General features: G+C 41.1%; 14 protein-coding genes, 1 long non-coding RNA gene, 1 other non-coding gene and 1 pseudogene across 20 annotated transcripts; 8 read left to right on the top strand and 9 right to left on the bottom strand.

Moving 5' to 3' along the window:
* Window positions 1-7373: 7373 nt before the first annotated feature.
* Window positions 7374-7537, bottom strand: LOC117446044 (U1 spliceosomal RNA). Its single transcript, XR_004552077.1, has one exon. It is a non-coding gene; the product is annotated as a U1 spliceosomal RNA (small nuclear RNA).
* Window positions 7538-13720: 6183 nt separating this feature from the next.
* LOC117444946 (leucine-rich repeat-containing protein 15-like) lies at window positions 13721-18557 on the bottom strand. Its single transcript, XM_034080330.2, is given in 5 exon segments — window positions 13721-13794; window positions 15388-15676; window positions 16239-16758; window positions 16760-16894; window positions 18232-18557. Coding segments are annotated over 5 exon segments (1272 nt in total). The 3' UTR covers window positions 13721-13792.
* Window positions 18558-19806: 1249 nt separating this feature from the next.
* LOC117445599 (platelet glycoprotein V-like) lies at window positions 19807-22703 on the top strand. The gene is made up of 3 exons (XM_034081349.2): window positions 19807-19915; window positions 20135-21587; window positions 21714-22703. The coding sequence occupies exons 1-3, from the start codon at window positions 19897-19899 to the stop codon at window positions 22168-22170; spliced, it is 1929 nt and encodes a 642-aa protein (XP_033937240.1). The 5' UTR covers window positions 19807-19896; the 3' UTR covers window positions 22171-22703.
* A 14794-nt stretch (window positions 22704-37497) lies between these two features.
* Window positions 37498-57735, bottom strand: LOC117445544 (leucine-rich repeat-containing protein 15-like; annotated as a pseudogene).
* Window positions 52686-57734, bottom strand: LOC139432882 (uncharacterized). Its single transcript, XM_071202988.1, has 2 exons — window positions 57664-57734; window positions 52686-55816 (listed from the first exon to the last, which is right to left on the bottom strand). The coding sequence occupies exon 2, from the start codon at window positions 55228-55230 to the stop codon at window positions 53245-53247; it is 1986 nt and encodes a 661-aa protein (XP_071059089.1). The 5' UTR covers window positions 55231-55816; window positions 57664-57734; the 3' UTR covers window positions 52686-53244.
* Window positions 57736-58672: 937 nt separating the features above from the next.
* On the bottom strand, window positions 58673-78062 carry LOC117445541 (slit homolog 2 protein-like). Its single transcript, XM_071202976.1, has 3 exons — window positions 77954-78062; window positions 75660-77727; window positions 58673-61008 (listed from the first exon to the last, which is right to left on the bottom strand). Exons 1-3 carry the CDS (start codon window positions 77970-77972, stop codon window positions 59283-59285), a joined length of 3813 nt encoding a protein of 1270 aa, XP_071059077.1. The 5' UTR covers window positions 77973-78062; the 3' UTR covers window positions 58673-59282.
* Window positions 78063-79418: 1356 nt separating this feature from the next.
* On the bottom strand, window positions 79419-81176 carry uts2d (urotensin 2 domain containing). 2 transcript variants are annotated; one of them, XM_071202986.1, is made up of 5 exons: window positions 80821-81176; window positions 80477-80581; window positions 80358-80395; window positions 80023-80110; window positions 79419-79899 (listed from the first exon to the last, which is right to left on the bottom strand). In XM_071202986.1, the coding sequence occupies exons 1-5, from the start codon at window positions 80918-80920 to the stop codon at window positions 79871-79873; spliced, it is 360 nt and encodes a 119-aa protein (XP_071059087.1). In that variant the 5' UTR covers window positions 80921-81176; the 3' UTR covers window positions 79419-79870. The 2 variants fall into 2 exon arrangements, with proteins under 2 accessions (XP_071059087.1, XP_071059088.1); XM_071202987.1 differs by having other exon boundaries at window positions 79419-79896; window positions 80821-81173.
* A 3065-nt stretch (window positions 81177-84241) lies between these two features.
* ccdc50a (coiled-coil domain containing 50a) lies at window positions 84242-108321 on the top strand. Of its 3 annotated transcripts, XR_004551969.2 has the most exons (13): window positions 84242-84552; window positions 88648-88710; window positions 91169-91298; window positions 97208-97298; window positions 98025-98127; window positions 101525-102340; window positions 103332-103480; window positions 104263-104307; window positions 104630-104779; window positions 104918-105000; window positions 105104-105210; window positions 106143-106297; window positions 106436-108321. XR_004551969.2 is itself a non-coding variant. In XM_034080942.2 (12 exons), the coding sequence occupies exons 1-12, from the start codon at window positions 84498-84500 to the stop codon at window positions 106160-106162; spliced, it is 1812 nt and encodes a 603-aa protein (XP_033936833.1). In that variant the 5' UTR covers window positions 84242-84497; the 3' UTR covers window positions 106163-108321. The 3 variants fall into 3 exon arrangements, 2 of the variants coding, with proteins under 2 accessions (XP_033936833.1, XP_033936834.1); XM_034080942.2 differs by having other exon boundaries at window positions 106143-108321; XM_034080943.2 differs by lacking the exon at window positions 101525-102340 and having other exon boundaries at window positions 84250-84552; window positions 106143-108321.
* A 19795-nt stretch (window positions 108322-128116) lies between these two features.
* LOC117445643 (claudin-1) lies at window positions 128117-131075 on the top strand. The gene is made up of 4 exons (XM_034081414.2): window positions 128117-128453; window positions 128874-129038; window positions 129515-129593; window positions 130007-131075. The coding sequence occupies exons 1-4, from the start codon at window positions 128252-128254 to the stop codon at window positions 130173-130175; spliced, it is 615 nt and encodes a 204-aa protein (XP_033937305.1). The 5' UTR covers window positions 128117-128251; the 3' UTR covers window positions 130176-131075.
* A 2539-nt stretch (window positions 131076-133614) lies between these two features.
* p3h2 (prolyl 3-hydroxylase 2) lies at window positions 133615-198314 on the top strand. The gene is made up of 15 exons (XM_034080602.2): window positions 133615-134225; window positions 182271-182423; window positions 183171-183360; window positions 190061-190192; window positions 191072-191199; window positions 193564-193653; window positions 194089-194129; window positions 194792-194883; window positions 195025-195152; window positions 195229-195324; window positions 195581-195731; window positions 195953-196070; window positions 196178-196253; window positions 196395-196535; window positions 197099-198314. Exons 1-15 carry the CDS (start codon window positions 133809-133811, stop codon window positions 197189-197191), a joined length of 2046 nt encoding a protein of 681 aa, XP_033936493.1. The 5' UTR covers window positions 133615-133808; the 3' UTR covers window positions 197192-198314.
* A 352-nt stretch (window positions 198315-198666) lies between these two features.
* On the bottom strand, window positions 198667-203679 carry ccdc181 (coiled-coil domain containing 181). The gene is made up of 6 exons (XM_034080603.1): window positions 203471-203679; window positions 201449-201558; window positions 200112-201077; window positions 199826-199972; window positions 199353-199510; window positions 198667-199053 (listed from the first exon to the last, which is right to left on the bottom strand). Exons 2-6 carry the CDS (start codon window positions 201548-201550, stop codon window positions 198882-198884), a joined length of 1545 nt encoding a protein of 514 aa, XP_033936494.1. The 5' UTR covers window positions 201551-201558; window positions 203471-203679; the 3' UTR covers window positions 198667-198881.
* Window positions 203680-204508: 829 nt separating this feature from the next.
* cpox (coproporphyrinogen oxidase) lies at window positions 204509-210297 on the top strand. Its single transcript, XM_034080605.2, has 7 exons — window positions 204509-205361; window positions 205865-206008; window positions 206088-206198; window positions 206346-206487; window positions 207253-207471; window positions 209318-209422; window positions 209499-210297. Exons 1-7 carry the CDS (start codon window positions 204803-204805, stop codon window positions 209581-209583), a joined length of 1365 nt encoding a protein of 454 aa, XP_033936496.1. The 5' UTR covers window positions 204509-204802; the 3' UTR covers window positions 209584-210297.
* A 402-nt stretch (window positions 210298-210699) lies between these two features.
* prrg1 (proline rich Gla (G-carboxyglutamic acid) 1) lies at window positions 210700-218136 on the bottom strand. The gene is made up of 4 exons (XM_034081504.2): window positions 218054-218136; window positions 216448-216486; window positions 215449-215609; window positions 210700-213714 (listed from the first exon to the last, which is right to left on the bottom strand). The coding sequence occupies exons 2-4, from the start codon at window positions 216455-216457 to the stop codon at window positions 213265-213267; spliced, it is 621 nt and encodes a 206-aa protein (XP_033937395.1). The 5' UTR covers window positions 216458-216486; window positions 218054-218136; the 3' UTR covers window positions 210700-213264.
* A 4289-nt stretch (window positions 218137-222425) lies between these two features.
* tmem47 (transmembrane protein 47) lies at window positions 222426-229214 on the top strand. The gene is made up of 3 exons (XM_034080706.2): window positions 222426-222881; window positions 227230-227370; window positions 227733-229214. The coding sequence occupies exons 1-3, from the start codon at window positions 222656-222658 to the stop codon at window positions 227909-227911; spliced, it is 546 nt and encodes a 181-aa protein (XP_033936597.1). The 5' UTR covers window positions 222426-222655; the 3' UTR covers window positions 227912-229214.
* Window positions 229215-229261: 47 nt separating this feature from the next.
* tab3 (TGF-beta activated kinase 1 (MAP3K7) binding protein 3) lies at window positions 229262-237986 on the bottom strand. The gene is made up of 7 exons (XM_034080705.2): window positions 237773-237986; window positions 236905-237074; window positions 235436-236726; window positions 234947-235107; window positions 234497-234590; window positions 230629-230712; window positions 229262-230166 (listed from the first exon to the last, which is right to left on the bottom strand). Exons 2-7 carry the CDS (start codon window positions 237004-237006, stop codon window positions 230018-230020), a joined length of 1881 nt encoding a protein of 626 aa, XP_033936596.1. The 5' UTR covers window positions 237007-237074; window positions 237773-237986; the 3' UTR covers window positions 229262-230017.
* A 3139-nt stretch (window positions 237987-241125) lies between these two features.
* Window positions 241126-243517, top strand: LOC139433749 (uncharacterized). The gene is made up of 2 exons (XR_011643137.1): window positions 241126-241269; window positions 241555-243517. It is a non-coding gene; the product is annotated as an uncharacterized lncRNA (long non-coding RNA).
* Window positions 243518-244557: 1040 nt separating this feature from the next.
* On the top strand, window positions 244558-255796 carry nexn (nexilin (F actin binding protein)). Of its 2 annotated transcripts, XM_034081865.2 has the most exons (14): window positions 244559-244792; window positions 246811-247347; window positions 247483-247680; window positions 248954-249038; window positions 249128-249276; window positions 251187-251387; window positions 251480-251653; window positions 251883-252071; window positions 252715-252906; window positions 253420-253614; window positions 253754-253975; window positions 254132-254320; window positions 254435-254798; window positions 254941-255796. In XM_034081865.2, exons 2-14 carry the CDS (start codon window positions 246856-246858, stop codon window positions 254952-254954), a joined length of 2664 nt encoding a protein of 887 aa, XP_033937756.1. In that variant the 5' UTR covers window positions 244559-244792; window positions 246811-246855; the 3' UTR covers window positions 254955-255796. The 2 variants fall into 2 exon arrangements, with proteins under 2 accessions (XP_033937755.1, XP_033937756.1); XM_034081864.2 differs by lacking the exon at window positions 254941-255796 and having other exon boundaries at window positions 244558-244792; window positions 254435-254818.
* Window positions 255797-288358: the final 32562 nt, after the last annotated feature.

The raw sequence follows: 288358 nt of genomic DNA, 5'->3' as shown, positions 1-288358 counted from the left end.
ATTGCGTTAAAATATTTAACGCATTTAACGCATGTGCAGAATGGCCCGCCCCATACGTGCCACCAGTGGCAGCGCCAGGGTATGGCTGGGGTAGGCGACACCCATACCAAGAAATGGCTTAGCCCCACCATGAAAAATGATGTTAAAGTAAGCAAAATAAAGTCTGCCAACTCGCACGGAGTAAATTGCACAGACAGCAGTTAGTAAGATTGATTTCAGTAGCCACGGTTTTGAAAACGTTTGTCACGTAGTGATCGTCTTCTCAATAGAACATCTTTGATAACGGCGTGGTGTTGTTGCAGGAAGTCCCGACGGAGAATACTCTTGCTGTAGTACAGGGCAGAGCCATATAATAGTAATAATATGGCTCTGGTACAGGGGTGCACATAACTAGTACGCAGGTTATGTGCGTAATCTGAAATGCGTACCGTCACTTGTGTCACAAAGCGCATTTGCGTACCGACGTACTTGTGAAGCTTTTCCAGAAGGCGGTTAGATCACCGGACGAGAGAGTCGGTCTCCGTGTGCACAGACAGGCTGCTGTTAACGTCGGTCTGACTGTACAACGGAACTGTGCTAAAACTACGCCAACCGGCTGCGGAGGGAGACTCCCCCCATCACTGGAGAACTGCGCTAAAACAGCTGATCACAACGTTCACACTGTGGTCACAAGTACTCCACTAGCCGCCGCCGCCGCCCCCCCCTGTCGACTTTCCTGAAGTACTCCCCCGTTGATAGAAATCAACACGTAATGAATTAAGACCCCACGGTTTGATGATTGATAGGTGTGTGGGTTGTCTTTCATTTTGACATGCAGAAAAATGTTATAATAAACATAGATACTGTATGTTAAATGGATATATCCGCCTGCTTTCATTTATCTTTCCATTCCCACAACAATATACATAAATAAATGGCATATTTTGGACATAGTTCGAATGGTGATTAATCATGATTAATTAATTTTTAAGCTGTGATTAATCTGATTAAAAATTGTAATCGTTTGACAGCCCTAATCTATATATTGTAGCGACAATATATAGATATATACGGACACCTTGTATTGTAGTTACTATCAGTACAGCCGCAGCGCCACTTTCCGAACAGGAAATGCACGCAAATACAAAATAAAATCGTACTGACACTTATTATATACATAAAGTATATATAGATATATAAAAATAGGGACATCTTGTATTGTTTACTCTCAGTACAGCACCACTTTCCGAACAGGAAATGCACGCTATAATACAACATAAAATAGCACTGACATTTATTATCTATATATATATCTATAGGCTATAGATATATATATTTATTTATATATATAAATACGACATCTTGTATTTCAGTTACACCCGCTAGACAACAGTGGAAGGTTCGAGAAACAACCGTGTTTGCCGGGTGCACCGCGGCGGAGGTGGGGAGGTTCCAGCTGGGAACCTCCACCCCGCTGCGGGACCCGTGGGACCCCTGGACGGTGCGCCTTGGTCACGCTTCATATCGGCCGGCGCGGAGGCCCTCCGACAGTGGGTCGCGTTTGCCATTCGATCAGTGAGAGGAGAGGAGATAAAATGCAACAAAAATTGTCAAAATCCGTTAATATATGGATGAGTGTGGGGGGCGGCTGGACACAGGCCGTGGGGGGAGACCGGGTAAAATAAATATAAAAATAATAAAACCGGGGAAAAGTGAAAAAAGTGTCCGAAAATAGGCACTCGTGAGGAGGGCAGAGTCCCCTGTCATTCCTCCATGGTGTCATTTGAACTAAAAACTTTTACGAGAACCAGGCTGGGGGGGTCAAAAGGGCTTGACCAAGGCCGACCCAAAGTGCACGGTGGTCGGACTCATCACTTCCGTGATGACGAGTCTCCATTGTGATTTGAAAACTTCCATCAAACGAGTCCTTCGGTGGGCGGGAAAAAAACGCGTCAGAATCGTCACTTCCTATACTGACAGTGGAGGTGTCCTGAGAGTGGAGGTCTGCACCGGAACTGTCCTGAGAGTGGAGGTCTGCAGGCAGGCTCCCATGGACAATTTAAAATCAGGACATTTTAGACATTTATCTTCTTTGGTCCTAAAGATCATGACAGCACTCTTATGGCGCGTTTCCACTGCAGCGGGTAGCTTGCTTTAAGCGTGCCGAGCCGTGCGGGGCCCGTTTTTGGTTGCGTTTGCACTTGGCCTAGTGTTGGCCCGGGGCTACTTTTTCACCTTTTTTCTGGCCCGACTAAATCGTGGTTCTATGGCCAGGAACAACCAGGCTGAGTAGGGCTGAGTATGCTAAACTAGAGAGAGAATCGCTGACAAGGGGGCTACAACTACAACAAGATGAACATATTTGACCGTGATTTAATTGTAATACACGTTTCAAAATGATGCCGAATTAACAACATACTGATACCGGTTAGTAAAAACCATGAATTAATGCTTTGACAAGTCTGCAGACAGACGGCAGGCGAAAAACCCTTTTAAAATGCGTGTTTTCTAAATGGAGCTTGGCTAAGCTAACGTTATATGCTCCGACTGTCCACACTCACAACAACGGCCTAAAAAGACATAAATAAACCAGCGACTGTATTCGCCATGACACAGGCAGTCTGTGGTTTGTACTTGTTTAACTTTTGTCTAGTTTCTGAACAGATATGAAGAGCTGTGAGCTCTGAGTGCTAAGAGCTAACGGCTGTGTTGTTTTTCTGGGGCTCTCATTGAAGATGACGTCACGGTTCCGCCTACACTGCGTTACTATAGTAACTACCCCAGTTCCTAGACTCTAATGGAAGCGCAGCATTAAAGTGAGCCGGGGCTAATAAGGCCTAACCAAACCGAGCATGTATTTGATGTCATGTTCCACACCATACACAGAACAAACAGCAAGAAGCTGCTGAAGACCAGCGCTAGATGGACTCAGCACAACAAGATCATCTGCATACATAATATGGTTCACTAGAGCAGTGGTTCTCAAATGGGGGTACGCGAACCCCTAGGGGTACGTTGGAGTACTGCAGGGTGTACGAGAGATTTATTTTATGATAATGAAAAAAAACACATAATAATTAATGCATTTACACAAACTACTAATAGTAGATTAACTACTTTATTCAAAAGTTTACAGTAATTCTGGATAATAAAATGGGAAATGTAAACGGGGTGCTCTCTTTTCTTCTCCCTCTCCTGACAGCCGGTCATTCTCATGCAGCTCACTGAACCTGTAATAAGTGACCCGACAATAAAGAATAAATATATTTATAACTACACTGAACAAAAATATAAATGCAACACTTTTGTTTTTGCTCCCATTTTTCATGAGATGAACTCAAAGATCTAAAACATTTTCTATATACACAAAATAACCATTTCTCTCAAATATTGTTCAAAAATCTGAAAAAATCTGTGATAGTGAGCACTTCTCCTTTGCCGAGATAATCCATCCCACCTCACAGGTGTGCCATATCAAGATGCTGATTAGACAGCATGATTATTGCACAGGTGTGCCCAGGGGCGGACTGGGACTACAAATCAGCCCGGGACTCTCAACCGGCCCACTTCGGTACCGCCGGCCCACCGCGGTGCTAGTGACTTACCGCAGAGGTAGACATTACGGGTAAAATGCCACTGGCATTATATTATCACTGGCCCCATCATTGTAACCACTGGCCCGGAGCCTTCGTCCAAAAAGAAATCGACTAATAATGAAGAAAATTAACACATGTTTCAATAGTAATGTATGCACAAACTACATTACTACTTGTACTACAACATTTGAATCATCAGTTCTTCCTCATTTTCCTCAATTGTTCATATTTGGTTTATTAAAATAATGATATTGTGGTCATTGTTAAAAAATGTCTGCTATTATTATGAATATTACTATTTGTATAATGCGCTTTCTGCCTTCCTGTCATTAGGAGTTAGACATGTAGAGTAGATTAGAACCTTCATTATCCTAAACTGCTGGGACATTTCCCCATAGCGAATATACCTTTATATTGTCTACTCTTCACTTACTTGTCAGCATAGGTCGGCATTGATGTACAGATCCGACAGAAGACCTTGTTTATATTGGCATCATATTGAGAGGTGCAGTGACGCGTCCTGAAACCAGGAAGTAAGCTGCTGGTTCCCTCGACAAAAAGCAATGGAATTTCTCCACAGGGTTTTGGAAAATAGCTGGAAATAAAGTCTGTGGAAAAGGAACCTGTTTGATAAATGCAGGTTTTGTTCAGCCGGATAATCTCCACATGTCTACCCTACTTTTATAATTGTCGAATCATAAATCTAATCGATATATTATAAAAGGGTTTTAGGACGCGTGACCGCACCACTAGAAGCCAACTCCATCCATCAAGCTGGCTGAAACTTTCTCTCCCTCTTCTTCGCATGCTCCCTGTCACTCTCCTTTAACTCCTCCGGTGACTTTCTTTTATTTGAAGATTGTTTTTTGCACGGCGCTTGGCCGGTTACCGCTGGTATTAAAAACATTTTGGCGAATGGTTAGGTGGCGCGATAGTCTGTGGTGAAGCAGCGCTCCGCAGCAAACAGCTGTTTGCTTTTCACCCAACAACGACAACCGACTCACGGAACGCTATGTTGTCGCGTTAATAAACGAAACAATCTAACTAAATTGCTAGTCAAAATACCAATACCACAGGACAATGATTTTAAAGCAATATTTTTAGTGGCCCGAGCGGGCAAGTGGAAAGTACGATATGCTGTTTACGGTTACCAGCCGGCCCACATCGTCCAACCGGCCCACTTCAGTACCGGCCCATCGGGATTCGTCCCGATGGCCAGTCCGCCCCTGGGTGTGCCTTAGGCTGGCCACAATAAAAGACCACTCTGAAACGTGCAGTTTTGCTTTATTGGGGGGGTCTGGGGGGGTCCGAAAACCAGTCAGTATCTGGTGTGACCACCATTTGCCTCACGCAGTGCAACACATCTCCTTCGCATAGAGATGATCAGGTTGTTGATTGTGGCCTGTGGAATGTTGGTCCACCCCTCTTCAATGGCTGTGCGAAGTTGCTGGATATTGGCAGGAACTGGAACACGCTGTCGTATACGCCGATCCAGAGCATCCCAAAAATGCTCAATGGGTGACATGTCCGGTGAGTATGCTGGCCATGCAAGAACTGGGATGTTTTCAGCCTCCAGGAATTGTGTACAGATCCTTGCAACATCGGGCCGTGCATTATCACGAGGTGATGGTTGTGGATGAATGGCACAACAATGGGCCTCAGGATCTCGTCACGGTATCTCTGTGCATTCACAATGCCATCAATAAAATGCACCTGTGTTCGTCATCCATAACATACGCCTGCCCATACCATAACCCCACCACCACCATGGGCCACTCGATTCACAACATTGACATCAGAAAACCGCTCACCCACACGACGCCACACACGCTGTCTGCCATCTGCCCTGAACAGTGAAAACCGGGATTCATCCGTGAAGAGAACACCTCTCCAACGTGCCAGACGCCATCGAATGTGAGCATTTGCCCACTCAAGTCGGCTACGACGACGAACCGGAGTCAGGTCGAGACCCCGATGAGGACGACGAGCATGCAGATGAGCTTCCCTGAGACGGTTTCTGACAGTTTGTGCAGAAATTCTTTGGTTATGCAAACCGATTGTTGCAGCAGCTGTCTGAGTGGCTGGTCTCAGACGATCTTGGAGGTGAACATGCTGGATGTGGAGGTCCTGGGCTGGTGTGGTTACACGTGGTCTGCGGTTGTGAGGCCAGTTGGATGTACTGCCAAATTCTCTGAAACGCCTTTGGAGACGGCTTATGGTAGAGAAATGAACATTCAATTCACGGGCAACAGCTCTGGTGGACATTCCTGCTGTCAGCATGCCAATTGCACGCTCCCTCAAAACTTGCGACATCTGTGGCATTGTGCTGTGTGATAAAACTGAACATTTTAGAGGGGCCTTTTATTGTGGCCAGCCTAAGGCACACCTGTGCAATAATCATGCTGTCTAATCAGCATCTTGATATGCCACACCTGTGAGGTGGGATGGATTATCTCAGCAAAGGAGAAGTGCTCACTATCACAGATTTTTTCAGATTTGTGAACAATATTTGAGAGAAATGGTTATTTTGTGTATATAGAAAATGTTTTAGATCTTTGAGTTCATCTCATGAAAAATGGGAGCAAAAACAAAAGTGTTGCATTTATATTTTTGTTCAGTGTATTAATGCTGCCTATTTTGGGCACAAGCAATTTTCACCCATTTATTAATTATATGTTTTAAATGTGAGTGTTTCCTATCCCCTAAACCTCCAGGGATGTACACAGTTTAATACTGGCAACTTCTTAATATGGGAAATATGAAAACGTCTTTTAAAACTACAATTCCCAGCAGATACGTGCCATAGAGAACATGTTGCGAAACACACAATAGCCAACATGTGTAGTTCTGGGGACGGGGGACGGGGGGACGGGGACGGTGGACCCGTTCAAATCCAGTTTTGGACAGTCTGCCGTGGTTCCATCCCATTTCAAAGTGCTGTTCGACGCTCGGCGTAACCCTCGGCACGCACTCAAACATCCAATCACAAAGCTTGAGGACTATCACGGGGTTTGTCAAGCGAAGCGGAGAGAATACTTACTTCCGGGTGTAAAATTCTCTAAAGCAACTACTATGAGCTGCTCCGACCCTCGGTCCTGACGGACTCCAACTTGTGTTTATTAATCAAACAAATAAATAAATACAAGGATAATTATGTGTTATTGTTGAGTAAATAACAGTGTGTGGTTTAGAAAAGAATACAAAATGAGAAGGAAAAAACAATGAAACAATACAGATTTCAGTATTTTGAGCCCCTACTCTCCCCATAACTGACTGCAACAAAAGTCCTACATTATTCAATTAAAATAAAGAAGTAAAAACAATAAGTGTGGCTTGATATTGAGTAAGAAAAAGGTTGATAAACGCTGTGAGAATGGATCTGCGGAGAGCATTTCGCCGCGATCCCAACTCGTCTATTACCAACGTTCAGGGAGCTCTATGCAAGTCAATGGGACACCCTGCCCGTTGAAAACTGACTCTCAAGGGGTACCCTGTCCGTAATAGAGTGACGGGGAGGGGCCCTGACCGACCGTCAACATGTGACGTGTTGGGAGTGAGAACGTGTTGCAAATTAACAACAGACACACAGAGTTAGATGATTACAGCAGGATTCTCTGGATGTAAATGTGTTTTTATCAAAATGAATGTGAGGATATATAAGTAATATTGTCACAGATACTTCCTCTGCTTGTTATTAAATGGTTGCACACAAGTTAGTCAGGTCGAATACATTCCCGCTGCCATTAAAAGTCATCAACATCTCAGAGAGTTTTTCCATTGTTAATTTTTACAATTAATCAGAGGAGAGCACGAAAGCATTCCCCCACTACCACAAATTATGCAGTCGAGATTCCTATATTTGAGGGATTCGTACAGGTCAGCGCAGCCGTCAGTGTAATGGTCGCACCTCGCCGTCGGGGATCCACCTTAGTGATCAAGGAGACCCCCTGCCAGGTAAGTATAAGTTGTACTGGTTCGAGATGGGAGAGCGTTTCACAGACAAACCATGCTAACTGATGGTGCCAAAAACGTAAATGTCTTCTATCAAGGCGAAATACATCATTTATTTTGTAAAACCTGGCTTTAATATAAAGGACACACTTGTGTATTAGGGCTGACTATTATTATTTGAGTTTTGCCTGATGTTTTCAATAATATCTTGTATCCACGTCCAACAGGAGGAACAGGCTTCTTTAATCAAATGGTTACCAACATGTTACTTTCTATTATTGAGTAAACTGACGACCCCAAACTAATGTAAAGACCATTTTCAATTTCAACTCTTGGGGCAGTATGCCTTTGGAAACAAACTAAAACAGCTCCTTTGAGCCACCATGGAGTTACCCAGTGCATTTGTATGTATTCATTTTCTGTCTCTGGAAAATGGCAAAGGTTAATAAATTATTTTCAGATTATTAAGTGATGGACAGTTTACTTCCATAGCAGGTTTTTTTAACAACAGAGACACAGTTTCTGTGATTGTTAGTTAATTACAGCAGGATTATCTTAATGTTTATTTGTTTTATCAAAATGAATGTGAGGATATATAAGTAATATTGTCACAGGTAGCCTACTTCCTCTGTTTGTTACAAGTTAGGTCACATAAATTCCTACTGCCACTAAAAGTCATCAACTTCTCAGAACTATATTGATGAACCACTTGATATTCAGAGGCATACAACATGTTTGCATTAGATGCATCTTCCATTGTTAATGTTCAATATATCAGGGGAGAGCGCGAACGCAATCCCCCACTACCACAAATGATGCAGTCGAGATTCCTACATTTGAAGTTTGTGCAAAGTCTACATCACTCAGTCTACCCCAGGTAATCAGATGTACGATTCCTTCTGAAAATCCGCCTGGTTACTGCAAGCTATTTTCCAGTTGAAATGCCTTAGTTTGGCTATAATGGGTTCCCCTTTATTTGATGGCCTCTTATGTTCATCAGCACATTGCCCTTTTCACACACAATTACCTCCTCAGCTCCATTGCAGGCTCATTAGCAGGACTTGCTGGCTTATCCCTCCCTAAACAGAGGTTTCAAATTATATTACAAGTTATTTTTGCTTCTGTAAAAATATCGTTTAGCACATTGAAAACTGTAGAAGTTAAAATTAGCTGAATTGAGCATGTCTTATAATAGAAAGGATTCCGCATGTTGCCTATACTGATCCATCAGCAAGGCTTTTAGAAACAGTGAAAGAGGTTTAATCTAAACAACATCCCTGTGACCTTTCACAGTGTTTTCAAGAATCTTATCCTTTGCCCTCTATCTCATTGTATGTTTCTGTGGACAAAAGAGGGGCAACTGCTTATTCTCAAATCTAAACCCATGTAGAGGCTCAGTCGCAATACTTTGGAAACATTTAAACCAAGATAAACTTCAGAGCAGAGCATTTAACTCCGTACTGAGCAAATACATAGCTCCAACTCATGATAGTCACATTACATCGTGGCGAGGTCATATGTTAGCTTGTTAGATATAACTGACCTTGATTTCAGGTGTTGTTTTGCGCCAGATACATTTGAACGTCTGAAAAGGTTGTATTTCTAATTATGAATATAATTTTGTATCATGAGAAAATCTGCTCCAGTATTACAAGGTAGGATTGAGAGTGGGTACTCATTTTCAATTAGACTATCTTTCGGCCAACACATATATCAGTAAAGCACAACTTCATTATAATCGTCTGGATGATTTTAACAACATCCCCTTTTTTCCTTTTACAGACAATTGCAAAGTCTCAGAAACTGCTTTATCGGAAATCACAGAGACACAGAAACATGTAGAGTGGACTTAAATGCACCAGTCACTCAAATCTGGATAAATAATGAAGACAAAAGACTGCTTATTCCATTTCAAGACAAGAATAGCTTTGTGATGCCACATCCCAGGAGAGGTCTTAACAATAGCAAACTGTGCATTACACTCAGCTGCAATTCAGAGCGGCATGAAACTCTTTAGTTGAGTTATGCAGCACGTTGTTCTTCATCAGTGCCGGACATCTGTTAGATTGTGTACTATCAGTGACTGATTGGTCAAGAAGACATGTAAATATGATTAAGAATTTGATATAACAGGTGGCAACACACTGTTCCCTTTATTTATCATTTATCACTTACAGCATCAGCCATATCTAATGTAATATGAGTCATCCCTCTAAATCTGTGTGTGGCGCTCTTCAAATAGCCTCGAGGTACATCTGATAAAGCATTTGTTAGCTTCATTCAGACTCTTCATTCACAAGCCTTACTTTCTGGCACAACCTCATACAATGTTTTTCCTTCTCAGAACACTCCTCTGAAGTAGTAGTCTAAGATTTTTGAACCACATTTTTGTCACATGATGTAACTTAGCTTTGTACTTTAATATGAGGTTTTACTGGGGGGAGAAACACAACAGGTGACATTTTTAAATGTGAAACAGTTACATATTTTTCTGTAGTCTTCGTGTTTTTTAGGTGCTGTTGTATCCACCAGAGAAATGCCCTCTAGTGGAAGACATTCACATCTATGCATCTAAACATTATCAAGTTTCTTTTTTGTTTAGGTTTAAGTTTTTCCTTGTAGCTACCTTTTAGTTTTTATACAAAGTAGATCTTTTTCAGTTTGAAGTTTATGACATACACACAATTTAGTGAAAGTTGACCCTTAACCTCATAGATACTTAATTAATTATTAGCCCAATTGTATAAGAGCAAACAGAAAGCAGACATTTAAGATGAATTTTTGATTTTAATTCTGTTATTACAGTACCACTTACACACGTGCACAAACGCACAGACATGTTCACACAGACAGGTTAATAAATCTGCCCTTCTGTTCTCTTTCTATGCTACTATCTAATAAAAGGCCTAATTAATGTATTTCACCTTTAGTTATCAGGTAGACAACCGTAAACACACACCCAGAGCCTGCACACTGTCTTTCACTCTGCCACATAATGAGTTAACCTCTTGGATTAATTTGTTTAGCTGTAAAGATCCTTTGTGCAATAAATAAAAAAATAAAGCTTTATTGCTTAACTCTAAAAGAAACAACTATACATTTCATTCCAATTTATTACAATGTCATCTAACTTGCAGACACATAGATTGTCTGAGATCAAATCAAATCAAGTTTTATTTATATAGCACATTTATAAACGATTTTTGGTCGAGCCAAAGTGCTGTACATATAATAAAAATAGCCTACAGTAGAGACACTTTACAGCAAATACAACAGCACAGATTGTTCAGAATATCAGTGTGAGAAAAACGACACCCTCTATCCTTAGACCCTCACATCGTACAAGGAAAAACTTCCAGAGAAAACAGTTTAAGGGGAAAAAAATGGGAGAAACCTCAGGGAGAGCAACAGAGGAGGGATCCCTCTCCCAGGACGGACAGACGTGCAATAGATGCCGTGTGTAAATCGAAGAGATAATACATTTTACAGCATATAGACCGAATGTTAGGAAATGCATGTGTCTGTAATAAGAAGATGAATCCACGAGGATGTCAGCTACAATCCTGTGGAAGCCATCAGGGAAGCAGCATGACGAGACTCAAGGCAGGACCGCAGAGACAGGTTCAGCCACGACCCGAAGTCCACGACTTAATCCAGAACTCAGGATAGAGGATCCAAGACACAGGACTACAGCAAGAGGATCAGCCTCGACTCCGGATCCCGGCGTAGATATAGATACAAAACAAGAAAAAAGATTTGGCTGGGTTAATCGGAACAAGAGAATACACAGACACAGACAGAGAGGGAAAAGGTCATTGGATAAAAGTTATTCTTGATAACCCTCTAGAAAGATCTCATGAAATTCCCCACTCAATCTATCAAGACCCGAGCAGTTATATTAGATATAGGATAAGAAACAGAGATAGGGAGCACAACAACCTATCTCTTCGTCAGATGCACTCCCCCGCTTATCTAAGCGACTCTGTACCCCGTTACCCTCTACAAGGCCATAGTTTGTATTTTGTTGGTCGAACGCACTTATTGTAAGTCACTTTGGATAAAAGCGTCAGCTAAATGCAATGTAATGTAATGTAATGCCATAGACCAGCAGAGGGAAAATGGGGGTGGGTAAGGGTAAGGGTTTTTAAGAATAAACCGCAAGGGTCTAAAGAGAAAAAATATGTAATATAAGGTACTATATTTTAAGGCAGTGTTTCCCGACCGGGGGTACGCGTACCCCTAGTGGTACGTGGGTGGTCCCCAGGGGGTACATGAAAATATTTTGAAAAGTAAAAAAAAAAAAAATGTGATTTTAGATTTTTTTTTTATTAAAATGTTTACAGGAAAACTGTACCCAAATAATGAATAATGCATAATCTGTAATAATGTAACCAAAATTGGGGGCATTCAAATTATGTAATCATTTGCTGGCTATATATTATTATTGGCGCGGCGTTCAGCTTCCCGCCGGACTGTCAGGTGTTACATCATCATCATCATCATTGTAGTGGCGCGCTGGTTTTCTTGCTAGCTAGCAAAATATCAACATCCTATCAAGTGAATGCGCTGGTGTTTATTGAGATCAACATTTCTGTTAACATAATCATTATGGATCAATGGCTGAGTCGAGCTGGTTCATCCAGAAACAACAGCACAGGTGATACTGCTGAATCAGGAGAACCCGTTCTCAAGAAAATGAAAACGGAGAAGGTGAAGAATCGTCAGTTTGGTGAACATTATGTGCTCTCCGGGTTTACGGTCACAACTACAGAGCCACCGCAGCCAATGTGTTTCATCTGTGGCGACGTGCTTTCTAATAATAGCATGAAACCATCCCATTTTCATCGGCACCTTAGTACTAGACATCCCGCCTGTGTGGGTAAGCCTGCAGAGTTTTTCCACCAAAAGCTGGCTGAATTTAAGGGAAGCCAAGAAAAACTAAAGAAAGCGACATCGGTCTCAATCAAGGCCTTGGAGGCATCTTATGCCGTATCGCTACTCGTTGCTAAATCGAAAAAGCCATTTACCATAGCCGAAGAGCTAATCTTGCCTGCTGCTATAATTCTCGCAGAAACTATGCTCGATAAGAAAGCAGCTGATGTCCTGAAGAAAGTGCCGTTGTCAAATAATACTCTGTGCCATCGGATCGACGACATGGGAATTGACATTATTGACCAAGTGGTGGAAAAATGTAAAGCGTCTGGTACGTTTGCTTTGCAGTTGGACGAATCAACGGATGTCAGTGGGGAAGCACAACTGATTGCGTTTGTGCGTTACAAAGACACTTTGGAGATGAACGAGCACATTCTGTTTTGCAAGAAACTCACGGGGAGAAATACCGGACAGGACGTTTTTAACGTTATTGACAATTTTTTCTCTCAACACAAGCTGGATTGGAAATCCTGCTCTCATGTGTGCACAGACGGCGCTGCGGCGATGACCGGCAGAGTAAATTGATTAATGGCCCACATAAAAAAGGTAAACCCTGACGCACTGCATGATTCACCGAGAAGCATTAGCTAGCAAGAGAATGAGTCCAGAGTTGAACGATGTTTTGAATGATGCCGTAAAAGGGATCAACTTCATACAGTCCAGGCCTTTGAATCATAGACTGTTTCAGTCACTTTGTGAAGACGGTGGGTCAGAACATAAACAGCTCCTGCTTCACACTGACGTCCGCTGGTTATCCCGAGGGAAGACGTTATAGCGGCTGTTCGAGCTACGCAATGAAGTGAGGGCATTTCTGTCGGAGCACACACACCCACTTGTGGCTATGTTCGACGACGCTGACTGGGTAGCTCGGCTGGGTTACCTCTCTGATATTTTCAGCAAACTCAACCAGCTGAATCTCTCTTCAAGGTAAAGACACAAATGTTCTTAGCTTGTATGACAAAGTGTGTGGATTCATGGAGAAGATCAAGCTCTGGCAGAGCAAATGTGAAAAAGGGGATACAAGTTGTTTCCTGCAGCTGAACGCATACATTGCTACTGGTGAATGTGACAGAGCTCCAATTGTGAAAATAGTACACACACATTTGTCCAAGCTCAAGAATGAGTTCAACTCCTACTTCCCTGATATTGACAACAAGTCGTCCACACTGGACTGGGTGCGTAATCCATTTGTGACGTGCATTAACAGCAGCATTCCCGCCAGACTGCAAGAAGACCTCATAGATGTGTCCTCAGATAGGAGCCTGAAGATGAGCTACTCAAGCACACCACTGACACAGTTCTGGTGTGGTGTGGTGTGGTGTGGAGAAGGAGTATCCTGAATTGGGGAAACATGCCCTGAATGAACTGTTGCCTTTTGGGTCCACATACCTGTGTGAGGTGACACTTATCAAATTTAAAGGCGCTGTTGAAGGTCACTCCAAGGTTCATGACAGAGGGGAGAATATTTGTATTGAGGGAGCCCAGAATATCAACTGGGGAGACTGTTGGTTGGGGTCCAAAAAAGATGACCTCGGTCTTGCTCTCATTGAGGGTGAGGAAGTTTTGACTCAGATCAAGTTTCCTAAACTTCTGTTATCTGTGAATGGAACATCATTGCATGGATCTCTGTCTCCCCCTGCTGTAAGAGGGTATTTTTTTTGTACTCGAGTGCAGTAAAACAAATTTCCCGGAAGATTTTTTCTTTTGACAACTTTACTATTTATTAACCATATAACATGTTTTTATGAATTGTTTTTTTCTCTCAAAAATCCTTTACAATCAAAGACTTTCATGATGATACATTTCCTTGTTTCATCCTGCTAAAGCATGTGATCAATAGGTTAACATTGGGAATGTATGGCATAACTTTTAGTTATATTTGTATTTAATATTGTATTGATGTTAATACATTATATAAACAGGTAGAGGGTTCATTTTATTACCTAAGAATGCCTTGGCAGATCATATGGTTCCACATGTGCTCATTTACCATATTTTGCACCACACAAGTGAGCTTTCTCTCAAGGGGCAGTTGTTGTTTACATTCATCTCTGTAGAGGCCTGAGGATGACCTCCCTCCTGCAGGAGAACCGGGTTAGTTCAACCCTCTGGTTTTTTCTCTCCCTGCGCTGCAGCAGTCGGTAGAGGGACAGGGTAAACCTTGCCAGCACCAGTGTGCAAGTGATCACCACCACCAGCAGTCTGGTGTAGATCATCATCTGAGATTTGGACATAGTTGTTGTTGTGGTGGTGGGTGGAAAAGTGATTGTCGTAATGGTGGTTGTGGGTGTGGTTGTTGTCGTGGTAGTAGATACAGTTGTCGATAAAGTGGTTGTGGTCATAGGTAGAGTTGTCAAAATAGCTGTCATAATAGTGGTTGTGAGTGTGGTTGTCTTGGGTAGGGTTGTTGTTATAGTGGTTGTGGGTGTGGTTGCTGTTGTGGTGGTTAATACAGTCATCATTATGGTGGGTGTGGTTGTTGTCGTCGTGGGTAGAGTTGTCATAATAGTGGGTGTGGTTGTTGTAGGTAGGGTTGTCATTATGGTGGTTGTGTGGTTGTTGTCATAGTTGTGGGTATTGTTGTCGTAATAGTGGTTGTGGTAGTTGTTGTGTTTGTGGGTGTAGTTGTTTGCAGAATCGTAGTTGTTGGTATTGTTGTGGTTAAGACGGGGGTTGTTGTTATAGTTGTGGTTGGAAAGGTGGTTGTTGGTGTTGTGCTAGTTAGTTCTGTAGTTGGGAGTGTAGTGGTGGGAGTGGTGGTTGGTAAAGTGGTGGTAGGTGTTGTTAGAAGTGGTGTTGTGGCAGTAACGATGGTTGTTGGTTCTGTAGTGGGAAATGTTGTGGTAGTGGGGGGAAGGGTGGGGCAAATAAATTGATCCCTCTGTTAATGATTTAATATTCTGCCCTTTTAGATGTTCTGGATACTCACAGACAGCAGCAGACACAATCTTGTCAGAGTTTGCTTTTATCCAGAGGTGAAGAGGAATCAGATTACAGTCACATCGCCATGGGTTGTCACTGAGGTAAAGTTTCTTCAGTTTTAATAAAGGCTCAAAAATATCCTCTGGAAGAGTATGGAGGTCATTGTGAGCCAGCCTGAGTGTGACCACCGATTGTAGCTTTTCAAACAGATCTGCATCCAGTGACTTTATCTTGTTGTTTTGTAGATTCAGATCTACCAGCTTCTCAGGGCCTTCAAAGTACTCAGCATAAAGGCCCTGACACACCAACCCGATTTTGGGAGTCAGAGGCCGTCAGAGGCTGTCGGGCATTCGCGGCGCCGTAGTCAGGTTGGTGTGTCCCGCACCGTCGACCGTGAGATGCCTTATTTGGACTGCCAGACCAAATAATCACTCTGATTGGCTGTTCAGCTAGCAAATCAGTGCATGAGAAGTGAAGCGGAAGTGAGGGACGTAAACAAACGATTTAAGAAGGCACACACAGACTGCTATTCATTTTCATCTCATCATGGCGATCTGGAATGATGCAAACGAAGACCTGCTCATCACCTTGATCCAGGAGAGGCCAGCTCTGTATGATATTACGGAGAAAAGATACTCTTCTTCTTCTCTGTCTTCCGGTTGTTGCCTCTTTTGAATGACGAATACACACTACCGCCGCCTGCTGGTAAGGAGAGTTATTGCCACTCATGCACTGAAGTCGGTGCGGTGTGTTCCCGTGCGACACATGGCCAAAACGCAGGAGAACACGGCCAGGCAACAGCCGACTTCAGCGTCGGCTAGTCCTCTGGTGACTGCTTGGTGTGTCAGGGCCTTAAACCTTTACAAACTGATTTTTAGACAGATCTAACTTCTTGAGTTTCTTCAGAGGGCTACATACTCCTTTAGGAATGGTGCTAAGACTGTTTTGACTGAGGCTCAAATCTGTCAATTTAGGCATTTCTCCAAAAAGCACAGGTGGTAGACTTGTCCGTTTATTTTTCTGTAAGGTCAGCGTTTTAAGCTGAGGGAAGCCAACGAAGAATCCTTCAGGCAAACCTGTAAGAAGATTATTCTCCAGAAGAAGTTTATTGAGTTTGTCTTTATGTGGAAATAGATTAGGTGACAATTCTGCTATTTTGTTTCCATGCAAGCCAATTTCCTTCAAGTTTGGCAAATTCTGGAAAATGTCTTCAGAAACGGAGGTCAGCTGATTCTTGTAAAGTCGTAGTATCTGCAGTTTATTCAAATTTGAAAACCAGTGGGTTGATACAGCAGAGAGATTGTTTTTAGCCAAATGAAGCACCAAGAGGTTCTCCAGGCCATCAAATGTCCCATCTTCAATCGATCCGATCTCGTTCCCATAACTGGAGCTCTGTTAATTTGTCAAGGCCATCAAACAAGCCTTTTCCCAGACTATGGAGCTTGTTAAACTTTAGGATAATCTTCTCTAGGTTGCTGAGGTCTTTAAAGACTCCCACTGGGATCCACGTTACAGTTTTTCTTGATTGCTAACAAACATTTTTTTTTAAATTGCTCAGTTTCTCAGAACACTAAACACAATTCACAAAACCACACACCAAGTGCAAAACACCTAATTTCTCCTGCTAAATTAATAACTGCCCTCAAAACTACATAAACACTTACCAAATGCAAACTTTTGCACCAAATATAACACACTTCATTCTTAATACTAGATGGTTTGACCACCCAACTACACACTGCTGAGCATAATCTAAAGCACTTTCACCTTGTATGGGCTATGCTCTGTCCATAGAGGTTTCTGCAGAGAAAGATTGCTTGAGTTTACAGAAATACAGTAAATGAAGAAATACAAATGAGTTGTTGAACAAAATCACATTTTATTCAAAAATAACATTGTGCAACATGCATCTCAGCACATAGTTACTATGCTTCGGATCTCTCTAAGTGTGATGCATTGTTTGCCAAAACCAAGTTTGTAACTGCTGCTTCCTGTGCCTCATTGGAAATCCTTAGCCTTCCACCTGCACCTCTTTGTTTCTCAGTCCTTCAGATAAACAACAAAGATATAGTGGTTGGTCAGTGTGTGTTACCACAGTAAATTGTGCAGGATTTGTGTACAGTTATAGTATGCAACATGCTAACAATTCAATTACAGTAATGAAGTAAATATGTTTCACACAACAGATATAAGCACTGATATATAATGATTATGCAGGGCGAAAAACTGGTAACTAACCTGTTTTCAAGTCTAAGTGTCCGGATTACAGAGGCAACAGTAAATCGGCTTAGATTAGGCTGAACCCTCTGTCCAGCCTCTCTCATCGTCAAACCATGGTTGATAACATTTCATTTCATTAGACAGTATTCTTCTTTGTCCACGTCCTCTCCCTCCAGCTCTACCTCAACCTCTCATTCCTCCTCCTCTCACTCTCAGCTCTTCCTCTTCCTCTTGCTTCCATGTTGGCTTCCATTGTTGCTGTAAGAAAGTACTCGCCTGTGGTCTTTTCATAGTGCTAACATCCTGATTGATGAGCCAACAATTATGCTACCAGGTGTTTGGTCAGGTGGAACGTGTTTCTTGATCATTGGTCCATGTGTGAGGCATTTTGAATATCAGTGTTTTAAACCTGCTAACACGTGACTTTATGTCAGATTCCTGTGTCTTACGTGGAGAAACGTGTGCAGTGGTTTGCAAAAAGTGCCATGTTGATTTGCAAATTGTGTGAAAAGCTGAAAACGTGTTTAGAGTTTTGGAGATTTGAGCCGATGTTTTGCTCTTTGAGTGTCAGTTAAAATAATTGTGCTTTATGTAGAATGTTAGTGTGTTAGCAATCGAGAAAAACTGTAATGGAGTGCTTGATATCTCGATATGCTTGAGATCTACCAAACCTTCAAAAGCTCCCGGTTCAATAGATGTCGTGGTGGTGGACAGTAACTCCACCTTTTCAAGCTGCAGGTTTTTAACAAAGGTTCCTTTGGGGATTGTTGCAATCGGGCTTGACAAAAAAAAAAACTCACTGACACCTAGTCTCAGGAGGCTTGGGATTTCTGTTGTAGATGAACTGAAAACATCCTGGTTTTCTTTGGGACAGTCTGTCTCCCTTTCACATAGTTGGTTCAGTGAAGCCTCAAACAGCAAAGACAAAATAAGAACGATGATTTCTCCTCTTGACATGCTTATTCACTATAAAAAGAAAAAAATGAAAAACCTTTTACTTTTTATGAAATGTTGTAGATTCAACTCTAACCTTATATACCTTAGATAGTTACATTTATTGTTTCTCTTTCCTATGAAAGTTAATGATCAAGTTTATCATAAACATTTGTTACAATCGAATGCCAAAACCTACCTTATTATTTTCTGACGCAGTTTGAAATAGGTTGTTACAGTAGTGAGGAGACACAAACACGTCCAGTTTCATTAGTTATCTACTGTATCGATGTTAGCCAACAGGCCTGGAGTTGGTTGCATCCCATGAGCAGCTTGAGACTCCAGGTTTGAAATAGATGAGTCAGTTAAAGAAGGTTTTGACTTTGCTCTGAGCCAGTGATATATCTACGGTATAGGGATTATAACACAAAAAGAGTTTGATTTTTTCTTCAAATACATTTCTATTGACAGGAAATAAATGAAAAACATAATCTCAGTGAGAGAACAATGATTCCCAAAATCAAACAGAATACCTTCTATCTGTCTCTAAACACATACACGCTGAGAGGTGACACATTTAAAAAGTGCTTCTATAGTTTTGAAATGTATACAAATCTGAAACTAAGTGAAAGTGTTCATACAGCTACCCCGTCACACTACATGCATCACATGACACATAACACCATGACTGACCCCATACAGGGAAGGGTGTTATCAGTTTCAGTTCCACCATAAACTCAAGTGCTGGCACAGTGGGATCAGGCAATCCTGTTGAGATAAGTCCACAGGAAATGAGCCAGCATCCTCTATGTCACTCATAAGTTAGCAGTAAATAATAATACGTGCCAAAAGTTTAACATTTCCAGGCAGCCCAAGAATAGAAATAAAAACTCCCGCAAAAAGTTAGCACATAAGGTTAAGGAGAGTCAAACTGTCCAAAGTCAAAACAAAACTCACCCTCGTCAAGCAGCAGTACGAAACTGGCTTTTACAGATGCTGTCAGTAAAACAACAATTAAAAACGTAATAATTGTAAATATACAAAAATGGTTACAATGGGTCCAAAATGTTTGTAGAATTCTCAACGCTGACTTGTCAAGTAAAACATGGGCACAATGATAGAAGCCTAATGAAATGGGTCATGGCCTACAGCAAATATTGTTATTATTTTCCATGTCTATGGCACCGGGTTCATTTGAGGTTCGGGCAGTATAAAGGATGTGTGCTGAGATGGGTGACTTGGGCGGTTATTTTGGTGGGCTGACCTTGATCTTGACAGACAGGATGCTCAGCTCTATAAGACGGCCCTGCAGAGAGGAGCAGCACACATCACAGCAACATCATCACACTGTCAACAGGCAATCATGGATTCTCTCTTCAGAGGTTGGTGGAATATTTTAACTGGCTTTTGACCGTCCTTTAAGAGTAATACATATACTTATAAATGTTTTCCTTAATATTTTTATATTTATTTGTCAGGGATTGCATTTTTTGCAATAAACTTCATCGAAATGTAAAAATCGTTACTGCTGAGGTAATGACACATATTTCATTTCAGATTGAATCTCATGCACCAAATGTGTCTTTATTTCAACGTTGCAGGCACCCTGTGGACCATACTCATCCTCTTCACACTGCCACACCTCACCTGCAACATGCTGTGCCCCGGCAGCTGCCTGTGTAACAGTATGGGTGCCGTCAAGTGTGTTGGCGACGCCATCACAGATATACCACATAATCTGCCCGTCTACACGTACCTGCTGCAGCTTAATGGCACTCAAATGAACATCATCAATGAGCGGAGCTTGGCTGACCAGGACCTGCTGTTGCGTTTTAGTCTGACATACAGCCACTTACATGCTATCCATCCCAATGCCTTCCACGTTGCTCCACAGCTCAAGTCTGTCAAGCTGTCGTCCAACGATCTCTCTACCATCTCTGCTCGGGTCTTCAGTCCGTTGGCGACACTGGAGCAACTGTATTTAGATGGGAACCAGTTGGAGACCATAGCTCCGGATATGTTTGAAGGACTAGTTAGTTTGCTGTATCTGGACCTGAGCCGGAACAAACTGACCAGTCCTGCTTCAGATGTTTTCGATGGACTGACCAAACTCACCTTCCTGAACATTGGCAGGAACTCCATAAATAAGCTTCCACCAACCATCTTCCACTCCTTGACTAATCTTCTCCAGCTCATGATCTATAACAACGACTTGGAGGAGCTAGAAGCTGGGATTTTTGATAAACTTGTCAACCTTGTGGAGCTAAAGATCCACCAAAACCAGATTACCATCCTTCCCCCTCAGGTATTTTGGTCACTGAAGAACCTTAAGACCCTCACCCTCTCCTCCAACCGACTTCAGGCTATCCCAGAAAAGACCTTCTACAACATGCCAAAGCTGACGAAGCTCACCATTTACAACAACCCGCTATTATCTTTACCAGACCAGCTAATGGGTCACATGCCTGATATGACAGACTTGTATCTGTATGCTACTAATCTCACCACTGTTCCTGGAAATGTGTTCGCAAACATGTCAGGACTTTTGAGGCTTAACTTCCATTTAAACGACAAGCTGAGGGAGTTGCCTTCGGACCTCTTCTGCTGCCTTCCCAAGCTCGAGAAGCTGTCATTGAAATCCAACGACCTCCTTTATCTACATCCCCAGCTGTTCTCCGGACTAACCACACTTGGCATACTGCTTCTCAATGACAATAAGTTGAAGAGTCTCCCAGATAACATCTTTCAGGGCCTTGGAGGGGTTTTGACAGTTGATTTGAAGAATAACCATCTCGAGACTCTTTCAGGAGATACTTTCTTGTCAAATTCAGTTTTGAAGGCTCTTCATCTGGGTGGCAACCCCTGGGACTGTACTTGTAGTATTAGAGGTATTGCAAAATGGATAAGAAAACATGAGCATGTTGTTCTTGACGGACAGGATGTGATATGTCATAGTCCTGTGTACCAACTGCTCCGTACCATTGGCTCTCTGCAGGATGAGGAATTCAACTTTTGCGATGCTAAGATACTCAAATCAAGTTATTTGTTCACCACATAAACACCAGTTGTTGCTTCAACCACCACAATGCCCACCACAATGCCCACCACAATGCCCACCACAATGCCTACCACAATGCCTACCACAATGCCCACCACAATGCCCACCACAATGCCTACCACAATGCCTACCACAATGCCCACCACAATGCCCACGACAACATCAGCGACCACTGAATGCACTACCCAACAAGTCACCATCCTTACAACCACTCCAACTACAAAACCACCACCCTCCACCATCTTATCCACAATGCTCCAAACTCCCACCACCAACGAGCCTAACGAGGAGTTTCTTCCCAACACTGAGAAGCCCTCGTCTCATTACAAGTTGGCTAATTTCTATGAAACACTGGTGATTGAAGAGGGGCCGGAGTTTGTTTACCACAATCTTCACAAGGGATGGGTGTACGTGTGGTTTCTGCCCTCGAATGCGGCCTTGACCGGGCTACTCATGTTCTGCTATATCCTTCTTGTGGCTGCAGGCTTGTTTCTCATTTTTGCTGCCGTGTTTTGCATGTATCGCCTCAACAACAGCATGGATAAGCTCAAGGCTCAGTGTGCACATCCTCCAGAGTAACAACACAACCGAGATAAGATGTCCTTTTTCAGAGGACGCAGTCTATGAAAAACACTCTTGGGGATAGGTTTTGTTGATACTGTGTTAAGTTCACAAGCTCATGTGTAACCTTAATATAGTATGAATCTAAATAATGTGACAAATCATAAGATGAAGGGATTTTTACATATCGAAGAATTAGACTTAGATGATACAGTTTTTTATATATACAATTCAGTATGTAAGCTTATATAAGGGATGTTAACTTATAAATGTTACCACTCGTTTTTGTAATAATTGTTTACAATTATTTAGACCTCTAAAGATTGGTCAAGCAATTCGTCAGGCAAAAAAGAAAAGAAGCAATTTATAATATAAAAGCAATTATTTAAACAATTAAAGAGTAGGTTTTAGTTATTTCTCTATGAGCTTGTCCAAACGTGTTTGGTATTTCTTTTTGGTGTCTTAAATGACAGTAAATCAAATACAGTATATGGTTTTTGTATTGTTGTTCTAACAAATCAAGCTATTAATAAATAGAACTTTTGAAGGTTGCCACAAGCATTTTATTTACCATATTTCTTGTTTTATAGACTAAAGAACTAATCAGGAAAATATGGAGAAAATGAATCATTAGAAATAAAATGAGTGGAACTAAATGAAAGTCAAGCCTTTTTCTTTGCTATTCATGTGTATTCATTTTCCTGGCTAAGGTCTGTAATAAATCCAATCCAATCAATTTTATTACTATAGCACATTTAAAAACAACAGAGTTGAACAAAGTGCTGTACATCAACAACTGTATAAAAACATAGCATAAATAAATACATAAAAACAGACAGGACATGAAACAAATGTAATACACGAGACAATGAAACCAGATCAGAAGCCACTGACTGAAAAACTCTCCTCCATACTGTAACGTAAAAACAATACAAAACACTAGTAAGATAAAAACCCAAATTTAAAAGCACAAGTGTCACACCTGGCCTGCAAATTCCAGGGAAAAGAAGTGGGTTTTTAAACGAAATTTAAAAACAGGCATAGTTGGAGCAAGTCTAACCTGGAGGGGTAATTTGTTCCATAACTTTGGAGCTGGAACAGCAAAGGCTCTATCTCCCCGCTGCTTTAGCCTCGATTTTGGGACTACCAGAAGGAGTCGATCAGCCGACCTCAGTGACTGTGTGGGTGTGTATGGTTTTAAAAGATCTGCCAGGTACGGTGGGGCTAAACCGTTTAGGGCCTTGTATGCGAACAGTAACATTTTAAATTGTATTCTAAAATTGACTGGTAGCCAGTGTAAAGAGGTGAGTACAGGTGTAATATGTTCACGCCTGCCTGTCCTTGTAAGGAGGCGCGCAGCAGCATTCTGGACCAGCTGTAGGCATGACAGGGAAGCCTTGGTCACTCCAATATACAGAGCATTGCAGTAATCCAGTTTAGTGGATATAAAACAATGTATTACTTTCTCAAAGTCATTAAAAGAAAGGAAAGGCTTGACCTTTGCTAAAAGTCTTAGCTGAAAGAAACTGGATTTTACCACAGAGTTAATCTGTTTGTCTAGTTTAAAATCACGATAAATCCGTACACCCAGGTTTGTGACAATGGGTTTCACATATGGGACAAGAGAATCCAGCACAGGCGGGGCATTAGGGCCACCACTGGGTCCAAATATTATGACCTCTGTCTTTTTTTCATTGAAATTTAAAAAGTTCAAGGCCATCCAGGCTCTGATGTCCCGCAGACAGTCAGGCAGACGTTGCTGAGGGTTTGGGTCATTTATTTTCAGGGCCATGTAGATTTACGAGTCATCTGCATAAAAATGAAATGAGACACCATATTTCTTAATGATAGCGCCCAGGGGGAGCAGGTACAGGGGAAATAAAATCGGCCCAATAATTGAGCCTTGGTGTACCCCGTATGGGAAAGGAGCAGAGGAGGAAGTAAATTCATTAAGATTTACATTAAAACTTCTTTCAGACAGATACGACTTAAACCAGTCTAGAGCAGTACCACTGATTCCCACAAAATGTTGCAGGCGAGAAATGAGAATACTGTGATCTACAGTGTCAAAGGCAGCTGTCAGGTCTAAAAGTATAAGAACAGCACTGTTCCCAGAGTCAGTAGCTAAAAACAGGTCATTAAAAACTTTTAAAAGAGCAGATTCAGTGCTGTGGAGGGGTTCAAACCCAGACTGGAATACCTCAAGAATGCCATGCACATTTAAGAAGGACTGCAACTGCTTCAGTACCACTTTTTCTAAAATTATGGACATAAAAGGAAGTTTAGAGATAGGTCGAAAATTGTCAAAAACAGAGGTGTCCAGGTTTGTTAACATTACTAACATTAAAAAATATGTGTTAAGTCTTACATTTTTTCAACAAGTAATTTGTTTCCCTCTAGTGGTAAAAGCATCAAACTGCATGGAGAGATATCACAACATTGTTAATATAACTTTTAAGTAATCAATTTGATTAAATAGTCATATTTTCCAATGTCTTTCTTTGAAACCCGGTCCATTTTCTGGCTGTAATATGAGTTAGCTGAACATCTGGGCCAATAAATCATATCTACATGCTGTTGTGTGGTATTGCTTCATAAACTTGTGCCAGGGCACGAGTCGTATTGGAGAGAGCTGCTTCTGTAAACATCTCTCTGATTTAGTCCTGTTTCTCCACAGACTCAGCGAGCAAAATATCCGCTAAGATGACTTTCCCTGTCATTTCACAAGTCTCCATGATGAAACAAAACCACAACAATGTGCACACAGTGTTCATTCTCTTTTTTAGACCAGTCCAATATCACTCTTAATACGATGTACTCATAGAAGTTAGGAAAAAGATTGAAAGAAAAAGTGCGGTTGATTTTTATAGACCTACTAAGTTTTCATACAAATGTTTTTAAAGATGACCTTATTAAATCTCACTTTGTAGGCTGACGAAGAAAATGTTTGACTGTGGTTCAAAATTGCTTTGAAAACCCGTACAAAATGACAGCGGATGCCACAAATTCCACAAGGAGTGATTGGACTTTAAAATAAACGGCAAACAAAAGAGGATGAATAACTGAACAGCACCCAAGTTCATTGCTATGGCAACGGGTGATTAGGCCTTCCGGTATGCTGAGCTCACACAACAGTGGGCACACACACACACACACACACACACACACACACACACACACACACACACACACACACACACACACACACGCACGCACGCACGCACACACACACACACACACACACACACACATTCACATTCACGCATGCTCCACCTCAGGTTCACATGTGTGAACCTGAGGTGGAGCATGCGTGGAAGTTGTGTGTGAAGTCTGAGAGCGTGTAGCTCCCGTACCAAACTTTTTGAGAAATCAGGTTATGATCAGATGAGCAAGTTGATCACTCAAAGTTTATAGCGAAATACGATGTGGGGAATGTAATGCCACCGAAGAAACCAAACAAAAAGGCTAAAGTGCCATTGAATGAGAGCAGCGGTCTTTCGGGAGTGATTGACACACAAGCAGCAGAGGAGAACGCCATGGAGAGCGGGGCCTCGCAGGTGAACCACTCGGAGCTGGCGGTACTAATACGCTCCATAATAAGAGAGGAGATAGGGGCTGCTTTCGAGAAATTCCAGCCGCAGCTTGATGCTTTAAAGGGAGAACTTGACTCATGTTGTCAGAAGCTCGGTGATATGGAGGAGGGGATAACCGACATGGATTGTAGGGTTGCTATACTCGAAACCGCAAATGGCAATCTAATGAAGGAAAGCAAAGAGTTCAAAGACAAAATAGAGAGGATGGAGATTCAAAGCAGAAAGTTTAATCTACGTGTGATTGGACTGAAAACGGACATTGAGAAGAGCGATCCCATTGCCTTTGTGACAAACTTTTTAAAGGAGGTGTTCGGAAGTGAGCTCTCATGTGAACCGGCAGTCGAGATTGCATACAGGATTGGGCAGGGGACTGATTTGAGACCCAGACCTATGATTGTCACTATGCAGAGATATCAAGCTAAGGAAGCTATCTTGAAGCTGGCAAGAAGCAAGGGAGAGATTCTTTTCCGTGACATGCGAGTGAAGATATTTCCTGATATTACTCCGGATGTTGCCAGGAAGAGAGCCCTATTCAATGACGTCAGGATGAAGCTGCGCAAGGCTGAGGTGAGGCATGGGCTATTGTTCCCCGCAACGCTCATCGTAACCTTCAATGGACAAACCAAACTTTATCGGGACTGTAGTGAAGCTGAGCATTTCTATAAAACAGTGATAAGCCCGGTTTCAGTTCAAACCAGAAATGAAGGTGGGAAATGACTGATTGACATCACCAGATAGATGGTATGATTATACATATAGGAGAAGAAATTAATTGTATTATGAAAATGGAAATTGTTGCAGTTTTGGTGATCTCCACAATTGTTTTATTTTCTTGTGGGCCAATATTCACTGGTCTATGAGTTATCTACTCATTTATTTGAAGTTATTTACTTCATCATCTGCGAGTATGAATTTATGTTTATTAGATTTTGAATAGAGACAAATTTCAACTTGTCTCTATTGTTGTTTATTCTTCCTAAAATGTAATTGTGATGTATTGATTAGATCTAGTGTTGCGAGACATTACCATGAATATATTTCATACTATTATTTAAAATGTTCGGGAGCTACCGTGAAGCTCGTCTAATTGAGCGAGTGAGTATGCACATTTATAGCAATCTATGTGCAGATAAATGTTGGGTTATGTATGTGATGGTGTGTGTGGTTGAAATTGTGTTACATGTATGTTTTAGTTCAGCTCTCATTTTGATAGGAAGTGAAAAAGAGATAACATTTAAATTGCCATCTTAATGTTGAATAAGTTACCAAGTAAAGGGTTTAAATTGGCTCACATCAATATATGTAGTTTAAGAAATAAAGTGTCTGAGATAGAGGAAATATTATCATGTGGTATTCATTTGTTAGCAATATCTGAAACTCACTTAGATGACACATTTAATGACGCTGCTGTGGATATTGATGGATATAGAATATTTAGAAAGGACAGGAATGCAGATGGAGGTGGGGTGGCAGTATACATTCAAAAGCAAATACCAGCTAAAGTGAGATATGATTTGATGTCTGCTGATATTGAAGTACTTTGGTTGCAAATTAATTTACCTCACTTGAAACCTTTGTTGGTAGGATGTTGTTACAGACCTCCAAATGCAAACTTAATTTATTTAGACAAATTATGTGAAATGTTAGACAAAGTTTGTGATCTTGACAGAGAGATTTATTTTATCGGAGATTTAAATATTGACTGGAATATGTTGCACTGTGCCCTTAAAAACAAGCTGCAGACAATAATTAATACATGTAACTTGGTACAAATGGTGACTAAACCTACTAGGATATGCATCAAGAAAGATGGGTCAAAAAGTGCAACTTGTATTGATCATATATTTACTAATTTTAGCCATGTATGTTCTCAGGCAATATCAATTCCAGTAGGGTGTTCTGATCATAATTTAATAATTATCGTGAGAAAGACAAAGGTGCCAAAAGCTGGACCAAAAGTCATTGTGAGGAGATCAATGAAATATTTTAGTGAAGAGTCATTTATCCAGGATGTTCAAATGATATGTTGGAAACATGTTTTTGAGAAAGTCGATCCAGATGATGCTCTTGATGTCTTCAATTTGTTATTCATGCAGGTGATTGATAAACATGCTCCACTTAGAAAACAGACTGTAAGGAACTTTAGAGCACCCTGGTTAGATGAGGAATTAAGGGATCTAATGAAACAAAGAGATGATGCAAAAAATGTAGCTCTCTCATCAAGTTATGAGTCAGACGGGCACATTTATAGAAGGTTAAGGAATTATGTTACAGCATTAAATAAAAAGAAAAAACAGTTGTATTATGGAAATAAAATTAAAGAGATAAAGGATGACAAGAAAAAACTGTGGAGCTTAGTGAATGGCATGATGGGCCGTAAGCCGAAATCCACCTCAACATATCTTGAGGTGGATGGGACATTTTTGACGAAACCAGTACAAATTGCTAATCATCTGAATGATTATTTTCTTGATAAAGTAAAACATTTGAGGATAAATATGAATCAAACTATAAATAGTAACTCCACATTTCTAATACAGGATTTAATTATGAAAAATAAGAAGTGTACATTTAAAATAGAAAAAGTGACAATTACAGATGTTGAATGTCTACTAGGTAAATGTAATGATAAACCACCAGGAGTGGATAATTTAGTTGGTACATTTCTTAGATATGTTGCTAATTTTGTTGCAGAGCCCATCTGTCATATTATAAATTTGAGTATTGATAAATGTATTTGCCCACAGGCATGGAAAATAGCAAAAATTATTCCACTTGCAAAAAATCCAGCTGGACCATTTTCTGGTACAAATAGCCGTCCAATAAGTTTATTACCAGCATTAGCAAAGATAATGGAGAGAATAATTTTCAATCAAATACAAAAATACTTTGAAGGTAACAAACTTAATACTGTGTATCAACATGCTTATAGACCTGGCCATTCCACATGCACCGCTTTAACACAAATGACAGATGACTGGAAGGGCGAACTAGATAATAGGAAGTTAGTGGGTGCAGTACTACTCGATTTTAGTTCTGCTTTTGATGTCATTGACCATTCTTTGTTGTTACACAAGCTGGAACAATATGGTTTTCATTTGGAAACGCTGAAGTGGTTAGAAAGTTACCTGACAAATCGAAGTCAAACTGTTTTTTTTAATGGAAGTCTCTCAAAGATGAAAAAAGTCACCTGTGGAGTACCTCAGGGTAGTTGTTTGGGACCACTTTTATTTTCTATTTTTACAAATGACCTACCATTAGTGTTAGAAAAAGCTAAAATTGTAATGTATGCAGATGACTCAACAATATATTATGCAGCATCAACTACAAGAGAGTTGACAAATGTTATGAATAAAGATCTACTACTGATATCAGAGTGGGTCATAAATAATAAGTTGGTACTTAATGCGGGAAAAACAAAATCGTTATTAATAGGATCAAATCATCAGTTAAAAGGTGAACCAAAATTGCAACTACATTTAAACCATATTGAAATTGAACAGGTCAAGGAGACAAAATTGCTAGGTATAACCCTGGATCATAAATTATCTTGGTCTAAACAAATTGATAATGTTGTATGTAAAATGGGAAGGGGTGTGTCACTTGTAAAAAGAATTGTAAAATATTTGCCTATGGATGTCAGTAGACAAGTTTTGGATGCTTTGGTTCTGTCGCAGCTTGATTATTGTTTGGTTATATGGTCTAGTGCTGCTGAAAAAGATTTAAACAAACTACAAGTAGCACAAAATAAGGCAGCACGATGTGCACTGCAGTGCTCCTACAGAACCAGAGTCACTGAAATGCTGGAGACACTGAAATGGTTAACTGTCAGACAGAGGTCAACTTATATTTTATTGAATTTTGTCAGAAATATTACAGTGACTCACTCACCAGATATATTATCACAAAGATTTATAGCGCAATATGCACAACATAACTATCAAACACGACATACAATAGAAGGAAGGTTTGTATTACCTAAATCTAAATCAAATATGGGACAGAAAACAGTCATGTACAGAGCCATGATCAGCTGGAACTCTTTACCGGTTCACATCATTCAGGAAAATTCTCAAGTACATTTCAAATGGTTGCTAAAAAATTATTTAAGTATTACAAAGTAAATTTGAACTGTGCCTGTGGCTATGTATGCATATATTATTATGTACACTTATTTGTATTTACTTTTGTTTGGCCTTAGGATGGCGATAATTGAATGACCATTTTAGTTTCACTTCATTTCACTGTAAATAGCATGAAATTATGAGCTGTTTTGTTTTGTTTTAATTTTGTTGTATGTTTATGTATGTTTTGAGTGTGTGAGGACCCCAGGAAGAATAGCCAATGCTCATGCTAGTGCTAATGGGGATCCTAATAAAGACATAAAGACATAAAGACACACACACACACACACACACACACACACACACACGCACACACACACACACACACACACACAGTGAGAGAGAAAGTGTGCATGGGGAGAGGAAATCATACTGCAAGGGTCAAAGGAAGACACCGGAAGGGGATTTAAAGGTTGAAAGTTGTGTTACTGTATGGCATAAAGTAAACCTTTTATACAAATGAAACCCCCTATGGATCATATTGTTTAACATCAGTGAGGTAATAATCTAAAATATGTTATGGATTAACGTTTATTGGACGATAAAATTATAAACATTCTTTGCGGCTCATATCCTGACCTTTATGTTATGTTTTTATCTTATCCCATTTGCTCTCGTTTGGCTTAAAAGCAAAAAAACTCCAACCCTGAATTAATTGTTTTTCTGTGTGTCTGTTGACATTTGTATGTGTGTGTTCAGCAGGTTGCAGTTGCACCATAAGGAGGCTACTGGAGGCTGGAGGGCAGCTGAAGGACTGAGTCCACTGAGCCAAGAAAAGAGGCCTGTCGGTGTGTGTGTCAGCAACACTGTTTTTAAACTGTGGGTTTTTCCTCTGGAAGTTTTTCCTTGTACGATGTGAGGGTCGAAGGACAGAGGGTGTCGTATTGTCATACTGATATTCTGTACAAACTGTGAAGTCCACTGAGACAAATGTAACATTTGTGATATTGGGCTATATAAATAAACATTGATTGAAAAACATTGATTGATTGACTGTTCCTAAAAGCTTAAGGCACAAATAATAGCATAATGAATCTGAAACTAACGTTTTGATTGCAAAATAATAAAGAAAGCATGTCTTGTTAGCAAAGCAGACGCACGTCTCATGGGTTTTGCAGCTTTGAAGTAACTATTGTATTTTCGTTATGCCCACAGATGATGAATGTGAATATTATTGGATTGCAAGACTTCATGGCAACAGAGTCGTAACAAGAGTTTGAGGTAAATTCACAAACATTCCTTTTTTTCACTTAACAATCTCAAAGAATGACATTCCTTGACAACAATCACAAAGGTTGCTGTGAAGTTGTTCCTTTTCATTACATTACATTACATTACATTGCATTGCATTTAGCTAACGCTTTTATCCAAAGCGACTTACAATAAGTACATTCGACCAGGAAGACACCACCTTGAAGAAAACAGAATCATATAAGTACATCAGGTTTCATAGAGCCAAGCATTTCAAGTGCTACTCAACTGGCTATAGATAAGCCAGTCCTTTATTAGTATATAAGTGCTCTGTTAGCAGTTCTTTGTTAGTAATTCTATCGCTCGAGGTGGAGTCGAAAGAGATGAGTTTTCAGTCTGCGCCGGAAGATGTGCAGGCTATCTGCCGTCCTGATGTCAATGGGGAGCTCATTCCACCATTTTGGAGCCAGGATAGCAAACCCACGTGTTTTTGCTGATGGGAACTTGGGTCCCCTTCGCAGCGAGGGTGCAGCGAGTCGTTTGGCTGATGCAGAGCGTAGAGCACGTGCTGGGGTGTACAGTTTAACCATGTCCTGGATGTAGGAAGGGCCAGATCCATTCGCAGCATGGCACGCAAGTACCAGTGTCTTGAAGTGAATTCTAGCAATTACCGGAAGCCAATGAAGGGAGCGGAGGAGCGGCGTGGTGTGGGAGAATTTAGGAAGGTTGAAGACCAGGCGAGCCGCTGCATTCTGGATGAGCTGCAGAGGTCGGATGGCACATGCAGGTAGACCAGCCAGGAGGGAGTTGCAGTAGTCTAGGCGTGAGGTGACGAGAGCCTGGACCAGAACCTGCGTCGCTTTCTGGGTCAGCTGGGGACGTATCTTCCTGATGTTGTAAAGCGTGTATCTGCAACAACGGGTTGTAGCAGCGATGTTTCAGTGAAGGACAGGTTGTTATCTAGGATCACACCCAGATTCCTTGCAGACTGAGTCGGGGAAACAACAGAGGTGCCGATGTTGATTGTTAGGTCAAGAGTGGGACAATCTTTTCCCGGAAGGAAAAGCAGTTCAGTCTAGTGTTGCACGGTGTACCGATACTTGAAAGGTACCGCGATACCCTGCCGTTAAAAACGGTACGATTCCTCCGTTTCATTAGTATCGGTACTTTAAGAATGACGGGGAAAAGTACTCCCGTGAAAAAGCGCCGTTTTTCCGTATAATAATAATAATAATCACCATCTGCCCCTTATATAGACCACCCTCGGAAGCCAGCCTCTTCGACCTAGGACCAGAGATGCGGGAATGGCTACACGACACCGAGTTGGACATCTAACGTTATACGAAAGAAGAAGCGCCGTTTTTAATAAGAGCCGTGTGTGTTCAGCGCTCTGCTTCCACTCCCTGCACTGCAGCCGTGCCTGCAGTCCCGCTCCTCTCAAGCAAGCTCTAAGTCCCTCCCCTCTCTCGTGCACGTGGCCACGTGCGAGCTGCCAGAGCATGTGAGAAAACGAGAAGCATGGCTGCAAAGTGGGAGTGCAACTGCCGCTGCGCCTCGGCTTGTTGACAAAAAAGACGCCAGAAGTCTGTGAACGGGCCGTTCAGAGCAGAGCTCCCTGTCGGAGCGGCAGAGCGTGATGTGCACTGAAAAGTTTTTCTGTCGCAATATTATCGTTGAGCAAACTTAACTAGCAAACTAGCATCACTATCTGCTAACGTTAGCTTTAGCCTTCGTTTTCTATTAGTTTTTTTTTCATAGGCTATAAACGGAGGTGGTATAAGTATATATCTTGTACTTGAGTAAAAGTATAAGTACCCAGGTCTTGTACTTGAGTTAAAGTAGAAGTACCAGAATGTAGGAATAATCCTGAAATCAAAATGTTCCTCAAATAAAAGTACAAAAGTATTCTCATCAAAATATAGTTAAAGTAGCGACAGTAAAAGTAGAAGTACTCAGGTCTTGTACTAGAAGCACCAGAGTGTAGGAATACTCTGTTACAGTAAAAGTACTGCATTCAAAATGTTCCTCAAGTAAAAGTATTAAAGTAGCGACAGTAAAAGTAGTCATGGTGCAGATTAGTCCATTTCAGAATAATATATATGATATGTTTTATAATGATTGATCATGAAAGTGTTCTCAAAGCTGGTAAAGGTGCAGCTAGTTTGAAGTACTTTGTAGACTGCAGGGTAGCTGGTGGATTTACTCCAGGTGGAACTAAAGTCTGATTCAACACTTGGTTAGATTTCACATCATTCATCCAGATCTGTGAAGTAACTAAAGGGATTCAATACATGTAGTGGAGTTGAAGTACACCATGTACCTCTGAACTGTAGTGGATTAGAAGTACACCATGTACCTCTGAACTGTAGTGGAGTAAAAGTACACCATGTACCTCTGAACTGTAGTGGAGTAAAAGTACACCATGTACCTCTGAACTGTAGTGGATTAGAAGTACAAAGTAGCAAAAGAAACATTGAAATACTTAAATAAAGTACAAGTATCTCAAAATTGTACCTTGAGTTTATGAATTTAGTTACTTTACACCAGTGGCTATAAAGATAGAAAGACTAAGCCTTGCACAGAGGCATGAAAATACATTTTCAAAATGCTCAACAGTGCTGCCAAAATGTTAAACTGACTGCTACACAATTAAAATAAATGCTTTTATATATATTTATATTAGATGTGACTCTTTGGCGTTTCTGTTCTTAGTAACACTGCTGCTTTAGTTGTTCTGACTGCTAAAATCATCTGTTATTCCTAATTTTAAAGCCGATATTCCATATTTCCATTTTTTTAAGAAAAGTATCGAAAAAGAATCGCAATTCTTGACTTGGTATCGGTATCGAAACCAAAATGTTGGTATCGTGACAACACTAGTTCAGTCTTGTCAAGGTTGAGCTTGAGATGATGAGCGGACATCCACTGAGAGATGTCAGATAAACAAGCAGAGATGCGTACGACGACCTGGGTCTCTGAGGAGAAAGGACAGAATTAATTGGGTTAATTGGGTGTCGTCGGCGTAGCAGTGGTATGAAAAACCATGCGGGCTAATGACAGATCCGAGCGAGTTTGTGTACTGGGAGAAGAGGAGGGGACCAAGAACAGAGCCCTTAGGTATTTTCTATTAGAAATGTTTTTGCTTTAGCTTTTGAGTGCTTAAATGCTGGTTATAGAAATTCTGAAGAAATGCCCATCCGCATTGAAGATTTCTTTTATTGAGTTTTGCCTTGAGATTTTTATTCTGAGGACAAAGAAGTGAACCTCCCCCAAAGGGGTTCTCTGAGTTTTCTTATCATTTCACAGAGAAAGAATATACTATGAAGAATGGGAAGATGAGTGCTAAAAGATAGGCCATAACTCTATCGTATGTTCCGCATATTCTCGATAATAGGCCTCTGTTGGTCATTAATCCCAGGTAATCAGATGTACAATTCCTTCTGAAAATCCGACTGGTTACTGCAAGCTATTTTCTAGTTGAAATGCCTTAGTTTGGCTATAATGGGTTCCCCTTTATTTGATGGCCTCATCGGCACATTGCCCTTTTCACACACAATTACCTCCTCAGCTCCATTTCAGGCTCATTAGCAGGACTTGCTGGTTTATCCCTCCCTAAACAGAGATTTCAAAGGATATGGCAAGTTATTTTTGCTTCAGTACGAAGATTGTTTAGCCCATTGAAAACTGTAGAACTATACAACCAAAGAAGTATAAAATGAGAAGTTAAAATTAACTGAATTGAGCATGTCTTATAATAGAAAGGATCTGTTACAGCTACAGATTCAGCATGTTGCCTATTCTGATACAGTATTGTATCAACGCTAAGGATTTTGTGCTTATTTTAAATCACCCAGGTCAAATCCATCAGGAAGGCTATTAGAAACAGTGAAAGAGGTTTAATCTAAACAACAACCCTGTGACCTTTCATAGTGTTTATCAATAATCTTATCCTTTGCCCTCTATCTTATTGTATCAATGTTATTCTCAAATGTAAACCCATGTAGAGGCTCAGTCGCATTGCTTTGGAAACATTTAAACCAAGATAACCTTCAGAGCAGGGCATTTAATATAACTCCGTATTCAGCAAATACTGAGTACGAATACTCCAGCTAGTCATTATAGTCACATTACATCGTGGCGAGGTCATATGTTAGCTTGTTAGATATAACTGACCTTGATTTCAGGTGTTGTTTTGCGCCAGATACATTTGAACGTCTGAAAAGGTTGTATTTCTAATTATGAATATCATTTAGTATCATGAGAAAATCTGCTCCAGTATTACAAGGTAGGATTGAGAGTGGATACTCATTTTCAATTAGACTATCTTTCGGCCAACACATATATCAGTAAAGCACAACTTCATTATAATCGTCTGGATGATTTTAACAGCATCCCTTTTTTCCCTTTATAGACAATTGCAAAGTCTCAGAAACTGCTTTATCTGAAATCACAGAGACACAGAAACATGTAGAGTGGACTGAAATGCACCAGTCACTCAAATCTGGATAAATAATGAAGACAACAGACTGCTTATTCCATTTCAAGACAAGAATAGCTTTGTGATGCCACATCCCAGGAGAGGTCTTAACAATAGCAAACTGTGCATTACACTCAGCTGCAATTCAGAGCGGCATGAAACTCTTTAGTTGAGTTATGCAGCACGTTGTTCTTCATCAGTGCCGGACATCTGTTAGATTGTGTACTATCAGTGACTGATTGGTCAAGAAGACATGTAAATATGATTACGAATTTGATATAACAGGTGGCAACACACTGTTCCCTTTATTTATCATTTATCACTTACAGCATCAGCCATATCTAATGTAATATGAGTCATCCCTCTAAATCTGTGTGTGGCGCTCTTCAAATAGCCTCGAGGTGAATCTGATAAAGCATTTGTTAGCTTCATTCAGACTCTTCATTCACAAGCCTTACTTTCTGGCACAACCTCATACAATGTTTTTCCTTCTCAGAACACTCCTCTGAAGTAGTAGTCTAAGATTGGATCCCATCTGATTAAATATTAACGAATTTGTTTTACTTGAACCACATTTTCTTGTCTATGTCACATGATGTAACTTAGCTTTGTACTTTAATATGAGGTTTTACTGGGGGGAGAAACACAACAGGTGACATTTTTAAATGTGAAACAGTTACATATATTTCTGTAGTCTTCGTGTTTTTTAGGTGCTGTTGTATCCACCAGAGAAATGCCCTCTCGTGGAAGACATTCACATCTATGCATCTAAACATTATCAAGTTTCTTTTTTGCTGAGGTTTAAGTTTTTCCTTGTAGCTACCTTTTAGTTTTCATACAAAGTAGATATTTTACAGTTTGAAGTTTATGACATATACACAATTAAGTGAAAGTTGACCCTTAACCTCATAAATACATAAGTAATTATTAGCTCAATTATAAGAGCAAACAGAAAGCAGACATTTAAGATGAATTTTAGTTTTTATTCTGTTATTACCACTTACACACGTGCACAAACGCACAGACATGTTCACACAGACAGGTTAATGAATCTGCCCTACTGTTCTCTTTCTGTGCTACTATCTAATAAAAGGCCTAATTAATGTATTTCACCTTTAGTTATCAGGTAGACAACCGTACCAACGCACACCCAGAGCTTGCACAGTGTCTTTCACTCTGCCACATAATGAGTTAACCTCTGGGATTAATTTGTTTAGCTGTAAAGATCCTTTGTGCAATACAGTTTGCAGCAATCAAAATGTCTACTGTAACAAACAATAAAGCTTTATTACTGAACTCTAAAAGAAACAACTATATATTTCATCCAATGTATTACAATGTCATCTAACTTGCAGAGACATAGATTGTCTGAGATCAAGTTTCCTAAACTCCTTCTATTATCTGTGAATGGGACATCATTTCATAGATCTCTGTCTCCCTCTGCTGTAAAACAGATTTCCAGGAAGATTTTTCCTTTTTTTTTTACAACTTTACTATTTATTATCCATAAATCGATTTTATATATGAATTATTATTTTTTTCCTTCTCAAAAATCCTTTACAATCAAAGACTTTCATGTATTTGTTTCATTGATAAACAGCCTGCTAAATAATGTGATCAATAGGTTAACATTGGGAATGTATGGCATTACTTTTAGTTATATTTGTATTTCATATTGTATTGATGTTAATGTGTTATACATAAAAAACATTATATAAACAAGTAAAGGGTTAATTGTATTACCTAAGAATGCCTTGGCAGATCATATGGTTGCAAATATTCTCATTTACCATATTTTACACCAAACAAGTGAGCTTTCTCTAAAGGGGCAGTTGTCGTTTACATTCATCTCTGTAGAGGCCTGAGGATGACCTCGCTCCTGTAGGAGAACCGGGTTAGTTCAACCATCTGGTTCTTACTCTCCCTGCGCTGCAGCAGTTGATAGAGGGACAGAGTAAACCTAGCCAGCACAAGTGTGCAAGTGATCTCCAACACCAGCAGTGTGGTGTAGATCATCATCTGAGATTTGCACCCCTGAACTTTGTTTCTGTACTGATGTGTAAAGGAAGGCGATGTCTCCTGACTGGTTGGCTCCATGGGACAGGTGAAGATCACTGGAGTGGTTTGAGGAAAAGGCGTTGTTATTTGGAAGGTGGTAGGTTGGGTAGTGGTAAGGGCGGTTGTGGACATAGTTGTTGTGGTGGTGGTGGTGGTGGTGGTGGTGGATGGAAAAGTGGTTGCGGTTATCGTGGTTGAAGGTACAGTTGTCGTTAAAGTGGTTGTGTGTGTGGTTGTCAAAATAGTTGTCATAATAGTGGGTGTGGTTGTCTTGGGTAGGGTTGTTGTTGTTATAGTGGTTGTGGGTGTGGTTTCTGACTGTTGTGGTGGTTAATGTGGCGAAGCCTGCGAGCTAGTTCAGGCAGTCAACTCGAGCACTTATGCTGCATTCATACATAATGCCCCCTTGCCACTCTACAACCAACCAAACAGAGTCTCCTTAATATGCCGCTCTATTTAACCTGCCAGATCTCTCTCCATGCATTGCTTGCTGCGGCTATTGCTGCAGCTACCTCTACGTCGCTGCTGGTTGCCTGCTGCCACGTTCACTTGCTATTGCTGCGTTCATTTGCTATTGCTGCGTGATGTTCCGGCTGCTGTGTTTCATGTTGCTGCTGCTTGCAGGCCGGTGCTGTCCTTGCAAATGTCTATTGCAATCTCCGACTCTGGAACCAAATCATCACACGCAAGAAGCCGTAAGAAATGCCTCATTCCCGAAACACAGGCTAGCTCAGAGCATGGTTCAGACGCCGCTGGAACGAGCCACAGCTAGCGCACGACACACATTCAGGTGTCCCTTCCATCCTCATCTGGAGTAGCTTTTAATATCCTTTGGGCCAGAGGGAGTGCCGAGTTCTACGCTAGCTCCGGTGTTGTATTATAACTTGAGTCATGACAACTGGCGACATTCTATTATTTTCGTCATAGGAATCCGGGGCGTGTATATTGAGGACCCATTGTTGACTTACCATGTCGATCGCCTCGTTTGTCGTTTCCGTTCATCTTTTGCTATATCTGCCTTCCTAAGATCACTTTGATGCACATTCAGTACTCATATGTGAGGTTGTGGGTGAGAGGTGGATATCGTGACGCTTACAGGGAGGTATCGAACATTACAAAGTAGGTGACTGTGTGGATGCCTGTTCAAAATATTGCAAACTTGAATAAATCATTTAAATTATATATTTGTGTCCGACTTTCATTTGTACATCGTTCTTAATGTGATGTATAGTAGCTTTGATAGCTGTCCATACCTTCATACAGCCTAAAAGTAAAACACAAGTTGTTTATTCACAGTCTGAACGCTCATCGACATGACTAGATCACTCATGACAAGTTGTGATCAGCTCCGATTAAATTGTGATATCAATTCTGTACCTATTCTCCAGGGAGCATGTTTGTTTTATGAAATACCTGTATCCCTCTCATCACAACAAGACTCTACACTGTGCAGGAAAAACAATTACATACATGAAAATAACCTTGATGCATGGGAATGAAACACACAAACTATCTTCCGTGGCTATACTGATATGTCACAGTACGGTAAACTACAGAAAAGTAAGTCCAGCGGGGCACACGTTGAATACATATAATACAGTAGTTATATTATGCCTTTAAGCCTATACGTTTAACCCATAAGAACCCGGACCCATTTCTACTTTTGGGGAAATTAATGGGAACGTCATTTAGACTAAATAGACCACCTAGAACACATTTCTGACAAGTAACCCCCCCTAGTGTCAAATATCTGAAATGTGACATATATGTCACATTGGGCTTTAATGGTAAAGTAACTCTTATTTATAACTTCATTAATGAGGATGATTTTTTGGTTTACATTTGTTTGAACATACTTTGAATTGAATAATAAAGAATAGTTAACTAAATATAATTGAATCAGCTAAATTAACTGAGCAGATCATAATCATATTTGTAATTGTGCAATGAACTTGTGCCCCGCTGGACTTACGTTTCTGTGGTTGACCGTTAAGATAGTTTGTGTGATTCATTCCCATGCATCAAGGTTTCATGTAGCCTATGTAATTGTTTTCCCTGCACAGTGTAGAGTCTTGTTGTGATGAGAGGGATACAGGTATTTCATAAAAAAACGTGCTCCCTGGAGAATAGCTACAGCATTTATATCACAATTTAATCGGAGCTGATCACAACTTGTCATGAGTGAACCAGTCATCTCCATGAGCGTTCGGGCTGTGAATAAACAACTTGTGTTTTACTTTTGGGCTGTCTGAAGGTATGGACAGCTATCAAAGCTACTATAAATCACATTAAGAACGATGTACAAATGAAAGTCGGACACAAATATATAATTTAAATGATTTATTCAAATTTGCAATATTTTGAACAGGCATCCACACAGTCACCTACTTTGTAATGTTCGATACCTCCCTGTAAGCGTCACGATATCCACCTCTCACCCACAACCTCACATACGAGTACTGAATGTGCATCAAAGTGATCTTAGGAAGGCAGATATAGCAAAAGATGAACGTAAACGACAAACGAGGCGATCGACATGGTAAATCAACAATGGGTCCTCAATGTACACGCCCCGGATTCCTATGACGAAAATAATAGAATGTCGCCAGTTGTCATGACTCAAGGGCCCTTTCTCATTTCATCAAATCCCCCTCCTCGACTCCTCGATCCCTCTGTCCTCTGGTAGTGACCCGGAAATGAATTTCAGCGCGCCATGTTGAAGGACATCTCATTTCTCTAAATGCACTTCGAGGACCGAGGATCGAGAGTCGAGGAGGCTCTCTGGAGGAGCTATAACCGAGGATACACTGATGGGTCCTCCACGGCTCCTTCGTGGATGCATTTCCGGGAACAGAGATGTGACGCACGGCCGGACTTATCTCAGCCAATGACAGCTCTGCATGCATCCCCTGGATATTATTTTATTAACTGCTTTCATCGCGACGCGATGTTTACAGTGAGAACAGCTGTGAGGTCCGTGCAGAAAGCAGAGCAGTGTGTATAATATATATCACTCAGTATAACAGGCATACTCTTTTTATTTGCTTTAGTTTAGTAGATATCTACAAAGAGTCGATATTTAAAAAAATTCTAAAACCATTTAGTGCTTCACATAATAAAATACACAACGGCTGTAGCCTGTTTTAGGAACTGTATATGCGTGTGTGTGGTGTGTGTGTGTGTGTGTGGTACAGTGTGTAGGTGTGTGTTGTACAGTGCGTGGATGCAGTGGACAGACAGGTCTTAGTTGGTTTGGTGTCCTCTGCTTACTTTTAATACTTTTGGCCCGTAATTTATTTTCCTCATTGTAGCGACCAGAGAGGTGGGGGGGGGGGGTATATCCAGTCTCCGATAGTGTTACGTTATTATGAGAGTGCTCTGTTTGATTCTGAAATTGTATATATTTATATAAATATATGTGTGTGCGTGTGTGTCCGCATCTGTAGCCTGTTATTGTCTCATTATACCGCACTGTGAATGAATCAAAGTAAATATAGAAGTGGTCATGAACACATCTGTCCATCAGACAGAGGGCTGCTGTGCCTCTTGTCATCATTAATGGACGTCTCTTTAAAATGACCGCTCAGAGGAGAGGAGTTCTCATTTCTCTAACCGCCTGGTGCTTCCCCTCCTCTCTCCTCGGTTCCCCTCCTCGGCTCCTCCGCTCGCATCTCCTGTGGGCGGGACTAAGTATCGAGGATAGGAGTCGAGGAGGGGAGTTAGAGAAATGAGAAAGGGCCAAGTTATACTGCAACACCGGTAACAACCCCTCTCTTGTGTGTCAGATAAGAGTCGCACTTGGCTTGTTTGAGACAAGCAAGACCTGCGCAGACCTGCGCAGTTGCGATCAACATCTTGCTAGTGCGTTGCATGATGGTTATTCATTTTGTCCGACTTGCTCTGGAGGCTCCCCCACATGAGACTTTAAAATCTCGCGGGACAAAGACGCCCGCAGCCTTGAGAGCGAGGCGAGTTGGCGCAGTTGCTCTCCACGAGCTGCGGAAGCGAAATGCTTGATGGGAAACGGGCTCGCTGGTATCTCGAGCTGAGCGCTCATTGGTGGTTTTTACCACGTGCTGCTGATGAAACTCTCCAATTGGCTGGCAAAAGTTTGTTGTTGTTTTGTGTCAGTTTTACGTCGCCACATCCATTCCCATTTTTCATCATTGTTCCACAATGTTTATCATCATGAAATTAATATCTATATATTTTATACTATACTGCTTACCGTTTTCATACTTTATATATCTTAGTATATTCATACACACTGTTCATACTGCTCACAGGCTGACATCTAGTGTAATCATACCCCACTGTTTATTCATCATTCAATTCATTCTATATGTTATTCTGTAGATTGTGTACATTACTTTCCACTTCACTGCTTGTTGCACCTGGTTAGAAGCTAAACTGCATTTCGTTGTCTCAGTACCTGTAATATGTGCAATAACAATAAAGTTTCTCTTTAAGTTAAACCGAATCATTAAAATAAAATCTATTGTAATGTAATGATTTGGTTTAACCTTATTTATTGAATACATCATTTAAAATGGCAAGATTAAATCAAATTACATCCATGTTGTACACATCATAAAGCTTAAAGTGGCAGCTAAAGAATTAACACAGCAGCAGGTCTATTCAATTCATGCTCATTAAGCTTCATGTGTGCGGATCTGAAGGACTGATCATTTGTAGCCTGTCCACCTATCAGTTTTGCAAACATTAAGAGGGAGGAGCATTTCTAATTATGGAACCCAGTCACTGGTGTGGTTCATCATCATGACTGAATTAACAAACCTATATAAAGCAATGGAGATCACCTTTGTCTACAGTGGGTCAAATGGAATTTCCGCCATTGCAAACCCAGCCAGTCAAACCGACTCCGAGCTGTCCGATTTAAGACGAGCTTTTTGACACCTCCCCCGGCTGCGATCGGCTACTCTCGTCTACGTTCGAGGCGAGCCGCAATGTGTCTCAAACAAGCCTACTGTCTCTCGGTCGGTGGGTATTTAAACAACAAAAAAGGCAGGAGCAAGCTGACTCCGGCATTCCCAAAGTACCTGCCATCCTGTCCTACCTTCTCGAAGTAAAATCAGCGCTTGAAGCCTTTAATTGCACGATATATTCCAGTGAACAAACTCGATTTCCTCTACCTGCAATGTAAACAATGTTTCTACTTCCGTGTTCAACCACGTTGTGCCGCTGACGTCACACTCCCGAGGATTCTGGGAATTGGAGTCCCAGATCGAGCCACGAGGTCTAGCTTCCTGCCCCCTGCAGCAGCAATTCCTTAGGAATCGCATCTTGGCAGGTATATAATACTATTCTGCATAAGTAATGTTTTATTATGGAAATATTTGGCCTGCAGTTAGTCATATTTGAGGCAATTATACATACATTGTATGTGTATAAGTATTTATACTACTATAAATCAATTAAATTAAAAATGGAAATAAATTAATAATTTCCATCACGTGAATATGAAGGGAAGCTCGATGCATTTTTGACCATCATTTTAGACTTCAATCTCCTACAGTGTCTTTTCTGTGAATACCATGAATCATTCTCTGCCAAGCGGCCATGTACATTTAATTCCGAGTTTTTCCTCACAGGAATTAAGCTCTACCTGCAATATTCTGCCCCTCGCTGGGTGTGTTTTAGGAGGCTCCATGCTGCAAATCGTTTCCAAGCTCTTTCTAATCACAGGTGTTCGTCAAATGACCTTATCACAGGCTTAAATCAAGGTTTCTTAGCAGGTTATGCTGGCTCCCAGTGACCCAGATCTGTTGAAACCCGCACTCAAGACTGAAGTTTGCACTGAAGGAGCCAGGAGTATGTGCTGCTATTTAAACGTTTACACGACGGCCCCCTAGCCTAGTGCTAGGAGGAATTATTCTAGCAACGTTTCTTTATTGAGCCGTTAGTTCCTCACGATTATTCTGTCAAGAGTATTATTAACTACTAAAGATTGTTCCCGTTTCTTTGCTCTGTAGATGACATGGCAGGGAAAGCAGACATCCCATATGCCTTCTGTGGCATATATATTTTAAGGTTTTACAAATCAAATGTGCATTTGGTTTCCATAGTAGCCCACGTTTCTTTGACACCTCATCAGAAGCATTATGCTGGATTCTCTGCAACACCTGTAAGCACTCATTGGTGTCCATCTTTTAACCATTTCCTAGTTGTTAACTTTCCCAGATAAAACTTTTCAACAGCTAGGCCTACCTCTTTCATAACAGGAACTGGAAGCCCTTCCACACGTCTAGAATTATCGGTATCATTCTCGATAGTGTGCTGATGCAAGCTTTACTGCCACCAGACAAGCTGTCCCGCATCAGAACAGCCATAATTACAATTCATGTTATTTATTTAGCGCCTTTCCAAATGTTCAAAGTGCTCTACGTCATACTACATATTAGACTTGTAATACAATCAATACTGATTACTGCCTTCAATTATGGTCTCCCACGGGTAGTCTCTCTAAAAGAGATGTTTTATATTTATAAGGAACATGCGCTAGCCTTTCTGTTCAAACCTTAAGGCACCATAGTCTTGGGTCATGTTCACACCTGCTTGGTTAGAACTATTGAATCGGTCCCTGTAGCGTTAACCCCTTGATGCGGTTTGCTGGATTGGTGTGGAAGCAGTCCGATACCTCTGCTCCGCCCAAAAGAGGTGGTCTCGGGTCGCTCGCTAGTAAACTCTGGAGAGGTTCATTGCTGGTGTGACGTAGTCTGCATCAAAACATGGGAAACAACTATTTGCGTTTCATCGCTTGTTTTGCTATCTATGCTGTGTGCAACATCCAGTGACCTATAGGGTCATGCATTCATTCTGGTGACTGCTTACCTCACTGGTCCCCTGTGTACAGAGAAAAGGCAGTGGTACAATCTCATCAGAGCCACCTGTCATCGGTGAAACCTCCTCACTGCATAATGTCTCATTATGTGTTATAATGTTTTTAATGCACGTTGTCTGATTTATAATCCTATGCGCCGGCCGCAGAGTCTGTTGATGCACTCTCCAGATTAACAGCAGCATGAAAATAACCTGCCAATGCTCCATGATGCAGGCTACTGTAGAAATAGCTGGGATCTGCATTTTATCCACTAATGTCCCGCCAATTGTTGAAAAAGCATCTCCGTACAATGACTTTAGTTTACAGTTCATAGTCTGTTTGAGGTTGCCTGGGTGAACGCAAACCCAACCTTCTGCAAATGAAATGATGTAATACACTTGCGTCTGGTGTAAAGACGCGGACTATTCGGCATGCATGCAATCTTAGAGATGGCTATTGCTCAGATCCTTGGTCCTTAGCCCCTCTGCGACGAGTGGAAGGTTATGTTCATTCTTTTATAATGACCTTGCGGTGTCCTCAGATCCTCTCTAGTTACTTACAGATGCTGCGCCTTCTGCTGGTTCGGCGGATTTCACAATGAGTGGTTGCCCCACCAGCTTGCCATGCCGTTCGTTCAACCAAATGACTCTGGTTCTACACGTCAAGCCCCTCAAGGATTTCCCATATTCTGCCTCCAACCAAGAGCATGATTCAAAGCATACAATTCAGCTTGGTACTTTATCTTCTTCTGTCCCAACCTCCTCTGTGTACTTATGCAATATATATAATAGTTGTTCATGCATTAATTGTATTTTCATTCGAATCCTGCAATCTTCAAGTGCTAAGTATTACGCCACGCTAGAGTTAATTAATTTGCTCCTCAAGGGCCTTAAGAAGGCACGTCCTCCACGCAATGATAAAGACTGCCTCTTAACTTTGCACTCGTGCAAAGGTTAATGTATAAGTTCAGGCAAAGGGGTTTCACTATACATTGATAAACGTCAGATGCAGTTGTTACAGCGTTCTATTGGTTTCTGTGGTGAATATACACAGACCTCTCACCTTTTAATCCTCAGCATAATCTTTCCCTTACTGAATTAACTTTGGAGATCAAATATACACCCTTTTTTTGAAACATTCAATGTCTGACAGTTCTGTTTTGGGAGTCAAGGAACCCCGAATAATCATTGCTAAAACTAACACTGTTTTCTTTGTCCTTTATCTTCCATGCTGAACTTCTCGCATCATTGCCCTCTGACACATGGGTCGGCACCCATGTTTATTCGATGGCTGCAAACCCAACAACGAGGGTTCTCCTCCAAGCTGCGTGATCTCTGCCTAAGCTGCGACCTACCCCCAGATCGCTATTCCCACTGTTTAAGAATCTGCACAGCCACAACCGCAGCTCTATATCCGCCTACCTCAACCCTGAGTATCCTAGGCCGTCGGTCATCTTCTGCCCTCCAGCGCTATATCATGCCTCACATGAATGAGATCCTTTCAGCACAAACAACCATGAGCTCTTGCACTACTCGATGATGAGTAACGTTCAAAGATGTATATCTGTAGAATTCTGTTTTTGCATACCAGGTGGTTGCTGGGTTAGATTATATTTATATCATTATAGTATATTCCCCTCATAGCTGCATGCTTGGGGGGGAAAGCTCACATAGCCTACACATAGCAGTCTCTCTAAGTAGTATATTCCCCTCAAAGCCGCGGTGCTTAAGGGGGATGGCTTTTTGGGCTGTTCCCGGGCCTTCACATAGCAGTCACTAGGTAGTATATTCCCCTCAAAGCCGTGGTGCTTAAGGGGGATGGCTTTTCGGGCTGTTCCCGGGCCTTCACATAGCAGTCACTAGGTAGTATATTCCCCTCAAAGCCGTGGTGCTTAAGGGGGATGGCTTTTCGGGCGTTCCCGGGCCTTCACATATCAGTTTCATTAGGTAGCATATATAGGTAGTATATTCCTCTCAAAGCCGCTGTGCTCAGGGAAGAATCGGCTCTGGGCTATTCCTCAGGCCTACACATAGCAGTCTCACTTAGTAGTATATTCCCCTTAAAGCCGCTGTGCTTAGGGGGAATGGCCACATGGCAGCTCGCCAGGCCCTCTACTTATCAGTCTTACATCACCAGCGTCAGGCTCGGACTACGCAGTTTTGGGGGATAGTATCTAATCTCCACGCAGTTTTGGGGGTTAGTTATTTAATCATCACTCATCGTGCTATGTATATCTATGGAGTGATGATGTCCGAGCCTAGTCGCCAAACTCAACTATATGCTGCTTCTAATAAACATGTTAAAGGAACACGTGAGTTGTCTGACTGAAATTTGGCGAAGCCTGCGAGCTAGTTCAGGCAGTCAACTCGAGCACTTATGCTGCATTCATACATAACGCCCCCTTGCCACTCTACAACCAACCAAACAGAGTCTCCTTAATATGCCGCTCTATTTGACCTGCCAAATCTCTCTCCATGCATTGCTTGCTGCGGCTATTGCTGCAGCTACCTCTACGTCGCTGCTGCTTGCCTGCCCCACCACCGAGCTTCCACCTGTAGGCTCGGGGGTTAGTTATTTAATCATCACTCATCGTGCTATGTATATCTATGGAGTATATATATATATATATATATATATATGCTGCTTCTAATAAACATGTTAACGGAACACGTGAGTTGTCTGACTGAAATACAGTTGTCATTATGTTTGTGGGTGTTGTTGTCGTAGCAAGGGTTGTCATAATACTGGTTGTCGGTGTGGTTGTTGTCGTCGTAGGTAGAAATGTCGTAATAGTGGTTGTGGGTGTGGTTGTTGTCATAGTTGGGAGTATTGTTGTGGGTGTGTTTGTTGTTGTGGTTGTGGGTGTAGTTGTTTGCAGAATCTTAGTTGTTGGTATTGTTGTGGCTAGTGTTGTGGTTAAGACAGGGGTTGTTGTTATAGTTGTGGTTGGAAAGGTGGTTGTTGGTGTTGTGCTAGTTTTTTCTGTAGTTGGGAGTGTAGTGGTGGGAGTGGTGGTTGGTAAAGTGGTGGTAGGTGTTGTTAGAAGTGGTGTTGTGGCAGTAACGATGGTTGTTCAGGGCTCGACATTAAGGATGGCCCGATGGCCCGGGGCCATCTAGCATTTAGCTCGGGCAATGAAGCCTCACCTGGGGGGTATACTGCGAAGCAGGATTTTCGCTTAGCCGGCTAAATTCAGGGAAAACTCCGGCTTTCCGGTCATCCGAAGCTGGTTCTCTTTTTAGCAGGCTAGATCTCCATGGTAATATATGCTAAGCAGCTAACCTGGTCGGGACCACGTTAGGTTGCAGGCTAAGAGCTCAACTCAGTGAAAGCACCGCCTGCTGACCAATCAGAGCTCAGTGTGCGGAGTTTAAAGCGATCAAGTCATATTACAGGAGAAAGGAAATACAGAAAAACTGCCGTCGCAGGAAAGACGGCCGGCAAAAATCACCGACTGTGTGAACGTGAACATGAATAGAATATCACCTCCATCTTCAGAGCAATCTGACTATTATAACATTAGCGTTAAGAAAGCTTACTTAAATATCGGCCACAACATAAGTAACCGGATCAGAGTACATTAAGTACAGTCCGCGGCATATCACTTCATAATGTATCATATATCTCCTTATCTGAGTCAGCTGAGCCGTATCTGGCCGTGCAACACTCACTGTGTCACATACTGTATGCAGAAGTATTATTTTAAGCAACACATAAGTTGACGAAACACTCGAGACAAATGTAATTGAAGTCAGATCGTGTTTTAGACGGGGCAGTGATATCATAAACCTGTTAATGTACGCATTCAAACACTTTTTCTTTTGCCAGCTGTATTCACCTTGCAGGTGCAACTATGTGGCTTTGATCCTGGATAAAGTGTTTAAGTCATGGATGTTTAAAGTTTAACTTCTTCATTTTTGACTAGTATTAAAGTTCACTTTTCATTCAGGAAGTATGACGCTGCGCTGTCAGTACGCTTCTCCATGTTTGTGATTGGTCGAATGCTCCAAATACCACCCATTTCATGTGAACGCGCACCTAACTAGATAGGACACGGCTGGCTTGAGCGATCCACTTGATAACCAGCGTCGTAGTACAGTTTAGCGAGAGCGCGTATGTTTTGGATTAGGCCAACCGGCTAACTCAAACATATCCAGGTTAGGTTGAACCAGCTTCGTAGCATAGGCCCCTGCTGGTGGCCCGATCGGGCAATCTATTATGCCAGTATCATGCAGCTCGCGGATCCAGTAATGAGTGACCCGACAGTAAAACTAAACACCGTGGTAAATTTGGTTTTATATTGGACGTTGGATATTCGACACATTCGAAAAATCTATTTAACACTGGCTTCGATGGATGATTTTTTGTCAAACCAACTTCGATGTGTTAATACAAGGCCCGCCTATATAACACAAAGCTTTTTTTTTCAAAAAACCCACCTTTTGATTTTATACTATTTTTTTTGTGTTAAACAATCCTATAAATCTATTATGCGGCTTGACCTTTTCACCTACCCATGTCAAAACACATCTGATGAACTCAGCTAACTGCCCTACACTTAACACAAAGCTTTTTTTTTCAAAAAACCCACCTTTTGATTTTATACTATTTTTTTTTAATGTTAAAAAATGCTATAAATCTATTATGCGTCTTGGCCTTTTCACCTACCCATGTCAAAACACATCTGATGAACTCAGCTAACTGCCCTACACTTAACACAAAGCTTTTTTTTTTCAAAAAACCCACCTTTTGATTTTATACTATTTTTTTAATGTTAAAAAATGCTATAAATCTATTATGTGGCTTGGCCTTTTCATCTTAACATTTTTTAAGGTGATTAGGCTACATGGAATTCTTTAAATGACTTACAATAGCTAAATATACATCTTCACATAAAACAACCAAAGGTTGACACAGGCAATAGTAATGAAAGTTACTTTTTTTAATTATTATTTAAGCATTTTCAAGGATATGCCAACAGAAAGGCACCTCAGGACGACAATAATTCGGATATTACTAAATCGCTTCCATATAATATAAGGACTTCAGAAATAGTAGGCAAGAGGATATTTTTAACTGACAGTTGAAAACACTGTATATGTCCTATATTGCAACATGGTCAAAAAGACAAAAACAAAGAACTGTTATCAATTTTGATGATGAGGAACATTTTTAACAGAGTGTTTGCTTTTTCTCATGCAGAGGGTACTTGTCTTTGTTCATCGGATGTGTTATGACATGTGTAGGTGAAAAGGCCAAGCCGCATAATAGATTTATAGCATTTTTTAACATTAAAAAAATAGTATAAAATCAAAAGGTGGGTTTTTTTGAAAAAAAAGAAGCTTTGTGTTAAGTGTAGGGCAGTTAGCTGAGTTCATCAGATGTGTTATGACATGTGTAGGTGAAAAGGCCAAGCCGCATAATAGATTTATAGCATTTTTTAACATTAAAAAAATTATATAAAATCAAAAAGTGGGTTTTTTGAAAAAAAAAGCTTTGTGTTAAGTGTAGGGCAGTTAGCTGAGTTCATCAGATGTGTTTTGACATGGGTAGGTGAAAAGGTCAAGCCGCATAATAGATTTATAGGATTTTTTAACACAAAAAAAATAGTATAAAATCAAAAGGTGGGTTTTTTGAAAAAAAAAGCTTTGTGTTATATAGGCGGGCCTTGTATTGACACATCGAAGTTGGTTTGACAAAAAATCGCCTATCGAAGCCAGTGTTAAATAGATTTTTCGAATGTGTCGAATATCCAACGTCCAATATAAAACCAAATTTACCACGGTAAACTAAACACATCTATAACTAGTTTAGGTAGTTTGAGAGGTAATTAAAATAGCTACGTGTGATATTCTAACCTGAAGTGTGTGTTTTGTCCGCTCACCGCTGCATGTGGTCATGCAGAGCTGGGTGTCGAGTCGTCAGCAGCAGCTGATCTCTCTCTCCCGTCAGATTAGACTTCACTCGCGTTTATGTCCATATCGATCAGATCCAGCTAGTTCTAGCTAATGATATGACTACCTGCTTATTAAAAGACACCTAAACAATAAGTGTCGCTATGCAACTGGGTGAGGCCACAAAGTATAGCGCAGCATTATGCATTTGTTTACATGCCCACCGGAACCCCGAGGCATTACCAACAGATCAACGCACAATCAACCCATACAGGACATCTCTTTCTCCACATTAAGTGTTAGACATTAGAGTTGACTATTCTTGTCTGTCACATAAGTGGCGCAACTGAATACTACCCGGACAATGAATCGAATGCAACCACATTTTCGCGGGAATTTCAGTTTGTTACGGATTCTGATGCTGAATACATAATGATCAAATAATTTAAAGTCAGAGTGTATTACAATGTTTCTTAGTCCACCAAAGCAAGGTGAACAACCTGGAAAGAAGAGAAAGACTGAGCTGCAGCCCCCCCCCCCCCGAAAAAAGAGAATCAAAATGATAGGTATGTGCCCAATAATATTTTCTTCAAAGTAAATATTCAATATTTTTTCTTCAAAAGTACATATTTTTTTCATAAGTAAATATGGGCATAACATGTTTTAATAGATAATTTTTTTATGGTGGTCCAGAGACAGGAATATAATTTCACATTTGTTATGATATAAATGATTTTTTTATGGTGGTCCAGAGACAGGGATTATAATTTGCAGATGTGCTCATCAAGCACCTGGAGAAAAGATTCCAAGATCTCCAGAAAGGGAGTGTCCCTTCAAAATGTTCCATCTTCAACCCCAGTCAGTGGCCCTCTGACAGACAGAGGGCCATTGAGTCGTTGAATCAGCAAACACAAACAAGAAGAAGTGAAATTAAGAATACAATTGCAATTGTATAATATTGTGGTGGTTCATTTTATAATTCTAGAGAATGCACCAGACAGCATCTAAGACCTGCAGGTCCCCCAAACCTTTCGTGAGTCATTTCGTCTGCGCGCATTTTTCAGGGCCATCTAGTGGACTCAGGGCCATCTGTAAATTAGCTTAGATGGCCCACAGGGCCATCTCCCAAAATCCTTAATGTCCTGCCCTGTTGTTGGTTCTGTAGTGGGAAATGTTGTGGTAGTGGGGGGAAGGGTGGGGCAAATCAATTGATCCTCTGTTAATGATTTAATATTCTGCCCTTTTAGATGTTCTGGATACTCACAGACAGCAGCAGACACAATCTTGTCAGAGTTTGCTTTTATCCAGAGGTGAAGAGGAATCAGATTACAGTCACATCGCCACGTGTTGTCACTGAGGTAAAGTTTCTTCAGTTTTAATAAAGGCTCAAAAATATCCTCTGGAAGAGTATGGAGGTCATTGTGAGCCAGCCTGAGTGTGACCACCGATTGTAGCTTTTCAAACAGATCTGCATCCAGTGACTTTATCTTGTTGTTTTGTAGATTCAGATCTACCAGCTTCTCAGGGTCTTCAAAGTACTCAGCATAAACCTTTACAAACTGATTTTTAGACGGATCTAACTTCTTGAGTTTCTTCAGAGGGCTACATACTCCTTTAGGAATGATGCTAAGACTGTTTTGACTGAGGCTCAAATCTGTCAATTTAGGCATTTCTCCAAAAAGCACAGGTGGTAGACTTGTCAGTTTATTTTTCTGTAATGTCAGCGTTTTAAGCTGAGGGAAGCCAATGAAGAATCCTTCAGGCAAACCTGTAAGAAGATTATTCTCCAGAAGAAGTTTATTGAGTTTGTCTTTATGTGGAAATAGATTAGGTGACAATTCTGCTATTTTGTTTCCATGCAAGCCAATTTCCTTCAAGTTTGGCAAATTCTGGAAAATGTCTTCAGAAACCGAGGTCAGCTGATTCTCGTAAAGTCGTAGTGTCTGCAGTTTATTCAAATTTTAAAACCAGTGGGTTGATACAGCAGAGAGATTGTTTTTAGCCAAATGAAGCATCAAGAGGTTCTCCAGGCCATCAAACGTCCCATCTTCAATCGATCCGATCTCGTTCCCATAACTGGAGCTCTGTTAATTTGTCAAGGCCATCAAACAAGCCTTTTCCCAGACTATGGAGCTTGTTAAACTTTAGGATAATCTTCTCTAGGTTGCTGAGGTCTTTAAAGACTCCCACTGGGATCCACGTTAATGGAGTGCTTGAGATCTCAATATGCTTGAGGTCTACCAAACCTTCAAAAGCTCCCGGTTCAATCGATGTCGTGGTGGTTGTTACGACCCGCCTGCCTACTCAATAGTAGTGGCTCGTGAGGCAGTCCGCAACATAAAACAAAAGTACACAACACATAGGCACTAAACGGTGATCATACATTTATTGCCACAATCATAAAAACATACACTGGAGGACAGGTAAACAAACAAAAAGACGGAGGGGACTTGGGCCAACGACACCACGGGCCGTAGGATCCAGAGCCTTCCTCCGCTACCCAAAATCACACATAACCTAACGGGAGAAATAAAGCCGCGAAAACCTAACGCTAACACGTCCTCCAGAAAACACAACAAAAAGGCAAAAGAGCTCTGACACAGCAGTGATATCCGGAGTAGTGATCGGCCTCCTCCTTCTCCTTCAGTCTCCTCTTTTATGTTCGGCTGATTGGCAACTGGGAACACCTGCGCCAAGCTCGGCTGAGTGACAACTGGGAACACCTGGGGAAGGCGGAGCCAGCTGTACCTGCACAGCAGAGAGAGCAAAGAGGACAACAAAAGGGGGGGGAGTACGTAACACCCCCACCATGAGTTAGTGATTTTTTTCTTTTTTTTAAAAAACAAAACAATCACAACAATCAACCTTAGTTGACAGACGTGCTCACCACCACTCATTCCACACACCCGACAGGTTAACAACACACAATACTACCATACCATAGCCAGTGCCTCCTTTTCGATGGTGGAATACACCCGCTGGTGTCGATCAAATCTCCCGGAGCGGTACGACACAGAGCGCTCCACCTCACGATCAGCTCCAGTACATCTGCCCGCTGCGCGTCAGGCAAGTGTGCCAAATGAGACTCAACCTTCACCAGAGTCTCCGCAGCGATCGGGGCCTCCGAGGTGACAGGGGGGTCACTTTCAGCACTGGACCGCGCCACCACACCGGCAGCGACAGATTTACGAACAGCCCCGGGGCTTATCGTACCCGTTGTCCCACCCTGACGACATAATGGCGGGTCCCTGATCGGTCCGTCCAACTCCGTAGCCGTAAAACTGTCAGACAGATCACCATCACTAACGTCAACTCCACTCTTTGCGCGGGTGACTGCAACCGTATTCACCCCCGGTTTAACGAGCACTCTGCCACCGGCTAAATCATTCCCCAAGACCAAATCAACCCCTTCAATGGGAAAACATGGCCGAACCCCGACAGTTACCGGACCTGTGACTAGATCTGACTCAAGATGAATATTATGCAATGGCGAACCCACACACTGCATACCAAACCCCCTCACAAGAACACCCGAACCCACAGCAGACTCCTTAGAGAGGGGCAACACACCCCTCATCATAAAGGATTGCGAAGCTGCTGTATCCCTCAAAATGGTCACAGGCACCCTGTTGTTCTTCCCCGGTAAAGACACCATTCCCTTCATGAGAAACGGAGCAAAAACTTTCAGTTCTGATTTGAGAGACCCTGGCTTTGAAGTACTCATCAAAGCGACCGTCTTTACATGCTTATTTTCATACCGCAAAACATAGCAATTCGCAACAATATGACCTCTTTTCTTGCAGTAATGACACACTGGCCTATCCGTAGATCCCGAATTCACCTCTCCCGGTTTTTCCTCAGCAACTCTTGGCCTGCTGGACTGCCATGGCACTTTAGTGAAGACTGGGGTTTCTCTGATATTATTGTCCACAAACCCGGCCTGTGCCCTAGTCCTCTCACTGTAGACAGTCTTGTGAGTAAGCGCATATTCGTCAGCCAAAACCGCAGCATCAAACAGTTTCACCGGTTTTTGCTCATTGAGGTATGTGGCTACTGTGTAAGGCAAACGGTATTTAAATTCTTCCATGAGCACTAATGTTTTTAGGTCCTCTAGAGACTTTGTCCCCGTCGATGAGCACCATCGCCCAAACAGAACCTCTTTCTCACGGGCGAATTCCACATACGCTTGACAATCTTGTCTTTTCAAACCACGAAACTTTTGACGGTATGCCTCAGGCACCAGCTCATAAGCGCGCAGAATTGCAGCTTTCACCTGTTCATAATCCCGGCTAACCTCCTCAGATAACGCAGTATACACCTCCTGCGCTTTACCCGCGAGAACGCACTGCAGCATAACAGTCCACATGTTCCCAGGCCATTTAAACGTTGTTGCTACACGCTCAAACAGGACAAAATAGCTATCAACGTCTTTTTCATTAAACACTGGGATAAACCGAGTATACTTGCCTACGTCAAAATCATGAGGTTGCGCAGACCCCAACTGCTGAGTCTGGTGAGACGTCAGCTCCAGCTCCCTCAAACGTAACTCCGCCTCATACTTCCTCAATTCGAGATTACAGGCGATCTCCTTCTCTCTCAGTCTGTTGTCACTCTCCTTCTCTCTAACCATCAGCTTGCGCAGCTCTAGCTGAAGTTGAAGGTCGCTCACTTTCTGAGAGACCTCTGTCCCGTCGTCCATGGGAACGTCTACTTCCTCCTCTGACAATACCTCCTGCTCTATAAGCGCAGCCAACAGCTGTCCCTTAATGATTTGTTTCTTGTTCTGTTTATTGACTACAACGTCAAATCTGCCTGCGATCAGACCAAGCTGCTGTTTGCTACATGCATCCAACTTCCCCCGAGTCGGATCACCCACAAACCCCTCCAAGTCGAAATCCATCACTGCCACTCTACGCTATACAGCCAAACAAACAACAAAATGCTGTCAAGGGCCTTTTAGAAAGTAATACTGCTCACCACACCGGCACCTGCCCGAGACAGCCTTTGGACGAGCCCCCATATGTTACGACCCGCCTCCCTCCTCAATAGTAGTGGCTCGTGAGGCAGTCCGCAACATAAAACAAAAGTACACAACACATAGGCACTAAACGGTGATCATACATTTATTGCCACAATCATAAAAACATACACTGGAGGACAGGTAAACAAACAAAAAGACGGAGGGGACTTGGGCCAACGACACCACGGGCCGTAGGATCCAGAGCCTTCCGCCGCTACCCAAAATCACACATAACCTAACGGGAGAAATAAAGCCGCGAAAACCTAACGCTAACACGTCCTCCAGAAAACACAACAAAAAGGCAAAAGAGCTCTGACACAGCAGAGATATCCGGAGTAGTGATCGGCCTCCTCCTTCTCCTTCAGTCTCCTCTTTTATGTTCGGCTGATTGGCAACTGGGAACACCTGCGCCAAGCTCGGCTGAGTGACAACTGGGAACACCTGGGGAAGGCGGAGCCAGCTGTACCTGCACAGCAGAGAGAGCAAAGAGGACAACAAAAGGGGGGGAGTACGTAACAGTGGTGGACAGTAACTCCACCTTTTCAAGCTGCGGGTTTTTAACAAAGGGGATTGTTGCAATCGGGCTTGACAAAAAAAAAAAACTCGGTGCCACCTGGGGGGTATACTGCGAAGCAGGATTTTCGCTTAGCCGGCTAAATTCAGGGAAAACTCTGGCTTTCCGGTCATCCGAAGCTGGTTCTCTTTTTAGCAGGCTAGATCTCCATGGTAATATATGCTAAGCAGCTAACCTGGGGGGTATACTGCGAAGCAGGATTTTCGCTTAGCCGGCTAAATTCAGGGAAAACTCCGGCTTTCCGGTCATCCGAAGCTGGTTCTCTTTTTAGCAAGCTAGATCTCCATGGTAATATATGCTAAGCAGCTAACCTGGTCGGGACCAGGTTAGGTTGCAGGCTAAGAGCTTCTTTCATGTGAACGCGCACCTAACTAGATAGGACACGGCTGGCTTGAGCGATCCACTTGATAACCAGCGTCGTAGGACAGTTTAGCGAGAGCGCGTATGTTTTGGATTAAGCCAACCGGCTAACTCAAACATATCCAGGTTAGGTTGAACCAGGTTCGCAGTATAGGCCCCTGGTCGGGACCAGGTTAGGTTGCAGGCTAAGAGTTCAACTCAGTGAAAGCACCGCCTGCTGACCAATCAGAGCTCAGTGTGTGGAGTTTAAAGCGATCAAGTCATATTACAGGAGAAAGGAAATACAGAAAAACTGCCGTCGCAGGAAAGACGGCCGGCAAAAATCACCGACTGTGTGAACGTGAACATGAATAGAATATCACCTCCATCTTCAGAGCAGTCTGACTATTATAACATTAGCGTTAAGAAAGCGTACTTAAATATCGGCCACAACATAAGTAACCGGATCAGAGTACATTAAGTACAGTCCGCGGCATATCACTTCATAATGTATCATATCTCTCCTTATCTGAGTCAGCTGAGCCGTATCTGGCCGTGCAACACTCACAGTGTCACATACTGTATGCAGAAGTATTATTTTAAGCAACACATAAGTTGACGAAACACTCGAGACAAATGTAATTGAAGTCAGATCGTGTTTTAGACGGGGCAGTGATATCATAAACCTGTTAATGTACGCATTCAAACACTTTTTCTTTTTCCAGCTGTATTCACCTTGCAGGTGCAGCTCTGTGGCTTTGATCCTGGATAAAGTGTTTAAGTCATGGATGTTTAAAGTTTAACTTCTTCATTTTTGACTAGTATTAAAGTTCACTTTTCATTCAGGAAGTATGACGCTGCGCTGTCAGTGCGCTTCTCCATGTTTGTGATTGGTCGAATGCTCCAGATACCACCCCTTTCATGTGAACGCGCACCTAACTAGATAGGACACGGCTGGCTTGAGCGATCCACTTGATAACCAGCGTCGTAGTACCGTTTAGCGAGAGCGCGTATGTTTTGGATTAGGCCAACCGGCTAACTCAAACATATCCAGGTTAGGTTGAACCAGGTTCGTAGTATAGGCCCCTGGTCTCAGGAGGCTTGGGATTTCTGTTGTAGATGAACTGAAAACATCCTGGTTTTCTTTGGGACAGTCTGTCTCCCTTTCACATAGTTGGTTCAGTGAAGCCTCAAACAGCAAAGACAAAATAAGAACGATGATTTCTCCTCTTGACATGCTTATTCACTATAAAAAAAACCTTTTACTCTTTATGAAATGTTGTAGATTCAACTCTAACCTTATATACCTTAGGTAGTTAAATGTATTGTTTCTCTTTCCTATGAAAGTTAATGATCAAGTTTATCATAAACATTTGTTACAATTGAATGCCAAAACCTACCTTATTATTTCCTGACGCAGGTTGAAATAGGTTGTTACAGCAGTGAGGAGACACAAACACGTCCAGTTTCATTAGTTATCTACTGTATCGATGTTAGCCAACAGGCCTGGAGTTGGTTGCATCCCATGAGAGGCGTGGTGTCAAACACTTCTGCAGTTTGAGATAAGAGCAAGCTGTTCTGCAGCATGGTTATAATTGTTTTCTAATGTTATTGATTGAAAAATACAATATAGTAATAGATGGTAACTACGTATCTATAATTCATGTGCACACTCTAAACATAGACTACAATATATATATATATATAAACATTTTCTAATTTTCTAAAATATATCTTTTCCCACATCAGGAAAGTTTCACTTCACATGCCTTAATCTCCAGTTTTTTTATTATGTTTTGTTTGAACTTCCTTCCTTTTTAATGTTAATATCAGGCAACAATTAGATATAATGTACATTACAGTATTTATGTTTCACTTGTTTTGTCTTGGGCAAAACAAAGGATGGAATTTTAGTTTGTTATGTAAATGATTCAACCATTTTTATGACTGCCTTGAATAAGTGTGTCAGTCTTTTTTGTAAACTTAATTTAATGAAGAGATGAGTAGACATGAATAAGATCGGTGGATAGTTTACAAGTAATACATGTACATCATCACTACATTACAAAACATACATATTGCGGTAAATGCAACAAGGGTTTATGGTGCAATATCATGCTGTGCCTCCTTCCCTTTACGATGACCACTTTTAAATCTGCTCAGTCTGAAGTTTATTTTGTTCAGTTTGAATTACTACTCAACTTAATCAACATCATTACAGACATACCAATGATTATAAATTGTGTGTATGATATTTTCTTTTTCATATAATGTATAAAAGAATATGTCGGTGTAATTGAAATTATATTGAATCCTGAATAATGTGTAAATAAAAGATAACTTGTTCTCAGATTCAATGAGGTTAAGCTTGAGTGTAATACAAAATAGCAGTAAATAATAAACACAATATAAGATTGCTCCCACTAAAAGTAGTGCATTTATTCAACGTATAGTAACATTTTGCATTTTAAGTGTGAAACCATAGTATGAGTTGAGTTACAGTCGAGTCAAAATATTTTTTAACGATTGCCGTTTTGCAAAAAGTAAACCTGTCTCCTAAAAGTATTGTTAGCACAAAGAGTCATTGTCAAACTGCAACTATTGGAATTGATTTCACAAAGTACTGAATGCAGCATTAAGTCTGCAATAAGAAATACACTGTTTCAGAGCATCTGAGCTTACATTCCCCGAAATGTCCATGTTGCCCACAAGATGGCAATGTGGTGTTTTCATCATTAGTCAATACTATATCAGTTGTCTTTTTACAGCACACATGAGAGAAAACTGGCTGGTAAATTCATTACAAATAAAATCATTTAAATTGAAAGCTGATTAATTTTAAAAGTGTACTTGTTTGTTTTAGCTGGTACATCTGAATTGAAATGAAGTGGTGAATTCTGTTGCTTTTGAAGCTTAAACCAACTCCGGGCTCCACATTTTCCAACTTAGCCACAATAACCAGTTAGCATTTTCCCTTGGCTTTAATAGTTCTTGGGTTGCTAAAATTGGGTGGTCTCATCTACAGCACAGAGTTCTTGTTTCTGCGGCCAATATTTCCCCTGCCTCTCTTGTTCTTCCTCCAGCACACAAAGCCGATGATGACAGTGCTGATGATGACAGTAGCTACTACTGCGATGAGGATGAGGATGATTGAGTTATCATTAGAAACAGTATCCTTCTCCCCTTGCCCACCACTGGTGACCTCCTCACTGCCACTCTCTGAGGCAGCGGTGGTCTTGGCTACAGGTGAGGAAGTGCTTAGTCTCGCTGGTGGAGTCTGTGGTTTCCTCCTCTTCTCCGTGGAGGTCAACACAGGGGCCTCTGTAGAGCCGAAGGACAGGAAGTTCTTATCCTCCAGCAGAGCAATTACCTCGCCATTCAGATTTAAAGGTGCTTCACACACCACAAGCGTTTGGTTGGCCTTGGATGGGTGCTGTTTCAGCCAGTTTCTAAGTGGTAGAATATCCCTGTCACACCTCCAGGGGTTCTGCTGCAAGAGAACCTCCTTTGCTGAACTGAGCCCATCTAGACTCTCTTGTGGCAGATTGAGAAGGGAGTTATTTTGCAGGTCTATCTGTCCCAGGTTACTCACGCCCTGGAGAAATCCCAAAGGTAGGGTGCTGATGAGGTTATGCTCCAAAGAAATGTTGACCAGACTCGGCAGATCTTGGAAAGTCCCAGCTTGCAGTGTTGTGAGCAGATTAGTGTGAAGTGATACCTCTCCAAGCTGCTCCAACCCTCCGAAGGCCCTGGTGGATACAGAGCTGATCTGGTTGCGACTGAGGACCAGGAGACGCAACTGTGTCAGGTTTCTGAATGTGTCATCCTCCACATGACTCAGTTTGTTGTCATACAGCCACAACTCCTGCAGGGCCATGGGCCCAAACACTCCTGGCTCCAGACTCTCCAGCTGGTTTTCATACAAGGAGATCTGGGAAAGAATGGGCAGGTTTAAGAAGATCCCTTGTGGAAGAGATCTGAGCCTGTTGTTGGAGAGGTACAGCTTCTGGAGTTTCAAAGTCTTGGAGAACAGATCCTGATGGAGATGAGTGATTAGATTGTCATGTAGGGATAGTTCCTCCAGTTCTCCAAGGTCATCCAAACTTCCAAGGGGTATTTCCTGTAGAGAGTTTTTGTTAAGCCGTAAGGTTTTCAGCTTTGAAAGACCCTTGAATGTGTCTCTAGGTAGATGACTGATATTGTTTCCAGAAAAAAGAAGGATCTGCAGCTCAGCAAGAGGGTGAAAAGTTTCTACAGGTACAGAAGTGAAAAGATTTTTGCTGAGGTCAAGGAGTTGTAGCTCTGCCAACGTGGAAAACCAGTTAGGGCGGAGTACCATGAGCTTGTTGCTCTTCAGATTCAGAGACTTGAGTTTCGGAAGATTTTGGAACAAGGCTTCAGGGAGATCTTGTAATTCAGTTGTAGTAAACCCTAAGACACCCACATTCGGAGATAAATCAAAGGTGCCAGTGCGTACTTCCCTTAAAACTGTGTCTTTCATAAAAAATATCTCAAGTGCATCAGAAAAATCAGTCAGGTCCTCTGGTTTCAGGGAGTAGATACTGCAATTGGAGAGGTAGGTGGCTGTGGTTCCTGAGGGCACACTCGTGGGGAAGCCTGAGAGCCCGCTGCAGTAGATTTGGGTTCCTTGACACAAGCATCCATCTGGGCACGCCCAAACAACAGTGTGGAAAGAGCAGAGAAGAAGGAGCACTTCAAGCTTCAGGGGCAGGTCCATTTTCTTTTACCTAGAACAGAGAAAACAGCTATGTTAGAGTCAAGGTTGGTTATGAATCTTGAATCAGTTTTACATAGATGGCAAAGTATATTTGAAGATGTCATGGACGTTATGTACTAACATCTTTAACATGTCAAATTCAGTTAACCACCAGTCACTTGGATTAGTTCCACCTATTTAAACATTGTAATATGTCCTCTGTAGCTCTGGAGGACTGGTGTGAAGAAAGATACAATATATTTAATTTTTATAAGAATGCCAGTGTTACAAATGGTGGTATGGAAAGTGGTGTTTAAAAGACATTTGCATTTAGAAAGGGGCGTAACTGTCCGCTTTAAGTGGAAATGAGAGCTTGACCCATACTAGCAACTATTGTCAGCCCATGGTTTAGCAATGTGTCTTTTATATGCACCCCAAACTTATGGATGTGCATTACTACATGTATTTGACTAATGCTGAGCACAAGTTCATGCCAGTATGTGAGTTATCCGAACTTTCAATCATCACTATAATTGCATGAAGGGTGTTAGGAACTCTTATTAGTAACCTGCCTACATGTTGAATGCCTCATCATTCTTGTTTAATCCAAAAAAGAGACATTTCCAGTGTTGTACTTTGTTGCCTGTGGCTTGGAGCATCGCCCACCAAGATGGCCAATGGAACTGGCTGGTAAATCACCATGACTAGTAGCATTTGGCATTAAAACCAAATTGGTTTCAAACAGCATTTTTCTAGCTCAAATAAAAGGTGTGCTGCCAAATGTTGTCAAGTATTACATTCTCAAACTGCAGAGTATACAATTATAGAATATGGAAATGGGGTTTGTTTTTCTGCCACGAGCAAAAGGATCTCTGTGTCTCTGGTGCATCACATGTTTGAGGCTGTGGCGGGGGCTGGGCTTTCTGTTTGTTATGGCACAGGAGGCTCCAAAGGCAAAGCTCTGCCAACGTAATGACCTGCTTCTCCATACAAATCCTTTTAAAGTTCTGCAACTTACGGTTGGCAATAATGAGTTGTTTCTCAGTGGTTTAGATGTATTAGGGTGCAGAAAGTGTCTTTCCAAGGAAGTAACTTTCTAAAGAGACCAGTATGCCCCTCAAATGAGCTCTGCAAAAAACGATTTCTTTCTGTCTTTCCCTCTTTTCCCTTTCCCTCTTCACAGCAAAGATATGGTTATAAAATACATCCTGTTGCGTCACAGCTGTTTCCAATTTCAACACATTCGTACTTGTATCTGTTTTCATTTAAGAGCTGGGTGATGGGTCTCTGCTGTGAGAGGTAAAATGTTCTCATTGTTAGTAAAACAGCATATGCTATTTTGAAACCCGTTATTCTGTATTCCCAACCCTACCGACACTCCTACTTTACCATTATCCTTACTGCTACTTTTAATAACCTTAACCCTAAACATTTGGTATAGCATTCCTTCTCATTTGTTCAAATTAGGTTGTATGGGGCAACACCCAATGTTTTCATCACTATCACCATTTCCCTTTTTCTTGTGTGAAAGAGAATAATCAAAGTTAACATTTAAAACAGGGATGTGAATCTGAATACACTAGCTGTGAATTGAGTAATTACTAATGTGTTATCTTTATATAGTTCCCCTTCCCCAGTTTATGTTAAGGTGGGAAACATTAGGAACAATGGATTTAAGCAACTTAAGTAACTTTTCAGACACATGACACATTCTAGCATCACTGCTTGTAGACACAACATCAACACACTCATAAACCATGTTTCCTCATGAGTTTGTAGTATAACATCCCAGTCCAACAGAACCCTCTGTCTGCTCCCAACTTAGACAACCTGGAATGCTCTGCAGCACTGTGTAATGGCTTAAGCATTTCCAGTTCACCATTAATTGCTTTATTTCCCCCCCCCCTGAGCCATAGCTGAAGGATCAGGACTTTGTTTGTCATGAAAAAAACTGAACTAGCAAAGTGGGGCACAGTTCTGCCAGAGAATCTCACTCAAGCCACATAACTTGATTACAAGTTTATTTAAAAGGTTTATGATTACTACTTTATGAAACATAGTGTTAAGTCTAAAGGTATCCAAAAATAAAAATAAAATTTAACACAAAGAATGTCACTAAATTCAAGCAAACTTATCCTATTGGCAGTACTGTACTTTACACAACAATACAGACAGGTTAAATTGTGTACAGAAGCTTGTATTGTAGAAGTCCAATAGATTACTCTAGCGTAATGCTGTTATAACTTACTGATTGCTATCCTTCTCTTAGTAAGGTTCAGATCATTTTCTATCTCAGTACAGTTCGTCACCCTGTTTTAGAGAACTTACCTCCGGTAGTGGCAGACGATTGAGTGAAGACTGACAGTGAGTTGGTGTGGTTATCTTTTATGGACGTCCTCCCTTCCTCCTCAGTTTCACAAATCGTCGGATGAAAGTTTCCAGCACCGTCTGAACTCACACACCATCACATTTTCCTGCTCTTCGTCATCACTCGATTCCCCTCACCAACTAGTTTTCAGTTTTTTGCCCTAACCTCATGAAATCTGCAGGTCCTCTTACTCAGGCTTTCATTGCACTGCTCAGCGTCCCAGCTGTAACCCCCTGCCCCCTCTGTTCCTCTCACACACTCACGTTTTTTTTGCTAAATGTGGTGGTGGGGGATCAAGCACGCAAAGGGAAGCCCCACCCTCTGGTGATTTGCGTTTATACTATACAGCTGTCTGTGTTCGTTTGAATACATGTAAGAAGATAAGTGATCTTTGCTTAGGTGATTCATATGTTTTCAATCATTTCATAACATTGTATTCCTTCAATAATAAGAACTATATTTATATTATGGGTTAGGATTATAAGGAGAGTAATACTTGGTTTGGTTGATAGAGCTGGTGTCTTTTTGTGTGACATTGTTTTGTATGTACGTGCCTTTTTGTCTGGGTGTGCAACTGTAATTGTCAGCTTCGCATAGTTTTGATGTGACGTCCCCAGTATCATGGTAAGCCAATGATTCCATTTTGGATGTTTACAGTTTTGTAATGATATGAGTGAAGGGTGATTCAGAGAAAGACAAAACCTTCAAAGAACTTTTTAGTCACATAAGTTTAAAAAAACAGCTTTTTAGTATTGTTCAATTCTGGGTTTATGAGAATGACAGAATTAAAATTAAAAACTAGATTGTTTACCAAATCATTCTAGTGATCAAGCAAGATGACAGAAAACACTGTATTGCCTCTGAATGTTCCCGTACAGGCAAGCCCGCCTTAACCTGCCATCAGGCCCTGGGGCTGTTTTTCCTCTCCCGCTACTCCATCGCTATCAGAACCAGACGGCCTACATGGCTCCGAGGCCCCACGGCCGGCACCGCTGCCGCTCGGTACAGAATTCATCTGTCCTTCCTCTAACCTGTAAGCTTCTACATGTTTTGTAATAGCTGCTTGTCTCGAAACTATAGGTTACTTACGTAACCCCAGGACTCAGAGTAACATGAAGTGAGATGTCTCACTATGGGATGCGCCTCATTGTGGAACAAACAGAAGCATCAATCTCATTACGCCAATCCTGATTGGCTGGTGATCTTTCACCCCCTATAAGTAGCTTGCGCCACGACGCATACGTCATTCAAAATAAGCACCTCTTCTCGCTTCACCATAGCAAGGAGGGCCGTCTGGTGAGACATCTCACTTCATGTTACTCTTAGGCCTGGGGTTACGTAAGCAACCTATAGTTCTCATTCATAACACTCCGTTCGATGTCTCACTATGGGAAATTGTAGCTCACGTATTGTCAGACGAGCTTATCTCGAAAATCACCAAACCAACCAGAACTTAACAGGTAGAGCTCTGACTCAACCAGGTGCCCAGCACTGCTTGAGTCACACTGGGAGCAGAACGTCCAGCCTGTTAAGAGGCGGTCAAAAGTGAGCGGCGAGGACCAGCTCGCCGCCGCACCAATGTCTTGGATGGGAGACATCCTGGACAGAGCCCAGAATGCAGCCAGACCCTGAGTCGAAAGAGCTCGCGGACCCGAGGGTGCCTGCGAACTCTGACTCGTATGGGCCCCAAAGCAATTGCTTCCACAAACCAGTGGGAGAGCCGTTGCTTAGTAACAGGCTTGCCCTTATAAGGGTTAGCCCAGGACACAAGGGGTTGGTCATTATGACGAAGCACCCTTGATCTGTCTCTGTACGTGCGTAAAGCACGGGCTAGACACGACAAATCCGGCCGCTGTTCCCCGGAGGAATACAGTGGCGGGGAGGATGCCTCAATGTCAAATGTGGTACCTGAACCAACCGCCTTAAGATAAAGGCAGGGTTGGGCTTCAACCACACTCTGTTTGCCCTGGGTGCATGAAGACTGTACAGATAACGCATGAGTGCCACTGGCTCGCTTGGCAGCTGCCAGGGTCAGCTTCATGTCACACTGTATTCAGATTGTACCACTCACGGGCCAGGCCCATAGAGCCAAGCGCTCTGGGTGTGGGTGAAAGATTGCCCCCCCCGCTTGGGACAGTATGTCCCTGCGTAGTGGGAGCTGCCATGGCTGCCCGCACAGCAGCTGATATATCTCCGCTAGCCAGTAGCTGGCCAGTGCAGAGCTATCAGGATAAGTGTGTGACGTTGCTCTCTCACTCTGGCCAGAGTTGGGGGTATCAGAGTACAGAAGGCCCGGGGGCCAATCATGCGCGAGTGCATCCACGCCTAACGGTGCATTTAGATCGTGCATCGAAAAGAACAGCTGACACTGAGCGTTGTCTTTTGATGCGAACAGATCCACCGCGGCTCTGCCGTAACGCACCCACAGCTGGCTCACAATCCTTGGATGTAGAGTCCAGTCTGCATAAAGTGGTGTAAGTTCATCACTCCCGGTACGTGCGTCGCTCTCAGAGAGAGGAGACGTCTAGCGCTCCATAGGATCAGTTTGCGCGCCAGTGTGTGTAACTGGAGAGAACGCAAACCCCCTTGGCGGTTAATATACGATATTGTGGTCGTATTGTCTGTCCTCACGAGGACGTGATGTCCTCTGAGGAAAGGCAGAAAGCGTTTTAGGGTGAGAAACACCTCTAAAAGCTCCAGGTAATTTATGTGCGCCCGCTGGAGGTCTCTGCTCCAGAGACCCCTCACCGGACGACCTTCATAAATACCTCCCCAACCTGTCAGACATGCGTCCGTGGTGACCACTTTCCGTGAAAGGACAGCACCCATAGGCACACCTCGTACTAGAAAAGTCGGGTGCAGCCAGTGGCGCAGTGCCATTACGCATTTCACAGTAACAATGGCGCGCGGGGTTTAGTTTTAGGGCGGCCACCCAGCGCTGAAACTCCCTCATGTGTAAGCGTCCCAGTCATACGACCAGGATGGCTGACGCCATGAGCCCCAGCAATCGCAGGCATGATCTGAAGAGAACATGTTTGCGCAGCTGGAAAAGAGCCAAGCTCTGAAAGCTTTCACTCTTTCCGCTGACAAGCAAGCTGAAAAGGGCACCGAGTTCAGGCGTAAACCCAGGAAGAGTATAGTCTGCGCGGGGCACAACATGCTCTTCTCTGTGTTTATTATGAAACCCAGGTTGAGCAGGTGCTTTACGAGGACATGTGTCTGCGTAACAGCCTCCTGCTCCGACTGTGCGAGAAGCAGCCAGTCGTCCAGGTAGGTCGCCAGGCGAATACCCTGTTGTCTTAATGGGGCTATCGCGGCTTCCGTACATCGTACAAACACCCTTGGACTGAGAGACAGACCGAAGGGGAGTACTCTGTATTCATTCAACCCCAGCCGGCACTGCGCATGCGCGTGGCGGTGGTGCCTTCACAGACCCGCCTGTAATCAGCCTTTTTTTGAGCTGCGCCTTCGGCTTGAAGCATGGATGCGTTAGCGGCAAATGTTTCATGACAGAAAAATCAACAAATGTGTGACATATGTTTGTGCGGACTTGAGGATGGTGTTGAGGCATCTCTCGAGGCGGCGGGAACACATTTAGAGCTGAGGAACCGTGGACTTCCAGCTCTGTTACAGAGGGGAGAAGGAGGGGCTGTCATGCCGCTCGCTTCTTCTTCCTCGACTGCTGGCCGAAATTCTGGGTTGGCTGCGCCTGAGCTGCAGCCGGAACCGGAGATTTTCTAGGCCAGCTCGCCCTCGTCTCCAGCCTGGGCTGGGGACTCGGGTGAGCTGCGACCTCTGCGTCTTCGGTGTTTTAAACCGAGCAGGGTTCGAGGCATCTTGGGCGAAGGACTGCTGCTGCGAAGGACTGCTGCTGCGAAGGACTGCTGCTGCGAAGGCAGCGGCTGGACCCTTCGAGGGAGGCAGAGGTGGAGTGCCTCGTCCTCCTTCTTTTTCGACTCACACCTCCTTTGCATGGAGGCGAGAGCGGAGCCGAAAATTCCCTCGGGAACGATGGGCATATCCAGCACATCCTCCTTTTCACGGTCTGGGAGGTTGGTGAGGTTGAGCCATCTCGCTCTTTCCTGCACCACCATGATCCCCATTGCCTTGCCCGTGGCCTGGACGGCGCAGCGTTGGACACAGAGACAAATGTCCGTGACCGCTGCCATCTCATCCAGAGTGGCTGCCCCCGGGTTACCCGACAGGTCCTTGCAGAGCTCCGCTTGGTAAGCGGTTAGCAGTGAGGACACATTCAGGGCTCTGGCGGACAACGCTGCGGGTTTGTAGGACCGTTCAGTCATTGTCGACTGAAATCGGTCCGACTTTGGTGGCAGCGTGCGGTTCCTGCTTGGTGACGGGCCCATCCTCAGTAGGAGGTGAGCCGCTACCAGCGGTTCCATGGGCGGTATGCGGAGCAGACCGACACCTCATCGACGAGACCGACACCTCATCCAACATCTCCGGGAAGACCGGAAGGAGTTGCCTCTTCGTCCGCGCTGCTTGGGGAAAATGTTTCCCTTCGTAGCGGGACCTGGAGGTCTCCTTGGCTATTTCAGGCCATGGGATGTCGAGTCTGGCCGCGGCGTGTTTACACACGGCCTGCAGGTCAATGCTCAGACAGGGCGAAGCTGGTGTGCTATCGCCCGGGAGAGCAGCCCTCGCTCCAGGCTTTGCAGCCTGAGCCGATGACATGAAGATGTCCTCTTCATGTTCATCCGACTCGGACAGGAGGAACACCGAGGCGTCCTCTTCGTCCTCATCGTAGTCCAGCTCGAGGACATCCTCCGCGGGTGAGACCATGGTGAGGTATAACCGGGAGCCCCAGCTCGGTAAAGCGTGGGGTCCCGTTCCCGCGTGTCTTGCCGTCACCGGGTCCCGGCCTGCCAGGGCGCGGGATTCCGGTTCTGCAGCCATCGCAGACAATAAGCCCCAGACCGACACGGAGAGGGGTTCACTCTCTGCGGCGGACGCCCCCGCGTCTTGACTGCCGGCCGGCAGGTCAGTGGATATGGGGGGGTCCTGCTCCGACAGGCTAGCTTGGCATGCTAGCCGTCGGCGGAGGCTCTTCACGGTGAAGCGGACACAATGTCCGCACGAGCCGGGGTTGTTGATAGCGCTTTGGGCGTGTTCCAGCCCGAGGCAGGACGAGCAGACCTGGTGTGTGCCTGTGCCCGAGATCTTCAACCCGCATCCGCAGAGTCGAGCCACCGAGTCCCTGACTCCTCTGGTGTGAGGGAGAGAGGCGTCCATCTTGTTCGCCTCGTGGCGTGGAGAGGACCCGCTCTCAACAGGTAAATTGGGAGAAAAAGGTGTTACCACCCTGTCCTTAATCCGGAGAAAAGGACGGTGTGGGTCTTTTATTCCCGGAGAATACTGACTGGTGTGACTGTATGCTCCTTTAATCCTTTCCTCCTCCGTGGGGAAGAGAAAATAAAAAACGTCCTCGCTACCGTGGTGTCGATAGTGAGGGAGCGAGCTAGCAACAGGTGTGTTGCTAGCTTGAAAAAATCAGACCTACCTTACTTTCTGCGGAAGAGAAGGGCGAGGTCGATTTCAATACTAACTGGCGTTAGTATTACCGTCTTTCTGCAAAGCAGAAGGAGTAGCCGGCGAGCGCCCGTCGACCGAAATGGATATTTGGGTTCAGTCTGTGGACCGTTAAGCTTGTCCGGCTACTATAGAGATGTGCTCTGAAGCTAGAAGAGGTGTTTGAATGACGCACGCGTCGTGGCGTAAGCTACTTATAGGGGGTGAATTCCCTGACGCTGACGTCAAGATCACCAGCCAATCGGGATTGGCGTAATGCGATTGATGCTTCTGTTTGCTCCGCGATGAGGCGCATCCCATAGTGAGACATCGAACGGAGTGTTATGAATGAAAACTCCTTTTTCCTCAACAATTTCCTTTTCCGAGCGCCACTCTCAAACTTTTTCTTCTCCGACATTTTCTCCTAAACAACCTTCATCTGTCACTCAATCACTCGCAATTTGAATAAGTCACATGTGAAACATATTCTCATTCTGATTGGCTGTTAAGTGGTGCCCACTGACTGTTACGGAATCATTTTTGAGAAAAATCTCTGGAATCCATCGATCTGATTGATTAGTGAAGCAAATGATCAAAATAGTATGGAGGGAAGATATTTTTGTTTGGATTACTGGTCTTGGGGAAGCTCGTGTGTGTGTGTGTGTGTGTGTGTGTGTGTGTGTGTGTGTGTGTGTGTGTGTGTGTGTGTGTGTGTGTGTGTGTGTGTGTGTGTGTGTGTGTGTGTGTGTGTGTGTGTGTGTGTGTGTGTGTGTGTGTGTGTGTGTGTGTGTGTGTGTGTGTGTGTGTGTGTGTGTGTGTGTGTGTGTGTGTGTGTGTGTGTGTGTGTGTGTGTGTGTGTGTGTGTGTGTGTGTGTGTGTGTGTGTGTGTGTGTGTGTGTGTGTGTGTGTGTGTGTGTGTGTGTGTGTATTGTGTTTGTTTCCCGGGGAAACACCGGCTGTGCCTGCTGTGACGTCAAGTTACTCCATTCTCCGCTTGTAATTATGCCGTTACAAGCTACAAAGCTGTATTTATCATCTGAATTTGCCGAAACAAGTTTAATATTCTGAAAGCCAAGACTTTGTTTATTTGTTTTATTATTTGAAACCAGATGAAAACAAACTGTAACGGACCCATGCCGTGTTATCTATGACTACTATACGCCTTACATTCATAATTTCAGCGGAGGGAGGGGAATATGGGATTAGTTTTGTATCATAAAGATAAAGCAACATTTTCTCAGAATAAAGCAAAACTATGAGTTTAAAAGAGAAAAAAAACGAAGTCAAGCAAAATAAAATACATTTCAAAAATAAACTATAAGTTGCGAACAAATCATTTGTGTAAACTATAAGTATTTTTTCTTTGTTTTAACATAGGTTTTTGTTTGCAGTTCTTGTTTCTTCTTTCTCAATGATCAGACTTTTGCTCTCGCTGCAGCTCTCTCGTTTCCGCTCCCTAATTTTTTGTGGGAGATTTTGACACAAACATCCCAGGTGGGCGGGACTTTCAGGGGTGTGTCCCCATTGGCTAATCCGCTTTTGAGTGACAGCCCACTATACCACAGATCATACAGTGCAACCTATGAGTGCAACTCATGCAGCAAACTCTGGAGTCCACTCGGCCACGTTAGTGTCGGTGTCTCCTGGGGAGCTTTCATGAACATATCGGACTTATTTTATGGATTGCAGTGCATTATACTTGTGATGTGTAGTTCATACTTTATTCCAACTTTAAATATTTTAATACCTGAACACACTGCTGCTGTTAAATTATTTCCCAATTTGGGATTGATAAAGTGTCTGTCTATTTATTTTATAGATTAAAAAAACACATCTATGTATTTTTAAGCTAAAAGTGATACACAATATAAACGGTATACTATTATTTTTCAAAGACATGTTACATTTCAAAAGCATATATTGCTATGTTTAGGACAAACAATTAAAGACTGCTTTAATTGAACAAATTCTGCAATATAAAAGTGGCAGATTTGCTTTATTAAACAGACCAGACCTAGGTTGCATACCAACACAATTAGGAACATGCTCACATCTTACTATGTTGGTCTGAAGAGCTGAAGCATTCATACACAATGGATAAAACCGGTGTTGTTTCATTCTATATCCTGTGAGAAAAATGAAAAAATTCGACATACTATTCCTAGCCTGAGGAAGATATGAATAATCAACAGATTTGAATGGAATCTCTAACATTTTCGTGTAGAATAAAGACAAAAGAGTGATTATACAAATTACATTTATTGAAATTTGAACCAGAAGATGAAGTCTCAAAGAATGCTTTAAATAAAAGGACATAAAACAAAAAGGTGGATAATAATAAATATATGTAAAGACATTTGGTCAAATGAAATGACACTGAGCCAGTGATAACAGTAACGCCAGCGTGGATGAAGCTGGTGCAGTTCTTTCTTCATGCCCCGCCTCCGTGCTGTCCCCTCAGAGGAAGTGGGAAAACGGGATAAGACTCTGGACGCCACGCTGTCTCAATGATCCACACTGTTAATATGAGAGGAAATTAAATGTTTTAGGAAATGTAAAAATATGAAGTTAACAAATAAAACACAGCTCATGGACGGTAGGTTTTCCTACAAAGTTAACTCAGCCTCCATTGATTTTCATATCAAATTAGCGTGTTAATAAAATAAGTGGTTTATGGTTGCATAAGTAGTTTATAATTGCATATCTAAACAGAATCATGAAAACCTGTTGGTAGAGTCAGGCACACGAGTCGGTTTGAGTGTGTGCGCCGGTGTCTGAACGCTTACTCACTGCTAGCTATGTAGCTAACTGTTAGGCTACTTAGCTTGCATTGTTATGGATCTAAAGGTAGCACAAGCTAACTTTCATAGCACAGCTTTACTTCTCACTTAATAAAGAAACAGAATGTATAGCACAAACAACACAAATTATCAATACTTACATATATTTTCACTTGTAGTATTATAATAATTGAAATGCTGGTTCTTCTGGGGGTCTTCTGTCCACGCTCAGCTAGCTACCGCACCGCAGCTGCCTGCACTGTACAATCACTGGAGGACTGGGCTGTCACTCAAAATGGGGACGAACCCCTGAAAGTCCCGCCCACCTGGGAGGTTTGTGTCAGAATCTCAAACAAAAAATGAGGGAGCGCAAAAGAGAAAGCTGCAGCGAGAGCAAAGGTCTGATCATTGAGAAAGAAGAAACAAGAACTGCAAACAAAAACCTATGTTAAAACAAAGAAAAAAGACTTATAGTTTACATGATTACACAAATGATTTGTTCGCAACTTATAGTTTTATTTTTGAAATTTATTTTATTTTGCTTGACTCAGTTTTTTTCTTCTTTTAAACTCATAGTTTTGCTTTATTCTGAAAAAGTGTTGCTTTATCTTTATGATACAAAACTAAATTTGTTTTAAAACATCCGAAATAAAAAATAAATAATTGCATTTTATTTTTCAGCCGTGCAAGTCCCTGCGTACAGGACTTAAATGTTGTTATTTTCCCAACCCGTTCATGTACATTTATTAGGATTTAGCTTTGATGCTAAAATGAGTTGTATGTTCCTCTATAAATCAGCAGGAGGGACTAGGGAGGCTGAGCAGCAAGTGTTCTGCATGTTTAACATTCCTCAGTTGCAGTAAATTACTCCATCTGTTACAGCAACTTGACAAACAAAATCCCCTCCGCAATAGACAGATAGTGAGGGTGGAGTTTTAACGTATTGTCAGTTACTGCAGCACACAATACTTATACTGTAAACATGCAGGTCTCCCTTGAAAAAGAGATCTATGATCTCAATGGGACCAATCTGGTTAAATAAAGGTTTGAAATGAAATGAAATGAATACTGTAAACAGGGTGATTTTCTGTTAGTAGCCTACTGTAAATATACGAAAATAAAGTAACTTTCCTTGATCTATAATACTGTATTATATTTTGTATTTAAACACGTTGGGCAACAGAATACAAATGTGATGTTTAATCTAGGAAAATCTAAACTGTTTACTGTACATTTAATCTATCTTTTAAACTAAAGGTTAAAGTTTGGATCCACATGTTTTAAAAATGTAACCATGTTTTGATAATGTAAACACGTGCTCCTCTCTCAGAGAATTGGAGATAAAGTGGACTGTTTCAAGGCTGCTACTTTTTTACCAGTGGGTGAGCAAACAATCTGTCAGCTGCGAGGCAATATAAAGCCTGACAGTCATGTCAGCTGCCTCTAACACGTGAGTTATATAAAAAAGCCTTCCTGTCATTTGAGTCAGAAGAAATTGTTGCTATATGTTCTGCTATGGGGAGCAGGAGTTAGATCACATGACAGCGTCTGTTGTCTGTTACGGTCCACATAAGCCTGTACACTGTTAGAAAATCTAACTTGTCCATGAAACCAGGAATCGTCACGCAGTCTTACAGAAGTTCATGTTCAGTGTCTTTATCTGAGTCAAAAGGTCAGCAGTCAGCAGACTGATAAGGAAAGATGTAATATTGCAGTTTACTTTTTTTTTCTCTCCTTGTTTGAACTCTCATACTTCGATTTAACATCACATATAAGAAACTTTAAATTGGCTTAAATATAATTTGCTTTGCTCCAGTAGTTTTGCAGCAAGATAAGCAAGAGTTGAAGAATGAAGAGCGGACTGAAACAAGAGTAGGCCTACAGTAACCGCTTTATATGTCCAACATCCACATTTCTTTTTAAATTGATAATAACATAGCTAACTAGATCATGACTGTACTAAGAACTTCATGAGAGAACTGATCTACTAGATGAAAACAAGCTGGAAAAAAATAATGTTTTTTTACATGTAGCTGTAATGGGTAAAATGTTTGGCTTAAATTATACTTTGTAAATGTCAAAATGCTCTTTTACTGTCAAATATTGGACTTAAGTGGTTAATCGCTCTGCTGTAAAGCCAGCTATTTTGCCAGGAACAAGTTAAAGATGTGCTTTGGAAAATCCCTTAGAATAACAGGTTAAGATAATTCATCACAGACAATAAAAGGGTGGATTAAAAAAACTCCACTTGTTTTCCAATGTGTTAAAATATTCCCTTTGACCCTTGCAGTATGATTTCCTCTCTCTCTCTCTCTCTCTCTCTCACTGTGTGTGTATATGGAAGTGTGTATGTGTGTGTGTATGCCCACTGTTGTGTGAGCTCAGCGTACTGGAAGGCCTAATCACCCGTTGCCATGGCGATGAACTTGGGTGCTGTTCAGTTATTCATCCTCTTTTGTTTGCAGTTTGTTTTAAAGTCCAATCACTCCTTGTGGAATTTGTGGCATCCGCTGTCATTTTGTGCGGGTTTTCAAAGCAATTTTGTACCACAGTGAAGCATTTTCTTCGTCAGCCTATAGTGAGATTTAAAAAGGTCCTATTATCTTTAAAAACATTGGTATGAAAACTTGAAAACTATGAAAAGTTTTTTTCAATCTTGTTCCTAACTTCTATGAGTACATCGTGTTATGAGTGATCTTGGGCTGGTCTAAAAAAGGGAATGAACACTGTGTGCACATTGTTGTGGTTTTGTTTCATCATGGAGACTTGTGAAATTACAGGGAAAGTCATCTTAGCGGATATTTTGCTCGCTGAGTCTGTGGAGAAACAGGACTAAATCAGACCTTCCTGTTTTCTGTAATGCTTCCCAGTCCCCAAGACTTGATTCATTTGGGGAATGCACATTACTCCCTCATTCCCAACTAAGGATGAGAAACTCAGATAAGAGAGATGTTTACAGAAGCAGCTCTCTCCAATACGACTCGTGCACTGGCACAAGTTTATGAATGTTTTTACCACACAACAGCATGTAGTTATGATTTATTGGCCCAGAAGTTCAGCTAACTCATATTACAGCCAGGAAATGGACCGGGTTTCAAAGAAAGACATTGGAAAAAATGACTATTTAATCAAATTGATTACTTAAAAGTTATATTAACAATGTTGTGATATCTCTCCATGCAGTTTGATGCTTTCACCCCTAGAGGGAAACAAATCACTTGTTAACAACTTTGCCTGATTTAAATAAAAAAATGTAAGACTTAACACATATTTTTTAATGTTAGTATTTATTACAGACCTTAGCATGAAAAATGAATACACATGAATAGCAAAGAAAAGGCTTGACTTTCATTTAGTTCCACTCATTGTATTTCTAATGATTCATTTGCTCCATATTTTCCTGATTAGTTGACTGTTTTTAGTTGGTCTATAAAACAAGAAATATGGTAAATAAAATGCTTGTGGCAACCTTCAAAAGTTCTGTTTATTAATAGCTTGATTTGTTAGATCAACATTACAAAAGCCATATACTGTATTTGATTTACTGTCATTTAAGACACCAAAAATAAACACCAAGCACGTTTGGACAAGCTCATAGAGAAATAACTAAAACATACTCTTTAATTGTTTAAATAACTGTTTGTATATTATAAATGGCTTTTTTTTTGTATTGACTGATTAATTGCTTGACCAATCTTTAGAGGTCTAAATAATTGTATACAATTATTAAAAAAACGAGTGGTAACATTTATAAGTTAACATCCCTTATATTAGCTAACATACTGAATTGTATATATAAAAAAAACTGTATCATCTATGTCTAATTATTCGATATGTAAAAATCCCTTCATCTTATGATTTGTCACATTATTTAGATTCAGACTATATTAAGGTTACACATGAGCTTTTGAACTTAACACAGTATCAACAAAACCTATCCCCAAGAGTGTTTTTCATAGACTGCGTCCTCTGAAAAAGGACATCTTATCTCGGTTGTGTTGTTACTCTGGAGGATGTGCACACTGAGCCTTGAGCTTATCCATGATGTTGTTGAGGCGATACATGCAAAACACGGCAGCAAAAATGAGGAACAAGCCTGCAGCCACAAGAAGGATATAGCAGAACATGAGTAGCCCGGTCAAGGCCGCATTCGAGGGCAGAAACCACACGTACACCCAGCCCTTGTGAAGGTTGTGGTGAACAAACTCCGGCCCCTCTTCAATCAACAGTGTGTCATAGAAATTAGCCGACTTGTAATGAGACGAGGGCTTCTCGGTGTTGGGAAGAAACTCCTCGTTAGGCTCGTTGGTGGTGGGAGTTTGGAGCATTGTGGATAAGATGGTGGAGGGTGGTGGTTTTGTAGTTGGAGTGGTTGTAAGGATGGTGACTTGTTGGGTAGTGCATTCAGTGGTCGCTGATGTTGTGGTGGGCATTGTGGTAGGCATTGTGGTAGGCATTGTGGTGGGCATTGTGGTGGGCATTGTGGTAGGCATTGTGGTGGGCATTGTGGTAGGCATTGTGGTAGGCATTGTGGTGGGCATTGTGGTAGGCATTGTGGTGGGCATTGTGGTGGGCATTGTGGTGGGCATTGTGGTGGTTGAAGCAACAACTGGTGTTTGTGTGGTGAACAAATAACTTGATTTGAGTATCTTAGCATCGCAAAAGTTGAATTCCTCATCCTGCAGAGAGCCAATGCTACGGAGCATTTGGTACACAGGACTATGACACATCACATCCTGTCCGTCAAGAACAACATGCTGATGTTTTCTTATCCATTTTGCAATACCTCTAATACTACAAGTACAGTCCCAGGGGTTGCCACCCAGATGAAGAGCCTTCAAAACTGAATTTGACAAGAAAGTATCTCCTGAAAGAGTCTCGAGATGGTTATTCTTCAAATCAACTGTCAAAACCCCTCCAAGGCCCTGAAAGATGTTATCTGGGAGACTCTTCAACTTATTGTCATTGAGAAGCAGTATGCCAAGTGTGGTTAGTCCGGAGAACAGCTGGGGATGTAGATAAAGGAGGTCGTTGGATTTCAATGACAGCTTCTCGAGCTTGGGAAGGCAGCAGAAGAGGTCCGAAGGCAACTCCCTCAGCTTGTCGTTTAAATGGAAGTTAAGCCTCAAAAGTCCTGACATGTTTGCGAACACATTTCCAGGAACAGTGGTGAGATTAGTAGCATACAGATACAAGTCTGTCATATCAGGCATGTGACCCATTAGCTGGTCTGGTAAAGATAATAGCGGGTTGTTGTAAATGGTGAGCTTCGTCAGCTTTGGCATGTTGTAGAAGGTCTTTTCTGGGATAGCCTGAAGTCGGTTGGAGGAGAGGGTGAGGGTCTTAAGGTTCTTCAGTGACCAAAATACCTGAGGGGGAAGGATGGTAATCTGGTTTTGGTGGATCTTTAGCTCCACAAGGTTGACAAGTTTATCAAAAATCCCAGCTTCTAGCTCCTCCAAGTCGTTGTTATAGATCATGAGCTGGAGAAGATTAGTCAAGGAGTGGAAGATGGTTGGTGGAAGCTTATTTATGGAGTTCCTGCCAATGTTCAGGAAGGTGAGTTTGGTCAGTCCATCGAAAACATCTGAAGCAGGACTGGTCAGTTTGTTCCGGCTCAGGTCCAGATACAGCAAACTAACTAGTCCTTCAAACATATCCGGAGCTATGGTCTCCAACTGGTTCCCATCTAAATACAGTTGCTCCAGTGTCGCCAACGGACTGAAGACCCGAGCAGAGATGGTAGAGAGATTGTTGGACGACAGCTTGACAGACTTGAGCTGTGGAGCAACGTGGAAGGCATTGGGATGGATAGCATGTAAGTGGCTGTATGTCAGACTAAAACGCAACAGCAGGTCCTTGTCAGCCAAGCTCCGCTCATTGATGATGTTCATTTGAGTGCCATTAAGCTGCAGCAGGTACGTTTGGACGGGCAGATTATGTGGTATATCTGTGATGGCGTCGCCAACACACTTGACGGAACCCATACTGTTACACAGGCAGCTGCCGGGGCACAGCATGTTGCAGGTGAGGTGTGGCAGTGTGAAGAGGATGAGTATGGTCCACAGGGTGCCTGCAACGTTGAAATAAAGACACATTTGGTGCATGAGATTCAATCTGAAATGAAATATGTGTCATTACCTCAGCAGTAATGATTTTTACATTTCGATCAAGTTTATAGCAAAAAATGTAATCCCTGACAAATAAATATAAAAATATTGAGGAAAAACATTTATAAGTATATGTATTACTATTTCTCTTAAAGGACAGTCAAAAGCCAGTTCAAATAACCCACCAACCTCTGAAGAGAGAATCCATGATTGCCTGTTGACAGTGTGATGATGTTGCTGTGATGTGTGCTGCTCCTCTCTGCAGGGCCGTCTTATAGAGCTGAGCATCCTGTCTGTCAAGATCAAGGTCGACCCACCAAAATAACCGCCCAAGTCACCCATCTCAGCACACATCCTTTATACTGCCCGAACCTCAAATGAACCCGGTGCCATAGACATGGAAAATAATAACAATATTTGCTGTAGGCCATGACCCATTTCATTAGGCTTCTATCATTGTGCCCATGTTTTACTTGACAAGTCAGCGTTGAGAATTCTACAAACATTTTGGACCCATTGTAACCATTTTTGTATATTTACAATTATTCCGTTTTAAATTGTTGTTTTACTGACAGCATCTGTAAAAGACAGTTTCGTACTGCTGCTTGACGAGGGTGAGTTTTGTTTTGACTTTGGACAGTTTGACTCTCCTTAACCTTATGTGCTAACTTTTTGCGGGAGTTTTTATTTCTATTCTTGGGCTGCCTGGAAATGTTAAACATTTGGCACGTATTATTGTTTGCTGCTAACTTATGAGTGACATATTGGCTCATTTCCTGTAGACTTATCTTAACAGGATGGCCTGAGCCCACTGTGCCGGCACATATGGTGGAACTGAAACTGATAACACCCTTCCCTGTATCGGGTCAGTCATGGTGTTATGTGTCATGTGATGCATGTAGTGTGACGGGGCAGATGAACACTTTCACTTAGTTTCAGATTTGTGTAGATTTCACAACTATAGAAGCACTTTTTAAATCTGTCACCTCTCAGCGTGTATGTGTTAGTTTTAGAGACACATAGAAGGTATTCTGTTTGATTTTGGGAATAGTTGTTCTCTCACTGAGATGATGTATTTCTTTCCTGTCAATAGAAATTTACTTTTGAAGTGCTCAGGATTCAAACTGTTTTTGTGTTATAATCCCTATACCGTAGATATTGGTAAACATCACTGCATTGACTCACTGGCTCAGAGCAAAGTCAACACTTTCTTTAATGCAGCTGTAAATGCAGCTGAGCGTCATATTCAGTCTGGTTTCCCGGAAATCTCCTCTCCTCATTGTTTCGGTGCGATTCAGTTATTTTCACAGCAGCTCTCCTATTGTCAAGACTAAGCCTGTGACTCAGCTTTGTAACACCTCCCAACAAAAGACCCCGTTTAATTACTGTGCAGTAATCTGCCCCTCCCCACAGATGTGCAACATTTGCCACATCCCTTCACTGCATTTATATCCACTGTTTAACATTTTTGATATCTAAAGTAAATAAAGATTAATACTAGATTCAATAGTTAAAATGTTTTCTTAGTGGTTCAGTCGTATTTTTTTCGCTGGAAAGGTAATGCAAACAATTCTCAAACCTGAACAATTCCATTCTCCAACCCACTCATCTCCAATCATTTTCTCTTAAGACTTTCAAATAACAGATTCACAGATTCACATTATAATTGTATTTATTTTGTAAAATAAACAGCAGTGCATTTCTAAAAGCAGTGACAGATGTGATGTTTGTTGGCAGCAGTACAAAAGATGTTGTGCCAAATTCTGCCACAAGAGACCGACATAAACACGAGCAGTAAGCAAATCAAATCCCTACGAAAATATTACTATGTCTTTGCAGTCAAGTACATTTTGTCATATCTGACCCTCAAGTATTTCCAGTGAGTAGCTGATTATTTACAGGTTAAATATGAACAGCCTCAGTCCTTAGATCTCTCATGAGAGCACCTCGGTGCGGTGAAAATGTTTATTGATGACTTGATTATGGTACAAATCTATATTGCTAGAATAAATACAGTGTGATTATTTTACTGGTGATTTGAGTCTTAAGGCTATGTTGGGCTTTGCAGCAAGATTTCACAGTGATCCTCCTCCCCTTGCATCCGTGTCAGACGCAGTACTTCCAGAAGCAAGCTGCTGACGAAAGAAGATAAATTCATTTTACATGCTAAATATTAAAACTACAATGGTTAGAATTAACTTCAAATAGTAATGGAGTGGATGTTACGTTTTAACCCAGAAGTACTAAATGTAACTCACGTTCACCCCTCTTCTTAGAGGATTTTCCTTCTGCCAAATTGGCTGTGATCTCCCTCTCCAGCTCCAGATCCTCCCTCAGCGCCCGCAGCTACGAGCAGAGATGAGAGTGATTAAATGCACCACGGCAGGTAGACGTCACCGCAGTATCAATACACCCATCACTTGCAAGGAAGTAGTGTAACAGGTAGTCTCATATCTGCTCTGAGTTCACTTGTTTTTATATATCAATAACATACAGTTACAAAAAACTCAAGGTGTTTATACGGTTTAAATCCTGATTTCTTTCCACATTTTTCCAAAAGTTACTTCAAGGAAGAATCTGTAAATGTTCTTACCTCCTCTAATTCAGCTAATTTGTTGGTCAGCTCAAAGCCTGCAAATAGGAAAACCAGTTGTCATTATCAAAGCAAGGCATGCATTTGTATTAGTTTCACCAATTAATTGCATCTCTCACCTAAAGGGTCATCTTTCTCAACAGGAATTAAGCTCTTGTGTAGTAACAGTGCAAGGATCTTGCTCTGTGGATCTGTGTCTTCTTTTGGATTAAAAACATGGTTTCCTGTGCATACAAAGAGAAAAATACAACTTTAAGCAACCTTAATATGACACAAATATAGACAGGAAATGTCACATCCATCCCATATCATAGTCAGGCATCATCTCCTAACCTGTTGCACATTGGAAAAGCTAAACCATTACACCACCAATGGCACTCATCTAAGGTGTGCATGCAGCATCCTCTAGTATTTCAAATATATGCAGCAGAGACCTAAAACAATACCATTATTGTACACTTACCCGGGTTATAAATGCTCCGTCCTTGCACGTTTAGCACTCCCTGCAGTAGTACCAAGCCCAGGAGTCCTAAGCAGTAGTTGACAACTGTAACTCTATCCATAGTACTGATTGTAAGATCCCAAACTATTGCTGCACTCTGAGTACTTCTTTAAGCAATACAAGGAATCTACTGCCTTGGGTCCATCCCGTCAATATATTTATCCTCGGGGGCCAGGAGGAGTGGCCAGTCAGCCCCTTGCGTACTAAATCAATTCTTCGTCATCATGGGTTTCGTCAATAGGCCACCTTTTCATATGGACCATTGAGGGTCTGAGAGAAATACGGTGATGTGATATGACGTTGTAGGTGTGGCCCATAACCCTACATCACTCTGACATGTGCAAATCAAACCGAGAGAGGAAGGTATCAATCAGCCTCTTGGTTATGAGAGACCAGAATAGGATGTTCTTGGCACTTGCAAGTATTTTTCTTTTACTTGAATTGCTTCTTTAAATAGATACATGGGAGTGTGTTAGTCTGGGAAATGAAGGGGGCAAATAAATTGATTTAGTCCCTAAGTGTATCATAGCTGGAGATGAGCTCCTCAATCTTGGCTTCAGGACTGATTCGGAGTTGAAGGAACATCCATCACCGCGGCCAAGCCAACTACCCAACACCTCTTAAGTCACTCTAGTCTATTTTGCGCATCAAGGAAATCACATCTCATATCTGCCAGAGCAGCAGGCATTGTGCTTGCGTGGTGTGGCAACTAGTGTATTTGGCTTGTGAAAAGTGCTGTGCATCCCTTAAGACTTGACTTACATTACATTACATTTGTAGTTTGAGTCATATATAGTAAAATGAAATAGATTAATCAGGACATTTATTGTGTTATGATGAAAATACTATACTGTATATAGCAATGATAGCAATTGCAATCATCAAACAAAAATATTTAGCCATGTCAAATGTCACAATATCAGATTTTCACATGAATATTGTGTCCAAAAGAGTTAACAATAGAAAATTGATTGCAATATCTTTGAACCTTTGAAAAAAATAGATAACGCATTCAGTCAAATGTAATAGCTTGATTGTTTATTGTGTGTTATTGTCTTTTTGTGTCTAAATGTGTGTGTATGTGGGGTTGTTGGGAAAATCAGACAAAGCAAAGCAACAATAGTATATGTGTATTATTGAAATTATATTAATATTACTTTTTTGTTTATATATATCACAGTTATGTTTGCAATATCTTAGGACAACCCTATAATATCAAGTAATAAACACCTAAACGCATCAATGTGTCGCTCTTTCTCTAAATGATTAATCAGTTGAAAGGTTTTGCAAACGGTTCAACCAATTTGAGTTTCTATTTTTGTGTGAATGATGGGTGGGCTGAAGCCACGTCACCAATCCTGTCCCGCACTAAACCAGTCCACTAATAAATGAAAAAGGTCAGGGCCATGTTGACCTCATGATACGTCACTGAAAACAAACAGCAAGACATGGGCACTGTCACTGGGCGTTGTTATTGACAGGCCATGTAAATGGACCACTAATACCAGTTCATTATAATTGATGCAAACTACAGATAGTTAATTGGAAACAGACAAGTGCAGGTGTTATACACAACTGCAAACTGAGAAGCTGAACACTAGAGGGAGTAATTACATTAACATAACAGCTGCTGTCAGATCACATGACACTGTGTGTGTGAGTCTGTTCATATAATCGGTTGTGTATGTGAAAGAGCGAGAGAGCAGTGTGTGATCTCTTTACGTCTTTACTTATCTGTATACTGGGTGTTTGAATAAATATGTAATTTTAAGTTAAAATGTTCCTGCCTTTCTTTCTATAGTTTCTTACAATGTTGCAACGCTACAAAGCTCTGGTCACACCCTTCTTTATTCTGGTTGATATTTACTGAGGCTATTGTCAGTACATTTTCTATTTCTATCACACTGACTTTGGCAAAGTAATCACCTGCCAATTGTTTTAAAATAGAATATATTCAAGAAAATCTTGTGCAAAATGCAACTCATCACCAAAAACTGTTTAAAAATATCCATTCAATATTCCATATTCAATATTTTAAAAACGTGAACACCAGCAAGAGTCCAGCCCCTGGTATGACAGAGCTAGACTGACCTGACCTCCTCACATGATTGTATAAACAACTGTATAAAACTATATTGGGAAATCAATGGTTGCTTAGTTTTCTATCTAGTTACAAGGGACTTTCTTTTTGTCTTTGGCTGATTTGATTTTCATTTACATCATGAAATCAATGTCCAACATATAACCAGTAGACCTAACTGCAATCTACCCGAGGTTATGTATTCCCAAACAGTGAGACATAAAAATGATGTATACAATACTTTTACAAGGAAGAGAGAGGCAGAGAGAAAGAGAGCAGGAAGAGCCTACAGACAGCTTGCAATGCACAGATGTGCTTTATTCAGACAGACATAAGGTACCAACCTGTGTCGTCATTCTACTTCTATTACATTCTAGTTTTTTAACTAAAGCCACCTGCAGCACCCTCAAGGCATCATTATTCATTTTTGATCAGATATAGCCCAGGGAGGCGTGTTCCCCGTTGCTTTGTGCTGAAGATGACTTCTTGCAGCTGAACCTGCAGGCTGGAGCTGCATCAAACTAACCAGCTGTAGCTAGAATTCTACCGGAAGTATGATAATTTACTCTTCAAAACAAAAGAATTCATGACTGCTGATGAAAAGAGGTTTGGTGAGGATCCTTGGATTTTAATGTCTTGTAATAAATGGTATTTCAGCCATGTGTGATGTATACATTATTATTGTACAATGTTCTCATTTTGGATGGATTTTTGTGGCATAATTTCCCAATTAAAAAAATTATTTATAAACAGGACATTTTGTGATATTTTCTAGGTCCCTATAAGGTTTCAAATCGCAGCTCTGAGCATGATGTACGTTTGTGCAGTGTTTCAGTTTCTGTCACACCCACACTGTCCTAATGAAGCATATTAGCTAAATGTTGTGATTTTAATAAGTAATATCCAATATGTTTTTTTGTTTTGTATTCACTTAACTCAATTATTTAGTCATGAATGTTTATTTTTGAAAAATATTTACAACTTAAAAAACCCTGAAACTCTCATTGATTAACTGTAACAGAATGTCATTCAGTTAATGCTAACAACAATGTATTCTTCTACTCTGACCTACAACTTTAAGTTTGATGATAATACATTAAATATGTTTTAAATATCTGTAGTTATAAGTAATTATTTAGGCGGTTTTCTTGTTTTAGTCATGTTACATTTTGACTGTTTTGTGGGAGTTTTAGCCATTTCCATACAGGCCAGTTTCAAATAATAAAGTCCAAGTGTTTTATTTTGAAATGTCTTAAGCGGAAGTGGTGTGCTGAGTCACTGTGACTTGACCGACTTGACAGGCTGGTCGTGTGAGGGTTCAGGGAGGGAGGGACGCTCGTAGAAAACCCTACAACACGTTAGTAGCTGCTAGGCAATTACAGCAGCGACGAATCGGGAGAAGGTGGCCACCGAAACTAATCAAACGGGCCGTCCAGCACCTGAACCATCAATCGGGTTTATGAGTAAAGGCGATCAATCAGCCCGCGGTTAACCTTCGGTGAAACGCGGAAGTGTAATTCAACGTCAACGTTTTTTGTGACTTATTGTCGGTGACAACATGGCTGAAACTGACATTAGCATCGACAAGAATAAACTACCTGGAGTGAAAGAGGGTAACGTCTATAATATATTCGTGTGCAGTACGGTAGCTCTTTAGCATCACATCACTAGCTAGGTGATTCTAGCTAGGCTAACCGAGTGAACACAGGTGTATATGTTTGCTGTTGTGATTGTGATGGTTGGTAGCACAGCTTGCTAGTTGATGCTAAGGCTGTTAATTCTGGAGTCAGGTGTTAAATACTGATTCTACACTTCTTGGCCTGGGTGCAGATTTGTTTATCCCTTTCTAAATACGCTGTATATTAAGGCCACAATGCGACACATTATTAAAGCAAGGAGAAAACAGTTAGGCATATTATATCCCAAATCACATTAATGGTTTGGATTATGCTGCAATGGTTTGTGTGCAAATGAATACAGTCTACAATCTGTTACGACACCTGTGTGTGTAAATGCTTTGTTGGAGCCAAGTGGCATTGTACTGATCACATGGAGGTGTTTGCGTGTTGTAAGCTATGTGGAGGACTAGATGCTTTGTTTGTTATGATGAAAGCAGCATGAACAGTGGGCTCTTTATTTTGAATTTCTTATCTGACATACATTGGAAGAACTTGTGGCCTACATGGTAGAGATCCTGTGTTACAAGTAAAAGTCCTGAATTCGACATGTTACTGTACAAACGTACTTAAAAGACTCAGAAGTAAAATGACTCTCTATGAAATGAAAACTTTATTACAGACTCAGGGTCCAGATAAAAGACATTACATAGATAAATGTGCTTAACTGCCAATTTGCCAAATGTGCGTTAATATGCTTATCACTTTAATGTTGCAGTTGTTAGCTTACTCTATGGTGAGTATTATAGAAATAATTTAAATCTGTCACTAAATTTTTCAAATCATTGTACTGGAGCTTACACTTTAAACTTGCCTCTCAGATCTAGGTACTACAAAAATGAATTACTAGTAAATGCAGGTATCTTGAATTTGTACTTTAAGGACAGTACTTGGGTGACCTAGAACTTTCCACCACTGCTGACTGTTATGTTTTGCTTTTGGCTTAAAAATCTGTCACTGCTTTAACATATTTCCTGAAGACTTTGTCACCAGGAAGAAAGAACCACCACACCAGGCCCCTTCCCTAAAATGCTCTGTGCTACTGTAACTGATGTGAAGCTGGAGAGTGGGGCTTTTACACTGAGGCAGGGTTTGGATGTGAATCTGTGTTTGTGGGGAAGACTGTCCTGTCATTGTGAAGCAGCTGCTCAGCAGGATGCTTGGTATTCTGATCAGAGAGAAGGAACCATTGCTTGACTAGCCTGCAGAGGCACAGACTAAGAAAGCTGCTGGAAAAGTTTCAAATGTCATCCCCCATGTGTGAGGAATCGAGTAAATATTGTGAGCTGTCTAGTCGTGCTGTAACTCAGCACATGGGGGATGACATTTACTGAGCTTGTTTTTTGCCATTTCCCTCTGCGCATAAAGTGGTTCTTTGTACTTCAAAATCATCCTGACACCACAATGCACAAAGTGATCAAATGATTGCCGCTGTAATCCTTTGTCACTTGTTGCTTTTGAAAATAAGATCAAGTAAAATACTGCCTTTAACCAACATAAGCTTTCACTGTCACAAACATTGTTAGAGTAGTTAAAACGACTAGTGTTCACGCAGCTATATCGGGCAGAACAAATCTCAATCAAGGTTCTTGGCTAAGAAGATTAAGCATATGGTTGAAAATAGTCTGTGTTGTTCAAATCCCGTATTGGTCGGGGCTTCGTGGAGGTCTCGCCCTCCTCTTCTCAGCATCTGCTTGAATCCACCCAGTCACCTCCCATCGTATTAAACTGGACAATCTGGACCACTCATCAGGGTTTTGTTTGAATCCCAGGCGATGTGGTGCTTGGCTCTAATGCATGCTCACACATACTCATAGACTGTTGCCGGTTATTATTTTTTATACATATGAGGTCATCTGTGTGAGAGCAGATGATGGGCTGTGAGCCTGGCAGCCTGGGGTTACTGAGTGTGGGTTTGCTGTGCAATGAAAGCTGAGAGGAGGAGAACTGGAAATACAAGAGTAGTGTTACATAAAGGGTTGACTGAATATATATGATGTATTAATTATCAACCTATAACATAGTGTAGGTTGAAGAAATACTCGAGAGTAAGTAAAAGTATCTTTGGTCTTTGCTGAACAGAAGCCACTGCCAACAGCAGAGCTGAGTGTGGCTGCCTTTGAGATGAAATCATGACCTCTTTTTGTTCTTCTATATTTGATGCAGTGATGTTTACACAAGTTTTGCAGCTGAATAAACGTTTTCTTGACACAGTATTTTAAGATGTCTATGGCAACCCAAGTGTAGTTAAATGCATGCACTGAAGACTTCAAAGCAGATGCTTTGAGATACATGTGTCCTATGCTATAGGGTCCACATCCATAATTAGCTGAGGCTGTGAAAAAGGTCTTGAATATCCCTTTAGCTTTTACTTTTTCCTACACAGGAAACAGTCAGTATTTGAAGACTGGTGCATCCAGAATATTTTAAAATGAAAGGGTTCCTCATACGGAACAGTTCAGATGGATGTGTGATGTTTTTTTATCGAGTTTTTATAAGGAAACCCCCCTCCTTTAACCATTTTCACAATTGTTTTCAGAATGACTGTTTACAGCCTTCACTAGCCTTATTATTGGAAAATCGTAGATGGAAAGTGTGATGATATTTCTTCTGTAAAGTTGTAAGATGGAAATTAAAGTTCATGATATTAGTCATATGTGATCAGTTTGAGTCCTTGCAGCTGAGGAGACAATAGGCCAGCTAAAAATGATAAGCAGCTGTCAAAAACTCAGCTTCAGTACGTAGGTGTGACTCACTGGTGGTATACTGGCTGTACACTTAAAGTTAAAACTGTGTTATGGTTACATATATTTTTGGCTGATTTAAGGTTAAATCACTAAATCAGCCTTTAGGATATACGGCCTTTTTAAAATATATATGAATATCTGACCGAGAAGATGGACACACATATTGTTTATCGTAGTATTACTTGAGAACTGTCCACCAGTTTAGGGAATTTACCCGAAAGCTTGTGCATGGTAAGCACACTTCCCCCTTCTTACGTCCCTTTGCACCTCTGAAATAACTTTGAATAAGATGAAACTCAAAACTCACCACAATTATTTAGGCTTTTACAGTCTGAGGGTGAATAGTTGTTCCTCATTCAAATTTTCACTTTGTGTCTTCACACACAGAAATAACCTAACCACACTAATCAGACTGAGGAAAAACTGTTTGTTCCAGTTAAAAACTGGAACAAACAGTCTCTTTAAAAGGCAAATCCATAAATCATGTGGACTCATCGTGAGCATAAAATAAATCCATACATTTTAATATCTCAACCTGTTAAGCCCCAAAGACCCCCTCGGCGGGTCTTTTTTTTTCACGACACTGTGTCTCAGGGCATCTTAATATTTAAGAACCTATTAATGGGAAGAATCTCAACTAACTGACGATACAAACCATTTTTACCAAAACAAAACACAAGTCTCATAAGAAGCATCTAAATGACCCCTGAGCGAAAATCCACCCATATGACCCCAGAAGTGTTTTTTTTTGTGCTAAATCTCTCTAAAAAGGTCAAATTTCACTTGTTTTGCATCAATCTTGATACAGGATACTTATTATATGTTGTAGTGTGGATGCCTACAGCTTTTAGTCTACCATCCCATCATTCAAGGGTGGTTTTCACTATAAGTAACCTTGCTTTGAGAAAAAAGATTATTAATTTAACCCTTTTAGAAGGGAAGATATGGTCATTCGTTCTGGGAATGTCATTTTCGAGCCTGAGACCTGAAAAACAGGCTCGGGGCTTAACAGGATTGATGTAAAAGAAAACGGATGCGCTGCTTATGGATTCTGGTTAACCCATGAAACGTGACCCCCTGTACTGATTGTGAGACAGATTTGAAGTTTGTTGCTCTACATGCGTATGTGTGTACTGTGTAGTCAGTTAGGCCGGATGTGGAACACCTGAAATTAAATGTCAGATACAAATCTTAATATCTCATCTGCCTCAAGCTTTCCTTGTACCAGCTGCATAGCTTTGAGTCTGAATTTTTCCATTTCAATGTGTTTCCTTTTCTGTTTCAGTGTGCCGAGACTTTGCTGTGCTGGAGGACCACTGCCTGGCCTACAACCTCCAGGAGCAAGAAAGTAAGAAACTACAAATCAGCCATGTTTTTTCAATTTCATCTTCCCAGCCCCAATATTTCCCCTTTTTATCTCCCAATTATTTCAAACAGTGGACATCTGCTTTTAATGTCACTGATCTGTGTTCAACTTCAGTCTGAGAACAGCCTGACTGCTTTATTAATAAAGGAAATAAATGTTCATACGGGTATTGGAAGTCCATTTCCTGTCTATTAAAACACTTCAGGGGTCAATGTTTTCTGCATCAGACCCCTTACATCACTGAAGACTATATTTGTGGAGCTGACCTGCTGCATTCTACTTGTAGGTCACGCAATGCTTACTTTGCAAAAGAAAAAGCTATTTTTTTCATTTATGGAAAATTCTGGAAAAGTCTCCCAAACTGCAGCGTCAGTGGCTGCAGTCTGATTAAGCCAACATAAACCCTGCTTCAGCATCACAGTTACGTGTGTGTGTGTGTGTGTGTGTGTGTGTGTGTGTGTGTGTGTGTGTGTGTGTGTGTGTGTGTGTGTGTGTGTGTGTGTGTGTGTGTGTGTGTGTGTGTGTGTGTGTGTGTGTGTGTGTGTGTGTGTGTGTGTGTGTGTGTGTGTGTGTGTGTGTGTGTGTGTGTGTGTGTGAACCCTCTTAAGGCACTTTGGAGACTCCCTTAAGAGGGTTTGTTCCTTCGCTGCTGATTTTCTGTAAGTGAATTATTAGGAATTGCTGAAAATCTCAATCTGATGAGAACTTGTGAATACATTTTCTCTCATCAAAAGCTCATTTTGCTTTAGTGTTTCCTTTTTAAAATATTCTGTGTAGAACTGCTTGCCTTTGATTGTAGGTTAGTGATCAAGGCGGGTTGAAAGGACGTTTTCTGACCCAGACATAACAAGGCCTTCCTTTGATCAGACACAAATGAATATGTGCAGATGGCTGCGATGGCCACAGAACCTCCTCATATCCTCCACCTTCAAAGAAATGACAGGAACCACTGCTTCTGCTTTTAGGTTCTGAAGGAAATTAGTTGATTACTATTCAAATGTTTTGGCTTTTGTCTCATAGACACTCTTGCCTATCTTAACTGGGTTATTTTGTTTCCATACATTGGTCACCATAAAAGGTTCAATTATGCAAAAAGCTCTTTGAGTAAGAAGGCCAGATGTCACCCAGCCTTGCCCTAAGTGCAGGTTTGGCTATTTTAGCTGAGATTCATATTGTTTTGGCTGGCCTTTGTGTTGTCATTAGCCCTTTTTGAAAGCTTTAATGATCCATGAAGAAGGGTAGTCCCCATCGGCTCAGTTTGTTGCCATAAGAACTGATCTGCTTTGAGCTAAACAAATCTTTATTTCACCTTTGACCTTGGAGGTCACTGAGGAGTATGCTGCCTGACTTCTGAATATGCAGGGTCCCTTTTTTCCTTGATCATATCAACAGATGGCCATCCCCAATTGATTTTCTATAACACATTTACTTCAGATTAAGAAGAGTTAAAGCAGAGTTTTATTTCCATTTAAAATGTCTAGCCAAGTGCCCATGGAAATATTTTCTTCACGGCGCTCTCAGCACTTAGCACTTGTTTCTGGAATGTGTTTTTCTCTATTTCAGCTTACAGCTTCTCACTGATATGTCTGAGGTTCAGACACTCTCTCACCCCATCTCCCCTTTTCCGAATGACGCGAGAGCCTTTCAAGGTTGTGTTTTGTTGAATGAACGAGTGTCACGGTGTCTGGTCATGTTTGTTTTGCTGCCTTGAAAGATTAATCAATTTTCCTGTTGAGATGTGGCAATGGATAAATGATAGCCGTATCTTAAGTTGTGACATCAGTTCTTCCCCCTTGGATATATTTTTTTGTTGGGTGTCATAAACTTTAACAATTGATCAGTGTCATCCAAAAAAATCTATGTCAGCCCCTTGACTTTTTATCAAGTGTCCACAGCTGTGACTCACAGCTTCCTCTTTCAATCCCACCAGTCACAAAGCAGGAACTTTATGGAGCCTCTCACAGGTAAATTGCCAAATGTAATTTGGTCCTTTTCACATGAAAGCTGCGACCAGATTGATAGCCAGGTGAAACAGAGCTGAGCGAGTGAGTGATGCCCTCCTTGCTTACAAAGTGTCCGGAGTGCGTCAGCAGCCAGGATTTATCATCTGTTATGTTCCACAACTAGCATCACACAACCTTGGAACAGCACCTCAGCTGCGAACAGTCATTTCTCAGTGACTAAGAGCGCTCTCTGTTTATCACCAGAGACTGAGCGCCTGTGTTCATCTTGTTCTCTTCAGTCCATCTTGTTCTCTTCAGTCCTTCTTAACAACAACACTGCCGCTCATCTGAGAGGAAATATTAACGTGTGAATCTGTAAATAAACTCTCTAGTGCTCTGCTGCTCATCACTTCTCTAATTCCACATCACCACAGGCCCTCTCTGCCTTGTTTGTACACACGTTTTAAGAGTAGTGCTTATGTATTTGTGTCCAATAGTTGAGAGCCACTTGGCGTCCAACGTCAATAAGAGCCGTCTGGTGCAGACGGACTTGCTGGTGGCCAAGAAGCTGCAGGAGGAGGAGGATCTGAGGGCCAAGGGCCAGATCCAGAAGCAGCACGTTGAAACGTAGGTATTTCTCTCTCTCACACACACACACACACACACACACACACACACACACACACACACACACACACACACACACACACACACACACACACACACTCTCCATATGGCTATATTAGGGCTGTCACTATTTCCCCTACACAATTATCTGTGGAACATTTGAAGGAAAAAAATCAGTCAAATGTATCTCTAACTTTGTTTGTGTGTTGTAGTTATTTTTTGGAATATGATATGAAAAAAGCTGATTTTTATAGGTGCTTAATTATTTTAAATGCTTTATATTTTACATCTGAATATAAATACTTTTTAAAATATCACATTTATTGTCAATACGTATGTACATTGCGACTCCTATATTCTACACTGAACAAAAATATAAATGCAACACTTGTTTTTGCTCCCATTTTTCATGAGATGAACCCAAAGATCTAAAACATTTTCTATATACACAAAATAACCATTTCTCTCAAATATTGTTCACAAATCTGAAAAAATCTGTGATAGTGAGCACTTCCCCTTTGCCGAGATAATTCATCCCACCTCACAGGTGTGGCATATCAAGATGCTGATTAGACAGCATGATTATTGCACAGGTGTGCCTTACGCTGGCCACAATAAAAGGCCTCTCTGAAACGTGCAGTTTTGCTTTATTGGGGGGGTCTGGGGGGGTCCGAAAACCAGTCAGTATCTGGTGTGACCACCATTTGCCTCACGTTGTGCAACACATGTCCTTTGCATAGAGTTGATCAGGTTGGTGATTGTGGCCTGTGGAATGTTGGTCCACTCCTCTTCAATGGCTGTGCCAAGTTTCTGGATATTGGCAGGAACTGGAACACGCTGTCGTATACGCCGATCCAGAGCATCCCAAACATGCTCAATGGGTGACATGTCCGGTGAGTATGCTGGCCATGCAAGAACTGGGATGTTTCAGCCTCCAGGAATTGTGTACAGATCCTTGCAACATGGGGCCGTGCATTATCACGAGGTGATGGTCGTGGATGAATGGCACAACAATGGGCCTCTGGATCTCGTCACGGTATCTCTGTGCATTCACAATGCCATCAATAAAATGCACCTGTGTTCGTCGTCCATACCATACGCCTGCCCATACCATAACCCCACCACCACCATGGGCCACTCGATTCACAACATTGACATCAGAAAACCGCTCACCCACACGACGCCACACACGCTGTCTGCCATCTGCCCTGAACAGTGAAAACCGGGATTCATCCGTGAAGAGAACACCTCTCCAACGTGCCAGACAGAGGTCGCGTTAACCGAATATTTTCCGTCTATGCCGGATTTTTTTTAACAATGACTGACAAATCTGAAAGATTGACAGATTAGAACAAACTCAGAACACCGCCAAAGTTTCCGCGCAGCGAGGCTCCGGTGTTATGCATACCCTCCAAAAAGGAAATTATACCGTTTCCAAACCCAACTGTGCCGTACAAATCATTGAAATGTCTGTGAGTTTTGGCTTTACGCTGTGCACGCTCCCGCGAGGTGCAGCAGCCATGCATAACACGGCGCATGTGAACTGTCCGTCCCCGTCCCCCCGTTGACAGTTCACGAGCATGCTTCTCCCCCCCCCCCGCCTCGTAATTCTGGATTTTGACGGAAGTTTTACGATCCTGTCCGTCAAAATGACGGGCAGCGAAAAAGTCTAGCGCAACCTCTGGTGCCAGACGCCATCGAATGTGAGCATTTGCCCACTCAAGTCGGCTACAACGACGAACCGGAGTCAGGTCGAGCCCCCGATGAGGACGACGAGCATGCAGACGAGCTTCCCTGAGACGGTTTTCTTATGCAAACCGATTGTTGCAGCAGCTGTCCGAGTGGCTGGTCTCAGACGATCTTGGAGGTGAACATGCTGGATGTGGAGGTCCTGGGCTGGTGTGGTTACACGTGGTCTGCGGTTGTGAGGCCGGTTGGATGTACTGCCAAATTCTCTGAAACGCCTTTGGAGACGGCTTACGGTAGAGAAATGAACATTCAATTCACGGGCAATGTTCAGCTCTGGTGGACATTCCTGCTGTCAGCATGCCAATTGCACGCTCCCTCAAAACTTGCGACATCTGTGGCATTGTGCTGTGTGATAAAACTGAACATTTTAGAGTGGCCTTTTATTGTGGCCAGCCGAAGGCACACCTGTGCAATAATCATGCTGTCTAATCAGCTTCTTGATATGCCACACCTGTGAGGTGGGATGGATTATCTCGGCAAAGGAGAAGTGCTCACTATCACAGATTTGTGAACAATATTTGAGAGAAATGGTTATTTTGTGTATGTAGAAAATGTTTTAGATCTTTGACTTCATCTCATGAGAAATGGGAGCAAAAACAAAAGTGTTGCATTTATATTTTTGTTCAGTGTATATGTAAGCACAAATCAATGGGGGAATTTGACAATGAAACCATACACACAAAAGTCGGGTAGGCAGCCCATGAAATGACGTGGTAAAAGATGATATTATCATTATAACATATTTAATATCAAGACTTCTTCACAATACTTTGCAATAGTAGTTGTGTGCAGTATTGCTGTGGATGGCATCTGTTTCAGATTAGTGTAATCTTGTGTAATTACTCCCATACCCTATAGTGACAGATTTATGCTTCACCAGCGAGGGAATCCATCACTCCCACCAAAGATAACTCCAAACTGATTTATAGTTCAGTCTAGGTTTAACCCTTTTTATCGTCGTAGATTCTTAGGTCATGGTTTGCATTTATTACCAGCGTGTTCATACACTTTCATTCAGTTTGTGCTAGAGAGCAAAGATGCAAAGAATCAGAATCGGTAATAAATAAGTAATATTCAGGGTTCGTACGGGTGCTGGAAATCCTTGAAAATGCTTGAAATGTTATGAGGTGTTTTCAAAGTTTGAAAAGTGCTTGAATGTTGGGAATGGTGCTTGAATTATGGATAAAGTGCTTGAAATTGTAAATGCTTTACTTCACCTTTTTAGATGAAAAGAAAATAAAGAAGTCGGAGCGCGCTTAATTGCTTCGCTTTTACATAAAACGGCTCCGCTCCGGCCTTCCCGCGCTATGCGCGTGACCTGCAAGTGTTTTTGTTACGTGTGACCTGGGCATTCTGATGAGAGATAGATGACTGTGTGCCAGGAGGTTGCTGTTTCATCGAGCCTTGGCTAGCAGAAGACAAATACAAGCCATGGCTAAGATGAGGGTCAAGCCCACGAGTAGCTTCCTGCAAAGTTTGCAAAAAATTATTTCAGTTGTTCACGATGGGAGAGTCTGCGCTGACGAGCCACATGAAAGGTACGCCGTAGTAGAGTATTTTGGATTAGGCTAACGTTGCATGTTACGTTTGTTTAAGCTAACGTTAGCGAGCTGAATAGCGAACTCGATGAGGGATAATAATAATAATTGCAGGGGACAATCATTTCAGAGGAGCGTACCTATGTTAATATGTGCGTTACAGTCGCCATCCTGTGGTGTTCAGAGGATGAAGCACTCACTGTTGTAATTCAACCCAGTCTCACAGCATTTCATGTTATAGTCACGAAATATAATCTATTGATTCGACACCGAGTGATTTTAAAAGCAATGTATTTCTCAGTGATGCAAACACAGTATGCGGAAAAAAGAGAGAACTATTCGAAGCAGAAAAAACCAGCGTAATATACCATCTGACAAAGGCCTGTGCTATAATGCTTCAATTAACTGGCTGTTAACCGCAACAGCGGTAATTAAAGTTTAAAAGTCTCAAAAAGCTACAACTACTGTCACAAACTGGATGAATGTGAAGTATTTTGTTAAAGGAGGATGAAAGCATAATTAAGGAGCACTATGGAGTGACTTTGATGGTTATTGGACTCAGGATTAATTCATTTGGATTCCCGCTGTATGAAGAAATTAAAGGATGGCGCGGAAGTGGAAACAATTCACAAAGGCATTACACTGTTTAAAACACACGCTCAAAGTAAGCCGGATTTTGCCGATGTGTTTATGTGGATTCAAAAGTCGTAAATAATCTACAAAATGGAGGAGACCGATCTGATCGGAGCAACTGTGACAAATAATCCAACTGAAACCGGGACAATGACTATGTTTTAAAAATGCACTAATCCAGAAAAGCCTGGTTTGGACACTTTACGGGCAGAAGAAACATTTCTATTAAAGAAACAATTATACATTTCTGTCTTTTTATGCCTATAATAGCTACTAACTTGAATTTTTATTCTAATTAATCAATTCTTTTTATATATTTTATTGTAATGTAGAGACAAGGCTTTTAGTGACAATCATGTATTGTGTTACAATTATATGTGTGAAAAAAAAAGTCTAAATATGATGTTTGGCCTCAAATCATCTGAGGCCTGGCGCCCCCCCTGCGATCTTTGCTATTTTAGCAGATCAGAGTCCGGTTGTTTAGTTCACTTCAGAGGTCTCGGACTGTGTTCACACCGACCCAAACGAACGGCACCAAGCGGCTAAATGCACCAGAGTTCGATTCAACCGGACTAAAAGGGGTGGAAAGGTTGGCAAAAAAATTCTAGTTCCAGATCTTTTTGGTGTGAATGCAAAATCCCAGGAACTATTGGAACTATTCCTGGGAAAAGTACTCCGGTGTGAAAGCACCTCATGACATTTTAATTGATAAATGATAATGCTGACACAGCTTAGTGCGATCACTGCTTCACAAACATACACAAGCACACACAGACATACTGTATAGTAGCCGCCCCCCCGGGGAGAGGCCAGATGCTCCCCCATCAATGCAGGCAGGTCAATGCTGCATGCTGGGAGCTCACACTGTCATCCACCCTGCACTTACCAACGGCACTTTATATTCACACACTCTCAGACATGTGGCTGAACACACACACGGGAGAATGCAGCATCTCTTGTTTCTCAGTATGTGCTGATGAAGGCATGGGAGGCTGTGGTGGCTCAGTGGTTTAGTGTGCTGATCTTCGAATCAGGATCGCAAGTTCGAGTCCCACTGCAGTCAGCATGTCGTTGCTTGCTCCTGTGGGGATTTCCCACAGTACTGAATGTATGTAAGTCGCTTTGGTTAAAAGCGTCTAACAAGTGAAATGTAATGTAATATTACGGTGCTTCTGGAAAACATTACACTCAGAACGCAAACTGAGAAATTATCTTTGCATACCAGCCCTCCAGGCAGATGGTGTTGTCAAATCACGTCTGTTAAAGATGAGTGAGCCAAAGCGAGCACAAACATGCTAGCTCTCACATGTTGGATGACATCACTGCAGATCACTGCTCCGTGATTAATTAAATAGTTGTGTGCCCTTGGTTCTCTTTGCATTTATATATATATCTGTTTTTGGCATTGATGAAGTGTTTTCATTTTCTACGATATTTGCAAATTGTTTAATTTTTTTAGGAATTGTTAGTTTTCTATTAAATGTCTTGTTTAGTTAGTCAAAATCCCTAAGATGTTCAGTGTAATAAAGTTTATCAAACAGAACAGAAGGAAATCTTTTTATCTTAGATGAATAAAACAGCATTTCCTGTCCACTTATCGCTGCAGCCCTATTTATAAATGTGGTCTGTCAATTCAATTTGAACCTAATGGCAAGAAAGTGGAAAATGTATGTCAAGGAGTGATATAAAAAGTATTGAAAGTCAGAAGAATGCCAACAATTGAATCAGCAGAGTCCTCAGAAGAGAGACATAAAGTAATACAAAAATACAAATGAGAGATATAGGGAAATAACATCCATTTTAAAACGTTTTTGTTTTATGCACATGAATAAAAAGTCTTAAAACAGTGGTTCAGGGCAAATCGTCAATAACTATTTTACATCAAACATTGATAATGCCATTACCCTAAATCCATAAATGGTTAAATGTATGTTTTCTATGTCCTCCAAACCCCCTCCCCATGCACACATGAACTCTTTGGAACCTCAGAGAGCGTCAAGACAATGAGATCGCCCAGGAGATTCAGGAAGAACTGGTCCGACAGGCCGAGCAGCAGCTGAAGCAGGAAGAGAAGGATGCGGTAAGAAACACGCACACACAAACTGACATCTCTGCACAATGTTGGGAACATCTACCCCACCCGTCTGTCATTACTCCGAGTATAGATGTACTGTACAGGGTGGGTCATTCCACTGACTCATCACTTTGTGTCTCCCCATTGTAATAAAGGTTACAGTGATCTGACCTGTATTTAAGATGAATAACAATGGTTGTGCCCTACATAAAGAGCAGAGATTCAAGTATACCCCAATTTAAATGTTTCTTCGTTATAGTGTAGACACAGGTGTGTTGTCTTTTTTTTTTAAATAGAATAGTTTCTGACTTTCTACAAATCTTTATTCAGGAAGGTATTTTTTCAGTTACCTAAAACTCAGTTTAGGTGTGTGGACAAAAGGCCAAAACACAGTGTTATAAACAAATACATGTATACAGTAGATGTGGACTCGTAGATGTTCTGTTAATATTTCAAAATATCTTAAATGCCCCTGATTATTTGTTGTCCTGTTAAGTTTAAGGAGTGGTGGTTCTCATTGCTTCATAGTTCTGTTAAAATGTCAGTATTTTGGACTGATTATGGCACAAACATCATCTCACCACTGTAAACCTACTGTACATGCTTGAAGCTACTCTGACTTCAAAAACTACTACCCAAAACAAAGTGACATATTTGTTACAGCTCAGCCCAAACATGGAGTTTCATATTCACGTGGGACGGCTTGTTTACTGTGGCTTTGTTTGTTTGTAGGCCATAGCTCGTAAGCTGCAGGAGAAGGAGATGAAAGAGGAAAGGAGGAGACAGAAGCAGATGGAATCAAACCTTGAGGAGGAGTACTTTGAGGATCATGGAGGTAGGCAGAGAATCACTGACTCAAGCTATTATGTGGCTGTTCCTGCGTCGCCTGTCTTAAGGACCTGCCTCTGGCAATTCACTTTCTTTCCAGGTCAGGATGGGTAATGGTTTGCCTTTGATGCTCCACAGAGCTGGAGACTGTGGCACACTCGAGGCAAAGATTTTGGAATACATTTATGAGCACATAATGAACCATGAAGGCAGGATTATATGTTCCTACAGAGAATTATTTTTCTTTTTCGCTCCCAATCAAAAGGAAACACTGCTGTTAAAGGTTTTAACAGTGCTCCAGTTTTATGATGCAGCTTAAATTTGCTTTGAAGACGGCTTGAACCTCAGATATAAAATGAATCTGTGGGTAATGATTGTATGAAGGAAAACATTAGGATTTACCATCTAATTATGCATACCCACACATTTGTATCTGTCCTCCTTCTTTAACATTAGAGAGCATTTAAGTGTCACACATCTGTTTCGAGTATTTTCATTCACACGTCATCCCTCTGCATGATTCATCCTATTGTATTGTCTGTACATTTACAAGAGAAACGGCAGCTAATTAAAATGTTCCTAGTTCTTTTTGATTTCCCTGTTAAGTAACCATGAGGATTTACCTACAATCTGTGTTCAATGGAGGATGTTAAAGCATAAAGGTGGTTCAGCATTAAAACGGTTGCTGCCGCTGATAAGTCGCAGTAGTTTGGCTAGGTCTGAATGCAGTTATTTTGAGGCTAATGTTTGATCTAGGTGGGAAAGTTATTTCATATAAGCTCATGAAAGTTAGCTCTTTAGCTGCAGTGTGGTCAGCCTGTGGATCTAATCTGGCTCATTGTCTGCCTGAACCCTTTACTGGGATTTTGTTTACATTTAGCATAACACAAAAACAAACTGTTTCCACTTTCTCTGCTTTGTGTTTTTCTGATGCAAACACCTTTCTATTCTCTGCAATGAATACACACAACTATATAGTATTGTACTTTCTCTGCCAGTGCACTGGTGTTCTGACTCTTAGGAATAGTTTTGTCTGCTCATAATAGGACTTTTAGATTTTCACTCCTTGGCTTTGAATAGGGAAGTTAAACAGTGGATGCAAAACAGAACCACGACAGAGTAGTCAACAGAGTATCTGCTCAGATGCCTGGTTTAGATACCACAGCACCTCACCGTGTATCCACTGTGTTGACTTGAACAGGACTGAGCGAATGTCCTCAGCTGTGCATCTGTCTGTCCTGCTGTGTCTGAATCTCATCAGCTGCCCAGGTGCTCTCCCTCTCTGTAAAGCCGTCACATTTGGCAGGTGCTTAATGGAGCCCCAGCCTGTGCTTGCTGACTGAGCCAATCTGCCCGGCTCCATTTATACTGGAATAGTTGTGCCTCTGCCAGGCTCACTCTCTTTGGTTAAATGCCTGTTTAGTTTGTGTGTGCATACAACTGTAGCAGTGTGAATGTACACACAGTGGAACAACGATTCAGCTGCCTTGTTGACTCTGGCCTGCATCTAACACTGCACAAGTCACAGTGAGTAACCAGGCACATTTATGAAGGGCATGAGAGTGTCACTGTGCACAGAGGTGTTTCAGTTTTAGACCAAATCTCTGAGCAATTGAACCATCTTGTGCTCGTGACAGTTTAATTTGAAATCCCCTCCCACCCAATGTTATACCGTCCCTATGCTCATGTACACACAGGCAGAGACACACACACACACATCCACACCAGATCATGTTGCTTTTCATCCGGTCATGTAATTGGCTGCTCCTCTCAGTAAACGACCGCCTGCTAGCTGTCTTAATCCAGTGGATTACAGTTGCACACAAACCAGCGGGGGGGCAGATCTGTCTCAGCTTGACTAGTAAAAATGGGAAGGAAGAGAGAGGTTATTTAGAAGAGAGCAAGCACTTAGACTTGTATTTACCAGTCAGGCCGTTTTGTACCTGCCTTCTTTTTTCAAAATTTGAAAATCAACCAAGCCTGGTTGATGGGAGGTAAAGCAGTCGGTTAGATAACCTGAATTCCATTGAGCTGACTGGCCTCTGCCGTTTGCTTTACCCAGCTCTATGTTTTTCGTAAGAGATGATTTGTTTTTCAATCACTTGTTCGGTTTTACCTTTTTAATTCAATCTTGCACAATTTATTTACATGAACCAATTGGGATTCTGTTTTGAAAGAAGTTTAGGCTTTTTCTAAACTCAGTTGTATGTTTATACACATCAGAGAAAAATATACAGTCAACTATTTATATAATAATGATCTAACTCTTTATTTACTCATACAAAACTATTTAAGAATCAGTTCCTTTACAGGCAAGTAAAGGTGTGTGTATATTATCGTTTTAGACACACCACACCTACAGACAGACGGAGAGAGAGACGCTGTGCTTTTGGCAGCAGAGCTGCTCACTGTGATTACTCTGAGCAGTAAGCATGGGAATTAATTAGAATAATTGTCTTGTTAGTGTAAGAGAAACTTCGGCAGCAATGGAGAGTCAGGACTCAGAGAGACACGAGGAGAGTTGGAGCTTTGATGTCAAACTGGTGTTTTATTACAAATATCAGCCGGAGAATTTCACATCACAAGTCACAGCAGCCAGAGGTTCTGACTGCACGGGTGTGTTGCCACATCAATTCTGCCCAGCCTCTCTCTCTCGATAGACCTTTTAACTAGTTTACAGAGAGTTAATCAACAGCTGGGCACACTGGAGATATCCCAACATCTGGAGACACTGAATCACTTGCCTGACTCTTAGGCTCTGTGACCGAGAGTTGACCGGTCATAAAACTGAGAATAAGTGTAGCAGCACATTCTTTAAAGGAGATAACAGAGTCAGGGTTGGTTATTAATGTCAACAGGCAATAACGTTAAATATCTTAGGAGTAAGGAACAATTATTCTCTGACAGTTAGGTGTGTTGTTAAAAATGTATTAAGGTTGTACCACAATGCCATTTTGGACTTGCAGGCGTTACAGATTGCCAACTGCAATTGCCGTCTTTTTCAACCACACTGAAGAGCTTAACATGAGGGGTGTTACTTCACATGTTGTTTGTTTACTACCATAAGTCTGAAGTATATGGAGCTTTTTTTATTCTTCATGAACAATTGCATGAATATTACCGTCTTTATTTAAAGCTCCAAACACTTTAAACTCTGACGCTGTTTAATCCCAGGGTAGTAACCACATCTCTGGACTTTCTGGGAGCAGCCTCTTCCTCCACTCTTAACATCCATAGCATGTACTTTGTGTTTCCATGAATGTCCTCAGGGGTTATGTCTAACTTACAGTACTAACCATCTTAGCTTACATCAGTCCTGTGTTTTTTGTTTACGTTTTCTATGTTCTCATCAACCATCCTCATCATTCTATCCTCGCCGCCTTCCTCCGACCCTCTCCGCTCAGCTGCCAGACGACACCTTGACCCCGACAAACACCGGCGTCACAAATCCAGTTCCCCAGGCCGACATGAGGCTTATGCTCCAGTGAACCCACATCGTGATTACTCCCCTGAATATAGCTCAACGCAGCCCAAAAGGAGCAGGTACCCAAGACAGGACCCAGTGGCACCCCACAGCCGCTCCCGATACCCCGAGCATCCCCTAGTGGCCGAAGGAGGGCGGAGCAGGCATGCAGACCCCTACCCAGAGCACCTGCTGCCCTCTAAAGGCAAGCATGGGGACAGGTACCCAGAGTATGAGCCCACAGAAACTGGAAGAGCCAGGGGAGAAGGGGACGACGACACAGTGGTCAGGAGGAAGGAGAAACCGGGTAGACCACCTCCACCACAGAGCACCATAGAGAGAGACAGAAAAAAAGACAGGCAGCATGACCGAGACAGGGGCAGAGACCTGGACTGGGAGAAACACATGGTGAAAGATCAGAGGAGAGAGCAGGACCCCAGGGGGGCGAGAGCAGGAGGAAGAGAGGATGAAAGACAGAGAGAGAGAGACAGGCCGAGACAGAAAGACAAAGACAGACAACGAGTAAGAACAATGAGCAGGGAGAGAGTATTCGAAGAGGATCCGGGGCACAGCAGGGACCGGCCGAGGGAGGGCAAGGCGTCTTGGGAGGAGGAAGTGGAAGACGGTGAGAGGGAGAGGAGAGCCGGGGTCCGGCTGCGTGTCCACTCCGGCCCCGAAGATGTGTTTGATGATCTGGAGTTGGAGGGCGGGGGTCCTGGCAGGGAACGCAGTCATTCTCGCTCCAACGGAGAGACAGGTACCGCCCTGAGCCCCCCCCCCCCCTTGGGCTCTGTGGGGGAGTTTGTGTGGTGTGCGGCTTCTTGCTTTCAGGTGGTGGGTTCATCTAACTTTGCAATCGCTAACAAAGACACTGATTTCCTCCCTTCTCATGAGGACCACCACAGTCACTTCTGAAGACTGATGTGATTCAAAGGATGGTTTGAAATGATATGTTGTTGTGCTGTGGGGTTTTTTCATTCTTGTAACGTGTGTTGGGTTGTTGCAGTGAGCAATGAAATGATTACACTCATATTTTGTGTGTTCTGATTTTGTCAAATCTGGTTTTCTCAAAGGGTTTCAGGGCTGCTGAGCTGGTTGTATTATCCCAAAAATGGTAAAAACATTTAACCAAACACACTGACACCAGCAGAGACGCACTGCAGCCCTTTGCGGTGCCTCACCACTTTAATACAACTATAATTGAATTACTCGATCAGTCAGAAAATGTATTTGTCATTACTTAAAGGTGGAGTAGGTAATTCACTTCAGAAACACTTTTTATTATATTCCATAGAATGCTCTTAACATCCCGATGGCAATGAATACATTAAATGCTTTGACAATATATACATAAAAAAAAATGTCATCTGTGGAAGCCGTAGTACTGTAAAAAGCACGACCAATTATTTTAGCCGGCCCGGCTAAAGTAACTGGATGGCCTACCTGCCTGTCAGCCTTCCATCTCGTGCACAAACTTATCTCGTGCCCTCATTGGTCATGTGTGAGTTCGTGTGTGTTGGAGGAGGGGCTCTGTAAGGAAGTCTGAAGGAAGTGGCAGATTTTTTTTTGGCTGCGTACTTTCAAATTCTAGCGCACTCAAGCTGGTTTCTCCATTCTTACCTACCCTACCTTTAAGAAAAATGTCCATAAAACAATCAGGAAAAAAATGTTAATTAAAATATGCTGATTATTTGAAGATGGAAAGAATCATTTGATCTATTGTTAACCTTACTTGCCGACCTCCACAGGTCGTATTGTGCACCGAGGGAGCGGAGCAGTGGTTGGAGAAGAGTTCGGAGTGACTGAGGCCACCAAGGGGTTAACGAAGCTCGATATCCGTGAGCAGGAGCTGAAGGACATGGAGGTGGCCAGGAAACTGCAAGAGGAGGAGATCAAGGTGAGGAAGGGAACCTGAAAAAGTGTTAGATATTTTTTCTGCATGTAAAAGATGAAGGTAAAATAAATATAAAACCCCCTTCACCAAATCTTATTCTAATTAAGTTTTATGAAAAATAAAAATAAAAGATTCAACCGTTAAAACTACTGTAGACTAGAAAAATGTAATTCACACAACATGTTCAACAACTCTTCCACCTATAAAGATGCTATGATCTGCTAAAAGATCCCAGAGTTGTGCATTTTAAAAGTGCACACATCAATAGCTGGACATTACTTAACAAACTCAAGCACTTAAACCTAGTACCAAGAGCTACAAAGAGCCACAGCCAGCTGATTTTAGATCTACAATATAAATCCATTATCAAATAAAGGCTGACATCAAAATAATGATCTAACTAATACTATATCACTTCTTCATACTTGTTGACTGTTGGGAATAATAGGTAGCTTTGAGGGTCTTTGGCATGGAAAAACGTCTTTAAAATCTTTAAGATTTTAGTTTAGATTGTCAAAATTATGTGCTCAGTTCACTTTTTATTTAGCATGCTTAAGCAACCCAGCTTTAATATCTGGAGCAAATACTGTAGGAAAGAAGCACCAGAATGGCACATTGTGATAAAGTGAAATAAATATATATATATATATATATATATATATATACTATGTGATGTAAACGGCTGAAGCCTGAAAAAACAAACTGAAAGGCCTCAATCTCGGCCGTTTCCTCTGTTGGAACAACGTGTTCCACTCGCTGACTTTTTCATTGTTCTCTGGTTTCAGGCCAGCAAGATGCATGTGCGTTCAGCTCAAGTGGCGCAGGACGAGGTGAGTCTGGAAACTTTTCTTATGCTGTCCTTCCTCTTTTTTTATATATATCCTTTCATTTCCTGAGCTGAGCCAATTGAATCAGCTTCATTTTCATATAAACTTGAGTCTACGAGGCCATTTCTCAACCAGATTCTTTCTGGACCTAGGTTATGTAAAAAGTAATGTGATGTCCTACTGTACTATGGCATTTTATTATTATATATTAAATGGCTGTGTATAAAAATCAATGCATTGCCCACACATTAAAGGCACGAGGATGTGGAGGTTTGTTCTGTGTTAATTATCCAGTTGAATTGGATATGTCTGATGTATCTGACAGGAAATTGCCCGACTGTTAATGGAACAAGAGAAGAAGGAGTACAGGAAGAACCGAGATCGGGAGAAAGAGCAGGAGAAGGATAAAGACAGGGAGAGGTATGCCCAGGAGAAGATGGCATATGAAAGGGGGCGACCAGAGGGAGACTACCGGGTAATTTGCTCTAACCAAACTCATTTTAAAACATTTGCTTTTGGGTAAAATATTTTTGCAGTTTTAGAAAACGATTTTTGTTTCCACTGCGGTACTGGAACCATAATTTAAGAAACCATAATTTGTGTTGGTTTCCAGCCCAGCTCGGAGGAAGTGGTCCGGCCCAGAACACGAGACGAGCAAGAACACCAGCGGCAGAGGCACCACAACAAGCCCTCCAGGTACAGACTCATTTCTCTTAACACCAAATATTTCCAGTCAGTCAAGAAACACAATTATCTCATTAATGTTCTGTTTTTCTCCGTCTGTCTCCGTCTGTCTCAGGCCTCCCCAGCCTCGTGGACAGGACTATGAGAACGTGAATGCTGGCTACGGCTACTCGGACCATGCCCCCCCCCGCGCTCCCACCAGACCCGAGGCTCATATCAGAGGTATATTAATATTACAGCTTAGTATTTTACTAAAGTTGATCCTTTTGAACCTTCAAGAGATTGTATTTTTGCTTCAAGAATGGTGGACTGTCCTGACTGCACATATTCTGTACTACTGTAGAAAGTAGTGTTGATTTTGAATTTGCTAAAATAACAATTGGAACAATAAATGTTCTCAACTCACACACCTTCCCATAATGTATGAATCCTGATTTATAAAAATGTGTTTATATATACTGTATATCAGTTGAGTTGTGGCTTTTAGATAATGCCGTTATTTAAGCAGCTGGGAATGAAAAATCCTAGAAAAATCTTCCAATATTGCTAAAAGGTTTTTATGCTTAGCGCCGTTAGAAAAGTTGGTGAATCGATGAAAGCAAAATGCGACAAAGTCCAATAGAAACCGATTTAGAGAATAAATGACGTAAATAAAGCATGTGACTTTTGTCCACTGAAGCTTTTGTCACCCTGAAATGACTTTTGTTGCATAAAAAAAAGACTGCAACAATTAACTGAATGTCTGTATAGCTTTTGACTACTTATCTTTCAATTGACTCAAGTCCTAATCAGGGAATGCTTGTTTTTACAGTACTGTTTTTGGCACCCAGGAAGAAAAGATCAAAGTCCTTTCTCGACGAGTTGACAGTTGAGAGCTAACGGGGAATATAGGGGGGAGAGGATACAAATAGGAGACGCTGCTGCTTAAAGTCTGAACCTTTAGCTCTACTCACACGCCCCGGGAAGTTATATTTAACAAGCGTGGTTTATGTTTCAAGGAAAAATATAAGAGTTATGTGAAGAAACCAAAAGCAGAAGTACGTTCCGGATCTCAGAGAAGACGAACTGATGTCTGAAAGTTGCAGTGCAGAAACACTTAGATGCAGCGTGACGTGTCAGTGCTGATAGATCTGTCTGTCCTCCCTCTCTGACAGGTGCCTATTACAAGCGGTGACTCCGGCTCTCTACCCTGTCCAGACATACTGTCAGTCCTCCTTCGTCCTTTATTTTTTGACCAAAAGCTTGTCGGCAATGGGATTATTTTCTCTCTTTTTTTTTTAAATACCCTCCAAAGTTGGCCCGGAGTTAGGTAAGTGGGTCTCTGAGTGATGCAACTACACTCATCTGTCCCTTTTATTATTTGTAAATTGTGTTATTATTTATGTTAACTGTCTCAACATCCAGACAAGCCAAAATCCTTGTGACACAAACTCCCCCCGTTTCTTAGCTGTCAAAAAGTAGAGGCTCATCCCCTTCTGTGGTCAACATGTGCTGATGCTCCTGTCATCACAAGAGCTCAACGCCTCTGCTGGATATGACCGTGCAATCTCTAAATTCCTCTCATGGACGTGCCTGCCTGGTCCAAAACGGCTGCTAGTGTCTTACATACCAACATGGCAGCTGCTTTATACCTCATGCTGCAGTTCTGTTGTCTTATCATGCTGTGCTACGAGGCTACAGGCCCTCTCCATGTGCCACACAGCGTACCACAAAAATAAGCCTTTATCAAGATGCTGGTAGTTTTGCTTCGACATGTTTTACCACCTTGTTCCAGTGCAGAGGAGGTGGAGCTTTGTGATGATCCATGGACTTTTAATTGGCTGTAGGCTGTCTTCTTCTTCTGCTTGAGAGGGGCACTTTTTAGCCCCATCACCCTTAAAACTGTGGATGGATGATATTCTGTGTATGACTCACTGTTTCTATGTGCATGCTTACTGAAAGTGTACAACTGTGTACATGCATTTCAGCTCTATACCAAGTTATCTGGCTCCCTCTTTATTGTTAAAGCCACAAAAAGCCAATAATATCTCTCTCTTTGTGAATGAACAAAATATCTTAGCTCATATACTACTGTGAAATATATCACTTTTCTGCCATTATTTCGTATCAGCTTGTCATTCACAAACCAAAACTGGCCCATAAAAGAACCAGTAGCCAAATGAAATGCATGTACATTGCTTGTCTGTGTCAAAGCTGAATTCATGCTTGTGCTTATACGCACTTGTTGTGGGATTGAATATACGCTCTTTTATTTAAAAGTAAATATCACATTTTTGTTTCTTTTTTAATTGTGCTACCAAATGATGTTCCCTAGAGTGAAAAATACAAGATTCTCTCATTAGTCCCTCGATCGTGTGTCCAATGTTTCTTTTTCTTTTTTTTTATAAAGGGACCCTTTTTATTTAATTTTTTTACCACGGTTTTGTTAGTTTTTCCGATTATTTTGTTTCTTTAATTTCCATTCCCCAAAGCTTTCCCGCAGTAACTTCGATCTGCTTCTTTGTCTGAAGCTCAAAGGCAGTCTTCATTTCCTGCTGGTAGAAAAACAAACATTCCCACAGTGGAAGTACATCTGGATGGAGGGAAATCTGTCAGAGGATCAGTTTAAATAAATATAACTGCTCAAAGGGACCTATTTTTGTGTTTTTATTACTCTGGGATCCATTATTTTCTGTTCATATTGAATAATAAGGATGTTAAGAAAAGTAAAAAGCACATTCATGCTTTTGAGTTTACCGAAACGTTTGTGATTCTGTCTTTCCAACATTTAGTGCTGCCTCTAAGTCCTCCTGTTGTATTAAAATGTCTTCTTCCAAAATGATTCCCTCCCTGTTCAGAGAAAGTGTAAGATGTTTGTTTTGCCAAGGACAAACAAGCAGGTGTTGTTGAAATATGATATGTGCTAGTTGCTATTGAAATAATGAGATTCGTGCCATATGTTTGTAATTTTTCAGGGACTTGAAAATGGGAAAAACGTAGAGTTGTGGTTGTAGCAGAGAAACCACACCTACCGAGGTGGGACTCCTTATTTATTATTTGGTGAGAGCACCACCTTGTGGACATGTTGACAATTGAAACAACACAAATTATATCTGATTGGAGTCTTAGTGAATTTGTGGATATTGTGCATCAGACATTATTTTGGAATAGAGTGCTGTCAACAAAGTGCTACATACATATGTTTCTTTAATCCAGGGCTTGTATGCAATCTACCAATCATGAATCAGCACATAATGTGTTGGCATTTGCTGTAACAGATTTTTAAAGTAAAACAAATGAAGTTGATTTTACCTATAGCATCTCAAAATGTAATAAACTTCAGCATTTCCACTGTTTGTGCATTTGCCTCTTTTCATTAAGTCACATTTTGGTCACTAATACAAAACCAACCCTATATCACGGCAAGACGTGAACATGTGACGATTTACCATGCTGGGAGACGTGTCCCTTCAAACGTGGCAGTTACACGGTATTGTTAACCCATGTTAACCAGTGGAGAAATAACCGGAAATATTAATATAATAGTGATTTATTTTGTAATAGTCACACTCGATTACGCCGATGTTCTTGTTGCCCCAGCTGGTCGACACCTCTTTTAGCAGAAACAAAGGCTACATTAATGTATTAAATCGATGTTAATCCATGCGTGTGGATGTGGAATTAACGGGCGTGACGTTTTGCGATTGCGTTGCCAGGCAACAGCTTCGGTTCATGTTAATTTACAAACTCTTCAACTACAACCATAGTTATATTTAAAAACATGTTAGAAGGCCTCACAAAATACTTTAATGCAAATTAAAATGTAAATGTGAAGGAATGTGTGTATAGAGTGGCGAAGTCCCTCCCTTTCCGGTGGACCTCCATATTTTGGAAAAATCATGTATTGAAGTCAATGGAGAGAGAAAGATTATCTTTTTATCCCATTTGAATTGTGCAACGAATTACACATATGATGTTTGTCAATTTAAAAGATAATTTTGCACACAAAGAAATGTCTCGTAAAACTGTGAAGTAACACATTTTTTTTGTGAAGCGCTCAATGAACTACAACTCTGGTCTTGCATACGTCACCAACACCAAGATGGCCGTCACGTTAGCACATTTCACCTATTTCTTTCAGAATGAAGTGAAAAGTATTAAAATAGGTGAAAATCACTACATGTCTGGCCATGTTGAGAACTGTACATACACAAAAGGGGAGTTAGTCGATTCCGTAAGAGCCAGCAGCCAGCATGCATGTTTGAAGGAATGAATGGTGAAAAAAAACGGGGTTTGTCAAACAGAGCACATGGTGTAGTCCTAAACGACAGCTGGGGATTCTGGGTAGTGTAGTGTCTTCTGCCATCCTTTACTCCGAAAAAATATTTGTTTCTCCGAATCGAAGGGGAAAAATACAAAAGCATTTCACACAATTTAAACCAATCAATGTTGTGTAATTAACAAGGATAATCTGGTGTTTTTTAGTCGATGAGTAGTGCAGATATCACTGTAAAATCAATCGACAGTAAGGGGAATATTTACTTCCGGGTGTACAATTCTCCGTTATCCAATGAGAATGGACGCTCACATTGCCTTTAAGGGCAGCTGACACAAATGAATGCCCTGCTTCCATGAGCGTCAAATCCCGCCGCAGATGGGAATACATTGCAATCAGTTGAAAGCTATTTGCGTCCCTTTATGAAGCTGAAGGAGCCTAGGAGCGTCATAACTGCACGCCACGGACACTGACCAAACGTCGCTCCTGGACGATTATGGAGTGAGAGTGTGTTGGTCTAAGACACGATCTGACTTTAATTACATTTGACTCGAGTGTTTCGTCAACTTAATGTGTTGCTTAAAATAATACTTCTGGATACAGTATGTCACACTGAGTGTTGCACGGCCAGATACGACTCAGCTGACTCAGACAGTGGCGTTTCTATATGTACAAAAGTGGTGGGGCACAAACAACTCAGATGTCTATATATATGCTTCTGCAGAGAGGTTCATGGCTGGTGAGGCACTGGCACTGACTCTTCAGGTTTACAAATATATTAAATCAAAATATAATATTATTTTCAAAAGCTTTTGTTGTCTGATGCTTCAATTACTTTTAAACAGACAGTTCAACAGAAGGATACCCAAAAAAATGTAATTTTATCATTTAAATATTGAATTGTTCTCTCTTAGTAAGATCCCATGTTCAATAAAATTGCAGTCTTACCTTGACTTGAAGATTAAGTCCATTTGCCTATCCTTCTGGACAAAAATCTCTATTACTTTTTTGTAAAAGTCCTCCTTATCTTCTTGTAGTTTCAAAAGTCTATCATAAATCTAATCTAATCAATAGATTTTTGATTCGAAAATGATAAAAGTAGGGTAGACATGTGGATATTATCCGGCTGAACAAAACGTACATTTATCTAACAGCTACGTTTCCCACAGATTTTATTTTGAGCTATTTTCTAAAATCCTATGGAGAAATCTCGTTGCTTTTTTGTGGAGGGAAGCCATGCGCAGCTTACTTCCCGGTTTTAGGACGCCTCACTGCAGCTCTCTCTCCTCCTCTTCACACACCACACTTTTCGTGGCACACGTATTTACAGCCAATCAGCTCTGAATTATGTGAGATGACTTATGGTGGGGATGGCAGCACTTTGCCCCTATGGTCATTATTTTTTGCCACACACATTAAATAGGAAAATACTCTGAGCATGCGCAGTGTAGTTTTTGCAGTCACCGTTCACTTAGACAGTCAGAGGGAGGGGCAGGATCGGGTTTTGTCCCACATGGCTCTAAACAGCTCAATAGGCACACACTGTAGACACTAATTAGAAGAACACAGACCAAAACAGCAATGTACAGACGAATCAGATGCTTAGACATGATCTTAAAATATATTTTATATATTTTTTAATACATTTTTTGCATTTTGTTGTAATCATTATTTTAATACTTTCTGCTGACACTAGGTGGGGCTGTCCCTAATGACCAGTCGCCACTGGACTCAGATAAGGAGATATATGATACATTATGATGTGATATGCCGCGGACTGTACTTAATGTTACTCTGATCCGGTTACTTATGTTGTGGCAGATATTTAATTAAGCTTTCTTAACGCTAATGTTATTTTGGCCGGTCGTCTTTCCTGCAACGGCAGTTTAAACTGTATTTCCTCCGCACACTGAGCTCTGATTGGTCAGCAGGCGTTGTGCTTTCGCTGAGTTGATCTCTTATCCTGGAACCTATCCTGCTTCGGAGCACAGACTAGGTTCCAGGATAAGTCTCCATGGAGATCTAGCCCGCTACAAAGTGAACCAGCTTCGTAGTACCGGAAATCCCAGAAGTTATCTTGCTAAACGAAAATCCTGCTTCGTAGTTTAGATTTCCAGAATGTCCCCTAACCACAAGACACTACCGGTAAAACGATAGACAAACTGCCCACAACAGCAAAAATATATGTTTTAATATTCTCTTCATTTGAACTCTCCCTCCTGGCACTGACGCATTTCACCCTGAACAAATCTACATTCCAAACAAAAAGAATACCTCAACATTAATTAAATCATGCTAGATTTGTGTCACACCCATCTGACTCACCGGTTACCAGTGTTAATGCAGGTAATGCTGGTCAATATTCACACAAGTTAGCCCTCTATGGCATACTGTTGCCCTCAGGCAACAAACCACTTTTTTCGAACTCACACTAACCCTCTAAATATATTTTTTTAAATGTACACAATGTCACCTGACATGCTGGTGTCCAATAAAATGAGGGAATTATAAAGGTGTGGCATTTTGTCTGTGGGTGGAGCAGTCCTTTCTGCAAGCAAAGCTGCAGGGGACTCAGGGCCACCACTTGGTAAGATACATTTAACTTTTTAACATATTAGAAATGTACACAACTTAAAATAAAAAATACATGCATGTGCATGAATACGTAAAGAAGTATATTTGATTGTTTAAAGACTTATTATGTATTTATTAATTGGCTACAACTATGTTTTTTTGTTCGTTGCCTCAGGGCAACACTGTGCCACATGGCCACTTTTTTCCAGGCAATATCATGCAAGTGTGCAAGTGTGCTCAGCTGTAAAATGATAAACCTAATAAATGTTTTTACTTTACCATCTACTGATATTTACAGAAAATGGACCTCAAAACATGTTATGGGCAGAAGGGACACGATCAGGCTGTTAGGGCTATTCCGTCTGACAATGAGGACAGTGAATGTCAAGATAGGGTTAGGCACACAGACACACACACACACACACACACACACACACACACACACACACACACACACACACAGAAACACACGCACATACACACACAGACACACATATACACACACACACACACATAAAACCTTTTGAATTCATATAGAGTTGTTTTTTCTATTTCTTCTGAATTGTAGAAATCCTTGGTGTTTCAATACCCTCGTAGCACATTGTTGCCCTGAGGCAATAAACCAACCCCTGGTTGAGGGGCGAGGGGGGTCACATTTTATAATTGATATAATATCAGGGACCCCTACGCTCCTAAAACACATGGTGAAACATTTTTTTCCTCCCAAAATAAAAAGTCATGCCATAGAGGGTTAGGTTTGCATCTCAGCAATACCAAAAAAAGGGATCCCAGTTTGAAGAGACCTGTTGACCCCAGCTGTTAGTGCATACAAATGTTACTTACACCATATAGCTAAAAGATTAGTGAGACACGAAAACTCTGTATAAAGTATTAAGTGCTTTCCAAGCGTTTATTTATCATGTTTATTTCTGTTGTAACAGATACACAAGTGTACATTTAATACAAGCCAACATGCAATCATTTTTCTTTTAATCGGCAAAAAACAAATACTTTGATCCAGGACATTTTCTTTCATCTCTTACTTGTGACTCATCTATCATGTGCTCAGTGGATTTATTGTGCAACAATTCTCTCAGGTAGTCTTTTATTGACAGCATTTTTTAATAAACCATGCCAATCTCCTGGAAAGTACAGAGTCACACCCTTCATCTGAGAAAAGGCTGAGTGGATCTGGTTCACCAACATACCTGACATACTGATGCCTGCTTGCATGTGGTAACACCGCGGCCATGCCTTCAATGAGAGATGTCACAACCAAACTACTGGAGCTACACCTCCACAACCAGAACAGTGGCTGCTGTAGAGATTAAAGGGTTTTCAGATCAGACAAGTAACCTGTCCCACTCCTACAGTCAGATGTCAGCTGTGTTAAAAATGAAGATTAGAAATTGTTTAACTATAATATCCATACAACTCTAGATATTGTAAAATTCTACAGTCATGATGCAACATTTAGGCTATGCTGTCCAGACAGTTTAGCTCAGCAGTGTTTCAGGCTGGCGTCCATTTCAGTTTTACATTTGTTTTACTTTACCAAAATAGATTTTCCACCTCAACCTGAAAACGGCTGTGGATCAAACAGATAACAAATCATCCACAACTCCATTGTGTCAGCTTTAGTTGGCATTGATGTAGCCTGCCTTACACACACGACCAGAAACAATGACTGAAATTTTAAGCACATAAATACCCAGGCAAAGTTTCCAGCTGTGCGGATAACACAAATACTGCAAAACCCTGCGAAGAAAAACAAAAGTTATGTTTAACGATATCAAGTTGTGCGTCACAAGTAGGCTACACGTTTGAGCGTGTTTTCTCAGAAAGGCTGCATCACAAAATAGGCAAAATTACACACGCACAACTGCAAGCAAAAACATTCACAATACTTTGCTCAAACTCGATTGATATGAATAATTTGACGCATCACTGTGTGCCAATCTGCACCGCCGCAACAGGTGTTTGAGCCGAAAAGTGCACAGAACACGGTGACTGATGCATAACAGAATAACGCGTTTTCACAGGTAATTGAACTCACCTGTCTTCCAATCACTCAGGTAGCACGAGACTAATGAACGAGCTGCCTTATTCAGCGCGAGGGTGGAATTCATTCTGAGGACTGAATGTCTTTTCCATGTCTCACCTGGCAGGTAACAAGGTGAGTGCAGCTGTCTGTCAACTGCAGCCTGCCGTGTTAAGACACGAAGACGCACCCACTTATTAGCGAGAGAGGGAGGGACGGAGGGAGGGGGGGCGAGAGAGGGAGGTTTCTGTCTATCCTAGTCAAGTGTCTATCAAAACGTAACTCATATATAAAGAGGGGGGGAAAAGCAAGTGCTTCAGCTTCACTATTTGATATCACTTTTTTTTAAACGTAGTTTTAATCCTATGACTTTCATGTATTTTCTCTCGCTCTCTCTCTCTGTCTCTCTCTAGGCCTGATGAAGCCTATAGGGCGCATCTTCAGGAAAAACCGGTGAAGGGAGTCAGATAACTATTTGTCAGACACTCAACTGATCCAACCCTCAACTAAGGTCTGCCTCATTTTCATGGGAGGGAATCATTACCCCAGTTACAGATCAAAATATTCTGTATATTTACTCAAGGAAACAAGAACAGTTAAATTAAGTGAACACAACATTTCTTTTTCTTTTTAACCGAGCACTTATTCAAAAACTTTTGAAAAAAAAGTTGATCCACTAGTTTTGTTCATTCATTAACCTTGCATAATGATTCTGCACATCTCCATACTCTCAATAAATATATAGTCATTGCAAACCTATTTTGTGACGTTTTTTTGGTGAGTTGAGTTGTTGTGATCTCGTCTGTCTGTCGGTCGGTCTGTCTGTCGGTCTGTTAATCCTACACAGAAAGGATTGCATCAGTAGAGCTGCCTCTTTTCCTAAATAAATTGTAAATTCAGATAACTGAATTCAAATGTAGGTAGCCCTGATTGTATCAAAACTAATGAGAGAGGTATAGCACTCATATTTGTGCTCATATGCTAATCTCATCTATTCACTTTTTAAATGGTTCTTAACTTCCTGTATGAACTTAATAAAGTTATGAATGGCTCTCTAGCAGCCCTTGAGTGTCTGTGACATAAGGTTGAAATATAGCCGCAGAAAAGTCACAGCTGTTGAAGGCCATATCGACAAAGGGAAATATTCTCAGGATTAGGTGTAAAAATGGAGCAGGCGGTTGGGCCCCAGGCTCCGTGCTGTGCCTGATGCAGGAATGACATCGGACTGGTTTAGAGCTGCACCAAGGCCCATCATGCAGGGAGTCACCCTTGTATGTATGCCAAGTTAATGCTCAGGTGCTTGTCTTGCACAAAAGGACCCATTACAACTGAAATAATCTTAGGATATCGATCCATTGGAACAGTTTTAAAAGTAAAATAAAACCCAAAGAGGTGGATATAAGAACTACAATATAACTTAATGGTTGGTTGGTTTGTTTGTTAAAGATAAAGAATTGATACAGGAAGGACATTTCAAAAAGTTTACTTGTTTTTCAGTAATCTACACTTTGACACGTACACAAAGAAACAGAGGTGCAAATAAATAAATGAAGTATGTTTCGCTTCAATAGCTGCTTCAGTTTCAGGGCTGTGTGTGATGGCTCATTCGCACACTTGCTGGGACATTTGAATAAAACATAGCCTATGTTATAAGCAGTGTTGGGACTAACGCGTTACAAAGTAACGCGTTACTGTAACGCCGTTATTTTTGGCAGTAACTAGTACTCTAACGCATTACTTTTTAAATTCAGTAACTCAGTTACCGTTACTACATGGTGCGTTACTCCGTTACTGCGTTAGTTTTTTATATAGTCAACAGCCAGGTGAACAGAGATGAGAACTCTGTTCTTAAGTACAGTACTTGAGTAAATGTACTTAAATACTTCCTGTGTCACATGCGGAGACGGGCTGTGGGCGTGTTTGTGTTGTTTACTAACAAGACTATCATGGAGGCGGCGGAGCTCAAGTCTAGTTTCTCCACCTGGAGATATTCTCACTATTTCACTTTTGTCGAGCACAAAGAAAATAACGTTTTAGTTAAATGTAAGTTGTGTCCTGGCGGGTCAAAGAGCCTATCTACTGCCCAAACCAGTCATTCAAATCTTTTAAAACATCTGCAAAAACAACATGCTGGGACGAAGCTAGTAGCTAAGACCACAGAGACTCAGCCGACGCCACTCCACCTCCACCTGCACCTAACCAACAGCGGCTGGATTTTAACCAAGGGACTGCTAGCCAGGGAAAAGTCCATAAAGCCATTGCACGGTATGTTGTAGAACACATGCAGGCTATTGCTACAGTGGAGTCACCCGCTTTCAGGGAGCTAGTTAGCATGATAGCATGTCCGGGCGGCACACGGCATATGAAACGGAAAACTTTTTCCAACTACCTGGAGAAAGAATATACAAAAATGTAAAGCCAGCTAATATCGATGCAATCCAGATTGCATATAATGCATGTCAAGTTGATCAACAGATTGTATTATTCTCCAATGCAATAACAGTACTGAAATGAAGGCAATAAGGGCATTAATATAATGGGAGCCCTTTTTTAAGTAACTAAAACGTTACTTTTCACAGTAACGCATTACTTTTTGGTGTAAGTAATCAGTAAAGTAACTGAGTTACTTTTTAAATGAAGTAACTAGTAATGGTAACTAGTTACTGGTTTTCAGTAACTAGCACAACACTGGTTATAAGTCACATCGGGGCTTTTCCTACTACTACAAATCAAAATATCTGCATGATGGGAAAAAGGTTGGGAAAACACTATCTGGTCCTTGCCTGTTAAGCCCCAAAGCCCCCCTCGGCGGGGGCTTTCTAAAAAAAAATTCACGACACTGTGTCTCAGGGCATCTTAATATTTAAGAACCTATTAATGTATTATACCAGATTAAAGGGAATAATCTCAGCTAACTGACGATACAAACAATTTTTACCAAAACAAAACACAAGTCTCATAAGAAGCATCTAAATGACCCCTGAGCGAAAAATGCTAATGCACTTTGGCACAGAACTCAGGATAAAAGATACCCTTATTACTTATCGTAGCTGCACATACAAGATATCTGATTAAAACTGAGGTTCCACAAATTATTTAGGTATATATATCATCACTGAGTGATCCGGACTCGCGCCAGGGGAAGCAAACACAGACATCACAATACGTACCTTTACGTAGCTTTTACGGGAGATCGTCTCACCGTAGCTGTCAATCTGATCAAAAGACTTAAAATGAGAAAGAACGCGGCTGAATCGGTTAATCCATAGGTTGATAATGTTTCTGTGGAATAATTTTTTTTAATTTATAATCCATAATTCAATTTTTATGTAAAAATCGGAGAGTAAAAGTTAGCTGCTAATGGTAGCCACCAGAGTTATCGCAGCTTCCGGTTTTGGCTATGTGTCAGTCTCACACACACATTACCAAATAAAGAGTATGTGCGCGATTCCATTGGCTCTGACGGTTAGAAAAAGATGTCAATCAGCAAAATTGAACAAGGGGGGCCAGAGATAGGTCAAATCCACCCAAATGACCCCAGAAGTGGGGTTTTTTGCTAAATATCTCTAAAAATGTCAACTTTCACTTGTTATGCATCAATCTTGATTAGGGGTGCAACAACTAATCGACGTAAACGATTAAAATCGATTACCAAATTAGTTGCCAACTAATTCAGTCGTCGATTCGTTGGTGATGTCATCACGTGCGTTTTACGCGCCGTTAAGCTACAACGTTATTGGTACTGGAGACATTTAAAAAATATATGTCATGTATTATTGATACAAAAACATTATATCGCAGTCTTAGTGTGGCCAGCTCGTTTATAATATGTAAAAAGACAAACAAATGCGTCTATGATGTATTTTCGATCAGACGAGATCTCTCTCCCTGGTCTGTGTGGGAGGGGGCGGGGCCGTTTACACACACGCGGCTGCTACATGTAGCAACACACTGCGGAGGTGGCGGAGAGAACGCCGCTCCGAGGTGTGGTTCAACTTTACCCATCTCGTTGCTCGTTGCCAAAAGTGCAATAAGAGTTTAGCATGTAAGGGCGGTAACACGAGCAATTTGTCTAAACATTTAGCAAAAGTGCTCCACATTCAGACGGAGGAATGCACCGGGTTCCACTGTCTTTCTAGTCGCTCTGTAGCCCCATCCACGAGTAACGTTTCCACGTCAGGTGTTATGTATGCTAGCAGCAACACACGGAGTTAACTACATTATATAAACATGGGGTAATGATTTGAGGTAACTGAATTAGTTAGTTTGTTAAAGTTTCAGCTATTCTGTTTACAATTCTGTTATCACATTATTTATTATTTGCTAAAACACTGTTGTTTCTTTTGATGTGAAATATTATTTATTTAATTTAAATGAAAAGCAATGTTCATTTTGTAAACAATTTGTTTAGTTAATTTAATAATATATATTTTTTAATCAAGTATTCATCTTTATTGTCTTCATTGTAAGTTTCCACATGCCTAAAACAACCTCAAGCTAAATCTAAAAGTTGATGGCTAAATAAGAGCGTTTGAGAAATTGTGCAAGGCATAATAGTCCGAATAGTCGATTAATCGTTTCATTAATCGATAGATTAATCGACTATCAAATTAGTCGTTTGTTGCAGCCCTAATCTTGATACAGGGTACTTATATGTTGTAGTTTGGATTCCTACAGATTTTAGTCTACCATCCCATCATTCAAGGGTGGTTTTCACTATAACTAATTTTTTTTTTGTACGGACACAATAATTTACATTTTTTTACTGTGTTCAATCTGAATTTACTTTAAAATAAAAACATCTATATTGATTCTGCCACTTCTACATCCAACTCACAGGTGTAACCTTGCTTTGAGAACAAAGATTATAAATGTAACCCTTTTAAAAGGGAAGATTATGGTAATTTATTCTGGGAATGTCATTTTCGAGACTGAGACCTGAAAAACAGGCTCAGGGCTTAACAGGTTATTAAAAGCAATGTAGCTCACAGGTTAGTTACATCTCTCTTTTGGAAGACTTGGAAAATATCATGTTGTTCATTTGTAAGAGTACCAATAAATAATGAGGACCACAGCCCCTAACCCTCGTGTTCAGTGGGAAACATACTGTACAAATACTTGTGTGTTCAGAGCTCAGAGGCCTTGCTTTCCGACCTTAGATGACCCTTGTGGCAAAACTACTGACAATACAGGAAGTCTCTCTTCCATCCACTAGGAGCAGCACTGAGCGGCTCCTCAGGTGGAACAGAAGAAGAACCGGCTCCATCTTTGATTTTACATGCTGCATAGAACTTAATGGAAAACCCCTCTGTGTGTCAAAATTAATCAGGAATACTCAGGCTTTTGATTTGCCTAACATAAGTACTCCTGCCATAATGTAGAAAAGAAGATGGCCTACTTTCGGTGAGTTTGTTTTTCTAGTAGTTTTCTGGTAACACACTTTATGAATGCCTCCACTGAGTGACTGAAATCCCCACCAACAAGAATACAGGGCTGTCAAGTTAATGCGTTAATAACGCGTTAATGATGCGTTAATAACGCGTTAATAACGCGTTAACGCAAAGATAAATTAACGCCACTAATTATTTTAAACGCGATTAACGCATGTGTATTTTATTCCTCGACCGCCCCGTAGTTTCAGAGCGCATCGAGTTTAAAATACCATCTACAAGCTGATGCTGACAGCCCTGCTCCTGCCGCCCGCTTGTGGCAGACCACACTTCCACGCTCACCGGCAGGCTCCGACTGGCTATTGGGAGGACCGGGAGGATGTGTGTATGTGTGGCGCGAGCGAGGCACACCTTACGTGTTGTTGTTATTAGCATCTAGTGCTAGCTAGCTGCGCTAACGGATATAAGGAGCTGTTTCAATGAAAACAGAGGAGCAACATTTCGCCGACAACTGCGCCGAGCACTTGACTTTATGCAGGTAGCCAGACAGTGGGACATTGTACGAACAGTCAGCACACTCAGCACGGATAGTGCGCGCAACATGATTGCAGCGTCCAGGCAGCTCCCGTTCGAGCATATATGCCTTGAGCTGCACACACACACACACACACACACACACACACACACACACACACACACACACACACACACACACACACACACACACACACACACACACCCTTTGTATTGAATGAGAGAGGTTCCATGTTGAATTGAGGCGAATATTTGTAATGTTCAGCGTGTGTGTGTTTAATATTCATGAGAATATTTGTCATTGTTCAAATGATAATAAACAAACATATAAAGCATATTTGTCCACTCATATGTTGATAAGAGTATTAAAAACTTAAAAAATATCCCTCTAGAACAGATAAAAAATGTGCGATTAATTTGCGATTAAATATTTTAATCGACTGACAGCCCTACATTGAAAAAAAAAGTCCACAGCAAAGGAGGGGCAAACCCATCTTCAGCTTATGCCCAGGGGCGCCATAAGGGGGTGAAAAGTTAGGACGATTCTAAGGGCCCGTGACTGACAGGGGCCCCAAAATGTTTAGAACATTAAGAATAAAAATGTAAGTAACCTTTCATCAATCCTCAATAATTAACATTAATAGAACGTTATATTGATAAATTACTCACTAAACTTACGATTCATTTAACTTATTTTCTTCCAAAAGTTAATTACCCAAAGCCTCTGTACACCCCCTTCTATTTACATGTAATGGTTTGGTCCTGCCTCCAAACGCGTTGTGGCACCAGCACTTGCAGAGAGTGAAAGCATGTGAGGAGGGATGCTAGTACTTAGCCTACATACGGTTGTACCATGTTTCAACGACCAACAAAGTTAGGCTCTAAGAAAAGAAGAGAAAGGAGAGAAAGACAAGAGAGAGGGACTAAAGGGCGACAGTATGTCACCCAGTTTTTCACAAGAAAAGGTGGGAGTGGTGCAAATTAGTCTGCTAGCTACTGTTTTTTTGTTTACTAAGCTGACATTAAGTACTGTTAATATCTTTACAGAAAATGCAGAGGTCTTTCATTTCACTGCTCTTTTAGCTGACATTTAAAGGTATGGTAGGTAATTCACTTCAGAAACACTTTTTGTTATATATTCTATGGAATGCTCTTAACATCCCGATAGCAATGAATATATTAAATGATTTGACAACAAATACATACAAAAATGTCATCTGTGGAAGCCGTGGCGCTGTAAAAAGCACGACCAACCATCATCTGAGCCGGCCCGGCTAAAATAACTGGATGGCCTACCTGCCTGTCAGCCTTCCATCTGTGCACAAACTTATCTCGTGCACTCATTGGTCATGTGCGCGTTCGTGTGTGTTGGAGGAGGGGCTCTGTAAGGAACTCTGAAGGAAGGGACAGATTTTTTTCGGTTGTGTACTTTCAAATTCTAGCGCACTTGAGCTGGTTTCTCCATTCTTACCTCCCTACCTTTAATAAATGCAGGCACATTTTTAGCGCCTATTCATAGCGCCTATTCATACTAAATCAGTTGTCCCTCCCCCTGGTTCCAGGACCAACAGATCCATCTTTAGGCTCAGCAGCCCTGTCCCCCCATAAGGCTGAACCTGAACCAGCTTTTCTCCCAACTGAAGGAGTTGAGCAGCATTGTGTTGAATGACATGCCACATATCTGAAGGGAGACTGGAATACAAAATATATATATATATATAACAAAAAGCTAACATCTAATTTAAATTATACATTTCAAACACAGTATTTACCCACACAGCCAATGATCTATATAAAACAAAAAACTGCTACTATTTAGGATGATGGACAGTTTGAAGCATTGAGTGATCAGTCTGTATTAGGTAAACAAAATGTTAATCACCGACATTTTGGTTATGATATTAATACTAATGTTATTATATTAAAGCAGGGGTGGGGAACCTCCGGCCCCCGGGCCGTATACGATCCGCTAGACCATTTGGTACGGCCCTCGAGGTAATTTATAAACAAAGTGGCCTGTGCCTGGTGGTGGGGCCCAATGTGATATATTTTCATGGGGCCCAAAATCCCTGGCGGCGCCCCTGCTTATGCCTATTGTTAATTTACAGTATACTGAACTCTCAGTACTTGGGACGGGTGGCGCTGTGGTCTGTGCATCTGATCATCAGATCAAGGGGGGTGCTGGGGAACTCCAGTTCGAAACCCGCTCCTGCCGCCACTGCGTCAGACCGTTGTGTCCTTGGGCAAGACACTACACCCGGATTTGCTCCTGTGGGTATTGTCCACAGTATATGTATGATACTAATGTGTACTTGTAAAAGCGCCTCGATGACTTCGAGGCGTGAAGATGGACGGTGTGGCGCAGTGCGCTGTGCAATGATCATCAGATCAGGTGAAACCCGCCGCTGCTGCGTCTGTAAAGCCGGTGTGTCCTTGGGCAAGACACTTCACCTGAACTTGCTCCTGTGGGTATTGTCCACAGTACATGACCATTGCATGTATGTGTATTTGTGAAGCGCTTTGAGCATCTGGAAAAGCGCTATAATAAATATAAGGAATTATTATTATTATTACTTGCCTCATTTGTATTTGTACAAACCAAACACACATTTCTTACAGGAAAATAACATTTGTACTGTAAATGCTTTAAGAGCTCTTTGGCATTGAAACATCTTTTGGACTGCAGCCATTATTAATGTTATTATTATTATTATTATTAATGTCTGACAATTTCAACCTCTTTTTTGGGCAAGGCTCTCTAGCAGTCAGTCTCCAGCTCTATTAAAAAAACAATTGTGACATTTTTTAACTCACGTTATAGCAATGTGAAAATGATAAGATAAAGTATCTAAAATAACTTAACCAACATTTAACATTCAAAGGTAACAATGACAGTTACAGTCAGAGCCTTGCTTATTATTCCTATTTGAATCCCTTGTTAACCGATTCATTCATCAACAATAACAAGTATTGTAGTACAAGTATACATACAAATGTCATAAAAGCATATGCTATGTGTGTTGAAGAATATAGGTGTAAAGAAATGACTGGGATCCAAACGTTTAACTACAAAAATGAAAACCCCAAGGTCCTGTATCAATACAATTGAAATGCGTACACGTATTGTTATAGTATAGTCGTGTTAGACCTAGTCAAAGTCTTTTTGCGTTTTGACATTACGCTTTTGCCCGGGTCTCAAAAAACTACTAGCTACTACTAACTATAAGTGTAACACTGAAGTCATCTTGTAACAGGTGTCTCATCTCCTTGGGGTTGTGTTGCTAAGAGGAGCCACTAGATGGCGTCTTTCTCATGTTTTCCACCATAGGATGCATCCTCACCTTGATCTCCACCAATACTTTCCAACATGTGAAACTGTCTTTTTGATGTTTTTTATTACATGGGTTTTATTAATTATTGTTTTAAATACTTGTTGACTTACTTATAAAGTTGTAACCATCCGTTCACTGCTGTTGTTTGAGAAAATGTGTTTATTTTGGTCACGTTCTACAGACATAATAGGAAGGCTAATTACATTACATTACATTACATGTTACTTGTTAGACGCTTTTATCCAAAACGACGTACATACTAAATAAAAAGCTAATGACTTTTAACATACTTTCGATTTTGTCCTTTCCTCTGAAGGCAAAGCAAGGCAAGGCAAGAGAAAAACACATTTTCGGGTGCAATTAACAATGCCTCACTGCTATTCCCAGAACAGAGATTACACTGTAACTTCTCCCAGATTTCGGCTTCCTTCTTTTGTGTGATGATGGCAAGCATTGCTCATTACTTTCAGGAAAGCATGCTTAGCAACTGCCAAAAATATATGTAGGGAGTCACAGTGTGGCAACATAAAGTAATCTTAACAGAGAACTATGACGATAGCTTTAATTTACTGTAAATGTAACAGGTGGTGGTGTGATATTTCTAAGAAATTAAAACCCTACCCTAGATTTGTGTTGACCTTACTTTCTAACCACTGAACTCTTTAAAATGGCTATATCTGCTTTTTTTTAGGTGTCATGTGCTTAGACCCATTGAGTCATAGTACGGTGAATAATCAAGTCAAGTGTGATTGATTCACAGGGGCACATCACCGAGAACTGAAAGTTTTTTTTTTTAAATGTGGAAAAAGACACGCTCCATTTCCCAAATTGTCAGCCATGAATTTGTCGGTTTTAGTTGTGTTTTGTTTGTGATCTTCTGTTCCTGTCAATGCTGATAGATGTGATTGAGGATAATAAAATAGATGACTTCAGAAAGACAACTGAACAACAGCTTTCACAGCTCAGTACGGAAAACAAACCTTACTAAACCTTCAGTTTAACAATCCTTCTACTGCTTTTTTAAAAGTAATACATCCTGTAACCCTGAAAAACTATTGTCACTGTTGTGGCACTGGCCACAAAGCTTTAATAGAAAACAATGAGTTTACAACTGGTCTCGAAGGACTGTGGTTTCCTAAGAAAAGCAACCAGTGTGACTTTTTAACGATGCATTTACATTTTCGTGTTTTATATCCACAAACACACCTGGTTGGAGGAAACATTATCAGCTTGCTGCATTTGGATAAAGATTGGATTTACTACTGTACCTCTTTCTTTGTTTTGCAGGTTTGAGGATTTTTGTGTTTTTTCAGGGTTTTCAGATGAACCCTCTCTGACAGACAGTGTTTGTTTTGTTTTTTTAATATACAAATTGTATATCCTCATACTCTTTGCATTGGATAACGTTTATCCTTTATCAGTTTGCAACTACTCACAGAATACTGACTGACTAATACTGGAGCAGCCCTGTGCTGATATAAAACTGTCCTGCAAGCTAAATGCTAATGTCAGCATGCTAACATTCTCATAATGTCCATGCTACCATGCTGATGCAAAGCAGGAGCCATGTTTACCATAATAACCATCTTAGCTTAGCGTGTTAGCATGCTAACATTGAGAATTTGTTTAAACATACAGTTTAAGCTGATATTAAAACTAAAACAAGTTAAAATAAATCACATTTTTACAAGATGAAGGCACTAGACTGCATTTTAGGGGAACACCAAAGTTACTACAGTTCAGTGACCAATGAAAGTATTATCCTTTCATGACAACCATTCCAATAGTTGAATGCCAATTAATAAGGATGTTGTGTTTCATTACAGTAAACACTTACATTGCAATACAGTTTTCTTGGGTTCATAGTGGCAGATTGACTGTGACTCTACAAGTGTCTTTAGGGATTCTGTGCATCCGCTGTTCAGGCATCAGGATCATAGTTAGCAGACCAATTTGAGTTTAATCTGGGCTGTTGCACACAGTGACCTCTGCCCTGTCTTGAGTCACTCTAGAGAATGTGTCATACTTAATGCTGCAGAATAGAGACTACACCCACAACAATGTAACCCCTTCCCTCTTTGATTACTGAATATTGTAGATAAAGTGTACAATAAAATGGAAATCCCGCAAATTACCATAGGTGAAACACTGACTATAGATCAGTACCTCCTTACCCTTGAAACTATGAGCACAATCGCATGAATGAGGAAGAGTTTGTAACAAACAAGTGCCTGCAGAGATGGCATGCATCAGATCTGTAAATATTGTAATATAAGACATTTGATAACAAATTGGAGTTTGTGGTGAAATCCAATTGTGCAAGAAGAAATCACATAATTCTGTTGAGCCATGATCAACAGTAGACACACTGAAGCACACATACACAATATGAAGGGAAGGGGTTCGGTCAGTTTCAGTGGTGCATCACCCCTTTGTCCAAATGCAGTGAATTGTACTAAAGATTTGGTATTTCTTGCTTTTTTGTGTAGTCTTCCACTGCCTAGGTGAGTTTCCTAACTAATACACAAGCACGATTGATGAACTGTCAAAAAAGACAATACAATGAATTGTCATGAAATAACAAAGAAAAGGCATTTTTTCTGATGACTCACACCAGCACCTGTTATGCATTATGATCAGCATCGGACCTTAAAATACACTCCAAAATCTCTTTACCATCATTATTATATGTACAATATCTTAAAAGGTCCTCCCAGGATGTAAATCAGTTATTACACACGGTATCGCAGATTTACAATCACGTCATGTTGTCCAAGAGGGGAAGACATGAAATATATTTTCCTCTTTTACAGATCCTAAAAGGAAGTCTGTTTCCATTTATTCAGGGATCGCCAAGTGATATTAAACAATGGGTGTGAAAAAAGAAATTGGATGAGTAAACCAAGTGCCTGTAAGGGAGGGATACATACAGTACAGTAATGACTTGCTTCGGGAAAATGCAAATGGGGGCTGTGACTTTACAGTAATTGCCGCACAATGTTTTGATGGAGGCTTTTTTCAGGAAAGGGTGGACACTGATTAAATCTAACAGACAAATGCAGTGTTTACAAACTGGTATCCACTTCACCAAATATGGTCAAATAATTTGGTAATTGTCTGGGTAAAATAAAGACTTTTTAACCATGTAAACATACGCTTGCTGCTCTAATTTGCTGAGGAAAGGAACGTCAATAGGCGTCTTAACTATCACTTGTTTGAGTGAAAGACCTCCTCTTTCAGTGATGTTTGAGTCAGTTTGGTTCTTATTTTTCTGTGCTGTTTTTGTTGTTTATACTGACATTTTACAATAAACTTATCCTGCACTTAGTAAGAACAAACAAACTGTATAAGGACCTCCATATTGTACCAGGTTGTTGTGCTCCCTATCTCTGTTTCTTATCCTATATCTAATATAACTGCTCGGGTCTTGATAGATTGAGTGGGGAAGTTCATGAGATCTTTCTAGAGGGTTATCAAGAATAACTTTTATCCAATGACATTTTCCCTCTCTGTCTGTGTCTGTGTATTCTCTTGTTCCGATTAACCCAGCCAAATCTTTTTTCTTGTTTTGTATCTATATCTATGCCGGGATCCGGAGTCGAGGCTGATCCTCTTGCTGTAGTCCTGTGTCTTGGATCCTCTATCCTGAGTTCTGGATTAAGTCGTGGACTTCGGGTCGTGGCTGAACCTGTCTCTGCGGTCCTGCCTTGGATCTCGTCATGCTGCTTCCCTGATGGCTTCCACAGGATTGTAGCTGACATCCTCGTGGATTCATCTTCTTATTACAGACACATGCATTACCTAACATTCGGTCTATATGCTGTAAAATGTATTATCTCTTCGATTTACACACGGCATCTATTGCACGTCTGTCCGTCCTGGGAGAGGGATCCCTCCTCTGTTGCTCTCCCTGAGGTTTCTCCCATTTTTCCCCCTTAAACTGTGGGTTTTCTCTGGAAGTTTTTCCTTGTACGATGTGAGGGTCTAAGGACAGAGGGTGTCGTTTTTCTCATACTGATATTCTGAACAATCTGTGCTGTTGTGTTTGCTGTAAAGTGTCTCTACTGTAGGCTATTTTTATTATATGTACAGCACTTTGGCTCGACCAAAAATCGTTTATAAATGTGCTATATAAATAAAACTTGATTTGATTTGATATAGAAAATGCCATTGACACCTTTATGTGCCAGCCCATCACTCTCCCACACCATTGGAAAGTATTGTTTCTTCAGTCACAATACAATGTGCAATATAACATAACAGCATTGCAAGTGTTACTCAAAGGGGACCTATTAAGCTTTTTAGAGTTTCCCTTTCCTGTAGTGTGTTATGAATTTAAGCCACTGTAGGCACATCTAAGAATGGGCAACATCTGGGAAAATTAGACAAATATCCTAAATGTTATTTAAGAGTTGTAAACAGATAGATATAATGTAAGAATAGATAATCCAGAGAGTTACGTTTCTATAGATGCCAGCACACACTTGTAGTGGGTCATATAATTCACGATAATAAATTATATAATATCCGAGAAAATGTAATTCTGCTTTACTAATACTTTTAATTTAGGAACGTTAAGTATATTTGAATGCCAACACTTGTTTAATGTTGTACTTGTAGAAGAGTATGTTTTAGTGGTATACTTAATTTAAGAATCTGAGTACTTCTTCCACCACCATACATTGTTTTTAATGTTGGGAATTGCTGCATATGCCTTTTGTTATCCTTGACTATGTGAGACATGTGGTCCTCACTCTTGTTGTGTCAAATGAACTAAAAAGCACGACACTGAAGGTGGAAACTCACATTATAATAATTTGGAAGACTGCCGTATGTGTTTGTTTAATACTCCTTATTTACCGGAATGTATTAATTTTTCAGATAGGACTTCCTAAGAAAATGTCTTCCCATCATCACTGCAGGTGGAGTCAATAGTATCATGCCACTCGGTGGAGTGGACGTTCCGCGTCACGTGGCTTGCACTTTAAATAGAGGCTGCAGAAGAGCGCGTGAATAACGGTCTGCGAGGAGGCACGTATAGGTAGATCATTTGTTGGCATCAACGACTTCTGCTCGCTTGTCATTTGTTTTTCTCTGGAACATATTTCCCAAACAACTGAACTCTTCCCGCTGTACGATGGCCAGCTCCGGACTACAGCTCCTCGGTTTCTTCCTCTCTCTGGTCGGTCTCGCTGCCACTGTGGGCGCAACGTTGATGGTTCAATGGAAGAAGCAGTACCAGGGCAAGACGCACCGCATATTTGAGGGTTTGTGGATGAGCTGCAGTGGCAATGAAAGAACAACTTGTGAATTTCACCAGTACCTCCTGAAGCTGCCAAGTAAGTTTTTTTAAATGTATTTATCACATCTGCATAGATCTCCCCCGAAAACCAGACGCTGCTTCTTGAGATAATACGTTACTATAATTAGACAGAAGTCTCTTTAGATTGACCTTTACTGACTTTATGGCATATCTTATATTCATAGACATTTTGTTGTTGTTGAAGAATTCATTTATGCCAATCTTTAAGTATATTTTGTAAATTTAAGTTTATCTCAGCCTATTTTTATATTATGTTTTGATTTAGTTGGTAGGTTGGTTAAACCTACAGTTTAAGCCAGACTAATACTGCACATATATTATGAATGAAGTTACAGAAAGATATGCGATTTCTCACAGAAGGGATAGGTCATTTCTAAGTATAAGACAGTATACATGAAAAGTTTTTATATTCCAACAGTCCTAGTTTTTCTCCTAGTTGAGGTCCAGGCTACCAGGGCGGTGATGCTGATCAGCGTCTTCCTCTCCACTGTGGCTCTGATGGTCTCCACAGTGGGGATGAAGTGCACTCGCTTCATGGACGGCAAGTCTGAGAGCAAATCCACAACAGCTATGATCGGAGGAATCATGTTCATGATTGCAGGTGTGTGCAGTGGCAACTGGATAATATCTCAATACAATATGCTAATCAAATTCTTATTTTATTTAACCTTTATACAACAACAAAAAGCCTCATTGAGATTTAAAAGCTCTGTTTTCTCCTGGCCACAATAGGCAGCAATAATAAAGAGTTACAGGCAACAACATAAGACACAGCAACCCACATTTAAACAGGAACACTTTTATAAAATTGTGAATAACTTTTCTAGTCTTTTAAAATATCTAATCCTTTACTTTTTTTTAAATAAAATATATAAACAAACAGTAAACACACTACCTAGTTTACAAGTAACCCTTTTTCAAATTACCCATTAGTTGTAAGATATTTTCTAAATATTTCCAAGTTTGCTAAACCTTGCAAACGACACAAGAAAAACATATTTAAAAGTGATGTTTTAAAAAGAAAAACATAAATGAACCCTTCTCTGTTTCACAATATGATGTGTTTTCTTTGTTCAGGTGTATTGACAATCATTATGACTTCCTGGTACGTCAAAAAGATTGTTGACAACTATCACGAAACGAAAACGCTTCAAAGGTACACACACACACACACACACACACACACACACACACACACACACACACACACACACACACACACACACACACACACGCACGCACACAATCTCATGTTTGCTAACGTAGCTTTTGAGGATATTACTTTGACCCACATTCATTTCTTGGAAGCTTATTCCCCAATGAACTGGTCTTTAGTCTGAAATGTTTTGCGAAAGTAGCCTAAGTATGACACACACACACACACACACACACACACACACACACACACACACACACACACACACACACACACACACACACACACACACACACACACACACACACACACACACACACACACACACACACACACACACACACACACACACACACACACATTTGATTCTGTACATCTACTGTAAATGTGTGTACATTTGTTTTCCTCTGCAGCTTTGAGTTTGGTAATGCTGTGTTTGTCAGCTGGGCTGGCGGCCTCCTCACTGCGGCTGGTGGAGCTTTCCTGGGCTGTCAAAGATGCTCGCGGTCTCAGGCGACCAGTTCCATGAGCTCCAACAATCACCTCCTCCCCCCCATGGGCCCCAAGTCCAACTACGTCTAGTGAAGGAGAGGCCGCGATAGTCAGTCCTGCAGTGACATTACATTGGGTTTCTACTACAGGAATAGAAATACAGAATATCAAGGATCAGGGTTAAGTTTATTTTATTATCTTTGCTTTTTAATGACTGTTTTTAAATGCCATTTTCTTAATGTCTTTCATTTTTGTAAAGCACTTTGAATTGTCTTGTGTTGAAAGGTGCTATATAAATAAACTTGCCTTGCCTTAACTTTTTTATCTAGAAAATATTTGTGTGTGAGTACGACATTTTGAAGTTACTCTTAACAACTCCTAATGAAGAACAATGTATCAAACTTTGAATAAAGTAGAATAATTGTTTTGATGCCTGGTGGCAAATGACTGTAATTTTACATTGCTGTACAATCCATTCTACTTCAGTTCCACACTGGTGTTTATATTGTCTTGTTTGAGTATTTTGTTAACCCTTAGATGCATAAGTGGGATACAAATGAACCGGTGAGGTGGTTTTCTTGAAGTGTCTTTGTAATTAAATGTTTGTATCATTTCATATACCAGCTATTTCTCAAAAAACATGTTTTTGATATCATGCCATTCAAATTTTGAACAGCTGCGGGGCAGGTAAGAGAGGGTCGGATTTGTGGAGGTGGTAATATGAGGTTTTGACCGAGGGGGAGGACGTAGATGATGAAGAGTAGGGGGCCGAGTACTGATCCCTGGGGAACGCCTTGAGTGACTGAGGCTGTAGCATAGGAGTGGCTGTGGAGGGAGATGAAGGAAGAGTGTATAGGGTCTAGACTAGTGCATCCAAGGGTTAAATATATATTTAGTTTTTTGTTTTTGTCATTTATATTTGTTGGTATTTGTCAGTTTGGAAGATTGTTGTATGTACATTTTGAGAAAAAAATAAAACTGATTTCTTTACTCAGGGTAACCTTATGTTCTTTTATATTATATACATAGTATTCACTTAATGTTTATGTCAAACTCATGAAATCACTGCTGACTTTTGTCTGATGTAATGCAACTGTAACAACATCAACTGCATTTGCTAATCTATCTTTGTTATACAGCATACACTTACCATATTATGATAATATTATACAACACAAATAAGAAAAAGGAAAAACTGATATTTATATTGTTTTGTTCTATCCCTTTTTATTGGTTGTGTTTACGATTGGACTTAAACACTGACACAAAAGCTTTTGATTCAGCCCATATATGTTGTCTTCACTTCACTGAAGTCTGGTTCTTATCAGGAGAAGTGACGGATTTAGGTAAATTATGTGCTATATTTTTTCTTCCTTAAATTACTGAAATACTCAAATTCTGACTCTTGTGGTGCAGTATTTGAGTGAATGTACTTGTTGACTTAATGTAAGATGTTAGGATGTTGATGTTTGTTGTTACTAAGTGGATCCTGTGCTGTCCTGAGGCCTGGCTCCAGTAATGAGAACTTTCCTGACTGCGAAACCGTTTCCTTCCTCTCGTATCTGTTGTCGTTTTACCCTCTAAATACTGTATTTAGGCATCTGGTATTACAGCTGCTGCCATGGTGAATTCAAAATAAAGAATTGTTTTGTATACAAACAGAGACTGAGAGTTACTGTTATGATATCTGCTTGACAAAATAACTTGATCCTTAATGAAATTAATTGCACAAGATGTTGATGTACAGGTACTGTAAGCCATCCTTGGTCAAATGGAAACAAAAGTCAATCTCTTTAGTTAAACATACATTTAACAAAATTAGCTGTGGATATAAACTCACGTAGGAACCTCTCATGGAGGCACAGTGCTGCCCATACTCTCCCTGAACTCTCAGACAGCAAGTGAAAGTAAAATAGTAGAAAATGCAGGCTGCATGATGGATGTTTTACACTTTTAAAGTACCTGGTGAAATAATGGTATTTGCCAACCGAGCATGCTAATTCAGATCAAGATATATTTACTCTACACCTCACATTGTTGTCTATTACACAGATAAAACAAACCAACAAAATCAGTTAATTAAAATAAGCCGTTTATATCGGCAGCACAAACTAATTTAAAGAACGGCAGAACTAGCACCTAGTACCATGTACATGAATAGAAACTCAAATATCTGTGTGTGTTGGCATTCCTCACAGTAAGGAGCTTGTTGGCACCTCAGCAGATGTGAAGTATCTAAACCACACATTCACTTTCAGTCTATTTATAAAACATTTCACCACACAAACTGGAATTTAGATCTCACAGATGGGTGTTGACTAAGTTGAAGTATCCAGGATGACAGTAAAGAGTATTTTAATGCTGGTATGTTTAGCAGTAAATGATGTTGTATGAATGATGACTGTTGTGTAGTCGTGAAATGTAGAAATGTTTATATTTTGTTGTTAGATTGCATTTGAAAAAGATTTTGCTTGACATTATAATCCAAACAATGACACTAACATAGTCTTTCTTAGAATAGTACAAATAATGTGCTTCCAGATTACATTTCACTAAACTAATAATGATAACAAAACATAGTCTTTTAATTAATTGTTCATAATATTAGTTAAAGTTGAGTTAACTGGATTGTGTATGTTAGTTGATTTACTGAAGTGATTTTACCTGCTTGGCTACATTCCTATTGCCGCAGAAGTAAATATTATTGGGTTAACAGTTAAATGTTTATTCAAGCTTCATGCATTTTGGGTTTTCCTGGATAAAAAGTTAAGAGTTTGGTTGATAAGCAACCTGGTAGTAATACTGCTCTTAACTGAATTATCCTGCAGAGGGAGACGTTTTCCTTTTAATGGAATTGTTTCTGGATGTCTTGACACTCACATTATACCTCCTGAACATAAGAGACTTCCAGAAGACAAGACAGCAACTAGCCTTTGTGTATGTATATCTCACAATACATATTGTGTGTGAAATCAAACACACATTAAAACTAGCTTCTCAGCCTATTCATTTCATATTTCTTTGTATTATCCTTATTTATTGTTTTTTTTTTAAACAGGGCCAGTCTGTAATCCATGGGCTAATGTTACAAATTCATCCAGAAAATATTAAGAAGTTGCTGACTTTTTCACCTTGAGCCATTCTCGTGAAAAACAAATCAAAACAGCAACACAAAGTTTAATTTCTCTAATAAAACAAGTTAACTTTGAATTGGTTGTAGGCTATTGGGCTTCACTCAACCTCAGTATTTTTATTTTGGCGTTTGTTTAACAGAAAGTTTTAGTTTCAGGCATTTCTGTAGTTCCTTTATCAACCCTGAAGGAACCCAAACTTTATATTTTCAATGTTTTCTCTGAAGCAACGACCATTGATTTAACTGCGCCATGTGAAACAACACTTAAAGTCGTTTTTTAATAAATACAAGGTGGAGAAATGATGTTAAGTAAAACTATAATTTCTCATTTCTCCATGAAGGACCCTTGTGCGGTCCCTGCTTTACGGAAAGCTGGCATTGTGCTCCGGCCATTCATGTCTTGGAGGGGCGGAGTTAGCGGAGTCGGAGAGGGGTCATAACAAGATGTGTGTCCCCGACTGAAGCAACATTATTTCCACCCTGGTCCGGAGCCGTCCTGCGTCTTTCTGAGAGGAGCTTTTTAAATGGACTCTGAAACGAGTACGAGCTGATCGCAGAAGTGACTGACAGCCGCTGAACAGAAGCAGAGGATGGATAGGAACTTTTCCCCGGCTGCTATCTTCTCAGTAGTCCTGCTCACCGTGGCGTTGTCCCCCTCAACAGCTTTCCTGGAGCCTTACGACCTTTTATATGACAATGCGGTTCAGGCGTTTTATAACAACGACTACCCAAATGTGGTCCGTTACATGGAGGGAGCGCTCAGCAGCTACAGGGAAGTCCGCCAAACCAAGGTCCGGTGCCGGTTGAGGTGCCAGGACCAGCATCCCTTTGATGCCACCTTCTCGGAGCTGCGCTTCCCTGACGTGGTGCTCCGGAGAGCGGCGTGTATGAACACATGCATCGAGGAGATACTTGGTAGTCAATCTCTGCACAAAGTCAGCGAGGATGTAGTGCAGGACTTCCACAGGAGGATCCCCTACAACTATCTTCAACTGGCTTATAAGAAGGTAAGGGGAAGGGGATGATGAGTAACTTTGAGAAAACTTGCTCTGAATGAGCACTTCTGTTGTCAACCCAGGAGATTTCTTAATCTGTCTGCCCCACGATACCTGCTACAGTCTTCATCAGCTGTTACTGCTGCCCAGCAACCTGATGCAGAGAGATGATGCCAGCTGCACAGCACATGTAGAAACCAGTGTAGCTCATGAGGATTCAAGGTGTTGTCACTTAACTATTTGGCTACACTTAAACTAATATTTGAGGGCATATAAAAGTTTTACATTTGTCAAAAAAACCCTGATCTCAATTGAGAACGATCTTAAACTAGCATCCCACTGCAGAAGTACACAATAACCATGTTCAGGTAACATTATTGATATTTCAGAACAAAAACATTTACTTGCTATTCGCAAGAACAATATTTTCTAACTAAGTTGTTAAATAAAAAATATTCAGCTTTTGTTAGGGATGTTTTGCTATTGCTTAATACGTGTATTCCCAACATTAAGAGTGACCTACTATTTGAACAAGTTGAACCTGTAGACCCAACTGGGATTGGATTCTGTAAATAACATATAAAAGCCTATATAAAATACAAGTATATAAAAGAAAGATAATGTACCACATTTGATACTGATCTAAAGTGTGAGATACATCAATAATGGCCTGCTGATAATGTCAGTTGGACTCTTTTGAGAAACTTAAATACTGTACAAGCTAAGGCTCTACATCTTAGTTCTTTAAAAGTCAATATTATGTAAACGTGATGTTTTCAGCCCTTACTCCAATATGCAACAATGTGATGTAACATCCACTACAGGTGTACATGTATCACGCTCATGTCAAGGGCTGCTATGTGGAATGTTGATATAAGATTGAGTTGCAGTGAGATGAAGGCCCAGCTGTCTGATCACAGCAGGCTGACTCTACAGATGTCTGTGCACTTGCTTCAGTCTTTTGTTTACATCCACACTTTGGTTTGTATGGCTACTCTGTGTGCTGTGTTATTTGTAATAACACACAACATTGTGTTACTCTGTAAGGAAATGTTTGAGGATTTCTCTGTTTTGGCGGTTCCGACTTTCTCTTTCATGCTTCATTCAATCAACATTGACATCAACCTGCTAGATGACAGTGTATAACTTAAACGTGCAGTCAGGTAATAGATTCAGTTTTCTTTTGGTTATTGAAATGCACCTAAACTACCACTATTCCTCAATCCCAACACATTAGCACTACTTGTTATTGGCTTTACATTCAATATACAAACTTCCAGATCAGCATTTCCCATGAGCCATCTTTGGGCTGGGACGATGTTGAGCGCTAGGCGTGGGAACAATCCAAAAGACGGATAAAACAGGAGAGCTGGGAACAAAGTGTAACTGCTGATTCAGACTCAGTGCTGTGTGCTAGATTTGTCCCAGAGGAGCAAGTGCATTTGTTGTGACTGTTGAACATTTTCCATCAGTTTTGTATTTGGAGTTACACAAATGTATCTGTTTTATAGATATTTTTATTCCAAAGCTCAATATTTAGAATGAATTGGAAACCCTCAACTGTTATGGATGTAAATGTTTACACGTTTTACTGCATGTTTTTGATAGCCCGCTTTGTGTGGGAAAAAACCGTTAACAGGAACATTTGGAGTGTCTCCAAACCTCCCTAGCTGAGTATTATGTTGGACTTCCGACTGATGAAAAGAGTGAGACTTGATACTTTACAAACGCTCCATTCGACATAGGCAGTGATACAATGAACTATTCCTGCAGGGAAATATATGTCTGCTTCCCCCGACTGCAGGCTCAACTTCAGGACACTTGCGCTTAGGTAGCTTGAAGTGTGGCTATCATACAGTCGGGACTACATGTTAGTGTGTACAAACAATAACTCATTGAACTTTTTACCTTAAAGTGAGCAAGAGATTGACATTTTAACCCAGTTGGAGCTCCGTTGGGAAGCTGGCACGATCTCCTCACATGAACCTGAGACTCAGTCTACTTCCACTGTCACTGACTGCAGACCAGCTCCAAATGCCAGGGTGATGACACACAGCTTCCCCCGCTCCGAAGTGGTGGGAAGTCAATCTGCCCTGTGTCTGTCTGCTGGACAAATGGTTTCTCCATTTTTTTTATTTGTTTCTTCTGAATCAGCAGAGAACAACTAAGAGCTGATGTGATCCTCTCATAAAAGTGCACGCTCCTGTCTAGACATGAGCGTAGTCACGGCCTCACTCACAGATCCCCAGCCAGCTGTAAAAATATCACTAATCTATTAGTAGAGAATTATGATTTCTTTATGTTTAAAGAAAAAGTGGCACATAATAGTTTTGAATCTTTTACAATAAAGCAGAAACTTAAGATCATTTTGAGCATATCTTTATTTCAGCCTCCCCTGTGTCTAAGAGTGTGTTGACATCTTTATGAACTGAGTACATAGCAGCACATCAAGGCAGGGAGCTATGATGTTGATCTTACCACAGGTAAGGAGAGGCCGAGCTGAAGCGTTTCTATTGGCCAGGCCCATCAGAGCACATCAGACCTCTCAGTGTACGTATCCACATTAGTATTTAAACCGTGTGTGTGTGCACATGCACCTCTCACGTGTTAGTATGGGTGTACTTGGTGGTGTTTGTGAAAATAAATAACATTCCTGCACATTCCAGCGTCACACACCCTCCTCCTGACAGCCTCTGGTACAATGCTGCCATTGGGCCTGAAAGAAGAGGCTCCACAGTCACCAACTGTTCTCCGCACTCAGGCTGCTGCGTATGTCCCCAGCTCGCCCATCATTTAGCCTGGCAAATATTTTATGTTCCTGTTGTGGTCTGTTTGCTTTTCTAAAAAAAGCAAGACACGCCACTTTCAGGTATTAAAGGGAGACTTCTGTAGCTGCCATTGGGCTGCAGTGATCTCTGCCTCTGGCCCCAGCTCTCACTCCAGCTGCCCAACTGCAGAGCGATCAAAGGCCCTGAATCGCCCTCAGAGACAAGATGACATCAAATCTTCAGCCCCTTTATGCTTTATCTGCACGGCTGTTTCAATAAGTTATTGTGAAAGAAGGGCCTCTTACTGCTGAACTGTGAATTTGTCAATGTTTATCTTGATCATGAATAATGAGTGAAAATCAGATTGAAGTCGTTATACAAACATCCAGAAACTGTTCAGTTTTGGGTGGAAAACACCAACCACGTTTATTTTTACTAGATGGTAACTTGTGCATAGGCAGTAGCTAATTTGCATTTTTTCAACATTTCTTCTTCTCATTGTGTGTATATATAGGGACATTAAATCTTTGTGAAAATATATATTCAAACTTTTATTACCTTCTGAGAATCTTTTAATTTCTCCTTGTGGATCCTCTAGAAATGCATAGGTATACACTTCTAAATCCTCCAACACACTATAGGTGGTCAGTCATTACAAACTCCTGCAGTGCAGCCAAACATCTCCAAACCAAGATAACTTAATTGAAATTCCAACTGGAGATCCCAAAGTTCCCATAGATACCACATCTTCTGAATGGCTTTTAATGTGTAGAAATTATTTACAAAGTACATTTAACATACATATTACAGTAACTGATATAACAGTAACTGATGTGTCTCATATAACCAAACCATGGGGTCTGTTTTACAGCTTGGTTTTGTGTATCTGTTGATTATAATGATTCCCTTTGTTACAGATACATCAGGTTAGATTGAGACTAGGGATGCCAGCGATTATTCTGGCAACCCTAATTGAGACTGCAGTTTCTAGTAACCAAGGAGCTTGATGTTTCTCCATAATGGGCCTGTTGAGATGCTCATCCTGTGCGGCCAGTTTAAATCTGAGGACGGACAAGAAATGTGTGGCCACCAATGTACATGCAGCACTATTGATGATGCAAAGATTCAGCCTCCTCGTGCCACCAGCAAAATGAAAGATGTCTTCTTGTTATTGCACTTAACTACAAGAGAAGTCTTAGGAATTTGGGACACATATCGTCTTTTTATTTTGAGAAGTTTCCATGTCTCACAGCACGATGTTAAAAGGTGGCAGAGGGTCAGGAGAGTCTCTGAAGCCTGATGTTGTGAGCCTTCTCGGTAAATTCCTCTAAAGTCCGACTCTCACTCCTGCTTCCTCTGTGAATGTGATGATTTGATTACAACACAGCAGGCAGCTTATGGCTCAAGTACAGCTCCCCTTAGAAGGCACGTGGTGGGATGGAATTGGCGAGTTTGATTGTGAGTAGAAGCTTGGTATCTGTGAAGGGGCTGTAATGATCGCAATCTTGTTGATACATTCTTGCTCTTGACTTTTCAGATTATTAGGAGAAACTGCCAAACACAGCAGCATGCAGGGGACATGTCTGTATCTAGGTTGAACTCCAGTGATGAATGTTGCACTAGATGGAAATCACAGATGGTGTTATTGTCATCTGCAGCTGATAATAGAAAGAGGGAGAGTGAGCTTTGTGTTTATAATGGATAAAGCAAGTAGTAACGCTGCCATTTGCTCAGAGGCAGGTTGTGTGCGGCCAAGTCACATGTATGTCTTTGATGTACCGGCAGGGTTGATTTGCGGTTATCCTATTTGCAAAGTGACTGGGGGCGGGACATAGTGCCGGAGCAGATGACGTAGATGTAGAAATCTTAGAAAAACACATGCTTAACTGAAGGAAATGAAGGCTGTGACTCAAAGGTCTATTTAGGATTTGTGATACATAGAGTTTTAGCTGTAGCAAGTTTTATCATCTTCATGAGAGTAGTATCAAGCTAAGCAACAGCTCTCATTAGTACTTGATTTATGTTTGTGCTTATTAACAAGATTTAGGTTTTACAATTTCTGCCTGTACTTGCTGCGCAGTAAATCATCAACACAAACATATTTAAGGTCAGATGTTACAACTTTAAAGTCATTTAAATGTCAAAAAGAACAAATCGTATTTTTATTGGAAAGTTTATTGGTGACACACAGGATCCTGTTTTCCTAATAAATGCAAATAATCCCCTTAGCAATGACCGTTTTCAGCACACACCTGCAGTGCAAGCATGCTGCTCCCCTGAGCTAGCGTGCAGGATGGTGCTCTGCCCAGACAGCCAGACATTGTGGCACTTGGCTGTGCCAAAGGCCTTCTGCATGACTGGATCTGAGCGGATAACCCACTACAGGAATGTGGGGGCACACTGTGGCGTAACATACTAATATTGTTCCTGCCCTCATTAACAATTAAACGCCTGTTGCAGATGAGGAGGCAGAATGCTGCTAATGGGTCACTGCTGAAACTCTGCGTTGTTTTGTGTTATGGGATGAGACTGCAGCATCTCGAGTTAGATTTGTATTCGGATGTGACCGTGCTGCCACCTGTGCATGCGTGGCTGAGGCCGAACAGCAACTGTCCAAATGCAAGAGCTGACCATCATGACACTTTGGGTTCAAGTTCCAAACTCTTGATTAATTGAGAATTGTTTATGATAGTGACTTCATTATGATCTCAGTGTATTCTTAATTTATGGAAGATTAGAATATCACCTGTCACAAAACTGAGGATTTGGACCAGGATTCTCATTCTTGATCCAAGCAGCTGGAAGACAGTATGTCGAAATACGTAAATATCTGTGTGCGGGGATTTCTATATTTCCATAAAGTGTTGGCTGCAAGGTCAGATTCAGTGTGTGTTTGAGTGTGTACATTCTGGTTGTGTGTGTGTGTGTGTCATTCTTTGTGTTGGTGATTATCAGTCTGGCCAAAGACTCCTGGGCGTCTGAGTGGAGAAATCAGGGCTGGGATGGAAACACCAGCGTTTGCCAGGCATCTGTTCAGCTTCACCAGTGACTTGAACAATGTGTTGGCTGCTGCTGGGGAGCAGCGAAACAGCTTCTATCTGTCATGTCACCTTCTACAGAGCAGACATTATCACACTCTCTTTTTCAGTAAATCAAGAAAAAGAAGCAAATATTTATCTCAGTCAAATGTGGAACCATCGCATTACACACAAACTGAGTAGAAATTATATTTCCCGTAAAATACTGTTGAGTCAACTTTGCAGTGGCTGCATTAGAGAGAAGGAATCTTTGTGCAGAAGAGGAAGAACATACATTGATTATGTTGTTGACTTTTTCAGAAACCCATGGGTGTGTTATACACTGTATACTGTACCTATAGCTGTTAAAATATGAGGTAGAAAGGGCCAGTGTACACGGACTAGTGTTGGTAATTTTCGTTTTTACCAAAATGTTTGTTCACATAAAGCCAGTAGCTAGTTCAGGCTGTATTCTGAGTGTGACTAAACACATATTTGGCTTTGACAGAACTGTAGGTAGGTATTTCCAAACATTTTAGTCCAGAGAATAAAATGTTCCACAGGTTTTCTAAAGGTATCGTGTATATACCTCACAGCTTGTTCCACACAACTGGGAGCTAAATGTATCTTAACGTTTCAGGTTACTTCTGTCCTCAGCAGATAATTTCTGAGAAGTGGAAAGCTGTGGGCTTCGGCAGGAAACCACAAAGAGGGTAGAGAGTACACAAAGTCTATTCTGATGTAGAAGAACTGTCTTTTTCTAAGTTAGCAGTTTTATGTAAGTTAAGTGTGTGTTATCATGGCACAATGTTCTCCTAGAGACACCTAATGTAGCAGGAACAACCACAGAGGAGGTTATAAGTCATTTTCAACGTGTTTATATTTCTTTCTGGATTTGGACACATTTTTATGTGTGAAGTATTGTACGCGTTCTGTGCTGTCATGTGTCTGGGTTTTGGGCTGTTAAATAGATCAAATCAAACTATCAAATCATAAGATAGAGCCCTGGAGTACGGTGATATACAACTGGGTGAACTGTGATCACATTACACTTGGTGGATGCAGTTTTGTCTGCTTTTGGTCCAGTATGTTGTTATTATTTCTTTTAAGTATTAAAGTAAACATGCAAGGGACAATTTACCTCTTTGCTAAATAAGATACTGTACATTCATGTGTGAATATTTATACATGTTGTACCTTTTTATAAATAAATATCCACAGACTAATCATTTAAATTATGGATTCTGGGCAAATCATCCTCCAAAGTGAGAAGCATTCATGTTTTGAGGGCAGCTTGTTTGCCTTTTTGAACCAACAGCTGTTTCCTGTAAAATTCAATTAGATGTGTTGATTGTTTATCCAGACCTTCTTCGCTGTCGTCAGCCGGCAGGGCAATGCTCCCAGGGTGTCTCTATAGCCACTTTTGCTTATATGGCACTGTGTATGAATGTGTCTCAGATTAAAGCGTCCAAAGGCAGGCCTGAGATGCACTTAGTATTAGAAATGTTCCAGATGTCTTTATATCATTCCGTGAAAGCCAACATTCAATCCCCCCTGCTATGCTACACATCACTAAGTTAAGTTTGACAGCTGGCATGGAGAAGGGGACTCTTTCCAATTTGCACACCCCCGTCTTCCTCCCTCCTACCGACGACTGCCAAAGAATAATTCATCTTAGCAGTGCATAACGCCAGGATTTCCAACTATTATCCCCTGCCGCTCTGAGACCTGCTTATCTTTGTTGCTAGATCTCAGCACCTCCTGGGCCCTGGAGGTTTTTTCCCTGCAGGGAAACGGGTAGTATTGCCACCTATTTAGAAGTCAGGAGAGAGTAGTTTTCATGATCTCATGTTGACCTGTACCCTGGCCGACACTGACCTCGCAGCATCTCCACATCTGGTTCAGATCTCTGAGAACTGCAGACAATAACAGTGCTAAACAGCGTCAGGCCCAAGGAGCCACAGGCAGGCTGCCTATTGGCCAGAGTGCTGTGACAGCATTAGAAAAAAATGGAGCTTGGGATGATTTGTGCATTAAGGTACGTCGTTTTGGTTAAACATGCGTCATCTTAAATAAGAGGTCCTTCATAGTGGCTCAGGTCATTTGTATTAACATACTGGCGGTCTCTTTTATTCATCTCCGTAAGAATTTTGTATCTTAAAACATTACTTGCATCGTTTTCAGGCTTGACCTGACAATTGGTTTCTGGTAATTATCCATGATAACTGAAACAAATGGAGTATGAAGGGTAGTGCATGATTCTTAAATAAATCCCCAAAGAAAAGTGAAAGTAGTCCCAACGTGTGGATGGGTCATACTGTCGCTGTGCAGCCAAAATGGTGATTAACAGTATAACTAAGAGAAAATGATTGTCTTATTAGAGCCAAATGTCCTTAAGGAACCTTTGCTGTAAATGTAAGCATTTCCCCAGGAAGCAGTATTACATCATCTGCGAAGAGTTAAAGGGAGGTTAGTTCTGCTTAATCTCCTGCTGGCTCCTACAGCAGGCTTTAAAAATGAGATGCACTGATTAATAGGACAACACATAGTCAGAATGAGTGACAAACAACTGCTCTTTGGATTGGAAAATAAAAGTTTCCAAAACATTCTATCTGCTCAAAGCAGGGCTGCAATTAATTATTATCTTTACAAATCCATATTTCTGAACACTAGGACTTATATAACAGAGAAAAACAACCCTGTGGAACCAACCCAGATACACATTGATAGAAATTGCAGGATAAACAAACATATTATGCTTTTATAGTATGGTCAAATAGTATTTGCCTTTGAATCGAATCCTTTTAAAAGACATACAGGCTACAAAATCACAGCACTCCCAGGCAATAGTTAAAGTTAAAGCGTTGGCCACACCTAAATCAGGGATGTTGTTTGAAGTACATCATGTTTGGCGAAGTCAAATGATTTGTGATCAGAACGTTTTGTCTCCATTCAAAATGATATATTAATCATCACTGACATGTCTCCTGTTGCAATTGTCCATATGCAATTATATCTTCAAAATGTAGCTGCAACCATGATCTTATTTAATCTTTAGTCTTTCTTGTAGTTACAAATAGACATGAATACATTCAGCATGAGATAAAATGATTGACTTATAAAGGCCCATCCTAAACAAACACAAGTCCTTATTAATCCCCGAACACTGCCATCAGCTAACAAAACATGTCCAAGTTGCAATTTATTTTACAACATCTTTTTAAAATTTGATTATGCTGGAGGCTAGTGTTTATACTCAGCCAGGTTTGCCAATGTTCTAATGAGTCATTAAAGTGCATTTGTAAGTTCAGTTTATATGAAGTGGTCAGAGGACTGTGATGTCACCCAGTGGGAGAGTCTGCAAAGAATGTCAACTTTTGGCTCCCGTCATGAATTTGAGAGAAAACAACCTCAGTGTCTTCACTTTGAGACGGATTACCCCATGACCACATGCACTGAATACAGAGGGAAGGCATCAGTCTTCTTGAGTGTCAACATGCAGGACTAATCATTTCACTTGTGACAGAGGAATATGTGAAAGTAAACTATTCCGTGGGCTGTGATCATAAACCTTGTGACACGTCCAAGGCCAGAGACCTCGTTCTGCTCTGGAGAAAAAAGACTCTTTGGTGTTCCTTCATAAGGGTATCCATGTCATCCCGAATGTCTGCTTTGTATAACGGTGTGGCATGTTTACAATCATTTATTGTTTGGTTCCTGTAGCTGTTTTGAGGTACTGTCTCTGGTTAGCCCGGAGTTCTGATGTAGTTACGGACATATATAGAACATATAGTTATGGTGGATACTATTGTTTATTGAAGTAAAATATAAACAAAAAGGAAGATATTTCCTAGTTGTATTCATGACTTACTTTTATTTTTGTTTTAAGTGACTAGTTGTTTGCTTCTGGTTCTTATAGCCTGAATTTTGATTGTTTTTTTTCTGGGGATGTCCTGAGTAGAGGCAGCGTATTGGCTGGAAGCTGTTCAAAACAAAGATGAAAAAAAGGTACTGAACCTCAATTTAGGTGATTGCAATACCCAGCATTTCTTAAACAGTTTAGCGGTTTAAGTATCCAAAGCTTTACCCCTATAATGACTGATAGTTTGGACAGTCAAGCTAAAGGAACACTATAAATATTTGGCTGCTGTTCAGGAGAAACACAACTATTTCAATTTTCATATTATAAATGCCATTAAAACAAGGGCAGCTGTGTCCTTTCCCTTGGATGAAAATTGACATTTTTCCTGCTTGTCAGTCCTGGTTTACAGGAATTTAATAGAAACAGGATTACCCTCTTTTATTGTGCTCCGGTATGGAAACCTTAACATGGCCAGTAAACTAGGCTCAACAACAGGCTTCTCAATTTAGAAGCGAAATACTCTGAGGTATTTACAAAATGTGAGTCGGGCCAATGCCATCCCACTCGGCTCTGAAAGGCCCGTACAAAGAGTTTGAACTCCTGCCATCAGGCCACTGCTGTGTGCACGTGGTCGCAGGACAACAGGGCTGCAGGCTGCTTTGTATCCATGGCGGCCTTCAATAACACTCAACATGGATTAGCTCATGCACATCAAAAGCCCATCTCTCCGCCTCCCTTTTGCTCTGTGAAATTTCCACTTGCACATGTATTTGCATGTCATTTATTTTTCCTTGTGATCTGATCTTTACTGCCTTCCAGTTTGGTGTAGTTGTGTTTGTTATTTTAGCTATACCGTTGTACTGGTAGTTGGCTTCAACCAGACTTAATGAAGCTTTCACTTGAGTTTTAGACTTAAATCTGTTACGGTGTATGTTGGAAGCAGGACCCAAATGCAGATATAAACTGAAAAAACTCCTTTATTTCAAGGCTAGGGCTAGGGATATAAACAAAGACAAAACAGAACACTCACCGACGAACTAGTCATGACACAAGACGAACCGACATTGAACACTGGGAGACAGGGGAATTTAAACACAGGGTAACTAGACACAGGTGGGAACAATCAGGGGTGGGGCCAACACTGATTAGCACAGGAGACACACAAGGAGTGACAGGTGAAAACAATCAGACAACTAGACACACCAGGGAACTAACGACGGGAGGAAAAATACAGGGAAAAAGACCAGACAATATACAAGGAAGAAAATACCCATAACCAGACATACAAAACTACAAACGTGACAAAACATGAGAATCCTGACAAAATCTGTGTTAATATTTACATAGTTACCTTCTAGTCTAATATTTATTACTTTAAACATAGCTCCATCACAGTATCAGTTCATGGTGATGTCATGTTTATACTCAGAGGATGGGTTTGTAAAACTGTGTTTATTGTTGCTAAGTTGCAATCGTTTATGCTTATCATATAAGTAAACAATTGATACTGAGTTTTTTATATTAACATGGGCCAAGTTGATACTAAAGTGAACTGACTTAATTATGTAACTCATTTCAAACCTTTATTTAACCAGATTGGTCCCATTGAGATCATAGATATCTTTTTCAAGGGAGACCTGCAACAAACTAACTCTGTTTGACACACACAATAACTCTTATCTTTTAATAATAATTATACTACTGCATTCCAACTCTAACTTTTAATTAAATGTAATGTTTTTGGTAGGCCACAAGCATCTTTGTGGTTCTACTTACGACTACATTATTGAGTAATAGTATTGTTAAGTAGGGCAGTTGAGATCATGGGCGTAGGAAGCATCCTCAATTTGGATGGGACAATTTGACGGGGGGTGTGGGGGTCCTCCCCCAGAAAACAGAAGCCGCATTTACACCGTACTTTTCCCACAAAGGTTCATGAGAACTTAGTTCATTATTTCACACACAGTGACGTCACGAGCTACCCACAATGCAACACGCGCCATATATATATATATAAATACGCCATTTTCCTGGAGGTGCAAATATCCTGGAAGTGCAAATATAAACAGCTAGCTAACGTAGCCAGGAAGAGCGCACTAGGTTTTTTTTTCTGAATTAACGACCGAATAAATCGCTGCATGTCTTCGGATTACATCTCTGGACTTGAGGGGTGTGCTCTAGGTCGTTACCAGCGTAAACTAGAGCTGTGTGGGTTGTCGGATTGCCCTTACAGACTGCCTGCAGATGTATGGAAAAACGACCCTCGAAAGTGGCCTTCGTCGATTTTGGCTGCATCTACGTCTAATTTCTGGAAACACCAGGTGAATACCCCACTTGTCACAATAATATTATCATGCCATTGCATATATGTGGTATTTTAGAGTTGACTAGATATTGATTAAGCCAATAGACTATGATATTCAGTACAGGAAGCTTAGCAACACCTAGACGGTGTACGGCTAAATCCTCGGCCTGCTTGCACCTCGCGTAAAACGGCGGATACCGGAAGTACGGTGTCGCCTTCGGCCCAATACCCGTATGTGTGTGTGAAAGAATGAGAACTCTTTAATTCTCATGAACTAAGTACAGATCGCGTTCACACCGGAATAAGTCCCTGGGGGAGGATTAGGCAAATGAAGCCGCTGACGTCACTTCTTCTTCTGCTTTGGGTTTACTGGCAGGCCGCAAACCACTTCACGGCGTATACTGCCACCCAAAGTCCTCGGCCGGAAGTCCCCGGAGTTGGGGACTGGCTTCAGTAGAAGCTGCTGGGAGTCCCAGCAGCTTCTACTGAAGCCTTACGAGTAAATCGCCAGAACGCCGACACCTCCTCCAGGGTTGCCAACTTTGGGTACCTGGCTGGAGTGAGATTTTGATATCATGGGTTTAATTACACATATGCGCACGAAATGACTTCTATCGTGTCAGCAGCGGGACCTTAGCATATATATAGGATATATATACAATATATACAAATACACAATATTGGACACAGACTATAAAGGGCACAAAGTTTCATTCACTAATGAAAGTCAAACACATGTTTGTTTCCACTATTTTATTGTGTGTCTGATAAGCAATTAATTGACTTATTTAAATAAAAATGTACTCGATACATTTCCATTTACATGAGGATGTGACTAGCAGTTTGAAATGATGTACTTGAATTATTATTATATATTATCATTATGTCAGGGGTCTAAAATGGTCATACAACGGTGCCGACAATATTATCGTTTATCGCAATAATTTCCGGGAAAATGTATCAAACAAAATGAATTATCGTGAGAGGCCTATACATGAAACACACACACACAAACAAATCTACAGACTTACTCCAAACTGCCAAACATATTAATTAACACACTCTATTTTGACCTAGTAGAACAATAATCAGCAGACTTTTACTTTTTTATCATTTCTACTGGATCTTAGATCTGCGCTTGCGCAATACGGGTCGGCAGTTGCGAGAGAGTATTTTTGTTGGGTAATCTATGGCAGAGGTTCTCAATTGTATTTCAGCCAAGGACCCCTTACAAGATAGAGAATACACCAAGGACCCCCTCATTCTGATTTGTGATTTTGGGCTATATAAATAAAAATGTACTTGATTTGACATTTATGTCCCTTGGAATAATCTGACGTAGCCTATTTTTTACACTTCTATAGTCTTAGTTATGTGAAACTCTGTGAGTTGGGGGAACATGTCTGTAATGCCATTTTGCACCTGCCTTCTCCAGATCGCTGTTTTGGCACGGAATGCCTGGATTTTGTCGCTTACCTCCAGGATAGAGGCATATCTGCCTTGAACGGACAAACTGAGATCGTTCAATAAGTTGAACACATCTGCGAGGTAGGCGAGCTGTGCGATCCATTCGGGGTCCGAGAAGAGTGCTGCAGTGGTTGGCTTGTCATTCTGGATGAACTCACACAGCTCTGAGCGCAGTTCGTACACCCGCTGTAGCACTTTTCCACGGGAGAGCCAACGCACCTCTGAATGGAACAGCAGGGTGTCCTGTCATGCGCCCATCTCCCTGCAGAGCTGGCCGAATAAACGGGACTGTGGCTTACACTTGATGTGGTTGACCACAGATACCACCGTGCTGAGAACGGACTGTAGCTCAGGACTCAACGATTTTGACGCCAGAGCCTGCCTGTGCAGCATGCAGTGGGTAGCTATCATCATTGGATTGCGCTCCTTGGCACGAGCAACCACCATCCGCCCCATCCGTGCAAATCGCAATGTAATTCTCCCAACTCACATTGCCAGTCTCCATGAACATATCTATAACATTGAAAATCTCTTCACCTGTTGCTCGCCCCGTCAACTCTTGACAAAATAAAAAATCTTCCTGAATCCTTCCTTCCCACGGGTAGCGAACCAGCGCGATGAGCTGCGCAGAGCCGGACACATCAGTGGACTCATCCAATTGAACCGCGAATTTAGACCCTCTCAGTCTTTCCAGCAGTTGTGATTTGATATCAGCAGAAATGTCCTCAATTCGTCGTCTGATGGTGTCATTTGACAGAGGTACACTTCTCAATTTGGCAGCTGCATCTTTCCCCACCATCACCTCACACAGATCCACCGCAGCAGGGAGCAGTAGTTCCTCCGCTATTGTGTGGGGCTTTCGCGCCTTACGTTACGTCCACACAGCAGCTTTTCAAAAATCTTGAAAATCTTGGAGCTGGGCGTGTCTGACAGCTTGGGGATTTTTTGTGAGCAACGCGACCAACAACCAATCACATGAATCTCCCGCCCCCGACATACAAAGCAAAAAACCCCGGGGATTTTATGCGAGCAATATATATATAAACTCCCCAAACAGGCGAAAACCTACCAGTTTCACCCACTGTCTCTGCCACCTCCCTCCATGCCTGGTTCCTCCGGTTTGTATCCCATTAATAGTTCTGGTCGTAAAGAACCGGGTGATTTGCTACCGTAATTTCTCGTTTGGAATATGAGGAAATGAACTGCGGTCTGGTTCTCCCTGCTTACACGCTTGATTGGCTAGCGCTTCTACTCTCAGATTTGCATAAACGTGATTTGATTGGCTGACGCTTCCAGCTCATCTTCAAAAGTTGAACATTGCTCAAATTTTGAATCCTGGAAATCCTGGAAATCTTCGCTTCGCTCCCCCACAATGCAGTTCGGCGAAAAGCGAGGCAAAGTGACGTCATCCCCATTCAAAGTCAATGGGCAGAGAAGCGTTGGAAGCGGTGGAAGATTCGTCTAAAGCTGCTGTGTGGACGTACCGTAAAGCTGCTGTGTGGACATACCGTTAGCAATCCTCTGCACTACCAGGTAGAAGGCCCGCTGCGCTTTAGCAGAAACAGACGTAACATTAACCATCCGTTGTTGTTGCTGGCGTTAGTCCTCACCCTTCCTCTCAAAAAAAGCCCGGTCTTTTTTTACATAATCTGGATGCTTGGTCTCGAGGTGCCTCTTCAATTTGGCAGGCTTCATCGCCTCATTGGCAAGACACCGCAGGCATATCAGATATTTCGGTTTCCCTTCCACTTCAATAAATCCATATTGGAGATACTCCTCATCGTATTTCCTTACTTTTGTTTTTTGTTTTTCATTTACTTCATTTGTAGCCGTAACCGGTCGTTTTAAAAATCTGTCCATCTTCGTAGTATGCTAGCCGTGTTATATCTCTATGATGCTTGCAGCGGCGCTCTTTGACTGACGTAACAGTTATTGTTGTTTCTACGGTAATGGGTGACGCGCTTGATTTTTAAATGTATCTATTTGTTAGATTAGAACGTAATCTATGAAATATTTTAGATTAAAAAAATAAAATATTATTTGTTGAAGAAAAAAAATGATATCATGATAATTTAAATTAATGAATCTGAAAACTTTTCACGGACCTGGCAGAGTGCCACGCGTGAGGTGTAGATTATTTCCCTGTCTCAATCCAAATTGAACTGTATGAAATAAAAAGGCACATTTGTCTTGTAGTAAATAAAAAGGGCGACCTGGACTGGAGCCAATCCTGCAATTTCCCCACAGGTGAAAGAGTTGACATGCTGAAAACCCAACCCCTGCAGGGGGGTCTGGGGGGATTCTCCCCCACGTGATTTTTTGAAATACTAACATAAAATACACATTCTGGTACTCTCTTGAGAAGAAAAATAAATAAATATATTACTACACGACATATTTAAAAAAATGAATGTCATTTTAGTTTTTTGTTACTTTGTTCTGAAAGCTGAACCTGCTGCTCCTCACAGAGAGAAGAGGGAAGAGGCTGTGTGAATTACTTTACATTGTGGATAGCCCCCATTGTTCTGTGTGTCAAAATGAAAGACAGCCCACACACCTATCAATCATCAAACCGTGGGGTCTTATTTCATTACGTGTTGATTTATATCAACACGTAATGTTGTATCGACGTATAGAGATGTACTACAGCAAAAGTATTCTCCGTGGGGACTTCCTGCAACAACACCACGCCGTTATCTTGATTCTGATTGGCCAGAAGACATTATCAAAGATGTCCTATTGAGAAGACGATCACTACCTGACAAAAGTTTTCAAAATCGTTTCTAGTCTTCGGTATTCTTGTTTTTGGCGTGAGAATAGTTTGGGCAGCGTGAGAGCGTGAGATTGAGAGTGAAAGCGTGTGTCACACGCCAGATGCGTGAGAGTTGGCAACCCTGCTCCTCATCTCCACCGTTCCCATGTTTTATTTTGTGTTGCCATAAGTTAGTCTCTCTGCGTTTCTGCGCTGGGCTAATGCTAATGCTAATAATGCTAATGCGAGGATAATAAAATGGCGGGAGTTTTACGGGGCGTGGTTTGCATTCCACCCAGCCAATCAGACATAGGAACCTTTTTCTCCCACGAAAGTCCCTCTCTAGCAGGGACGGAAAAGGGGGTGAAAAGGTTCTCATGAACTAATTTTAGTACCGGCTCTTTTTGGTGTGAACCAAGCGGCAAACTCTGGGGAACAGCCGGGAAGCCAATACGGAAGTGCCACACACTGCAGTTCATACATGGGCCGCTAGGGACTGGCTGCAGAAAGGAGCAATTTCCATAGACCCCCATGTTAAAATACCCAACTTTACAGCATAAAAAAACATGTTTCTACCCATGGATGCAATACATATTATTGTCGATATAGTTATATTCCACCTTCATGATTATGAATCTGTGAGTGAATTGTTTTCTAACACGACCCTTTTATTTATATTAGGTCTTAAAGTTTTTGCATAAATTAGGGCATGGTCACGTTGATGGACACGTACATGCCTCACTGTCAGCTAACAGCAACTTGTCCACTCTGCTAGGCTACAACCATATTTAACGTTAGTTAGTACTGTACTTGACCCTTTAGCTTTAGCCGTGTTCGTGGTGATTGTGCCTTTTAGGGAATATTCGTTACAAATACCAGACAATTAAAATGTTGTGCTGTGCGCTTGAATGTACTAACAGAACTTCCAAGTAGTCTAAAATGATAATAGTATACATGTTAACCCGTTTGCAGGTGTTTGTGTGCTTGGTAGCTTAGCTTGTTACTTATTAGCCAGCTAAGGACGTAACCCTTTATGCATACATATTAGGGGTGTAACGGTTCACAAACATTTCGGTTCGGTACGTACCTCGGTTTTTAGGTCACGGTTCGGTTCGGTACGTTTTCGGTACAGCAGAAAAAATTATCACAAAACATAACATATTTTTTTTTAATTATTATTAAACTGTGAATAATGTATTCACTCAAATAAATACAAAATATAATAAAATAAACATTAAGGTGCAGCATTTCGATGAACTGAAATAATCTGTATTTGAACTTTACTGTACTAGTACTCACAAAACATAAAATATTAGTTTTGGGTTTTTAATTATTATTAAACTATGAATATTCACTCAAATAAATATAAAATATAATAAAATAAACATTAAGGTGCAGCTTTTCGATGAACTGAAATAATCTGTATTTGTACTGTACTGTACTAGTACCTAAGCAGCCAGTTTGACATTAGGACTTGCTTGTCATTGTATTTTCATGTTGTTTTAAAGAAAGATGAACTTGTCCACATGGCTGCTGAAAGGGCAGATCAGCTGGCACTAGCAATGTCTCCTGCTGTGGAGAACACCCTCTCGCTAGGGACAGAGGTAGCAGATACAGCCAGGTAGCGCTTTGCTAACATGGCAACATAAGGATATTTGCCGTTTGTAATAGCTTTGGCTCGGTCTGAACTTTTTGCGAGTGGTGGAAGCTTAAATGCTAGCGGAGGGGTTTGCACTTCAGCCTTTTTTCTTTTGGTACCGGTGGTATTCACGTTTGGGTGATGCCTTTTCAAATGAGTGTGCAAGTTTGATGTATTGCCAGCCGCGTAACCAATGTTAGTTGAACAATGCCGACAAACAGCTTTGGTTCGGTCCACCTGTCTTTGTCCGTCATCCTTGTACGTAACTGCGAAACCATGTTCCCAAACCGGAGACTTCAATGATGCTGGAGGATTTTCGAGCTCAACTTTATCTGCGTTCACCATTTCGACAGTTCCACAAATTACTGACTACATTTGAACGCATCCCTCTGACCAGCTCGTCCAATGAAATGACTTGCTCGCTCTATGATGCGTTGAACACAATGGGAGCAAATTACTCTGAATGCTGCGACGCAGCACCCGAGATTACTTTCAAGAAGTTGTTCACGTTCTCAATTTTTTTACGTTTAACGTTATATCAGGACTCCCTGGAAGAAGAGATCTTGTATCTCAATGGGACATTCCTGGATAAATAAAGGATAAATAAAATAAAAAATAAAATTCGTTCGGTACACTTCGGTACACACGTGTACCGAACCGAAGGGCCCGTACCGAATAATTTCGGTACGTGTACCGTTACACCCCTAATACATATACATTTTAGTTTATGATTCAAACCTTGGGTAAGACTTTTATAGGCTATGGCTATGACGCCCATAATGCTAAACGGGAGCAAATGTTAATAGGGGACCCAATTATCCCAGTGGTGGCCGCCGGAGCTAACGGAGCCGCGGCAGGGGGCTAGCTCCAGCAGGCGTCCCGGAGCTAGCCCACTACGGCTCCGTTAGGTCCGGGCGGCGGAGTCCGTCTTTTCTCAACGTGTGAATGACAAGCATTAAGAATAACAAAATATAGCTAATTCTCTTGCAGATTGTCTCATTTGATTATGAATGTAACGTTTATATAGGGGAACGACACTGTTAGCAGTAACTTGGTATGCATGTATTTCATGTTAGCTTAGCTTCTTAGTCTGAGCTAGCTCTGTTTACTTCCAGTTCGGAGGCAGCAGGTCCCGCCTCGGCTCCGCCTCTTTGCCCTTATTTGGAGCAGGCGGGATTAGACTCTGACGTCACAGTCGAGCCGTTAGTGGCCGACTCCGCCTACTAAGGGCTTCACGGCAACTCTGCAGAATCCTATGGGTGACGTCACGGACACTACGTCTATTTATATATACAGTCTATGGTGTGAACGCAACATTTCGGAACTATATCGGAACTAAAGTGGGAAAAGTACTGCGGTGTGAATGCGAAGTAGATATCATTTCCTGTATTCTGGTGCAACAAGTGGTTTGATACTTTTATGTGGCTATACTAGCATGAGGAAAATTATGGGTTCATTTTGTAATTCATCCATTAGTAAAGAAACATATTTGAGTATTAATTCATGGTCGTCTTTAATAAAAAAAAACACAGAAAAATGTTCTTATGACCATGTTGTCTGGGGGAGCAAACATATCAAACCAAGAGATCGTCAGCTTAGATTTTCGCTGTATTAACAATTTCCTGAACATTTTGTGTGTGTGTCATTCGACATGGTAAAAGTCGGGGGGGTCTAATCTAATCATTTCAAAAGGTGGGGGGGACTTGTCCCACCCTCATATAACCAACCATGGGCTGTGACGCCCATGGTTGAGATACATTTAGCTTTAGCTGGCTTCCTCTGAGTCCTGTACAATGCTTTTTAAGCTGTGGATATAGACCTGAAGTGCCAACGCATTTTAAATCCACATGCCTCGGATATTTCCGGTTGCTTTTCTGGCAAACTCCAAAAAAGACCAACATGTTTTCTTTTAATAGTCTGAATAAGGCTGTGCATAGCAGTTGGCTTTAGTAAATTATAGGTGTTCCTTCTAAGAATATCTCACATGTTCATGGCATATGTTTGCATGGGTGTGATGTGTTGCCTTCACACAGCTGAAATAAATCATAAACTGTGTATTGTAGTTAAGGCCACTCCTCACTTTAACTGTGGTTCACACAAACTGAACCACATAATTAAAATGTTGAATTTCAGCAATGAGACATGTCCACCATTCTTCTGTTATTACTTCCTCACAGAAAAGGCTACTAATGGCTTCATCCCGGTGCAGGAGCTCACCATGTGGGCTGGTTTCTAAGCAGCAGCAGGGATACAAACACATCCAATGAGAGACAAGCTGCACCGCGGTTTGGTGTCTCAGAGCATCTCTTCACCAAAGAGGAATTTTTAAATGGTTTGTGCAGGAGGCTGAATATTGGATACTGTGTCATTCTGAGGAAATGGCTAGTTAATTCCCCATGAAAGGCTGTATGGTCTTGAAAGAGGAGTATGACGTGCTGTACAGTAGGGCCCTTGTGGCATTACAGAAACTGGTTTATGACATAATGTATGTTGGACAGCAAACAAGTACTTCCTTATGCACACAAAGTGGGAAAATCGTGCTACGGGTTATTAGAATTCCATAGAGTAGTTTCTCTGATGTCAGGTTTGATTGGTTTTACAACTTGCAGTATCTCATAGATCTTGACAGTTTTTAATATCCAGTACATCAGGCCCCAGCTGGCACTAGTTTTACCTGCTGTCATGAAGCATGAGGTCATCTTTATCTCCCTATGAAGCGTCCACTGTGCCTTCTCTTCTTTAAAGCTTTGTGTAGGCCTGTGTCCAACAAAAACAGCACTTTTTGGGTGCAATGTGGTTTTAAGTAAAGTGTAGACATGTCATGCTTTCACTGAGGCCTCCGTGTTTCATGTTATCCATGAGCTACTTGCTTCTGTAAAACCCGGCTGTGGTCTCTGGCCGAGGCGCTGAGGTTTTGTGCCCCGTCAGCCTGTAGGAGGCATTAGTCCAGGCTGCACGTGTGAGAGGCACAGCGGAGAGCCACAGGCGCTGACTTTGCCTCAGACGCTGAGCACTGCCATGGCAGGATGAGCTCATGTGAATAAGTGGTGCAACAATAGAATTGTATATGTGGAATAAATGATGCACTTTGGGAAATCTTAGTCTTTCCAACATGAAATGTGTCTCTTATTCTTACAGGTCTGTCACTTTCACATGTCTAAACAGAATTGCCTCAAAGCAGTTATTGCTTTTGTTTGGTATGTTTGAGCAGGTATGAACAGAAAACTAGTAATAAGGTAACAAACAGCATTAAGATATTAGGCACTCTGACTGTCACGCCTTTTCCAGGAAATGAACCTAGACATTTTTATTCAGAATTAACTTAGACATTTTTTGTGGAAAGGTACGAAGAGCAACAAATTACAACCGGCACTAGATAGTTGAGGCTTAAATTATAATTAATAGCTCCGACAATTTGATTGTATTGTTATCTATTACGCAGTGTAGTTGACTCTAAGGACATAATTCAACATTGTATGTAGTTAAACGCTAGCAATCAACCTATGTGCCTGTTGGTGATGTTTTGCATAGGGGCCCTATTCTGCTCATTTTCAGGTTCTTTTTTGTACGTTGTGCTTCTACTGTGACATGTTTACGTGCTTTAACGTTTAAAAAGTGCTTTATTTTTCTCATACTGCCTGTGATCTCTGATTAGTTACCTTGCTGGCTCTGTTTTGGTTGGTCAACTGCTATAAGATCTCCCGCCACTTAACAATGTGTTGGAATGATAGCCAATAGAAGCTCGAGTGTTACAAAGTAATGTCATTATGTTACGGAAGTAATCAAAGTAGTCCAATGGAGGCGTTGCCTAAAGGGGGGGGGGGTATAAGAGAGAAACTCCTTCTGGCATGAACTTTGGGTTTTTAGCCTTTGCAGACCATTTACATGCACACAAACCTACACTACAGGAGAGGGAAAACCCAGAAAAAAACACAATAGGGTCCCTTTAACACAGTTGGACAGTGATTGTGTTCCTAAGGTAACAGAGTGTTGAGAGTAACTGTTTCCAACAGGTGTCTTGTTGAGCTTGTACCTGGTGCAGAAATGTCACACACCCTGTGTAGCCAAAAGTCATTAACTTCTGTTTTCTTGAAACTTCCACAGCGGGTCATTTGATAAATATATCTGGGTCAACAAACTATGTTACTAAACCACTGTTTCTACTTTTTGAATTCATTCAGTGTTTGTCATGAGTTGATCTTGGCCAATACATACATTCCTTGGTCTGGCTCTAAAAGAGATGGTTGAATAGTTATAATGTTCATTTTTGAAGCATTACCATGAGGTCAGAGCACAGTCTTGACTGCTCATGTTCAGATATGTGTTATGGTCTGATACTCTGTCACAGTATCCAGTGCCTGAAGATGAGCTATTAGCTGTGGAATGAAAAGTGCTTTGTGCATATTGGTAGAGATCTGTTATTGTCTCTTTAGTTAAAGTGGATCACCGGTGTCGGAGTGAAGCATTTGGAAAAGAAGAACCCCTGCCCTGTGTGTTTTCAATCATGGCTGCCTTGCCCCTAACTCACCCTCAACTTTGTTCTAACCTCTATGCCCTGAGGCAAGCAAACAACATTTATCATCTTAATAAGTGCTATCGAGAAGATAGTGCTGGCTTTATAAAACTATTCACAATACAGTAACTACTTTTGTTGAAGTTGTCATCGAAATAATTGCGATATACAATAATACTGTCATTATTAGACCATTTGAAGCCACTGATATTATAATAGGAACTTATCTTATCTCAACAACCATCCATGTAAACACAATGGACAATATCTAGGTCATAAAAAGTCACCAAAGTCATGTTCATACATTGTACGATAAGTCAATAACATATTTATTGAGACACATACAATGCCTCATAATGTTATGTAAGAATACAAGACCACAGTCACCTTTCCTCACCTGCTTGAGATTAAAAGGCAAGGTAAATGTTTGAAGGTCTCTGATAATGTCTGGTTTGATTGTGTCAGGCCCACCACTTACAGCTTTCATGGCTTAGTGTAGAAATGTACACTCAAAACATTCCTTCATCCTTGGTTATCCTGCGGGCCTTAGAAAGACGACAGTAGCTATAATTTAGTGCCTTTTTATAAGCAGCTTATTCCAACACTTTGTGGGTACATATCTTTGTGGATTGTTCAGTGAAAGTGTAGGCATGTCATCATGCCTGTCACCTACTGCTTTGTAATTTAGGGAGTGTGTTTTTTGCTGTTATGTAACTATGTTATTAAGATAGTTCAGTTGCCTCTGCACCTCCTCAGGCTATCAGAAACATCAAGTAAGTCTCTATTTCCATTGACAAAATGGGTAATAAAATGCGAAGTGCATGGTTTTATAAGTGTGATTATTACATTTTCAGCCTGTTTCCACCTCCTCCTCACAGTGCCACACATGATACAGATCTCAGCAAATTCCTGGCATCGCAGCCCTAAAAACCCAGACAAAAGAGCTGTCTTTGGAATAATGGAATAACAGCTAATAACGTTAATGGAAACAGCAGTTGGATGTTGTGACACATCTCTGTCTCTGGTGAACGGAGGCAGGAAGACGAAATGAGGGAAAATGTGGATGGTTTCATTCTCAGGGGCTCAGTGTGAGCCAGCTGTGGACGGGGAGGAAATGAGGTCACCCCCTACTCGGAGAATCACATTTATAGAACAGCCCACAATAATACAGATGATGCATTTCTTCAGCTCTTTTTTATCATCTATATGTATTTAAATACATATTTTACAAGGCATTTATGGAACAGTAGAGCCACATTATTCAGGAATGATTGGTAGTGGTGGTAGAATTCTACAGAAAGATGTTTTGGGAGGTCTGGAGGAGTTTTTCCCCTCCAGATTGTCGGGGATTTCCTTTCCTCCCCCGGGGACATCCTGTTATCTGAGCTGTGACTCAGTGGAAAACCTGCTTTCAGTGACTGGAACTTCTCTCCCTCTAGATTACTCCACTTGATTGCTATTTTTCTTATCTAAAAACCCACATTGAATACTCGCATGTTGCAGCATTTTATCACTATTTAATCAGTCTAGGGAATAAAACCACTATTAAGTTCTTCTGACGTTTCGAGCCGGTCATTCTCTTTTATAACTTTAGCAGCTGTGTGTGAGATGACTCGGGTCTGGACAAGCAGAAATACAGAGGGGGAAATAATTTCAACAGCGCAACTCTAAAGTCTTTGTGGTTCAGGAAGATATGAGAGGAAACATGTGTTATTTGAATTTGTTTAGTCCAAACTGTTCTTACAGACATTTTATGGACATTCAAAATGAATTAAGTCATGTCCTTACACAATACCACAACTTAAATCAACAGTTCAACTTTGCAGGAGTTGTAAAAGCTAAATTGGCACGAAGGGCGTCAGTAGGTCACTGAAGAAATCTGATGCCGGCCAAAACTGTTTCCAAATAATTCAGTTTTATGATGTGACAATGCTATGGTTAAAGTTTGTCACGGCTTAAAAAGGAAGAGAAACAAACTGCGGTCTTCTATTTGAAAGTCAAACATTTAATTGTTTATAGGACTTAATCCAAAGTGGCAAAAATGAGGCGGAGACAACCCCACCAGGAGAAAAGTGCGCCTGCTTTTTTATTTGTGCTACCATGTTACTCCTGACATATCATGTGTATTTGTATCTTTTTAGAAAAAAAAATTATTGACAGTACCATTATTTTTCAAATGACAAAACCAGATGAGGTCAAACTGTTTTTATGAGTCACTAGTAATGTTTTCTAGCTGTGAATAACTTCAGATTTCGATCAGACAGCTGTGACAGTAATGACAGAGTGATTTCCTCTTTAACAAACCTGTCCACGGGGGGTTTCTCTAGTGTTGTAACTTTTGAGTGAAGTACACCCCAGTGAAAGACCTGACCTTTGCCCTCATCTTCTTGCCTTCTCCCTGATGAATTAGTTTGGTCGAGCCTGGTCTGTGTCAGTCAAGGTTTCTCCAAAGACTCATTAACATCACTACATCATTTGAAGTGCTCTTAAACACCCGTGTGGATTGAACTCTGGCCCACCTGCAAGGATCCTACTTTGGTTAACATGTCAGTCAAGCGATCAGTTTCTTCTCCTATCTAGGGTACTTTTATCAAAGAGAACATACTAGGCTCATTTTTAGGTTCATATTTGTATTTTGTGCCTCTACTGTGACATGTGTACATGCTTCAATGTTTAAAAGGTGCGTTATGGTTCTCTTTTCACCCTCTGTCTGAATGAGAGCCCAGTCTGCTCTGATTGGTTAGCTGGCTGGCTTTTTTGTGATTGGTCAACCGCTTAGAGTTGTCCCATCCCTTAGCCTATCACATACATTGTGTTGAAGCGGTAGCCAATGAAAGTGCAAGGTTTATATAACAAAATTATGTCCCTAAAAGCACACTAGGGCCCCTGCTATTTCTGCTGTCAAACCCACATGAGCTTTCATACAGTATGTTGTTTTGCTAAAATATGCTGTGAACGATACAGTTTTAAATGTGTACATTTTAATGACATTTCACTGACATTAGGACTTGGGGATAAATGCATCCAAAAAGGTACATTTGCACCTCGGTTGTCTTCTTGTACATGAACTTCAGGTTAATGAGTTAACTTGTATTCGCCGGCCTCCTGGCTCTTAGTCTGAATCTCATCCAAGTTTCGTATCAGACATTTCCCTCTCTCCATTTCCTCCCGCTGAAGTTCAACCAAATGATCTCATGTTTGTGTCTGTAATTACAAATATCAAAAGGGGCAACTGCCTGTCAGGTCTGGACCAGGAGGTTTGTATCAGCATGTGTGTATGAAGAATGTGAATTTGACTAATCAATCTGTATCATGATTAAAGAGAAACGTTTATGCATTAGTTTAAAAGTGTGTGAATGTCATAAAGATAGAAGCTTCCCTTTTTTTAAATATTCTGTCATCATGTGGTCTATTCTATTCACAGTGGTTTTCCTCACAGCTTTATAGGAACCACAGAGTAATGTATAGGTTGTCCTGTCCAGTATTTTAAATTAAAGACATTTATCTGCTATATTGGGTACTTTTTTAATGAAAGACAAGAATGTTAAAGAAGCTGTAATCTTTATATCCTTATGATCCTTATAACATCCATTCTTGATGTGATCCCAGCACCGTCATTTAAGCTTAAACTTAAAGGAGATGTGTGTCTCTGTTAAACTGGCAGAAGACCTGATTTTCTAATGACTGTATGTGAAGTTAAAGAAAGTAGGCTTAGGAATGCATTGGGGTTTTATACCGTGTTCTCTAATTATTTGTTAAGTTAATAAAGCTTAAAGTTTATCCCTATTTACCAAACAAATTATGTAAATCCAGTGCAGCATTTGTCAAGTAGTTTTACCTCTTGTTGTTGTTGGTATGTTTAAAAAGTGTCCTTTGCAAACCAGTTAATGTGAAGGCAAGTAATTCAATTTGGAGTACGCCTTTAAAGCCTGCCTGATATTTCTCACTTTCTCCATCATTTTTAATTACCCTGTTTTTGGATGTGTGTGGTTCCTCATTGCGTAGAACATATGTTCCTTGCCGTTGTTTATGGAGATATTTTGAGATTTAGTTTTCATTCTTGCCAAATCAGATCAACTGTGTTTTCAGATGCTATAAAGACTTTATTATAATGAAATCTTCAGGATGTTGTTTGTGAAGTAAAGTCAGATGTTGGCAGGGGGGTTCTGTTGACCACAGTCTGCCAGCTGCAACTGGATCCTCTGCAGAGGAGAAGCAGACTTTTATAATGATAAGATGTCTAATCCTGGACCACCTGCATGTCCTTCTGTTCTAAACCACTTCCTTAGTAGCGTCCAGACCTGAACCTGAGTCTCTCACCTCTGTAGTAACAGGTGACATCCATCCGACAAACGTCTCAAAATACTCACTCAGGGTTCCATAATCGCTGAGGTCCAGAAGTCTCTCTGTTAACTAAGTGGCAGCTGGCATTGCTTCCTGCCAGTGTCACAGCCCTGAAAATACATTTTTAAGCGAAGTGTCAGAGCTGCCAGAGTCTGAATGTTTGAGATTCTTGGATGAAGTGATGCTCTTAGGCCGCGTTGTGGTTCTTGGCTGAAGAAAACCAGGACTGTTTGTCTCCGTCTGTGCGATGCTCTGCTGACAATGGAGATGTTGGAGAAGTGGGGAAAAACATGAACAAGTAATAAACCATCTGTGCCCTTTTTTGAGACTCGGATCCCATCATTATTTATTCTCCCTGCTCTATTAGGTCGTCTGTTAGCTCTCAACCTCAGCTTGAAAATTGGAGCGCACACGGGTGGACGTGCAGATACACACACACTCATGCATGAACACACAGAGGCTCAAAGAAACCTTCGCCTGTGGTGTACACATGCTACACACACATCCAGGGAAGCTGATGCAGGTGGGACACATCAACAAGCAATAACCCCACACATGCATCCTTCTGCCCACACACATCTTTTCAAACCTCTCTTAAATCAAAGCTAATCTCAAAGTGACTCTTGTTTAACCTCGACAGATTATTTCTCGGGGTGCTATTTGGAGGAAGGGGCCGGTGTCCGATCTTACAGTAGAAAGTGTGTTGATTTTATTTCCTGTGACCTAGCATGGCCACAGCAGAAACTATTGCCAGGTGGGCCGCCTCGCCGAGCAGACTGAGGGATGCAGATGGAAATCTCTGCCTCTAAGTGTTCCAGGATGACTGGCACTGAGGGATTAGCTGCTGTCACTCATTCACCATCATGAAGAACAACAAATACAGAAACACTTATTTCAAATGGAGCTTGGTGCTGCTGGTGGGTTTGTTGTTAAGACAGTGTCAGGATTAATTGTGTGCCATTATTTCGTTTTTATAGCCATCTTGACAGCCTGTCCATCAGTCAGACAGTTAAGTTGCTGGCCGTTCTCAAGCCTGTTGAATATTTTATTGTTTTTAACTAGTTTTATATTTACCCTGAGGTTTAAAATCCATCTGCTAATAGCATGAACCAAAGCCAATAAAGATTGAGAGGGTGACAATCAGACAAAACAAACACAATGTTAGCCATGCTTGTGGTATAACTCTTGAGTGGTGAGTTGGTCGGTTCACAACTTTAGTTCAGACTTAAAATATCTCAACAACTATTGAATAGAATCATGTGAAATCTCTTTTTAAAAAAAAGACAATCATGAATTCGAAGCCTACCTTGTTTTGGTGATTTTGTCTCATTGAGGTGAAAGTCTTCTCGAGGGATGTTTGAGGCTCTGTCTTAACAGGATATGAGGTATTTTAAGAGAGATGGAGTTGATTATTTTACTCTCCCACAGTGCTTTGCTAGTGGTTTCAGGTGCTGATGTTAGCGTGGGGCTATGTTTTTTTTGTTCGAGAAATTAACTTTAATGATGTTTTGTGTAACTTATTTCGTAAAACCCATTTCATAGCCACATTTTCTTGCTGGCTTCGTAAATTGGTAATCATTTTTCATGTTTTCTTCAACTTTTAAACAACATTCTTTCTGAGGCCCCCTGCAACTTGTATCGATATCATACTTTCTCTCATTCACATAAACACTATTCTGTCGCACACACATACACTTGAAAACACAGAGGCTCTCAGTGGGTGACCACACAGGATTTTCTACAACAGGAAATAGAAACTAAACAAAGTTATCAACACACAAGCAAATAGTGTAGGATTGTAAACACACTGCCAACATCTGGACCAGCTCTGTCCCTTTTTTTCCCACCTATCACACCGTGGAGAATTGAGGCCTGGACTTAGTTTCTGCAGCTTACGAGAGCTAAGTTTCCCTAAATAGGTTCAATCATGGAGACACAGACTTATACTCTTTCTTTAATTTGGAATGGAATTAAAACGAAATGGACAGACTTGGACTCAAATTAGGTCAATTGGTTTCCATTAGCGTGCACACACATCTCTAATGCTCCCAGTACCTCTAGCTGCACGAGAGGGGTGCCCTCGTAACAAAGAACAATGAAGGGCAGAAGTAAAGTGGAAGCAGATTTTCATAATGAAGGATGGAAATCCTTGCTGGAAACATATTTAAGAGAAATACATATGGAGCATATTATTGCCAGGTCTCTAAATGTATTATTGTGAAATATTAGCTTGTTTCTAGGTAAGATTTTGACAGTGGTAATTCTGTATCATTATTCATAAAGTGCTCCATGTGCTTGGCCAATGATTCTGAAGTTGTAGAAGCAAATATGAGTCATCAGCATCACTGAAACTACAAGCAGGATCAACTCCTGACTGTTTCATTCATGTTGTTCAAAACCACAAGCTACATTACACATTGCAGCAAAGCAGTCCTATTATCAACACACAGTCTCTTTTATAATGCAACAAGATGCTGGGTTCTAGCACTGTCGCTACTATCCCTTGACCACCAGTGGCGAGCCGTGAGTTTTATACCTAGGCCCTCTGACCCCCACCCCTTCCCTTGAGTTATTACGTCACAGCGTATACTTCAGCGGAATATCAAAACAACAGCCCGGGGTGCAAAACGCATCAATGAAAGCGACCCTCTACCACACACCGTGTGGTTATTTACCACACCTGTAAATAACCCTATTTGTATTCTTTGAAATTGAAAAGGATATTGCATTGTGTTTGTTACTTTCGTTGCAGTTGTATGTCTTAAGTGTAATTTGGCATGCTTTTATTTTGAAGGCGAGTTAACGCTATTGACAGGAAGTTGTTGTTGCTATGGAAACAAGAAAAGTTTCACAGCGGGCGGAACTTGTCATAAAGTCCGCGATAATAATAATAATAATAATAATAGATTTAATTTGTTAGCGCTTTTACAGGTGCTCAAAGACGCTTTTCAGATATAGTGAAGGGAAAAGAAAAGGAAGGAACAACAAATAAATATATAGTTAAAGTTAAAGTCAAATAATACAAAAACAATCACACATTAAAAGCCAGATTGAAGAGGTGAGTTTTTGTGAGTTTTTTGAAGGTGGTGAGGTCAGTGCAGTCTCTGATGGGTTGGGGGAGTGAGTTCCAGAGGGAGGGGGCAGCGACGGAGAAGGCTCTGTCCCTCCAGGTCCGGTGATTGGTGCGGGTGGGGATGGATAGGAGGTTGGCTTCTGATGAGCGGAGGCAGCGGGAAGGGGCGTGGTGGTGCAGCAGGTCTGTGAGGTAGGGGGGGGGGCTGATTGTTGAGGGCTTTGTGAGTAATGAGGAGGACTTTGAAGTTGATTCTTTGACGGACGGGGGGCCAGTGGAGGTTCTGGAGGACGGGAGTGATGTGGTCTCGGGAGCGGGTGTGGGTGAGGAGGCGGGCAGCAGAGTTCTGGATATGTTGGAGTTTATTGATTAGATTGGATGGTATGCCGTAGACTCGAGGATGCTATTACAGTAGTCGAGTCGTGAAGTGATGAATGCATGAATGAGCTAATACCCACCCATTTATAGGGAAGATATGATTGGTCAATTGTACTGTCATGTGACATTACTCTCTCGTTCAGTTACTATAGCTGGCCCTCTGTGAATTCATGGCTGGACCGCCTGGACGTCCAACAGCTCCTCTCTTCACAGTAACTCGCAGAGACGAGCTTCTTTCATTTAACTCTTCACATTCCAACATAAACTGAATGGGCAGATTCGAAGGATTTATTTCTTTGGAAATGTGATTTTAAATACAATTAAATCAAGTTATTTTGGTAAAACTAATGAAAAATATAACTAAAAAAATATATAAAAAAATATATAATTGTTTTTAATGTTTTTAAATATTATTTTGTAGAATATCTTAGGCCCTCACAGAGGGCCTAGAGGGCCCTGACGGCTCGCCACTCTTAACCACATTTTGGTTTGGTTGAGGCTTTTGATAACATCTCACTCCTGATTTCCAGATGTATAGTAAAACACACCAATGTTTAAAGACTAAAGGAAAGAATTTGAGAAATAAAGGAATGTCTTTAGCTGAGTTTTCCACAGTGGAAATCAAGGCTTCTCTTATGACTCACACCACAGCCTATAATCTAAGGATATAAGAGTTTTTAATTGTCTTTACCCAGTTAGAAAAAGAGAAGTCACCACTTTTTCCTAACATTTGTCTGAAGTGGACTAATAAGTGAGGGTCATTGTGCTGAGGATTTATCCACATAAGGTATTTTTCCAGACAGGGAAAGAAAACGTTACCCTATTTCTTAAGAAGGCCATTTTTTCTTGGCTATGGGTTATAAAACAACAACATGGAGGATCTTTAGTTGGATTCAAGGTGGAAAACGTCATTACCCCTATCAAACTTGACAAAGGAGGGCTTCCTGTGCATTTTCTATCTTCAAAGCCTTTCTCTCAACATCTTAAATTCTATCATCCACTCGAGAAACGTAGCTTCCGCCATTCTCTGAAACGCTACTGGGTCAAAGAAGTTCCTAACTCCAGCTTTCAATGTTCTTTCAAACCTTTAAAATGAAAAGACTTTGATTGGATGTTTGAGTTTCTCTCCATCTGTTGATTTGCTGTAGTTGCATCCAGCTCTGAATGTCTCTTCTGAAGACCACGGCTCCTCCATCACTCTTTGAGAATGTGAAACATGTTGCTTCCTGGGACGTCTCGCCACTAAGTTATCAGCCTGCTAACAGACGACCCCTGATCTCAGCCCTGTCCAGCCGCTCACAACCAGTCACATCAAAGCAAAAAGGCGAGTCGCCGCTTGCAGAGGGGGTGTGGGCGTTGTGAAGCCGACAATTGAGCGGCCCGACCAAGTGAGGAGGCAGAGGCAGAACGTCCCAAATATAACCCGGTGTGGGCATTTATTAAATGATCAACACAATGACACACAGCCTCAATCCTGCTGTTGTTGTTGTTGTTGTTGTTGTTTCCCTGAGCACAGCCTGCAGCCACCAGGATCTCACACACACTCAGCTCACAGACAGGGAAACAGAGCCTAAATACCCACACACTAATTAGCACAACAAGACACAGGTGAGGGGGGAGGAGACAACACAGGGCACCAGGTGAACACAATCAGCAGTAACATGGGGAAAGGGGAACACTTTTCAAAACAAAACCAGCAAACAGAGACAGACAAACTGAAACACAGACAGATGCACAAACTACGTACACTTCGCCACCAACAAAGCTACACAATCCGTAACGGAGGCCGAGATCTATGGCCCCAGAGATCAACTCCGTTACAGGCGTGGAGAGGAAGAGGTGGGCAGGCGCAGACTTGCTCACTCACACTCTGACTTACATTTTCTTTTACAAAATATATTTGTTTATCCCTGAGTTAAACAACGCTACCCTTGATGGCAATGCAGCAAAAACTGATCACTTGGACTTTCCTATTGTAGACATGATCCTACCACACACACACACACACACACACACACACACACACACACACACACACACACACACACACACACACACACACACACACACACAACAGACAGACAGACAGACAGACAGACAGACAGACAGACAGACAGACAGACAGACAGACAGACTTCAGCTTTGAAATCCTCAGATCTTATTGGATCTCATGTAATCAATATCATGTGATCTGAAGCATGGTGTGTGAGTGTGAGAGTTTATTTGGACTGAATTCCAGTCATCATGCTGTGTGTCAAGAAAACTAGATTCATGTAATGTGACAGCAGCAACAGGAGCATGTGGTGTTTCTGAAGGGAGCGCAAATCACTTTTCAAGGCCTTTGAAGAGATTTGCCTCCACCACTCCCTGGGGGGGCCTCAATTACATTCACCAATTAAGCTAGAAAAAGCTTATGTTATTTGAGAGTATACTCATTTAATACCCTCCAATGTTCACAGCACATCCATTTTAATCACCATGTTTGTGAAAATCTGAATGTTATTCATATAAATCAATATTATAGATATATATTGATATAAAACTAGAGATTGTATTATATTTGGGATTTCCCAATGTTGTATATGTGTTCATTCCATTTCGGGTTTGAAAGGCTGCAACACAGTTGAGTGATGCATTTGTCTGAACTAGCAGCTGCTCTGTTATTGTCTTAACAAACATATACGATCCACATTAATGATAATTATTAATCATCTCATTGTTAATTTATCTGTTCAACACACCAGAGGTCAACCCTACAACATTGCCCTTTTTATATTTGGTAAACAGTATCATAGATAAAGATAAAGGTTAATTTGCAGGAAGGTGTCACAGCGATGCCTTTCCCAAATGTATTTTAGAGAACAGTGTCTGCAGCAACTTCCCTCATGCTCTCATGTGTGCTCACACTCGTATAGAAGAGTTATGATCACTGGCTCTCACACCAGCCGACAGACATGGCCTCTCACACATGCAAACAAATTCACAACTTTGAGTTTTTTCACACACCTGTCCACACACTGCTACTCACAGCGAGTGTGTATAAAAAGCCAGATGAAATGTGGTGGCGTGCGGACCCCCGGCAGGGCAGCATGGCCGGGTTTTTGAAACGGCTCCCCAGAGGGAGGTGGTGTCGGGCTGAAAAATGTCTGAAATGAAGTCTTGTCAGCTTTTTTTCTCCCGACACATACCTCTGAAGATTTATTTTCCTCTGTATCATCACATTATGTGCACAGTGTAGTTTTTCTCTTAAAATGCTCTTGCAAAAAATGTGAATTACTGTTGCTGTCACATGAATGTGTGCCAAGATCGCCCAATGGGTAATGTAGAAGTGTGTGTGTGTTTTTGCACATGTTCATGCAAATCTTTCTTTATAGTTGGTGCTTAAAAGATTTCTCAGTTGTTGGTTGGGAGGCCTACTATTTCAAGAATTCCCTTTTATCCACAATAATGGTTTCAGCCAGTGAAATGTACACCCAACAGTTTGTTCGTATTTTTTAATGATGTTTTCACTCTTAAATAGGCTTACTGGATTTACTAAAGATATATGTCTGGTGAAATACCATCTTTAATTTCAGGTATTAAAGGTTTGTTTTGTCTTTGTGTTTTCTTTTCCTTATTGGACACAACGAAAAAGCACTACTGTCCCAGATGTATGAGAAGCCAGAGGCCAATCTTAAATAATCTGCTGAACTCTCTCTGTAATGAAGAAACATCCTAAACCAATCCCAGCTGGTGGTGGATGTGAAATGTCTAGCAGACAAGGATGAGTGTGGCAGCACCATGTGTCCTTTATATTACTGTAGGAAGAGAATGGAGTGAAAACACAATAAACATCAAGTTTGTCTCTCACAACTGCAGCCCAAAAGCAACACGGCTCATATCTTCTGAGCTGGAATCCGTCTTTCGCCTCCCGCTGAGTGTTTACACCTCCAACCGATGTTTGCATTTCTTGCCTCCCCTTTTTCAGCTGAGCACTGAGCTCCTCTCCCTCATACCGTCTGACTGTTCAGCCCCGCAGAGATCTTATCCTGGATCCGGTTGCCTCCTCTCTAGTGGTGGTCTCTGCAAGGGAACTAAGATAATATCTCAAGGGGAGGGGAGACACATGTACTGTAAACTTCATCTCACCTTCTAAGTGTATGGGAAGATTATTCTGTTGGCAAGGAACCTATTACAGGACCATCTTGTCTTCAGAAAAACTGAAAGGCGGAGAGAGGCTTCATATGATGGAATGCTGGTCATTTTAGTCATGCTTTGTTAAGGATCGAGGTAGCTTAGTCTCAGCGGGCATACCACTAGCAGCTTAAGAATGAGAGCTCTCTCTCCTTTAGGTAATCCTTAAATCATGCAGGCTTTTCTGTTTTTGCTTATTTTCTTGCCCATTCCTTGACATTTTCCATGTCTGAAGTATGCCTGGGGAGGTTTTTCTTTTCCAGGGTTCAGGGGGATGCAACTTGATTGATGGGCTGTGTCTATGATGTATCATTGGACTGCCCTGTCATTGTTTGAGTTAGCCTTCAGAGAAAAGTGTATCTATTCACAAGATGAAGGAAGCTTTGTTTGAAGTCTGACCCAGGAAATACTTCTGCAGGGCACTTCAACCTTTCATATCTTCTACATCCTCTGACACTGAACTGTGTTTTAAGTTTTTTAGATGATGTTTCCGTCATGACAGCCCCTTACTCATCATCAAATATGCCGGTACATTTTTTTTAGTGACATGGGAAGTTGCTTAATGCTCACTTTCATGGAAAAATTATTATTTATTCAGATTGGTTTTTCATTAAAAGGCACGTTTTTGATGGCTTCCAATAGTTTCCAAATGAAAAAATCTCCTGTTATTCTTAATGTTGAAATATTAGTTGAGTCGTTTATTGCCCGTTGTTTTTTAAAGTGTCTCCTTGTTGCAACACTAGATTGATTTCAGCATGAACAATTCTATTTTACATTTCTCTGGGGTATGTAGGGGCTGGACAGGGTGAGAACTGCAGTGAGTGGCTCAATGAATGCTGGCTTTGTCTGCTGTGGCTTACATACTGGCTGCCACACACACACACACACACACACACACACACACACACACACACACACACACACACACACACACACACACACACACACACACACACACACACACACACACTTACACACAGTTCGTCATAGCGTACTCGTTTGTGCTTTCTTGAAGACTCTGTTGTGTTTTAACTAAACAGTTGTCTGCTTTAGATTTAACACTTTAACCTTATATCATGTTTATCTTTTCTTATTTTTACAACCAGTGGAAACGCTGAATGTGCACATGCTCATATTAAGCGGTGACCTTTATCCCCTGAGTGGCAGGCTCGTAAAGGTTCCTTCAAATGTGCTGAACCTTTTAAAGTTCATCTCAGAAGGGAAATCCCATCATCTCTGGAGCTTAATAGGAAAACAGAGTTAGAGGTCTTCAACATTTTGAAGTGGTTCAGTCTTTCTCCTCTGAGATATTGGTAACTTCTGAGACAAACATATTAAAGGGGCCCTGTTATGCTTTTTGGGGTATTCCCTTTCCTGTAGTGTGTTTTTATATAGGTTTTTGTTCATGTAAATAGTCTACAAAGGCTAAAATCCAGAGGGATTTTCTCTCCCACACACCCCTCCCTGCCTAGAATGCCACAACTGTAATTCTTCACTTCTGTAATAAAGTGACATCACTATGTTACACTTTAGACGCTTCTATTTGCTAGTGTTCCAACACATTGAACGTGACAGGCTATGGGGCGGGACATCTCTAAGTGTTTGACTTGTCACAACAGAGCCGGCCAGCCAACCAATCAGAGCAGACTGGGCTCTGGTTTCAGACAGAGGGTGAAAAGAGGTGCTGCAGCACAGGCAGTTTGAGGAAAAATAAAGAGATTTTTGAATATTTAAGTATGTAAACATGTCAGAGTAAAAGCACATAATACAAATATGAATCTAAAAATGTGCATATTAGGGCTTCTTGCTTTTTAGAAAATGTAGATATATTGGGATTTTCTCATGACAATGGAAAACCACCCACAATACTCATAGATTTAAAAAACAAAAAGACGGCGTCAAAAGATGGGAAAATGACAACATGTCAAATGACAATACATGACAGAGTACTGAAACACCTATAGATATGCAGTGACTCTCAGCAAGAAAGCAACAAAGTTTTCTGAGAGGTTTCTGAGAAAAAGCCTGACTGCTGTGTGGGCTTTAGTTCCAGTCTGTATACACCTTCAATACACACAGCACATCCTCTACTGAAAGCAAAGTTAGAGAGACAAAACACAACTGTTAGTCACATTTCAGATATCTGGGACCAGTTAGTGTGTTTTTCCTGTCTTGAAAAAGGCACCTTTATGTCGATGGAAACTGGTGGAGTGTGAGATCAGAGGATTGTGGCGTAAAAATAAGACGTCGGTCAGTGGGCGTATGCGGCTGTTTTTAGAAGTTCCAGAGAGAAAAGAGTGTGTGTGTAACTGTATTTTGGGCAGGGGGGAGAATGTGAGGAAGGTGTCGGGCGGAGGGCATGTAGGCGGCAGGGGAGGAGGGAGACATTATAGGTGATTTTCCAGCCCGTCTGCTTTACTTAAAACGTACGCACTTTGTGTTTTGGAGGTTTCCATACAAAGCTGTCTTTGTGTGTCCTGAAACTGCCCAGGAAGCAGGATCAGACATGGGAAAGAGCGTGATGGTTGACTAAGGGTACAGTAGCCGGTGTGGTGTCAGGTGGCATCAGGATAGCTGAGAGAAAAAGGTGGTGTAGCCTCTCAGTGTTAACTCCCACAAAGCTTAACTAAGCTGTCACTGGGGATGAAGAGGATAATGGAAGCAGTCATTTTCTACTATACATCTAAATGATGTCAGCCACAGGGCAGACACAACTACAGATGTACCAACAACACGTCATGTTGCCTGATCCAGATAAGCTTATAATAGATATTAATTTTGTTTTGATAACTCATATATTCCCGATCATGAGCGGCTGCTCCACATTCTTTCTGAGTTCAGGACACATCGCTCAAGCACGTTCACTCTTATTTCTCGCTAATCAAAGCCAGCAGCTTCAGCGCACACAGCTCAGGCATGGAACACCACTACAGAGTCAACAGTAGCATTATTATTGCTCTACCTCTGTTTTCTTATTGATGTTCTGTCTCTGCCTGTTGGGGTTTTTTAAAGATGGATGAAGGCCGGTCAAGGAAAGAGTGAGCGCCGTCATTCGTCCCGTGTCTATCACTGGGTAATGAAAGAGGCTTTTTAGCAGCGACAGTGGTGAGGCATTCCTTTGACATGACCTTCTAGGAGGAACACACTCCGGCCCAGGGTGGGGTGAGGACAAGCAGAAAGAGGCCACTGTGCTGAGCCGTCAGCGGGACGGACAGATGAGAGAAAGAGGGGTAGTTGGATGGCGAGAGCAAGGAGGAGAGGGAGGGAAGACATCAAGGTGGACAACTTTTACCCATGACATCACTTAGAGGAAAAGCTCCCCTCATTTCTTTCCACAGCATGTGCTTAAAGTGTTAGCCATGTTGCATGTAACGTACACGCTGACCGGCTGGCTGGTTTTCTGCCTGGCATTGCAAACATATGAGTTACAGTCCAGGTCTTGTGTAGTGTTATTTGACTTAGCAGCAGAGCAAAAACAAACCCTTGTCTGGTTCATTTAGCTGAGATTATCAAGAGACTAGTTCACATCTTATGTGTACACAGTGGCGGTTCTAGACCAATTTCACTGGGGGGGGCCACTGGGGGGCCAGTTATTTTCTGAGGGGGGCACAATAAATGCAGGATGAAAAAGAGAACTAGACAGTATGAAATAATTGCGCATAAGAAAACAATGCAATACAGTTATTGGTATTTGTTTCAGTACACTTATTTATTTAAGATAGATCTTATAGTTATTACTGTTAGCTTCATCTTAAGTTATAGTGCAATGTTTGCACTAACACCATATTTATATAAAAATAAAGGCAATTACATCTCTATAAAGGCAGTTACATCTCTACTTTACATAAGGGTGTCTGCACAATCTCACATTACAGCAACAAAATCCTGCGTTTTTTGGCAAACCGAGTACCAGAAAATATACATTTAAAAAAATAAAAACTTTTCATTGTGAGGGGGGCCACAGGGGGGTCAGAGGTCAGTGTTAGGGGGGCACTGGCCCCCCTAGAACCGCCCCTGTGTGTACAGTAAAGACGTTATGCGGCCTGTGTGTACAGTAAGCATGCGCTGAAGCAGCTTTTTGTCCATCAAAGTGAATGGAACGAAAGACTTAAGGGTAAATGATGGAGAGGTTAATTTGTCGAGGCTGTAATGTTTTCCTGTCCAATTAGCCTCACACTTGCATCATGAGCACCCTTTGCCGCTTTATTTCAGTGCTCAAGTGTGCGTTTCGAAACATCTGCAAGTGTGTGTGTGTCCACCACAATATCGTCTGCATCATCTTGTCAAATCCTACTTGAGTCTGGGGATCTGCTGTATTGTCTTACAGAAGGGAATCTTTCAGTGTAAACACTTGAAAACAGACATAAGTTGTTTTCCAGACTTCCAGGAATTTCTGAAGTTCCTTGAACCGTCAATCAAAGTGTTCGCTGTGTGCCTTTGAAACGATCCAGAGTGGAAGGAAGTGGGGAGCTCGCCTCATGGGGAGGTAATCAGCCAGTTGGACAAGCTTTCCTACAGTGAATTACTTGTGCCAGGCATTGGTGCCAATACCCCCCCTCAGCATCGCTTATACAGTATAGCTATCACTGGCAATACAAAGTTGGACTTAATAGAGTCTTTAGGCATATGCAGCTATGATCATCATCAGGGAAATGTAAACCCTATTCTACGTCCATTTGTTCGATGATTTACATGTATGGGCAAATAGTCTCATTCTTCTTTCCAACCAGATGTTCATATCAAAGTGCTTGTGTTTTCTCAGGCTTAAAACTCATCAATTTAATGGACCATGACTTTGAAAACTATAGAGACTTCATTGTTGATAGAGTAGAAAGACCACTCTGCATATTTGATGATTTTCCATTATTGTACTTATCATGAATATTCTCAGAAAGCTGAGTGATAATAGCTCAATTTTCAGGAAAATAATATATATTATTATAGGAAAACAGCTCTATTATATCGAGCTATATTTTTGCAGCGGGACTTAATCATTTATAACCTTCTTTAGATTGATGGATTGCCTGTTTTTCAAGATGTTACTAAAGTGATCTGATAGTTATTATTGACTTATTGTTCCAGCCCTTAAATATGATAACAAAACTGTACTCAAAACTTTTTTTTATTGAATCAAGCCAATCTTTTAAATAATATTAAACTAAAGCAGTAGTTCAATAACTATAAAAGCTCTAAGTACTTTAACAGTTGTTGGTAGTCTGTGGTGCGGAAACAGTTCAAGTGGTACCAGTACTGTATCGAGTTTTGTTACCCTTCTGATAAATTAAGCCAAAAAGGAAGCAAACAACCCCTTACTCAAAGTGTTTCCTCCCATAAACCATTTACAGTGCAAACCCAAACATGGACTTTCTTCCCTTATCATAAAGTTTACATCATGTTGTGTCTAAGCGGCTGAAATGTTTGGGTTTGTTATGTCTACATTCGACCCGAAGAGAGATGATTATGTAGTTTACGTGCTTGTTTGTGGGATAAATACCTTTGCGACGAAAAGGCCTCAAACCCTCCACCTCATGACACAAATATTGGTTTAGTGACAGTAAACTTTCCCATTGGTCTGGTCAGCAAAATGACTTCTGTGTTTAGAGACGAGTAATATTCTTCCCATTACAACACTCCCGGGATACATTCAAACATATAAGTGCTCCTGAAACAGATGGCTGTCAGGTTTAGGGCCCAGCTGTGCAGCAAAAATGTGATTCCTTGTGTTTATAAATCCATAGGTTTAGGTTGTTAAGAGCTTTTGATAGTTATTATCCCTTTTTTATTTCAAACCAGATCCCGGTTCCACTTTAATGTGGTTTAAGGAGAAGCTATTCTTTCCATTCTTCAAAAGATTTTACAAGCACGGGTTGAGGTAAAACTTATTTTGTTGTTTGTCTGATAATATGAGGTCCTCGGAGGTACATTAAACAGCTGTATCACATTGACCTTTCAGACACCACCCCTCTCAGTTTACCTTAAAACCATTGTTGGCTGTATAAGGATGCTGTTGTCACGCTTGCAGATGTTTCAACTGGAATACGTTCAAAGCAAAGTGGCATAGGGCCATTTTGTACTGTATGTAATAATGATCAAATCACCTTTCCAGGAATGGTCATCTAAGATTTAGCAGGCTAAATGGTTAATTCACTGTAGCCGTATGACATAAACAATTAGCACTTAAGAGGAGTGACTGAAAAAAGCTGGAACGGTGTGGGTGTATTGTTAATGGTATGCGTGAGAAGATCAAATGTTTTCTAAGAAGTCCAATTTAAGTAATACCTTGAATGTGTTTTAAGGTTTATCAGCTGCCAAAACTCTTACCTAACCCTCTGTTCTATGAGCAGGAGCTAAACTGCAGATCTTTTTTAGCAGGATTGTACACATTTGATTGGCCAATGCAGTGAATTATGAGTTGAGTTTGCGTTGCTTACACTAATTGTTTTTTTTAGGTCTGAACACTGCCTTAAAGGTGGGGTAGGTAATTTTGGAGAAACCAGCTCGAGTGCGCTAGAATTTGAAAATACACAGCCGGAAAAAATCTGCCACTTCCTTACAGAGCCCTTCCTCCAACACACACGAACGCGCACATGACCAATGAGGGCACGAGATAAGTTTGTGCACAGCTGGAAGGCTGACAGGCAGGTAGGCCATCCAGTTATTTTAGCCGGGCCGGCTCAGATGATTGGTCGTGCTTTTTACAGTATTACGTCTTCCACAGATGAAACTTTTTTTTTGTTTCTTTGTCAAAGCACTTAAGATATTCATTGCTATCGGGATGTTAAGAGCATTCCATGGAATATAACAAAAAGTGTATCTCAAGCCGGTTTCTCAAACTTACCTACCCCACCTTTAAGGTGAGGGTACACTTAAAACTAATTTCTACGCCATGTCACCCAACTATGTGGGAAGACAAAGTACTTACAACTGTTTTTAACTTCCGAACTCGCTAGATAATGTGCAGGTAATGGCACATACTTTCCGTTTCCTGGAAAGCATTTATGGCGTTGAACTCAGAGCTTGAGAGTTTACAAACCTTGGCCTCTGTCTCATCCTGTCAATCATGACAGGAAGTAAATGTAAATACAGTGTACGTCTGTACGATCATTGGTTTTGCAGGCCTCCGTATATCTGACTGGAGAATGTTGTGGGTTGATAAGGTATTCAGACTGTTCAACACAATTATAGTTTACACTTTCATTTACAGTCTGTAACCTTCTCACTACACGTGTACTTCTTCTGATTTATTGCAGCTGTATTTGTGTCCAATGTTAACCAGGACACTCACCTCTGTCTACTTCACAAGAGTTTACTAACCTCTTGGGGAACAGCTTGTCTATTTAGGCCAGCTGTTGCCAGGGTTCACCCTTGTTGAGCACATTTTTCCAACTCCTCTTTCATTATATGGGTGGTGGTTCTGCTTCGTCACTCTCTGGAGCTCTCTGTAACTGTTTCAAGGCTTGTTTGTGGCATTTTGGATATGTGCTTTCTGTCACAACACCATCTCTGCATCCGTGGCGCCAGCCCAGGCCTATTTACATACTTGTGAATCAAGCACGAGGCCCAGAGGAGAAAGGCATGTAAATGTGCGTGTGCCTTGGCCCTGTCGGTGCCCACATCAGAGTCTCTCAGAGTGGCAGGGCGGTCCGGCAGCTCGGACACAGGTTGTGTTTAGAGAGGAGGGTAAGCTGAGGGCTCCAACTGAGTGCTAGTTATTCATCTCTACAGGTGCTCCTTTGAAGTTCATGTGAGAGGCAAACTGCACTCATGTGGTACGAGATGTAAACTTCTGAATGTTTTCAAAGGTTTGCTTTTAGTGGCAGAATTTGAGAGTTGCTTTGATTTGAAATCGTGTTCAAATGTATGTCGGGAATCACTGATAGAATTCAGATCAATGTATCATTTATGTATTGCTAGCTCAATATATTTTCCAGTGTCTCTATTTGGAGTGAACTGACTTGCAAGTAAGCAGCTGCTTTTCAAGCATACTTGTATGTATTATACTTGGATATAGACTCTCCTTGTACTATTTCTATTATATTTTATTTGTGTTTACTTGCACTATTTATCTGTTTTATTGTGTTGCACTGTTGGAGGAGCCTGTCACCTAAGATTTTCATTGACATATCTACACTGTAGCATATGTACAAATGACAATAAAAGCCTTGAATCTTAAATCTTGAAAGAGTCACATGAACACTGCGGTTAGACTGTGTCACTTTAATTATATATGAAAAGTTTGTCCAGTCAGTTTTTTTTTTTGTATACAGACACCTACCCCTGTTGCTAACCATAATATATCCATACAATTTAACTTACGTGTCTGTAAAGTTATAACATATACATGATTAAGAATAGATAGTTTCCCTGTTTAACTGCATGGTATATGAACGTACCTCCAGCAGCAAGGTAGTCTGCTATGCAATACCTATAATCCTTGTTAGACCATTTTGGACATTTGACATCAATCATCAAAATAATGAGCACTTTAAAAACACATGTCGGAGTGGCTAACACTGGTTTTCACAGAAAATGACTTACTTTCTTAGTATCTATTTTCTCCTCTTTGGCAGACAAAGCAGCGAGTCCTTTTTATTTACCCACTCCCGACTGTTTCTAGGCTGCATTGTTTTCCATTACACTGTTCAGTATGATGGCATCTCACTTTAAAGAAGCCCATGATTGATTTCTGCTCTGTCGTCATGAGAGGGTGTTTCAACCTTTCACTCTGGTGGATATATGAGCATCTGTTTTCAATCCAGAATCTCAAAACTAGGACTATTTTGTGCTTTTTTTGACAGTTTGATACAGTACTACTCCCAGAAATCATCCATGTTGAATGATCCGTCTCCATAAAGTAGTAGTGACCATCTTGTATGTGTGGGATCAGTTGCTTTTAATGATTGTAAATCTATCACCCAAGTGTGAGTTATGCACTGAAGCACACAGTATATATATTGTTCTTATGTTCTGCCTTAATGTTCCAGATAACTTCTGAACATAAAAAGTTCTGGCTTGGATTTCGTTTTTTTCAAGTAATTTTAGCTATGAAAACCTGTTGATACATCAGAAAAGCTTTCAATCTTAAACGTTTTCCACAACTTCTGGGATTTCTTCTCTCCAGACAACAACAGCTTTGTGTGTGATCTGCACTTGACCCTGTCCATAACCCAGGCTGCAGTCGGATAGTTTAAAAATCAGCTCCTAAGTTCTAACCCTATCGTCTATTCCTTGACCTCTGAGTGAAACGTCACGGGGTTAAGGGATAGTGGATAGGAGAATTCAAAAGGACTTAGGAGAAGAGACTGCGGTACTTTAGAGAATCCGAATGCACTTTCACTATCCGACGTGTTTATGATGCGCCAGCGGACGTCATTGTGTGCGTCTGCTGCTGTGGGGAAACCATGGAAACCACAGTTTTCTATACAGCGGACTACAACATGGATGTTTAATAAGAACGAGGGACTACTGTGAACTCATCTAGAGACTCTGCACCGTGCTCTGATGCTGCTGCTTTGCTTTATGAACGTGGACAACAGAGAAACATATTCTTCATGACCAAAGTTGGAATTGAAATAAAAAAGGAAAGTGAAACTTATGCTTGTTACCCTCTCCCTCCAGTCCACATTAATACCAATGATCCCAATACATATGATTGTATGAACTAAAGATCTTAAAATCAATACAGATGTATTTATTATAAACGTTAGTCCTTAACATCTATCACTGTGTATATCACCATTCAAACATCTTTTAAAAGTTGAACAAACCCCACACAGCTCAGTGAAGACTGAAATGTTGACTTTATTTGATAATTTCAGTGAAAACTAACGTTCATATTTCTCTCTTTGATTATAATACTGATGAACGTTCAAAACAAAGCACTTTGGCAACTTACCACCTATGTTTTAAAATGCTTAATAAGCACCGTAACTTTCATGATATCATTTCTCGGTCATAATCGGTTGTTTCCGTGAACGGCCGACTGTTGAGTGACGGCAAATGCTGCGGCTGCAAGGCATTGTGGGGCAGCATTTTCGCTTCTCCTGTCGGTTAGGGAGGTCCAGTGGTTCCTAAGCTAAAGGAGGTTATCAAGGAAGTTTGAAACCTCCTTTCCTATCATTCTCATCATTCTAGAGAATTCGAACGGCACTTATCATGGCTGCCACTGAGGGACTTCCGGGTCATTTCACTCCTTTAGGAAGGTTCCTAAGCTAAATGGACTATTCGACTTCAGCCCCAGTGTGTCTCGCCAGGTTAAGGGAATTCGGGGGTCAGTGGAGGGGGAGGGGGGGCTGGTGACAGGTGAGTTCAGGTCTGTGGCTGCAGACTAACCTGCCCCACACCATAGGATGTTTAGTCTCCCAAAGACATATCCGCAGATAATTATCAAATCCAGAAAAGCCACGTCAATAGTAGTGTCTTTAAGGAGGATGTTTTCCATGAATAACCTTGGGAGACTCTATCAGGAATTTAGCAGCAGAGGCAATGTGATAAGAGCTGGGTTTTGTGCTTGAGGTTGCGCCATCACTTAGAGGAAAATATTACACCCCCAGATTCACTAACAATGATTTCATCAGCGTTTATAGCATTCCACGATTTATTGTGTGTTGAAACTGAGTTTTCTGTTTATTCAGCTTTCTAAATGTGCAATCTGTATCACTTTTTCTGATTGTCATTCACATCTGCTTGTTTCGCAAGAACTCACTCAGCAAACTGCTTTTTTTACTTGAGGATTTTACTTGTATACATGTGGGATAAGTTAGCTATTTGTATATTATCTGTAATGTTTTGCTTCAGTATTTAATAAAGACAAGTCCTCAAAACTGCTGTTGGTGGAAAGCTGAATTTCATCCCCAATTAATATCAATTGTACTGTAAGTATAACAGTATGGCATGTTCCTTGTTGGACCAGTTATTCATATGGATGTGACAACAAAGCAGTATATTAGATACAGGAATGCCCATGTGAAGTATTTAATGCAAGTCAGGAGGAATATGAACTGTACTTGGGATTTGGTGATCATTCACAGAATACATGTTAAGTTGACTTTTTTAGACTTGCTCTTATTCAGTCTAAGAGTCATCATTCAGCTTTTACATACTGTATTTAATTTAACACGTCATGCAGGGCACATGCACAGGACTAAATATGTGCCACCCACCTTTCCTAGACGTCATGCGATGTCAGTGATGTATTGTCTTAACTTTTGAAATGCCTCTGTGATGTGCTGCAACCCATTTTCCCCTCGGGGACTAATAAACTAATACTATACTATACTAGCATGCTTTGTCTCCTGGTGGCTCGAGCCAGGTGATCTGACCAGGAATGCACTCGACACCAATGCAACTCTTTGGCCTTTTACAGGTAACCAAGCGTGTCCAGCTGGGCTTTTCTCTCCTGCCTTTTCAAATGCCACATAAGACCCGGTTGTGTCTCACAGGAAAGTGTTTCTTCATAGAGTAGTGGGTTGTTTGTGGGAGAGTGTCTGCTTCTTCTATCAGAACAGTAGTCCAGTGTGTGGTTTATTATGCATTGTGCAGCCTTTGTGGAAACATTTTTCTTCCCCTTGTGGAAAACACTAAGTGCTTTGTTTTTGTATCAATATGGGTCTGCACTCATCTGTGTACAGATTTCCCAGATCTTGGATAAATGTGGGAATTCCCAAGCTTTATCTTGCCAATTCACCTCATAAAACCCCCCACAATGAACAAAGCTTTTCATAACAACAAATGTATTTCCTGGCAGACGTGGATCGGTGCTGAGCGTCGTAACAGAGGCAGAGTGCGTTGAGAAGCTCTCTCAGCCAGTTGTGGTTTTGGCAGCCGAGCCGGACTGACCTTCTCAACTGTGAAACTCTGGGATCTGCTTCACATGTGCACCTGTTGGGACCATGAAGGATGTAAACAAATGTGACCAGTTGTCTCTGAGTTACAGTGACTGAGATTCGTTGCTGCAAATCCTTCACAGGAGAGCAAGCTCTGTCTACTCTCACCTCACCTTATTTTCTCGGCATTTCATCCTCCTGTTTCGTGCTTTACTCACTTTTTTCCCGGTTCAGTTTCTGTCAAACACGTCATAACTCTACCGTTCTCCCGTATCAGTTGTCAGTAATATATGCTATAGGGAATGCATAGAAAATGAGGAGATTAAAATGCAACACATGTCACATAGTGGAATACATCTTTAACTTGTTTTTTCTGTGTGGTGAAAACTGGCTGTGTTGAGTTCATTGACCTATGCTGTTGAGGCTGTTGTGTAAGTTGACCCATGTTGAGGCTTGAGCATGATCTTAGGATCTTATCTGCTAGGCACCAGCTGGCTTCTGATGGTGGAGTTGTTCTGAAACTGTGTGTGTTTGTAGGGATAAAGATCATCTTAAATCTACAAGAAACTAGCTCGCACCAGACATCTGGGATCTCTCAACAAAGTGGGTTTTGGTTGAGAGCAGTTCCACAAACTTGTGTTGTGTAATACCAGAGAGTATATCTACATATCTGTTGTTAGAGGAAAGCAGAGGTATTGATTGGGAAGAAGCTTACTATGTAACTTCTCACTTGTTTTTCCACTTCCTTAATTGTGGTAGTACTGAAATTGGAATTTCATTTGTTCTGCACTGTTGACACTCTTAGACATCTGATCTAGAGCTCAAACTATTAGCCCATTAATCAATACGTTAATCAAAAGAAAATAAACATGTTACGATATCACGATGGTCTCTATTGACCAGTTACTGATATCTGAATCAATATTTACAACGATTTGCCTCAAAAATAAAAAGTTTGGTTCGGTTTTCATTTGATATAATAATATTAATACATTTTATATAAAGCCATATCATAAAGTTACTTGTTTTACCTTGGTAGATGAATGGCTTCTATGGGCTTCATGTTTGTCACTGACTACTGTTTGTTATTTGCATGTCCCCTTTATGGTTTAAATGTAAGAAAAACAATACATTTATTATTCAAATGACCTTTAGTATATAAAACATATTCAAACATTGTGAAGTACTTTTTTCGTTTGTGTTCATTTATTCGTCAATCATCTGACAGCTGCTCTGCTCTATATCCTCTTCAATCTTAAGACATGGTCTGCACTGTTTCAGTATCACTCACAAACACAGTGTGTGTGTTATCGAGCTGTTCAACTCTGTTTATTCTCATGTGTTTATGCCGGATACATTTCTCAGAAAGAGACTGGGAGATCCGTTATTTTTATTCTAATACTCCCTAACTTTCACTAAGTTCAAATACTTTAAGTGCGGAGACCTCATCCATCATATTAGTTGTTATGATGAGGGTTTTTTAATGACAGGATTTGGATGGATAAATCATTTTTACGATTAAATTAATTCAGAAATATTACTTCCTTGAAGTCGATTCCAAATAACTTGCCAGTAGGAAATGTTTGAATGCACCCTGGTATTTTATTCTGTTTCGTTGTCCAAAAGCAGCCACAGAAGAACATCTGCAGATTTTCTGTTTGTTTTTCCCTTCTAGTTTCACACATTTCCAAAAAAGATTCAGATTTGACACAAATCACGTTTTCTTATGTCGGGATTTTGTCTGAGCCCTACAGTGTATGCAAATACTAAGAAAACATATTCTTCTTCTAATTACAAACTCACTAATTTCATGTGTCATTAATGTTTTTGCCTAACTACATCAGCTGCCAAGGCGAATTTGTGCCTCTGTTTTTATGAAGACTGTTTTATCATTCTCTGACTAACATCGCTTTTTCCTTCTCTCTCTGTTCCTCTCTTTAGTTGAAGCAGCCTCACAAGGCAGCGGCGGCGGCTCACACTTACTTCCAGGCCAACCCAGAGCATGTGGAGATGAGTCAGAACCTGGAGCAGTACAAAGACCTGCAGGGTGTGGAGGAGGACCACTTTGTGGACCGCGAAGCCCGGCCTCACCAGGTAACACAGAATCTAGAAACGTGCACACTATTATTTATTATTTAAGTCAATTTAATCTCTTTCTTTTGTTATGCCTTACCTGCTAGCACTTGACAATCATGCCTGATCATGTTTAAGATAATATATTTGTCCTGTTGGCATAGTTTTTTAATCCTGGCCAAAATGTCTGAATATTTTTTCTGATTCACCTCTTTGCTGTGCGACGAGTTATGTCACTGTATGATGGCGCCTTTGTGTTAATGGCCCTCAAAGTTACTGACTGGAAACCTCTTCAGACATTTAAGTGCTGTCCTGCTGTTAAACCCTGACTGGCGTAGAGTTTTGGATCCTTTGCGCTCTCATTTATTTACAGAGGCATATTTCTCTTTCTCAAGCTCCAACTTGTTTGACAGTACCTTCTCAACAAATCTAACAACTGCAGTATCTAATTTCTACCAATTTAACCTGAATTAAACTCTGAAGTATGACTGAGGATGAGTTTTTCAGTATCTATTAGTTGCTTTGGCAGACATTCAGGCTAAGCCACCCCCTGCTCCTTCTGTTTATCCCCAACAAATGATCATGCAGGATGTTAAAACATTTTATGAACTGGCTACAGGTTTAACTTTACAAATACTGTATGTGCTCATATATAACAATCTCAATACACAAACATATCATAAATAACTATACTGCACACTGGAGGTCATAAATACTCATCCCATCATTCCTTACTCTCATGATTCTTCCATCTCTCCTCTACCACAGCGCTCCTTTGCTGGAGCAGTGAGCTTGTATGATAAAGGCGAGCATGAGGCAGCCATCGTTCTGTTCGAGGGCGCTCTGAGGGAGTACTATCAGGCCGACTCCGAGTGCCGGGCCCTGTGTCAATGGCCCCAGAAGTTTGAGGGCCACGACTACCTCCTCTACCGCTACAGCCTTTATGAACTCGTTTCAGGTAAGAGCCCACATCTAAACAGGTTTATTTCCGCAGAAAACAGTTATTGAAATGCTTATATACTCTACCTTCACAGTAGAAAGCAATGTGTGGTTGTTAATGGAAAACAGTCTGACCTGTTGATCCAACAAAAGGGTGTACCCCAAAGATCAACTCTGGGCCCACTTCTGTTCTCTATTTACATAAATGATTTATCTTCTTGTCTCATTAATTGTTGTACTCACCTTTATGCTGATGACACTGTCATATATACATCCAAATCAGATTTTTCACAAATTCAGATCTCTCTTCAATCGGATTTTAATATCTTACAGGACTGGCTATCACACAATAAACTACTGCTTAACAAAACAAAATCTTATACCATGGTCTTTGGTACCAGGCAGAAGCTCAAATCCAAACCTAATGTAGTAATAACATGTAAGGATGGCACTTCTCTGCATAAAGTTGATAGCTTTAAATATCTTGGTGTATGGCTAGACTCTGAACTTTCATTTAAACTACATATAAAGCATGTAATACAAAAAGTCAATTACGGAATCGGTATTTTACACCGCTCTCGCAATTGTTTTACGCTCAGTGTCCGAAAGAGAATTGCTTCTCAACTTATTCTTCTGATTATGGACTATTGTGATGTTGTCTACCAAAATGCACATAAATCAGATCTTGCTCCACTCAACATAGCCTACAATAGACTATGCAGATTTGTTCTTGGTTGTCCTTTTCGTACACATCACTGCACAATGTATTACCAACTTAAATGGCCTTCTTTAAATGTAAGAAGACACACGCATTGGCTTCAGCTGATATTTAAATGCATAACTATCCCCCTTATTTAAAGCAGTATTTTGTACCCTACTCGCCAAATCATCAAGTTAGACATTCTGTTCAGATTTATTTCTCTGTCCCCTCTGCAAAAAAATTGATTTGTCAGAAGAGCGTTCATTTTCAAAGCCCCAACAGACTGGAATACTTTACCTGCTGCTTTTAGATCTCTTGCATCATTGGGTATATTTAAACATGCATTATCATCTCACTTTCAACTGGTCTGTACTTGTTATTAATTAAACTGATATTGATGAAACTGATTTGCTCGACTGTCTCTCAAATTGTAATGATTGTATGCATTGCATTGAATTTTACTTAACAGACTGTATGTGGTTTGTCTTGTGTGTCATGTTTTGCATTTTGTCTTTTTGTTTATTTATGTCTGTAAGTTGTTGCTATTGTCGGGACCCCCTTGAAAACGAGATGGTGCATCTCAAGGGGTTTATCCCAATAAATAAACATTTCTATATAAGTAGCACAAGTCATTTCCACGAGATGTATAATCAAAAGTATTAAAAGTTGATAAATCAATTTTAGCGAAAATTAAGGCTATTAAAAAGTATTAAACGGCATTTAAGGTATTACATTTTGTAGCTTGTTTTCAATAAGTATATCAATTGTCCAAAGAGGTTGTATTCTACAGTTTGCCTGAATGTAATCATTGCGTAGGTGTGTAGTGTGATTCTGTGTAGTTTATTTCTGGCATCCCGTTGGATTTGACTTAATCTGAACAGGAAAATCACACGCTCACTGCTTGATAGCGCGCGAAGGTCCGTTTATACCGGTTGTTAAACAACATCGTTATGGGGAAATCCTAGTTTGCGTCCAAATGGTTGGAAGATAAGGAAGAAGGACAATCAATACTGTATATAGTAAATGTTGCGCCGATGTAACCGATTAAAACTCGAAGTGGCGATGAGGTCTTAAAATGTATGGAAAGGGTCTTAAAATGTATTACATTTGACTTCAGGATTCCTGCATATACCCTGATAATGTAAATCAGCTATGCTTAAAATGGAGTTTGGGGCATAAAGGGGTCTGCTAAATAATTTGCTTGGAAATATATAAAATGGTGCTGTATCAATAAAAAGGGCATATCTACAAATTGGGACCATTCAGGGCAATATAAGCTCTGGTATTAATGTGATGCAAAGGAATAATCTCATTAATTTAAAGGGAAGCACCAACTGAAAGTCAGCTTTGGACTGGTAAATGTCTGGATTTATTTTTAATATTTAGAGAAACCCTCAAATAAAAAAACAGGGTTATATTATAGCTGTAAAATCCCAGAATAAATGTAGACAATATGTGGATGATGTGTTGGTGTATTCAGCTGTATCTATTCTTTAAAAGGCAAAATCATAGAAATAATGAAACAGCAACACTGTTAAACACTGTTAAACACATTTCTATTTGATTAGAACCAGGACTTTTTTTAATTTAGGGTGTGATTTCAGTTGTTTACAGCCTCTTTGTGTATTAGATCCACAACATGTTGGTGTTGATAAGACAGCTGGAACCAAGTAAACAGTAACATTTAATTATTTCAAGCTGTAAGGGTGATTTTTCAATCTAGCTTCATCATTCATTATTATATTTAACACTTTATTTCCAGTATGAGCTGATTCTAAATTGATCCCCTCCTGTTCCAACGTATTAAGAGCTTTCTCTGATGTTCTCAGCCTTCTGGGAAACCCCACCTTTCTGTTTTCTGTGGATTTGCAAATACCAGTTCGTCTTCATTTTAGACACACCGCCCTCTGACACTGGTTTCATAAATCCTGTCTTTAGTTTTTCCTAAAAGCCCCAAAGGTCTATTACAGTCCTGGATGAAAGGAAGGAGACTGTTTAGTTGTGGAGCATTTTGTTAACTTATAGTGACTGCTCCCCCAACACGAGGATTGCTCTGCGTGGCTCTGAGCCCGAGCTCGGCTGTTGTTGTACAGATTGAGCCTGGGGACGCTTAGACGAGGCAAAACAACGCCCTTCACGCTCACTCGCTGATCAAATCTCCCTGGCAGTGGCTTGGCACTGGATGGAGGTTGGCACTGAGGCAACAGGCAGAGGAGATACTGTAACAGCCATGAAAAAGAGAATATGTGTTTTATTTTATTAACTGTATGTGTTCTTAGGAATAGGATTTTTCTTAGGAATAGGATATGTTCCACATATTGAAATGCAGATATGTATATGTTGCTGCTTTGGCTTGATTAACTTTTAAATAAGATGGCTAACTATAAACACTTCAACAGAGATTCATGACACAAATCAGAGCAGTGACAGTACAAAGTAATCTCTTGGAAAAATGAACATGACTAAGGGACACCAGGTCCTCTAAACAGATGCAGAAATATTTTGTCCACTGACTTCCTTCAGATGTTCTTTGTTATTCATTGTTGGTTTCAGGGAGGGTTTGGGTAGTTGCATTTACTAGAAAACTGCCTCCAGAACATTTTTGGTTTTACATTTCTATTCAGAAAATGTGTGTAATCATCACAGTACTCTAATATAGACTACATTACAGGCCCTCTGGAGTCATTTAACTCTACTTATAATGCTATTCAGACGTGTTGAGCCAAGGTGCAGAAAGATTCATGACACAATAGATATCCCACAGATTTAACTGGCAGCTGAAATCAATATATTACATTTGGAAGCATTGAGTTTGCACTGTATGTTGTTGGCAACCTCTCTACACCGATTAAAAACAATAAATTATTGTTCAAAGTCTCCTAGAAATAAATCAAATAATACAAATAACAGTAAGAAATAACTTAAAGGAAGTTCAGTCCAAGCTTGAGTTTAGCGCCAATGTGTTGAGTGATATTCTCTGAGCAGTTTCTAGTTACAATTCTGGGATTTGGTAGACATGCTCTATTACATCCTCAACCGTCCAGGAAACAGCCTGAGTGCACCCCCCACCCCCTCTGTCTCACTTAAGGACTAAAACGCTCTTCATAACCTCACTCAACCTTATTTCTATAGTGACACCTGAGGGCACTTTCTTGGCATTTATTCTTAAAAGGACATTTTGGTATTTATATATGTTTTTACATTTTTTTTTTTCAAACTGCTTATGCCTAATCAATGTGTCATCTTATTGTTTGCTTTTTGATAGTATATCTTATTAGGAACTTTTCAGGTTTTAGAGCTTCTTACTAGCCGACCTTGCTGTTGTGTTTCTATGGAGGGGGCACCCGGCTGGGCGTAAGCCTACCCTCGACACCGCGCACCTCATGAAATTGATGCAGAATTCTGCGCAAAAAATGTGAAGTAATTCAATTTTTACCTCAATTGTCGCTGACTTTTCGTCAAGCAACTGCTGTGCTAACCGACACAAGCTAGCTGGGGATGTAATGGAAGCAAAACTTAACAATCTGTTTTTACCGATCACCAAATCACATATCATGTTAATGCAGCTTAGGGATATGATTCAAAACCAATGCCTCCATCAGCTTTGCACGGATGTACAGTAAACCATTAGTAATTATGCTCAAACAAAAAAAAGGCAGCTGCACTGCTCCCAGTCTCCACCGCTTAGTTTTCTCTCCCTCTCTCTGCTGCTGATCTCTGCCCTAAACAGAGAGCAACGTAATGACAGAGGTCACTGTGAGACAGTTCACGCTCAGCCCTGCAGCCGCTGGCTTTCATCAGACTGGCAGCCAGAGAGGGAGCCTCAGCAATATCACATCATCGAGTGTTAGTCATACAGTTTTAATGAGCTTCATAAATAACAAGCAGTAAGCATAAACATTGTATGTACCGCTTTAAGATCTTACCTTGTTTACAACATGCTGGAATCCAATAGGAGTCATGTGGGCCTCAACTATCTTCCTGCAGAGAATCAGGCGTTTTTGATGTGGCGGGATGTGTGTATCCACAGCAAAGCATCAGATCATGATTACGTGATTACACATTTAAACATACACACATCTACTTTGGTCAGTCGGGCTTTTGATGACACGAGTCAGGCCTTTCTGGAAATTGAGGCGTGTTTTGTGCAGTAGCCGCAGCTTAATTTCTGACAAGTGTGCTTTGTCTCAAAAATGTATGGCCTGGTTGCATAAACACAGAAAACCAAGGGCAATTAGTTTTGGCTATGCTTTGTTTTACTTGCAATCAAGGGATTATTTTGCATAGCACCACGGTAGAAAAGTCTGTGATTATGATGTTTATTTATGTTGAGATGACCTGTATCATGTATTTATTGAGAGTAATATAATCCGCTTTGTGGGTTTAATAAAAGAGAAAGTTTTTCCTAGAATGACTTCCTTATGTTTTGATCTGATTTGCAGAGGAAAAAATAAGCCCCTTCCAGTGCTGCTTGATTCTGGCCTTAAACATTTCATATTTCAGCTCCTCTGAGACTCAGCTCTGCTGTCTGAACACGAGGAAAGTAGCACCGCAGCTGCTCAAAAGTGACCTCACTGTATATTCACGCACAAACACACACAAACATACACACACATGCTATCATCTCTTCGTCTGGCTCTCCTCTCGACATAAGGCAATGATATGTAACACGCTGTAAAATCTGTTTTCCCTGAGGTGGTGATGAATTTATCGAACCCTCAGGAAACACAAAGACATGAAAGCACTTAACTGTTATAAAGGGAACAACATGTAGTTGATCTACTTCACAGCACCAGGGAAAACATGCTGTTGGACATGCTGTATTTGATACAGATCATCAATTCATACTCTATCCAGTGTTTTCCCCCACAAATAACAGATACTGTAATAAAACAGGACAACAGGTAACAATGATACCACTGATGCGCTTTAAAGATTTCCTATTGTGCTTTTTGAAGTTTTCATTTTCCTGTAGTGTGTTATACAAGTTGGTGTGCGTGTAAATGGTCTTTAAAGGCTAGAATCCCAAAGGTCCTTTGAAAGGGAGTTTAAAGGGTGGACATCTCTCAGCTGTTGACCAATCACTAACCAATCAGAGCGGACTTGGCTCTGGTTTCAGACAGAGGGTGAAATCTCAACATCTGTTTTTAAATGCAGTTTTTGTTAATTTCAGTTTAAGGATATGTTCTCATGTTTAATAGTAATCTCTGTATTATAGTATACAACACAAATACACCATCAGCTAGTCAATGTCGTTTTGTCTGACTAGCAATTCATTACTTTCAGCTGGTTTGGAAATGGTCCTTTACCCCTGAGCTGATATCACACCAATGATTGTTAATGGCCTTGGTCTTCATTTGTAATAGTCTCCGTATTGCATTGGTGCATTACGTTACCAACAGACAAAGGTCCAGTGGTATTGGTCATACTGAATATATAAACTCTGTAATGGAAGCTGATAAAAAATACTGGTTTGAAATACCTGGGTCTGATCAAATCATTAATTCAGTGAAGATATAAAATCTATTCCTGGAGGAGTAATCTCAACTCTGTGGCTCTACCTGAAGTTTCTTACTTTTTGCCTCCAAAGAAAGATTTTCTTTTCAAGGTCAAAAAGTTATGTTATGAGAGCATTGTAAAGCTCTTCAAGACATTTTGCAAAAATGTTGGAAATGAGGAAATGTTTTAGAACCATTCTGGAGAAAAGTACTTTGATTGGACATGTTCCTCTGCACTTTTGGTGCGGTTATAAACTACTTGCAAACACGACTTTTTCCATTTACATTGTGGATTTCCAAGCTTAACTGAAAAAATGTGCAGGTTTTTGTAAATAAGAGTTTACTATCAGACTGCTGTTTTGTTTAAAATCCTGATCTCCCCTCAGGTATAGGTGATAGTAATACTGTCCTTAACCAACACGCAACACAACAACAACAAAAGCCAAATGCAATGCAAGATTCTGCTTTTGATCATTAAGTTAAGATTTACAAACTGATCCTGTTTTGTTGATCTGTTGCAGACCACTTCACTCAGGTGCTGCACTGTGAACACGAGTGTATTCGAGACCTCGCCACCCGGCCTGGCCGCCTCTCTCCCATGGAGAACTTCCTGCCTCTGCACTACGACTACCTGCAGTTTGCCTACTTCCATGGTAAGTTCAAGAACTTTTAGTGTATTTACTGAAATCATTTTAACCACAATTTCAACAGATCCTGAACACACACACGCACACACACACATACAATAACTCATAGTGACCACAGGTGCTACAAACAGCCAGTCAAAAGTTGCCCGCACCCCTTTTAAAGGTTGATATTGTTGCACAAGAATGAATGACATTATCTTGTGTGTGCTTGTGTGTTTGCCTGGCCAACTTTTATATTGGTGTATCTGGTCTCATCTCGCGGCTCTCAGGTGTTGGTTTCTCTGTGTGCGTGGGTGTGTTTGTGCGCCTGTGTGTCTGAATAAAAGGATAGGCTCCGGTCTTTTGTTTGATGTCATGAAATACTCTTCTAGATGAGGGCGTTGGCACGTCAACAAAGCGTAGTTGGGAGTGGATGTGAGATCACTAGATTATATTTAATGAACGATAAGCATGTGGCTCTCATAAAGCAACGTGAATCATTGGGTCTCTGCAAACACACTCAGAGCAACCTTTGATTTTATTTTTAACAGTGTGTGTGTGTGTGCGTGCGTGCGTGCGTGAGAGAGAGAGAATGTTTGTGTGTGTTTTTCCCCTATGTCAACCAGAGCCAATATTTTACTCCATTGATCCATTGTGGTAACAGTTTGGAATGTCAGTCTAGATGTATACACATAGGCGCACACACACACACACACACACACACACACACACACACACACACACACACACACACACACACACACACACACACACACACACACACACACAGAGGTCAGCAGCATCCAGTCCATATTGCTAATGGGTATAAAAGGTTAACTTTATTTATGTTCATATGTAAACGTCAAAGGTTACACCACTTTAACTGCTTTATGTCTCTCTGTGCAGTGGACAGGCTGGAGGAGGCGCTGCAGTGCTCTCTGACCTACTTGTTATTCCACGAGGAAGAGGAGTCCATGATGGACAACGTGGAATACTACAGAGAGGAGCTGGGACACGATGGCAAGCCAAGAGAGGTCAGGATCAGCTGTTGTCATGGGGTGCAGAGGGTTATTGGTGATGGCTGAGAGTTTAGAGAGCCGTGAACAAACCATGCCAATTTAAAATGTTGGAAGTCAGGATTGATTATGTTGCTCCTCTGTAAAAGATGACAATGACTTGGCATGGGAATTATGCTCTCTTAAGTTTCCTTGTAGAAAGATAATAGTAAATACAATTTTAAGCATTTGTTTTTTGGTATCTAAACCTCAAACTGTGAAATAGGAAAACCAATGCAGTTGTTGTGTACTCTGGTATACTCAGACTGACATTATAGAACTTATATTATAAATGTAAGCAGGGTAAACATGTTCTTGTAGAAACTCAAACTATAAGAATGAAGCTGAAAAAGAAAGACAAGCTTGTTCTCCTCTTGGATTTAGGTATAGTTAGTTGGATGATTAGGAAACCGTTAAACATCCTCATTAAGGTCTTCAATGTGTTCAACAGTATACATTGTCAACTGAGGTAATGTGAGGAAAGGTGTGGGTGTGAGGGGAACTAGGAGACTCGCAGGCTGTTTTCTGTATTTCTTGGATAGGTTTGCTACTCTCGCTTGGCAGCTATCGCCTCTTAAAGTTTGCTTTTCACTTGTATATGTTCTCCGTCCAGCTGGAAGTATTAGGTCAAGGTGTTAACGACAACATATTTCTTCCTCTGGGCTCGCTCTTTATGATCTCCTTGCCCCCCTGGTGTTCATAACACTGAATGATTCAAGGCTGAACATCTGCCCGCTTCAAGAAAATTAAATGTGTTAAGTCTGGCTACTCATCAGCCGCTTTAGCAGTGAGAATGTGTTCTTTTCTCAAACTCTGATCGGCTGCTGTGAAAAGTCAAGCAGCGCTTTGTTGAAGTCTCAATTACACAAACTCTCGTTTTCCTAGAAAGCCTGGTACTCATTATGTTGAGCAAGACTCCCAGCAGGAGTGTGTGTGTGTGTGTGTGTGTGTGTGTGTGTGTGTGTGTGTGTGTGTGTGTGTGTGTGTGTGTGTGTGTGTGTGTGTGTGTGTGTGTGTGTGTGTGTGTGTGTGTGTGTGTGTGTGTGTGTGTGTGTGTGTGTGTGTGTGTGTGTGTGTGTGTGTGTGTGTGTGTGTGTGTGTGTGTGTGTGTGTGTGTGTGTGTGTGTGTGTGTGTGAGATAAAGAGAGGCCTACTTGTTGCAGTGCTTCTGTTTTTCTACTCATAGCTTACATTTTTCTAGCATTAAAGTATTTTCAGTCCCGTCAGTTCACAGATCAGTCAGTAGCCCTGCGTCCCCCCCCCTCTGGCCTCGGGGAGAACATTTAAAGATCCCTAGATCTCAGTGCCAGGCCCGACCTGCCAAAGAATCCTGCCTTTCAGGAACGTGGAGGAGCAGGAAGGTCTCAGTGACCACAGAAGTCTCTGGAACAATTTAGGGGGCTGTTTGTATTAAGGATACTGGAAATAAAACAGCTTCTCTTTTCTATTTTTTTCAAACCACAAGAAGAAACAACACTTTTGGGTGCTCAAGTTTCATAATACTCAACTCCAAACTCCAAAAATTAAAAAAATGTTGGACATTACACAATAATTACACACACACTGTGTCTCTTCCTGTTGCTGTGCCTTAATAACCAAAGTAAAATAACAATGTGAATCAGAATCTGAAATACTTTAATAAATTGGTAAATTGGTTTTCATGACAATTGTTAAACCGTCCAATGGCCTTGTTGTTGACTTGTGTTGTGTGAATGATTGTCAATATATCATCAGCATTTTTTGTATTTCAACATAGCTCAATCAATTGGCCTTGAAATGCCTTTAGATGCAAACACACACTGCAGCAAACACTCTTACTGTATTATTTTAGCTGCAGAAACAGCAGTTGTTGTTTTTTTAAGTTTTCACTCAAGGCAGGAAACAGTAGTAAAACTGTCCCTCAGAGAGGACACAGAAGCAGAGAGGCCAACACACTCCATTAGTCCTGGCACTGAGGCGAGGAGAGAAAGGAGTCACTGTCACTTTAAGAGTTAGGAAAAGGAATGGCATGAGCTTTAAAACCACACTAGATGTTTTTTATTAACCATAATACTTTTACTCTACTATAACTATGGGTACGGGAAGTGATACAAATGTGTTTTTGATGGCTTAAACATTGCCATGAATGGGGGACATTTGATTAAGGCAGAGACCAGATGGGACATTTCTTTATAAGTCATACAATAGGTACATTTAGCAATTAAATATGTAGTGTATCTTCTTCCTTTCCAGCAGTTATTTTCCCCTTCATCATCTGTCCCGGACTTAAAACACGTGCTTACATTTACCTTAATGACTCAGGAAACTGTTGGCCATTAACGTTTGGTGTGTTGTTGTTCTCAGGATGCGGCATGGTACCTGAGGAGGCACAAACAGGAACTGGAGCTCCTTTTGATTGGCAGCAACACCATGGGTGTAGAGTTTACAGAAGGGGTGAGTTAACAGAATACAACCTTATCCCAAATGTTGTTCATTTTCCATGTGTAACCACACATTCAAAGCAGACAGACGGTTTTTATTGGTAGACCAGTGCCCTATAATTCCACATGTGTCTGATGCTGAGCAGATCTCCTGCTGAGTGTGTAAAGGCATTAATGTGTGTCTGCTGCTGGCTGACTCAGAGCAGGGTAACAGGTGTTTGGCAGACACCGTCCACCACTGTCCTCTTAGCCGACAGCGACACCTGCTGGCCACTCTGACATGTCATATTTCTTTGTACATTGCACTTATAAAATTACCTCTGGTATTAGTAAAGCATATATTGAGTCCCCCTGGTTTTCTTCTTTATTTATTCATTGACTCCTTGGCAGGAGAGATTTAGAAAAAGACAAATGTAAATATTAAAAATGTCCATTCTCTTTTCTACAGAATTATTGGAGCAGCACAGGTCGAAGAGAGGACTCAAACAGGTAAAGAGTTAGAATCCGTCAAACTTTAAGGTGTAGCATCAAACAGTTTATCATACAATACCTTTTGTCTTCTCATTGCCTTAAAAAAAGATAGATATAATGTAAAAATGAAAAGCGGAATTATCAGTCTTTTTAGAAAAACTGTTTCTCTCAACTCTCTGTAGTGATTTATATTTAAATGATAACTTGTTTAAACTAATTGTTTAGCTGTGGGGACTGCAACTCTACTGTTTGTGTTCTTTCATTGCCCTTATTGTTGTTTTGGCTGCAGTTGTTTTCAGCTCCAAAGCTGTTTGCTACACACTCTGCACTAAACAGCAGACTGACATGATAAACAAATAGCTGGTGAACATAATGGAGCATTTAGTAACTTTAGAGACCGATATTCCCTCAGGAGTCGAAAGAGACGGATACAGAGCTAAAGTAGAAGGAATATTGGACTGACATTTATCAGGAAACTCCCCCAAATATAATGATAATGGTGTTTTGTATCTGCTTGAGTTTGTTATATTATCAATTCAAACCCACAAAGAATATGATGGTGTTTTATGGTGTCATAATTGCCCAAAAAATATATTTTGAAAAATTGAAAAGTGCAGGGTTAAAGTAATAATACTGATGACTCCTAATGACAAAATAATTCTCTGTTTTCTGTTTTCCAGGATTCCTTCTGGTACCGACGGCTGGATGGAGTATGTTCCCATCTCAGAGAAGAAGAACATCTCTGCTCTTTCTCCACAGCAATTCAAAGAAGGTAACTTCACTACAACCAGAGATAAAGCAGAACAGGAGTTACACTTTGAAGAAAAAGCCCTCAGTGTTCAGTTAAATCTTCCTTGAACATTGCTAAGATAACATGTTGCATTCTTTAAGTACTGCTCTGTGATCTGTGTAGGTGGCCCCTTGCTGTTTGACAAGGTGCAGCTGGTGCAGGACTCTGCGGCCCTGAACGGGACGCAGCGGGTGCTGCTGGATGATGTCATATCTGAGGAGGAGTGCTCGGACCTCAGAGACCTGGCACATGTAAGGACATTACACTCATTAAGGTTTTAAATCTTAATTTTAAAATGAATCTTATGAATCTTAATCTTGTTTCCAGGCTGTCACCAAAGCAGGAGACGGCTACAGAGGGAAGATGTCTCCACACACTCCCAACGAGAAGTTTGAAGGAGCCACTGTGCTCAAAACCCTGCAGGTACACTAACCACTAAACAGAAAGAAATGACTGAATTAATCATTAGACTAGATTGTTGTCAGGGTTACAGAAAATGGCATATTATCCGAGCTAAATGGATTAATGAGAAGAGTTTAATTTCAAGTCAAAATTCAAACCATGGGCTCAGCAATATTGCATATTCATAATATACAGTGTTCAAAAGAATGTGTCATCTTTCTTCATTTATGGTTTAACTCTACATGTTATGCTCCATTTTGTTATTTCTTCCCTACAGTACAGCTATGAGGGCAGGGTGCCGATGAGGAGCGCTCGCATGTTCTATGACATCAGCGAGCGAGCGAGGCAGATCATCGAGTCGTACTTCCTGCTCAACTCCACCCTACACTTCTCCTACACACACCTAGTGTGCCGGACGGCCATCACAGGTCAGTTACACAAGGAAACACATTTCACAAGTGCCATCTTTTAAAATGTATTCCTTAAGTCATACGTGTAACAATAAGCTTAAATTGTTTTACTTTAATTACAGTCTAGACTGTTGTAAAGAAAGCCCTCAAAAAGTAGATCTAATGTATAGTCTTGCCATACCTTGAAAAGTACAGAGGATGTTTTATATGTATGTATTCTTTTTGCTTGTCCTTCACAGGCCAGCAGGATCACAGGAATGACCTGAGCCATCCCATCCATGCTGACAACTGTCTGCTGGACCCCGAGGCCAATGAGTGCTGGAAGGAGCCTCCAGCGTACACATACAGAGACTACAGGTGAGAGGCTATCAGCACTGCTATAAATAATTAACCCACTTTTCTGCAGCGGTCTCTTTCAATCAGTTGAGTATGTGCTGATCTATACTTTCCTTTTTTATTTTCAGTGCACTGTTATATCTCAATGGAGATTTTGAAGGAGGGGAGTTCATATTCACAGAAATGGATGCCAAAACAGTCACGGTAAGATGGTGTCTTCTTTGATGTGAGAGTTACTTTAAAATGATTTTGCGGCACAGGAAGTCAGTGAACATGCTAATATCAGGGGTCTGATACCAAAAGGATGCAATATTCATATTAAACGTAAAACTCTATTTTCTCTAGGCATCAGTGAAGCCCAAGTGTGGCCGGATGGTGGGTTTCTCATCCGGAGGGGAGAATCCACACGGTGTGAAGGCCGTCACGAGCGGGCAGAGGTGTGCCGTCGCTCTGTGGTTCACTCTGGACCCGCTCTTCAGAGAACTGGTAAACTAATGTTTCTGTTAAAGAACAATTGCAAATGAATAAGTAATCATCCCTTTCCTCCTATGTTTATTCCAAAGTCGCTTCCAAGTTTAGAACTATTAGCAAATGTGACCACGCTTAGATGTCAAACTAAGATGTGTTAGCATTTAGCTAAGAGAGCTGTTGGTTTGTCGATCTACGATACAAAGCAGCTTTAAATAATAAAGAATTGTCAACAGGGGATGGCATAGATTTTCCCATAAGTGAAAGGCCATAGATCCACTTCCTGCTATCTGGTGTCGGATTAGGACACTAGTGGATACAAATCCAAATCTTCCATTTCACCCAAAGCATTGGGATAGCGACAACTTTTGGCTCCTTTTATATAAGAAATCCCTTCAGATTAAATCAAGGTTCAAGGCTTTTATTAGTCATACGTACAGTGTAGTTATGATGATGACAATCTTCGGTCACCGGCTCCACCAACAGTGCAACACAATAAAACAGAAATATGTAATATGCTTTTGCTAACTTGAGTGTATGTATTACTCTAGCCTGAATTATTTGTTCTTTTTCACTACTAGGAGAGACTTCAGGCGGATGAGGTGATCCAGGCGTTGGACACGCAGTCTGTTTGGGGTCCGGGCCTCAACATCAACCCTAAAGATGAACTGTAGAAGCTTCACCTCTTCCCCTTCTACCAAATCCTTCTAAATATTTTAACTATTTATTGAAAAAGCCTTTGGATCAGAACTTTTCTATGTTTGTACTGTTTGAAGTGCAAGGTTAATAATATTGTCATTTTTGTGTTCTACCCACAAGTATTTGAGTTTACCTTTTGTCTTTCCCTCCAGCGACAGCTTCTTGTAGAGAAAGAAATCCAACTATTTCTGTTTTGTTTTGTTGTACCTGGTTTCATTCAAGACTGATCATATCTGTAACGTACTGAACTGTGAAGAAGCCAAACAGAAGAACGGCAGACATTTGTTTATTTGTTGCTCTGAGTTCTGAGTTGTTCTGGTTTTGGACGACATTTCTAATGGGTTTTATTCATAAACACGATGCAGATATTTACAAAAAATATCTTACTTGTAGTTGTCTCTGTTTTAAAATAACTCACAATTGGTACCGTTGCAAGTACTATTAATAAGTAACAACATAATGTTCTTCAATATTTTTTTGTGACAGTAATAACTATTTTCAATGTAGAAAGCGTACTGTTTTTCTACTTTGGGTACCTGATTTTATAATAGTGCTCATACAAAGAGTTTGAGAAAGAGATATGTTCTTGCTGAATATTTAATGATCATGCACTCTGTCTGAAACTGTAAATGTCTTATTTTCCTTTGTTGTTGCCGTGAATAACCCCCCCTTACTCTCTGGGCACACAGAGCAGAATATACTGTTTTACATGTTCACTTACATATTTTACTATTATTTATGTGTTTTTAATAATAGACAGATGCTGACGTAACTGTTGGCATTTAATATGAGGAACTTTTTTCATAAAAGATGTCAATCATTCCTGTTTCAAGGAATAAATATATGTATCTATCTTTTTTTGTCTTTATAATTGTGTTGAGGATACAGATGAGGTCGAATCGTGCACTGTAAACCCAATGGAGAAAACGTACACAGTTTCTTTCTTTTTTTACATAGATACAAACTGCTAACCAGAAATCTTAAACCGGTCGTGTTATGAGGTTGGCCACTTTTGTTTCACTGATATTTAATTCTGAAATGATGTAGCACACACACATTGATGTGTCCATGTCTATAAATTAAAATGATAAAATTCCATATCTATATTGAACTGCGTATATTTGTTCTCTCATCATTGTTCATTTGCAGGAAACAAGAATGCATTTTAAACAAAGAAACTGATACATTGTTTGTGTTATGTCTGAGTCATGTCTCAAACAACCAGGCATATATCGCTTTACAGATCTATATCTCATTCCTTAGAGTTTTATCTGCTCAAGTCACCTGTTGTAAACTCAAAAGTATGCTTGTATACCTATGTAACCGAACACTCTCTGACGAAAGGCATACAGTAACAAAAACTTGAGCTTACACTGTACAGCCCTGCAGTTTAGCTCCATTAAAAGTAAAGTGCGTCAGCCACGACACAAGGTAAATACAGTAACAAAAAATCAGTCACTCTTTTAATGTTATCACACTAAGAGGAGGTCACTGCGGTAAACTTTATCTTCTCAGAATGTACTTTAACACAGCCCAGAAGTAGAAATAAATAACAACTGGACTGAGAGTAAACTATGTATTCTGTTCATTCCAAGTCTCGTGTTGCCCAGGGTGGAGTTTGAGGTGGTGTGTGTTTGAATCCAGGGGACATTGGATGTGTTTGGTTCAGAAGCGGTGGTCCAGCTGTTCGGTAAATCTGAATGACTTGGTTTCATTGACGGTGCACAGCAGGTCCCTCATCCGTCGTGCGCGCCGCTCCTCCAGCACCAACCTGCGGGAGCGCTCTCGAGCCGCCTGCTGCTCCGCTTGCTTCTCCGTCCGTTTACGCTTCAGCCACCTGAGGAGGGCACAAGACCATGGAGATTACCAGGTGCCAATTTACGCATGAGGAAAAAATGGCGAGAAACACAATTGACCTTTAAGATAAACATGATATTTTTTAATGTGTGAAAAAAACATTTCACAGGCAATGTAAATAAATAAATATTATATGTGTAAATGCTTCTGACAAACTAACTATTAACAACTTCAAATAGACCTATGGCAATATAATGGATTTATCATGATTCAACATAAAGACAGATATTTTGAAATACTGTGAGAAGTTGTGGTGAATGTAGATGTAGGTGTACTCACAGTTTGAAGGCACGCTCACACTCCTCTCGGCTGCGCAGGAGGTATCCGCTGTCCTCCTCCAGCCTCTTCAGCTCCAGCAGGTGTCTCTCTCTCTGCTGCTGCTCCTGCTTCCTCTGGAGCCACAGCCTGAAGGTCTCCTCTGGGTCGCTGGAGTCTCTCTGCCGGAGGATGCAGAAATACATCCAGTAAGTTGACATTTAGTATAGCATTGCTGATTTGGTTTCCTTGTAAGCTATGGATGCAAACAAACTAAGTTATAATTTATATGTGTAACAAATAGAATACTGTTACTACTTCTTGTAAAAGTATTTCTCTACTTTTCCGCACAGGAGCCTACAAATGTTTGCTGTAGAAAATGTGGACGCTTTCATGTCTTTAGAGTAGGATGAAGACTTGACAAAAGCTGTTTAAAATTACGAAATAATTATAGGATATTGATTCAATTATATTAAAAAAATAATCAGAGTCTGTACCTTAGCGCTGTTCCTCTCCATCTCCTGGGCTCGGTGGATCCTCTTCTCCTCCTGAAACTGCTCTCTCTTCTTCATCAGCCAGGCCTTAAACGCCAGCTCGTTCTCTTGCCTCTTCTGCTCCTCTTCCTCCTGTTTCCTCTGCTCTTCCTAAAGCAAGAATGATCTAAACAGTATTTTAAGAAATCAAGGCTAAACGTGGAAATGCTCATTTGTTGTTTTGATGCTTGCTGTGCTACTTTTACTGGTGAAATACACTAACTTTTGTCTTTCAAGTATTCTTCCCTACCTCTCTGGCCAGCCTGTTCTTCCTCTGCTCGATCCTCTGCAGCAGCTCTTTCTGCTGTGGTGAGAGGCTGTATGTGGCCTGGCAGGGGGTCCCGGTGGCAGACTGCACCCTCCGCTTGCTGTTTCTCCACTGGGTGCCTCTCTGGCTGTGGCTGGCTGAGCTGGGCCTGCTCCTGGGCTGGGCTGGGGGTCGGGGGGCAGGGAGCTGATATATGCCTTGATGGAAAGGGTGAGAGCCGGCACGAGGAGAGGAGGAGGACCTGGAGGTCTTACTGGAGCTCACAGTCTGCTCCGTGTGACGTGAGAAGGAGAAGTCCATGCTGTTGTTTGCTATAGGAGGCAGCAGTCCCATACTCTCCACCTCTTTCAGGCTGACTAGGTCAAACTTACCATCCTTTTCTACCAGGACTTTTCCTTCCTTTAACCCTCCCTCAATGCTCTCCGCAGCTCTGCCAGATTCCCTCTCTTGTCGAGGGGAAAGTTTTAGCTCAGAAAGCTTCCCCGACACTTCGATCTCGACCTTTGAATCCTTGGTGCACTGCTCCCCTTCCACTTCACCAGTGTCTCCTTTCTCAAACTGCTGTGGAGACACCACCAGGTCCACCAGCGTCTCTTTAAAATGCAGCCGTCTGCGTCTCGTCATACTCGGGGCCTCTTGGTCCTGCAGCTCTCGATTCGCCTTCTGGATCTTCTCCTGGATGTACTTCTTCTCCTCTTCAGTCTGTTCTTCCATCTCTGGAGGAGGTGGGAGTATGGTTGAGGACTTATTTGGGCTGTCTCTGTCTGAATCATACTCTAATGGATCCATAGGTGAGGGCCACCTCTCTTCATCTTCTTTCAACTCTTCGGATGTCTTGCCTCTCTTCTCCTCCTTGAGGCTTCTTGGCTTTCTTTTCTTTCTTTTCTGTTTCTCATCCTCCTCCAGTTCTTTGTCAATCTCTGCTTCTATGTCTTTAAAGTCAGGACCCTGAGGTGCAGAACAACAGAAAAACTGCATTAATTAAATAGGTTTGAAGGTAAATGAATGAGCAACATCAATAGTAAGCAGGTAATAGGTGGTGTGATAACAGACATGCGTTAGTGTGTTCATCAATATTGCATCCAGCAGTGGAGCACAGTGAAAGTATGTCACCGCATGTCAACAGCATGGGTTTCACATGTACACTGATATGTGCCTGGCTGGGTAACTCAACACTACAGATGCCGCACCTAGTCTGCAGTAAGTAGAGCAGCACAGAACTGGTTTCACATGATTAAAAAAACAAGCAGTGTAAAAAATAGAAAGTATATAGGAGAGAAGTTATCAGCCTGTCCCGAGATTTTCTATAAAGGACTTACCTGGTCCTCACTCCGGGATTCCTCGCTGATCAGCCAGTCCAGATCCTTCTCGAAGTCGTCCTCGTATTCGTCCTGAGACTTTGTGATAACCACCCCACTCATAATCTTCACTGGAAGAAGATCAGAAATAATGTTCAGACAAGATTGTTGCCACTTTAGCAGAAGGGCCTGACTGAGGGAAGTGATATCAGTCAGGCAGCCCGGAGAAAGATATCTTAACATCTGACCAAATAAAATATCCTGTTGTTCCACTTAAGTCTAGGAAAAGGTCTCTTAAAATACTTTATCACCCATGTATGGCCTCCAGAAGAAAAATTAAAATATGTTTAATGTCCCCCAGACATTACATCTTGTACCAACTTTAAGACATAACTCCCTCTATGTCGACTATGAGTAAGGATTTGACTCATAAAATCACAAATATTTAGTACACAGCTTTAGGACTTTGATTGCTTCTTGTAATGACATCCTCGACATGATTGTATACATATGGAACTTTGTGAAAATATTGTGTGCCAATTTAAGACACATATAACAGTAATATAAAAACAGTCTTTGTTCTGAAACAGTTTGTGGAGTCTGACAAATGTATATGTTTTAAATGTCAGGGAAGATGTAAATAATACACATCCTACACAAAGGCAGGCTTTTTAAAGTGTATATGCTGATACAAATAAAGCTGCATTTATTAAAAACAACATACTGTACGAATGTATTATAAATTGCACTCTAGTGTATCATCATAGTTAAGCATGTTTTATTTACAAGTATATTGCCACCGCATGACATCAAGGTAAGTGATAGCCAACAGAGGTGAAAGGTCAGATGCTAGACATCCCATAACCTCGTCACTGAGGATGTTCACAGACATACAATACTAAACCTCATCTACACTCGAGTGGAACACAGATTAGAGTCCATCTATTTGGATAATCAAAACAACACCACACAGATCATACTCTAAACAGTATTTCAAATGTTAGGTTTATTTTATTTTGTATGTCTCATGGATGGAAGAGCCAAGGAATTTTTGGATCGTTGTGTTACTAATACTTCCCACACATCACTTTATGTAATGTGGATATATGGGTTACACAGGAATAAATAAAAAAAAGCTAGAATGTAACTAACAAAATGTACTCAAAGTCTGTACTTTAATACCGTTTGGGGTACTTAACTTAAATCCCCTGCTAAATGAGGCCTTAATCTATCTATCCCATTGCAGCTCAGGGGGAATACTGTACTTCTATAATCCACTACAGTTGTGATTCATTAAATGAATAATTACTTGAGTTAATTAAGATAAGAAATACAACATTATATTCAACAAACTACGATCTAATATTAAAGATGAAACGGTATTGATCCCTTGGTTATACTCATGAGCTAGCAATAGCAGTATATGTCGCTTCAAATATCAAATGATGCAACAATAAAGTAATGCATTAGTGCATCAATAATTATAATCCAGTATTATTTAAGCATTCATCTCAAATTGACCATTTTAATAATGAATGTACTCTTACTTTTGGTACTTTAAAAATATGTTAACGCCAATACTTTTATACTTTTGCTAAATTTGACTTTTTAAGTTTGAAATGCAGGACTTTAACTGTTGTATTGCTACTGTTAATCAGGTTTAAGATTGAAATGCTTCTCCCACCTGTAGCCTACTATACAATGTAGGCTACTGGTGTTGAGGATTGGTCGTCACCTACTGGAAAGAAACCAGTACTACCAGGTTACCAGTAAACTATTATTCTTGTTGTTGCTTTTTGTCACAGATATCCCCTCTCTGCTGACATGTAGGTTATGTTTACAGCAGCTTTGCTCTGTTGTCTCGGAACCAATTCCCCTGGCTACAACACAGAGTTTAATATAGACAATAATCCTGTTTATCTTTATAGCTCTGCGGGCTACAAATAAACAGGAGACAGAATTAGGAGGCTGATTTGTGGGTTTGTTTGTCTACTAAGAATTAAGAGCAGTACAAATAATTGTGACAATTGTTAGTAAACTCACCAGCACCGGCGGGTCCTTGCTTAGTATTCCGGTTGAGTTCAGAGCGATGTCACCACCATCCGGCCGGCTTGTTTTGTAACTATCCCTCCATCTAACTGGCCCACATAGTGTCTGGCAGTCTGCGGAACAACACCTGTGTACATAATCTGCTTCCAGTCCCTCTGCAGCCCTAAAAGGTTTATTAGACCCGTCGTCATAGAGACCTACAACACGCTTTACTACTTGCGCATGCGCATACAGGACACACAATTCACAAAATAATAACATCTCCATGCACACAAGAGAAAACACATGGTTCCAGGAGCCCCTCAGAGAAATAATCCCGATGAACATTTTTAAATATAAGGCCAGTATAAAAAAATGATATACCACCTTCTCTGTTTATTTATATAACAAATTAGTTGCCAGTTCATATTAGCCTATAGGATATTACAAAATAAAACAATGCTAAAAGCATGGCTTGCTCTATTATATTTCAACTGTGGTAGAACAAGAACTAAGATATGTTACTTCTGTAAAAGTAGCATTGAAAAAGTACAGATTAAAAAAGTAAATAGAAAGTGTAAAAAATACTCTATTAAGTAAGGCACTAAAAAGCAAGCCTACTCATTATGCAAAATAAAATATGGCTTCAAAAACACCAATTATTTTGAGATTTATCATAATTTATGAAGCAAACAAAGGAAGCATTACCATATAAATTACCAGAACATGTAATTGAATGAATAATCTAATGTAAAACCTTGTTATCATAGACTCGTTGGGCCACAGCTCATCAATGTTTAATGTTTGATCTAGACCAAAGCACATGACCTATTTCATTAAAGCAGAAAACTATGAAATATACAAATACAATTATGAATAATATATACCTATACAGAGTTGCTAATGATGGGATCTGGGATAGTAGTGTTTTATGAATAAAACATCATTTCTTAAAAGTCAATATATTACATTCTGGTTTGAGTATAACTCAGGATATAATAAGTTCTATAATTTAATTTATAATGTTTAACTTATAAGTGAAACAGAGGTACATCCATTTGTACTGTGAAGTACAAAATACGAAGGATATGAAAATTCATTGAACGCAACATTTGGGTTGTGGCGCACTGCATTATGGGGCATGACGTTTTGCTTTACACTTTAACTACAGGAGAGGCCAGCAAAGAACGACATTTCCCACGTTGCATCTGTTACTCCGAGGAAGAACTACACGCCCCCTTGACTGATAACACACATGATAGCACGTAGGCACAACTTCTGATAATGTTTAAGTAACTAACTATTCAATAACTACCAACAGCCTTAGAGCGGTTGTTTTTCCTACAAATGGCTACCATTGTCTTCTGCTCTGTCAACAAAACGGCTCGGACCACCGTAAGACGATGTTTGAGTTCATATTCAAAAGGGCTTGCTAGTTCAGGAGAGTCGCCGTTATCCTGCACTCACAGCTCGCTTACGACGCTCCTTCCGAGTACAAGATGGTTTTCCAGGGGCTCCAGCGTACGGTTCATGTCCCATGGGACCGCAGGCAGGGCCGGGGCCGGGAGAACCAGGAGGGGAGCCCTGCTCAGTGGAGCCGCAGCCGTCACAGCAGCTGCGGCAGTAGCGGGGTTTTTAGCCAACGCTAACCACTTCCAGCGGGCTGAAATGGCAACGAAAGTATCCCCAATTTCTGAGGAGAAGGAACCCGAGGGGGAGATCTTGGAGAGGTGCAGGGGGTTCATGTCTCCTCCGGTGACCGACATCGGTGAGCTGCAGGAGAGGAAAGGGGAGATGAGGACCAGGATGGAGATGTTGATCATGCAGACGCAGGCCGACTTCTGCAAAGCCCTGGAGGTGGTGGACGGTGGGACGTTCAAGGTGGACCGGTGGCAGAGGAATGAAGGTGAGGGGGTCTTGTCTGGTATTTCTATTCTTACTAGGAAGGCCTATTGGAGTTGGACATATTTTTTTACAAGAAATACTTGGCCAAGGTAACAACACAATTACAAAACGGTTAAATAAAGCACACACCATGACATAAGTTATAATTATTCTCAATAACAATTAACAACCACATGCGTCCATCCCTACATTCTTAGTTATTAAATCATTATTGGATACAAATGTTTCCAATTTGAGTTATTTTTTTATACCCAGGCTACATTGAAAAGCAACCCGTTGTGGGATATGTATGCATTTTATTCTGTAAGTAATGCTAAATGTGTTTGTGGCGTTCTTGAAAGTGTAGGAGCTTCAAGTGTGCGGCATGTTTTTGTGCTCAAAGCAACACAGAGTTCACAGATGCATGCAAGAGACACCGCCTGAAGTAAAGTCTAATCTACGAGGAAATAAAACAACCACGTTTACATCTATCTTTTTCAATGTATGTCACCCTGTGTGGTTCAGGTGGTGGAGGAATCAGCTGTGTGATGCAGGATGGAAAGGTGTTTGAGAAGGCGGGGGTCAATGTGTCCGTGGTGTTTGGATACCTTACTGAAGAGGCTGCCAAGCAGATGAGGAGCAGAGGGAAAGTGCTCAAAGGGAAAGATGGTACGTTCTGTTCCCTTGATATTTATTTGCAGGTTAAAGCTTGATAAAGCTCTTAACAGGAGTCTCTATTTTCCCACAGGTAAGCTGCCCTTTTGTGCCATGGGTGTGAGCTCTGTTATTCACCCCAAGAACCCCCACATCCCCACAGTGCACTTCAACTACAGATACTTTGAGATCGAGGAGGAAGATGGTGAGTGTCAGTTATGATGTCAGCAGTTGTGTCTCAGTGACACTATTGAGTGAATGAATGATAACACTTGTTTCTTTCTTCCTTGTCTTGTGTGTTTGTTTGTTTGTTTGTTTGTTTGTTTGTTTGTTTGTTTGTGTGTGTGTTCAGGCTCTAAGCAGTGGTGGTTTGGTGGAGGCACAGACCTGACTCCAGTTTATATTAATAAAGAAGATGCGTTTCACTTCCACAACACCCTGAAGGAGGCCTGTGACAAACACCACTCTCAGTACTATCCTGACTTTAAGAAATGGTACAGTTTGACTAGTCCTACGTTTGTTTGTGTGTGTACTATTTCAGCACGTACGCATTTGTAGGCCTGATTTCTATGAATTTGCGTGTGTGCTTATTACACTGGGTGTATCCTCACTGTAGGATGATGATAAGAGGAAGTCTTTGACTAAAATCTGCAGTTGCAGAAAAACCGTTGAGCCCTGACATAAGTCAGTGAGCATTGGGGATATGACAGGGATGGGTGTTGTTTATCTGATGTGGCTTGTAATAAGGACGTTTTGTCAATTTAATTCACCCTGTGCTTGGTCCAGCCCCACGCTGCTCGCCTGTCAGGCTGTCGAAGCTAAAATGGAGCCAATATTTGAATTAACTGCATTTCCCAGAGATATATTATTTTATTTGTTTAAATGTAAAAGCAATTTCACAGAGAAGCAGACAAAATATTCCACAATATACATTTTAAGAATATATCCTGGATGTCAAAGTTGGAAGTTTTAGTTTTTCTAGCCACATCAGGTGTGTCCCCCTGTTTCCAGTCGTTATGCTAAGCTTAATTTGAGACATGAGAGTACACTTAAATCTCGTAGAAATGCCCTTACAAAGAAGCATCATACTGTAGATGTACTGTCACCCAAGTTATTTTTAATACCTCTCTTCCTCTTGCCTTTAAATAATATATATGCAGCATAGCCCAGTTCTGCTGAATATTTTAAAGTCTCGACCTGGCTATAAAAGAAAGGAAAGAAAAAGGAAAACAGCTATTTGTACTTGTGTGTATTTCTAGGTGTGACAGATACTTCTACATCCAACACAGAGGAGAGACTCGAGGTATTGGAGGAATCTTCTTTGATGATCTGGACTCCCCGAGTCAGGAGGAGGCCTTCAGCTTCGTGAAGAGCTGTGCTCGCACCGTGGTGCACTGCTACCTGCCCATCGTGTACAAACACCTCAACGACTCCTTCACTGAGGAAGAGAAGGACTGGCAGCAGGTACGACGAGGAAGGTGAGTAAAGTAACTTGTGGCTTTTAATGAGTAATGTGCACATCATAATAATAATAATAATAATAGATTCAATTTGTATAGCGCCTTTCAAGGGACCCAAGGCCACTTTACATGGTGAACAAACAAACAAAAGGTGCAAATAATAAAGTACAAATAAAATAAACGGCAGTAGTAGTGGATGCAGGGGGACTGTGATGTGTTAGGGGTCAAAGGCCATGGTGACCAGGTGAGTGTTTAATGATGACTTGAAGATGTCCAGGGTTAAAAGGAGATTTTGTATATCATAGCACATTTTAGTTCAATGAATGAAGGCTTCTAAAACTAGTTACACTGCAAAAAACATGAACCTTTAATATGTAATTCTCTATTTATACAATTTCTGCTTAAAAAGTAAGCCGGATCAACTATTAACACAAACACTAAACATGCTTATGATAGGTTAACCATCACAATCAATATTTAATTTACCCTTGTTCTATAAAGGTTCAAATAAGAAGACCCTTTGAAACGCATGACTGAAAAAAGGACTCCATGGACAGCCTGTGACCCATACATGGTAGTTCAGAGCTCTCTGCACCAGCAGGGGGAGTATTGGGTCATTTGAACAGAGACCACAACTAAAGAAAAAGCTAAAACGGGATTTTATAAAAAAAGGAAAGGTATGATGGTGGGTCAGAAACTCATACAAAGTTTGGATAAAGTGGGAGAAGACAGAAAGAAAAAGGAGACGCTGAAGTTCTGTTTAGATTGTTTGGAAATATGCAGATGAATGTGGATTTGGTTACTTTACAGCATTGCAAAGGTTCATTCACTGCAGTGAGACTTTTCTAACAGGGCCGCTCACCATGCACAGACCTCAGGGGACTTACATTTTCCTGAAATAATAACTTTTACTAAGATTTAAGATGATTTTAACGTTAACTGTGCTCAGTGGCGAGCCATGACTTTTATACCTTGGCCCTCTGACCCCCACCCCTTCCCTCGAGAAAAAAAAAAAAGAGTTATTACGTCACAGCGTATACTTCAGCGGAATATCAAAACAACGGCCCCCGGTGCAAAACGCATCAAAACAACACCTGTAAATAACCCAATTTGTGTTCTTTGAAATTGAAAAGGATATTGCATTGTGTTACTTTCGTCGCAGTTGTATGTCTCAAGTGTAATTTGGCATGCTTTTATTTTGAAGGCGAGTTTACGCTGTTGACAGGAAGTTGTTGTTGTTGCCATGGAAACAAGAAAAGTTTCACAGCGGGTCGGAGCTTGTCATAAAGTCCGAGATAATAAAACCCACCCATTTAGAGGGAAGATATATGATTGGTCAATTGTACTGTCATTTGATATTACTCTCGTTCAGTTACTATAGCTAGCTGGCCCTCTGTGAATTCATAGCTGGACGTCCAACAGCTCCTCTCTTCACAGTACCTCGCAGAGACGAGCTTCTTTCATTTAACCCTTCACATTCAAACAAAAACTGAATAGGCAGATTTCGAAGGATTTATTTCTTTGGAAATGTTATTTTAAATACAATTAAATCGAGTTATTTTGGTAAAACTAATGAAAAATAAAACTAAAAACATATTTTAAAAAAATATTATTTTTTTTAATGTTTTTAAATATTATTTTGTAAAATATCTTAGGCCCTCAGAGAGGACCTAGAGGGCCCTGACGGCTCGCCACAGACTGTGCTTGATTACAGACAAGTGTTTTTAATTAAGTGTATCATTGATTTTAATCGTCTTTCAGAAAATCTTGGTGTTTCTGATTGGATTAGGTACAACAGATTGTAAAGATGATGAGAAATCCTGTTACCCGGTGTCTACAATGGCTTTCTGTGTTTCTGTTGCAGATATGTGGAGTTTAACCTGGTGTACGACAGAGGAGTGAAGTTCGGCCTGGCCACGCCTGGCTCCAGAATCGAGAGCATTCTCATGTCTCTCCCCCTCAGTGCCAGGTCAGACAACACTGGTTTAAAGCTCAGCAAAAAGCTCTCTGTGTTGCCAGGTAACAAACTCCCCCTTCTTCCTCAGGTGGGAGTACATGCACAAGCCTGCCAAAGGTACCCTGGAGGCCGAGATGCTGGAGGCGTTACGAAACCCCAAGGAGTGGGTGTGACCGCATATCCCAGGTTTATACATCAGGATGGATCACACCCCCAGGGAGCTGTCTGTGATGATGGTGTGAACTGTTTGATCAGCAGCAGTTCACTCGGTTTACTAAAATCATATATCAATGAACTCGTCCGATTATTTAAAATCTGCTATGGTACTTTTCCTGTTTGCTATGTTTTGTAAAATCAGCCTTGGTAAAACTCTAAGTCACACTGGGATTGCATTACTATACTTGGACCTGCTTTTAGGTCATCTCACAATGTTGATATGCTCCTTTTTAAAGAAGTGTTTGTGTCAAACACTAGCTGTGGTTCCTTTCTATGTCAAAGCTAAATTGGGTTTTCTCTACGTGAATCTCTGTACTCTTTTCTTAACAAAGCACTGAAAGGGATAATTGGGAGAAACTGTGCGTGTGTGTGTGTGTCACCACAGGTGTCAAATGTAATACATCTGTTTTCATGTTTCAGTGCATCTGCTTGTAACAATGGGTTATTTTTCGAAATCAAAGCTAAGTAATAACTTGTAATGGTCCCTCTTGAGCCCTATTCATACTTGTGATTGGTTGCTCGCCCGCTGTAAATGAGTCACTTCCTGGTTTGTTGGAAGAGCAGTAAAACAATAGTTGGATCCGCAGAAAGGATATATGTGAATCCCAGGCCAGGTGTCTCATTTCAAAATGCCTTTTGAAATACATAAAAGTATAAAGATAAAATCATAATTGTTTGTTCTGTTATCTTTAAAGTCTTTTCTCAAGTTAATATCAGTTTTTTGTGATAACATTGCATTAAGGGTCATAGTTTAGTATGTCAAAAAACATCTTTTGACATTTCTATAATGAATATAATAGTATAGGACATTAAGACATTAATTATTTAGCAGTTTGTCACAAAATAAACCACTGTACTTCATATATGTCCTGTAATAGTATAAGTATGTGACAAAAATGACTCGTTAAGTCAGTCAGTCTACAAAACTGAATGCCTTGGACAATGTGGATGACTGACACATTGAGGATCAATATGTAACCCAGCAAGAAAATAAATAAATAGATAAACCTGAAATTTAAACTCGCACAATGACAATAATAATGCACGACCAAATGAAATTGAAGAAACGCACATTGCACATTTTCCGTCTTTTATTACAAATGAATTCAAGCTTCTGCACATATCAAGAATGTATAACAACTTTTCTTGCATTTAATGTTATATAACATTTTGTTTAAGGCATTGTAAAAAAAGTAACAGTCCAACAACTGACCTTACCAAAATGGCTGCCCCGCCTCCCAGCACAACTCAGTTAAAGGTCATTGCAAGTGCTGAGGTTCACAGGTCAACTCACAAAAAGTATAATAATCAGTGCTCAAAGTCTGAGGTGTAACCAGGAAATGTGATATTTATGAGTAGTATTATTAGACAGATATATTTGGTTTTTAGAGTGTATGCAGCAACATTGCATATAGAGTATGAGCACTTTTTTCCAGAAGATTACAGTGACATTGTAACAGCTGAAAGTGACGCTGCAGACGTCAAACCAGACTGTCCTGGTTTTCATCCAAAAGCTCAGTTTGAGCTCAAACACTAAGTGCCTTCATTACATGTCACTTGTTAGATGCTTTTATCCAAAGCGACTTACATACTCAATACTGTGGGCAATCCCCACAGGAGCAATTTGGGGTGAAGTGTCTCAGGGACACAACGACATGCTGACTGCAGTGGGGTTTGAACCTGTTGAACCCTTGTTCCCAATACCAAGGCTCTATCCACTGCACCACACGCCTCCGAGTCCTTAATGTATCCAAACCTACTGTATACTAGCTTTACCTGTGTCACTGCTCCCATATGCAATGAAAAACACCTTAACACGTAAAGACTATACATATTTATATACAGGTACAATACACATGCTAAACGTGGAATTGTCCATAATGTCGTTAATTACAGAATCTCTTCCCTCTTATACACATTTTTCCAAAGCGCCTGTTTCTATTGCTTCCTGTCCCACAATCCTATGCAAGTCACTCCAAAACTTCCATTAATGGTGTAGCTCGTGAGCATCCTCAGTGTGCTTTTAGTGAAAGTGGCACGGCAGAAGACAGTGTTAATTTCCTACATGGTTACATTTGCTTTTGAGGAAAGAGTACATTTTCACAGTTAAAGCAGGCTCTGATGACTGCCACAGACGGAGCAGAGCAGAGCAGAGCCTCATCCAGCCTCAGGAGAACAGACCCAGCTGCATGCATCACACACTGTAAGCACATACCACACACATACACATTACTGCTGGTTTTATCTTACATATGTATCTCCAAAACATTCAAGTGTATACTGAAGTTGGACCAATGCATTCCTTTGGCATCTTGACTCTTTAATCCTGTAAAATTGTATTTCTTTAAGGTTCAAACATGGATTACATTAATGTGGAAATTGTTTTGGTTCTGAAACCTGATCATTTACCTAATGTTTGGTCTCAAAACTCCCTTTAACCCCCAATATAAATCTCCGGGCAGTCATTTACAATTAACAAGCCAAGCATCCTCCACTTAGCCAGCATAAAACAGGAAAGTAAACAAACACATGTTTGTGTTGAGTGAGTCGACCAAGCCAGAGCTAACGAGTGAAACTGCATCATCGTTTGCTTTCAGGTTACACAAACAAAACCATTGCTTGGTTTTCTAATTGCTTCTCTCTTTCTGAACTCTGTGGTGAGAAATCCTTCATTGGAGCCATATTTTTCTGTGTTCCACTAGAACTCTTTCAGAATAATGCCAAGCAACATTTTTGCAAAAGTATGTAATATTCAAAATGTAAATGACTTTCGAAATAAGTATGTTCTATAGAAAGTAAAAAGTAATTGCATTCATAGTAGTAGCCTAGCTCTCTCTCTCTCTCTGTGTGTGCTGTTCAGAGGCATTTAAAACCGATTCACATTCGTATTGGGATTACATTTTCAATCCTTGAAATGTTGATAAAAATTAATAGAGATGTTTTAAGATGGAAAAGAATGGTATAGATTGGGGCAAAACCGTAGTAAATGTGTCCTTGGGCAAGACACTTCACCTGAACTTGCTCCTGTGGGTATTGTCCACAGTTTCTGACCATTGCATGTATGATATATGTGTAATGTGTTTATATGTAAAGCGCTTTGAGTCATTGAAAAAGCGCTATAATAAATGTAAAGAATTATTATTATTATTAAATACCATGTTTTGGACCACACAAAGGTTGAATTTAAGTGCAAAATATCTGCAGACGATCTACAAAATTGGCACTCACCCTTCAATAAACCATTGGTCCAACCCTATACACTTTTAGAATAGTTGTCCTCCATTATGGCAATCTGAACCCTTTTTTTATTCGCAACATGCAACATTTGTTATGCCTGCCGAGTGAAATACTTGCATCAGTGTGACAGATGGAAGTTGAGGAAAATCCGATGAGGCAGGTTGGTTTTGGTATTGCAACATCCTTCCTACTATTACTTCACCTCATCGATGAAAGATTAGTGCAAAGCTCAACAGCGCTGGCACTGGGCAAACATTGTATCAGTCCATCGAGCAGACCGTTAACAGTCTGTGTGTGCTGAGGGGAGAAGGCTGGTGGTTCCACAACAGTGATTCTGCTCATTCATCAGATGGTCTTAGTGTGTGTTAGGGCTTCTGTTGGGGCGGTAGAGAGAGACCCCTTTACTTCCCCCGGCCTCCAGAGCTAGTGTTGACTATATCCTCGTACTGGGGCGGGGGCTCCGTCTCTATCTGGACGTCTGTGTGGCCCACAGCCTCCTCATAAGATGGTGGCGGGTCTCCGGTGCCTCCTCTCCCTGATGTGGGCTCTGAGCCTGGATAGGCGGGGCTGCTGTGCACACTGAGTTCTGAATGGTCCCCCTGGTGGAAGTCCCTCCCCCAATGGTCCATAGAGACCACTGACAGGACGTGGTCGTGGTGCGAGTGTCCCTGGCTGGGGCTGCGCTGCGAGCGCTTGCGAGAGTGACAGCGCCACACTGTGATGGCCACGGCGACGATGATGAGCACCACCAGCAGCAACGGCACGATCAGGTAGAGAGAGTGGACCCCCCCCACCGTCTCCAGCCCCCCGCTTGGACTGCTCTCCCGCACATATTCCTCCCAGAAGCGTCTCTGAAACCAAACAGAAGACAGACCAAATGAAATACAGGATAAAAACATTTCCTTCGAGATAATAAAGGCAAAAACATGGCGGCACAAAACTGCTTCCCAAACAATGGGGCGCTCAGCTTAAATGCTTTCTTTCTGGATCGCTGGGACACAAAGGCAGTAGACAACAACATCCGAAACAAAAAGCGAACACATCATCGTGCCTCGTCCATCTGCTCTCTGGCCTCACAATAGTGTTACAAATACACCCCACCCCCCCCCTCTATGGACTCGGCTGTTCTTCCTGCTGATAATCATCACTTCCTGAAAAAACACCCACATTCCACAAGCGCCACTGTTGGCGTAGGATTACATTATTGGACACCCAAACCTTACAAAATAGCCCTTTGAGGGGATATTTCTGATTTATGCTGGTATGAGTTACTCAGCTGGAGTAGTATTGATTTGAGGCCCCTGGCTCCAGCTGGAGGTCTGTGTTCATAGATTTACAGCCAGCTATGGGTGATGGTAAGAATTAATTATGAGGATGAAGCAGCAGAAAGATGATTGAGTTTTTTGATACTCTCAATATATGTTTTTTGAGCTAAACCTCTTTTTCAGACATTACAACTAGTGAGTAAGTCATGTTAACCTAATGATTATATTAAAGGTCCCCTATTATGCTGTTTTTCATCAATATATTATAGGTCTCCGATATATACAAAACATGTCTCTGATGTGTTTGGCTCCAAATACCAAACAGATCATGTGTTGCAGCATTACCCATAATCCCCTCTGTTTCAGCCCTGTTTCAAAAGTGCTGATTCTGTGTCTGTTACTTGAGATGAAAATAAGGAGCCCCTCCCCACGCCCCTCTGAGAGAGATTTGGTTAAAAATAACTAGGGATGCACAATATTGGTTTTTTGAAACCGATACCGATAACTTCCTGCTTCTCAAGACCGATACCGATAACCGATAATAATAAAATATATATATATATTAAATGTACCTGTAGTTTTTGTACACCTGGTGGTAAAAAAAAGACTAGTAGTGAGCAAATGACATGAGCATTACTACTATGAACAAAACAAAGCCAAGAACAGTTTTGACTCTTCAAAGTGACCATATTTATTTTCCCAAATAAAGTTCTTGCCTTTTTCAAAAGCCTCGTCGATAGGTAAAAGCCCCGGTGCCTTTGCAGCTGGCTTTGGATTCACCGCTAGTTTAGCAGCGCAGGCGTCTTCGTATGATTTTAACAAACCATCGTAGCGATGGCGATGTTTCAGGTGACTAATCAGGTTGGAAGTATTATAGCTCGTTGCCTTTTTCCCTCCTCGTGAAACTTCTGCATTGCATTTGTTAATACAAATAGCAAGCGAACTATCTAACTCTGAAACTTTGAAATAGTCCCATACTACCGACGACATGTTTGTTTACTGTCCTGGCTTTACGGCCGCACACCATTTACGTCACAGCCAGGCATGAGTATATATTGTATATTATCGGGGCTATTAATACTGTTATCGGGTTTATCGGGATGACGTCATAATTCTTAATATCGGGCCGATAATTATCGTGTATTCTAAAAAGAATACAATGGTGCTCTAGGAGGAGATTCAGATGATAAGGTGGGCGGAAGTTACCTTGGTTGGTTTTTGGCTTACACAAGCCAAAAAATCGTTATGACATCATAAAGTGGCCAAAATCTGATCAGCTCATTTTCAGACAGGTTTCTCAAGAAAATCTCTTTTCCTCACCGTCTTCTCGTCGTTCTCAAAAGCCTCGCGAGCCTCCTCGTAGGTGCAGATCTCCTCGCGGCACTCCCTCTGGATGTTCCCCTGCTTCATCTCCTCTAGCAAGAAGTTGGCCCTGCGCAGCCTGTGCAGCACCGAGTGGGCCGCGTCCGCCGGCAGGAACACTGAGAGGCCGGAGAAAGAAGAGGAACGGAGGGGAAGAGAAAGAAAAGGGAAGCAGAGCAAATGATGTAAGACTGAAATATGTGTGAGGGAAAAAAAGACATTAATTGAGTGACAAGTTGTCAAGAAGTAGAAAGATGAAAGTACGGGGTGAGTCAGTAAGCAGAACAGCATGGGGATGACGTTCATGGTGGGGGGGGGGGGGGGTTTAAGCAAAGAGAGAGTGTTTTGAAAGAAAGAGGAGTAAACGAGGATAGAGGTGCCAAAAAAGAAGAAAAGGGAGAGGGCCAGGAATGGGATGGTGGGCATTGAAACAAAGGCAGTAGAGCAGAGCCGAGTCCTGCCAAGTGCCCACATTTCTGAATAAAAACAATAGCTCCTTTGATTTAGGCTTCCATCCCTGGGCCACATAAGAAAAACTTGAGGAATGAACTTGTAGAAACAGAGCAGGCCTCTGTTTCACACGTATCCAAAACAAGAACATAAACTCATGAAACATGCCCAGGGGTGTGGCACCAATGAAGTAATGGTGTCTGTGTGACTCGTATGTTGAGGGATGTGATTAGCTTAAAAGGCAGAAAGGAACACAGTGGCAAAATACATCAAAACAGGAAATTCCCTAAGGAAAGAATGGCAGTGTGCTTAAGACAACAGAGAAAAACCTGGAGAATCACATTCCACGACTAAGATTGCGTTTCAAGGACTAACACGTCTAAAAACACAATAGACAAGAAAAAAGAAAAGAAATTGGAGATTATTTAGGAAATGTATAAGTGATATGGTCATGTGAACTTCTCTCTGTGGTGTAAAAGCAAAAAGGTTTAGTGTCAGTACACGTACCACTCCCCATGGTTCCTGAGCGTCTGTTTAGGGGGGTTTCTGTAGAAGACCAAACACACATTAGTGAAACGCTTTGAACCTGCCGATACAAATCCCACAATAATTAACCAAGAGTCCTTCTCAAAAACACACTTATTCTTTTGTTTCTTTCCTAACATAAACAGTTATTTAAACAATCCCTCAAAGCAACTTTAACCTATTACATTTGGAAGGAGGCAATGACACCATTTTGAAGAATTCATTTTGAACATCTGATTTGAGCCAAATGAGTTGGACATTTCACACTTTGTGAAATTCCTTTAGAAAACAACTATTTAAAAAAAACTATAGCACTGTAGCACATTGGGAAAACATCACTCTCCTCTCACCACATTTTGTAACATGCTTTGGGGATAAGAATACTTGGTGAAAAATAACTAAGTACATTTACTCAAGTTTTAGACTACAGTCGGTTTTTGAAATGATTGTACTTGACTTGAGTATTTCCATTTAAAGCTAATTTATACTTCTACTCTGCTACCTTTCAGAGGTGAATGTCATACTTTTTATTCCAACACATTTATTTGAATACCTGCAGTTACTTTGTACATATAAATACACATGATATGCTGATATGGTATAATGCAGTACTGTACTAATCTACACAGTAGCATTTAGCTTGGTCCACAGCCACAAAGCTAAAATGCTCTTGCATGTTTAAAAACAGGATGAAATGACAACCAAAATACTAAAATGGTGTGAAAAGATTAACTCTGCATAACAAGTACTTTCACTGTCGATATTTGAAGTAAATTTAGCTTAGAATACTTCTTTACTTTGTAATTCTGAAATAGTAGGCCTTTTGCATAATGATTACTTTTGATGCCAATAGTTTTCTACTTTCACTTGAGTAACCTTTTGAATGCAGGACTTTTACTTTTAACAGAGTATTCCTACACTCTGGCACTTCTACATTTACTTAAGTACAAGCTTTGAGTACTTTTTCACCTCTGACTATGAATCAATGCAAGACATAGAAGTAGCACAGCCGTGTGAAAACATCACTCTCCCCTTTTGACATTTTGCAACATGCTTTGGGGATAATAAGACTTGCGTATTATATTCCAATGGATGTGTAAGGTTATAACAGTTAGGCGTTAAAGGGCGTGTAGTGCGTGTGACACATCCTTGGCCAGAGTGACCAATGGCGGCTGTTGGACAGTGTTAAGTGTTACGGGAATCCTGCTAGTAGCAACCCGATTTAGATCACCAGCGGAGGAGACAGTACACAAAGGGCCGCCGCCCCGTTACACAGATTACAAGACAACCTGTAATAACACACCGAATGCTTCAAAGATTCTAGCCAAGTCTATTTATGGTCTATTCTCGTCCGTCTGTTTAGCGGTGTAAGCTTTGGTTAGTGCCCCGTGTATTGACAAGCGGGGATGATTTGTAGGATCAGTGCGTCTCCAGCCTCGGATGTGATTTAACGAGCAACACATGATTCACACGGCCAGATATTCCAAAACAGAGGTCGAAAGAAGAACCTTTGCTAAATACTACAAGTTTTAACTTCGTGTAAATGTCGTGTGTCAGTGTAAGAATAAAGTTTATCACTTTAGCTCACCTCTTTTCGTCTAAAAAATGCGCATAAACGATACCTCTTCTCCGCTGCCTTCCCAGTGTTGCTATGCACGTCGGGCATGCGCAGTGCTCTGAGTCTGTTTGCATCCAGCGCCCATTCCACTTAGTTAAAGGGACAGAGACCCAAAATATTCACATCATACATAATGACGTTTTTAGCACTAAATACATGTATATATTACTATATAATATAGGGTTAGCAGAATTATCTTTTGAAAAAAAAACGTATTTATCTCATTGTCTTACTATAAGGGGATATTGCAAACAAATTAAGATAAATAGTTAAAATAAACATTGCATTCAATTGAAATAAAAATATGTTCTGGACTCATACAACCCAATAAGACGAATCACATATTAGCCTTAGGGGGTTTTACAATATGTGCATACCCTATAGATAAGAAAAAAAGAAACCACAAACCTTTTTACATAGAAACTGCAGATACACTTGATGATGGGAAGATGTGCAATAGATGACATGTGTAGAATAGACAAACATACAATTACAATATAGACAGTTTATATAACAAACTGATACATAGAGTGTGAACATAAATGAAAAACATAGATCCAGAAGGTTGTCAATGGGAGGAGTTTATTTTTTGACCACTAGAAGTCACTCTTTACTGTATCTCTCTGTCAGCTTTTCATTTACTGAGCACTGTAGTAGTTAGACATAAGCTTTGAATGAAAAAGTGGAGGATGATGTCAGATTTCAGTCCCTTTTTATCTTCCATTTTCAAAACAAATTACTGTACTATAACATATGAGAAATATGAGGAAATCTGAAAGATACAAATAAATCCTGATTAGGATATATTGTGTAAGTTATTGCTGTTCTTGTTAAATACAGTTTCAATATGGCTCTGTTAATTAAGGTAGTACATTGGCTACAGCACCAGCAAACAATCATGTTAACGGTAAACAACTTGGTTTTCTATTCTACTAAAGTGCATCTGAAAAATACATTGACTGCAACAATTTATCCCTTTAAGTTGAGTTGTTGTAACTTTTGACATTTTCATGAATTTAGAGACTTAGAAAAAAATCCCACTCCAATTAATTAGATTTATTTTAATTAAACAATATTATATCTGCCTCACATTTGTCCTCTGCTGCTTTAATTGAGTATTTTTCTCACACCAACCTGTTAAGCCCCAAGGTCCCCCTCGGCGGGTCCTTTTTTTTCACGACACTGTGTCTCAGGGGATCTTAATATTTAAGAACCTATTAATGTGTTATACCAGATTAACAGGAATAATTTCAGCTAACTGACAATACAAACTATTTTTACCAAAACAAAACACAAGTCTCATAAGAAACATCTAAATGACCCCTGAGCGAAAAATGCTAACGCACAGAACTCAAGATAAAAGATACCCTTATTACTTATCGTAGCTGCACATACAAGATATCCGTTCCACAGATTATTTAGGTATATATATCATCACTGAGTGATCCGAACTCACGACAGGGGAAGCAAACACAGACATCACAACACGTACCTTTACGTAGCTTTTACGGGAGATCGTGTCACCTTAGCAGTCAATCTGATCAAAAGACTTGTTCAATGGCATTAAAACGAGAAAAAACGCGGCTGAATCGGTTAATCCATAGGTTGATAATGTTTCTGTGCAATCATTTTTTTCATTTATAATCTATAATTCCATTTGTATGTAAAAATCGAAGAGTAAAAGTTAGCTGCTAATGGTAGCCACCAGAGTTATTGCAGCTTCCGGTTTTAGCTATGCGTCAGTCTCACACACACATATTACCAAATAAGGAGTATGTGGGAGTTCCCCTAGATTCCATTGGCTCTGACGGTTAGAAAGAGATGTCAATCAGCAAAATCGAGCAAGGGGGGCCAGAGATAGGTCAAATCCACCCAAATGACCCCAGAAGTGGGTTTTTTTTTGTTGCTAAATCTCTCTATAAAGGTCAAATTGTACTTGTTTTGCATCAATCTTGATACAGGGTACTTATTATATGTTGTAGTTTGGATTCCTAAAGCTTTTAGTCTACCATCGCATCATTCAAGGGTGGTTTTCACTATAAGTAATTTTTTTCTTTGGACGGACACAATCATTTACATTTTTTTACTGTGTTCAATCTGAATTTATTTTAAAATAAAAACATCTATATTGATTCTGACACTTCTACATCCAACTCACAGGTGTAACCTATAGCTTTGAGAAAAAAGATTATTAATTTAACCCTTTTAGAAGAGAAGATATGGTCATTTGTTCTGGGAATGTCATTTTCGAGCCTGAGACCTGAAAAACAGGCTTGGGGCTTATCAGCTTGGGTACACTGCTGCACAGTTATTGATAGCAGAAACAATCAATTTTCTATGCGGCTTAACTTTTACTTAATGTTCTGTGTCAGTCGATTTAGACATTAAAATCGAAGCAGTGACATTTTGAACCTCACACACACCATTAAATATGTGTATTGCATCTGCAACTCCACGGCAGTAATGGTATACCAACGCTAAAGAGAGAGTAGTTAGCAGGGGCAGACTGGGAGGAAAAAGTGGCACCCCTCCAGGGAGTGGCCGGAACACTTACAAATGTGGGACGGTAGGATTTAGGCAAAGAAAAAGAAAAAAATTTAATTTAAATTTTTTACATTTTTATTTAAATATTGGCAAGCACCGGCCCACCGGGAAAACACCGGCCCACCGGGAAAACTCCCGGTATTCCCAATGGCCAGTCCGCCCCTGGTAGTTAGAAAGGACTGTTTGTGTGTGTGTGTGTGTGTGTGTGTGTGTGTGTGTGTGTGTGTGTGTGTGTGTGTGTGTGTGTGTGTGTGTGTGTGTGTGTGTGTGTGTGTGTGTGTGTGTGTGTGTGTCTGTGTGTGTGTGTGTGTGTGTGTGTGTGTGTGTGTGTGTGTGTGTGTGTGTGTGTGTGTGTGTGTGTGTGTGTGTGTGTGTGTGTGTGTGTGTTCATGTTTATAGTCACAGAGTGTACTGATTCCAATCTTTAATCATCAGTAATGGTGTTGAAAGACTTTGCCGCCAGGATCAGTTGACTGACTCCTTTCTCTCACACACAAACTCAAATCCAAACTACTGTAAAAGAGAGGGTTTTTTCGAGCCTGTCTGTTTTGAAAGGAAGTAACTCATATATAAATGGGGTTTATGAAATTGAAATCTCATGTAACACATTTTGTCATATTACATGACCACTGTTTTCTTTAATTTATTGGTTCCTCTCACCTGCCAGTAACCCTTTACTTTAATTTACAGTTAATTAACAAGGAGCATTTCTTTTTTAATGTAACTATCAAATTAATTTGATTTTAAAAAATCACATGTGAGTTCACAGTATATTGTTTTGTGTGTGTGTAAGAGTGTGTGTTACTGTATCAATAATTAATTCTGAGAATCTTCCCTCAGGACAAAGGATTGGCGAACTTCAATTAGGTAAAACAATTTTTTGCTGTATAAGCTTCCCCTCAGCACATTGTGTGTGTGTGTGTGTGTGTGTGTGTGTGTGTGTGTGTGTGTGTGTGTGTGTGTGTGTGTGTGTGTGTGTGTGTGTGTGTGTGTGTGTGTGTGTGTGTGTGTGTGTGTGCGTGCGTGTGTGTGTGTGTGTGTGTGTGTGTGTGTGTGTGTGTCAGGAAATTGGTTGTTAGACAAAATGTAACCTGAAGACACGGAGGAGAGAAAGAGCAGTCTAACGAGGATTGCAAAGACTTTTGCAAACACAAAGCAGACACGTAGTTAAAAAGTGAACCAACTAAAACAAAAATGTACTCTTTCTCGATTTGTATGTTATATTAAGACAAATCATAAGTTACTCTTTTGTTTGCCTCATGATGCCTGCATTTGATGGCTGCATGTTGCAATATTCTCCATAAGCTTTTTTAATTTTAAATCATGAGGACTTACAGAACGAACATTTTAAGGTAGGCCTACTTGTACTTTACTTGAGTATTTCAATTGTGTGCTACTTTTACAATACTACATTTAATAATACTATATATATCAAACTAACTGCACCTTTACCAGCTTTGATAAACACTTGCATGCCATACTGCATAAATAATAATAATAATACTCAAAACATATAATATAGTATTCTGAAATGAGCCAATTTGCATAATGAGTAGCCTACTTTTACTTTTATAGTAAGGATAAGTATATGTTGATGCTAATACTTGTGTAGTTTTACAACACGGCCCTGAACGTTGGATTTTAACCCATTGACATTTAAGTTGACTTTGACACACTGGTAGTTTTACTTTAAGTAGGCTACAAGATCTGAGTACTTTTCCCACTGGTAGTGGTTCTCGGCACTAGGACCCAGCAAGTGCAGCCTGTGCAGCGGTCTGCAGCGCGCGGTCCCGTCAGCAGAGCGCGGTCCCGTCAGCAGAGCCCGGCTCAGCGGCAGCAGCGTTGACTCGGGACGCGCAGAGAGCAGTGGCTCCCCATCCTGACCTGCTACCCACAACACGGGCACGGGCAGGGGGGACAACCACAACTTTGACTCCTTTTGTGGATCCGAGGAACAACACAGACCCACACAACGCAAATGTTTTACTTATTTTTCATTTATTTTTGAATGAGTAAGATACTTTAGACATGTCTTCATCCGTGAGCGGCACAGAAGAGGTCCGGGTGTCCGTGTTGACGCCCCTGAAGTTGGTGGGACTTGTGTGCGTCTTTCTTGCCCTGTGCCTGGATGTCGGGGCCGTGTTGAGCCCGGCGTGGGTCACTGCGGACGACCAGTACTACCTGTCCATGTGGGTGTCCTGCTGGAAGCCCGTCAGCTCCGCGGAGTGGTCCTGCAACAGCACGCTGGCCACCGGTGAGACACACTCTCATGTGCCCGAACACACACTGATTTATGGTGGCTGATGGGGTGATGAGCCACCATGTTGTTTTGGAAGTTTTAAACCAGTGGATTGTACATGGTAGTTGTAGGTTTAGGGATGTTTCCCCCTTGAAATGTCAGATTTCGAGGTGCAGACAGACACCCACACTCATATTCAAATTAAGTCAGAGGGATAACAAAGAGTCCCTGTAGACAGTGCACTGCTGAAGCAATCTGTGGATGAGAATTATAAAATATCACCCAAGAGAGTGCTAAATGTAATTATTTTATAATTAGTTATTGCCTGCTTAATTTAAACTCCAGACCTTCTTTCTACATGCAATAAGATAGTGAGCAATTGGCTGTTCATTGCTACCTTCCAAGTGGGAAATTAAACAAATACTATACATTTATCCTTGAGTCATCAATAAGACATATTTGGTTTGTCTATCTAGGCTAGTTAACTTTTCTTCTAAAACATTTGTTCACCACTGAATGATGTGGGAATGTTGCTTTGCCAGGAGCGGGCCAGCTGGGGTTTCATTTGGCCTTTTGTTGCTCACAAAATGAGCCTTTGTGTGGGTTTCTTCCCCGGCCAAGGAGCGAGGGCAACTCAGAGCAGAGAACTCCCCAGAGGTCCAGATGCCTGGAGATTAGTAACCAGGGTAACAAGTGAAGCACTCCAGAAATGCTGATATTCCCCTATTTAGGAAACTCCTTTACGGATATCCCATGAAGGTTTATTTCTGGAAGCATTTCATATTTTCATCACAATCATTCATTCAGGAATGTCATGTGGCTAAGAATACCGTAGATAACATCTGCAAAAATCAATCATGAATACAGGAAAGCATTAATGTATGCCTTGTTGTGACAACTATAAAATCGAATGTAATCCAATACAGCAGCCCTGCAATATGTAATTCAAACTGGTTTCGCTAGATGTTACACATTGGGGCTTTTCTGTAAAAGGTTAAACTGTATTGTAAGGTGGACAATGAAACTAAACAATTCCAGTATAATCGAGTCAGCAAACACAACTATAGCCTCAAACACGAGGAGATAAGAAAACAGTTATAAGCTTGCCAAAGGTAGTTTGCAGGGCTTTTTAGGCAGTTATATAGTTGTGTTTGGATGTTTTCTGCAATATAACTTATCCTAATTAACGCTTAATATTGTGATAATTATCCAATATTTTTTTTCTTTGGGTAAAAGTTGTCTAAACTCTATTCTGGAAAGAAATGTAGCTCTATCGTACAGCTTCTTTAGTTATGTCTTTGTGTGTATGTGTGTCTGTGTGTGCACCTATATATAGCCTATAATTCATTTTTGGCTGACCTCCACCTGTGCTCTGAGTGGTAAATTGTGTTTTTGTTAGTCTGACTAAATGTTTTCTTTCTGTCTGAGAGATGAGTAAGGGTGACGCTGGCCCCGATCGTCCTCTGTCAGCGGAGACAAAGTGCACTTTGGTGCCATATAAAGACATGCCGTCTCCTCGTCAGCTCTCAGAAGCGGCAGCAGCATACCACAGTAAATGCACACAGCAAACTGCCCAGTTCCCCAGGCGTGTGCTTGGCAGGCTTATTGATTTGAATCCCAGTAATCAGTTTCTACCCCCCTCTCACCAGCCCCCCATGATTTCCTCAGTGTCATGCTCTGGGCATTAAATAAATCCTGTTAGTTAGAAACACCAGCTGGCCTCTTAGATGTTCTGAGCTTGTTCTGCAAGGCATGTCTGTGTGAAGTTGAAGGCCGACATGACATATTGCCTTGACATACTCGTGAAGTGTTAAAAAGATACAGTCTCATATAGTAATCCTCCTCTCTTCCAGTTGTTCTACCTCACACTCATACACACACTTAGGCAGACGGTCCGAGGTCAAGTAGAAAAGATACAGACTTTACAAAATTAGGAATGTTGAACGGTCGTGCAAGAGAAGTGTGTTTGGATGCCATGTCGGTGCGAGATGAAGGACGAATGTGGCGCCAGTGTGTGAGCTCAGTCAGACGCGGTGAAGCCAAAGCATATTAATAATTGAATACAATATTGATCCCGTAGTTGGGTGACTGTCTTGTCTTTGAGGGAGGTCAGAGCACTCGGTTGGACACAGAGAGCTTGTAAAGGTTCAGCGTCCTGCTCACAGACATTGGACTCATGGACTTCAGGTTGATTAACTTCCTGCTTCTCGAACTTTCCATCTTCCTGTCTTGAGAGAGCGAATCTAAACTGTTGTGTGACAGCAAGAGAGACACTCCAGGCTCTTCTGTGACACAGATCTTCCACCATTGTCTCAGACAAAGAAACAGACCCCAAAGGATCGATTAACACTTAAGCAGTGCCTGACATGCACACATGGGACCATAATTAATGCTCAGATTGGATCTTGTGTACTGTATCTCCTTTTCCATCTGTCATCATGCGGGGCTCTGATAAATAGTTTGGCGCTTCCTGCTCGTCAAAGCCTTTAAGCACTCAGACTCTGGCTGAGTTTCTGGCACAGCGCAAAGGGTCTGTTCCAAATCTGAGATGAGATGACTTTCTGCGTCCTGCTGTTTCAGAAGCGCACTGATAAGGCTTTCGGTTGCAGGCTGGCTGAGCTAAAGGCACCGAATAGACCGAGAGAAGATATCTCACCAGTGATAGGCTCTGACAACTGCGGGTCAAGTCACTGTGGGCCTTTGCTGAGAGAAACCAGTGAGGCAGTGGTACAGAAAGTCAAGGGGTCAGACTCCAAGGGGGCCTCGTGTTGAGCAACTTGAGGCCGCAGGGTGCAGGAGCTCTGCTTTTTGTGGGCTCTTTTCAACATCCTGTGGTGACAGGACCCATTTTTAAACTCTAATTCCTGAGCCATATTTGGTCAGAAGTCGTTGATGTTTGTTTATATTTGAGCTGCTTGGCCCCTGGAATAAAGTTTCCCTCAGCCAAGAGTGGGAACTGTACTTTAAGCTGCTTATGTTCAGGGACTTTCTCTCTGCTAGTTAATGATAGGAGATATTCTTGGCAATGCTTTGTATTTCCTGGGCTCTATAATATATGTGTACTTATATACAAAAAAGACAAAACATACTCTGAACTAAAGTCTTTCAATTCTCCACCCACTGTAATATTGGACCACTTTAAGCCCTTTATGCTTTGATGTTTTTTCTTTTCCCCTCCCACTGTACTTTGAGTGATTTCCTCCGGTGTAATCAAATGCTCCATCATATCCTCTGCTTGTTTACCAATGGACCTCCTGCTTCCGTAAGTACACAGTAAAACTACGAAAGAGACACATAATCCCTGCACAATAACATATAGTGTGTCTCTCAACAATCCTAAGTGAATTGTCCCGAGGCTAATTAAGTTTCCCAGCATTTTTTTAATCAAATGCAACCTTCTGTTTACGTTTTTTTTTTTTAAAGGACACAGCAAAATGTTTAGTTTCTCTTTTTTTGACAAACACAGTCCCATTTTGTTCACTTTGTTGTTGTTGTTTCCAGTTAGGCATTCCAACAAGGATAGGAAGTGGGATTGAAACAGCACTTATTTCCAGTTGAGTGGTTTTGGAGTAAATCTGAATGAAATGCTGAGAATGCTGCTGAGCTGGCATCAGTCAAGCGGGGGGGGGGGGGGGGATACTCATTATCTGAGTCACTTCACTGAAGCTTTTCTGCTGCATCGGGATCCATTACTGAACCTGCTGAAATGTGTGCGTAGCCAGGCGTGTGTGCGTTTGTTTGTTTCCTGTCAGACAGAAACTGCTGTGCTCGGGTCCAGGGTTATTCACCGCATGGTTCACATTCTTTATCTTCTTCTGCTGCCACTGGCTATGGACCCCCAGTGGCTCATATCAAAACATTATGAGCCACCACCAGCAGCTTTCAGAATGTGCTCGAGGAGTTGTCTCAGCCACAAATAGTCTATGGAAACACTGTGGTAATTTACCACAAACATTAGTGGGTGGAATATGTCTCTTGTGTGAGATTGAGCACGGCAGTCTTCCTGCGGTTCACCAATCTGGCCTGTGACCTATCCTGTCCTTTTATCCCTCCTCGTCTATCTATCTATCTTTCCTCCCTCCTGTCAGCAGAGCAGACACGGCTCTCCAGAGTATCCTCGTTTTAGCTACCTTTGTCACTCTATCTCAGTGTGATAACATGCCTTTCCCCCCTGCTCTCTGTCCCTGTGTGTGTGTGTGTGTGTGTGTGTGTGTGTGTGTGTGTGTGTGTGTGTGTGTGTGTGTGTGTGTGTGTGTGTGTGTGTGTGTGTGTGTGTGTGTGTGTGTGTGTGTGTGTGTGTGTGTGTGTGTGTGTGTGTGTGTGTGTGTGTGTGTGTGTGCGTGTGTGTGTGTGTTTGTCTCAGACTGGCAAATTGCCACGCTGGCCTTGCTGTTGGGGGGTGCGGCCCTCACCCTGATCTCCTTTCTGGTGGCGCTGATCTCCCTGTGCTCCAGCTCCAGGAGTCGCTGCTACAAGGCTGTGTCTATCATGCTGTTCTCTGCAGGTACGTCATTTATTCTGAAGAAGGAAGAGCTGAAGGACATAGAAAAAAAAACAAAAAAAACAATCACTGTTCGATTTCCAGAGTCAGGCACCAAAATGCTTCATTACTCGAAGATAGATATAGACTCTCCTTGCACTATTTCATTTGTATTTACTTGCACATCTTAAAACATTCTCTTGCACTAGTTTATCTGTTTTATTTGTTCTATGTCCTATACTGTATGTTGCACTGCTGGAGGAGCCTGTGTAGCAGAGTGCCTTGGTTCTCCCTTCTTGTAAGCTGCTCAGTCATGTTTTATATCTGCTTGTATTAACCAAACAGTTTTTGACATCGTCCTGTTTCCTTCCTGTTTTCCTCTGCAGTGTTGCTCCAGCTGTGCAGCTTGGTCCTGTTCCCCATCAAGTTCATCGAGACGGTCAGTCTGAGGGTGTACCACGAGTTTAACTGGGGCTACGGCCTGGCCTGGGGATCCACCATCTTCTCTTTTGGAGGCGCCATCCTCTATTGCCTCAACCCCAAGAACTATGAAGACTACTACTAAAATATGTTTAAAGAAAGAGAAACTGAGACTCTGCTTCAACCCGATGTCCTCTCAGCATCATTTCACAGTGCACAACCACAGACTAGAAAAAGAAGAAATACAAATGCTTATTGTTAGTTTCAGGACTGGAAATGAGCTCTTTCATTTGATACTGTGAACTAATTGTCCAAAAGACTACCCTCACTCATTGAACCGAAGCCTCGTGCTTTCTCAGAAGGTTTGGCAGCAGACCTGACTGTGAAAAAAGAAATCTAACCCAGCGTGTGTAATTTGGGAGAGAATGTCAGCACTTGCATAACTCTGCTTCCCCTTTAAGGTGAACTCCAGTGGGTCTCAGATTTGGGCAGAAAACCTGAAGGAAGCAGATGGAGTCACTGCCCCCATGCCATGAGGAATGGGTGGAATAATTAACCAAGCAGAGCAGAGAATGATGTAAACACGGTCCAATCAGGGAAGCCAGGGTACCATGGAGGAACATATCCTATTTAAGTCATATCATGAGAAGTAGGAAACACAGGGCACACCTAAGGAAGTGCTACATTTCTCCAGAGATAAACCACAACTAGAAAGAGTGGCTTTAAGTTCTCTTGTCCTTTTGAGGCTATTAAAAGCCTCAGAGGCGCTGCTTATAAACAGAAGCTACCTAACAGTGAAAACAGTCCACAGCCACCTCCAAATGATAACATACTGGTGAGAGGAACATGTACTGGTTAATGAATAGCACAGCCTTTCACATGTAAACAGTGGGGGAACCTTTGGAAGCCAATGTAAACCTGCAGCCTAAAGCAAGTCATACCTGCTTTTTGATAACACCAGGTTGTATTATATGTAATAATAAGCATAATATTCTCATTACAAGGAGACCAGTGGGTAGGAAGATGGCAAATGAACGTGTCTGCCGAGTGTGTGCGCATGTCTGCATGAACATACCACCCAGCATGCCCTGCTCACACACCTCCCCATGTGATGCCTCCTTATCTTCTCCCCCTGTAGGGAATGCTCTCACTAGAAGAGGCAGTAAATACACAACACACTTCATACAGGGAGATGCTGTAGTATAAAATCATTCTAGTTCCGCAAAAGTGAGTACACTTAGTTTTTGCATCGAAATTAAAGTCCATGATAAAGTATTTAAGAGTGTGCTGGTCCTGCACTGGTAATAACATAGCTTTTCAAACCTCATTCAACTTCTCCAACCCCCTCTTGCAACATTAGTGCAAGTGAGTGAGTGTGCATGCCCCTACCATTAGCTGCTGTGTTTCTGATTCCCACTGGTTTGATTACTTGCATAATAAACATGTACTGGAAAAAATAGGTGTGTTTGTTTCATGTGAGGAAAAAGGAGCATCTGGAAATTATTAAAAAAAAACTATGCCGACATGCCAGCTGTGCATGGTCAAGTCACATAGAATCAGCTCCTTTATTAAGTACAGCAAGTTGAGGCATTTGCACAGGAAATCAACATCTTCTGAACACATAATACAGGGTGGCATAATATGCATAGAAGTACCAGGGACTTTTATGCAAATGTCTTTAGTGTTCTTCTTTCAGTGAAATTAGCTCTAATACAGAGCCGGATACAGTGTACAGTCTACATTTCGCATTACTCAGAATGTGTATAGCATTGCTTTCATTGTTCCACTGTCAGAGTCCTAGATTAAAGTGGAAGTGCCTCCATGTCGAGTTCAGGAATGGGCGCAGTTGTGTAAACGGGGCAGTCACTCTTTCTGCATGGAATGTTCTCTATGTAAACCGCTGGCTCCTCTTTGTCAACCCTCATTCCCTTTGACCTTTCCGAAGCCCCGACCCACAAACTGCCGGAGTTGCTGCGTTCCAGTCCCTCTTTTTACACATTTGCCATGATAAGAGGCTCCAACTGCCCTGAATAAGAATCATCATCCTCCAATGGAAATAAAGGGTCAAAGTGCACAGGAGTAGTAGATGGGAGCAGGACAAGTGGGCACAGAGGGAAAGTGGCTCTTCCTCAGCAGGTAAGAGGGGCTTGTATATTGATTGACAGGGAAAGACCTCTAGACAGAGGGGTGGGGATATACTATCCAAGGTTCGGCAGGGGATAGGGCGGGGGTGGGCAGTACAGCGCTAAGCTCAGGTGTAGCGCGGCATCTCGCACTGTTCACAGCGGTTGAGGGCGGGGTGGTTGAGAAAGGTGCAGCTTTCACAGTTCCAATGGGCTCCTTCGAAGTCCTCGTCCCTCTGGGGCCCCGGCACCGGCACCGGCTTTGGGCCCGGCTCTCCTTCAAAAAACATAGGAGAGGCCATATATTAAAAAGGGTGTTTATAAATGTGATAAAATGAATAACCCAAAAATGTAAGAGTCGTCAATTTAGGGCGAGAAATTAACCACGACTGTCACTGTCTGTATGGATGTTGACAGACTAAGAATTCACTTAATGGCAAGGTTTCTAGTCTGGTTTCCATGGCAACACATTTCTGGAGACCAAAAAGTCATTTCAGGTTTTTGTCTCGGTTTTTCAAATAAAATCTTTCAAATCTTGAATGTACTGCAAGACAAAGGGGACAAATACTGTTAGTGAGCAATGACCCAACTGGTCACGCATAGAAACTCAAATCTGTTCCTTAGCAACAGGTTAACTTATGATCAATTTACAGACCTATTTTTTCTTCCCTTCTTTACAAATCCCATTGAAAAACTCTCATGACTAACTCTTATGTTGTGAGAAATTGAAATGTCTCACCTTTCTTTCCAGGTTTGGGCGGCACAATAGGACCGGGCTGAATGTGGTCATAAAAGTTGTTCATTGCTTTTGGATCAAACTTTTCTGTGGAGGAAAACCAGAAACAGAAGTTTGTTAGGAAGTGTCCATCCTGAGCAGGGGTCTAATGCGTCCAGCTGGTCTACAGCTTTTCTCTTGAAACTCCTGCCTGACTGCCGTGTTCAGACAGCATCCTTATTCATTGCAACAAAGAGGAATGAATAAAAAAAAAAAAAAGTTAAATCCATCTCAATTTCCACAGAAAGGTCATGAAACATCACCTGGCTAGTACTTTGTTAGTCAACCAAATGCATGCACTGTCCTCCTGTTAGACCAGTGGTTCCCAACCTGGGGGGCACTCCCCCCTTGGGGCGCCAAAGATCGCAGGGCCGCCAGGCCTCAGATGATTTGAGGGCAAATATCATATTTAGACTTTTTTTTTTTTTACATATAATTGTAAAGCAATACATGATTGTCACTAAAAGCCTTGTCTCTACATTACAATAAAATATAAAAAATAATTGATTAAAGGGAAAAGAAAGTCTGGGGCTCTCTGCTGGAACTGCTACCGCCGTGACCCGACCACGGATAAGCGGGAGAAGATGGATGGATGGATGTATTGATTAAAGGTGGGGTAGGTAAGTTTCAGAAACCGGCTCGAGTGCACTAAAATTTGAAAGTACACAGCCGAAAAGAATCCGCCCCTTCCTTCAGACTTCCTTACAGAGCACCTCCTCCAACACACATGAACGCGCACATGACTTAGGTTGGCTATATAGTTCAGGGGAATTGTAAACCATACAAAACAGATAATTACCTGTCCAAGAGAAAAAGAGCGACCACGGCGTCAGATTTCAACTCGGTGTGTATGGGGGTTATTCCCTATCTTTATTCAAGAGCGTGGTATTTAAATTTGAGAGCATACTTTATTGATTTCCTTCACTCAAACCCTGTCATCGCACCAAAGACAAACCAAAGAGTAACCGCCCTTACGGGACGCTGTAATAAGTAAAGCGAACGCACCCGCAAGGACACCTGGCCTCCTATTGGTTGAGGGATTTTGACAGGATTGTTGCACAAAAGTTTCGAGCGCGCACAGAATAAATCTGAGAGCAGAACAAATCTGTAAGCAGCAATATATCTGAGTGCAAGCGTACAGTTTGAGCAGAAGCAGAGCAAATCTAAGTGCAAGCAGGCACTATTTGAGTGCGAGGACAGAGTTTGAGGGAAATAAATACATAAAGTATGCTCTCAAATTTAAATACCACGCTCTTGAATAAAGATAGGGAATAACCCCCATGTGTTCCATCAGTAGTCGCCATCGTTGAAAAGCAACTCCGACATTGACTGTGGTTTGAATTCTCCTAGTTTCCACTAGTAGACGATGTTGAACCTAACTCTGCCATGGTGAAAGTGGCCGCCTGTTGCTGGCGAGTCATTGAAGTACTGCTGCAATGCACGCCCAATGAGGGCACGAGATACATTTGTGCGTGCGCAAGATGAAGGCTGACAGACAGGGCGGCAAGCCGGCCCGGCTAAACGGATTGGTTGTACTTTTTACAGTACTACGGCTTCCACACATACAATTTTTTTATGGATTTTTTGTCAAAGCACTTAAGATATTCATTGCTATCGGGATGTTAAGAGCATTCCATAGAATATAACAAAAAGTGTATCTCGAGCCGGTTTCTGAAACTTACCTACCCCACCTTTAATTAATTTGAATAACAATTCAAGTTAGTAGCTAATAAAAGGCATAAGAAGACAGACATTTATAATTATTTCTTTAATAGAAATGTTTCTTCTGCCCGTAAAGTGTCCAAACCAGGCTTTTCTGGATAAGCGCATTTTTAAAAACATAGTCATTGTCCATGCCGGTTTCAATTGGATTATCTGTCACAGTTGCTCCGATCAGATCGGTCTCCTCCATTTTGTAGATTATTTACGACTTTTGAATCCACATAAACACATCGGCAAAATCCGGCTTACTTTGAGCATGTGTTTTAAACAGTGTAATGCCTTTGTGAATTGTTTCCACTTTCGCGCCATCCTTTAATGTCTTCATACAGCGGGAATCCAAATGAATTAATCCTGAGTCCAATAACCATCAAAGTCACTCCATAGTGCTCCTTAATTATGCTTTCATCCTCCTTTAACAAAATTCTTCACATTCATCCAGTTTGTGACAGTAGTTGTAGCATTTTGAGACTTTTAAACTTTAATTACCGCTGTTGGGGGCCCCCCCCCCCCTTGTGTGTGGGGGGGAGGGGGGCCGCAACTTCCAACAGGAGTCATTAGGGGGGGCTCTTGGGAAAAAAGGTTGGGAACCCCTGTCTTAGACTCTTTTGGAACATGAACAACAGTGTAGTCGTAATGCTCCCTTGAGCATTGGTTTGGTTAAATGAATGTTGCCGTTTTGACTTTCAAGAGATCAACAATACTCTCATAGTATTATAAACCAGGTGCATTGTTTTGGCACCAATAAGACTTTAAGTGCATGAGTCTTGGATTTTTTTAAAAGCCAATTGGGTGCTTTGTTCAAATCAGATTAATCACAACATTTTTAACAAACTATTTAATTGTCTGCTTGGATGCATAGTTTTAGCAGCATCAAAAAGATATATAGGCCTAACGGCTCCAGGCTTGCAGTTAAAGTGATTAACTGATTTATTTTTGCAACTGGAAGGAAAGTTCTGAAGTTCAATGAACTGCTTTGTGAAGCTGAGCTCAAAAAGGTACGCAAAGATCACTCGCACAAATTACACAACCTAATTACCACAAAAGGCCTACAACACCATCCACACTGCACATATTATTTCATCCCTCCCAATATTATTATTAAATAGATTTTTTTTCCCAATAAATAAAACCGGCCGAAGCCTCAAATGTCAAATACCAAAAGTAACAAAAAAAAAGAAATCTCTGTAAATAACAGAAAAAGGTAAACACAGCTGTGTACACCTGTGTAACTTTTATGATACTAACTTTAAGCTTGCGCATGTATTCTCTGCCACTGATCACATAAACATGCTTAGCTTATAGTGTTTAGAAATAAACAGAAAATACAATGCATCCAAAATACATAGGTTGAGACTGAAGGGTTGTCCAGCAAATCCAATTATTTTGCGGCAGCTTTTTTCCTGCACGTTCTACATCGACAGAGCAGGCCATTCATAATACCCAGTGAGAGAGGGGCAATGGTGAAGGAAGTCAGCATTAGATGCTCAGAGAAGAACCATTGTTTACATAACAACTGCTGCCCGGGTGCTTCATCATTTACAGCTTTATGGAAGAGTGGCAGAAAGAAAGCCAGAGTTACAAACAACTTGCATGACATGTCAGCCAGTGTTTGCTAAAAGTCTTTGTGAACACTGAAACAAAGTGGAACAATGCTCTGCGAGTTTTCAGGCACACCACCATCCAAATGTTCATGGGCACTGGGCTGGTTTTAAGTAAACTCGTGACAGTCTTCAGCCTGCTGCCAGTTTGACTCTTTCAGCTTCCAAAAACAACACTTCTTGTAAATATGTTTCCACACACTGAGGTTAATATCAGGGCAATGCCGTTATCAATTACACAATCAACAATGACCATGTACCGAACACTGTGCATGAACCCAATAAGGGTCAACCTTGCATTGGCCCAGGTCCTGTCACAGACTGGTCATTTTTGCATCAGTGTGCAGTGTGCAGTGTGCAGTGTGATGGAGCCTCGTCCATCAGTTAAGAGCCAGCTCTGCCTGCTGCGGGGGTTGGCTCTTTCAAGATCAATGCTTCAAATAAATCAGGGACACACTTCAAAGACTTATGTCGCAATGTGCATTTGTGTGCGTGCGTGTGTGTATGTATACCTCTAGACTGCAGTAGATCCGTCTCCTTCAGGGAACAGTCGATATCAATCTGAAGTTTTCTGTTCAGACTCCGCAACCGAGTCATCTCTTCAGGCTGCAGCCGGCAAAAACACACAACCCAGTTCAATTAGAATACATTTGGGGAGTAAAAAACAACCAATCTCTCCTTTCAAACTTTGTCTTACTCGTAGGAAATTGTTTCGAACATTAGTTTGTATGATTGGTATGGCAATTTCTCTGGACTTTTCTTCACCTTAAATGAAGTTTTTAAATGGCAAGTAAAGCTTGATTTTTGATTCAAATTCTGCCTTTTAAAAAACACACATGACTTAGTCCAGTCTAAAATATTCCAAATACTGAACTAATGATAGTTTCCCAGCCTCTTGTTGTACCTTATCTTATGTGATCATGTCAAATAGCACCAAAAGGTTGGTGTTGAATATGACTTACTCTGGGTATAAGACTGGTGGAGTTGACTTTTCGAAAGCGCCTTTGAAGCGTGTCATATTCCATGTTGTTGACATCGGCCTTCAGGTTTTCTAGTTTCTGCTTCTCCATGAGCAGCTCCTTCATTAGACGCTCCATCCTGGCACGTTGGTGGAGGAGGAGAGCTGGGGACACACACAACAAACACAACATTCTTGAAATTGGAAAATAATAGAAAATATATTTCATATAAAACCTTTTTTCTCACTTAAGGGCATTGTAAATACTCCATGTGAAAATAAAAGCAACCCTCACATTGATATACAGGGGCTGAATAAACTAGTAAACACATCTTGTGAAAAAAAACACAAAAAAGGCAGCAACACTGACAAATTGTTGGCCAACTCGCATGTTGACTTCCACAGAAGTCCAAAAGCACATCCAATGTAAACACCGGCAGAAGGTCAAACACTTGCAGCGCAACGGATAGTAAGACAAACAGGAAACCCTTACCTTGTGTGTAGGCATAGTCATCGGAGCCTGAGCTTGAACGTCGGGGCATGTGCTGAAACTGACTGACTATGTTGCCTGGCAGAGCGGAGATGGGCAGGATGGGTGCAGGGGCAGCGTTGTGCTCCCCTTGGTCTACTATGTTGAGAAGAGACTCTGCTTCGGCAACAGGAGGCGAGCTGAGCGGCCTCTGGGGCTGGACCCCTGGGGACACTTGGATTTTGAAGGTGTATGCAGACTGGCCTGGCTGAGGAGAGGAGGCAGGCCGGGGTCTTGCAGGGCCTTGATGCTGTAGGTACATCCCAGGATGGAAGGCTGCTTGGCCTGAAGGTCCAATCATAGTGATGCCCCTTGAAGGGGAGCTGGGCGAGGGGCTGGTGGCCATGTAATGTGCTCCCTGGGGGTGGGGGGTGTGCACAGGTGAGTTGCTGCGAGGTCGCGGCCCCTCCATGGTAATCTCTATCTGGTTATTGAGGGGGGTTTTTGTGTGGTAGGGCCTATATACCGCTTGCTGTTGCTGGGAATGTTGCTGGTGATGAAAGGGCATGCTGGGAACAGTTGGGGAGCTAATGGGGAGGAAGACATATTGCTGGTGCTGGGGCTGTTGTTGGGGCTGTTGTTGGGGCTGTTGTTGGGGCTGTTGTTGGGGCTGTTGTTGGGGCTGGACTTGATGCTGAGGGGAGCTGTAAGGTGAGTATGTGGGAGTACTATAGGGAGACTGCTGATGCTGATACACTGGCGCCCCCGACGAGGACCAGGGGGCCGGCTGTGGGCTCTGGGAGGGTGAGGGTCGGATATACAGGGTGGCATTGTTGTTGTTACAATAGTGCCCAGGGGGGATCTGCAGGGCCTGTGGGATATTGGGTATACTTTGTGGAATTGTGACTGTTATCGGGTTCATAGTGTAGCGTGGGACAGGGGTGTATGTGGGAGACATGCCCTGCATTGTGGGCGGAGGAGTGGGAGTGCTAGCCGAACGGCTTTGATCGTTCATGAAGAAGGGATTGTATCCTGGGGAAGGGGCCATAGTGGCGGGGGCTGACAGTGGCTCAGGGTAGCTGGGTCGCTGCGGTTCGATGTGACTGTCACTGGTGCTGTGCACAAGAGAGCGCCCTACTCCTGCTGCCCCTCCATTTGTGTTGCTTGCATCTGAGCCCGGGTATCCAGGGCTAATGTGCAGCATGTGATTTCGATTCAGTAGGCCCTCATCTGGACTGTGATGGAACTCTCCATACAGGTATCTGTTACTCTCCTGAGCCAGCAGGTGGCAGCAAAGATCCAGGTTATTGTTGTTCTGAGAAGGCAACAGTGAACAATGTCAGTTATGCAGTGCAGATCAGTCATAAGGAAACATCATAAGGTATACTATTATTAGTGCAAACACAGGAAGATATTGTTCTACGGACAACATAAATGTCCAAATAGCTTTTTCTGAGCATGTGCATGAAAAAGGTGTGCAATTGTGTGTTTACCTGCAGCAGGCACTGTGACACTACCCCCTCTGGGATTTCTGGGAAACGCTGCTTGAGGTCCTGCAGGATGTGGTAGTCCAGCTGAGAGCCTCCCTGCGCCATCCTGAGCCAGCACAGAGTCAACGAGCCCAGAGCTGCAAACGCTGAAACAACCGATCTCCGCTCATCCCCTGAATGTATAGAAATGATATAACAAAAACTGAAGACAGAACTCAAATGTCGTGGGAGCGCTCTCGATAATCCCATCAGCACTGTTGGCCTGCCAAATGCCTGTCACACACCCAAATGTGTCAGCAGTAATTACAGCGAATACATAAACTGAGTTGTTTTAGTGGGCATGTCCACCTGAAACAGAAATACCCACGAAGAGAGGTGAAACAACCCGATTCAAACACACGAACACAGAGAAAACACGCCGGTGTCACTGTCACTCGTTCAAATCAGCACATAATAGCTAGCAAGGTGCCTGTCAGTCTGTTGTTGTTTGTTTAACCATACTGTTGCACCGAGCAACGACGACATACCAGTGCTAGCTAGCAGGCTAGTTATCAGTATCTGTTAGCTTCCGTGCACCACTCAAACAAACAACCGCACCTGTGTGCAGTGTGGCTACGACAGGAAATCAACAATCCAGTGACATTGTCCGATGTTACCCGCCACTAAGCCAGCAGCACACTCCCCGAAACAAGTCACCTGTTTAAACGAGATAACTCATATTTCACTGCCTGCCAGCTAACATTGCTAATGCTAACCTTAGCTTGGTGATGTTCGCTGGTCAGCTGTCACAAGCCTGGGTGTTGATGGATTATCTAGCTAACCATGCTAAAGGCAGCGAGCGTTAGCCACTGAATGCTATATAAAAACTCACCATGTGTTAGGAGTCTCCTTCATGTCTCGGGCCATAGCTGAGTCCTGTGGAGAGCTGTGATGTTTCTGAAATGTTACGCCAAGATTTGTCAATCATTTGTTTTGACAAAACAACTTATAGTTTCACATTCCAACGTCAGGCCGCTGCCGCTGGGCTGCTGTCTATCTATCGCGATAATGTCAGATTTCCCGGACCAGGAAGTTGTTCAAATCGGCTGGATCGACGCTGCCGCTACTGCGCATGTCTGCAAGCAGTGCGTCTGATGATAATGTGGCAGAACTTAAACCTTGTACTATTTTCTACTTCAAAGCAACACATGTTTCCTCGAAAAAAGCTCAATTCCTATAGATTTGAAGTTTTTCCACAAACTGGAACTCTTAAATCTATTCTGCCTATGCCAATTCCCATTGTACATATGTTTAACACATGCAGATGGTCAGTGTTGGAGAATGAGGAAGAAAATGTCTGCTAGACCTTTTATTATTATTATTATTATTATTATGTAATACTTATTAATTAATTATACATTAAATGTTTAGGTTGTTCCTCTTATAAACTAAGAGATGTTTTCCTCCAGAGAGAAATTATTCCTGCAAATATTAATTAATCCAACAAACCTTATTCAGCCATGTCATAAACTATTATTATTGACCTGAAGTTAAGCCATCATACTCAAAAGCTTTACTATAATTAAAGATCATGCAATTAAAACGTTGGTTCAGTAAAAGTGTTATACAGTCAAATGTTGTTTTACTAAATGCTTTTGGAATACTATTATTGCTTCATGTTTAGCATTGTGATACTCCTTTGTATACTGTTGGGCAGTTTGATTTTCAGAATACTAATCCAAAAAAGATCATCATATGTTTGTGGGAGAACCACTTAAAAATCCTACTTTACATTAACATTGTTCTCAAAAAGGAGGATGAGCTCTCAATTACTTACTCCTGAAAGAAGTGTGTGTGTGTGTGTGTGTGTGTGTGTGTGTGTGTGTGTGTGTGTGTGTGTGTGTGTGTGTGTGTGTGTGTGTGTGTGTGTGTGGTGTGTGTGTGTGTGTGTGTGTGTGTGTGTGTGTGTGTGTGTGTGTGTGTGTGTGTGTGTGTGTGTGTGTGTTACTACTTTTAAATCCAGGCTGAAGACTTTTCTTTTTGTCGCTGCTTTTAATTGAACTATTCATATCTTAAACTGCACTGTAACTTGTATCCATGTATTTTTCCTTTTAATATTTATTTTATTAGCTTTTCTTTTTTAATGCTTAATGTCTTTCATTTTTTGTAAAGCACTTTGAATTGCCTTGTGTTGAAAAGTGCTATATAAATAAGCTTGCCTTGCCTTGCCTTGTGTGTGTGTGTGTGTGTGTGTGTGTGTGTGTGTGTGTGTGTGTGTGTGTGTGTGTGTGTGTGTGTGTGTGTGTGTGTGTGTGTGTGTGTGTGTGTGTGTGTGTGTGTGTGTGTGTGTGTGTGTGTGTGTGTGTGTGTGTGTGTGTGTGTGTGTGTGTGTGTGTGTGTGTGTGTGTGTGTTACTACTTTTAAATCCAGGCTGAAGACTTTTCTTTTTGTCGCTGCTTTTAATTGAACTATTCATATCTTAAACTGCACTGTAACTTGTATCCATGTATTTTTCCTTTTAATATTTATTTTATTAGCTTTTCTTTTTAATGCTTAATGTCTTTCATTTTTTGTAAAGCACTTTGAATTGCCTTGTGTTGAAAAGTGCTATATAAATAAGCTTGCCTTGCCTTGCCTTGTGTGTGTGTGTGTGTGTGTGTGTGTGTGTGTGTGTGTGTGTGTGTGTGTGTGTGCGTGTGCGCGTGCGCGTGCATGTGTGTGTATCTCTAATAATATCATGTCATATTTGACATGCCTGTGTGACTCTACAGTCTGCATGAGAAGAGATCAGTCACCTGATCTAAATTCATTTTTGCATGACTTGATAATAGTTTGTTGCACGCTGACATGCACTGACCACACTGTAATGTGATCAAATGAACAGAGAGGATGTAGCCATGTGGTAAATATATATTTATCTTATTACCCAGTTCATATTCAGTTGTTCAGGCTACTTTAATAAAAACAAAAGAGAGAGAGAGTTAACTATAATATATGGAATGTGTATTAATAAGAGATTAACTACAACATGTGGTTGTTAACAAAGAGATCTACAAGCATAATGAAATGCTGCAACAGCAAAGTCAGGATGTTGTCGTCAGAGGCACTTGTCTGTGTTTTCACTAGAGGGCAGTGAGAGATCATTTAATCCTGCACAAACACTCACACTTAAGACAATAACAGGAAGGAACATAAAAGGGTGTCTCTAAAGAAAAATGTACACTATGGTTCAATTTGTTTAACAGTCGAGAGGGCAAATACGCATTTTCCCACATGATTTCTACAGATTAAGGCAAGGACAGTAACATGAAAGTCTTAATTATGTAATGCCAGTGCATGTGACCAACAGTTGAGTGCTGCACAATTACAGTAGCAATCTTTATTTAGTCTCTCTGGGTTGTCATTAAGCCACTAATTCAAAAGTATGTCTCGTCTTTGCCAATGCCTGATAGCTGAGAGGGCTGACATTAGGATTTTGAATACTGCACACATAGGAAAGACACAAGGCATTAGACCATTTCAGACCAAATTATATATTTTGTATGTAATCAAACTTTAAACGTTTGAAGACAAAAAAGTATTTTCTCTCACTGTGTGCCTTTAAAGTGACTTGTTAAGAGTGTGGTGTGCTCTTTCTACAGGGCACCTGTTCTGTATAGGGGTTGCTGTTATTTTCTTGTTATAGTCAACGCTCTGAAATTCTGAAATGTATTCATTGCTTGTGAAGTTTAAGAGAGAAACGGCTAAAAACGTTGTGATTGTATGCATACAAATACTGAGTGATCATATAGATACAATAGTTGAATTAACTGGGTGAGATCAGATTTAGACGTTAATAAGAAATAGTTTTTATTGCATCAGGCAGGATTCCACTTGATGAATATGTGTCTGTGCAGTGTAATTGATTCAAGTGAATGAAGTCAAGTCTCTTTGGTAATGCAGTCTGATATTTACTTTTGAAGCTGAGACTGTTCAGTAGAGGTGCAAACAGATGGCATCATGTGTCCAGCGACCACCAGCACATGGTACAGTTTTGACCAGCTGAGCCACTCTACAGAGTTTTCATCAGGGGGGGGTGGGCTGTACCACCACAAAAAACATTTATAGGGGTGTCAGGGCAGAGCTGCAGCAGCTGAGGTCCGGTCTGACTCAGGTTAGCTGTCCTTACAGTCTTGATAAGTCGCCACAACTGTGGTGCTATTTAAAGCCGCCCCTTGTTGTCCCTGATGCCCCGCAGGACTCAGAACAGAGGAGGACGGAGCCCCTTTAGCCCGAGAGTTCAGAGAACAGACCCCCACACAATACATGAATTAATCTGAGCAGGAAGTGTACAGACGACAGGGGGAACGAGCCCTTCAAAACAATCACAAGTCCATACGGTGCAGATAGGTAAACCAATTTCATGTTTAATGTTCATATTTAACTTTCAAAAGGCTTTGTTAAGGATTATTAGAAATCAAATAATCAAACACATGTCAAATACAACAACATAAATTAGAAGTTCACGCTACCTTACACATAGGCTACGTTGGCTGGAGGTCTATTTCTTTTGTTCAGATTTGTTGAATTGTGTTTTTGCAAGTGATGAACTTGCAGCTGTCTTCAAGTTATTTCAACAAATGAATCCCAAATCTTTCCCATTTCTTTCTCTTCCAATCCTTCTCTGGCTCTCAGATTTCACAGCACAGTATTAGCCAAAGCTTCGGCCCTCTTGTTGGGGGGGTTTCCCAAAGCCTCACCACCTCCAACTGAACATAGTGAGCATTTCTGACATTTGTAACCCTCACAGTTTATCTTGACATTTACCTTTAACCATTCTTAAGCAAATCATGTAATACATTGTGCAAAACAAGGTTTTAAGTATAAAGCAAATTATTATTTAGGCAGTGATGAAAAGTATCTGACAGCCTGATCAGAGCGGAGGTGTGCCACTTCTCAAATACATCTCTATAACATTCCTTGAATACTTGAATACTTGGGGACTTTACCATGGATGTACTTGGTGGGTTTTCTGCATGCAGCCTTTTGGCCAGTGAGTCAGCAGCTGTGCACGGAGCCATTAGAGCAGACAAAATGTGTCTGCTGCAGACTTTCTATTTACATCCACCCTGTTTTAGAGAACTGCTTTCTCATCTTAGTTCAAGTGAAGACTTAACCATCATAACTCTGAATAATGCTGGGGGCCTATATGGATTTGCTCTGGATGACTAGATGGGCCAATGTGACGAAGGTAACTTGGGTAATATTGCACTTTATTAGCGTGATTGCACAGTACAGTTGACATTATATATTTGCACATAATTTATACTAATTATTGAGGTAGTATTTTTTAACTGATTAAACCGTATTTATTGGAATGTCGTCTGGCAGGTGCCGGTCGGGTCCTCGGCTCCGCCTGAAAAGATAGGGGAGTTTGCGAGAGCGCCGAGAGTAGTTATGCTAAGGATGACAGCGGTTGAGAGTAATCAGGGTGCAAATAATATGTTGATGTCTGTGGCTGATGATTGTGTGCACCTGGTGTCCTGTGTTGTCTCCTCCCCCCTCACCTGTGTCTTGTTAGTATAGGTGTATTTAGGTGCTGTTTCCTTGTAACTGGGTGTGTGTGTGAGGTCCTTGTGGCTGCAGGATGTGTGCAAGGAGAACAGCAGGATTGAGGCTGTGAACTTTGTGTACATGATTTTAATAAATGCCCACGTCGGGTTATATTTTTGGACGTTCTGCCTCTGCCTCCTTGCTTGGTCTGGGCCGCTCAACGGTCAGTCTCACAATTGGTGTCAGAAGTGGGATTTGACCAAGTAAGGAGTTGAAAATTACGAGAGGAAAGAAGAGGGACCAAAGAGAGGAACCGCGGCTGGGGGTGGCTATGCCTGGAACGGACCAGGGGGCCACGGCTGTTGAGGCAGCAGGAGACGAGAGGCAAGCAGGAGGAGCAGCGTTTGCAGGCCGAGGAGGCGGATCCGGACCCACGAGGAGTCGACAGAACCTGGGTCGTGCTAGAGGCAGACCAACGCATTACAACAGGACAAAACAGCTTCCGGATAAGTGGCATCACGACATGGTTGACAACGGCTTCACTGGCCCCGCTGGAGGTGGCGGCGTTGAAACCGGGTGGCTGACTGGTTGTCCCGAAGCCGAGACTGTAAAGACACTGTGCTTCCTGGGGAGAGGGGGAAGGAAATGTGACGATAACTTCGTCACTATGGAATGACGGCTTCGAGCCGGGTAATATTACACGTTATTAGCGTGATTGCACAGTACAGTTGACATTATATATTTGCACATGATTTATACTAATTATTGAGGTAGTATTTTTTAACTGATTAAACCGTATTTATTGGAATGTCGTCTGGCAGGTTATGCTGGTGTAAGGATGACAGCGGTTGAGAGTAATCAGGGTTCAAATAATATGTTGTCTGTGGCTGATGATTGTGTGCACCTGGTGTCCTGTGTTGTCTCCTCCCCCCTCACCTGTGTCTTGTTAGTATATGTGTGTATTTAGGTGCTGTTTCCTTGTAACTGGCTGTGTGTGTGAGATCATTGTGGCTGCATGATGTGTGCAAGGAGAACAGCAGGATTGAGGCTGTGAACTTTGTGCACATGATTTTAATAAATGCCCACGTCGGGTTATATTTTTGGACGTTCTGCCTCTGCCTCCTTGCTTGGTCTGGGCCGCTCAACGGTCAGTCTCACAGCCAATATAAAAAAATGGTCATGCAGCTGTGCATGACAACATTATGAGCTCCAACCGTCCTTGCATAGCAAAGTGACCGCAACATCTAAGGTAGGTGGGAAAAACAAAGGTCAAGCAGGTATCCCTCTTAACTGATAAGTTGGGCATTTTGGCTCTGGCCACCATAATGATAATGTCTGTCTGCATTTAGATTGTATCCCAAAGAGACCTGACGAGAAGAGTGTCCAATTTCTCTTGAGCCAGACAATTCAGAATGTATTTTCTTGGTAATACCTTCCTCGTAGAATGAGATTTTTTTTTTATGGCAAGTTTATTTATAATGCACCTTTCAACACAAGGCAATTCAAAGTGCTTTACAAACATGAAAGACATTAAGAAATTGGCATTTAAAAAGCAAATATAATAAAATAAACATTAAAAAAAGATATAAACAAGTATATAAAAGTTAGTGATATGAGTAGTTCAATTAAAAGCAGTGGCAAAGCCTTCAGATTTTATTAAGATGAAAAATAAATAAGACACACACTTATAAAAACATATTTGAAACATACATATAAAAAAGGAAATGGGACAGGGAAATGATTAACGGAAGCATGGTAGGTCAATTATAAACAACAGATGTGACTTACACAAATATCATTCTAAATGAATCTCTTGGAACTCAACAAACCAATGGAAGTATTGTGATCACTGTAAACATTCTGAGCCGTAATTATTTTCATATTAACACTTTCAAAATCTGCATTATGAAAATATTAAAGCAATATCACAGAAAATAAACAGTCTCAGTACATTATAAACTCATTTACTAGCAACCTGGATAACATTCAGTGATTCTATACGATAAATTAACCATTCAAACACAATAACAGGACCGATCATTCTTCGGACAAGATTGCTAGAGATTTTCAAAGTCGATTATTCACAGTATTTATGCAGCTGCGAGTGACTGAAATGATATGGACCAGGCCGTGTGTGTGTGCGCGTTCACGAGGCAACAGCTGAAACTTCCAGCAGGCGTGTGCGGCATGCAGGATCCGGTAGAAAGTGACGGTACTTTTATGGAAACTGCTCGCGGACACGCTGACAGCAGCCAGTGGAGTGTGTGCACGCGGTGGTCGCATCTCGGATTGTCCTGCGTTTTTACTTCGTGTGGTTTATATCGACACAAAGGATTTCAAGGAAAATTCAAACACAGGAGGACGACGGCAATCTAAAGAGGTACACTCCCATGTTTTACAAATGTAATAAAAACATGGTTTGAAAACGATAAAATAATCTGTTCATCATGATGAGCAAGGTCAAAGATATTAGTCAATTAGAAAAGTGTCTTTTTAATGGATCATCATAGACTACATCCTAATTAAGTCAGATACATCAGGTAGCCTCGGCTCTTGTGGTCAATCAACATGTGTTCGTTAGTTTAGAAACAGTTACAACTCATGTCCACAATATGTGATCAGGCATTCATAAACAGACAATAAATGCATCTGATAAACAGGTTTAGCTATAATAAGTTAACACATTACTCTGACTGTATATTTCTCAAACTATTGTCTGGCTCAAATGTACACTGTGCCAGCTGAGTACAGAAATAGAACATCACCCCCCATACCATAAAGTGTGTCCTTTACCTGGATTTTCTTGAAGTTTAGTGTTGATTTATGTGACATTGTGTCAGTCAAATATTGGAACAAAAGATTTATGAGACAGCCTATTTTTGTTTTGGTTTATATATGTTTTTGTAGATAGACATAACTAACATAGACATAACATATGTTCTCATAATCCAAATCTCATTCATACCGTCTGAGTCGGAAATGTGTGTACAAGCAGTTTGAAAATGGCCGGTGAGAATCTGAAACTGATTTTGTTTTTTGTTTCCATCAGTCTCTCAACATTTACCTTCTTCTTAGTGCTGGGATTCGGAGATCAGAGCAACTAAACTTTACCACGATTAATAAGAAACCTTTCCAACTGAACATTTAGCAAATGAGGAATATGAAATTAGATGTACTGGTTTAGATACACATTTGCATTTATACTGTCATGCTCATTCTAAAAACTCCCAGTCCCATTGGTGAAACAATACACATGCACTTCTTGCCTCTGTGCTTAACCTAAATGAAAGTAACGTGATATTACTATTCGAAATAATGTTGTAAAGCTTGTTAGAAGACTTTTGAGTCACAATGGGGTGGACTTTTTAAGTTGATCACACACAGTGGTCCCACTTCAATGTTGAGTTAGAAATGAAAAAGATCAACGTGATATGGGAAATATGAGCCAAACCAAGGCACATCATTCTATACTTCCACTTATACTCCATTCAAGACTCAAATCATGACACACTATGATCGTCATACTTTAATACAAAAGGTATTTGAGGACACAGATGAATGGAAACAGTTTTTAGTGTTGATGACTAACGGCCCAAACAGCTCTGGTTCATCCAGTTGTCTCTTTGTCTGGCCGTTTATCGAGGGTCTGTGGGGCGACATGTGGGTGCCACCTTGAGCTCTGTCGAACTGACTATCACTCTTCAGAAATAGCCATGATCACATGTCCTGGACCCAAAAGTGGGCTATAAATAGAGGTCAAGCTTCTCTCGCACTCTTTCTCAACATACTGGGAAGTGGAGCAGCTTTCTTTACCCCTAACTTTGTAGTCAATAAGTGCCTGTTGCACATTTAAATTCAGGCACTTGGAAAATAATATTACTGAACTATAAATGAATTTGAAAGTAAGTTCTGGCCTTTAAAATGGCTGTAAACAACCTAAGCAGTCTCAATAAAAAAACAAAACCGTGTAGAGCTAAAAAGGTTAACTTGACAAAAATAATATGGATCACTGCAAAACATTCAAAATGAGCAATTGAATCAATAAAGTTGTCACACATTTTTAAAAGAAAGAATATATTTTCTGCCATCCTTTCTTCCATCTTGAATGGTGCAAAAATGCAGTCACTGAGTACTAATTTAGGTGGAAGCCAATGAATGCTCTTGGTATATCCGCAATGAAATAATAAGCGCAAAGTAGGGTTTATTAGCCAGCATATTTTACATTTGAAGTTTTTGTTGTATTTTTTTGTATTTTTGCAAAGTGCATACAAAAGGTATTTAAGAAGACATACATCTGATAATATTGATATTTCTGAGGAACACTTGTGTAGAGCAGATTGCTAATGAATCACTTGTACATGAGGTTTTGTGCATTCACTCTCTTGTTCTGCCCTGCAGGTAACATTTGAACAGTCTGTTTGTCAACTTGTCCTGTGGTAAAACATGACTGAGGTGGCGCTGTTCGCGGCTGTGGAAGGCCACGACATGGATGATGTCACAAATGAAAGTGAACTCAACATGAGCGATGCAGAAAACAAGGACGCTGATACAACACATGAGGAAGATGACGTGGTGGTTGATGAAGAAGCGGTGGTTGATGAGGACGCGGTGGTTGATGAGGACGCGGTGGTTGGTGAAGACGTGGTAGTTGATAAAGACGCGGTGGGTGATGAAGATGACACATCCGAGGAGAAAAATGAGGAGACATCGCTCACAGAAGAAAAAGAGCATGACAACATGAATGATGAAGAAATAAATGAGACAGATAAGACGCATATAAATGGTGTGGATCACAACGAAAACAACACAGCTGAGGAGAAGGAGGAAAGTTCAGAAGCTGTCAATGGAGTAAAACAGGACACAGAGACGAAGGAGGGTGAAGAGTCTGACACAAATGAAGACCAGGTTACTTCTGAAGTGGCACTTAAAAAACAGGTGAGGGAGGAGTTTAGGAATCATTAAGATTCATTTTTAATGATGTGATTATTGTCATATAGGTATTACCTTTCACACAGATTTACCCCTGCAGCACAAGTAATTGTATCTTTCCTCTCGACTGATAAATCACAGAGACTCCTCCGATCCAGAAAGCCTGTGGCAAGAACCTATGTGCCGAACCCTAACAAAGAAAAGGGGGAAGTCACAGGCAAATTTGAGGCCATGCAGAAGGCCAGGGAGGAGCGCAGCAGGAAGAGGAACAAGGACGAGCAGCAGAAGAGGAAGGATCAATACGTCAAGGAGAGAGGGTGGAGCGTCAGGAAGCAGCAGGTCAAAGACAGATAACCCCACTAACCTCCAACCGTGACCTGCATGGCATGATGAGGCATGACGGGGTGACAAGGCTGCCAGTTTGAGTGAGAACGTACTGATACATCACACACTGTTTCATAGAATTAACAAATTCATAATTACGGTGTCATGTTTATTCAACTTTGATTTGTGCTTGACTTCAAAAAGGTAATATAATATTTTATTTTAATGTATCCCTAATAATGTGCACAACAACTACTAAAGGACTGATTCTGCCCAATTCTAAATGCATGTCGTGCCACATCGTTAAGCTAGTTGACATTCATTTTAAGTTAATTAACTTCCCCAATGTTACACATAACAAAAGGGGCGAAACGGTAAAAGCATTGGTAAATAAGAACTGAAACAATCAGTTGATGAATCACATTGTCGAATGACACAAACTGAAAGGGAACTTTTCTAAGTGGACTAAGATGTGTCAAGTTGCATTGTGGGTAATGTAGGCTGCAGGTTATGGCAAGAGAGGATGATGCGTAAAGTTCTGCCGTCTCAATTTTGCTCCTTTTTCTTTATTACCTGCCCCTCTTCAGGGACAATTTAAATATAAAACATCATATATCTAGTGTCAGGTTCTCAAATGTAATGGCTTTTCCCTGTTTCTTTTGTTAATTGACAGCTTTATATTTTTGAGTTTGGACTGCTGGTTGAACAAGCACAACATTTAAAGATCTGACTATAATCTGGCATTGTATGGACTATTCGTTACACAATAGAAAGATTTGTAAATTATATAAAATAAAAAAATTGTTGGAACTCCGGTCTAAAATGATACACAATGTATTTTTTATTTTAAATAATATTTAGCCATTAACATTTTTATTTTTATTTTAGAATAAACAGAAATTCATTAGGAAATATTTTAGAGATTGGGAAGCATGTGGGAAAATGAAAGTCGAATTTCAGAGATTAATTCTAGGAAAGACAGTTAGTCTAAAATCGACTGTGGTGAAACAAACAGTGATCTGGTGTTACGAGTGGATTACCAGACAGAAAAACCTTCCTGTGTACAAATGTGCCATAGCTGGTCTGGCTTGGGCTCCTGCGCTCATCTCCTGCTGGTGCAACAACACCAAGGACCAATCAGAGGCCAACCTGCAGGTCACATGACGCGGTTATTAGCAGGGATTAGGCTCTTCTTCTTGCTGGGACCAGCATGGCTCCTGAGGTTGCAAAGCAGATGATCCCAGCTAAACCGTAACGTTCCACAACTCTTCATCTGATCCGCCCACAGATAAAAGAACTGCTCGCTTCCAGTGATGAGGAAGAGGAGGTGAAGCCAGTAAAGGTAGAAAAATCCTACGTCCCCAAAATCACAGGTAAGACAGAGAAAGGGAGGGATAATCAGGGAGGAATTAAGGAGGAAGAAGAAGCTGAAGGATTGTGTTGTGCTCTGTGTAATCCTCAGGTAGTGTGAAGGGGAAGTTTGCAGTCATGGAAAAACAAAGACAAGAGGAAGAAAAGAAGAGGATGGAAGGAGAGAGGAATAAGAGGGAAGCCCAGGACAACATAGAAAAAGCCAAAATAAAGAAAGAACTGGCTAAGAAAGCAGCTGCGGTGAGTAGACCTGGCCTGAATTCCTTGACCTGCTGGGAAGTTGGACAACATCTCACACTGCCTTACAGATGAAAATAGTGTATTTGTATCTTTAATGATTCAGGTAATCCTCAACTGCCACTCAGATGAGTTATTTTAACTTAGCTCTTGAGATCTAAACATTTGGTGGAGCCCGGATATAGGTCTTAAAACATTAGTAGCAATGTTGACATGAGCAGCATGCTAACTTGTGGCAAATGGATTATGTTCATTATTATATCTTACTGTGTAAGTCTTGCAGTGAAAAGGATTTGATGTGGCTCAAATTAATAGTTCCAATGAGTCCAGAACAGATGAGACTTAACTACTTAACTACTATACCTTTAGGCAGTGTGGTTCCTGGGAATGGTTACGTAATATCATTGTGCCAGAAAGGCTATTACAGGCAATCGCTGACTACTTCTTTGCTCTAATGCTACCCAGTAGAGCTATAATAAGGCTATATACGTTTAAAGGCTGTGCAAAGACCTGTTGTAACACTGTAGATTTGATTTGGCTTTTTGTTTTGAATATGTTTGAACTACACTGTCTTTATAATCATCATCAGTAATGGCAGGAGCCATAGGCACTAACTGAGGACACCGTTTTTTGGGTGAAGTTTCAGGATTTAAACCAAAAACGTTTAGACATTATTAGAGCTGGTCTTCTTTACCAAGAGGAAGTATTTCTACCCAGACAGGAAAAGATTTTGATACAGCATTCAAACCATCATGTTGGGAAATACATGTAAGCTTCAATGGGTCTGTCATTTTGTATTAATGTACTTGAATGTTTTTTTGTAAAGGACTATATAACAATTATTGGGGGAAATGGAGACGAAGCAGATTTAGTCAGGTCTCCTAAAAGAAACAATTGTTAACTTTAAGAAGATTTGTTCTGCTCCATTTCAATAAAACTATCAGAAAATATATTTGAGAAGCTAACTTGAATAAATTATAATAATTCAAGAAATTAGAGATTTCGTTTTGAGGGTTTTGGAAGTGATTAGGGCTATTGGCTATGGTCCTAGTAATGCTGCAGAAAAAAAATAATGAAGTGTTTCCTCCAATGTCAACGTAACTTATTTTTTATGGGTGACTCGTTTACAAACTAGAAAGCTTGTTGTGCAATATTTCTTATATCTGTTATTCACAGCAAATGACACATAGGTTTCTGCATTAGTGTGATGTAGTAATGGGTTATGTCTCATGATTAAAATGATCCTGTTTAAGGAAGCACTGACTTTATGTTCTAGAAACAACTGGAACAGCAGTGTTGTCAGGTGTAGACAGCAAATGACTGGCAACTGTTTCCCACACCTCCCAGTGACCAAAGTAGCTCTAGTCCTCCTTACTGTGACTAAATTAGACCCTGCTATCTTAGACTGACACCCAAACCCTGACCTACTGCAAATGGCGACATTAGGCCAATAGAGTTCCCCCTACCCACCCACATGCTTTAACTCCCAGCCTGTGTGTGTGTAAGCACTGAGATTGACCTGAATGTGTTTTTTGAAAAGGTAATCTGATCCATTAAGTATCCATATGTCAAAGAAACTCTATAACAAGTAAGCGACTGTTTGTCATGCATTTAAATCCCTACTTAAGTAGAAGCATTATCAGCAACATTTACATAAAAAGTAGTACTCCTTTTGCTTATTAATTTTGAAGGAGATAAGGAGTAAAAAGTAGCATACAGTAAAATGGAAATATTCAAGTACAAGGACATCAATTACATTTCTTAGTAGCTTTCCACTACTTTAAACTAAACTCTTTCCAATTACTATTTTTAATCATTCATATAAACTGGCAAATGTGAAACTTGTGTGTGTGACTTACTTACTGTGCTTTGGTAATAACTCGGATATTCCCACATTATCAAACACCTTTTAGGAAGGAGATGACTCAATCCTGGTACGAGTGGTTCCAGGGAAGGTATCTCGACCTCCGGGCAGAATCAAGACCAACTTTGAAGACATGGAGAAGAATCGAGAGGAGGAAATAACAAAGAAGTCAGAGGAAGAGAAGAAAAAACGTTACGATGAAAACAAACGCTCCTTCAGGGATGCCAAGCGGTGCTCGGTTGTTGAACAGGTAGGAATATGAACAATATCCCCTTTTAAATAAAATAACGTCAGTGATTGTGGAACACATTTTAAAAAAGACTCACTTTTATTGGGATTGAGGATGAAGAGGAGAAGCCTTCAGAGAGGGCGCAGGTTGTTCCTGGAAAGCTGAAAATGACATTTGAGGAGCTGGAGAAGGACAGGCAGGAGCACAGGAAGAAGACGGCCGAGGAGGAAGCCAAGCGCCGCCTGATAGATGAGAAGAAAGGTTTCGAAGAGGCCAGGCTGGGAATGGTAAACAAAACCACTGAATATAATTTCTATTTCTATGTTTAGCTGTACATGTTCCTTGTATCCAGATTCTAACGAGCAGCATAATCAAACATTATCATTTCTGTGATGATAAACACAAGTGTGGGTTTACACCTCATACACTTCCAAATATGCATGTGTTTTACCCTATAGTAAATCTTTAGATATGAATTGTTAATATAAATGCTTTTACATGTTTGCTTGTTATCAGGGAGAAGATGGAGAGGACACTCAGGCAGCGCAGGACGACAAGGAGGAGCACCGGCCTGGAAAACTGAGGTTGAGCTTTGAAGAAGTGGAAAGGCAGAGAGTAGAGGAAGAACGCAAGAAAGCAGAGGAGGAGTACAAGAGACGAATGGAGGAGGAGAGAAGAGCTTTCGCTGAAGCCAGGAAGAGCATGGTCAGTATGCTTCCCAGAGATAAATATAAAATTCAATATGAAATGGGTCTGATGAAAGTTGCCACACAGTCCATTTTGAAAACATCTGATGGTAATATCATCCAAACAAAACTGTTCCCCAGATCGGATATCATTTTAAATGAACTGTGAATACCTACTGGCTTTTTGAGTAATATGAGAAGATTCATAACACTTTTACATTGTAAGCTAAATATATGGCAGCAGCCAGAACACTTAGCGTAGCATAAAGACTGGAAACAGGGGGAAACAGTTAGCCTGGCTGAATCTAAAGACAAAACCTTCCATCTGTCATTTCTAAAGATTACTAGTTAAACCAAAGTTTTAAAACCAATTACCTTTTAACAGGTTATATTAGACGATGTATTGGACGGGAGCAGAAACCTCCTTGAATCTGAGCTGGTGGCATTGTGAAGAAACAAAACAAATGAGCTTTTGAAATGTTTTAATTGTGTGTATTATAGGCTGTTTTATCACTGGTGGTTATAAGTGCAATCTTTGTGAGAGAAATAATCAGATCCTCACTTTGAAAGAGTACTTAAAACTAGCAAAAGATTATCACACCTTAAGCCATTTCTTATCCAAAATAATAAAAGCTTACCTTGCTGTGCTCTCACTCTTGTAGCTCGTAGATGAAGATGATGAGGTGCTGATGGCCTTAGTGAACATGGAGGGCAGTAAGCCTGGGAAGATTTGCGCCAGTTTTGAGGATCTGAAACGCCAGAGAAGAGAAGGAGATCAGAAGAAAGCCGAGGAGGATGCCAAGAAGAGACTGGAAGACGAAAAGAGGCTCTTCGCTGAGGCCCGTAAGAGTATGGTAAGCAAAAACAGTGTGATTTGTTTTAAAACTAATGATTAACAGTAAAAGGTCGTTTCTGGTGCCCATGTTGCAACTGAATTTGCTGCTGAACTGTCTCTGAAAACAGTAATATACACTTAATGCATGTTATGCATGTCATTATAAATATAGCAGCTTTGAATAATTGTGGTCTACTCTACATCACGCTATCCCCTATTTTCACTGTTCTCACTGATGGTCTAAATGGGATTTATGATTGGATTCTGGATGAGGATGAAGGTGAATATTGTTCTGATCATGGGTTCGAATTGTATACCCATATTATTATTTTTGGATACATGTTTTTTCAAATGTTATGTGCATCAATAAGAGTGGCTCCTGAGCTTGCTGGATCTTTTGGCATTATTAATTATTGGGCAAGTATTTAAACATGTGTTTGTTGTTTTGCTCCGTCACGGACATACAACTTAATGCAGTTACTTCGCTCCCATTCAGAAATATATTCCTTTGTGTGTACTTGTATGTGTATAGGTACTGGATGAGGAAGAAGGGATAGTGAAGAGTGAATCTCAGGAAGCACTGCACCCTGGAAAGCTGGAGATGAACTTTGAAGAGCTACTGAAGGGGAAGGAGGAAGCTGAGAGGAGGCGCAAGGCAGATGAACGCAAAAGGAAAATGGAGCAGGAGAAGCAGGAATTCGAACAACTCAGACAAGAGATGGGCAAGGTCAGTTCGGAACAGATGTAAATGAATGCAGACCACTGTAAAATGTTATCAACCACTTATTGTTGACTTTAAGAGCTAAAATCTTTCTGCAACCACAAATGTAACCGCATTCTTAAATAAATTACCTTCCGTCTCACAGGACGAAGTGAACGAGAGCTCAGATGTTGTAAGCAAAGAGTATCAAGAATTAACTAAGCTCAAGAGGACTGGCTCCATCCAGGCCAAGAACCTCAAGTCCAAATTTGAGAAGATCAAACAGCTGACTGAAGAGGACATTCAGAAAAAGATTGACATGGAGAGAGCACGGAGGAAGGCTGTTGATGAAGAAATCAAAGAGAGAGAAACTGAGAGGTTCCAGGAGGTAAGAGATACAGGGATGGGACAATAAGTCAAGAAGCCACGAACAACATTTGGAGTCTTATTTGTTATAGAATACAAAAAAAAGTGTTTTCCCTAATTTTTTTTTTTTATATCAATGGGGGATATTTTCAGTATAACATTTGATAACTGTTTTCAGGAGGATGAAGGAGGAGAAACATCTGCAGTGAAGGTCGATGAGTCACCATTCAAACGGAAAGTGGATATGAAGGCTAGATTTCAACAAATGGCCAAAGCCAGAGAGGATGAGGAGAAGAGGAGGATAGAGGAGCAGAAGCTGCAGAGGATGCAGTTTGAGCAGCAAGAGATCGATGCTGCACTCCAAAAAGTAATCTTGGAAAATTAATGAATTTATGCAAAATGATTTTGTCATGCATGAAAACAAAGCAAGAGTTTCATTGATGTTGCCTTGACCCTGACAATGTTGTTTTTCTGTTTTCAGAAGAAGGAGGATGATGTGGAGGAGGAGGGCAGCATAATTAATGGCTCTGCAGCTTATGAAGATGAAGAGGATCACGCCAGATCGGGGGCTCCATGGTTTAAAAAGCCCCTTAAAAACCAATCAGTGGTGGACTCGGAGCCGGTTCGGTTCAGCGTCAAGATCACCGGGGAGCCCAAGCCGGAGGTGACCTGGTGGTTTGAGGGAGAGGTGCTCCAGGACTGTGAGGACTATCAGTATATAGAGAGAGGAGAGACGTCCTGCCTGTACCTGCCCGAGACCTTCCCTGAGGACGAGGGAGAGTACATGTGCAAGGCTGTGAACAGCAGAGGCACAGCAGCAAGTACCTGCATCCTCACAATAGAAAGTAAGACCACCTTGGTGTGACTGCATGCCTGCATGAAACCTGCTATCTGGATTTCAACTTCTTTCTATAAAGTGGATCGCATGCTCCTCTTCCGTGAACTCAGACAGGTGTGGATAACTGCTCTTCTGTTTCTTTTTTGCAGCTTATGACTACTGATGCCCTTCCATGTTCTGGAAACTTTCCCTGTTGTCTCTCACTCCTTTTGTAAAACATTGTCCGTCATAGTAAGGTCAAACAGCAGAGGGAAGGAAATAGCAGTATGCTTGGCATTCCTAAGGGAGGGATACACAACACAAAAAAAGCGACATGTTGTTTACGTTTGTAAAGCTGCACTCCCTGTCGAGTAGGATGATACTTGTGCCAAAAACCGACACGATTCTTGTTCCCATGTCAAGGGTTATCTTTGCTGGGAGGCCCTTACAATATTTATAAGATCCAGGAATTCAAGTATCATAGTATTGTAAATATCACACTTTATAGAACATCCATGCAAACATTATGTTGAGGCATTGAAATGTAAAAAGTAAGACGTTCTTGTGTCCTTAAAGGACAAGGTATGGGAATATCAGTAAAAGTAATTTGGCTTGGGTGTTCTACTACAACTTCATCAAAACTAATATGTTTTCTGTACTGTGTCATATTAGTGGACACATGGAAAACCCCAGTGAAGGGTCTACCGACAATGATATTGCTGAAACAAACCAATGAGAACTCGTGTTCATCCTGATATGTGTTTAAACTATTTAGGTCCAGTTTGAATGTTTTTAAATTGCAACATCTTAAAAAAAAAAAATGTATATCTTGATTTTTCATGCAACAACCCCTTTTTCTTTTTGAGTCTGAATCGAGTTGAATCTTGAAACAGTTGTCATAAATCAGTTGTGCTTGACAGTAGGTAACCGTTTTATGGTTTGATAATGAAAAATGAATATGCTAGCCTGAATATTTGTCATTTGTGCATTAATTAAAATGTTTTAATAAAATGAACAAAAATATCAGATTGTTTGTGGTGTCTTTTCCTATCGCATGGGGAAGATAAGTACCTAATGCCTGCATTGTTGTATATTTTTCTTACTTAAAGTATTAAAGTGAGTATAACCCAAGTATCAATTATTTTAATTTTCTAGATCTTATAAGTGGCCACAATTTAAATTGTATGTCATATGATGCAACTGGGATGTACAGTATTTATTGTTTATGCATATTATCAGAATCATAAACCGGTTTATTACGAGGTAAATTGACATGTACGAGGAATGTGACTTGGTGTTGTGTTGCATACATAAAAGTAAAAAAAAATTAAAAACACAAATATAAAACTGTAAAAATAAAACAATAATAACTTTAAATATATAAATAACTGGAATTCACATTTTCCTCACTTTGTATAGTCAACATTAGTAGATTCATCTACTATAATTGGCAGCACTACTGCCAATTGTGAGATCATATTCTGTATTCCGTTTTACTCTTGTGTTTGCAAGAGAAAAAAGTGTGGTTTTTGCCATTTTTTGCATAAGGACTTTGTCTCAAAAGTTGTTAACAACTTTATTGCTTTATTTTGAACTCATATTATATTCTCCTGACATATTATATATTTATTTCTCAAATTCTTACTGAGGACGTTGTTTTAAACTATGAAGTGACAGTGGTTATCAGTGGCGGCTGGTGCATTTTTCTCCAGGGGGGGCTCTACCAAAATGTAAGCAAACTTATACACAAACTCAACATATGTCATATTATAACACAGGGCTAGCTCAAAAGGCACGCAGCACTTGATACAGTCTATTATTTTAGTGCCTGTTTTTGTCAACCTCCTTATTATGCTTACTGATCCCTATCCTGTAGCCCTCATTGGACCTTCTTGCTAAACCAGCTCCTTGAAAAAGAGCACGTATACTGCCTTCCTCTGTCCTTAACTCCTGCCTATGTCAGGCTGATCAGGTCCGAGCTCTTTTACTTTCAGCTTTCCCTCCAGTGTCCTCCTCTCAAAGGGTGTTTCTTTAAGTGATTAAACATAGTTTTCCCTCTCCGTATTCGCTATCTAGTTTTGTTTACACTCCGTCTCCGTCTAACTCTCTCTCATTCAAACGTCAATCACTCACTCTGGCGCTCCTGCTGCCCCCTAGTTGTTAGAGGTGTCAACAGCTGCTTTGGGCGCGGTTTGGTGCGCCCCGAGCTGCTCTTATCTGTTGCATTGAAGAGGTGCGGACTGCACATGCACCACTTATAACGAGAGTCAGGCCCAATTCCAAACCACCTCCTACACCCTACCCCTACCCCTCCGTTCGCCTGTTTGCGCGGAGGGTCCGCCACATTAAGTGCCGTTCCAAACCAACAAGTGTGGAGGGGGAGTGGGTTATCAAGCCCTCCAACAGCGAGTCTGCATCGCACCTGACTTCACCTGCTGCTCCACCCAACGCTGTGTGTGTCCGTCAAGAAAAACGCTGTTTATAAATAGTTCCGTGAAAATATTTACTGTAAACTGCAGAACATGATGGACACATTTTATATTGATATAAAGATGTTAACAACTTCATGGTTAACTCGTATTGTTTTCCAATTTAGGATAATTTACTCATGTTTAGTCTAGAAAACTGTAAAAGTGTTGTATATTTACAGAGACTGTTGCAAAAACTAAGCAGCTGAGAAACATCAGATTTTATAACAAAAATATGTTAACAAAAATATTTTTGGAGTTTAATTTTTGTTATTTTTAATCCAAGAGATGTTGATTTGAAACCGTTGTTTACGAAAAGTTCTGGCATTTCCTGTTTCTGCCGGAGAGAAGGGAGTTTGTTCCAAAGTTTGCTGTTTACACCCTCCACCTGGAAGAAGGGAGCCTCGTTAAGCTGCGAGTGTGACTACAGACGGAGTTCATTCCATCACGGAGGGGGAGTGGGAAGGGTGTGGTTTGGAATTGGGCCTCAATGGCCAAAGATTTCTGCACGCCAAGCAGGAAACACGTGATTTATCAGTGACTTTAGACATCGTAAAACAATTGTTATCGATATTTCATCGTAGATTATACATTTAACTGACACCAACAATATAATATGTACCTTGTTCATTACATTTTTTTTATAAAATGAAAATATTTTTTAATGACAATCTAGAATGTGGGAAGAGGTGGGCACCCCTATGGGCAGGCTGCCGCTGATAATCACCTGATTTTAATGTAGGGAACGACAATATATATTGGGGTCCTGAAGTAATGGGCCATTGTATAGGAAATGTTGTTTAAATGCAAGCCTTCTTTCATTGACTTTGTCAGGATTGGGACAAGGCAGAGAACATTCCCGACCCCGACGCTAAGAAGCCCGAAGAACGGGACAAATGCGGCTTTCACACCAGCGCTTTTCCCTTTCTAGCTCCGAGCGGGAGCTTTTCTGGTTCAGCTCCGGTTTCCCTTTTCAGCTCCCGCTCTGTTCACACCGCCCACTGGCGCCCCAGAGCTGCCCCTGCTGCATCATGGCGTCACCGTTTACATCGCTGATTTGCTCCCCAACGGAAGCCATTACGGCGCTCACAACAACAACAACAACTGCGTCGGGTCGATGATCGTGTTGCTTTTAATGACACGAAGCCAGAATAAATTGAATAACGACTTCTCCAACCTTATACTTTGCTCCAGAGTGCCGTGGTTCATTGTTTATTAATGTGTTTCTGCAGCATTTAGCGACCGCTGCAGTGCTGGCTGCTCTTCCACGGGAGTTTATTCTCCCGTTAGCTCCCGGTTAGCTCACACTGCAGCGGCCGCTCTAAAGTATTCACTGTCCGACTCACACAAGCAGCTGATGCATATCCCCAGTTCCCCTTAGCCTAAGTGAATGTGTGTCAGTCTGAATTGACACTGTTTGGTATCACAACGCTGTTATGAAAGTTTCTCTGGTATAAAACGGGTGATGTAAGCATAGCAACCGAAGCTAAACTGACTACTTGCATCCGATAGCTGTAATAATACAAAACAACACGTCTGCCTCTCTCCACAATGATCGATAACAGTGAACGGATGTTCAAAGTAAGGTACAAATAAACAGAATCACACAAAGCCTGGTTAGTGTTGCCTGACTTTATAAAGTGTGTTTATAAGCACACTGCTTGTAGGCAGGCATGACTGTCGACCCATGTTCAGTGGAGGTGGGTTTAGTTTCCTGCACGCCTCGACGTAAGAGAGACGTAAGCGACGTCGCCTCTTAGCTCCAAAGCTCTTGCCTCTGGACCGACAATTTGTTGGAGCTGGAAATGAAGCGGATTCCGGAGCTAAGAGCCGGCGCCGCTACGGTGTGAACAGGAAAACCCGGCGCTTTTCAGGCTCTAGCTCCGAGCCGGAGCTGAAAAGGCGCTGGTGTGAAAGGGTCAAAAGAGATGGACAGGGAGTGGGAGCCGCCCATGGTTGCTAACCCTGAATACAAGGTAACAGAAAAAAACTTAAAAGCCACTATACGCTAAGCTAAAGGCGGCTAATGTTGGGCTATAAAGGAACTACAGCATGGACACATGACTTCACGTCACCACCGCTAAGCTAAAGGTGGCTAATGTTGGGCTATAAAGGAACTACAGCACGGTCACATGTCTTCACGTCACCACCGCTAAGCTAAAGGTGGCTAATGTTGGGCTATAAAGGAACTACAGCATGGACACATGACTTCACGTCACCACCGCTAAGCTAAAGGCAGCTAATGTTGGGCTATAAAGGAACTAAAGGCTTCTCAATTCCCTAATTTCCCCTCCTCGACTCCTATCGAGTCCCGCCCACAGGAGATGCGAGCAGAGGAGTCGAGGAGGGGAACGGAGGAGAGAGGAGTGGAAGCAGCAGCCTCCCTCTCTGGTCGCTGAAATGGGGAATTGAAATGACGGGCCAAAAGTTGTATTTACAAGTATTAACCTCTTAAGCCCGACGGACCCATATCCGGGCCCGAAATCACGTAATTTGCAGAAAACAACGTCTAGGAACCTTCATATTTAATAAACTGAATATTTTATATCCATATAACGGGAAAAAAAGTAATTTAACTGATCCTTTTCATTTTTTTCAACTCAAAATACTAACAGTGAGCCTCTGAATTAGCCCCGAGTGAATGCTAACATATTACTGCACCGAAAATCACTCCAGTCCTAGCACCCTTATTACTTATCCTAGCTGCACAATTAACACATCGTGTATGATCGTAAGGAGACACACACACACACACACACACACACACACACACACACACACACACACACACACACACACACACACACACACCACACACACACACACACACACACACACACACACACACACACACACACACACACACACACACACACACACACACACACACACACACACACATATGTTATTACAACATGACTTCACTATTATTTAACAGTAAATATTTATTCAGTATGATAGCTGTCTAACTGTTAGACAGCTATCATACTGAATACATATTTACTGTGAATAATAACAGAAGTTAAATCCATTTCTCACTTATTCTGACATTGTACTTAACCCATAGACTTAACCCCAAATAAAAGAAGAACCCAATAAAAAGAGTTGTTAAATAATAGTGAAGTCACGTTGTAACAATAAAATAAACAATAGTTTGATTAATATTGATTTTAGAGTGCACAATATAAATAAAATAATTGAGAGAAGAAAAAGAGATATGTTATCTATCAAAACCCAGTTAGATTAACATTCATTGGATTGCACACTTTGTTTGTTTGTGTGGATATTTCCAATAAATGAATAAAATGATTTTTGACCACTTTGTTGTTCAGATATATCTGTGACGTCAGTGTCTAACTCCCGCCTTCTCCCGCCTGCTCCAAATAAGGGCAAAGAGGCGGTGCTGAGGCGGGACAGGGCGGGACCTGCTGCCACCGAGCGTGACGTTCCAGACCTAGCTCAGGCTAAGAAGCTAAGCTAACATGCTCTCAGTATTAAGCTAACAACCTATGCTAACAACAGTCTATGCTAACAACCCAGCTTGCGGTCACTGCTCCTCGTTCCCGGCATATTCTGAAGGTAAGATACCCTGTAACTTTTGATTTCAGATGGTTGACATTACACACAAACATACTATACAGTATGTCTGCATCTGATCAGTGCAACTGCATGATTTAAAACAATGACTAATCAAGCATGTTTTTGGACTAACACATTATTTTATTATATACTTTTAAAGCAAGCTCATTAGGAACGGTGCAGAGAAAAGTAGTCCCAAACTCCTTCAGTGAGAAAATCAGGTTTGTGACTATTTTCAGTTGGCCCCACATGCTCTGATTACATGATTACCTTCCACTGTGTGGTGATTGTAATCATGAACATTTATACATTGCTAGAATACAGAATTAGATAACCCACTCCTCAGTCTTTATGTTATTTAAAGGACAACGATCTCAGCAAACCTTTATTTTAAGTGGTTTTGAAGCACAGCACTCAAAAGAGATGCTCACAAGGTATTTCCTGTTATTCTTTAAGAAACAACAGGTGTACTTTGTTTTCACCCTAGAAGGTTTAATAACACCGGGTGCTATGCTGTTTCTCACCTGCAATAAACTGTGTTTTTCTGAGTCATGGCGAGCATTACAGAGCACAGCCAGTGTTGTAACTGAACCACAAGGAGAAGAAAATGGGGAAATTACGTAAGCCAACATTTGCCTAAACTGCGCTGGCCCTTTTGATTTTTATTGATCAAATTTAGCCAGCGGCTTGGAACAGATGTTTGTAATTATGGCACATGCGGTAAAATGATTAATCTGTTTACTGGACAAAGAACAATTACTTACAGCAAACAGGATTGAAGGTGCATCCGGAAAAAACCCACAAACACCTTCATCTGCTTGGCTATACAAGTGAAGAGGTGCAGCTTCTCTCATTGTTGACAGATACAATAACTTGTAGGTGTAGGTGCTATCTGATTAACCCTGTTGCACTGAACAGCAGATATGAAGTGTGCCATGACAACAGTGGAAGATTCACTTCTAAACAATCACAAAACGTATTATACAAAGAGTCAACAATTTCTCATAGAAATAAAATAGAACAGGATTCTCGTTTCTAGCCAATGAACTTTTGTACTGTTAGCTAAATGACTACTGATGTGGTTATTATTACTTACTTTGTAAAGGGGATTTCTGTCACTAAACATACATTCATCAAACCATGAAGATAAGAGGAGGAAAACGTTCCCTTTTTCAGTATCTTTGTCTTTTGTGCTCTATATTGCAGCGCAGGAGACAGAATCTTAGTGGCTGACGACTCGAATGATGACTGGTGGAAGGTAGGTTCAAAACCAACTCATAACACCATTATGAATAGTGACAAGTCATCTTAAACATTTTCTTTGTTTATATTATAATTAACCTTCAAAGATTAAAAGTTACAAGATAACGGAGGCAGTTTTGAACGGTTTACATGAAATGTGGATTTTCCACAAAGCACCAAAATGCCCAAATAAGAAGTGGAGCTCTAAATTATATGAGCGAGGCAACAGGCTGACACAACTGCACGACAGATACATTGGGTAGACAAAAGGGTGAAAACGTGACTGTACAGAGGCAGCCTGCTACCACCAGACCATGAAGAAACTCCAGTGTGCGAAAAAGTACACGTCCCACCGTCCGGGACGTGTTATTTACAATATCGGACAAGTAGATCTTTCAATTGACTTGTCCGGCGGACAAGGGACGTTTTTCGGCCTGATTTATTGACAAATTATTGATACATTCAGTTTACAAAAGGCAGAACTCATTCGCAAATTGTACGTGTCCGCCATTGTTTGTTTAGAAGTGTTAGTTTCGGTTCTGCTTGTCGATTCCTAAAGAAATGCATCTCGCCGTTTTCTGTAAAGTTAGACGGGGGCGGGCGGGGTGGGAAGTGTAGCACAGTGGCAGGGTTGGGAAGCAAAACTCGGTTCCGAGTAGGAACAAATAACAATTGTCCGGTACCGGGATTAATAAGAGTTGTGAGGACAGGAGGCGAGGCCCCGCGGACTGCAGCTCTCTCTATGCTCCGTATTATGGGGGTTATTCCCTATCTTTATTCAAGAGCGTGGTATTTAAATTTGAGAGCATACTTTATGTATTTATTTCCCTCAAACTCTGTCCTCACACTCAAATAGTGCCCGCTTGCACTTAGATTTGCTCTGCTTGTGCTCAAACTGTACGCTTGCACTCAGATATATTGCTGCTCAGAATTATTCTGTGCGCGCTCGAAACTTTTGTGCAACAATCCTGTCAAAATCCCTCAACCAATAGGAGGCCAGGTGTCCTTGCGGGTGCGGTCGCTTTATTGTTATTACAGCGTCCCGTCAGGGCGGTTACTCTTTGGTTTATAAACTCCAGCCCTCCACGGCTTTATAACATGTACTTCACTTGTTTGATTTACAACTTTTTTGGGGGGTGTTAGAAATTAAAATCAATGTTTTATGGCATAATGTACCTTAAACATACCGTCAGTTTAAATGCTATTTTATTCTGGAAAAACCCGGAAGTTCTCAATACCAAGCTTTTATTCTGAAAATCCGTCATGACGACATCCGGGACTACTGCCCATTAGTATAATTAAAGTGGCTATTGACGCCGTTAACATGTATTACATATAATGTTATGAAAGAGATAAGGAGGAGAAAAGGCATGTGGAAGTAAGCAATGAATGTAAAATGTCGAAATCCTCTGTTTAACGCGATATCGGACACAGGAGAACGAGGGGGGAAGTCCCCTGCGTCACTACAGCTCCCAGAGAGGAGGAGCGAACAGCGAGCAAGCGGGAAAGACGAATGCTTGTAAGCTCTCTTCTGCACGGCCACCAAGGGAGAGGGAGCTGCAGCCTTACTCTCCTCTTCGGACAATATTCTGTTTGTGACATTATCACGCTTTTTATTAATTAAAGTACCAATTTGAACCTTCTCAGAGACTCCATTTAGTCTCCCTTTAAACTTCTGTCCTGGACGCTAGAATAATCACACACAGATATCTCCATGCAGATACCCCGGGGAGGTTTACGACGGAGGCAGGGGGTCCCAGAGATGTCAAAGACGAACAGGGGTGCCAAACATGACCCAAATGCCACTGACACCCTGGTATCAACCACAACAATGAGGAAGCTCAGAGGACCAGACCACCAGGTGATGCATCTTCAGCACAAGGGTATTTTGAAATCCAGCTACATTGAGCCATATCTGTCACCACAGGAGGGAGAGGTTTAATGTAAAACAAGATAGTGAGTAGCATATTGCATTTACACATAAAGCATAAAACATAGTAGAACATTTAGCAGACTATTTTTGTAACTATGAGAAGGAAAGAGATTACGAGTGATGTTGTTCCCCTACACAGAAAACTATTGTGTCCACACAGCTAGTGAGGTCAATACGATGGGGTTCCACCCAAAATATGAAGACGGAAACCTAGTACTCGCCCAAGACGGAGGATCCTTACCTCCTGTTTACACCGACTGCAGTTCAAGGGGCGGCGATACACCAGACGTGGAGCTGTTGAGACCTAAAAACAGAAACTCGATTCTGCTGTGGTGAAGTCTGGCTACAAAGGGAGGTGTCCGATAGGGTCGCTTGTCTCAAACCAGTGAAGAAGTCAACAAGAACCCAGCAGAACTAGAGAGTGACTGTTGGCGGGAGAACAGTGACAGAGCGACAGAGACTGGCCCAACATTTCCAGCCAGTACATAGATGGACCCCGTCAGAGAACCACGGGGCTGTGTTTAAAGGGGAACTTCATTTATTGTTAGTAGAAGTGTAGTTTTTTAGTCAAACAATTATCTGATTTATGGAGTAAGATTACATTTTTTCTCATAAACACAATTTTATAATCGGTCTGAAATATCGGTTTTAAGGCAATAAGCTGCAGATTAAATAACATAACACTGATTGAGAGCTTGGATAAAGAAGTTGTAGGGTTTTTACAACAGTTTCAAGAATCAGTTTTTATTTATTTATTCTTGAGTGACTTTACTGATTTATAATGTAGTGCGTAAGGCAATATCTCATTTTGAGTGAGGGGCACCAGCCCTCCATGCATGTCACCCTCTGTGAGAATAGTTCATATTTTCCCTCTAGTTTGGAGAAATATTATTTTATTATATGTTTGTTCAGCAGTATCAAACAATCCTCTAATCCTAGAGTTATTGAGACGCATTAGCGACACCAGGGGTATTGTTTTCGCAGCAACAATGATGCATAATACCAGGACAAAAGCCATTCCTGAAACAAATAAACAATTTTTGTGCTAATGGCAAATTTGAGTGAATATGTTTGTATACCATCAGAAAGCCATACATCATACGATATTTTTTGTACACCTTATGGGTACATGGAGAAGTTATATTTATTTTGTGCAACGTTATGAGTTTTGCGTGTCCTGTTCAGAATAGGGTAATCATTGCAATATTGATTGAGCATGTTATGCTCAAAGGAGGGAGTGTCATGATTATGCAGATATGTTGATTTCAGTGACGTTGTAGTTAATAAATAATAACATGTATTTAATAATAGGTCTCATAATGACAAAAGGTATGCCGAAGCCTGGGCCTCCTCCAAGGAGGGAGTGGTCCAGTTTTAAGATATTAGACGAATAGAAGTGATGAATATGTCAGAACTCTGAGTAATATTATCCAAGTTTTGTCTACACAGGCTGGAAAGCTACAGAGATACCAGACGAGACTCCCGAAGAGACTCCTGTTCGGCCAGGTGATTGGGTGAGGGTGAAAGTTCACAAAAGACAGTGAGCTGATCCCAGTGGACGGAACAGTGAGAAGTTGTAATGAACTTCACACGAGCTCCGGTTTAAAGGTAAAGAAAAAGGAGCAAATTGACACCACACATTGTCACCCTTCACTGGCAACTTCCAGAACATTATTGGGAGTTAGGACTGATTTGGCAGAGCTGGAACAAAACAATAAATAGAAATAAGATAAAGATAGAAACAGCTCAAAAGACAAATTGTCTATAGATTTTTATAGATTGTATACTAAAGTGAAAACCTATTTTTGTTTTACATCTGAAAAAGAGTCCAATTTTCGTATACGTTATTATAGTACTCATTATTTAAATTCTGTAACTGACACAACCATGGACAAAATAGAGATGACAAGAACAAAGCCAAACCAATTGTGGAGTCCTCCTAGGGATAAGAGTCAGAATAGCATTGTTGATTGTGCTCATTACATTTGGCACCTTTTTGGTTGGATGGGGAGTACAATATCAAGTAAGACATGGATCCATTAGTTCACTCATAGAGAATGCCCACATCACTAACAAAACTCCAGCTGTGTTTCAGAGAGTTTCACTTATCTCCAGAGCCAAAAGATCAGCTGAGCAACAGGAGGAGGAGTTAGTAAATACATAGTTCAATTAAACATTACAAGAAAAAGTACATGGATAAAAGTTACAGTGCAGTTTAAGATATGAATAGTTCAAATAAAAGCAGCGACAAAAAGAAAAGTCTTCAGCCTGGATTTAAAAGTAGTCAGAGTTGCAGCGGACCTGCAGGTTTCTGAGAGTTTGTTCCAGATATTTGGAGCATAATTACTGAACGCTGCTTTTGTCACGATCACAGGTACAGATCAGAACCCAATAGCACGACTCAGATACAACCAGTATAGTAATGTTCAGTTTATTCCAGGTCAAGGACAGGCAGAGTCAAAATCATTAAATCCGTCAGACAGGCAGGAATCAAAAACTGGGCAGGACAAAACTCACTGGAGAGCTTGGCGGAAACGACAAGACAATCTGGCAAAGGACAACTGATAATGAGGTGGTATAAATACTGTGGAGTGATGAGGGAATGAGTAACAGGTGAGGGGAAGGGCTGAGGAGACCAGGTGAGGGAAATGAGCTGATTACAAGGGCCTGGAGGAAAGCGGGATCTGAAATGACAGGAGAGTTTAGATGAGGCATGAAACAAACAATAATAGAAGTGTCTAACTTGTGACAGCTTTACCATGTTTAGTTCTGACTCTGGGGACAGAAAGCTGACCAGTCCCTGAAGACCTGAGAGATCTGGATGGTTCATAGTTTAGCAGGAGGTCAGTAATGTATTTTGGGCCTAAACCATTCAGTGCTTTATAAACCAGCAGCAGTATTTTGAAATATATTCTTTGACACACAGGAAGCCAGTGTAAAGACTTCAGAACAGGTGTGATGTGATCCACTTTCTTAGTGTTAGTGAGGACTCGAGCAGCGGCGTTCTGAATCAGCTGCAGCTTTCTAATAGATTTTTTTAGTGAGACCTGTGAAGACACCATTGCAGTAGTCGAGTCTACTGAAGATAAAGGCATGGACACGTTTTTCCAAATCCTGCTGTGACATTAGTCTTTTAATCCTAGATATATTCTTTAGGTGATAGTAGGCTGATTTAGTAACTGTTTTAATGTGACTGTTGAAACTCAGGTCAGAGTCCATGACTACACCTAGATTTCTGGCTTTATCTGTTGGTTTGAACATTGCACACTGAAGCTCAGCGCTAACTTTTAAACGTTCTGCCTTGGCTCCAAAAACCATTACCTCAGTTTTATCTTTGTTTAATTGGAGAAAGTTCTGACACATCCAGTCATTGATTTGTTCAATGCACTTACTCAGTGTTTGAATTGGAGCATAGTCTCCTGGTGAAATTGTTACGTAAATTTGTGTGTCATCTGCATAGCTATGGTAACTTATTTTGTTGTTCTTCATTATCTGAGCCAGTGGTAGCATGTAGATGTTAAAGAGAAGAGGCCCCAAGATGGAGCCTTGAGGAACCCCACATGTCATATTTGTCAACTCAGATGTGTATTTACCGATAGAAACAAAGTTGTTTCTGTCCTTTAAGTAGGATTTAAACCAATTTAGAACTGTTTCCGAAAGTCCCACCCAGTTTTCCAGTCGGTCCAGTAATATGCTGTGGTCAACAGTGTCAAATGCAGCACTGAGATCTAATAATACTAACACTGAAGTTCTGCCACTGTCTGTGTTTAAGTGGATGTCGTTAAAGACCTTTACAAGAGCAGTCTCAGTGCTGTGGTTTGGACGAAAGCCTGACTGGAACACATCAAAACAGTCATTTAAATGCAAGAAATTACTCAACTGTTGAAAAACAACTTTTTCAATGATCTTACCTAGAAATGGCAGGTTTGATATGGGCCTGTAATTGTTCATTACTGAAGCATCTAGATTATTCTTTTTTAAGAGCGGTTTAATGACTGCAGTTTTCAGGGCCTGTGGAAAAATACCTGAGTGAAGAGATTTGTTTACTATATGAAGTAGTTCTGAGGCCATGCAAGGCAAAACATCTTTGAAAAATCCTGTTGGAATAATATCAAGGCAGCAGGAGGAGGATTTCAGAAGTTGTATAATGTCCTCCAGGTTTTTATCATTAATCTGATGGAATTGTGTCATGATGTCTGAATTGATGTTAAGTGGACACAGAGACAACACATTTGCTGTTCCTGATGCAGAGGCACTGACTGCTTGTCTGATTTTCTGAATTTTGTCAGTGAAAAAGGAGGCAAAATCATTGCACGCCCTGGTGGATAGAAATTCAGAGGCTACTGACACTGGGGGGTTAGTTAGTCTGTCGACGGTAGCAAACAAGGCACGTGCGTTGTTTTTGTTTTTGGTAATGATGTCAGAGAAGAATGATTGTCGTGCGTTTTTCAATTCCAAATTATAAAGGCCAAGTCTCTCTTTATAAATTTCAAAGTGAACCTGGAGATTTGTTTTTCGCCACCTGCGTTCAGCTTTTCGACATTCTCTTTTTTCTGTTTTAACGGTCATGGCCTTTCTCCATGGAGATATTTTCTTCCCAGTCACTTCCTTTACCTTAATTGGAGCAATGGCATCTATAACATTTTTAATTTTTGAATTAAAATGATCTACTAGCTCATTTACTGAGGTGTTAGCAGGGGCAAGTGTGGAAGAAAAATTCTGAGTAAACATTTCCCTAGTATTTTCAGTTAAACATCGCTTTGTGGTTACCTCTTTTTGAACACTTGTGTGAACAGAAATAGAGCTCTCAAAGAAAACACAGGAATGGTCAGACAGTGCAACATCAGTCACCACAACCTTAGAGATATTCAGACCCTTTGAGATAATTAAGTCCAGAGTGTGCCCCTTATTGTGCGTGGGCTCCGTCACATGCTGAGTCAGTCCATAGCTATCAAGAACACAAAACAGTTCTTTAGCCCCTCTGTCCTGGGGGTTGTCAACATGGATGTTAAAATCACCAACAATGACTAGACGGTCAAAGTCAATACACACTATAGACAGCAGTTCAGTAAGGTCATCAAAAAAGCTTGCACAGTATTTGGGTGGCCTATAGATATTTAGGAACAGAGCTCGAGAGGAGCATTTCAGCTGAAGGGCCACATATTCAAAAGAATTAAAGTTTCCATACGATGTCTTCCTGCATTGAATGGAATCATTGAACAGAATAGCAACTCCACCCCCTTTCTTATGCATTATTTCCTGACTCATAAAACTAAAGTTGGGAGGGGTTGATTCGATAAGAACAGCTGCACTGTTATTTTGTTCAATCCAAGTTTCTGTTAAAAACATAAAATCAAGATTGTGCTCAGTGATAAAATCATTGATTAAAAATGTTTTTCCTGCCAAAGACCTGACATTTAATAAAGCTAGTTTAAGTTCGTTAAACACACTATCAGTCATGTTTTTTGTAACAAGCTGTGGCTGACATGGAATCACTGCTAAATTAGATAAACTCACACAAACGTTTGAGTGCTTCCTGTATCTAAGATCATTCACCGCTCTTAATCTATTACCTATCAACACAGATATCGGCAAAGCTACTGGCAGGCAGGGCCCGGGCATGTCCTGGAAAGAGTTGAGAGTGCCATACGCCCTTGAGCCTGGACCCAGCAGATATCAGTTTGCAGATTGTTTTGGTTTGGATGATTGTGGTAGGCATGGTGATGAAGCCGGGGGAGATGGTGCGCGTCTGATTCACCCCCCATATATGCAGTTCTTGTATCAAATGATGAGATGGGTTTAAGTGATTGGGATATGTAAGTGATGGGGATTTACAGATTAGGGGAATCTCCAAATACACTGGATCCATGTTTTAGTCTGTACCAGAAACACCCCCTGTTAAGTTTATGGACAACCGACCGGTGACCTGAGCAAAATTATTGAAAATGATTACAGTAGAAACAGGCTACTAACCCACAAGTACAGCTTTGTACGTACAAACTCTATAAACAAAATTCCCCAGCAGATTGTGGCGACATTGCAGATATGTCCAGTCACAAAAGTTACTTAAAATATGGGGACGTTATTTTATTGTGTGTGAAATATGTGGAGCTTGAAACATGTAGGTATTTTTAATTTATAGAAGAAAATGGTTTCCTGAAAGAGTTATTTGGAGTAGCCATGTTACAGTGGGTGGAAACAATGTTTAGGGATAGACATTAATTGGGTTTAGATAGCATTTAACATCTAAAACAGATAGTAAGATTAGGAAAAATGGTGGAAAGGATTGGATATATTTTACCTCAGTTTGTTAGAATTAGTTATAGGTAATGCGTCCCGAGATCTTTCTCTCTCTCTCTGCCTGTCAGACTGCTACGACCCCATCTTCAGACAAATGACCTCACCACAGGAGACTCCTCCTCCCCCTTCTCCATCGAACAGACAGAGAACCCGAGCTGAACCAACAACGACCTGAGGCATCCAGAACCAGCTCCACCTGAGGCATCCAGAACCAAACCAGCATGCTGACAAGGAGGCAAACTCATCGGTCCCTAAATCAGGACACGAAGTTGCAAACTGAGCCACGAGATTTGGCACAAAAGCAGAGTGTGGGACATGAGAGCGGAATACGCCCTCCATGCAACAGCGTAGAGACTGAAAAGGAGGAGATGAAATGCAAAGCAGTTGGGCCACTGAAAAGAGTTACAGCGAGAGGATCCAAGAGCGGATGGACTGAGAAGACAGGACGGAGGAGAGGACAGGACGGAGGAGAGGACAGGACGGAGGAGTTGGCACGGGCCAGCAGAACCTAAGGGGGTCGTGGCTTGACGACCAGAGGGGGAGAGAAGGAACACAGGAGTGAGTGAGTTTACACATAAACACACTTATTAGAAAAATAATCCTAAAAACACACTGAGGGTAGAACATATTATTCAATCTTTTCATCATATAAACAAATTATTCTTATAGAGATTCTTATTCATGTGAGAATTTGGGGAAGATTTAATTTGTTACAATATAGAAAGCAGACAAATCTTTATTTGAATGGAAAATGTTAAAGGTCGAGCTAGAACCAAGCCAAAGAAGGTATTCCAATCTAGAGTATTGATGTCTCCATTGTAGCATGGATATTACCACAGGAGAACTGTTAAGGTGGAAACAACATTTGTTTGTCGAACCAGATGTAGAGTTTTAAAAAGACACTAGGCAAAGAGCGATTGCAAATTTTAATTTTGAAAAAATAGCATAATTGGGAGTACTACATACGGAGCCTTGGATCACTCATTTTAATGGTGCATATTTTCAACAACAAATATCGTTCAGGGAGAAGGGGTTGCTCAACCCACCCTGCAGATGTTTTAAATCTTACTTGCCCCTTCAGAGGGAGCGCACGGCACCAGAGTATGAGTTTTAAAAGACAAGTGCCACCACCTCCTAATGCTCATCCATTTAATCAGTGATGACCTGACATTTAGAGATGTTATTTAAAAGGAGAAACATATCTGCCATGAGTGAACATTCCTGAATTGAACTACAAACCATTAAAGAAACCACTTGTTAAAGGAGGGAGTAATTATCACATGCACGGGCACCCAAGGTTCCACACACTGTTAAAGGGGTTAGCATGGTTCTTCAAGTAGACCAGAATTGAAGATAAATTAGTATAATGCGTTGGTGATATTCCACTGGTTTTCACACCATTTCAGGGATTTTATCACATCATTAGAACAGACCACCCAAAGCTACTGAAGTGGGAACTTTCAAGTGATGAAACTTTACAACTGTTGTAACTGACCAAAAACTTCTCCCAGAAATGACTGTCTAGAATGCCGTACCCCAGAGTAGATGTTTGGTGGTATCATGGAACTAAAACCTTGTACTCAGTCTTGCCACATGATTGGACTGGGACCTGTGCACTAGCACAGCCAGTGATGTTTTTTATGCAGTTAATCAACATGGCGAAACCCCCCAAAGCCAGTAGGGCTAAGAGACCAGTCCCAGGGGGAGTTTAGGCTCCACAGTGCACAAGGATAGCATAGGGGGCCCAGGGGAGGCCTAGATGTTGCATTTCCATGTCCTAACGTACCGATTGATCACAACGGCCTCTTCTAGAGAACATATTACTTTCATACCTTAAAGGGGACCTATCATGCAAAATGCACCTTTGTACGTCTTTTATACATGAATATGTGTCCCCGGTGTTCCAGGGAACTCACCAATGCCCCTTTCACACCAGCGCCTTTTCAGCTCCGGCTCGGAGCTAGAGCCTGAAAAGCGCCGGGTTTTCCAGTTCACACCGGAGCTGCGCCGGCTCTTAGCTCCGGAATCCGCTTCATTTCCAGCTCCAAAAAATTGTCGGTCCAGAGGCAAGAGCTTTGGAGCTAAGAGGTGACGTCGCTTACGTCTCTCTTACGTCGAGGCGTGCAGGAAACTAAACCCACCTCCCATGGGTTGACTGTTATGCCTGCCTACAAGCAGTAGTGCCTATAAACACACTTTATAAAGTCAGGCAACACTAACCAGGCTTCGTGTGATTCTGTTTATTTGTGCCTTACTTTGACCATCCATTCACTGTTATCGATTATTGTGGAGAGAGGCAGACGTGTTGTTTTGTATTATTGCAGCTATCGAATGCAAGTAGTCAGTTTAGCTTCGGTTGCTATGCCAACATCACCCGTTTTATACCAGAGAAACTTTCATAACAGCGTTGTGATACCAAACAGTGTCAATTCAGACACACATTCACTTAGGCTAAGGGGAACTGGGGATATGCATCAGCTGCTTGTGTGAGTCGGACAGTGAATACTTTAGAGCGGCCGCTGCAGTGCGAGCTAACGGGAGAATAAACTCCCGTGGAAGAGCAGCGGTCAGTAAATGCTGCAGAAACACATTAATAAACAATGAACCACGGCACTCTGGAGAAAAGTATAAGGTTGGAGAAGTCGTTATTCAATTTATTCTGGCTTCGTGTGATTAAAAGCAACACGATCATCGACCCGACGCAGTTGTTGTTGTTGTTGTGAGCTGCCGTAACGGCTGCCGTTGGGGGGCAAATCAGCGATGTAAACGGTGACGTCATGACGCAGCAGGGGCAGCTCTGGGGCGCCAGTGGGCGGTGTGCACAGAGCGGGAGCTGAAAAGGGAAACCGGAGCTGAACCAGAAAAGCTCCCGCTCGGAGCTAGAAACTGAAAAGCGCTGGTGTGAAAGCCGCACAAGTGTCAGAAAACACAACCCTCTCTATTTTCCTCCTTCGCCAAATCTCTAAAAAAGGGGCTGCAACGGATCTGAAAAAAACGGATCCACATTCCAATACTTTTCTACCTCACAAAGAAGTGCTCCGCTTATTGGTCAACTCTCCACCTATCAGGGGAATGAGCCACGGCCACGTGCATTGCCAAACCTCTCATTCGCATCGGCAGGCTAAATAATCAACACCCCAGTCACATCTGTGTTTTTGCCTGCTCTTGCCAGGATGTCTAAGCCAGTTAAACGTTGTGCTGTTGTTGGCTGCAAGACTCGGGACAGGGGACTGCATGCAATGCCATCAGTGGAAAAATAAATGAATCTGTGGCTAGACTTCATTTACAAGGGACATGTGCCAGAAGACCACGGAAGATTTCTGTTTGTGTGTTCCAAACATTTTACCACGGACATGTTTATTAACTTCTCTCAAGTCCAACACGGATATGCCTCCAAACTAATGCTAAACCCGGGATCAATACCAACCATCCGGGACCAGGCCAGTGAGGACACATCCAATTTTGAAGCTGTAAGTTTTTATTTAGCGTAGGGATGGGAACGATTAATCGAATATTCGAAAATTCGAAATGATTCAGGTATTCGAATAATTATTCATGTATTCGAATATGAGTTATGAATATTTTTATTAATTTTTTTTTTTGGGAGTGATGCCTAAGTTGATTACATATTATCAAATTGAATAATTCAATGTATTTATATACGACTATGCCATAGCTAAATGTGTTAGGTGACGTCTAAAGGTGTGTTTTGCTCCGCTCACCGGCCCCTCACAGCGGGCAGAGCTGCAGGTGCTGATCTCTCTCTCTCGTGTCCGGTTATACTTCACTCGCGTTTATGTCCAAATCCATCAGATCTAGCTATTTCTAGCCAATGATATGGCTGCTGCCCCTCCCTACACGCAGATCACGCAGACTCAAACCTCATCGTAGGCACAAATGTGGCGCAAATGAGCTCCGCAGCCGTTGCGAGGTTCCGGCGCTAACAGTTGAGCGTGCTCCCCCGCCCCCTGTCAACACTCGCGACACATGAGTGGCCAGCCTAAACAACAATAAGCGCTGCTTGGCAACCGTGTGTGGCGGCAAAGTGCATAGACATTTTGACTGGAGAGATTTAGTTTTGCCGGTATTCAACATTTTACCAGTCATAGTCCGGAAATTATTTACACTCTAAGAAGAGTCCTACACAACAGACATGGCGTCAAAAAGGAGTAATGTGTGGAAATACTTTGACCAGGTTAGTGAGTGCGGTGTAGAGGTCAAACTATGCCAAATTAAACTTATAACATGCTATACCTTGCTATACCCGCAACCTCCGTTCCAGCTGAGAGGGTCTTCTCTACAGCTGGCCTGATTGTGAATCGCCTCCACACATGAAAGCTGTAGGCCTATAGCTGTCAACCTGTGATCACCAGTTCAATACATTTGACAAATTCGACTTGGTTTCTACACTTATTTGATAATGTATGTATTTCTAAAAAATTCTTGAAAAAAAATTGGGTAAAAAAAAAATGTAAAAAAAAAAATGTGGAAGTTTTTTTTTTACCCATTTTTTTTTTTTTTTATAGGATATGTACATTTCGGTTAACCGGTTAACCGTTTTTTGGGGGGTCGAATATTCGAATATACATTTGCTTTCAAATTCCCATCCCTAGCGGTGTTTTTCCTGATAAAGCTATCTCTAGCTTGTAGCTTCGCCGCATCAATGTCGCCTCAAACCCAAATAGTAATCGGTTAGGTGTTTATATATTTTTGTAGCATTTTATTTTGTACGCTCCGCAGTCTTTGCTTTGTCATTTGAATTATCAGGCATTTGCTAACATGTTCAGACATACTGCCGTAATGGCGATCTGTGTGAAGGCTGTACAGCCACGCCCTAGGCGATAACACAAGTATTTATTCTACTATTTATTAGTATTTTGTATCCTCTACAATCATATTGAGTAAGTTATAATAACAAACGTAATCTTCTGTAGGCAAGTGCCGTTTTTTCCAGCGTTATATGTAAACGCTTTTGTGATTGTAGTCTGTAAGAACGATCAGATATCATCGATCTGTAAGCTAAGCTACGCTACGCTAATGAGACATGCCGTGTTTTGCAGCGTTATATGTAAAAGCTTTTGTGTGTTTACTTGTTTGCGCACATGAATATAAATGGGGGTGTGTTAGGATACAACACTGTGTATGTATGCGAGGGGGGGGACACACCACGAGTAAAACTGAGCTAAAGCCCCGTCGGTCTGTTGTTGTTGACAAGGCCTTACCTCTAGCAACAGGCTAATTAGTGGCTAGCACTCATTACTCATTACATTATTGCTACTGAGCTCAGCCCCTCTCCAACACATCATCTGTATTGAGTCAGAAACACAGCATGCACGTTACGGTTCAAAACTAACTCGGATTGGAAAAGGCTAAGCAAAGAGCTTTGCGAAATAGAGAGCTTTGCTAAGAAGTTTCAGTTTTTTACATGCATATACTAATCTAAACCACATTTTTTGTTGTGCTTTTTTTACCATTGCACAGCCCTACGTGGCCAACTTGATGGACCTCATCTTCGAGCAAGTCTTTGTGGACCCTGCACCATTATGAGCGACCTGACAGGGAGGAGGTCATCGCCGGGTATGCTACACGGTTCAATTTGGCTGCTGTCTGAACCCAACATCGACATTTCACGGATCAGGAAACTCCCTGCGTATCCTGAGGACAACGCAGGCCGGAATCACCACTCTGATCCTGCGTCCAAGGAAGCCCCAGCACCAGCTCACAAAGCTTCTGTAAAAATATTTAGTGTCATTTATACAAAATACAAGTAGGCTACATTTAGTTTTTTTGTATGGGTTTTTTTAACTGTTGATTTTGACAATAAAGTTCCAAGTTGATATCAAAATGTGTCGTGATTATTCATGTTTGGATGGGTAAAGAATATTCTGATTTCAAAAGCATAAGGTTGTGTGTGTGGACCTTTTTGTCGTACACATGGGTGTGTTATGCCATTGCTGTGTAGTATATAATAGTACAATGACGTCGTGGCGCAATTTGCACAAATAAGTCAATAACTGAGCTTTTAAAAACACATGAAACTACACACATTGCTGACAACTGAGGTGTTGTTGGAGTTATACTTTTTATCATCCTAAGTTATTCAACTTTCCAACGGTTGTTGCAGGATGTTGGAAGAAAAGGACTGTAAACTATTAAACGCAATGAGGCCATCGTATTATGCTGAAAATATGAATGTCTCCCTTTATAAATATATATATATATATCGCTGTTTTTGCGTTACAAACTGTACACATTGCATTCTTGCTAATTAGCCAAAATATGAACGGAATAAGGAGCAAGCATCGTAACAGAGTAAAATAAATAGGGACAACAGCTTGTCAGCTAACCATTCAGAAACGTCCTGCTGCAACCGAGATTTTTGCACCTCCACCAAAACCTCCGCTGCTTCAGGGTCAGTTTCTGGATCAAATTGATAGTATGCTTGAACACATGCATTGCTCTGAGATGACATGTTTATTCGACACTCGTAATCACAGCAAGCATGGTAACGTGACTCTCGCCGGCTCATGCCTGCTCTTCTGCAGGGGGGCGTGGTCAGCTGCTGCTCAGAATTTTCAAAGACGGGCTTGGAATAAAGCGAAAATGAGCGAAACGAGGCATGTCTAAAAAATGATCTGTTTGGTATTTTGAAAAATAAAATGTATAAATATACCTTATATAGGTATGGTCATACACTATATCATTTAAATATAGCATGATAGGTCTCCTTTAAATGGTATGAAAGGAGGGAGGGTACATTTCTCATGAGGAGACGGTTACAAATGCTAGCAGAACAAGACGACCCATATACAGATATTGATGAGATTGTTCGATGAATGTCCAGCTGATGTGATACTTTAAATTATGAAATCATGTGAAGAAGTGAGCAAACTAAAATGCTAAAATGGAGTGAATCCATTTATTCCAAGATAGTTTGTTTATTCTTTATTATTTTTTCACTATTCTAATATGGTAGATCTCATGTTTTATAAATCATTGCTATTTTAAAATGGTTTGTTTCTTTTCACTTTGTAAAAACAAGTGCCTTAACACTGAGCGTGGTATGGGAAAGGTTTCTGTGAAAGGAGGGAGGAAGAAATGTTCTAATACCAAGCCATTGCTGCCATTTTGAAGAATGATATTGAATGTTAACACTAGAAGTTATGCACAAGGGAACACTTTTATGTTTAAGCACAGTCAAAGTATTTTTTGTATTTTTGTAAAGTTGAGGCTATTGAACCATTCCATTTTGATTGTATGTTTTTGATATGAGTTATGTACTATGCAGAGTTCAGATGAAGAACTCATTGATTTCAGTATTATACACACCTTTTAGGTGTGTAAGGAGGGACTGTTAGAAATTAAAATCAATGTTTTATGGCATAATGTACCTTAAACATACCGTCAGTTTAAATGCTATTGTATTCTGGAAAAACCCGGAAGTTCTCAATACTAAGCTTTTATTCTGAAAATCCGTCATGACGACATCCGGGACTACTGCCCATTAGTATCATTAAAGTGGCTATTGACGCCGTTAACATGTATTACATATAATGTTATGAAAGAGATAAGGAGGAGAAAAGGCATGTGGAAGTAAGCAATGAATGTAAAATGTCGAAATCCTCTGTTTAACGCGATATCGGACACAGGAGAACGAGGGGGGAAGTCCCCTGCGTCACTACAGCTCCCAGAGAGGAGGAGCGAACAGCGAGCAAGCGGGAAAGACGAATGCTTGTAAGCTCTCTTCTGCACGGCCACCAAGGGAGAGGGAGCTGCAGCCTTACTCTCCTGTTCGGACAATATTCTGTTTGTGACATTATCACGCTTTTTATTAATTAAAGTACCAATTTGAACCTTCTCAGAGACTCCATTTAGTCTCCCTTTAAACTTCTGTCCTGGACGCTAGAATAATCACACACAGATAACGGGGGGAGGAAGCACAGTTAGTATATATATATATATATATATATATATATATATATATATATATACCAGCACCTTACATAATAGCTACGTTCAGTGGCGTACTGGGACTAAAAATCAGCCCGGGAATCTCGACCGGCCCTCGTTATCGCTAGTAAATTGTCAACGGGGGGAGGGGGCAGCGCCATACATAGAGAGCTCTGGGAGGGGGGATTGCTAGTGAATTTTCCGACCGGCCCACTTCTTCCTCCAGACTGTTGTTCTGCTCCAGCACTGTTGTGCTACGGCTTGGTTCGGCCCGACGCGAAGCGGAGTGTCGACAACCATATTGTATAGATATTCGTATATCACGGCCTGAAGTGAGCTATTGCATTTATAAAACGGTTACCACGTGTGGCTGGCAATGTGAAAGAAAAATACACACTCCAATTTAAATAGTTTTTATTATTAAATAATGATGTTCAAAATAAAATAGTCCCTCCGTTGCCTTCTGCACAAACATAGTGCGAGGTGGTTGCTATGCAACAACAATAACGGCTAGAGAACATATTAGACAGACAGCATTGTCGTCGTTTAGGTGCTTTTTTTTCTGGAGATAGGCACTTCTCAATCCACTCCTTCATAGCAAGGCCACCCCGGAGGTCGAAGTTAACTTAAATGTTTCCATTGTAAGCTTTGTTAGTTAGTTCGTTTCGTGACGGACGTAATGTAACAGTTGTAACCATATGGTTGTAACGGTTCTCAGACGCGGATACTGACTTGTGAAAAGTAACTACAATTATACCCGGGATATACGCTCATTATATCACGACTAAGAAACATCAGATTGCTTGATTTGAATTGTCCGTTTTATAAACATGTACTAACTGTGCTTACCCCCCTATGGAGTCAGATTTGGGTCAATATTCTAGCGCGTAAAACAAGCTACTCACGAGCGGAAAATGTGCTTTTACACGCCCATAAAATGACCCTCCGCGCAGATTAAACCCCCGCGAGCGGCTCTGCGCCCGCGAGCGGCTCTGCGCCCGCGAGCGGCTCTGTGCTCGCTCGCGAGAGAGACAGCCCTCTTGCTTGCTCGCGGGAGTGTCAGCCTCGCGGAGTCTGTCTAGCGCGTGAAAAGTTTCTGGCACTTTGGGGCGGAGCCACTAGACTTTGATTGACAGCTGCAAGGAAACCCGGAGTTGCCAGGTTTGATAAATGCCTGCACTACCAAGAGCCGAGGAGTGACGGCAGCAAAATCAGTTGGACGAGATTAAATGGTAAAATTGTCCATAAAAAACTATTATATTCGTAAAGTGTACAGCTAATATATATATATAAAAATGTATTTTATATAAAACAATATATTTTTGAGTGGGCTGTATCTGTCGAAAATTGCTAGCTACTGTCTGCTGTACACTCTTAGAAGGGATGTGTCAAATATGACACAACATGTGTTGAATTTCAACACACCTACAGAGTGTGCTCAGGGACAACACCTGTTGTGTTTATTTATGTGTAAATCATTTTTACACACAAAATGTGTTACATGCCCCTAACACACAATGTGCACATTTTACACGATGTGTGTCATAAATGTGTAACCAAGATGAACACACTCATTTGTTATTTCTGCACATTTTGTGTTATATTTCTTTAACCAGAATTAACATTTGATTGTGTTATATCTGCACATTGTGTGTCAATGACGATTACTGGAAGTACCAGGTGGTGGATATGGTTTTTATTCAAAAAATCGAATGCAAGAATAAATTCATTGGACATTTATTTACAAGGATTTCATTAGCACAAAATAATTGTTAACATTTAAAAACATTAATATTTGTCTAATTCATCAAATGTTGACAGAATAGATAATTCATAAAATCACACCTAAAAAAACCTTATACCTTGGTTAAAACAAACTTAATCCTCAGCAAACTATTGTTGTAAATGACTTTCAGCTGAGGGAATATAGTGATGAGACTCTTCACAAGGACCACCTTTTCAGTGTTGGATGGATAATTAAGGATTAAAATTAATGAAGTGAGCTATTTATTTTTTATTTTTCAAAAAGAATACAAAAAGTTCTAGCATACAAATATTACAAATGCGTGATAATAAAGCAATTGGTTATAAAGAATGTCCTTTTGTATCAAGCAAATAAAAAAACAATTTTTACAACCAATATATCACTTAAATGCAACAATTATACACATATGGACAACTTTACCATTCAATCTCGTCCAACTGATTTTGCTGCCGTCACTCCTCGGCTCTTGGTAGTTCAGGCATTTATCAAACCTGGCAACTCCGGGTTTCCTTGCAGCTGTCAATCAAAGTCTAGTGGCTCCGCCCCAAAGTGCCAGAAACTTTTCACGCGCGCGTAGACAGACTCCGCGAGGCTGACACTCCCCCGAGCAAGCAAGAGGGCTGTCTCTCTGGCGAGCGGGCGCAGAGCCGCTCGCGGGGGTTTAATCTGCGCGCGAGGGTCATTTTATGCGCGTGTAAAAGCACATTTTCCGCTCGTGAGTAGCTTGTTTTACTCGCTAGAATATTGCAATAGAGTCTGTCTGCAGACCGCAGCAAGGAGGCGTTTCCTATAGGGGCGTTTCCTATAGGGGCGTTTCCTATAGGGGCGTTTCCTATAGTGAACGACGGGAGCCGGCTCTCGCCCGCGAACGAGACGTTTTTTGTTTTGTTTTTGCGGAGGGATCTAGATCGGCATGAAGGCACATTATGCAATGTGCAATGTGGACATTATCCCGCTTATTACACATGGCCACATTCTCAACAAAGTAACGACATGACTCCCAATAATAATTGAAATGCTTTTATGGATTTAGAAAAAGATTTTATTGATTTAAAAAATAGTTTTCTGTATTGATTTAAATTGACATGCATCCGCTAAGAAAAGTAGTCCGTTGTTACTGTTTGAACTAACGTAACAACGGCAGGAACTGCTTCTATAGTGTTTTTGAGGAGCTTTTTGATTACAGATTTGAAAACATCGTTGCTTGCTTTAAAAGTAGCACAATTCATTATGTCAAACCTTGAAAGATATCCCTGCCCTAATGCCCTATGTCTGGACCGCTGCGTAAAAAGGAGGGTTTCTGATTACTTCTCTTCCTACTTTTTGTCCCCCTCTTCTCCCCGCTGCAGCCTAGCAGTTGATCTCAAAGCACGCTCCCCTCTCCTGCAGGGAGAAAAACTATATTTATATACTTTATATAGGTTGATACAGTAGCCCCTTTTTTTTAATAGTTTTTATAGGTGTTGCCATCTGTTTTGTGTAGCGTGGTTCTACAAGCAAGTCAATGCATTAATTGGGTGGTATCAGAGAGTTACACGGGTGTGTAAATGCAATGAAAACAATTGGCCACAGCAAATAATTTATATTAAACATGTAATTTTTACTTTTGAATACTTTAGTACAAAGGATGTCTTGAATAATGTAAGTGATATATGTGTACACATATAAATCATTAGTCAAAACAGCGCTACATTTTATTTAATTAAAAGGTATAATATGTGGTAAACTGAAGAGCCCTTTGGGAGCCGAAAGAGCCGGCTCTTCTTGGTGAGCCAAATGATCCGGCTCAGCAAGAAGAGCCGGAATTCCCATCACTAGAACAATGACTTCTTCTGCGAGGATTTATAAAAGCAGCTGGATAAAAAAAGTTAGGAAACGCCCCTATAGGAAACGCCCCTATAGGAAACGCCCCTATAGGAAACGCCTCCTTGCTGCGGTCTGCAGACAGACCCATCTCGAATATTGACCCAAGTCTGACTCCATACCCCCCCCCAAAAAAACGCACTTACGGGACGCTGTAATAAGTAAAGCGAACGCACCCGCAAGGACACCTGGCCTCCTATTGGTTGAGGGATTTTGACAGGATTGTTGCACAAAAGTTTCGAGTGAGCACAGAATAATTCTGAGAGCAGAAAAAGTTTCGAGCGTGCACAGAATAATTCTGAGCAGCAATATATCTGAGTGCAAGCGTACAGTTTGAGCACAAGCAGAGCAAATCTAAGTGAAAGCAGGCACTATTTGAGTGCGAGGGCACTATTTGAGTGTGAGGACAGAGTTTGAGGGAAATAAATACATAAAGTATGCTCTCAAATTTAAATACCACTCTCTTGAATAAAGATAGGGAATAACCCCCATACCGTATCAAACCACTGGTTTATCTTCCATATATTTCTTCAGGGGGTTATTGAGGACAGAATCGGTTACTTCCCGGCGGCCTATGTTCATCAGGCTGGGATTGAGGACCAAGTGTTCAGGTGTAACAGGACATTCATCGGCTGTAAGGAACAAGGACAGATCACCTTAAAGGAGGGACAGGTACTGTACACACCTACTGTATAAACCTTATGATGATGATGATGATGATGATGATGATGATGATGATGATGATGATGATGATGATGATGATGATGATGATGATGAGTATAGGCTGATGATAGGCTGATTATTGACATGTTAAGTGTAAAGTCTTAACATAAATACAGGCTGTAGGATGTCCCTTCTAAAATAGTGTTTATTTATATCCTTCATTATCCTGCCCTGTAATTATGGCCTGCTTTATCTTCTGCATCTGCAACTCTCCGTGTTATATTTCTTCTATTTTCTTATTCTGGGTTTTGACATAGTAGTAGATAGTGCTTCACGACAGCAAAATACAACAAAATGCAAGTATGATAGTAAAAATATGATAATTATAAATAAACATCTTGCAAAAGGAATAAGATAATAAATGAATAGCATTGAGTATAAGCCAAACATAAATGTTTTATTATGTAGAGGTACATTCTTAAAACTGCCAGATAAATACCCATCAATCAAACGTATAACAGGGGAAAAAATAGCTCAGTTTATGTGTATTTTTTTGGGGGGAAAACCCATTTACAAACTGTAACAGTGGGATTATTGTTAAAGTCAATTGCCCGCCTTTAGAGCCACAACAACACAAAACACATTATTAATTAACGAAACATCAGCAGTCTTGATCACATGAACGTCCTTGTCATTATGGGTTAGGGGAGCAATGACCTTCAGGGTGAATATTTAAACTTCCACATTCTATCTGGGTGTAATTCATGATCACACTCTTGTCATTAGAGCTCATCAGATTCACATCATCCAGCAGCTCTTTGGCCATCTTATTACCCTCCTGCAGCCCCCACGTTGCCCCTTACTCTTCCCTCGCATTCACCTATAACCTGAAAAGCTTGACTGGAGTTTGCTGAAAGGATCCTTTGCCGGAGTAACCATTAGATTACCATTTTGGTATAATGGCTCTACTTGGGTTATGCCCCTTTTTTCCCACAATGCTTTCCAGGACATGTTGGGATTTTAAGTAAAGAACCCCCAGTGGAGATGAGACCGCCGATAAAACGAGTAGAGTCTGTGACCCGCTGCCTTTCTTTTCCGTTGACACAAAACCCAGGGGAAGATTTTGGAGCGTACTAAAAGCCAGTATGCAGATACAATGTGTTCTAATCTATCAAGAGGGTCATTCAGGGCATCTAATAATCATAGCAATATTATAAACAAGCACAACTACATCATCATCTTTAAAAATAGGTTGCATTTGTAAATTGTCCCTTTGAGCTGGACCACACATCATAGAGATTGAGTGATATGAGACATAAAAACAGAGATGAGAGAGACAAAGATAAAATGAAAATTGAAGTTTTGTTGATTATGTTTAGACTAGACGACATGTGGGCGCTTTATGGTTATACATACAAATATTTATTGACTATTAGATTTGCAAAATACCATAAAGCATGTAGTTGTAGAACAGTTCAACATGAAAACTGTGGAACAATCAAAGTAGATGTATGCCTAACCTAAAACATGAGAAACAGCCTAGGAGCCAAAAAAGACAACAGGGCTACTTTTTGCCATAATATGTATTTCTAGTCTTGCCCCAGTGTGTTTTTATTTAGTATGAACTTGGCACTTCCACTTTAAAGTATATCGACCTCACGTCAGTATCAGAAATGGTGTCCTTCCATCTGTTACTAACATTGATCAAATGTTTTATTGTATGTTTGACTGCACTGGTTATTTTCAATTTCTATTAAAGTACATTTTCATTATTTGCCTCAGATCTTTGTGAGCAGTGAGGGTGAACACAGCGGCTTCATCAGAGTGGCGAGTGGAAAGAAAAGAGGTTTCGTGCCCTGCGATGTTCTGGAAATCATATGAGACAAGCACTCAGAGACAGAAAGAGAGAGACTGAGACAACCAAGAGGAGGAGGAAACTAAAACTGCAAAATGGCTCAGAGAAACCAGGGAGAGACTTTGCCTTGTCAGAAGTGTTGATGTTAAAGTGATACTGGTTTTGTGAATGAAGACTCTGCTTTGTTGTGGGTCCGAGTCTCCGTACCTTCTTCCCTCTAACACAGGGCTAGATGCTAAAGTAGACAATATAGTGTGTTTGCTAAACAGAAGCCCTCTGTTTCACTGGATTTGATTTAATTTATAAAGCTGATCGAAGTGTTTCTGTTCCCCTTGGTTTGATTTTGCCACAAACTGTTTGTTTTTAAAAATGGAAACTCCCGTCTGGCTGTTCTAAAGAAAAGGAAACAAACGCAAAGCACATCCAATGGCATTCCTCTTACAAATAGTTTAGTTTCTCATGCTTTGACATCATGTTGCCGGCAAAAGTTTATATTTTAATTAGGGCTGTCAAACGATTACAATTTTTAATCAGATTAATCACAGCTTAAAAATTAATTAATAATGATTAATCACCATTCGAACTATGTCCAAAATATGCCATTTATTTATGTATATTGTTGTGGGAATGGAAAGATAAATGAAAGAAGGCGGATATATCCATTTAACATACAGTATCTAACACTATCTATGTTTATTATAACATTTTTCTGCATGTCAAAATGAAAGACAACCCACACACCTATCAATCATCAAACCGTGGGGTCTTAATTCATTACGTGTTGATTTCTATCAACGGGGGAGTACTTCAGGAAAGTCGACAGAGGGGGGGGGGGGCTAGTGGAGTACTTCGTGACCACAGAGTGTGCACGTTGTGATCAGCTGTTTTAGCGCAGTTCTCCAGTGAAGGGGGGAGTCTCCCTCCGCAGCCGGTTGGCGTAGTTTTGGCACAGTTCCGTTGTACAGACCGACGTTAACAGCAGCCCTGTCTGTGCACACGGAGACCGACTCTGTCGTCCGGTGATCTAACCGCCTTCTGGAAAAGCTTCACAAGTATGTCGATACGCAAATGCGCTTTGTGACACAAGTGACGGTACGCATTTCAGATTACGCACATAACCTGCGTACCAGTTATGTGCACCCCTGTACCAGAGACATATTATTACTATTATATGGCTCTGCCCTGTACAACAGCAAAATTATTCTCCGTCGGGACTTCCTGCAACAACACCACGCCGTTATCAAAGATGTTCTATTGAGAAGACGATCACTACGTGACAAAAGTTTTCAAAACCGTGGCTACTGAAATCAATCTTAATAACTGCTGTCTGTGCAATTTACTCCGCGCGAGTTGGCAGACTTTATTTTGCTTATAGGCCATAAAGTGAACCCTGTTATCGTTTCCACAAAAGTGGAACTACATAATCTTCAGTTCATAAAAAAGAACGAGTCATGCTTATCCACCAAAAAAAAGTTCGTCGCTAAAATTCCTGCCAATTCTTCTTGGCACGTAATTATTGGCTGAACTAGTCCCTTCAAAGCGTAATAATATCTTGGTCCAAAGTAGTGCCACGGTTCGTCACGTGATCGTGCTCCACCAATTGGGTAGCTGCATATTGTCAACAGAAGTGAAAGATGGCCGCCTACATGGTTGCGCTAAACCAGATCAAATGGATTCTAAACAGTGCTGTACAGGGCCGGACTGGGACAATAAGTCAGGCCGGGAATTATACACCCAGCCAGGCCACTACAAGTTTTTTGTGCCATTTTGATGAATTTATTTGTCAATATTTACAGCGTTGCTGCCCGTAGTGATAGCCCTCTAAATCTACTTCCAAAAAATAAACATGGAGATGGGTTACTATTTAAACAAATGTGCAAATCTATTTAGGAACCTATTCATGTGAACATATTTTAAGTGGGAGTGGACCTCAAATCCTATAGGGGGGTCCGGGGGCATTCTCCCCCGGTAAGATTTTTTTTTTAAATGTTGGACTTAAAGCTGGGGTAGGTCATTTTGGAGAAACCAGCTGGAGTGCACTCGAATTTGAAAATACACAACCGGAACAAATCTGCCACTTCCTCACAGAGCCCCTCCTCCAACACACACGAACGCTCACATGACCAATGAGGGCACGAGATAAGTGTGTGCCCAGATGGGAGACTGACAGGCAGGTAGGCCATCCAGTTACTTTAGCCGGGCCGGCTCAGATGATTGGTCGTGCTTTTTACAGCGCCACGGCTTCCACAGATGATATTTTTTAATGGATTTGTTGTCAAAGCACTTGAGATATTCATTGCTATCGAGATGTTAAGAGCATTCCATGGAATATAACAAAAAGTGTATCTTGAGCCGGTTTCTCAAACTTACCTACCCCACCTTTAAATGCATCAATCTGGTTCACTTTGAGGGGGAAATAAAGAGAGAGACTACACCCACATGAAACAGAACTGTATACATTTAAATAATCATAAAATCATAATAACATGGCCATAACCAATAACATACCATATCCAATATGATAAAACATTGAAACTTGTTTATTTATTTGTTTTTGGTTCATTTATAGTTGTGAGTGTGTCTGGGCTCCTGAAACAGCCTCACCTGTCTCCCCCCTTCTCCTCAGCAAAGACTAGTTGTAGCTCTCAACAAGTTTTTAAAGTTTATCTTACATTTTTTCACCTAGTTAACGTTTTTTTATTATTATTCATGCATATTGTACTAATCACTCTCCCTTCAAATGGAAATATGTGTTTACATGAATGGTGACCAAACCGTGAGACCCACTGAGAACTAAGTTAACTATCTAAACACGCAGCAGAGTCCTTTACCTCACCTGAGCTGTAGTTATCAGCCTCTCAGTCTGACAGGAGAGGACTCTCCTCCACCTTGTTGTTGAAACAGCTCCTTATATCCGTTAGCGCAGCTAGCTAGCGCCAGATGCTAACAACAACAATAGCCTACACGTAACCGATGCGCGCGCTTTCTCTCTCTTGCTCACTTGCGCCACACATACACACACACCCTCCCGAGCTTGAATGACACACAGAGACCAATCGAGGGCATTAGTGTATGGTCTGTATGAAAGTGGCCATGTGGGCAGGCCACATCATGTAGACAGCCAGTCACCCTCTGTGAGGCAGAGTCAGACCCACATTTGCGCAGCGTTGCGTTCACAATACATACATAGCAAAAATCCTCAGGCCAGCAGGCCACTTAGCAAGCCAGGCCATCGGGAAACCTCCCGGTGCTCCCGATGGCCAGTCCGGGCCTGATCACTGCTGTGTGTAATGTCAATTTCAGAAAATGAAGAGAAAGTCAATATACATCTCTTCTTATTTTAAGAAGAAGATGAGTAAAGGAGAGACAGAGCTGGCAGGGGAGCAGCAGCATAGGGCTCGTGAGGAGATGGCCATACATGCTAGAAAGTACATGTGGAACTCTGTTTTGTAAAAGTGAAACTAAAACGTAAGTACAGTTTTATTAATGTGATTGTGACCTTTGTAATAATTTAAGTCTTCTACACACTTTAGGTCTGCAGCTCCTTCAAAATGAAACGAGAATCTATGCAGTTTTTCCTCTTCTGTGTTCTGAGGTTATGAGCCGACCATTAGTGAAGTTTGTTTTCATAATGTTCTGTATGCTAATTTAAAAAAGGGTAACCAGTTTGTTTATAAAGTATAAATATACATTTTCAAAACAAATGGAATACAAGCTATATGTACACTGAACAAAAATATAAATGCAACACTTTTGTTTTTGCTCCCATTTTTCATGAGATGAACTCAAAGATCTAAAACATTTTCTATATGCACAAAATAACCATTTCTCTCAAATATTGTTTATAAATCTGAAAAAATCTGTGATAGTGAGCACTTATCCTTTTCCGAGATAATCCATCACACCTCACAGGTGTGGCATATCAAGATGATGATTAGCAGAGGTGGGGACTCGAGTCACATGACTTGAC

Source organism: Pseudochaenichthys georgianus, chromosome 4 (assembly GCF_902827115.2).
Source record: "Pseudochaenichthys georgianus chromosome 4, fPseGeo1.2, whole genome shotgun sequence".
Taxonomy (NCBI): domain Eukaryota; kingdom Metazoa; phylum Chordata; class Actinopteri; order Perciformes; family Channichthyidae; genus Pseudochaenichthys; species Pseudochaenichthys georgianus.
This window is presented reverse-complemented; position numbering and strand designations above follow the sequence as displayed.

Bases quoted from the DNA above. Each gene is read 5' to 3' on its own strand.
- LOC117445599 (XM_034081349.2), top strand. The intron at 21,588-21,713 runs ATAAACACCAGT...AATGCCTACCAC, and splicing joins TCAAGTTATTTGTTCACCAC to AATGCCTACCACAATGCCCA.
- LOC139432882 (XM_071202988.1), bottom strand. From the start codon at position 55,230: ATGGATTTCGACTTGGAGGGGTTTGTGGGTGATCCGACTCGGGGGAAG.
- LOC117445541 (XM_071202976.1), bottom strand. The intron at 61,009-75,659 runs GTAACAACACAA...CTGTTCTAGGTA, and splicing joins CAGTGTGCACATCCTCCAGA to AAAGAAAATGGACCTGCCCC.
- uts2d (XM_071202986.1), bottom strand. From the start codon at position 80,920: ATGGATAGAGTTACAGTTGTCAACTACTGCTTAGGACTCCTGGGCTTG. The intron at 80,396-80,476 runs GTGAGAGATGCA...TCCTATTTGCAG, and splicing joins TGAGAAAGATGACCCTTTAG to GCTTTGAGCTGACCAACAAA. The intron at 80,111-80,357 runs GTAAGAACATTT...CTCTGCTCGTAG, and splicing joins AATTAGCTGAATTAGAGGAG to CTGCGGGCGCTGAGGGAGGA.
- ccdc50a (XM_034080942.2), top strand. From the start codon at position 84,498: ATGGCTGAAACTGACATTAGCATCGACAAGAATAAACTACCTGGAGTG. The intron at 88,711-91,168 runs GTAAGAAACTAC...TGTGTCCAATAG, and splicing joins CAACCTCCAGGAGCAAGAAA to TTGAGAGCCACTTGGCGTCC. The intron at 105,001-105,103 runs GTACAGACTCAT...CGTCTGTCTCAG, and splicing joins CACCACAACAAGCCCTCCAG to GCCTCCCCAGCCTCGTGGAC.
- LOC117445643 (XM_034081414.2), top strand. From the start codon at position 128,252: ATGGCCAGCTCCGGACTACAGCTCCTCGGTTTCTTCCTCTCTCTGGTC. The intron at 129,039-129,514 runs GTGTGTGCAGTG...TTCTTTGTTCAG, and splicing joins AATCATGTTCATGATTGCAG to GTGTATTGACAATCATTATG. The intron at 129,594-130,006 runs GTACACACACAC...TTTCCTCTGCAG, and splicing joins GAAACGAAAACGCTTCAAAG to CTTTGAGTTTGGTAATGCTG.
- p3h2 (XM_034080602.2), top strand. From the start codon at position 133,809: ATGGATAGGAACTTTTCCCCGGCTGCTATCTTCTCAGTAGTCCTGCTC. The intron at 190,193-191,071 runs GTAAGTTCAAGA...CTCTCTGTGCAG, and splicing joins GCAGTTTGCCTACTTCCATG to TGGACAGGCTGGAGGAGGCG. The intron at 195,153-195,228 runs GTAAGGACATTA...TCTTGTTTCCAG, and splicing joins ACCTCAGAGACCTGGCACAT to GCTGTCACCAAAGCAGGAGA.
- ccdc181 (XM_034080603.1), bottom strand. From the start codon at position 201,550: ATGAGTGGGGTGGTTATCACAAAGTCTCAGGACGAATACGAGGACGAC. The intron at 201,078-201,448 runs GTAAGTCCTTTA...TCTGCACCTCAG, and splicing joins AATCCCGGAGTGAGGACCAG to GGTCCTGACTTTAAAGACAT. The intron at 199,054-199,352 runs GTGAGTACACCT...TGCCCTCCTCAG, and splicing joins TGTGAGCGTGCCTTCAAACT to GTGGCTGAAGCGTAAACGGA.
- cpox (XM_034080605.2), top strand. From the start codon at position 204,803: ATGGCTACCATTGTCTTCTGCTCTGTCAACAAAACGGCTCGGACCACC. The intron at 206,009-206,087 runs GTACGTTCTGTT...ATTTTCCCACAG, and splicing joins AGTGCTCAAAGGGAAAGATG to GTAAGCTGCCCTTTTGTGCC. The intron at 207,472-209,317 runs GTGAGTAAAGTA...TTTCTGTTGCAG, and splicing joins CAGCAGGTACGACGAGGAAG to ATATGTGGAGTTTAACCTGG.
- prrg1 (XM_034081504.2), bottom strand. The intron at 213,715-215,448 runs GTGAGGAAAAGA...GTTTGGTTTCAG, and splicing joins TTGAGAACGACGAGAAGACG to AGACGCTTCTGGGAGGAATA.
- tmem47 (XM_034080706.2), top strand. From the start codon at position 222,656: ATGTCTTCATCCGTGAGCGGCACAGAAGAGGTCCGGGTGTCCGTGTTG. The intron at 222,882-227,229 runs GTGAGACACACT...TGTTTGTCTCAG, and splicing joins CAACAGCACGCTGGCCACCG to ACTGGCAAATTGCCACGCTG. The intron at 227,371-227,732 runs GTACGTCATTTA...TTTCCTCTGCAG, and splicing joins TATCATGCTGTTCTCTGCAG to TGTTGCTCCAGCTGTGCAGC.
- tab3 (XM_034080705.2), bottom strand. From the start codon at position 237,006: ATGGCGCAGGGAGGCTCTCAGCTGGACTACCACATCCTGCAGGACCTC. The intron at 235,108-235,435 runs GTAAGGGTTTCC...GTGTGTCCCCAG, and splicing joins TGACTATGCCTACACACAAG to CTCTCCTCCTCCACCAACGT. The intron at 234,591-234,946 runs GTAAGTCATATT...TGCCGGCTGCAG, and splicing joins CCACCAGTCTTATACCCAGA to CCTGAAGAGATGACTCGGTT.
- nexn (XM_034081864.2), top strand. From the start codon at position 246,856: ATGACTGAGGTGGCGCTGTTCGCGGCTGTGGAAGGCCACGACATGGAT. The intron at 247,681-248,953 runs GTCAAAGACAGA...ATCCGCCCACAG, and splicing joins GGAGCGTCAGGAAGCAGCAG to ATAAAAGAACTGCTCGCTTC. The intron at 249,039-249,127 runs GTAAGACAGAGA...TGTAATCCTCAG, and splicing joins CTACGTCCCCAAAATCACAG to GTAGTGTGAAGGGGAAGTTT.